Source organism: Nothobranchius furzeri, chromosome 18 (genome assembly GCF_043380555.1).
Source record: "Nothobranchius furzeri strain GRZ-AD chromosome 18, NfurGRZ-RIMD1, whole genome shotgun sequence".
Classification (NCBI taxonomy): domain Eukaryota; kingdom Metazoa; phylum Chordata; class Actinopteri; order Cyprinodontiformes; family Nothobranchiidae; genus Nothobranchius; species Nothobranchius furzeri.
Window position 1 is genome coordinate 13,090,376 of NC_091758.1, and position 225,027 is coordinate 13,315,402.

Genomic DNA, 225,027 nt, shown 5'->3' on the forward strand with positions numbered 1-225,027 from the left:
ACCAGAAAGACTCTGAGCTGCGACCGGTCCTCAGGTAAATAAACCCTTAATCAGGAGTCTGGGTTAGATTGTTGCTTCAGCTGGGATGTTTCATGATGCTGATGTCATCAAGGCGTTATCAGAGTAAAGCTGTGGGTACTTTGTCAGCTAAAAGGGTTCAAGGGTTCATTCGTTTACTCGCAGCTGTGTTGGGCTAACAGTGGGCAAAGTTTTCACATTTGGGCTCAAACACAGAAGGGTTACCATAGTAACACATTTACATGACCCCTACAGGCTGACAGCAAGCAGACCACTCTCCTGTTACTGAGTCGTGCTAACTTGAACTGGTCTTTACTGAGTGTGATAATTACCTGTGCTGCTGACACAAGACTTTACAGGTTACCATGGTAACAGCCCACCTGTGTGTGCGAGAGACATTTGTGATGACATCAGATGAATACTGAATAACTCATGATTGCTCACTGGGACAAAAGTCCTCCGACTGGCTCTCTGATCGGGTCACTGATTAACTGATCAACAGTGAGAAGCAACAAGCTGCTGCCAGACTCCAGACTATTTTATTCTGATCACGGGGTCAGATTTGAGAGAAGCCCCACAGTTGATGCAACTGACTGAAAACATTAAAACACACCAAGAGTCTCAACAATCTGATCTCCGTGCAGCGCGCTGGAACTCATCGTTAACACCCGTTAGGTTTGAAGTTCTTACCCCAGATTATAATCTGATGAGTTCCAGAGCAGACCGAACTGTCTCGTGCTTCTGACAGAGCTGGTGATGGACTCCAAAAGCACCCAGCAGGAGCTGCAGCAGCAGTTCAACGATGTGGTCTCCAGACTGGAGTCTAAGCAGTTCTTCCAGTCTGACTGGGACACTGCTTTTTTCATCCTCTTCTTCATCTTCTTCGGTGAGTGAAGTTTGAGCACTTCTGCAGTACACAGAACCGGTCTGCCTTTACGAGGATCACACCTTCCCCGCCGGCTAAAGCCTTCACCGCTCCCCTGGGAACCAGGCAGCTGCGTCTGGTTTGGGTCAGGCTGCAGATGCTGGCAGGTTGTAATTCTGACTGTGTTTAGGTACGGTGCTTCTGCTCGTCCTCCTGGTCCTGATCCGCTGCTGCTGCTGCTGCTGCTGCGATGGTGAAAAGGTAAACACACTAACAGACACCAGCGGAAGCCAGTCCACGTTTCTGGGTGTAAACCTCCAACGTTCTCTAGATAGTCCTGATCCCTGGAGCCACACCTTCTCAAAAAGCCCAGATCATCTCTTTTCTGTCTTCATCCCGGTCTCAGTGAACAGTTTTAGCTCTGCCTCACCTCTACGGGGGAGGTCCCTCTTACCTGCTCCAGGCACCTGAGAAACTTGATAAAGGCAGAGCAGTCACAGTGCAGAAGGAGCGGCATAAGAAACTAGAGGCTGATGAATACATGAAAGTTGGGACAGGTTTGAGGTCATGAGGAAGCTGAGTCCATCTGTGAGCAGCATAAAAGCGGCTTCACCCGGTTTGGTTCTGACCCGGGGTTCTACCAGCTGACTTTCAATGAGAAAATCCTAAAATAAAGATGCTCCAGAGAGCCACAACCACCGCGTTGGCCGTTTACACAGGAATGAGTGTCTAAGAAGAGCAACGACATCGTCTTTCCTGTCAGAACAAAGCACGTGTAGAGATGTGGAGATTCTGCTGGTGCACGCATGCTGGCCCGGTTCCAAATGACAGATCTTTTGGACTATGTGAGTGAAGATTAGTAATGGGTGGTATGGATGTGTGAGAACATCTGAATGTTGTAGCTAAATCCAGACTCATCATACCAGAAAAGATCTGACCATTCTCTGTATACCTGAGGTTTTGGTCGTGGGTTCAAATCCCAGTTAGTCAGCCTAACCCCAGCCTTTAGAGAACTTGTGTTTATTCAGTAGAATGACTGGAGGTTCTGTTTCTATTTTCTCTGCAGCCACACAAGAAGGTCGGGATAGAGAACATGGGCCTGGAGCCCTGACCGCTGACCTGGACTGACCCGCCGTCGTCCTCCTCTGTGCCAAAACACGAGCCTTCCTCCAGCTGTGAGCTCTTAGTGCTGCACCTGAAACTAGAGCGGGTAGATGCTCTGGTCTGTCCTGTCTGCATTCATTTCTTCCTCTGCTGAAAGAATTAATATTTAAATTATTTACTTGCTAATAAAGTATAACCTCTTTGACCTGCTTGGTGTTTTCTCTCTGGAAGGTTGAGCTACCACGGACCTCCAGCGGGTAAATAATTCACCGTGTGACGTCCAGAAAGGGTCCATTGTCACCTACACGTTGACCGGTCATCTACTGATGTAATTCCATGTTCTAGGGGGGATTTTAAACTCTATCTTCTACCCAGACGTTTCTGCAGTGCTTGTTGACATTCAGGAGGACAAGATTGTCAGCCTGTGTCTCCAAACAAAGCTTTCCTCTGATAAGACTGCAGGATTTCACACTCTGAATGAAAAGCGAACTTTTACAACTCATAAGTTAAATAATCATAAATATATGGTTGAATGAACCAGATGTTATATGAATAATATTAATGTTTGAATAATCTGTGCCTAATTCAGTGAAGTTGAAAGGAATATAATTATTACAATGATCCATTTTGATGTCATGATCAGTAATGTTTGATTTAACAGGTGAATCATTATCTACACTCAAACAAGATGTTCATAAAATATAAATTACAGTTAAGGTCACATCTCACAGAAGTTTAAAGATCCTTTATCCGCAGAACTAGAACAGCTAGTATCTGGGAGGTGTGGTTTTCTGAGGGATGTTGGTAACGTCGACAAACATGACAAACTCCAGATTAATAAAACTAGGATGACTTCCCGAGTAATTCAGGTTTTTGAGCAGAACTTCAAAGTGGCCAATCCAAACCATCAAAGCTTTTGACAAGCCGTCAAAGCCCGTCTGCAGCTGGCACACAAACAGCTCCTTCAGAGCACTGCTGTTCTAGACGCAACCAAAGTCCTGTTGTGATCCGAGAGACGACTCTGGACTGACCTGGTCGCATTGCGGTTAATCTACGAACTTCAATGCCTTGGGTCATCCCCCCCCCCACCCGTACGTAGTGTGTACGTAGACACAAGATTGCGTCTGATGCAGTTTTATTAATCAACTCTAGTTAATAGCAGACCACATTCTTTTACACCCAGAACTCAGTTTCTTCCAGATACAAAGGTTCTGATGTACATCTACTTTACAACATCATCACACATTATTCATAAGTTGTCATGCATTATAATTAGTCTAGAAAATAAAGTTTATTAATTATATACGGACTGTCAGAATTAATACGAAGTGTGTTTATGGTCCCTGAATAAGCAAAGAATCCTAAATTCTTCTGATTAAACATTCAAAGATGAACCAGGTTGATATTCTATATTTATATAGAATCATCACATCTTATTGGTCATAATTTAACCCCCCAATTTCATTACATTACAACCAGTTGTTTAAATCCTTAAGTCACAGGTCACCGCTGCTCTGGACAGGCAAAGAGAGCCGTGAAACACATTAGCAGGTACATTAGTAGCTTTATTGCACAGAAAATTCATTTCCACATTTCAGATTACTGGTAGCTTATACAACATAACACTTACTGGAATTAAGTCATTTGTTCCTGATTAGTGTGTCTGTTTCACAGGTAAGGAGCAAAATAAATACATACAGAGCAGCAAAAGAATCAGGCCCACGTGAGGAATGATCAGATAACAACTTAAAACAGCTCCACCGTCCCCACCTCTGATACTAAAGTCGCCTGTGTGTATTTCACACACCAGCACAGAAACCTCCTCACAGCTGATGTAAACAAACCCCTGGAACCACAGCAACAAGCATCAGGTCAGCTGGTGCTTCTGTGGGACAAGGAGAGGCTTCTGGCAGATCCCAGGTCAGAAGCAGAAGCCTGACCCTCGCCACAGATGAGAACTCACTTTGATTCTTTCCACCTGACTGATCTGGGATCTGCTCATCTACTACTGGCCTGGAGGTCTTCCATCTCTTAGTTCATGGTGCAGCAGCACTGCATTAGATAGGGTCACCAAAGAGTCCATAAGACCTAGAGAGAGAGAGAGAGTGTGTGTGTGTGTGTGTGTGTGTGTGTGTGTGTGTGTGTGTGTGTGTGTGTGTGTGTGTGTGTGTGTGTGTGTGTGTGTGTGTGTGTGTGTGTGTGTGTGTGTGTGTGTGGTGACCCTGAGTGTTCTACATGATAAGAACTGATAAATATTAAATAAACTCAGAATAACAACAATCACTCACTGATATAAAAATTCTGATCCGACTCAAACCAGTTGGGTCTGACTGGCTCCGTCACATAATGGTGCAACACTTCAGGCTGGTTCCCAGAACAAAGAACGTACAAAAATAAAATCCTTCCAGAACATCCCTTAGTCCAGTTAGGAGCTCTCAGCAGGACTAGAAGGGTCTGTAGTTCCAGAAACTGGAGAAGACGGATATCTGCAGGACAGAAGTACAGCTCAGTTCAGACACCAGAACCTTAACCAGAACTGTCCCATCAGAAAAAACATCATCCGCTTTAATCCTGATCAGATGAACTGGTCATTAGATAGAGTATCTTACAGCTGATCAGCACCAGCTCCTCTGCAGAAGCACCAGCTTAGGCAGTTTGCTGCTCTGGAGCATACAGGTTAACAGAAGCAGACAGAAAACTGGGTCTACCCAGAGCTCCTCCTTCATGAAGAAGGTGAGACATGACAGGTGCTAAAAGCCTGCCATTCTGCTCAATTCTGAGTCGGCACAAATCCAGCTGCCTAGCTACAGACAACCTGATCCACCTCAGACCTTCAGGGACCTGGTTCTGTGTATGGTGATGTCATCTGAGTGAAGGTGGTTGTCCTTTTCTGTCTTCTATGGATGATCCCTTCTTTTATGACTCACATCACAGTGAGTGTGAAGCTGCTGTCATTTAATGTTGAAAATGAGATTTTATTGTTTAAACTCTTAAAGACTCAGAGCTACAGAAGGTTCCAAGATCAGGTCCATTTGTATGTTAAAGATCATGTGATCTCCATGTTCCTCCCCGACATCTAGATGTAAATAAAACCTGAAAGTATAACAAGCGAGATCTGAGACAGTCTGCTGTCAAACTCTGGCGGTTCCAGTTCCGTCACTGTTGGTTCCCTCACTGACATTACCCTCACTAACGGTTCTTGCTCTGACGGTTCCCTCACCAACGGTGACGGTTCCCTCACTCACTGTTCTTGCTCTGACGGTTCCCTCATTGACGATTCTTGCTCTGATGGTTCTTGCACTGACAGTTCCCTCACTAATGGTTCTTGCTCTGACAGTTCCCTCACTAACGGTTCTTGCTCTGACGGTTCCCTCACTGATTGTTCTTGCTCTGACGGTTCTTGCCCTGACGGTTCCCTCACTGACGGTTCTTGCTCTGACGGTTCCCTCAATGATTGTTCTTGCTCTGACAGTTCCCTCATTAACGGTTCTTGCTCTGACGGTTCCCTCACTGATTGTTCTTGCTCTGACGGTTCTTGCCCTGACGGTTCCCTCACTCACTGTTCTTGCTCTGACGGTTCCCTCAATGATTGTTCTTGCTCTGACGGTTCCCTCGCTGACGGTTCTTGCTCTGACGGTTCCCTCACTCACTGTTCTTGCTCTGACGGTTCCCTTAATGATTGTTCTTGCTCTGACGGTTCCCTCACTGACGGTTCTTGCTCTGACGGTTCCCTCATTGACGATTCTTGCTCTGATGGTTCTTGCACTGACTGTTCTTGCTCTGACGGTTCTTGCACTGACTGTTACCTCACTAATGGTTCTTGCTCTGACTGTTACCTCACTAATGGTTCTTGCTCTGACGGTTCCCTCACTCACTGTTCGTGCTCTGATGGTTCTTGCACTGACTGTTCTTGCTCTGACGGTTCTTGCACTGACTGTTACCTCACTAATGGTTCTTGCTCTGACGGTTCCCTCACTGACGGTTCTTGCTCTGACGGTTCCCTCACTCACTGTTCGTGCTCTGATGGTTCCCTCACTGGTTGTTCTTGCTCTGACGGTTCTTGCCCTGACGGTTCCCTCACTAACAGTTCTTGCCCTGACGGTTCCCTCACTGACGGTTCTTGCTCTGACGGTTCCCTCACTCACTGTTCGTGCTCTGACGGTTCTTGCCCTGACGGTTCCCTCACTGACGGTTCTTGCTCTGACGGTTTCCTCACTCACTGTTCTTGCCCTGATGGTTCCCTCACTAATTGTTCTTGCTCTGACGGTTCTTGCCCTGACGGTTCCCTCACTGACGGTTCTTGCCCTGACGGTTCCCTCACTCACTGTTCTTGCTCTGACGGTTCCCTCACTCACTGTTCTTGCTCTGACGGTTCCCTCACTGACGGTTCTTGCTCTGACGGTTCCCTCATTGATGGTTCTTGCTCTGATGGTTCCCTCACTCACGGTTCTTCCTCTGACGGTTCCCTCACTGACGGTTCTTGCTCTGACGGTTCCCTCACTGACGGTTCTTGCTCTGACGGTTCCCTCACTCACGGTTCTTGCCCTGACGGTTCCCTCACTGACGGTTCTTGTTCTGACGGTTCTTACTCTGACAGTTCCCTTACTGACGGTTCTTGCCCTGACGGTTCCCTCACTGACGGTTCTTGCTCTGACGGTTCCCTCACTCACGGTTCTTGCCCTGACAGTTCCCTCACTGACGGTTCTTGTTCTGACGGTTCTTACTCTGACAGTTCCCTTACTGACGGTTCTTGCTCTGATGGTTCCCTCACTCACGGTTCTTCCTCTGACGGTTCCCTCACTGACGGTTCTTGCTCTGACGGTTCCCTCACTGACGGTTCTTGCTCTGACGGTTCCCTCACTCATGGTTCTTGCCCTGACGGTTCCCTCACTGACGGTTCTTGCTCTGACGGTTCCCTCATTGACGATTCTTGCTCTGATGGTTCTTGCACTGACTGTTCTTGCTCTGACGGTTCTTGCACTGACTGTTACCTCACTAATGGTTCTTGCTCTGACTGTTACCTCACTAATGGTTCTTGCTCTGACGGTTCCCTCACTCACTGTTCGTGCTCTGATGGTTCTTGCACTGACTGTTCTTGCTCTGACGGTTCTTGCACTGACTGTTACCTCACTAATGGTTCTTGCTCTGACGGTTCCCTCACTGACGGTTCTTGCTCTGACGGTTCCCTCACTCACTGTTCGTGCTCTGATGGTTCCCTCACTGGTTGTTCTTGCTCTGACGGTTCTTGCCCTGACAGTTCCCTCACTAACAGTTCTTGCCCTGACGGTTCCCTCACTGACGGTTCTTGCTCTGACGGTTCCCTCACTCACTGTTCGTGCTCTGACGGTTCTTGCCCTGACGGTTCCCTCACTGACGGTTCTTGCTCTGACGGTTCCCTCACTCACTGTTCTTGCCCTGATGGTTCCCTCACTAATTGTTCTTGCTCTGACGGTTCTTGCCCTGACGGTTCCCTCACTGACGGTTCTTGCCCTGACGGTTCCCTCACTCACTGTTCTTGCTCTGACGGTTCCCTCACTCACTGTTCTTGCTCTGACGGTTCCCTCACTGACGGTTCTTGCTCTGACGGTTCCCTCATTGATGGTTCTTGCTCTGATGGTTCCCTCACTCACGGTTCTTCCTCTGACGGTTCCCTCACTGACGGTTCTTGCTCTGACGGTTCCCTCACTGACGGTTCTTGCTCTGACGGTTCCCTCACTCACGGTTCTTGCCCTGACGGTTCCCTCACTGACGGTTCTTATTCTGACGGTTCTTACTCTGACAGTTCCCTTACTGACGGTTCTTGCCCTGACGGTTCCCTCACTGACGGTTCTTGCTCTGACGGTTCCCTCACTCACGGTTCTTGCCCTGACAGTTCCCTCACTGACGGTTCTTGTTCTGACGGTTCTTACTCTGACAGTTCCCTTACTGACGGTTCTTGCTCTGATGGTTCCCTCACTCACGGTTCTTCCTCTGACGGTTCCCTCACTGACGGTTCTTGCTCTGACGGTTCCCTCACTGACGGTTCTTGCTCTGACGGTTCCCTCACTCATGGTTCTTGCCCTGACGGTTCCCTCACTGACGGTTCTTGTTCTGACGGTTCTTACTCTGACAGTTCCCTTACTGACGGTTCTTGCCCTGACGGTTCCCTCACTGACGGTTCTTGTTCTGACGGTTCTTACTCTGACAGTTCCCTTACCGACGACTCAAACCAGAGCCTCACCTGTGCTTAGGGTTAGGTGAGGTGGTGTTTTTTTGTGTTCATGCAGAAGCATTAAGGACCAGAGAGACACGGGGGCTTTTGAAGACCTCACCTTGTCTTTGAGCTGTTGACAGAGCTGCAGGGAAATGGTGAAGAACACCAGAGTGTCATTGAGCCAAGGCACCACACACTCCACTTTGTGAACATGGCTGACCTCAAAACGGTTATTGTTGAGCTCGCTGTGGGATCAAACAACAACAGTTATTATTGTTTACTCTAGAATATTTAGAGCATCTGAGTAAACACAAATATTATTTTGTGCAGTTTAAAGAAGTTCCAGAATGTTCTGAAGAGAATTAGATACAATAATTATAAAGTTCTTTCTACATAAAATGAACTTCAAGAGCAAGTAACCCCAAATCAACCTTTTGGCCTAATAAACTCTAGAAATGTGTCTAACAGGGCTGTCAGTCCCTTCCCCTAGCACCTCTCTCTAGGTCTGCCAGGCGACGCCACCTTTTGATGGGTTTATCAAACAGGAAGTGTGGGTGGAGTAAGACTCTGGTATGGGGGTGACCTCCTCTTCACGCCTGTACCCATTTCTACTGAGTTTTTGAAGCAGGCTTTCAGGCCAGCAAGAAGCTCCAGGACCACATCCTAAAACTGATCCAGTTGTGGGATTGTGGCTCCACCAGTGCCGCTGTGAGAACAACTGCAGCTCAGGGAGGAATGTTTCGGAGGGGGGGTCTGATGTCAAGAAACGCAGCAAAGAAGCCACTTCTCTTTAGGAAACCCCTAAAGTTTACTGGAACACCATGGTGTTTATCACTATGATCATACAGTAACTATAACCTGACTGGCGTTTTTTAGCTTCTTTTATAAGACAGACCATCGCGTCGTTACAGAGTGATGAATCTGAATTTGTTGGGTCCCGTAAACGCGGCAAGGAGCAAAGAGGAAAGGTGACAAAGCTCGATTCTGATGCGCTTAGCCTCGTAGTAATATTGCCGCATGAGCCCCTCACCTCTGACGGCTAAAGGCGTGTCAGCCCCGCTAATCCCTCTGGAGCGAAAAGAGGGTGGTTGCGTTAGTGACGTATGCTGCGCGCCGAGTGCCGGCCGGAAGGGATATAAACACAGATAAACACGACCTCTCACTAGTATCTTTCAACCACCTACAACATGGCAAAATGGACGGACGCGGAGACCATGGAGCATTTGGCCGTGCGAGCGGACGAACAGATTACGTCGCCTTTTTACGGGGACGGTGAGAGACGGCCAGCTGTTCGACAGAGTGGTGAAAACACTGGCTGAGCGGGGCGTCACGCGGGACAAAAAGCAGGTCACATCAAAGCTAAAGGCCCTGAAAAAGAAATGCCATCAGTCTGACGTGTCTTCCGTCTGACGCTGAATGTGCGACCCTGTACGTCACATGCTGGGGGGGGGCGCCCAGCGACCTCCCTTTATCCCGTCCTGGTTGGAGAGGTGCCTGATGGCAGTTTATTCTAGCTTCAGCTTTGCTGCTATAAATGCCAAAATCCTCCCCAGGGAGCCGCGGCAAATCCCGTTTTGCAAACGCTACGGTCCTGTAAAAGCAGCTGCTGATTTCATCATCTGCTGTCCCAACCTGGACATTTGTGTGTACATCTACATAACTAATCCAGATAACTAAAGCCCTCTCCCCGCTGATGATGTTTCTGATTTGGGATAAAGGGTTAGTAAATCTGTCCAAACTACTGAAAACATGAATTAATATGTTCCAGAAAATTGATTAATCTTCAAAAATGAGACTTACAACATGGCACCGGGGTTGTGCAACACCGAGCTCCCAACTGGCTTGAAATTCTAAGGAGACAGAAGAAAACCCAGTCCAGTATCAGTCAGGTGGGCTTTGTAAGGCTTCATGAGGAGCTTTAAGATGCCTTGTGTTCAAACCTTGGTGGTGTTTGGAGGCAGCACGTGCAGCTGGTAGACGGTCAGACACAGTTTGCTCAAGTTTATGTAAAAGTTCACCATCACATCACCAGGCATTGGAGGGGTGAACATTTTCTGAAGATCAAACAAAAGACTGATCTGTGGAGCCTGGTTTCATATTACCTCCAGATGCAAGACAGTTGTTAGTTCCACAACCAGAAGACAGAATCACACTGGAAGCTGTGTGATCTGTGTCATTAAAGCATGACAGAATGCTCAGACATTAGCTCTGGCGTTAGAGCTAATGTCTGAGCTAACAGCAGACCCAACAGCAGGGCTAATGTTAGCTCGGACAACATCTTGGGTTCATGTCAACACTGAGTTTGTGTGTGAAGTGCACGCTGGTCCATACCATGAGACCACTGGTTGCGAGTTCTGGAAGTGTCAGAGAAGCCGGGGTGGTGAGGCGGTTCCGTGCCCGAGTCAGCTGCAGCATCACAGCATCCATGAGCTACAGCATCAGTAGAAAAAGAAGGTTGTTATAAGAGGTGACAGAGATGAGGGGCCTGAGGTGAGCCGGACCGACCTTATTAACCTCAGCACCCGTCTTAAACTGGTAGCTCTCATCATGGCTGCCCAGCAGCTGCAACGCCTGGATCACATGGTTCCTGGCATCTTGGATCTAAGGACATAGACAAGTGAGATTGATTCAGAGTGGAGTCAGGAAATGACTGATAAACTTCATAATTGGTGATGGAACTGGATAAAGGTAAGTCAGAAACTAACGCCCAGACATTCACCACAAGCATCTTTTTGTCCCATGATTTATGAATGAATGTTCTGAAGCAAGAACCTGAGATACTAGCAAACTGTGTTCATTTTCACATGAAAACATTATTCTAATAATGCAAGGAGGTAAACTAAAGGTAAGAAATGTCTTATGGTGTGTTTATTAGAGTTTTACCTGCACTAATTTACCAAGGTGGGCTGCCTGACAATTTTTTTCCTCACAAAAACATCGCAAGAACACTGAAGGCTGATAATATCGCCACAAAACAATAAAACAACCAGATGCTCCGCGTGTTCGGGTTGGCTCCAGCGATCTCCCCCAGCGTTGCCAACTGTTTTTGACTGAAAGTAGCTGAACTTCCCCCCAAAAGTCGCTAGATGTCGCCAGATGACATCATGTGCTAATTTGCATGCGACGCAATGACGTAATCTGGTTTGCGTGATGACGTCACCGGTCTTGTAGAGTAAATCAAATAAAACCTGCGTGATTTTTTATTAAAAAAATGTTTTTATTATATTTTATTAAAATAAAAACTCCATAGAATACAAAACAGCAGCCTTTACAACATCAAGGAAAGGTGGCACAAATAAATGGAAGGAATATTTATATTTTGTCTGAAGAGAATGGAACTCTTAAACACAAAAATATTAAATCGATAGGAATGTATGTATGATTGAATTAAAATGAATTGTCTCTTGTAGTTGTGCCTTGAGGTGTATTCTTCTGTTGTGATTCAGTGCTATATACTGACCTAACAGATAATATATATATATATATATATATATATATATATATATATATATATGTGTTTTGTTTTTGTTTGGTTTTGTTGTTTTTAGTACTTTAGTGTAAAAAGAAGCAGGCCGTATTTAGTATTCAGAAACGTTACATGCAAACTGCCAATGACCTGAGGTGTTTGTCTTACAGTATTATTCTGATTTTTATAAAAGTTTTAAATGTGCTACATTATTGAAGTCATCATAGAGTTCCAATGTTCCTTGAATGCACCACAAGTGGTGCGAGAAGCCATGTGTGAGTGCGACGCTGCCAGCCAGTGCCAGCCGAGCTCAGCTGCCGAAATGCGGCAGGATGGCGGAAGGAGCGGTCGCCCTTTATGAAGCGCCGGTGGCGATCTCAAATAATGGACTTGTGAAAACCCACAAAAGGTTTGATTGGCCAACGGGGGTAGCGTGATCATGCTGCACGCACATGCGCAGATCATTTTCTTTCTGATCCTCTGGAAGGAAGGACGGTCCCGTCGCTTCAGATGCATCTCTAATCTGCAGGTAAAGTCGGCTACAAAGTTGTAGTCAAAGTAGCTGAGGGGGGTCAGAAATGTCGCCAGATTTGTCGCTAGGCGCTTTTTTGAAAAAAAGTTGTTAAGGGGGTCCGAAAAGTCGTTAGAAATGGCGACAAAGTCGCTAAGTTGGCAACACTGATCTCCCCTCCCACCAACGCTGCTGGTAACAACACCGTAACACTTTTATAACCCCGGATGTGGACTCACCAAGCAAATACTTTTCAGATCATCACATCTACTGTTTTAACTCCCAGCCGTGGACGTAGGTCTGTTCCTCACACTGTTTCCGTGTTTTGATTGAATTTGTGTTGCTGTCAGTTTTCATTGTCGCCTTTCATTCATCAGCTAAAATGTCAATATTCGTCATAATTTTGTTTTAATAGAAGTGATCAGTTTTAGTTCATTTTTGCTGCAGAAATTAATTCCTCACGAAAAACAAACAAAAATATTTCATCAATGTAATGAACACTGCTAGCCAAGAGGTTGTAGCCAATTCATGAGCAACAATCCCGAGTTATGGACCAAACCATTACCTTTTCAGGAATAAGGTATGACTTTTTTACGCAAGTCTGTTAAAATGATAGTCTTACCCAGTACCGTAATATAATGTAAGAAATACGTCTTTTTATTTTTTTGGAGTAAGCCCACCCCCAATACCGTAGAGCCCCATGCAATTGGAATTGAGCGCCATTTGGCATTAGCCAATAGCGTTAGACATCTGCTTACATACAGATGTCAATCACAGAGCATGCACGCATGTTTGCAGACATACCTAGACTGATGTACTGTTTTCTTGACTTTCAGGATGCTTTTACATAATATGCCCAAACGGGGTGTCCACAGGTCTGGAGTTCTCTCTTGTTGTGTTTGTGTACTTTGTCTTTTTCTTCCTTTTTTATGGTGACTTGTTCCTCTCAACGCGGTCATGTTCTGATCACCTACAGCTTATGAGTGGTGGGAACCCTTTAAGCACCAAAGTTGCAATACTGTGTTTAACGAGCCACCGCTGCAGATATAATCCCTCAGTAAGTTATTACTTTACACCAGTGGAGATGTGTAACACTAGCGCATCCAGCAACACTTTTGGGTGCTTTTATTGACTTTTACGGAGTTTATAGAGTTTGAAAACTGTCCCCTGTAGAAGGCTCCCGACTAAGGACAGGAGGGGAGCGGAGCGGAGCACACAGACGTTGAATATTATTATTATAGATCCTTTGCTGCGTGATGTCACATGTCCACACCCTGCCTCCCAGCTCTGGGCTGGAGGCCAAGAAGATGGCACCTCTCCATTGACCACTGTTGTGTTCATCTGTTAGCTGTCAATAAATAGAGGTAAATAGCAGCAAAATAAAACCCATCAGCATGATGTAATGTAGACGAAGGCCCTGTATTTGTTTGCAGCCTGCTCCTTCAGTGTGACAAAGGTTAACTTTCTGCCCAAGACACAGATTGTGTTGGCCTCACACCAGGAGGAGTCGTCTCCTTAGTTATCCTATCCTTATCAGCTTCAAGGTCTCCTCACAAGACATCCCTACAGGAGAGAAGACTTTTCTCTAACTCCTTTTTAATAAAAATATCTGATTCCGGCTCAGAAAGCAATTCCTTTACTTTACAGGTTAAGAACAATTACATTAAACAAGGAATGTTTATCTAAAGTGTTTTAATAATGTCTGGACCGTTTAAAATTAATGAATTAATCAACATAAATGTTTATTCTTAAGCTTTCTTTCAGATCTTATATACACGAAATGAGTACTTGGTGAGTTTAATAATGAGTTATTATAGTATATTTACATATTAGTATTGGTATATTAACAAAGGAATGGTTAACATATTTGCTTCATATTAAGTGAAATAGGCTTTCTTGAGTGTCTGAGGAAGGAGTGACGTTTGAGGACCATTGGTAACGCCCATTTGCATTTTGATTTGTCCAGAACTGATAAACAAGAAATGTTAATTCAAATTAAAATTCAAAGATACTTTATTAATCCCTGAGGGAAATTTGGGTTTCAGTACACACAATTCTGAGATCAGACATACATAGGCATAGACACATGACAAGAATTGGTGACTGTGGTCATTCACAACCCGAGTCGCGCTACCTTAATAGAGATCAGAGGGTTTACATGAGGATTGAGTCAGGTGGAGGAAAAAAAGGAACTTCAGAGTTACCCTCCACAGGGAGGGCAGCTTTGCTCTGCAAGAAAACACCTCAGACAGAAATGCAACAGACTTCAGACATCACACAACACAAGTGTCCACTAGGTGGGGAGGTAGGGTTGGGGACTCTCCAAACATCAGTGCATGCAGCCGCGATAAGCAGCGCTCTTCACCTCCGTTTGGACAGGGGAAGGAGGTAGTTGGGTTAGAGAGCACAGTGACTCCTGGAAACGATTCAACGGTCTTCACCGGTCACAGTCCCGCCCAGGCTGGGATAGGGAAACAGAGTTACCATGGCGACGGCGGCCTGCCACATTTCTTCTGAGGGGGAGTAATCACTTCAGCCTCATAGGCTCAAGGGCACCAGATTCAGATAAGAACTTGTTTTGGGACCAGACAGAGATAATTTCCTCTCTGTCTTAAAGTTCTGTTGGTCCCCAACCCCTCTCAATCCAATAATGGCGTAATTAATCTATCCCAATCCGTGCTGATCCAACAACTCTATCCTTGATCGCATCCATCTTTTGTGTCAGAGTCTGAATCTCAGCCAAAGTTCCAAGCTTACGACTCATCTCGACAATTATATGAGTCTGTGCATTCACAGCGCGGTGTAATCCATCCCTGAGCTCCGGGAAAGAGCCAGTATTCCTGGACAGCTCATTAATTTTCCGGTAAACCAGGTAACCTCCCAGGCCGAACAGCACAAAACCCGACACCAACACCACAAATATCCACACGTCTTCAGAATCCTCTACAGACAGTTGAGAGAGGCAGATCAGGTTCCACTGTTTCCAGGAGTCCATGATATGCCAGACTGGCTCTGTCCCAGAGGGGCAACCGGGAGCCCCTTCTCCCATTCTCATTGTTGAAAAAAAATTGTTAATCGCGTTGAGAGACCAACTGACCAGGTCCATTTTAATAATTTCCCGTTTCCAGAAAAAATGCAGAAGCGACGTACACCCAAAGACAGACAAAGAGCCTTGGGATAAGATATGGAGGGGAGGAGGAAAAAAAGCGTCTGAACTCTCCAAGAGCCGGAAGAAGAGGTAGCATTTCCTCTTTTATTCAGTTCCTGCAAAAGCTTCCAACTAAAATGATCATCCTAGGGGAAATCGAGCCAGATTTTTTCGTGGAATAGTTTTAGCGGCAGAAAGAACCATCCTTTCCAAGATCAGACAATTATTATTTGCTCAATCTACAATTTGTCTCTGTGTCAAATTATTATAAAGTGTTGGTTCCCTGGCACACCAAAGTACCTGGTTTCATCATCAATCGAATATTAAAGGTTCAATAATATTGATAATCCATATTTTTATGGAATTTTACATTTTATTGAATACCTTTATATTCTATTGAGAATTTATTAAAAGTAACCATTTACATAACTTTACAATGCTCAACACACACAGTATATACAATTATGCACGACAGCGAGGACGAGGATCCGGCCGGGGTGAAACTGACCGACCGAGCGGATCTAGCAGCGGGGGAGAGCTGTGCTGCAGATCAGTCCTGAGAAATAAATGTGTGTGAAAATGACAACACCAGTGTGGTGTGTAGTTCTGTGTGTGAACCACGGTAAGAATCTTGTTCCAATAATTGCAAAAATTGTGTTGTGTAATTGGGGCGAGCAGTTGCTAATGTATTTTGGGTTTCTGTTTACGTTGCTCATCAGAATAAACGGAGAACAATCTCCAAAGATGAGTGGTGTCACAGCGATCGTTCAGCAGTAACCCACAGAACATAGAAAAGATCCGGTTTCTCCTTCGGTTCAGCTGTGAGAAGTCCAGACGGCCGGTTCTGAGGACTGTCGTCTCACAGCTAGCTTACCATTTAAAATGCTTCTAGAAGCTTTGTGCTAAACATCGTTAGCTTGAGATGATTATTATTTTTGTTCATCTGCACAAAGATATGTTAGATGATCTAAAGTAGTGATATCTAAATCCCTAGGTTTTATTTTGTTAGCTTAAATCGTGGAAATACAGCTCTGAATGAAGGCTGGAGGCAGAGTTCCTGGCTTCCAGCTAGTGTGGATCTGCGCAGTTACCCGGATGTAAACAAAAACATGCAATGGGTCCCTCACAAACTGAAAACAGAGGCGCATGATCAATCAGTCAGCAGTCTCCCCATGACTAAAACCGTACTTAAGCTCAGCAAAAAAAATGTACTTACGCCAAGTAGGTTTGTGATCTATCAAACATGGAGTACGCACAGCTGCACGCAATCTCCGCTTCATAAATCAGGAACTATCTAGAAAGGTTCTCAGCTGCTTTTTAGTCACGTCACGCCCTCACCACGCCCACTTTCTGCCATAAATATCAATGCAAAGTGCCTTGTGGATCTCATGCATATACATAAGCCGGCTGTTGCAGCGCTCCGCCAATGGCGATGGCAACCGTAGATCAAGGCAGATCAAGGAAGCACCATTTCACAGAAGCAGAAATCGAGGTGGAGAAAAGAAAGGAATTGCTTTTGCAAAACAAATATGAGAAAATCCACGGAGTGGCACAGTGTTGCTGAAGCCGTCAATGCTGACTTCTTCAGAGAGATCTGTGGCGGATATAAAAAATGGTCCAATCAGGATTTGATCCCCAGACTCCCAGATGAAAGTCACACACGCTGACCAGTCAGCCAAACAGAAATCTCCCCTGTCCAAGTAGCCAGGGCGCATGATCAATCGGGTCACAGTGACAGGACACACACACTGTCACAGACACATGACATTCTGTCTCAATCTGTCCCCCTGCTGATATTCTGCATTCCGTATTCTGCGCTTCAGGTTGTGTATGTGGTGTGTGTGTGTGTGTGTGTGGGGGGGGGGGGGTCTTGTTCTGTGTGAAAACAAAGCAGTACAAGTGATAATGTTACAGGATTTCATAATTGTATCCTTCTCAGCAGCAGCACTGCAGGTGCTCACCATGTCCAACATGTGTGTAAGCCAGGTCCTTAGTCAACTTAAAGTTGCGAACATTTTTCCGCTAAGTTTTCTTTCATGAATCCCAAAGTTTGCGTGGAAAGTTGCTTACGCAGTTTTCCGACCCGGTTTTGTGCGTAAGCAAGCTTGATAAATGAGGCCCCTGGTCTATAGGGCCTTACATGGACAAGCACCATCTTACATTGGTGATCTTCTTAGTCCCTACACCCCCAGCAGGTCCCTGAGGTCCAGTGATCAAAGCCTACTGGTTGTGCAGCACCAGGCTAAAGGTCAAAGGTGACAGATCATTTGCTGCTGTGGCCCCCAGACTCTGGACCTCTCTCCCCCTGAGCCTGAGATCAGTGGACTCAGTGGTCTCCTTTAAATAGCAGCTGAAGACTCACTTGTTCAAGCTTTGGCGTGACCTTCATCACCCTCTCCTGGTTCTGCTCGATCTACCTATTCCACCTTCCCCAGGATCCAGACTTCACTCTTATCTATTCACTCTCTCACTCTTTCTTTATGTAATGTAATCACAATTGTCAATTTTTGCTCCTTTTAAACACATTTTTAATCATTTTCTAAAATCTTTTTTATATTTTAAATGTTTTGTTTTTCTGAAGCGCCTCATGATTTTTATTTTTGAGAGGTCCTCGTGCAGGTGGTGTGTCTGTGGGAGGACAAGCCCGTGTACCAGATTCAGACCGACTCCAGTGGTCTTCTGGTAACCAGCGTTTGTGTCCATTAAGGGTCTTCTGAACCACTCAGGTCTCACCCTCCATCTAGAATAAATTGACCATAGTAGACTCTGCTAGGGCCTCGGACATCAATAGGGTCATCAAACTCCACCGTTGCAAGAGGAACCCATCAAAACATCCACAGCTCTGTTTGTTATGGATTCATATCATAAGGATATGCTTCATACCTAGCACGGTTCACAGCCCCCCCCCCCCCCCCCACCACCACCACCACCACCACACACACACACGTCTGTCTTTCTATCATAGTGAGGACACTCCATTGACTTGCATTCATTTTTGTGATTTCACCATGCCTAACCCATACCCCCAACCCTAACCATAACCAACGTTGATCTATTCCTAACCTTAACTAAAACTTAATTCACACCATACCTCTGACTGGTGTAGTAAGCTTCTGGTATGCTTCTAAAAAAACGAGGACCAAAAAAATATCCTCATTTTGAAAAATGTCCTCACTTTGTCGGGAAAATGGTCAAAAGGGTCCTCAGTATGTAGTATGTACAAGAACACACACACACACACACACACACTGACCTGCTGTAGCTTCCACTGCTTGTCGTCTCTGAACTGAAAATGCAGAACTTGGCTGCTCTTCGCAACCTTCAGGTTTATGTCCTGTCAGTAAAAGCGTCGTTAGAACGTTCCTCACAAAGTGAGACTGAAATAAGAAAACGGTAAGACTCACAGCTTGTGTCAGAGCCTCGCCCTGCAGGGTCAGCACCCCCTTCACCTGGTCCATCCTGCAGAAGCAGGCACACACAAACATCACCAACACGTTCTACACAAATGTCAAACATTTAAAAAAAACAAGTCTTTTATGTTCTAGAAAACGGAGAAATGTGTGTTCATACAAAAGCTCTTGTTTTCAGTGGGGAGAAACAACGTCTATAAACCTCCCAGCATGTTTTTGGCCAAAGTCCAAAAGATTAAAGTGCTTGAAACAGAAGCCAACAGTGGACCTGATCAAACTCGGATGCTCTGACAGGTCTGTTTAAAGGCCGAGTCGCTTGAATAAAGTTCCACTGTGAAAACATTCTGAAATGAGCCACTAAAGGAGGTAAAAGACACAGAACTGGTTTCTGCGAGAGAATCGGATTCCAACATGAAAACCAATACAGAGAACCGAGGTGGGCCCAGCCGACGTCTGCTGCTAACACACACTGCAAACAGTAAAGACTTGCTGTTAAATCAGTGAGGCATTACGTTGAGCTGCCGAGGATAAAGTTCTCCTGCTTGAGCTGACTCTCCAGGCCTGGAGTTGGCATGCAGAAGCGTCTGGAGGCCTCCTGCAGACGAGAGCAGAGTGATTCTGATCCATCACGCACGACCCATCCGTGTTTTCAGGTTTAACTTCTGTTGCAGCATAAGTTCAAACTGACCACAACTTCTCTTTTACTACTAGTTCTGTTGTGGCTTTTAAATTTCTGTGGACCTTCTGGGCTACCGTACGAAAAACACAAACAAACAAACAAACACATGAGAAGAATCTATGGAAAGTTTCTTAGGTCCAGCTGAGCTGAGCATCTACCTTCAGCACATCCTGCAGCTGCTTCAGAACAGAGTGCACTTCTTCTTTCAGCAGCCAGTTGAACTCCTCCTCCTATCAAACAGGAAATACGATTGATCCTCTAGCACAATGACCACACGCACACGCACACACACACACACACACACACACACGCACACGCACACGCACACGCACACGCACACGCACACGCACACGCACACACACACACACACACACACACACACACACACACACACACACACGCACACACACACACACACACACACACACACACACACACACACACACACACACACACACACACACACACACACACACACACACACGATTTAGGATGAGTTTAGCACAATCGCTGCACTCCAGTGCACACTGGGAGTCTCAGCCACGAAGCCACTTCTCCACTGTGCGCCTCACAAGATCCCTAAATCCCTCCAGTTTCTGCCGTCCGCCATTAAACCAAAATGAAAGAAATGACGTTTGATGTCATATGTGGCGTTGATCATCTCTACTGCCAGGACTGAAGCTATGAAAAACACATGCTGCACTTCTGCAATGATACAGGAAGTAAATGAGCCGTTGGATCACTTGTATTGGTGTAATCGACATACATATGAAATTGCATCGCTGCTCTAGACTTTTATTTTGAAAATTACCGTAATTTTTACAATGAAACTGTGCGTGATTTCCTGTCTAGCCCTATGTAAATTCCGGAACTTGTCGTGTCCCAGAAGTGGCGTACGTCACACGTCACGTGATCAGGAAGCAGAACATCCATGTGTTAGGAGATCGTTTAGGGCCGCTGCTGTAAAAAAAGTGAGGCGCGATCCGGAAAAGCTTCTGCCGATCACAATTCAACAACGGATTATGAAAGAACGGATAACGCTCGAAACACGCAGATTCTTCCGCATGTAAGAGGTGAGTCTCCTCTTTGTTTTGGTAGTTTTGGCATCAACATCATTCTAGCGTGCAACATTCTGTGACTCTTAAAAATACAGTAAAAATGCTGAAAAACGCTGGCGGTGAAGGGCTTTTCTGATCAGAAAACGGCTAGCAGCGAATGAGTTAAAATACTCGAGCAGAAATGTCATCCGTCCAAATTAAACAACTGAATTTCAACGTTAAATTTCAGCTGAAAAAACTCAACATTAAATGGTAAATGGCCTGTATTTGTAAGTCACACCCATCTACTTCTGGACCACGGGTCCCCGGGTGAACGCAAGTCAACGGGGCTAAAAACGCTATTTTCTGATCCGCCTTTTGTGTTCCATGGATTTCACACATGATGTCCGTAAATTTAAAGACCCATTTTGATACCAAGAACCCCCTTATTTTCGAACGAGGATAAACTCTATTTTAGGTTTTGTACAAATGCGCTTCTCTAAAGTAACGTCGTTGAACCCGACATGGGGAAAAGCAGATTGTAGTTCAGCAAACTTCGAATTCTGCTTCCAGAACGTCTTCAAGAAACCAAAGAAGTTCAGTCGCCTTCATTCGAACCCCTTTGGATTACCATGACCTGGATGACCGAGAACCTTCTATCCGTCCATTTTCTTTACCTGCTCATCCACGCAGGGTCGCTGGTGCCCATCTCCAGCGGTCTCCGGGAAAACAGGCGGGGTACACCCATCACAGGGCAACACAGAGACACACATGACTACGCACACTCACACCTAAGGACAATTTAGAGAAACCAATCAACCTGACAGTCGTGTTTTTGGACTGTGGGAGGAAGCCGGAGAACCCGGAGAGAACCCACGCATGCACAGGGAGAACATGCAAACTCCATGCAGAAAGATCCCAGGACCTTCTTGCTGCAAGACAACGGCACTAACCACTGCGAATGACTGAAGACCTTCATCGGCAAAGTCTGGAATTGATTTTTTACGGATGGAGTATTTTAAGTAAAACATTCAAATACATAATTTCACAGAATAAAAATTCAATGTCTAAAAAAATCATATTCTGTGAGACTGTATTTCTTCCATAACATTGTTTTACCTCAAATAATTCTAAATAACAGAAAACAGTTTCTTATTCATTAGTCCATCATAATCCTTTAAAATGTCTTTAGCTAAAGGGCCATTCCCTTTATTCGCTTCCACCTGTGATCATTTGTTCTAAAGGTGCACACCTGTACAGGACACACCTGAACTGATTTACTCTACAACTAAAATAAAATCTTTAAAATGCAGTTTGACATTTGCCAGACCTTTATTTTGTGAATGAAATGGAATTTTGTCACTAAATTAAAGAGGTAAGATACCTGGCCCCTCTGCAGGTAACGCTGCACCTGAGCTGCCCCCTCCCCCAGAGGAAGGCGGGCATCTGATAGGTGCGTTTCTGTGATGTTCTAGGGCATCGGGTTGAGCCTGAACAGTAGCTGCCTGGCGTTTAAAAGGTCCGAGAGTCTGTCGTGAGCGGATGATCTCTACACGCGGAGTCTCCGGTTATTGCTATGTTCGGATGTTGCGTTAACTGGGCCCACAGGACAGGAGTGTCAACAGGGCACCGACCGACACGATGCTTCCCTACCCGCAGCAGCAGCAGCCCTGAGGGCTCGCTGTTCTCACACCACATCCAGCAGCATGTTGAAGCCGTGGACAATAATATTAGAAGGCTCATCAGCGGGCAGCTAGCGGTCCACTGTCCTGTTTTCTGGTGGTTCGGTTCGATTCAGCACCGAGGCGCTTACCAACACAGCTCTCTCCACCTGGCTGGCCGCCGACATCTTGGGCAGCTCGGACAGAGACCTCTGTGGGTTCAACATGTTTATTCGGTCCGCAGCAGCAGCAGCAGCTCACCCGGGTAGAGGCAAAAATAACAGCTCCGGCGGACGGTCGCGCGAAGAGGACTAGCCTAGCGGAGACAGTGTGGCCTTCAAGACTACCGTAAATTATAGCTCTCCGTTAAAACGGGCGTGATAAGTGAACACCAGTGTGGTTCATGTCAATGGAACACCCCATAAACACGAATGACACGTCACGTTAAAAAGCTTGACATAACGGAGGCAAGAGTTCATATGACACTCTTCAAAAAATATGTTAAATATTGTAGCATTGATGGGATTTGGTAAATTATGCTAATTGTTCCATTAACGCAGCAAGTTTTTAGATTAGATTTTCATTTATGTAAAATGTGCTCATTCTAACTGATCAAGATTCATGTCTCACTGAATCGTAAAAAAATAACGAGTGGATCTTATATTTACAAGAATCTATTGAACGCACCATTACGATGGTCACACGCTAGCTATTAAAATAAGCCCGCCTACTTAACCTTATATGGGAACACCACTTCCGCTCACTGTCCCATAAACAAAAATCTTCAGTGCTCGGTCTAATACGCCTCTGGAGCATAGACTGTACATGGCTCTGGAGCCAAACTCCATGTTTTATGTCTGATTTTGTCTTTAAGATTCAGACTCGGAAGAGAACCAGGTTCGAGTCAGATGCTCAACTGTTTACAGTTTAGTCTGGACTCAAAACAAATGAAGACTTTCTGATTTTAACTTCCTTTTAAAATCAGTTGATGTTTATACCTTGCTGGTTTTTGTGATGTTTATCTGTGTACGGTGACGTAAGCAAACGTCACAGCTAATAGCTCTAGAGTCACTAGTTCATCTGGTGCAGGTCAATTATTAGAGCATCACGACAAAGTTGATTTATTTCAGTAATTCCATTCAAAAAGTAAAACGTGAATATTAGATTCATTCACAGACTGATATATTTCCAATGTTTATTTCTTTTTTTTTATGATTATAACTGAAAATTAACAAAAATCCCCAATTCAGTATCTCAGAAAATTTGAATATTGTGAAAAGATTTAATAGTGAAGACCTCTGGTGCCACACTAATCAGCTAATTGACTCAAAACACCCACCAACGCCTTTACATTGCCTCTCAGTCTAGTTCTCTAGGCTACACAATCACAGGGGAGTTCTCTAAAAGACGACCACTGACACCTTGCACAAGGAGGGCAAGACACAACAGGTCAACAGAGGCTGGCTGTTCACAGAGCTCTGTGTCCAAGCACATTAATAGAGAGGTGAAGGAGGGACAAGATGGTAGAAAACGTGTACAAGCAGTAGGGATACCTGCATCCTGGAGAGGATAGTGAAACAAAACCTATTCAAAATGTGGGGGAGATTCAAAAAGAGTGGACTGCAGCTGGAGTCAGTGCTTCAAGAACCACCACACACAGACGCCTGCAAGACACGGTGGGTTTCAGCCGTCACATTCCTTGTGTCAAGCCACTCGAACAAGAGACCAAGCCCTTTTAGTAGAAAACTGGAATAAATACATCAACATTTAGAAAAACAAACAATTTAAATACATTTTCATAAATGTGTAGATAAATGTCACCTGGCGTGGTCAAACTTCATTATAGAACTGAAGAAGCAATCTTGCAAATGCTTGAAATGGGCTGTGCCTGTAACACCAGAGTCACCACGGGTCCTGAAGGGCTAAAGACAAAAAGGACTGGACTGCTGCTGAGTGGTCCAAAGTCATCTTCTGTGATGAAAGTAAATTTTGCATTTCCTTTGGAAATCAAGGTCTCAGATTTGGAGGAAGAGCAGAGAGACACAGAATCAACATAGCTTGAGGTCCAGTGTAAAGTTTCCAGTCAGTGATGATTTGGGGCGTCAGGTCATCTGCTAGTGATGGTCCGTTGTGTTAGCCGTGGTCCAAGGTCAAGGTTGCCATCTACCAGGAAGTTTTAGAGCACTTCATGCTTCCTGCTGCTGACCAACTTTGAGATGCAAATTTCATTTTCCAGCAGGACTTGGCTCCTGCACACAGCTCCAAAGCTACAAACCTGGTTTATGGACCACACTATCCCTGTTCTTGATTGGCCAGCAAACAGACTTTAACCCCATAGGATGATCTAAATAATGAGTGCTGTACATGCTCATACTTTCCAGTTGGCCAACATTTCTAAAAATCTTTTTTCATTGGTCTCAAGTCCGATTCTAATTTTCTGAGATTTTCATTGTCAGTTATAATCAACATTAAATAAACATTCGGTGTTTTGAATTAATCGAGTTTAAAAGTTTCACTTTTTGTCATATTCTAATTTCATGACCAGCACCTGTATGTTCCAAGCCACACTTCTGCTCACCGACGAGATCCTGGATCCAAGAGGCTGGCTCAGACTCAAGAGAACACGAGGAGTAAAGCTGCTCCTCTTCAGCCCCGGTGGGCCAGGAACCTGATTGGGATGCCTCTGGCGCCTTTCTAGGCACGTCCCAACAGGAGTAGAACCAGGGAGATGACAGCGCTGCTGGATGCCCCTTCTGGGCCTGGCCCCTTCACAACCCCATCACGGCTAGGAGTAAATGTAGAACAGACGAATGAGGTCCGGCTTAGTTTCCTACATGAGGTTGGTCCCAGTTGCTGCTCGTCAGTGGAGCGCACGTTTACCTACATATCTGGGACTGTGCTTGCCTACTTTAAAACCAGACGTTGTGGTGTCTTCTGAACATAAACCGTTTGTGTTAAAAGGGTGTCCTTGTGTGATGATTATAGCATTCTAAATAAATGTAAATATCAGAAAAACAAGGAAACGGATTCAGTAATCAGCAGAGGATTTATTAAACAGCACAAAAATTGGTATTTCTACATGTACACAAAATCATAAATACCCCCAAAAGAAAGGCTCCGTACTCCATGTCCACGCCAGAGTCTGTGAGCCGCGTGTTAATAAACCAGCATCACCTGGGCTGAATAATCTACACTATTAAGAAATAAACATTAGCCAGACAATCTGTAAAGTCAAAAGTAGCTTTCATCAACTCTGCTCATCGAAGATACAAAAGGACCCCTACGTAGTTTCATGTGCTATTTACATCTGCCCTCTGAAACTGCTCTGGACCCCACTGCATGGCTTTAGGGAAACTTAAGCCTCAGCAAACAGGAAGTCAATCTGGTGCACTGGACTCCACAAACAAAACTTAACTGTTGACTGTAAGACATAAAAACCCATAAACGGTAGAAGAGCTGACCTCCTAACGGGCAGCAGAGGCCAGAAAGGATCTGATTTCATGTCCTACCACGCCTCCTAATCAACATGGCTCCTAGCTGAAGAACGCTCAGAACAAGGCCCAATCAAGTCCCTCCCCTCAGCCCTCACGGGAACCGAGTGATCCAAAGGAGCAGTCGCTTCCCAACCATGCAAAAGACCTCAGCTGAAGGTTTCCTAACAACAACCTTCAAAAGGGGAGTGGCGGGGACTCGGGGAGGGGCTGGGATGAGCTTTTATTACTGGCCGCTCCTTTACAAGAGGCACTTTTCTGAATTTAAGTAGAAATATAAAAGAAGGATTTGCATCCAGGTGAGAATGCTCTGGACATGCATCCTAATGAGACAGAGTTCATCTCTGGTCTTTACCAAAAACAGGTGTTTTAGGTTATTGTAGGTGGGGGTGCATCACCGAGGTTTTGAAGCACGAAACGGGACGTGGCCTAAAGCTCCTAACCTAACGCGTCATCATTGTTCAACATGGAGATTTTTGGGGGCACAAAAGTTCGAACACCTGAAGGCTGCTTTCTTTAGTCAACTCGTTTCTGAACACAGACATAAAAATGTCTCCCATATCTTTGGTACTTTTGTCAAATTTCCTTTTTAAACATCAAATTAAAATAATCGTTTACAATGTCTTAAATGGTTCATTTTAATATTCGTCCCATTTCAGAGCTAGAAGCTCGGTCCGACCTGCTGCTGGACGTGGGTCTAGATCCTGACCGGCTGTTTGAGAAATGTAACAATAACCCGACTGAGGTTAGCTTAGTAACAGCTAGTCAGCTCACAGCTGAGGAGAAAGATCTGAGCATCAATCCAGGAATGATGAACACCATCTGGAGGAACCCTAACCCTCCATGGAGGAAAAAAAAAACATACATAAATGACATCAGGGCTTAATTATTCATTTTAAAAATACAACTGGAAAGGGACTCGTCTGGTTTTGGATTCCTTCAGTAACAGCTGAAGAGGCGAGAACTGTTCCAAACCAAAAGTCACAGATCTCTTGAACGGGACAACAAACATCTGTTTTACTGCATTTAAGGCCTCAACACATCTGCTGCTCTGAGATCGACGTCACCACCAAAGTAAGAGAACAAATCATGTGATCAAACGTGGGGACACGCCATGACCATGCTGCACCAAAACCACCTACAGGAACATAAATAAATACATCAAGAACCAAGGGACTGGAGGGGTCACAATATTAAGGCAATGCAGTGGCATGTTCTTGGTGGTCTTCTCTCGGATTAATTTCTGAATATTAAAAGAAAAACAGATTAAGCTTAATTAAATACACACAAAACAACAAAAATGTCTTCTGTATTCACAAAACTGGACAGCAGTTTCTGTGGCCTCAGTGGGACTGGACCCCCTCAACCCGCTCGGAACCAGAACTGCTGCCACCCACACGGCAAGCTGCAGCGGTGCACAAGCACAACGCCTATCCCACAGTGCAGTCAGTGCAATGCTCATGGAGAGAAACTAAAAGAATTACAACACTAGGACTTGTGGGGGCAGGTAATGTGGCCGACACTGGGGCAAAATCAAATAAAACCACTAGAAATGCCAATAAAACTCATTAATGTCAAAAGAAAGAAGTGATTAAAGACTGTGGTCCAGAGGATAGGTCACACCTCCCTCTAGTGAATGTAGGCTCTGTAGACTGCAGAGATGTCGTTGTCTGACTGGTCCAGTGCTTTAGCCCTCTTATACACCTGCACAGGATAACAGCAACACAGTTAGCCACAAGTCAACCGTCACAGAAACCAGAGAGAAGCCAGATGTGTCTGTAAGAGATGCTTATAAAGATGTAGTCCCTGCTGAGCGAGGCTGACCCCTCCTGTCCACGGACGTGTGAGCGGTGCGTGAGCTAACAGAGGCTCTCCCTTCCTACCGAGAGCGTTTCAGACACAAAACAGGAGCTAAAGCTGGTCGCAAAGTCACGGGAGAACAGCAACACCACGCGTGATTTCAGAAGTTCACACAACAAGCAAGATGGCTGCATGCATGCAAAAAGGTCTGCTTTGTCTTCTGTTCCGTTTACCTCGGCTACAGGAAATTATTCTTACTATTTAAGCAACTGGAAATCTGCACGACTTTTATTTTGAAAGGTTGCAGATGTTGTACACAGCTTTCCTGTTTGACTTCCTGTCTGGTCCAATCTGAACTACAGTTTGTAGTGCTCTGGATGAGTAGCGTGTAAAACAAAACCAGACCAGAAACATAACCAGCTGGTGGAAAGGAACCAGTCAGCGGCGGCGAACGCTCATCAAGTACGTTCTGCGGCAGTTTTGTGACACCTTCGTGTCTACTGGAAAGGAGGGCTGAGGCCAGTAACTGTAGGTCCACCTACTGTTAGACCCATCGGTGTTTTATGACACCAGTCATGCACATTTAACAGCGGCTTTCATTTTTTTCAGATAAATACAGAAAGAATAAATTCAGTTGTACCTCATTGGCAGCAGCAGCCATTGGTGTTGGATGGTTGGCCATGTCGCCCATGGAGATCGCCAGCCGAAGGTCCTTCTGAATATGTTTCAAATAGTAGTCTGGTTTAAAGTTGCCCTGCAAAATGTCTGATAGAAAGACCAAAGAGGTCAACGGGGTCAGATGTTTGCTTCCAACGTTCTGCCAGAACCACATCCTCAACAACAACCAACGTAATCTCATCTCCTCACTTACTTTGACATTTCTGGTCCACAAAGGTGCTCGCCATCTGGCCCTGGCACAGGATGTCCAGGAAGGTCTGCTGTGATTGGCCGGTGGCCTGTGCCAGAGTGAGCCCCTCTGCGATGGTGGCCATGAAACTGCCCTGGACCATGTTCAGGATCAGCATCATTTTGGCCGCGTTGCCAGCTTCCCCTTGAGCCGAGAAGGAGAGGTAAGAAACCGCTCTTACATCAGAGGGCACAGTTCATCCTTACTACCCTAATGACCATCGGTGAACAATATATAAAACATGCAGAGTTTACTGGAGGTTTTAGCTACAGCTGCAAACATACCAGCACTGTAAGATCAGGGAAAGTAGAGCTGCACGACGAAACAATACATTTCTCAAAATGATATTTAACTCATTCACCGCCAATTGACGACATTAGTCGTCAATTGCATGTTTTAACTGTGTGGGCGTCGGACGAGCCCCCGCACCGTGAGAACAAACATCTCAGCTCTAAAGCCGATCATCCGCGTACGTCACACGTCACGTGATCAGGACGCAGGAAATCCACGTGTTAGATCGTTTTGGGCCGTTCCTGTAAAAAAAGTGAGGCACGAACCGGAAAATCTTCTGCCGATCACAATTCCACAACGGATTATGAAAGAACGGATAATGCTCGATAGGCGCGGATTCTTCCTGATGTAAGAGGTGAGTCTCCGCTTTGTTTTGGTTGTTTGGTAGTTTTGGCGTCGACATCATCCTAGCACGCAACGTTCTGTCACGCTGGCAGTGAAGGGCTTTACCGATCAGGAAACGGCTGGCAGTAAACGAGTTAAAACACATGATGACAGATTTTGTACATTTGTTCTGAGTAATACGTCAAATTCCATTGCTTGGTTCTTTATTAAACAGTTCAGTAAAGTTTCATTTTTGTCTTTTAAGACGACAAGTTACGGCCAACACTGTAGCCTTCCTCAGAGCACCACCGATGTGGCAGAGCAAAGACTAGAGCGGGTGTTGGGGCCTCGGGCAAGAAGCTTCACCCTCCCTGCCTACTGCTGGTAGTCAGAGGGACCGGTGGCGCCAGAGCGCCCCAGGGCAGCTGTGGCTACCATGTAGCTCATCACCATCACCACATTAATGTGTATTTGTGGGTGAATGACTGGTTGTGTTGTAAAGTGCCTTGGGGGGGGGCTGTGGAACCCTAGAAAGGGCAATATAAATACCGGCTATTGACCACTGTACCAGACAACCATCTTCCATAAAAAGGCCTAGCACAGACCTCTGTCCTCTGCATCCGCGGTGGGGTGTGCCATCTTTGGTACCTCACAGTTGTATTATGATTCAGAGTCCTAAAATTCAAACATCATGATTACCACGCCTACAAACCGACTAGCCATGCTCCATAGGAGCCTCAGCAGGTGTTGGCTGGTTAGGAGGAACAGCCGGCTTCTGTTCTTCTTCTTCCGGCTCTTGGAGGGTGCAGATGCTTTTCTTCTCCTCTCCTCCATATCTTATCCACAAGGCCTTTGTCTGTGTGTGTGTGCTGGGTGCACGGCTGCTTCTGCATTTTTTCTGGAAACTGAAATTCACTAAAATGGATCTCGTCAGTTGGTCACTCAACGCGGTTGATACATTTTTTCAACGATGAGAACGGGAGAGGGGGCTCCTGGATGCCCCTCCGGGACAGACCAGCTGTCTGTGGAGGACTCTGAAGATGTGTGGATATTCGTGGTGTCGGGTTTCCTGCTGATCGGCCTTGGAGGCTTCCTGACTTACCGGAAAATTAACGAGCTGTCGAGGAATATTGGCCTGATCCCGGAGCTCAGAGAATTCACAGACTCACATAATTGCTGAGATGAACTGTAAGCTTGGAACTTTGGCCAAGATTCATTCATTGGCACAAACGATGGATGCCATCAAGGATAGAGTGGACGAATCAGCACGGATTGAGATAGATTAATGTCCATTATTGGGATTCTGAGAGGTTGAGGACCAACAAACCGTAAGACAGAGAGGAAATTATCTGTCTGGCCCCAAAACAACTTCTAATCGGAATCTGGCGTCCTTGAGCCAGCAAGGCTCCAACGAAACCCCCCCCCTCAGAAGATATGTGGAATGTGCAGTCGCTATGGCAACTCAACTCTGTCTCCGGGACTGCGGGAAGGCTGCTGAAACGTTCCAGGGTCACTGCAACCCTCCAACCCTCAATGCTCCTCCCCCTATCCACACTGAGGTGACATGCGCTGCTTATCGTGGCTGCAGGAACTGAAATTGGGATAGTCCCAACCCACCACCCCACCTAGTGGACACTTGTGATGTCTGAAGTCTGTTGCATATCTGTCTGAGGTGTTTTTTTGCAGAGCAAAGCTGCCCTCCCGGTGGGAGGGTAACTCTGAAGTGCCTTTTTTTTCCCTCCACCTGAACCAATCCTCATGTAACCCTCTGATCTCTATTAAGGTAGCACGACTCAGGGTTGCGAATGACCACAGTCACCAATTCTTGTCATGTGTCTTGCCCATGTATATCTGATCTCTGAATGGTGTGTACTGAAATTAATTTCCCTCTGGGATTAATAAAGTATCTCTGATTTGATTTGAAACTGTACGATGGTGCCATTTTACTTTTACCCAACTTTCCTTCAGTCCTGACCAGTTAATGTCACGCACGCTCGGTGAGTGAAGCTTTTGTTTTCCGCTGATCCGACGCCTAAAACCACGTGGTCCTGCCATGCTTTGCAGCCGTTTGCTGGGTTTTATTTAGAACCGTTATTGAACCAGCATCACGATGGAACACCATGAATCAGCAGGGCCGGGGTATATGCAGAAATCTCAAAATGAAACTTAAGACCTTGTAAAAATAAAATTAAGACTATCGCAAAGAACTAATCAACTGTTAAACACTCAAATTGTATTTAAATACAGCATCGCTTTGTTTTCCACTTCATGATGAGTTACATCACATCCGGGACAGCGAGGCTGTAGCAATAATACGTAAAGCCACGTGGTACAAAAATAGCACACAGAAGAAAATTGTTGTGTTTAGTTTGCACGCATCTATTTTTCATACCTGTGAACTCAGAGGCTGTGAAAAAAGTGGCAACTAATGCAACTCCCCTGAAACAAGGTGCTGCAGATTTGCATCTATTCTACAGGGGTTGTGTAGTGACCTCTGACCTTTACATACATTTATTTTACTGAGAATATTAAAAAATATATATTTAATCTGATGTTTTTGCAAAATGAAAGCAATTTTCTACCAGTCCTACTGTTCAAGAGAGCTAAACATAATAAACTGACAGAACTGATCAGGTAACGATCAGGGATCATCAGATAATAATTAACTATTATGAGACTAATTCACAGAACACCAAACATAACAACATATGAAAACATTCCAGATTACTGTAATCCTTCATCAGCAGGAAGACCAGATCCCAACTCACCACATGCGGGACAGAGACTCCTCACTGAGACGTGAAACGCTACCGGATAAAGTAAAAAGATCTATTCTGCCTTTTATCTCCAACATCACCGTTAAATACACATAAAGTTATTATATAATTGATGTTTCATATATTCTATTTGAATTCATCTTGAACAAGCTAACAGCAAAAGCTTTAATGCTGTTTCTCAGCTCCTCTCCAGTTACCACAGCTTAACTCAAGACTGGACCTTTTACAGTGGCTCTGAGTAACTTTAGTTACAGTTACTTTAAACAATCAACTGATTTTATAAATAGACAGGCCCACTATAAATAATGAAGGTTTAAGCAGCTTTTTAACGTTTTCACTGAATATTTGTGCTGACTTTCCACAATAGAATGATGGTAAAAGCAGTGTTGCCAACTCCCCCCCGATAGGAAGTAGCTGAAGTTGACCCAGGAAGTCACCCAGATGTCGCCAGACCACGTCAGATGCTAATCTGCATATTGATGACGCCATCACGCCACATTGGTGTTCATTTTCCCCATAGCATCTAAAAGATTACATATATATGATTTTTAAAACATGTTGGGTCTTTTTAGGACTAAAAGGGAGGAAAATAAAAACCTATGTTATGTGTTAAAGTTATTAATTAGTATGATTAAAATGGCCTTAATTGCTTTGATATGTACAATAAATTCCAAAAGTATCAATAAAGTGACATGAAGACAGATATGGTGTGGTGATCCAAACAGTTCTGTTGTAGGATATAACTCAGACCTGCCGCTCTCCTCATTCTCACATACATTTTCCTAAAGAGCTGTTTTTTTTTTACACCTCATCGTTTCTCAGCTTCTCTGTTGTGTATTCTCTCCATCGTGATAATAACGGCGCACCGAGCAAAAGGGAGCGGGTGTCTCATAGTATAACCATCCCTGTGTCCCTGAAGGAAATTCAGATGAGCCACAGAGCTGCGTGTGTAAACGGGACGGTAGTTGAAACTCCTGTTGACTTTATTTGCCAAATGCAGGAAAAGCCAAAGTGTCTGACGGCTGCAGAACCAGAGATGGCAGGTTGACGCCCGCGCCGTCTCTAGTAGAAGCGTGAGCCTGCAGCAGCAGCAGACGTACGTCGGCGGTCTGCAGCTCTGCAGCTGTACCTTTGTCTTCGTCCAGCCGAAAACGGTTTATGATTGGTCAGTCCTCGTGCACATGTGCAGATTATCGTTCTCTTTCCTTACTCTCGGAAGAACGGTTCAGAGTGCAAATGGTTTCTTTGTTGCTAATCTGTAGGGATTATCTACAAGAAAGTAGATAAAGAAAGTAGCAACGGGTCCTGAGAAATGTCGCTAGTTTGTTGCTCGGCGCTTTTGGGAAAATAAGTTGTTTGGAACAGCGACAAAGTCGCTGAGTTGGCAACACTGAGTAAGAGTACCAGAAACATCTTTAGATCTACTCATATTTACAGGTGCTGGCCAGTAAATTAGAATATCATCAAAAGGTTGAAAATATTTCAGTAATTCCATTCAAACCGTGAAACTTGTACATTATATTCATGCAATGCACACAGACCAATGTATTTCCGATGTTTATTACGTTTAATTTTGATATTTATAGGTGACAACCAATGAAAACATCAAATCTGGTATCTCAGAAAATTTGAATATTCTAAAGGCCAATGAAAAAATGTTTGTTTCTCTAATGTTGGCCAACTGAAAAGAATGAACATGAAAAGAATGTGCATGTATAGCACTCAATACTTAGTCGGGGCTCCTTTTGCCTCAATAACTGCAGTAATGCGGCGTGGCATGGACTCGATCAGTCTGTGGCACTGCTCAGGTGTTATGAGAGCCCAGGTTGCTCTGATAGTCGTCTTCAGCTCCTCTGCATTGTTGGGTCTAGCGTATTGCATCCTCCGCTTCACAATACCCCATAGATTTTCTATGGGGTTAAGGTCAGGCGAGTTTGCTGGCCAATCAAGGACAGGGATACCATGGTCCTTGAACCAGGTGCTGGTGGTTTTGGCACTGTGTGCAGGTGCCAAGTCCTGTTGAAAGGTGAAGTCTGCATCCCCATAAAGTTGGTCAGCAGCAGGAAGCATGAAGTGCTCTAAAACTTCCTGGTAGACGGCTGCATTGACCCTGGACCTCAGGAAACAGAGTGGGCCAACACCGGCAGATGACATGGCACCCCACACCATCACTGACGGTGGAAACTTTACACTGGACCTCATGCAACGTGGATTCTGTGCTTCTCCGCTCTTCCTCCAGACTCTGGGTCCTTGATTTCCAAAGGAAATGCAGAACTTGCTTTCATCAGAAAACATAACTTTGGACCACTCAGCATCAGTCCAGTCCTTTTTGTCCTTGGCCCAGGCGAGACGCTTCTTGCGCTGTTTCTTGTTCAAGAGTGGCTTGACACACGGAATGCGACACCTGAATCCCATGTCTTTCATGAGTCTCCTCGTGGTGGTTCTTGAAGCGCTGACTCCAGCTGCAGTCCACTCTTTGTGGATCTCCCCCACATTTTTGAATGGGTTTGTCGTCACAATTCTCTGCAGGGTGCGGTTATCCCTAGAGCTTGTACACTTTTTTCTACCACATTTTTTCCGTCCCTTCGCCTGTCTGTTAATGTGCTTGGACACAGAGCTCTGCGAACAGCCAGCTTCTTTAGCAATCACCTTTTGTGTCTTGCCCTCCTTGTGCAAGGTGTCAATGATTGTCTTTTGGACAGCTGTTAAGTCAGAAGTCTTCCCCATGATTGTGGTGCCTTCAAAACAAGACTGAGGGACCTTTTAAAGGCCTTTGCAGGTGTTTTGAGTAAATCAGCTGATTAGAGTGGCAGCAGGTGTCTTCTATATTCAGCCTTTTCAGAATATTCTAATTTTTTGAGATACCAAATTTGGAGTTTTCATTAGTTGTCACTTATGAATATCAAATTTAAATGTAATGAACATTGGAAATACATTGGTCTGTGTGCATTGCATGAATATAATGTACAAGTTTCACGTTTTGAATGGAATTACTGAAATATTTTCAACCTTTTGATGATATTCTAATTTACTGGCCAGCACATGTATTTCCACTAATAACATCCCACTGAAAACAGATCCATGCTATTTTGCAACTTTTTCTTCTTAGCTCATTCACTGCCAGCCGTTTCCTGATCACTAACGGCCTTCGCTGCCAGCGTTTCTCACCGTTTTTACAGTTTTTTTTAAGAGTCACAGAACGTTGCACGCTAGCATGATGTCGACGCCAAAACAACCAAAACAAAGAGGAGACTCACCTCTTACATCAGGAAGAAGCTGCGTGTTTCGGGCGTTATCCGTTCTTTCATAATCTGTTGTCGAATTGTGATCGGCAGACGCTTTTCCGGTTCGCGCCTCACTTTTTTTTACAGGAACGGCCCAAAACGATCTCCTAACACATGGATGGTCTGCTTCCTGATCACGTGACGTGTGACGTATGTGGATGAAGATCAGCTTCAGGGCTGAGATGTTTGTTCTCTCTGCGCGGGGGCTCGTTCCAATGCTCAAACAGTGAAAAAATGCAAATGACGACTCTAGTCGTCAGTGGTAGTGAATGAGTTAATTTCGTACATCTTCTACATGTAGGGAAGACGTGGCTGAAAGGGTTTAGCTTGTATGCATCTGGAACAACAACCGCAGCAGCTTGTTTGGGGTTAGGATGGACCTGTCTAATTACTGGGAAACTTGTTTTTGACCCAACACTTGAAATCAACTCCCCCCAAAAAGAACACAAGCCTCAGGAAACATCAGTTAAGGCCGAAACCGAAAGGCCCAAACATCATCCATGACCCCTCCCACCCCAGCCCTGCCCTCCGGTAGGCGCTAGAGTCGTTTCTTTTAGACCAAACACACCATTTGAGTACCTTCCAGTTTCATTCTCATCGAGATAATAAAAGCTTTCTGGTTCGGATGATGGTTCTAGCACTTTTTAAAAGTCCAACGGAGATGTTTTCCTGCGTTAGGGTTAGGCAGAAATAGTCCGCTGGGTTCAACTCTGCATTTATTTAGTTTGACAGGAAAACAACACCACGGTAAGTCGGTACTACTGCGGCTTCAGGGTTTCAGACGGCCTGACATCGGTGACACAAACGGCGGTTTGTGCCCCGTCTACTTGTGTTAACTGAGGTGGAGTTCTCATAAGCACCAACCCCTCCGTCTTGTTCATATCAGCCACAGCTTCTCAGGAAGGGGGGGTCGACAGCACAGCCAGCGCTTTACTCTGACTGGCTTTAGAGCAGCCATGAAGTGGACTAGAAAGCAGAGCGTTTGTCCTGACACGGTGACATCACTACGCAACGCGCCCCTCGTTAACTCCCATCTGACAGAAGAACATCCTACAAAGCCGATTTGGTCCGACCGTGCTCCTCTCTGGTACCCTTCGGGGAGAGGGGTGCCGTAGTGAGGTGTGTGTGCGGCAGGCGTACCGAGGAAGAACGAGGTCTTGCCCATGGCCTGGAAGCAGCTGCTGCAGTCCTCGTAAACGCTCCTGTCTCCGGCTGCCAGAATCACCAGCATCCCATCATTGGAGACCTGCTGGCTTCCTGAAACCGGAGCCTCCAGGAAACGGCCCCCCCGTGATGTGATCACCTGAGGAACACATTTATACACCTTTACATCCCACTGCTGGAAGCTGGAGTAGTTATTCTCTGATGGTGTGGCTGCAGGCTGCTGCGTACCTGGGACAGCTCTGTGATGGTCTCTGGATCCACGGTGGACATTTCCACATAGCATTTGCCCGGTCTGATCCCCTGGAGGACTCCACTGGGTCCCATCACCAACTACAGAGCCACAAAAACAAAGAGCTTCAGCCAAAACCAAAGCTGACGCATCAGACGGTGAAGGCTCCGATCCTAGAGGCTTCGGATAAAAGGAACTGGACTTCTTTATTTCTTAGATAAAAAACAAAATGTCTTCCAAAAGGCTTCAGTTCAATGAGATGCTTCATAATGTTCATATCTGGACAAGTGGGAAGGTAAAGAAGCCCTCTCTGTGGAGGCCCCAGCTCAGAATCTGATCTACACCTGAACACCTGACCTAAACCGGGACAGCAGCAACCCCCGGGACCACTGGGCTTGCTCCTCTGCACCCAGAAACCCCTCAGATGAGGCATGAACAGGTTCAGTTGTGGTTTCCCAAAGCTGTAAGACACTTCCACATCGTTACCGGGGTACTCACATCTCTGGCAGCCTTTGGGTCCGACACACAGGAGAAAGTGATGTCACACATGGAGGCCACCTCTGCTGGGGTCCGGCCCAATCTGGCCCCCTCCTGGATGAACAGGTCACACTGCAAGAGCACGGAGGAGAGAAAGTTTACTGCAGACAGACTACAGCTGTCCCTCTGGGGGACAGTAGGGGACACGTCCTGCATCTCTGGACAGTAGCAGTGGTGTTCCAGGATAGATGAAGCTCCGCTTCCACAAAGTACACCGAGGTCAGCTTCAAAATACTAACCGATACACATTTAGGATGTTTTAATAGAACTGCAGACTTCTGTCTAAACACTCTTCAGGACCACTAACCACCATCCTCTACTCAGCATGTTTTAGCAGTTTCCCTGCCCCAACACCCCTGACTTCAGTCAGCAGGTGGTTTACGGGCTGCTGCAGCAGTCAGACATACTGGACTGGGCGTCTAGAGGACCAGAGCCTGTTACGGAGGTATTTATATAGATAACAAAGATAAATGTATTAAAAATGAAATGATAGAGACTATCGACCCGTGTAAAGTAAAGCAGAACGCATTCATAAAGGCCGTTGAAAGGTAGGGATGCACCGAAATGAAAATTCTTGGCCGAAACCGAATGAGGAAACCAGGCTGAAATTTGAAAAACGATGACGTCACTAATCGGAGGCGTAGCATTCACGGCTACGACGTGAACCAACCTCACTAAAACCAAGGCAGCGCAATAAATCAATTACAAAACCATGAAAACTTGGGTGGAGCACGGACTTTATGCACTATATAAATGAAAATGTTTCACTTGAACACACTTGTGTACATTAAATAATGAATTATAAATAAATGATGAATGTACACATTTATAACCGAAAGGCCTGCTGAGGACTGTACAATTAACCCTTTAAGTGCCAAAGATGCAATTAGGGTGGGAACTGAAAAGTTTATGAATATCAGTGGCATTGTCGATACTGTCCATCGATTCAATTCCCCATCAGTTCCAGAGTAGATAAAGTGGAAGCCAAAAACTAACTGCACACGGCCTCCTGCAATATAGTACTACATATACAGTACTACAGTGTCAGTTTCTTTATTATAAATAATCAGTTGTACCTGAATCGGTTGGAAAGATCATTCCAAACGTTCTCCTTTATGCTCCCTGTAAACTAGGGCTAGGCAACAATAAAAAAATGTATCTCTTATCGAGATCATTTTCCCAAGTCAAAAAATTTGATTAAAGAAAAAGATGTGTAGGTTGGCAACGTTCACGTCCCTTTAAAGAGCAAGTCACCCCTATCAGACTATACTCCACTCCCACTTCCTGTTTGAAAAATGCAACAAATGCTGTTGCCTAGCAGACCGAGAGGGCGGAGCCGCTAACAAATACACACACACCAACGTGACATCATATGGTACCAGCCTACGTTCTAGGGTACCTCTTAGCCAATAGCGATGGCAGATTTAAATTCATATGCAGTGCAGAGTTTTTACCCGACAACAGCACAACACTGACGGTTTTAGGCAGAAAATTCTAATTTTAACTAAGATGCACTAAAGTGCAAAACTATTGACTACTCGTGTCTGCAGCACAATTAGACACGCATTTATATAGTTTATCAGAAAAAAAGTAGATTTGGGGGTGACTTGCTCTTTAAGCAGCTGTACCATCTTGAGTCACGTAAAAATGTGACTCGACTCAACAGCCCCATCTAGGGGACAACTTTTGTTTCTGCACACCTGTAGTAATCGTGTTTATCGTCGTTATCCATATTGCCCAGTCCTACGGTGAAGGCAGAGTCGTCTTCTTGTGCGGTGCAGTGTTGCTGTAGCTTTTGCAGAGTGGGAAAAATCTCACCACAGGTCAGACTTCAGTCGCTGGAGTCTGCTAGTGAGGAGGTGTGTATATAAGGCTTATGACGCTAACATGACAGGAGTGTTCGTTGACTAGGTACCTGCAGTATTAACAGGAGAGGATGTGCGAACATCACTGCTGCTGCGTTGAAATTCACTCGTCTGGAGCGGGTCACAATGCGTCATTAACTTTAAGTTATCGCCCAAAGGCTTTTGTAAATCCGTACTCCTTCCTCTGCTTTGCAATTACTGCAAGTTATCCTGTTGTCATGATTTTTGTAAAATATAACTAAACTAGGGCTGCACGATATTAGGAAAACCTGCGATATTCGATAACAGTGCTTAATATTGCGATATCGATATTACTCACGATAAATGAACAAATACTAAAGTATGCAGTGTTGATGTCGTCTGGCGTGTGACGTCTGCTCTGGGTTCAAAGCAAACAAGAACTAATGCATGAATTCCATTACAACATAACATTTTTATTGCACAAATATGCAGCTGCACCTGCTACTGTATTAGCAGCTGCACCTGCTACTGTATTAGCAGCAAAACAACAAACTGCATGCATGCAGTTTCTCAGTGACTTTAAAACATCACCTCCACCATAAAACTTTTTCTGAAGCTCCAAATACAGAAAAACATCCCTTACCAGGGTTTTAGAATAAATAAAAAAAATCAGAAAATAAGTTTAAATGTTAAATAATAGTTAACATCACTTACATGCAACAGCAAAGTCTCTCATTGCTACTGAACATTTTCTCCACTTATGTGGTTATGATATAAGGCTGTTGCTGTAATTGGGAAGTGAACTGTGCTGGGCCAAACTAGGAGAAAATTAAGATTTTCTGAGGGAAAGAGAAAAACAATTGTCTACCTTTCAGAAGAGGAACTGGCAAAAAAAAAACTACATGGAAAATATGTGAAAACGTTTGTTTTTAACCCCAAATTGAACAAGTTTAACTAGATCTTAAAAAGCTGCTCAGATGATGAAACTGCAACTATGATTCTAATAACAAGCTAACAAATTGGACTAGCTCCTCTAAGATAACCGGCTAGCAGAGCTTCTGACTGGCAGTTTATGTGCAGCAGCAAATCAACTATCCTGATTAACAAGGTTATAAAAGCTCATAAATGAAAAATCACTTTGATGTGTGGGGGAACTTTTCCAGGCCCTCTTTAGCAGGGTGGGACTGGGAGGAGAGTGCTGAAGCCTTTTAGCTGGAAGCTAACCGGAGCCTGGGGCTAACATCACCACCCGGTGGAACACTAGCGACATGGAGGTGGGTTGGTTCACCGGCACGTGTCGGAGTCAGCGTTCCATCCATCCTAAGGGTCTACGTAGGGGGCAGGTGTATTACGTGAACGGACCCATCTGATTGGCCACATATCAGAAGGACTACATTTGATTGGTCAAATAATACTTCTGCGTAAAAAACAGAGCTGGTTTACAAAAAGTTGAAGTATGACACGGATGGAAATGTTTGAACCAAACATTTATCGCCGTTTTTGACGTGCCTTGCTTTGGGCCTATCGCACGTCCTGTTATCGCGATGATGATAATTTTTCGATTTATTGTGCAGCCCTAAACTTTAAAGTGTGTGTGCCGCTTAGACGCCATGTTTTCTGCTTCCGTAAGCTACGCAACGTGCGCGGTGACGTCATTCGTGCCGACTGGAATTGATAAGTGGAAACGTTTTCAAAAGTGGTGAACGACTCCTAGGAACTGAAACAACGGTTTTCGATTCCCACTCCTCGTTGCAATATTGCACGTAACGAGCCAAAGCTGCTAATATAATGCTCATGCAGAATCAGGAGGGTTTTCCATCCCTATAAACACAACATTAGAAATTCCTGCAGTACCTGGTGCAAAATGAAAAAAAAATTTTTTTAAAGAAGTAAAAATAGGAAGTAAGAAGGTTCTTTGTTTACACCAGAAGACGTGTAACTTCAATCTGAGCAACACCTTTGGGTGTTTCTGTTGAAACTTTTTTAGAGTGTGAAAACTTACTTAAAGAGCAAGTCACCCCCTACCAGAGTCTAACTCCACTCCCACTTCATGTTTGAAAAATGCAACAAATGCTGTTGCCAGGCAGACCGAGAGGGCGGAGCCACTAACAAATACACACACACAGGCTCACGACAGCATTGTGACATCATAATGTACCAGTTTACATCATAGCATGCCTCTTAGCCAATAGCGGTGGCAGATTTAAATTCAAATACAGTTTTTACCTGAAAACGGCACAACACTGTCAGTTTTAGGCAGAATATTTAAATTTGAACTAAGATGCACGGAAGTGCCAAATTATTGACGACACGTGTCTGCAGCACGATTAGACACTCGTTTTAGTTTATCAGCAAAAAAAAGGTTGATTTGGGGGTGACTTGCGCTTTAACTTACTATGAATGACTACATTAGTTAAATATAAATGACTAATGACTGGAACAAAAAATGTATGTCCAAATGTTTTTTATAAAACTGGATAATGGTCACCTGTAAAGGTTCCTGAGCCTTTAAATGGTCTCTCAGTCTAGTTAAATTACAGAAATAAATGTAATTTTGCACAATATTTTAATTTTTCTAGCTTCACATAATTGTGTGTTTTAGCAGCATTTCTGTAGCTGCTAATCTAGTAATGGTTAAATAAATAAATAAAATCCTTTAAAATGACACTAGAAGAGGCACGAGCCTGATGGAGGACTTACATTTACTAACGTGGGTCAGACCCAACCACAGAAGAGCTGAAGCTGGGTGGTAAACACACACAGGTAGTTCTAATAACACCTGAGCTCCATGACGTCTGAGACTGATGCATCAGGGTTACAGCGGGACTAAAGACATGATCAGAAACAGGTTACAGCTGGATGATCTAGGAAGGTAGAAGGTCAGGACGTCTGAGCGGTGAACAGGTGAGCGGACCTTCGGCACGTCCCGCTGTCACGCTAAGAAGGGCACGGCTGCAGATCCACACCTGCAGCAGCGAATCAGCAGGTCTGCAGCGGTAGATTCATCACGTCTTCCTCGTTCTTCTCGAGCAGTGATGCTCTTGGATGAAAACATCCGCTTCACTTCACTGCACTTCAACACACCGCGCTGCTGAATTAGTAACGCATGGATTTTCTCATGAGTAGCGGAAACGGCGTTATGGTTGGATTACTCGTTGATGAAAACTAGCTTTTTAGTAACGCCATTATTTCAAACGGCTTCATTTCCATCTCTGACTGTGACGATGAAGCAGGAATGTTAAAGACATTTTAAAACGCCGGGCAGACGAGGTGGAGGTGAAACTGAAAGAGGAAAGTGCATCACATAATTACGAAAAGGGGGACATTTTTTTTATCTGTATGAATTTGCGATTTTTGAGGCAAGTTTCCACATGAGGATGAAACGAAAACGAGGACCACCTCACAGCCTGTTTCAGTGATTTTGGCATATTGGCCAAAAAACGCCAGTGGCCACATTTTCAGTGCCTCCCTATTTATAGGTGAGTACATCATTGACTGTTTGATGGACGCTGACTCCGCGCCGTCAGCCACTTCCCAGAAGTGGACCAGCCCAGGTCTACCTCCGGGAAGTGGCTGACGGATCCTGGAGTCAACACCGGGACCAACCTAAAGCTAAACATTCAGCACACAGATCTTTTACCACTAGCTGACCCCAAGCCAGATGAACATTACAGTACCTTCTCTGCCGTGCGGTTCCACACGGTGACAACATGGCCCATCTTCAGCAGGTTGGAGACAATGCCACTACCCATGAGACCCAGGCCCAGAAAACCTATCCTGCAGGACAAGAGCAGCACACTCGTCAGACAGTGGAGGTTTCGGCAGCCATCTGGGTTCAAGTCTTGGTTGTTGGAGTGAAATTACTTTTAGTCGACTAAAACTTGGGTTTTTAGTTTGACAAGTAATACTGACAGATGAATGTATAAGTCACACGGTTACACTGGTTGTTTACCAACATCATTTATTTTTAAAGAGCAAGTCAACCTCAAATCAACTTTTTTTGTTGATAAACAACATAAATGAGTGTCTAATTGCTCTGTAGACACGTTCAGTCAATAATCTGGCACTTTAGTTAATCGTAGTTAAAATTTAAATAATCTGCCTAAAACTGTCAGTGATGCACCGTCGTCAGGCAAAAACTCAGCACTGCATTTGAATTTAAATCTGCCATCGCTATTGGCTAAGAGGTACACTATGATGTTAGATGGTACATTATGATGTCACAATGTCGTGAGTATGTATTTTTTTGTGGCTCCGCCCTCTCGGTCTGCTAGGCAACAGCATTTGTTGCATTTTTCAAACAGGAAGTGAGAGTTGAGTAAGAATCTGGTAGGGGGTGACTTGCTCTCTAAGGCTAAAGGCAGAGAGAGAGAAAGAGAGTGGAAAAAAACCCCGAGCGGAGGCAGTGACCGACAGCACGAGCCGTTTTCAGCTTAGTCTTGTCAAATGCACCACGTACGTTACAAATATAGTAACTTTAAAAAGAGGCGAGCTGAAGAAAACCTAGGGAGTACCGAAGAAACGGGAGCAACAGTGAAGCACAGAGAAATCTCTCTCTGTCTGTCTGTCAGACTGAGACTGCAGAGTTTTGTGTATAGGGAGGGGCGGGCTCTATGTTACTGGCCAATCACAGAGCGTGAAGACAGTCAGTTACTCAATGAGGATTTTCCTTCAGCAACATTACAGATATTTACGAGTTTTACTCGTTTCTTGATCGTATTCGTCAAAAATGCTTTATCCGTACCGGATACTCGTCTCCGGCTCATCCCTACTTGATACCGTGTGACTGATCTCAAACATCAGTCACAGAAAAAACACCCAGTTTAAGAAACGTGTTAATGTCCAGAAGAAGCCTCGTTGCCCGTATTTCTAATCGTTTCACTGTTATTTTTTAGTTTTTGCCAAATGGGAAAAAATTAGCATTTCGAGCTTAATTTTCATCCCATCTCGTCCAAAGTGACAAAACTCATGAGAGTCTGGTCATGTTCAAGTCAGCAAAGAGCCGTTTTTAGATTTCCAGCATCTTGTTTCATTTTGACAAAAAGAGATCAGAGGGATCAATTAGTCATCATTGGTGAAAACAAGCGTGGAGTCAGGGCAGGAAAACAAAGGCCAGCGGTCTGCAGGCATGTGCGACGAGTCGGTACCTTTTATCTGTTGGTGTGATGCTGCCATTAATGGCTGTGCTGTCTGCTGCTTGGATAGAAGTTGAGCCAGTCACCTGTGTGGAGGAAGTCAACTGTCAGTGTCACCGCTTCAACAGGTAGGGTCTGAAACTCGCCCTGCGTTTACCTCTTCGATGATTTTCAGGCGTTTACTGATGGGCTCCATCGACGAGGCTGGCTGTAAGCAGAGAGGAAGGATGTGAGATCATCGTCACTGCACACGCACACACACACACACACACACACACAGCATGAAGAACAGTTCATAAGATCTTGCAGATGGTTTGGTCTCACCTTTTCAGACTGGATGAGCAGAAAGTGATGGAAGTGCGGATCGTCCTTGACCGGCTGGAACACAACAAGACGTCAGAATGAATGTGCTGTCAGCTAGCGTGGACCTAAAGGCAAGGCTTCCATCATGGTGGCTTCTAAAGCTAGAAATGCTGCTCATCTAGAACTCACAAGTTGCTCAGGGAGGAGCACCAGCCAGATTAGCCGATGCAGGTGTGAATGTGTGTGTAATGAATGAATGAATGAACCCACGGAGACATTCCTCACTCTGGTTTCACTGTTCATCTCTCTAGTGAGGACGGACGATTTGGTAGTGAATAGGTCCACATGGTGTCGGTTTCCTCACCACCACAGTGGTTGTTGCTATAGTTGGGTGTGTGCACGCGAGTGTGTGTGTGCACACTAGGGGTTGTGTCAACTAGTCGACTTCACCGCTCTGTAGTGACTTTTTATGCCCGTCATCGACTAGTCGCTGTCACGTGATAATGACCGACAAGATGCAGTCCACGGAAAAGACAGCAGGCGACGCGCTGTGCCAGAGCGTCGGTACTGACACCCGCCGTAAAACGGACATTTAACCAAATTGTGACCTTTACCCTCTTGCAATTTAACCTTCCCCTCAACCCCATCCTAACCTTAACCAGCTTGCGCATGCAAAGCTCTGATCGTTGGCGCACTCCAGACATCTGCGTCCTGAGCACGGCCACAGTAACGTTATCAAATCAGGTGTCGCCACCTCAAAAACTACTTTAACACACGATCGTTCCTGTCGGCTCATTTCCTTTTGTTTTCTGCCTTTTATTATTTTATTTGTGCCTGATGCGTTTCGCTGCTGTGGAGCGGGGCGCATCACCTGTTTTGTCCTCGGTGACGCACCTTATCGGTGCGGCCGGCACGCACTCCGCTGTTTTTGCGGTCGGTAGATCTTTTAGAACTGCAGTTCAAAGGTAACTCATGAGGTGAATATATATGAACCCAGGTAGCAGTTTTTCTTTAGGATTGAGAGGAGATGCAGGAAGATAATAAACAGGCAGGACAGAAAAATAGTCAAATAAAAACAAGTTAGTTTTGTACCTGCTGGTTGCAACAAACAGACACCATTGAAGGTAATCAGAAGTGAGGAACAGAAAATGAAATAATTATTTTAATGTTTAGAGCAGCAGGAACTCCGAGAGGCTGCAGGAGCATCAGTGAGTTTGCGGCTGCTGCGCAGGGGGAGGGGGGAGAGGGCTGAAGCAGGGGGAGGGGGGAGAGGGCTGAAGCAGGGGGAGGGGGGAGAGGGCTGAAGCAGGGGGAGGGGGGAGAGGGCTGAAGCAGGGGGAGGGGGGGAGAGGGCTGAAGCAGGGGGAGGGGGGAGAGGGCTGAAGCGGAGCAGTATAGAAGCGGAAACTACAGTTGTTAAGAGATGTTTAACTTTGAAAATGTGTGCGTAATTTTAATTGTCAAAAACTCCAGCGAACCACCACCCCCCCCCCCCCAGGTATATGACGTCAACGAGTCGATTCGATTTTCATTACTTGACTGTCGACTTTAAAATTAATGAAGTCATGCAGCCCCTAGTGCACACTGGTGATTTGAATGCATCACGGCTTTCCCTCCAGGTTTGTTCTGCTCAGCTTCTCAGTATTAGTCTGAAATGAGTGTTTCAGGCTGGGGCAGCACGCAGAGCTCAGAAAAATAACCATTATTTCATTTTACTAGATGGCCAGGTTTTGACTTATGATCCTAGGGAATTCTGCACAATTCCCAGACACTACAGTAAAATTTCAGTAGATGAAGTCCAACCCAAGTAACTAAAGAAAAACCGGCTGCTGCATGGTTCTACACAGAGGAAATTGAGCTGAAACAAGGAAACGGGACAGACTCCGATTACAGCTTAGCTGACCAATCAGAAGGATGCACAGCTTCCTGTCTAAAGCAAGCTCATAGGACCTTAACATCAGTGTGGTGTTAGCGACTCTCGAACTGTCAAACACAAACGTCTCCACTGACTAAGATATGAACAGTTACGGGACCGCTTTGGATTTGAGGGGTGCACCGTTTCATTACACACACACACACACACACACACACACACACACACACACACACACACACACACACACACACACACACACACACACACACACACACACACACACACACACACACACACACACACACACACACACGTGAACAAGTTTGTTTAGAGTGGTCATCAACCCTGGCACAGAGCAGCAGGTCTGAACTGAGAGCTAAGCTGGGTTCAGCACAGCTCTGGACCAAACCTCGGCCCGTTTCAGAGCCCTGTTCTCAAGAGTTGCTGACCCTCTCAGGAGCACACACACCCCACAGCTGCAGCAGTCACACGTGAGCACCAAACAGGTTGGAAGGGGAAAGTCTGCAGTTGGTGGTGGTTTGAAGCCAAAAGGTTAAAGTCAGAAGAACAGCAGGGAAAGGCAGGCTTGGTGGGAGGAGGGGCGTTCACCTACACTGCTCTCCCATTTGAATCCTGAGCCAGGTCCAGCCAACCTCTCAACAGCAGACGGCTCGGGGTCAGAGTCAGTTAAATCCTTAAGAAGGAGAGAGAAACATTCACCTTCACATCAAAAGGTGGAACGTATAACGGTCCGGGTTAGCTGTTTGTCAGACGGGCTGCCGAATAACTTCAGAGTTCGTTTCCAGGTCCTGGTTCTGGTCTTTAGGGCCTTACATGGACAAGCACCATCTTACATTGGTGATCATCTCAGTCCCTTCACCCCCAGCTGGTCCCTGGGGCAGTGTGTGCCCCACATAGGCTCAGGCGCCACGCCTATGAGTCGGGGGAACTGGTGGCTTCTGGCGGTGTGTCCCCGGGCAGCTGCTACTACACTGTGTGTGTGTACGTGTGCATGTGTGTGTGAATGACTAGTGTAAATCACTTCAGACTCCTCTGTGCAGGTCACTTATCACAAAGTAGAGCCTGTTGAACCTTTCCTGGTTGAAGATGGAGTCAAACACAACTCGCAATCCTACTGCTGGTTGTTAGGACAGCTTCTTGCAGCAGCGGCGGTACAGGACAGAAGTCGGCATCATTCAGAAGGACAACACTGCTGGCTGGTCAGCCAAGGACTCAAAGACGGCAGAACAATGACTTCCTCACTTGTACCAAACCCTATAGAGAACCCACGGGTCCTTTTAAACCTTTCATAGGCAAGGAAGAACAACAGTTCACCTTCTGAACGGGGAAGGCATCCTGCTGCGTCTGTCCATCACAGATTCTTTAGATGTCAGAAACGTTTACATGGAAATGTGTTTATTTTCCTCATTTTAACAAAATAAACAAGGGAGATGTTACTGTGCACATGCTTGTATTCCCCTGATGTTCACGCTCACATTTCCAAGGTGCGACAGTCAACTTTTGTGTTCAGACACATTTTGGATCGACCGAAGCAAACAAAACGTAAAACATCAACGTAAAAAATACCCCCAAAATACAACTAGTGTGCACAAGCTGGTAGCTAGAGGGTACATCCATGAGTGCTAGTCCTAGCTGCTTTAACAACTCAAAAACCTATATTAGAGCAGTACCGACCTTCTCAGAGGGGTCCTTCAGGGCACTCAGGTCCTCATCATCCTCATCCAGTATTTTCAGAGGTTTGTTGGACGCCTTCTTGCCTTTTGATTCAGCTTTACCATCAGAGTTCTGCAAGAAACATACACACACACACACCCTCAGTCACTTAACCCGCCTGCCCGGTGGTCAGAGGGAACGATGGCAGCTGTGCTCGGCAACCTAGCCTCCGTCAGCGTGCCGCAGGGCAGCAGAGGCTTCAATGAAGCTCATCCTTACCAGGGTATAGGAGCCGTGTTTTTCCGCAACACAGGGTGTGAATGTGTGTGAATGCACTTTGGAGGGTTCTAGGACTCTAGAAGGCGCGATACAAAACGGAACATTTACCATTTAGTAAAAGTCAGAAAATATGAACGTTCATTCAACTGTGACTGAACGAGTAGAAACGGCGTTTTATTCGAGGACGGAAACAACAGACGTGTGTTTAGAGGTGAGACCACTTGAAGGGTGGAGGAGAATGAGGGGTAAGTTAGGCCGCGATAAAAAGCCTTCGAAATACATTAAAACAATCTTGGGTGTGTTCTTGCTGTGTCTTTCTAAATCCATTCTTTCGTTCTTTTTTAAACACAGAAACAGTTTTGTTTACCTGTTTGTAGCTACAGTTTCGCCGACGGCTGCCGGCTTCTTCAGGTTGAAGAAGCCGGCAGCCGTCGGCGAAACTGTAGCTACAAACAGGTAAACAAAACTGTTTCTGTGTTTAAAAAAGAACGAAAGAATGGAAATTAAAACAATGTAAACAATATTAAATGCCCCATCTTGGACCGGATACATGGCTGTAATGACGGATACCTCCGTTGTCCCGGAGGGGAATTGCTTTGCAACATTCCCCAGGAGATGGGTTGGCGTGTGCGTGACTTCACACTCGAGCCGACAGAAAAGTACAACCGGCCTAGTGAGCTGTGCAGAGCAGAGTATGCACTAGTGAAAAAGAATGAGTTCTGGCTCTGTCGATACCAACTCACCTCAGAGAACCATAACAAAGAATGTTCTGTCTTAATTTGAAAATCCTGATTCAGGAAGTAAAGGACGTCCACATGGAAGACCTGTTACTGATGACATGAGCTCTTGTTCTGCTTTGGTCTGGTGCCAAGCAGCATTGGGACAGTTTATGCCTATCCTGCTGGGTGTTGGCTGATTACGATCAACAGCCACATGCTAGTGACAATAGTAAATACAAGGAGATGACCTTTTGTTGACGATGAGAATGGATTCAAGACTTTCCAGAAAAAGGCTGATTTAACCCAATTACTTGAAACAGGAAGTGGATCACCTGTTCTTTCCCCTTGGCTTTCTTCAGGTAGTCCTCCACTGCATCCACGGCCTGCTGGAAGCGCTTTCCTTTGTTTATCTTGATCATTTCTTCTTTGTGGGCATGGTAGGGCTTCAGTTGTTCTACTTTGATCCAGGCACTGGCCACACAGACACAACATCTCAGGCATGTAGCACCCAAATAGATGGAAGTGAAGTCTTGAGCAGGTATTTCTCTACTTACTGGTCTTCAGTTCCAAAAAACTTCACAAAGTGGCATTTCTTGCCCCTGGGCTTTTTCAGGTCCTTGGGAGGGCTCACAACCTAAACATCCACAAACATTTAACGGCTTTTTAGTGATTAGTGATCATGACATGACTTAGTTAACCAGTTGTGTTTTTGCCCCTTACCTTTCCGGGCCATGGTGGGTACCGCCCCAGCTTCCCCCTGAGGAGGGCAGGAGAATCATATCAGCACCACACCAGAGTATGATCCCAGACCCACCGCAGTGTTTGGTGCCAGCGACACACACTTCTAACTCTACAGCTGAGCCTAGCATATGCACCACATACAATCTCCTCAACAGCAATGCGTGCTTATTTAGACAGAAAAGAGGCATTTCTGATATTTACACGGTACCATTTCAGTAGCAGCAGGAACTGAATACGAGTCAGATACAGACTGAAAATGTTCTCAGAACTATTTGACTTATTTCTCATCCTCTTCAACATTTTTTATTTGTAATCTAAACTATTTGAGAGTTCAAAGCCGTATGATTTATGTCTTTCATGATTATTAACGTTACAAAAATAAAGCTGTGCTTCACTGCAGGCTTGAACATAAAACAGAGGTCTCAGGACCACCGGAGAGGCTAGCCGGCCAGATGTTTAGGGTTCAGAGTGGTTTTCTGTCCTCGGACAAAATGACAAAAAACCCTAAAAAGCCTGCTTAGTTAAGGTCGGTGTGATTAAACAGCCTTTTCAGTTTGGAGTCCAGATAATATCTGGATTAGAAGAAGTTCTGCCCTAAAAACAGCTCTAAACAACCGTGTTAGCTGTTAGAATATAGGGTATATAACGCGAATGATTAAAGGTACCCCCAGGTCTTCAGGATTGACCAAACTTCTCGTGTTTACTTTTGAGTAGCGGCCCACCCTACAGCTCCGTAGTCTGCCTTCCGTCTCTTATACCTCTGTCACTGAAGCGTGGACAGAGTAAAACAGCCAAACAAATAGATTTTACCGAGAGTAAAGAGGGAGCGACAGTTAAAACGGAAACCGAGTAGACGCAGATCCCTCTAGCTACAAGCTAGGCTAAGCTAACCATGCTAACACACAGCGCACACACCAAACAAGCAGATCAAGCTTTTCAAATAATCGCACCGCCACTAAACTATAAATGGCAAAAGACAGCCCTTGTGCCTAAAACGAGCGTGTCTGGTGAGGTTTACACTCATTGTAATTAGCTCGCTGGCTGGCAGCTAACGACAGCTAAATAAGCTTGGTTAGCGATTTGTTTGGCTCGACCATAAACTGACTCACAAAGCAGACTGTTATATAAATGGCGTGTCTCTGACACAAACAACGAACGCGGAGAGCAGATGAACGGATGCAACATGGCGTTAAGGGGCTAAAACTGGGAAAGAGAGTGTAAAACAGCGTTTAAAGGTCATCTCACCACACCAGGTCCCCGATCCGCAGATGCACCGTCGCCATCTTTCAACTTGAATACAACGTCGCACCGAGCGAGAGGAAGAGGAACACACCCTCCCCCTCAGTCATCACAGGCAGGGGCAGGGCGAACCAGCACCAGAACAGACCGGTGTTCCAGGACCAATCAGAACCAACCAGGGAGATAGAGAACCAGGACAGGTGGCGTGCCAATGTAGTACAGTTTGAACCCCCTGCGTTGGGAGCGCGCGAGCGCCGGTGTTTAAAACAGCGTTTCCGTAAACTACGCCTCGATTCCAGCTAACTAGAGATAAAAATATGTTTTACTGACGAAAAAAGAAAAGACGAGTGTTGTTACTCTATCGTTCAGGTTGTGGGGGACAACAGAGAGAATGTCATGTTTGATCAAGCTGAACGTTTCCCTGGATCATCGCGTCGGTGTAAACCATCGACATAATATACGGTGTAAACTCCATAATCTCAGCAAAACAAGAGAAAACTATTAATTTATTTGTACAAAGGTAGAAATTAATTATACTATGTTCATATTCGATTTAAAAAGCGTCAGACACGTGACACAACATCACATATTGACAGCACTGAAATCCATTTTATAACTGCTGACAGGCTTTTAAATATCTTCAGGTCATGGACGTAGTTTTGACCTTAGAAGTGGGGGGTACACCAGAAAGAGGACCAGGGGGGTCTTTACAGTAAATATACAAAAATATGTATAAAACTACAGGCTAGGGGATCCTTCATGCAATGTCAGGAATGCAGAACTTTTTTGGACGGTAAAATGTGCAGGGGACATTGGCGTCATTTTAACCGGGGACGCCGGGGACATGTCCCCGGCAAAATTCGTGATCGGCAGCTGTGTCCCCCCCCCCCCCCACTTTCAAAAAAGCCTGCTGATGAGGATTTTTGTTTTACCTGCTCAGATCTTATACCAGGGGTCGGTAACCTGTTCCCATCAAAGAGCCATTATTACCCATTTCCCACAGTAAAGAAAACACCGCAGCAGCCGCAGCGTTGTGGGCGGGGCCTACCCTCAGACAGCAGAGCGCTGCTCACAACAGGTGACAGCAGCCAGGGGCATCGCACCCGTGGGGGATTCAACACCCACACTTTTCCAGCTGTTTTGCTCACCTCCACACCAGTCTGGTTTCTTTACGTTGCACTCACTCTGTTTGCCTCATCTCCTTCTTCACCTCCCAGCCGATGTCGGGTTTCCAGGAGAGCAGGAGAGGGAGGGACGGAAGAGCTCGACTGAATTCATAATTTTACATCTTGAATTTAGCTGTACAAAGTCTGAGTTTGATAAAGTGAAGAACAACAATTTGCAGAGGTTTATAACTGGCGCGGCGCCAGGTTTTCATTTTTGGGTGGGCCACGGTAATTCTGGACGGACCTTAATAAGCAGTGACTTAAGTGAAGCAGGCAGGTCGCGCTAGAAAATTTAGTTTAAAAAGACGTCATAAATGTTTTCCCCAGTCATTTTTATTTCTAAAATATGAAGTAAAAACTCACAATTTAATTTTCATTCATTTGTCATTAATTAGTCTACAACCGTGCGTTAAGTGGACCAACTTCCAGTAAACGCAAAGCATCCAGTCCACCTCTCCAAATGCGTAAAATGTGCATCAGCCGCTAGGCGTGCCGCGCGCACCATCAGCTGATCAGCCCAGACAAAAGCAGAGCAAATAGAGAAAGAATAGAGGATGATTGTGTCTGGATGTGGATGGAGATTACATTTTACATCAGCCTGATCATCATTTAAATACGTAAACCATCACCTGTCTTCTATCCACGCTATCAGCATTATTTTAATTGGTGTGTGTGTGTGTGTGTGTGTGTGTGTGTGTGTGTGTGTGTGTGTGTGTGTGTGTTTTCCACATCAAACACTGGTCTAACCAACCAGACCAGCGTGTCCAGTAACATATTAATGTTACAATTAAACTTGATTAACCCCAGAGCCGTGCGCACTGCGCTGTACTGACTGTAAATGAGGGGGAAACTATTTAATCGGATCCTTTTCTCTTCAACATGGTTTAATGTAAAGTTTCATTCAGTACAAACTTTAGTTACACCAATCTAACGAGACAGAGCCTAGATTTGTATTCTGAACAGTTTAAACATGTTTAAAACGGAGACATGCGTGACGCGTCTAAAATTCGCACCTGCTCCGCTATTACGGAAATTAAACTAACAGGATGAATAACATGAAATTATTTTAGGCACAGACAACATCCCCCACACTTTTGAAAAGCTTGCAACGCGCCTGATCGCTCATGTACGTCTTAATTATCTTTCATTAGACGATAATCAATAAAACAATTTATATAAAATGGATCCAGAAGTTGTAGCCCGTCTCTGCCTTCAATTTTTGGTATTTTTCACCCTGTTGATGGTTTTACTGAGCAGGTGCCACTTTTGTCCTATGTTTCTTTTTAAAACATGTTTAGACTGTTCAGAATAAAAATCCAGGCTCTGTCACGTTTGATTGTTGTAATTAAACTTTGTAGGTGGGGAAGGTCAGAAAGCAGCTCAGAAGCGCCGATATGATTACGCACAAGCGTGACGCATCAACCCGGTCTCACAGTAAGACCGGGTTGGAACTGTTCAGGTTTACGCAGACAATCTTTACATTTAGAATTAGCATACAGATGTAAAATTAATGCAGTAAAATATAAAGCTTTTTATTTAAATATCCATTCATTATTTCACAAGCACAGAGAGCCGCATCAGAAGGATGGAAGAGCCGCATGCGGTTCCAGAGCCGCCGACCCCTGTGCTAGCCTACTTTATTGTCCCCAGCAATTTTTAAACCCCACTCAAGTGTATGGTTATTGTCCCCAGCAATTCTGAAAACAAACTGACGCCCTTGGCAGGGGACAAAAATTATATATATATATATATATATATATATATATATATATATATATATATATATATATATATATATATATATATATGTATATATATATATATATATATATATATATATATATATATATATATACAGTAGGTTCGATCCCGGCTCCGGACAGAGAATTCTGCTGTTGTGTCCTTGGGCAAGACACTTAACTGACCTTGCCTGCTGGTGGTGGTCGGAGGCACCGGTGGTGCCTGTGCTTGGCAGCCTCGCCTCTGTCAGTACGCCCCAGGGCAGCTGTGGCTACATCGTAGCTCATCACCATCAGTGTGTGAATGTGAATGGATGAATGATACACTGTAGTGCAAAGCGCTTTGGAGTCCTGACTCTGAGAGGCGCTATACAAGTGCGGGTCATTTATCATTTATACTGAACACGGCCATCCTCGCAGCTCCTAAATAGCCAAACAAGGACCTCCTCTCCTCAGCAAACAACTTAGCCTAGTGAACTAGACCAAATTCTTGCTTTGCAAAGTTTGGTCTAGGCATGCTCCATTGGAACCTCCACAGCTCCTACCAGGACTCTGGCTAGCCAATCACAGCTCTCTAGAGGGGGTTTCAAACACATAAAGAGCTGTGATTGGTCCATAATGGTGGGCCAATCATAGTGCTCTATCTGCTAAGTGAACAAATCACAGAGCTTTATCCGCTTTGTGGGCCAATCAGGGCACTCTATATGCCTGGTGGGTGGGATGATGCAACAGAGTGAAACAAGAGTATGTCACATTCTTTGTCCAGTGGAATGTGGAGATCATTTGAAAGACAACGGTAGAACCCGCCCCACAACCAAGAGCCGTCAATGGAGCGTGGCCAGACTAAATAATACATTTATTTAGTCTGGCTTGCCAGGCTACAAACAACTGGCACCGCAACAAGACATGATCCACGGTCTCCAGCTCCCCACAATCACAGCAGCCGTCTGGATGTTTCCCCACTAAAAACAAACCTGCCTTCAAGCAACCGTGGCCCAGCCTCAACCTAGTTAAAACCACTGTGTCTCACAGCCTGCACACATGGGTCAACCCTCCACCTCCCGCCCGATTCTGCAGCCTATAATACGATCGCCCTGCAACCTCAGCATCCCAGGAGGCCTGCCACATCTCCAAGGAGACTCGGCCGATCACTGAGTAAATTTCCGGTAACCCAGCCTCCCCCTCCAAGTCCACTTCAGTCCTGCCCAGTGCTTCCTTGGCCTCCGTGTCTGCCCGCTCATTACCCTCCAGCCCCACATGTGCTAGAACCCAAACAAATCCAACCTCACAACTCAGTTCATGCAACTCGTGGAGCAGCAACTTTACCTCCAACAGGAGGTCAGACTGGGACTTAGAATGCCCACCAGACAGCGCCTGCAGCGCCGCCGCAGAGTCCAAACAAATGACAGAGTAGGAAGGAGCATAGCCACGTATCCACCACAGGGTACCCAGATTCACCACTATCTCAAACGCAAACACAGAGAGCCCATCCCGAATACGGTATCCAACACTAAACCCCCTGCTAGGAAATGCCACCCCCAACGCTGCCCTACCGCTAGTCTGATGTCTGGACCCATCGGTAAATAGCCGCAAAGGCATCTTCCAAACTGACTCACAAAAAATCCTCAAAAACCTCAGTCCGCACACCACCCCTACCCCGGACTAAAAGGGAAAGGTCAACTTCAGAATCCGGCAACAGCCAGGGCAGCACCTCAGGCTAAAACGAAGGCAAACATATTGGCCACCCAAGGAAGCCCAACTCAGACGCCCTCTCCTGCAAAACATCAGGAAAACCACCCCAACCTCGCTGCCCCAACTCTCCAAACTCCCAATGAGCGCCAAACAGAGCCAACGCAGGGGTCTTGGTACCCATACTCTTACCCTCAATAGATATCGAAAGCCCAACTTGACCCTCCAGAGCCCCAGTGTCATCTCACCCATCTCTACAAGAAGGGCAGACACTGGCGTAGTCCTAAAAGGTCCACAGCACACCCTCAATACCGCAGCCCGCACCACATCCCACCGCTTCGAGGTAGTTAGAGCGGGCGACCCATACAAAAAACTACCATAGTCCAATGCCGGCCTGATCAGACCCCAATAAACCCTCAACAAGGTACTCGTGTCCACCCCCCAATCCGTTCCAGCCAGACAACGCATAATGTTCAAGACTTGATTGCATTTATTCACCAAATACTGAACGTGTTCCTACCACGTCAACATGTCGTCCAATCTCAGTCCCAAGTACTTATAGGAACGAACCCGCTGCAAAGCCAGTCCTCCCCAACAATAAGCCCCCCCCCCCGGACCCGCCTCTTAAACCCAAAAACCATATACTTCGTCTTAGAGGTGGACAACTTAAAACCCCACCGCCGTGCCCAAACTACCACTCCATCCAAGCTGGCCTAAATCCTGCTGAAAACAGCCGACAGATTTCTGCCCCGCTTCCAGACGGCACTGTCATCCGCGAATAGGGACCACTCCACATCACTTCCCAGGGAACCAAACAGGCCATTAACTAGCCCATTAAAAAGGACAGGGCTAACCACACTGCCCTGGGGCACCCCATTCTCCACTCCCACAGGCGACGACAGGATCGTCCTATCACTCAGAAAACCCCTGACCCATCGCAACAGCTGTCCCCGAACCCCAGCTCTATACAAAGAAAGGAACAGCCCGCCCCTCCACAACATGTCGTAGGCCTTTTCAGTGTCCAAGAACACCGCCACCACTGCCCCCTTATCAGCTTTCGCCCGCTGCACATCCAAATCCAGGGGCACTATGGCATCTATCGTAGACCGACCAATCCTAAATCCGCTTTGATACAAGGCAAGGAAGCCACCATGTTCCAGGCAGTGGACCAGCCGAGAAGTGATCATGCGTTCCATCACATTACAGACCACAGATGTCAGAGCTATGGGCTGATAAGAATCCGGAGGAGAGGGGGATTTTCCCAACTTCAGGAACGGGACAACCACAGAATGCCTCCACTCCGCTGGCAATATGCCAGACCTCCACACCACATAATTTAGAGACCAAAGTTCCTCCAAAAAGAGGCTTCCCACATGCTGCAAAAGTGGACATCCCACAGCATCCCTTCCCGTACTTGTATCCCGCCCAGCCTGAAGGGCCCGTTTCAACTCCTCAACAGTAAAAAAGAGGTTCTCAGCTCCCAGATCTCCTTTATCACCCCAAATATTTCCTTCAAAACCCTCCACCAAACTATCTCGGCGAGCACGGTCCTCGGTTGAGTTAGTTTGAAGTTGGACGTTGGATATTCGACAGACATTGGTTCCTATGGTCAGCGATAAGTCTTCATGCCATGCACTCTGGCACAGACAGCGGTTAGCTGAGTTCAGAGGACTTGCTAATGGGAACGGTGGTTTGCTTAGGGACTATCAATAAATTTGTAGTCTTTTGTAAACGAGTACAAAAAAAATTGAATGCTTCGTCTTCGTCTTCGTCTTCCTCCGCTTATCCGGGTCCGGGTCGTGGGGGCAGCATACCAATTAGGGAGCTCCAGGCCGTCCTCTCCCCGGCCTTGTCCACCAGCTCCTCCGGCAGGACCCCAAGGCGTTCCCGGACCAGATTGGAGATGTAACCTCTCCAACGTGTCCTGGGTCGACCTGGGGGCCTTCTGCCGGCAGGACATGCCCGAAACACCTCCCCGGGGAGGCGTCCAGGAGGCATCCTGACCAGATGCCCAAACCACCTCAACTGGCTCCTTTCGATCCGGAGGAGCAGCGGTTCTACTCCGAGTCCCTCCCGAATGTCCGAGCTCCTCACCCTATCTCTAAGGCTGAGCCCGGCCACCCTACGGAGGAAACTCATTTCGGCCGCTTGTATCCGCGATCTCGTTCTTTCGGTCATTACCCAAAGCTCATGACCATAGGTGAGGATTGGGACGTAGATCGACCGGTAAATCGAGAGCCTGGCTTTCTGGCTCAGCTCCCTCTTCCCCACGACAGATCGGCTCAGTGTCCGCATCACTGCAGACGCCGAACCAATCCGCCTGTCGATCTCCCGATCCCTCCTACCCTCACTCATGAACAAGACCCCGAGATACTTAAACTCCTTCACTTGAGGTAGGACCTCTCCCCCGACCCGGAGGTGGCAAGCCACCCTTTTCCGGTCGAGAACCATGGTCTCAGATTTGGAGGTGCTGATCCTCATCCCAGCCGCTTCACATTCGGCCGCGAACCTACCCAGCAAGAGCTGAAGGTCAGAGCTGGATGAAGCTAGGAGGACCACATCATCCGCAAAAAGCAGAGACGAGATTCTCCTGCTACCAAACTCGACACACTCCACACCACGGCTGCGTCTAGAAATTCTGTCCATAAAAGTGATGAACAGAACCGGTGACAAAGGGCAGCCCTGGCGGAGTCCAACCCTCACTGGGAACAGGTCCGACTTACTACCGGCTATGCGGACCAAACTCACGCTCCTCTGGTAAAGGGACTGAATGGCCCTTAACAGAAAGCCACCCACCCCATACCCCTGGAGCGTCCCCCACAGGGTGCCCCTGGGGACACGGTCATAAGCCTTCTCCAAATCCACAAAGCACATGTGGATTGGTTGGGCAAACTCCCATGCCCCCTCCATCACCCTTGCAAGGGTATAGAGCTGGTCCACAGTTCCACGGCCAGGACGAAAACCACATTGCTCCTCCTCTATCTGAGATTCAACTATCGATCGGACCCTCCTTCCCAGTACCTTGGAGTAGACCTTTCCAGGGAGGCTGAGGAGTGTGATCCCCCTATAGTTAGAACACACCCTCAGGTCACCCTTCTTAAAGATGGGGACCACCACCCCGGTCTACCACTCCCTAGGAACTGCCCCCGATGACCACGCAATGTTGTAGAGACGTGTCAACCATGACAGCCCTACAACATCCATAGCCTTGAGATACCCAGGACGAACCTCATCTGCCCCCGGGGCTCCGCCGCTGTGTAGTTGTTTGACTACCTCAGCAACTTCTGCCCCCGAGATCGGACAGTCCATCCCCAGGCTTCCCAGCTCTGGTTCCTCCTCGGAATGCGCATTGGTGGGATTGAGGAGCTCCTCAAAGTATTCCTTCCACCGTCCGACTATAGCCTCAGTTGACGTCAGCAGCTCCCCATCCCCACTGTAAACAGTGTGAGCGAGTTGCTGCCTTCCTCTCCTGAGGCGCCGGACAGTTTGCCAGAACCTCTTTGGAGCCGATCGATAGTCTTTCTCCATGGCCTCACCAAACTCCTCCCACGCCCGAGATTTTGCCTCGGCAACTGCCACTGCTGCACCCCGCTTGGCTATCCGGTACCTGTCTGCTGCCTCCGGAGACCCACAGACCAGCCACGCCCTGTAGGCCTCCTTCTTCAGCCTGACGGCTCCCCGAACCTCTGGTGTCCACCAGCGGGTACGGGGGTTGCCACCACAACTGGCACCGGCCACCTTACGACCACAGCTAGCAACAGCCGCCTCGACAATCGCAGAGTGGAACAAGGCCCACTCGGACTCAATGTCCCCCACTGCTCTCGGGACGTGGTCAAAGCTCTGCCGGAGGTGGGAGTTGAAGACCGTCTTGACAGGTTCTTCTGCCAGGCGTTCCCAGCAGATCCTCACTATGCGTTTGGGTCTGCCAGGTCTACGCGGCATGTTCCCTTGCCATCTGATCCAACTCACCACCAGGTGGTGATCAGTTGACAGCTCCGCCCCTCTCTTCACTCGGGTGTCCAAAACATACGGCCGCAGGTCAGATGATACGACTACAAAATCTATCATCGACCTGTGACCTAGGCTGCCCTGGTACCAAGTGTACCGGTGGGCATCCTTATGTTCGAACATGGTGTTCGTTATGGCCAAACTGCGGCTTGCACAGAAGTCCAATAACAAATCACCGCTCGAGTTCAGATTAGGTGGGCCGTTCCTCCCAATCACACCCCTCCAGGTCAAGCTGTCATTGCCCACGTGAGCATTGAAGTCCCCCAGCAGGACAATGGAGTCCCCTGATGGAGCACTATCTAGCACTCGTCCCAGGGACTCCAAAAAGGGTGGGTACTCTGAACTGATATTTGGCCCATAAGCACAAACAACAGTCAGGACCCGTTCCCCGACCCGAAGGCGCAAGGAAGCTACCCTCTTGTCCCCCAGGGTAAACCCCAACACACAGGTAGAGAGTCTCGGGGCTAACAAAAAGCCAACCCCAGCCCTCCGCCTCTCACCCGGAGCAACTCCAGCAAAGTAGAGTGTCCAACCCCTCTCCAGGTCTCGGGTTCCAGAGCCAATGCAATGTGTCGAGGTGAGTCCGACTATATCTAGCCGGTACCGCTCAACCTCTGCCACAAGCTCCGGCTCCTTCCCCGCCAGCAAGGTGACGTTCCATGTCCCAAAAACTAGTTTTCTTGTCCGGGGATTGGACCGCCAAGGCTCCCGCCTTGGTCTGCCACCCGATTCGCATTGCACCGGACCCTTCATGTTCCTCCTGCGGGTGGTGGGTCCACAGTTGGACGAGCCCATGTATCCGGTTCTGGCTGGGCCCGGCCGGGCCCCATGGGCGAAAGCCCGGCCACCAGGCGCTCGCTCACGGGCCCCAACCCCAGGCCTGGCTCCAGGGTGGGACCCCGGTAACCCTCCGGGCCGGGTACTCCGACTCTTCGTTTTAACCGCCATGAAAGATCCTTCGAACCGTTCTTTGTCTCACCCTTCACCTAAGACCAATTTGCCATGGGAGACCCTACCAGGGGCACTAAGTGCCCCAGACAACATAGCTCCTAGGATCATTAGGGCACTCAAACTCCTCCACCACGATAAGGTGACGGTTCAAGGAGGAGAAAAAAAAAAGAAAAAAATTGAATGCTTCCAGAATAATAGGCTAAATGACTCAAAATTACTTCTGAGTTGTGTTACTAAACTACATTTACATGTCAGAACAATTTTAACACATTTCACACAATCTGATCTTTTTTATTATGATTTTTATCCAAAATGAAGGGATTTTTTTCAATAGCTCCTAGATAAATCAGTCTGAATACCCAAAACCATTTCTCAATGATATTATTAAGCTAGACCAATGAGACACAGCAGTTTTCATAACATTTCACAAGATTCAATCTTTTTTATTAGGATTTTTATTAAAAAAATCATTGATTTCTGTCAATAACTAATTGATTTTAATACCCAAAACCATTTCTCAATTATGTTACTAAGCTAGACCAATGAGACAAATCAGTTGTTTTACATTTCAAAAGGTACAATCTTGTTTTATTTGTGGGAGGAAGGGTTTGATTGAGGTCAAAGATTTTAATTGCAATGGCCTGAATCTGCATTGCTAAGCATTGAGAAATGGTTTGGAGTATTTAGAGCAATCAACTTAAGAGCTATTGAAATAAATCACTTAATTTTTTATAAAAATCCTAAAAATGATGAGATCTTGTGAAATATGAAAACAACAACTGTGTCTCATTGGTCTACATTAGTAACATTATTTAGAAATGGTTTTGGGTATTAAAATAAATTAACCTAGAAGCTATTGAAATAAATCACTGAAGTTTTAAGGATCATCCTAATAAAAAAGATCAAATCTTGTGAAACGTCATAAAAACTGCTGTGTCTCATTGGTCTAGCTTTGTAAAATCATTGATAACTATTGAAAACAACCCTTTCAATTTCGATAGAAATCGCTGATTTTTTGATAAAAATCCTAATAAAAACATCAGATCTTTTAAACTGTGAAAAACTGCTGTGTCTCATTCATCTAGCTTAGTAACACAATTGAGACATGGTTTTAGGTATTAAAATCAATAACCTAAGAGCTATAGAAAAAAATCCCTTAATTTCCCCAAAAAAATTAACATAGGACCTATTTAAAGAAATCTGTTAAATTTTGATAAAAATCATAATAAAAAATATTGTATCTTGTGAAATGTTATAAAAGTTAATGTCTCATTGGTCTACATTAGTGACATCATTGAGAAATGGTTTGGAGTATTAAAATCAGCTGACCCAGGAGCTATTGAAAGTAATCACTTAATTTTTTAAAATAAAAATCCTAATAAAAAAGATGTGCCCTGTGCCCCATATTTTATATTTTATGTGAGTTTATCTCGATGGTTTCTCTCTGAGTACTGAGAGACTTTTATACTGAAAATTTGGCGGAAGTTGCAGATTTGTTTCCGCTTTTGGCTCCGCTGCAGTCGTTCACGTCCACCAGGAGACAAACCACAACAACACGCGCACGAGACTTGACATCCAGGGAGCTGCTCGTGCCGCCTCGTTAACGGTAGGTGGAGGTGGGCTTTAAGCGGGTGGAGGTGTTCTGAGCTGGTGGAGCACGTTCCAGACGCTGGGGTGCTGTTTGGGTTCTGGCGGAAGCACAAAGGTGCGTTCAGCGCGCGGCGCTAGAATCGCTATAACCGATTATTCTTTGTTCCCCGTGGACAACCAGCACGCGTTTACCTTCATGTACCTGTGGGTGGTGGGTGCTGTGGTTGGTTATCTGACCCGGGAGTAGAGCACCTGCTCCGTGACTCACATGTGTCAAGAGGATGGTGACGTTGTTGTTGTCAGTGTTGATGACTCCACGGCACGCACCCGCACATAAACATCGCCCTGGTCCAGAACCAGACCCTAACGGGGCTCACGCTGTAGATGTGGACGGTTCATTATAAACACACAGGTGAATATAGAGCAGGTACACGGTCCGGTTTGAGTTCATCAATCAAAGGGAAACAGCAGGAAGCGGTGAGACTGATGCGTGAGGAGGATGCAGCAGCGCTTAGGACTCCGTGTAAGTGTGAACGTCACATTTGTTTCTTTGTTTTCACAGCTCAGCAGATGGATGATGGTGAGAGATGAAGGGAGGAGGGGTAGCGTGTGTGTGGTGTGCGTGTGTGTGTGTGTGTGTGTGTGTGTGGGGGGGGGGGGGGGGGTGTATAAATAACAGCCTCAGAAGGAGAAGGGGCGGGGGCAGACGTGAAAAGATGAAGGTGGGATCTTCTACGAGGACAGCAAATGAGATCCACCTTCATTTGGAACTAGCCACTGAAAAATGTAATAGACAAAATTTAATAACTGCAGTTTGTGTAAACAAGTAAAAAATATGAAAAATGCTGTAGGGACCTGCTCTGGTGCTTAAAGAGTAAGTTACCCCCTAATCAACCGTATAAAGGAGTGTGAAAAGTGCTGCAGACGTGTGAAGTTGTTGTTTTTAGTATTTTAGTGCATCTTATGGAGAGGATCCAGTCAGATAATCTGACTGGAAATCAGAGAAAAAACACTTGGAGAAAAATAAACAACTGTAAAGTTAACAGCTGAAATAGCAGGAAATAATGCAATTAAGAGGGAAATTGTAGTGTGTGTGGAAAGTGGTCAGTGTGTCCTTCAGTAGCCTAAGCCTATTGACCCTTTGCACGTGACATCACGCCAGTCATGTGGCCGCCCCCTCTGCCATGATGGACGGCAAAAAGACCGTTTACACTCGTAGAAACTCCAGTGAAGCTAGTTAAAACAAGCCAGTTTGTAGCCTTTTATGGCTTTTATTTAGTTGATTTAACAGTAAAATGGTTTTAGCTTGCTGCGTGGTCGGCTGCACTAACAGACAAGGACGTAAACTCAACTCGTTTTTTTCTTTTTAATAACTTTGATGGAGACTGAGGACGGAGATGAACTGCAGCGATCAATCAAGCGGACTAGCAGGCCTCAGATTTGCAGCGAACATGTTTTTACCGGGTAAGATTAACGTTCATTTATTTCACGAGGAAGACAGGGACAGGGATAAATGTGATGTGTTTATACTAGTTATTGATAATCCTGATGGATGGGTATGTCACCCTGGAGGATGCCCGCCGTCCACTGTAGTGTAAAGTGAGACAATTATTAACAATATTTAAGCTCAGATGTATGATTACGTGTGTTAAAATGACGTTATTTATTTATATAGCGTCGGTGTTCAGAGATCTTCTCATTCCGGTGTGAGAGCACCAGCTGAACCCGGTAACACCACCAGCAACAGAAGCTGGTAGGGATCTGGACTTTTTAACAATCAGCTTTGGTGTAAAGTGAAACGCTGTTTACAACATAAAGTTATAAATCCAAAGGGGTGAATTTAGGCAAAGTCAGCAACATGTTTACATTGGTGAACAGCTGCAGAGAGAACGTAAGCTAACTTTGGTAAGCTAGTTAGCATACCGCTCTCTATGAACCCCCGCTAGATGCGGTTCTTATTCTGATAACTGAATTGGGCATGAACTAGTTGAAGGAATGCTGGAGGAGTTTTGTTTTGATTGCAAAATCAATGTCAGGCTCTGTTAAATATATATATATATATATATATATATATATATATATATATATATATGTATATATATATATATATACGTATTATTGGAGTCCATGGAAACCCATTGTCCATATATATATATATATATATCATTGTCGTCGTCGTCTTCCTCCGCTTATCCGGGTCGCAGGGGCAGCATCCCAACTAGGGAGCTCCAGACCGTCCTCTTCCCGGCCTTCTCCACCAGCTCCTCTGGCAGGACCCCAAGGCGTTCCCGGACCAGATTGGAGATGTAACCTCTCCAACGTGTCCTGGGTCGACCCGGGGGCCTCCTGCCGGCAGGACGTGCCCGAAACACCTCCCCGGGGAGGCGTCCAGGAGGCATCCTGACCAGATGCCCAAACCACCTCAACTGGCTCCTGTCGATCTGGAGGAGCAGCGGTTCTACTCCGAGTCCCTCCCGAATGTCCGAGCTCCTCAACCTATCTCTAAGGCTGAGCCCGGCCACCCTACGGAAGAAACTAATTTCGGCCGCTTGTATCCTCGATCTCGTTCTTTCGGTCATTACCCAAAGCTCATGACCATAGGTGAGGATTGGGATGTAGATAAACCAGTAAATCGAGAGCCTGGCTTTCTGGCTCAGCTCCCTCTTCACCACGACAGATCTGCTCAGCGTCCGCATCACTGTTGAAGCTGAACCAATCCGCCTGTCGATCTCCCGATCACTCCTACCCTCACTCGTGAACAAGACCCCGAGATACATAAACTCCTCCACTTGAGGTAGGACCTCTCCCCTGACACGGAGTTGGCAAGCCACCCTTTTCCGGTCGAGAACCATGGTCTCAGATTTAGAGGTGCTGATCCTCATCCCAGCCGCTTCACACTCGGCCGAGAACCTACCCAGCAAGAGCTGAAGGTCAGAGCTGGATGAAGCTAGGAGGACCACATCATCCGCAAAAAGCAGAGACGAGATTCTCCTGCCACCAAACTCAACACACTCCACACCACGGCTGCTCCTAGAAATTCTGTCCATAAAGGTAATGAACAGAACCGGTGACAAAGGGCAGCCCTGGCGGAGTCCAACCCTCACCAGGAACAGGTCTGACTTACTACCGGCAATGCGGACCAAACTCACGCTCCTCTGGTAAAGGGACTGAAGGGCCCTTAACAGAAAGCCACCCGCCCCATACTCCTGGAGTGTCCCCCACAGGGTGCCCCTGGGGACACAGTCATAAGCCTTCTCCAAGTCCACAAAACACATGTGGATTGGTTGGGCAAACTCCCATGTCCCCTCCATCACCCTTGTAAGGGTATAGAGCTGGTCCACAGTTCCACGGCCAGGACGAAAACCACATTGCTTCTCCTCAATCTCAGATTCAACTATCGATCGGACCCTCCTTCCCAGTACCTTGGAGTAGACCTTTCCAGGGAGGCTGAGGAGTGTGATCCCCCTATAGTTAGAACACACCCTCAGGTCACCCTTCTTAAAGATGGGGACCACCACCCCGGTCTACCACTCCACAGGATCTGCCCCTGATGACCACGCAATGTTGCAGAGACGTGTCAACCATGACAGCCCTACAACATCCATAGCCTTGAGATACCCAGGACGAACCTCATCTGCCCCCGGGGCTCCGCCGCTGTGTAGTTGTTTGACTACCTCAGCAACTTCTGCCCCCGAGATTGGACAGTCCATCCCCAGGTCTCCCGGCTCTGGTTCCTCCTCGGAATGCGCATAGGTGGGATTGAGGAACTCCTCAAAGTATTCCTTCCACCGTCCGACTATAACCTCAGTTGACGTAAACAGTGTGAGCGAGTTGCTGCCTTCCTCTCCTGAGGCGCCGGACAGTTTGCCAGAAACCCCTTTGGAGCCGATCGATAGTCTTTCTCCATGGCCTCACCAAACTCCTCCCACGCCCGAGATGTTGCCTCGGCAACTGCCACTGCTGCACCCTGCTTGGCTATCCGGTACCTGTCTGCTGCCTCCGGAGACCCACAGACCAGCCAAGCCCTGTAGGCCTCCTTCTTCAGCCTGACGGCTCCCCGAACCTCTGGTGTCAACCAGCGGGTACGGGGGTTGCCACCACAACTGGCACCGGCCACCTTACGACCACAGCTAGCAACAGCCGCCTCAACAATCGCAGAGTGGAACAAGGCCCACTCGGAGTCAATGTCCCCCACTGTTCTCGGGACGCAGTCAAAGCTCTGCCGGAGGTGGGAGTTGAAGACCGTCTTAATCAGGTTCTTCTGCCAGGTGTTCCCAGCAGACCCTCACTATGCGTTTGGGTCTGCTAGGTCTACACGGCATCTTCCCCTGCCATCTGATCCAACTCACCACCAGGTGGTGATCAGTTGACCGCTCCGCTCCTCTCTTCACTCGGGTGTCCAAAACATACGGCCGCAGGTCAGATGATACGACTACAAAGTCTATCATCGACCTGTGACCTAGGCTGCCCTGGTACCAAGTGTACCGATGGGCATCCTTATGTTCGAACATGGTGTTCGTTATGGCCAAACTGCGGCTTGCACAGAAGTCCAATAACAAAACACCACTCGAGTTCAGATCAGGCGGGCCGTTCCTCCCAATCACACCCCTCCAGGTCATGCTGTCATTGCCCACGTGAGCATTGAAGTCCCCCAGCAGGACAATGGAGTCCCCTGATGGAGCACTATCTAGCACTCGTCCCAGGGACTCCAAATAGGGTGGGTACTCTGAACTGATATTTGGCCCGTAAGCACAAACAACAGTCAGGACCCGTTCCCCGGCCCGAAGGCACAGGGAAGCTACCCTCTTGTCCCCCGGGGTAAACCCCAACACACAGGCAGAGAGTCTTGGGGCTAACAAAAGCCAACCCCAGCCCTCCGCCTCTCACCCCGAGCAACTGCAGCAAAGGAGAGTATCCAACCCCTCTCAAGGTCTCGGGTTCCAGAACCAATGCTATGTGTCGAGGTGAGTCTGACTATATCTGGCCGGTACCGCTCAACCTCTGCCACAAGCTCCTGCTCCTTCCCCGCCAGTGAGGTGACGTTCCATGTCCCAAAAACCAGTTTTCTTGTCCGGGGATCGGACCGCCAAGGCTCCTGCCTTGGTCTGCCACCCGATCCACATTGCACCGGACCCTTCATGTTCCTCCTGCGGGTGGTTGTTCCACAGTTGGATGAGCCCATGTATCCGGTTCGGGCTGGGCCCGGCCGGGCCCCATGGGCGAAAGCCCGGCCACCAGGTGCTCGCTCACGGGCCCCAACCCCAGGCCTGGCTCCAGGGTGGGACCCCGGTAACCATCCGGGCCGGGTACTCCGACTCTTTGAGTTTACCTCCACGAAAGATCCTGTGAACCGTTCTTTGTCTCACCCTTCACCAAAGACCAATTTGTCATGGGAGATCCTACCAGGGGCACAAAGTGCCCCAGACAACATAGCTCCGAGGATCATTAGGGCACTCAAAGTCCTCCACCACGATAAGGTGACGGTTCAAGGAGGAGGATATATGTTGGGTTATTGGAGCCTATGGGTTTCCATAGGCTCCAATAATATGTACATATATATATATATATATATATATATATATATATATATATATATATATATATATATATATATATATATATATATATATATATATATAATCTGTCCCTCTGCAGCGAAACGCAGCTGAACTATCCTTATCAGCTGAATATGTGAACTTTCCACCAACAGCAAAGGGATCTCATGCACACACACACACACACACACACACACACACACACACACACACACACACACACACACACACACACACACACACACACACACACACACACACACACACACACACACACACAATCTCACACACACACACACACACACACACACCTCTGTTATACATTAGTTCAGAGAAAAGAATCAGCAGATGATAGAAAACAGTATGAATACACTTAAGTTTTGGAAAGACATCAGCAGTTTTATTCATAATTATTGTTTGTTACGACCTAAATGTGTTCTTTTTTATTGTCATTTGTTATTAAAACATCACATTATCTTTGTTTTGTAAAGAATGTGAAACTACATAAAACCAACATCAGACTGGCAAAAAACACAACAGTTCTTATATGTGAAGGCACACCTGTATTAATGTGTAATTGATGTAGTTGATGTCTTTGCTTTTTATTTACATTTCCTTTGGAAATTCAAACATATTTTCTCCGAAAAGTGTAGATTTTTGGACTACAGGACTACAACCGCTAAGACTACAACCGTAAATTCGTTCTGACCAATCAAAATCTTCATTGTCAACATGCTAACGTAACTTTGATGGCCGTGGTATTGTAACGTTCAGCCAATCATGTATGGTGGCGTAATTTGCAGACGAGGGACCCCGAGCCGATCTGGCTGCATGAGTCGATCTGGTACTGACACCGTCTTAGCTAAATCCCTCGTCGGGAGCATATTTGTGTGAAAGAACGGTGAATGTGAGGGTGATTTACAAATCTGTGGTTGTCCAGTCTGACCGGCTCTGCTTCTGAGCCGTCTCACGACCAAAGACAGCCTCCGACAACCTACAAGCATGCTTGAAAACCTACGACTCCTGTTTGCAACCGACCAATAAAAACACACCTTTGGGACGTCGCAGCAGCAAGACTCCGCCTCTCTGAGCTTTGCTTGCAATTTTTGTTTAAACTGCAGATTATAAACTACACACCAGTTTTTATTTTTGTTAATAGCCCAAGTTAAACCAGAGTTCTACTAAAAATAATTAAACAACCTTTTAGACCATCAGCTGAACTGTGAAAAACGTGATTTTATTATATGAGAACTGAGAGATGTGCTCACGAACATAAAACAGAACAGCACCTCCAGCTGTTTGAAACATAAAAAAACACACAAGTGTGTGTGTGTGTGTGTGTGTGTGTGTGTGCGTGTGTGTGTGTGTGTGTGATAGAACAGGAGGACTTGTTTCCATGGCAGCCATGAGCTTTGACACGACGTTTTACTCCGGTTGCAAACTTGGATGGATGTTTAGGGAGACGTGTGACTCTGCTCTCTTGCTCGTCTTTAGGTGTTGCCATGGTGATGTAAAGATCAGTCACACTCACAAACACCTCCTTGTTTTCATTCCCCTATCAGTGTTTCTCTCTCTCTATGAATGCTCATTTCCAGAACAATCACAGGAGCTCCGCCCATCTGCTGTTGTCACTTCCTGCTGTTTGCATCATCACAGCTGCAGGAGACCAGATGCTTGTTACAGTTCACAGATGGAAACCTCAGTTTTCATCACAACCAGTTTGTCACAGCAGAGCTTGATGGATCATCTTTTAGGACCTTCTCATGTTGCTGAACTCTGTCAGCGTCTTGCTCAGCAGCACCAAGGAAGCTGTCTGATGTGCTGTTTTCATCCTGCCATCGCTACAACACAACTTCAGCTAGGACAACAAAGGAAGCTTTAGCAAACCTCACCTCTGTCCCGATGCTTTCGCCCCACTGGAAAAACCAACCAGGAGGCAGATCTTCACCTCTGTTGTTCCACAAACTCCTACTTCTGTCATTTGTCTTTAATACGCGTCACTTCCTCTGAATTTACTAAAAACACCCTTCAGGACCACAGTGGAGCATACGTAAATAAGTAGTAAATAATGAATCTGAGCCGAACAACGTGTGTGTAGCTTTTTGCTGAAACCTTCCTCCAGTGCTGGTGATTTTCCTGCTCTGATTCTCTCTCTCTGTCTCTCTCAGACTGACTGAAGTTCTGCCATGCCTGTGGCCTCCACCAGGACAGAGCCTGGTGAGACCACACACACACATTTATTCACAGCTCTTCAGTGTGAGCAGGCAACAGTGATAAATGCACAAAACATTGGATGTTCTTCAAAGTGGTCACATCAACATCGTTTTGAGTCAAATGTTGCTCCCCCTGCTGCAGTATCATTAACCGTGTGTGTGTGTGTGTGTGTGTGTGTGTGTGTGTGTGTGTGTCAGGGCCCCAGGTGTTGGATGCGATGAGTGACAGCACCACCAGCTCCACCATTGCCAATGATCTGGACCTCATCTACCTGAAAGGCATCATGGAGAGCCCTCCGGTGTGTTATGCTGACATGCGTGCTGAGATACGAGGCTGACTCGGTGACCATCTGTGACTCACCCCCCCCCCCATGCTGTTGATGACTGTGTGTTAGGAGCAGGAGGAGAGCCTGAAGGAGCCACGACTGTCACCAGTAAGGGAAAACAACGTGGAGCTCCTGCTGGAGATCCTCAGAGACCTGGACCCATTCACACATCGCTCTGACACTGCAGCTGAGCTCACTCGCATCCTCACGCAGCCTCACTTCCAGGTGTGGACTGCATACGCTTATATGGTGCTACAGAACTGTAATAGCACATACAAAAGGATGGAAATGTCGGAGTTTTGTGTTTCAGTCTTTGCTGGAGACTCATGACTCAGTGGCGTCCCAGGTGTGTGACAGCCCACCTCTCAGTCCCTGTGATTTTAATGATGAAGAAGCTGAAGACAGCCAAATGAACAGCCTGCACCCGCCTCCTGATGCTATCCGCATGGTGGGCATACGTATTGTGGCTGGGGAGCATCTGGTAGGAAACCATCAAACACAAAATGTGGCTGAGCTCATTCAACTTTGTGTGGCGCTCCGCCTAACAAGGCGGCTGCGGTTGTGCCCCTTGCACAGGGAATAACCTTTAAAGTGGAGGGTGGTGAGCTGGTGATCGCCCGGATCCTTCATGGTGGGATGATAGACCAGCAAGGCCTTCTGCATGTTGGAGACATCATCAAAGAGGTCAGTGTCTGTTCAGCCTGGGCTGCATGGCGGCTCAGAGTAACACTGTTGTCTCACAGCAAGGAGGATGCAGGACCAAACCCTTGCTGTGACCAGGAGTTAGCACCTTCTCATGCATGTGACAACGATGGCAGAGGAGTTAAGACCCTGTCTCATACCCAGAGGGTTACAGGATCAAGTCCTGCTCAGACTGTGGCTGTGATTGTGTCCTTGTGCAAGACACGCCCCCCCCCCCACCAGCTGATGGCTGCCGGAGGGCCTGGTGGTGCCTGTGTACGGCAGCCACGCCTCCGTCAGTGGGTCCCAGGGCAGCTGTGGCTGTTCTGTAGCTCATCACCACCAGGGTGTGAATGGGTGAATGACTGATTATGCTGTAAAGAGTTCTGACTGCTTTTGTGTTTTAAAGCTAGCTTGTTTTGCAGATTCAGTGAAGCAGCTTTAATAATAAATGCATGATATATTTGGTTTCATACTGAACCGAAATCTTCTTTTAAAGCCAGGTTTATTCTGAAGAGCTGTATATATTAAACGTGTGTGTGTGCGTTTGCTGCTTCTGTGCTAGGTAAATGGCAGAGAGGTGGGTCGGGACCCGCGAGTCCTGCTAGAGGAGCTCCAAGCTGCCAGTGGGATCGTGGTGCTGAAGATACTGCCCAGCTACCATGAGACCTTTCCCCCAAGACAGGTAACACACACACGCACGCATGCACGCACGCACACGCACACACACGCACAGACACACACACACATCCGTCTTTTTATCTTCGTGAGGACCCTCCATTGACTTTCATTCGTTTTTGTGACTGTGTTATGCCTAACCCTGACCCTGACCCTGACCCTGACCAAGGCTGTTCCACTCCCAACCCTAACTAACTAAAACTTCATTCACACCACGTTTCTTTGCTTGTCTTCATTGTGGGCATGAGTTCACGCCATCACACGATCCACAGGAGAACTTTTGTGACGTTTGTGTTCATTTCTTCACTGTTTTTTGAACTTGTTGGGAACGCACCAGGAAATTCCTCCGGCTTCATCCATGCACCAGTTTTTTACACCAGGGATCAGCTGTTGGCGCTGCGGACACCGTCTCTCTTCTCCACAGAAAAGCCAGTTCTGCCCCAGAGTTAAGGAGGAGACATTGAGGGTACAGAGCGGGTTGTAAGCTCCAGGAGAGGAAACGGAGATATGACCCTCTGTGATTATGGGAAATGCCCAATAAGTTTGATGATGATGTTTTTTATGGAAGCGTGGATGAATGAGCTCATTGCTGACTCTGAGGTTTCCCTGGAAGGATTTAAAGTCACGGGGGCAGAGCGGAGCGGCAAGAGCAAAGGTGGAGGTCTGGCTGTGTTTATTAATGAGAGGTGGTGCAACCAGGCGCATGTGATCATACAACTCTGTACAATGGACATTGAGTTATTGGCTGTTGGCCTCCGGTCCTATTGCATCCCAAGAGAGTTTTCACACGTAATAGTGTTTAATGTGCACCCCCCACCCCCACCCCCCCGGCTGACGCGGTCGCCACATGCGAGCGGCTCCTAAGTTCTGTGGAGGAGCTGCAAACGGCCCATCCGGATGCGCTCATTCTCATCAGCGGTGATTTTAATCACACCTCACTTGCCTCCACTCTCCCCACCTTTCCCTCGTATAGCCGTTTTTCCAGGAACACTACTCCGAGTAACTGGGACCGGTCCAGCTCGGTTTGGTATTTTCCCTCTTTTCGCCCATTTTTAGTCCCTGCTACGTTGAAGTACCTGGCAAGACTGAGTCAGGCCGGCATCGTAATTCTGGCCACTGAGTGGCTAGGGGGTGGAGTCACTGGTTTATGTCTTCTGGTTCACTGCCTGCAGCCATTTCCTGGTTCAGTCTGACAAAAAGCCATAAATTTGAGCAAAATGTCCAGCAGCACCACCATTTTTCAACTGAGTTGTGTGTTCGGGTTTCGTGTTACCTTACACTGTTTACTGATGACCTCCTGCTATTTTCCACAAGTAAAAATTGTGTTTATTATTAATTTATTAGTTAATTATGTTAATTTCTGCATAGAGAACATTGTCCCAACACGAAGAGGGAGGTGCTTCTTGAATATTAAACCCTGGTTGACCCCTGAGCTTAAATCCCTGCTGAATGATAAGAAAAAAGCTTTTATGGCTGGAGACAAAGAGGAGCATGGACGAGGCTAGAAGGAGCTCAAATATGAGATCAGACGGGCTAAAGACTTCTACAGGAAGAAGCTGGAGAAACAGCTGGGGCAGAACAATGCTCGAGGTGCATGGGGAGGCCTGAGAAACATCACAGGTCACAGTGGGAGGAGTGGTGCCAGTGACGCCCGGAACACACCAGACACGGAAGCGTGACAACACGCCGCAGAGCGCCGTGGAACGACGAGTGCTTCTATTCGATGCCTTTGTTTTACCTACGGTCTCAATCACATCAGCTGTGAGGCGCCACGAAGGCTCACGCCGTGCAGCGAACGCTTCGGCATGAGCTCCAATTTTTTTGTGAGCCGTGAGTGAGCCGCGACAATTCTGGCAAGAAGTCAAACTTAAACAGAAGAGGCAGGCTGGTAAATTTTACAATATAAAGACATTTTTCTAAACGAAACGCCACGATTGTAAAATTTGATCATTTTTGTTTATGTAAACAGACTGAGATAAAAATGTACACACACACACTCCTGCAGAGAAACAGTGTTTCCATAGTTTTAAATGCAGTTTTTACAGCAAAAGATGGATTTAATAAATGTGGATATAAACAAATACATTTAATTCAAAGGTAACTATACAATAGTATTGTACACTACCACAAACGCTAGTTATTTACTCACCCATTTAGAACCGAGCAGGTCTATAAAACAGCAGCAGGATCAGCGCGGTTTCTGATATCAACAAGCAGGGCAAACTGGTTTCACACGCACGCACTCACGCACGCACGCACGCACACACACACACACACACACACACACACACACACACACACACATGCGTCTGTTTTTCTGACATAGTGAGGATCTTCCATAAACTTCCATTCATTTTTGTGACGGTATTGCCTAACCCTAACCCCAAACATAATCAATGCTGTTGCCTAATTTATGCTTCTTTGTCTGCGTCGGGACGAACGCACGCAACGCCGTTATCTGTCCTTGCGAGCCTGCTGGAGAGCCCTCGCAAGGACGGACGGAGTCCAGCTCTCTTTTCTAAAGCCGGATTTATACTTCTCCGTCAGCTCCAAAAGGGAGACACACACGCACGAACGTAGACCCCCTCCGCTGGTTTCAATCTTACCTTACTGGCCACAGTTCATCCAGTTAAAATCCTTTTCCTCAAAACCCTCCCCAGTCAGGTCAGGTGTGCCCCAGGGCTCTGTCCTGGGGCCCCTCCTCTTCATAGTCTATCTCCTCCCTATCGGCAACATCTTCCACAAATTGAATAATAATCTCCTCGTCTTTGTTTATAATTTCTTCCAGGGTGGTGGTCCCCCCTATCTGGCCACACTCCTGAACAGACATTCCCCATCATGCTCCTCTGACCAAGGCCTGCTTGCTGTCCTTCGTTCTAGGTGTCGTACTCGCGTGGACCGGGCTTTCTCCGTCCTAGCCCTGTCACTCTGGAACCAGTTGGCACCCTCAGTCAGGCTGCCCCCATCTCTGATGGTCTTTAAGAGTCGCCTAAAAACCCACCTCCTCCGCTTGGCGTTCCCTGAAAGTGTTTGACTTTGGCCCTCTTTTATGTTGATTTTATTTCCCTGTTTTCATTGGTTCACTCTCTCCCTTGTTTTACCCATTTGTCTTCTACTAGAATGTTTTACCTTTTTTTGTCATTTGTAATTTGAATTGCTTTTATTTTCAATTTATTCACCATATTTAACTTTCTCATGTACTATGTTCAGTGCCTTGGGGTTCCCGACAGGGTTGCGGAAGGCGCTTTATAAATAAAGCTTTGATTGATTGATTGATTGATTGATTAATATAATATCCAGTTTCACTGCTTCACGGATGACACCCAGCTCTACATTTCCAGTAAACCCAACTCAACTCTCCCAACATCCTCCCTTACCCTCTGCCTCTCAGAAATCAAATCATGGTTCACCTCTAATTTCCTCAAACTCAACAGCAATAAAACTGAACTTCTAGTTGGTACCAAATCCACCATCTCCAAATCTGACAGCTTTTCTTTAACTATTGACAGCGCCACAGTCTCCCCCTCCCCTCAGGTCAAGAGTCTGGGTGTAATCCTCTACAGCTCACTTTCTTTTCAAGCTCACATTAATAACATAATTCGGTCAGCATACTTCCATCTACGTTCCATAAACCGTCTGCGCCCCTCCCTTACCCCTCACACTGCCGCCATTCTCGTCCACAGCCTCGTCACCTCCCGTCTCGACTATTGCAGTTCACTTCTTTATGGTCTCCCCAACAAACTCCTTCATAAACTGCAACTGGTCCAGAATTCAGCAGCCCGTATTATCACCAGAACCCCTTCCTTTCACCACATCACCCCGGTTTCTCTAACAGCTTCACTGGCTCCCAGTTAAATTCAGGTCCATCTTCAAAATTCTCCTCCATACCTTCAAAGCCATCCATAACCTCTCTCCTCCATATATCTCAGACCTTATAAGTATTCACACCCCATCCCGTTCTCTCAGATCTTCTTCTTCCATCCATCTTGCGGTTCCTTCTGCCCGTCTCGCTACCATGGGGAGCAGAGCTTTCAGCCGCTCTGCTCCCCGCCTCTGGAACTCACTCCCCCCAGACATCAGGAACATCGACAGTTTCACCCTTTTCAAAACCAAACTCAAAACACACATGTTTAAATCTGCCTATGACCTCTGATTTTATTGAACTGTTTCTCTCTTTGTTTTTTCTTCTTTGTGTTTTATTGTTGTTTTAATGTATTTTCTGAATTATTTTCTGTTAAGTGACCTTGGGTGTTCTGAAAGGCGCTTTTAAATAAAATGTATTATTATTATTATTATAGACATTTTGCTCTCATCTCCGTCTCCTGGGGAGTGTTGCAAAGCAATTCCCTGCCAGGACAGCAGAGGGCGTAGTGCTGTTTTGTGGTATCCTGTCATGTATCCGGGTTTATATTGTGTTTTTAGTATATAATGGTGGCGGTGTAGACTGTCCAATTAGGGTTGGGCAATATAAACGATATAAAATTGGGTAATGATGAGTTTTTGGCTCTACCGCAATATTGCGATAACACATGATGTCACTAAGATGTGCACCCGCGCCGACATTGGAACAACAGAATGGCAGTGACTGCAAGCATGTAGCGGGAGGAGGAGCAGCATTCTACACTTTTTAGACGTCTTTATTCTGCTGCAATATATTTTACATATGAAGATTTTTTAAAGCATGTCATTTTGACATATATAAACAAAGGAAAAAAATGTATCGTGGTATATATCGTAATCGCACATGCTTCAGATTATATGGCAATATAGATTTGAGGCCATATTGCCCAGCCCTGTGACCAATCACAAGCTTGAGTTCTCTGTCTCGATGGACGGATGTTTAGAAAAGAGAGCTCGACTCCGTCCGTCCTTGCAGAGCTCTCCAGCAGGCTCACAAGGACAGATAATGGCGTTGCATGTCTCCGCACTGACTGACAGACAACCAGAAGAGCTGTTTCAGTCTGACTCTGCTTGCAAATCCTTAGAAAAAGTGGGAACAGATTTTGTACATGGTGCATCCCAAACTCACAAACTGCTCTAATCCATAGAGTCCACTGTCTGTTACCATGGTGATTAATGGTAATCACCATGGTGATGTAGCTGTGCTCCTGAATCATATCGTAAACCAACACTCATCTCTACATACTTAGCACTCGGGCAGCTAGTTCATTGTTTCTTAGTTACTTCATATATATTCAGTTTACGGAACACAAGAAGGACCAGGGAGATAACACATTCTGGGTTCCCCAGGTGTTCTTCAAGTGCCACTATGACTACGATCCAGCCAATGACAACTTAATTCCATGTAAGGAGGCGGGCCTAAGGTTTGAAACAGGAGACATCCTGCAGATAGTCAACCAGGACGATGTCAACTGGTGGCAGGTGACGGACACAACACCATACATGCACATTTATTTGTTTTTCTGGTTATGCAGCCAGTGATCACCCTTGTAAATGATAATAAGAAGACCTTTGTTTTTCTGGGTGCTGAGCAGGCCCGTCATGTGGAGGGTGGGAGCACAGGGCTTATTCCCAGTCAGATGTTGGAGGAGAAAAGGAAAGCTTTTGTTAAAAGAGACGTGGAGCTGACACCTGCAGGTAACTGGTTAGAAAATTACCATGCTGATCAAATGAAAACATGTTGCTGCCACCTACTGGTGAGATGTCAGGTTAGCAACAAGCACATGCAGTTTTAGTTGTTTTGTGAGACCTAGGAGGAGAGCAGCGGGTGTGCTTACTTCTGACTGACTGGAGACAGAAGGGCAAGCATGAGGTCTGACCTCAGCTCTTTCTTGGTTTTACAGGAAACCTTTGCACTGGTGTTGGTGGGAAGAAGAAGAAGAAGATGATGTATGTGACCACAAAAAACGCAGGTGACAACCTCTGTGCCCTCATGTACCTGTTCAACTAAATAAGCTAATCCTGCCTTTCACTTTCCTTCTGATTCCTGTTTTTATCCTCTCTCAGAATTTGATAGACATGAGATCCTGCTCTATGAGGAGGTAGCCAAGGTCCCGCCTTTCAAAAGGAAAACTCTGATTTTGATAGGTCCCCAGGGAGTTGGTCGGCGTAGACTTAAAGCCAAACTCCTACTGAGGGATCCACAAATCTTCGGCACCACCATTCCATGTATGTACTCGTGCCATCTATTGTTCAGATCATGGCTATGAATTCATAATCATCACAACTGTTTGGATTACTTTGCTTTTAAAAAGGTTGTTTTTTTTTCAACGTCCCATTAAAAAGTGTGCAGAAAACCCAGATAGCCGTTTTAAAGCTGCAACAGCAAATCTGCAAAACCAGCTAACTTTTAAACAAACAGTCATGGAGCCCGCACCCCTCCTGTCGGCTATCATCCTTAAGCCACGCCCCCCTCTAAAATGGGAACATGCAAGGCCAGAGGAAACAAGATAGTGCCAAACATCAGTCGCTGTTATTTATTTCATTTAACCAGGAAATAAACATCCCATGAGATTAAAACCCTCTTTTATAAGGGTGTCCTGCCTAAGAGGCAGCAAACTTTTAAACAGTTACAACATAAAAGCAGTGGTAAAATGTCATAGATCATTCAAAACAATTACAAATTACTGATGTGGTCTCTGATGCTTTCAGCTTAATTTTGAATTCATTTAAGGAAACTAGTTCAGTCAGTTTCCAGTCTTTCTGCAGCAGGTTCCAATCAGAAGGAGCTGAATGGGCAAAGAGAGCAGCAGCTGCTCTTTGGACCTTAAAGAATAGGAGTCAACACTTCTCTGTGTGATTAAGGTGCAAATATAAGAAGGCAATAATCCAAGTAGTGCCTTGTATATAAAAAAACATAGCAATGGCCCTGGCTTCTAGTGGCCAGTGACGGCCATCCCACTCGTGAGTACAAATCTCAGTGATGTGTCATGGCTCTACAGTTGGTGATAAACCTCAAAGACGCATGATGAACGGAGTCCAGCTTTTGAAGAGCAGCAAAAGAAGCATTCATATAAAAAAGATCACCATAATCTAACCCGGATAAAAAGTAGCAGTGACTAAATTTTTCTTCAAAAGAAAAACACAACTTATTTCGGAAGAAAACAACCTAGCTTGATTTTTAGTTTCTTCACCAGTTTTTTTTTTTGTGTGGTTTAAAAGTAAGTGGGTCATCAATCAGGACACCAAGGTACTTGTATTCCTGAACCACCTCTATGACCTTCCCTTCCAGAGTGGTCACTACTGGAATAACTTCTGGCAGTTTTCTACTGGAAAGCAACTTTAGCTTAGCCTTCTCAGCATTGAGGACCAGTTTTAACTGATTAAGTGAATGCTGGATTACAACACGAGCTTTCTGTAAGGATTCAATAGCCTGAGAAAGTGAAGTTCCAAAACAATAAATAACTGCATCATCAGCATAAAAGTGCATATTTGCATCAGAAACATTTAGACGCAAGTCACTGATGTACAAGATAAATTAGAGGGGCCCCAAGACTGAGCCCTGGGTCACCTCCTTCCGCACCACACCAAAGTCAGAATAAAGACCCTCACATTGAATACATTGTGTCCTGTCATTCAGGTAAATTAAGAACAAACCAAGCATAAATAGTCTGTTTTTCAACATAGTATGGACAAATTAAATTCAATTCAGTTTTATTTATAAAGCGCCAATTCACGACCAGAGTCGTCTCAAGGACCTTCACACAGTAAACATTTCAAGACAGATCAGATCATTAAGCCAATCAGTAAAAAGTTTCCTATATAAGGAACCCAGCAGGTCGCATCGAGTCACTGACTCGTGTCAGAGTCTTTACAGCAATCCTCCTATTAAGCAAGCATGCAGCGACTGTAGAGAGGAAAACTCCCTTTTAACAGGAAGAAACCTCCAGAGGATCCTGGCTCAGAATAAGCAGCCATCCACCACGACTCACTGGGGATGGAGAAGACAGAACACACACACACACACACACACACACACACACACAACATATATACGTAGCATATATATATATATATATATATATATATATATATATATATATATATATATATATATATATATAAGTTCTGGCTGTAGCCACTTAGCTCCAGGTCGACTCAGTTCTCAGTCTACTAGAACCAATATGATCCACAAGGTTTGCCAAATAATCCACAGAATACTGACTATCATATTTAAACGATACTATAAAAAAATCAATTAAAACTATAATACCTTTAAAAATCTAAAATAAAGACATAAATAAATAAAATCTTAAAAAACTGTGAAACACTGACAGACATTCAACAAACAAAGGAGCTGCTGCCATCTTGGATTAGCTGGTTTCCAGGTCCAAACGTCTTTTGTTGTCCGTGACTTCAAATGGTGTTTTTCCTTTTGGGTCTCTGGTAGTTTGTCCTTCAGTTGAAGTGGTAGCAGCCAGCTGTTTCTCCTTCTCTGATATTACTGAGTGGAGAACCTCTCACACCTGTGCTGTTCTGTTGCTAAATTCAGCAGTAACAACTCCACCACGGACTCTGGTCGCTCTGCAACATTGATGTTTTATATCCACAAATAACACAAGCTTGGATGAGTTCTGCTGTGTGGTGGAGTTGCTAATGCTAACAGTTTGCATCTACTAGCATGATGCGCTCTGCTTCCTCCTGGTCCCTAGATCAACACAGCGTTCTGCGGTGGTGAGCCAAGATGGGAGAGAGCATGAATGCTATCATTTGCTTGACTCCAGAGTTTCTCCATCTATTTTCTTTCTGTAGCTAATGCAGGAAGTGGTAGAAGACTATATTCATGTTCAGCCTGCACATGAAGCTCGAAGCGATAGATCGTGTCAAACAGATCGAGTACTGTGCTTTTCTTAGTGGGCAAGCCCTCTAATTCATAACGTGAGTGTGCTTATGAAGCCACAACATTTACAGCCTTGGTTCTTGTGCCTTTCCAGACACTTCCAGAAAACCCAAAAAGGGCGAACGTGAAAATCACATGTATGCTTTCACCAGCCGCAGCAAGATGGAGGCTGACATCAAGAACGGGCGTTATCTTGAATATGGAGAATATGAGGGCAACTTGTATGGGTTAAAGATGGACTCAATACATGAGGTGGTGGAGGCAGGACGGATCTGCATACTGGACGCCAATCCACAGGTAAACAAAGGTCCGCTTTGGTCGGGTGGAGCAGGGTACTTGCGGAGTTGCCTCTATTCTGCTGAATGTGAGTGCGTGGGTGGGTTGTTGGCCCGAGATGGGTAAGCGGCCCACCGGGACGGTGCCAGAACACCAGATAGGCCAGTCCACCCCGTCAGTGTGTCAAAGACCACAGACATCTGTCTGAGCCTACCGGCTTCAGGGTGGTGTTGGTGTTAGGGTGCACACATACAGATAGACACGCTACTGTACAATATCAAACGTAGTAGCATATAGGTGAGGGGTCAGGGTTTTTAGAGCTTCATTTATTATACTTTATTTATAGAGCACATTTCAAAGCGATAGTCACATGACAACAAGTAAACAAAAACAGAAACCAAATAAAACCAATAAAAGCAAAACATCAAGCAATGAAATGTCCCCTGAGGCCTGATCTTTATTTAGTTAACAGTGGGTTAACCCGAACCCTCCGACATTCACATGCTGTCGTCCTTTTTGCAGTCATTTAAAAACAAAACCATCAAGGTGAAGTTTTGCTAAACCATTTTCTATAAGAGGTGTAAAAACCACTCAGGCCAGAAAAATAGAATTAACTGACAATGTTGATAAGACATTATTAGAATCTAATAATTAGGAGTTATTATGAAACTCCATAGAAGGAAACATGGCGTCGCCCAGAGACTTACCCCAAAATTCCACTATCTCCGCTCCGGCACGAACTCAGCAGCAAAAACGGTCCCGTTGTAGTCAATCAGAGCTGTTCCACTACCGTTCCGCCATCCAGCAAAAAAAGGATCGATTCTATTTTTGCCGGACGCCGGAGCACCTCCGCAGTAAATGGACAGAAATCACAACGGCCCAACAGGAAAGGGAGCAAGCACAACTTCCGTTATTTCACAATAAATCGATAAACAAAAAGCGTTTTTTGTTTCATATGCACAGGTTTAACAACTTTTAACAACTATCAGTGGCGGCTGAACTTTAAATGCACAAAAATAAGCCATAAATACAGTTTCTACTATCAAAGTAGACACACTTTGTTGATCCAAACACTGCTGATCTCTCAGCACAAACGATGGGCAGATTAAACAGTTCATGTCGATGCTTCTCCCACACAACGGGTGTTTGGATCTAACTTCCGCGTTTATTGCTCGGACTGTATCGCAAGATCTCGAAAATCCCGCGCATGCTTGTTTACGCACCTCAGGTCTCCGCACCGGAGCGGAGCCGTTGTAGAACGGGTACAGTATAATTTGAGTTCGGAAGCGAGCGGCAGCGGAAAGCGGGGGCGGAGCGGAGATAGTGGAATTTTGGGGTTAGACCCGCTCCCATGTATTTTAGAACAGATTTTTATGGTTAGATGTTATGAAACTGCCAATATTTTTCTACAGCTCTACATCTTTTAATTCATTTACAACAACATTTCGATGATATTTCCAGAGATTAATGGTAAAAACTACACATTGTCTCTTTAAGAGCTCAGCCAGAAAGCCGTCTCATCCAGGAGATTTTCAGTTCTACGTGCTGCTGATCGCAGAAGTAATCTCAGTCACAGAGATATCCTTTTCTTGACGTTCAACCAGATCCGCACTCGCAGAGGGGATAGCTATACTGCTGATAAAAGCCTCCCGATTATCCCTCGTAGACGAGTCCTACGAATACGACTGGTAAAGTCAACCAAAACAGGTTTGAATTGACTGAGCTGACTCGGTCATCCAGTCACGCTGCGGTCCAGTGAGGAGAGCACACAGCATGTCCACCTGCTGTGAGATAAGGCTGTGAAAGGTCAGGTAACAGAAAACAACCTGACAAATAGAGTTTGGTGCACGGATCGATGTCAGGACCCCTGGAAGTGTAAACAACTCTCCCACCACAGTCAGCTCACGCCCAGCACAGCAATGTTTATATGGCTCAAGATAAAAACCACGAGGCACTCCACAAGAACAAAATAAATAAATAAATAAATAAATAAAAATTATTTCAAAACAATGCAGGAAAATATGTAGATTACCAACTATAATAGCCTTCTGGATTAACAGGCCAAAGCGGACTAGACCTTTTTATCTGAGAATGACCCCCCTGTGTGTGTGTGTGTGTGTGTGTGTGTGTGTGTGTGTGTGTGTGTGTGTGTGTGTGTGTGTGTGTGTGTGTGTGTGTGTGTGTGTGTGTGTGTGTGTGTGTACACTCTAGTCCCTTAAGGTGCTGCGGACCTCTGAGTTTTTGCCCTACGTGGTGTTTCTTCAGTCTCCTGACTTTGAAGTGCTGAAGGCGCTGAACTGCTCTGCCGTAGAAGCAGGCGTGGTCACCAAGACGCTGACGGTACGACTCAATATGACCACCTTCACTTCAGTTGTACGTAATTCTAAAGACTAGTGAAGTGTGTGTGTTTTGTTTCAGGACGAGGAGCTGCAGAGGACGTGTGATGAGAGCGACAGACTTAAGACAGCTTTTGGTCACTACTTTGACCTCACCATCATCAACGAGAACCTGGATGAGACCTACCGCACCGTCAAAGCTGCACTGGAAACTGTTTCCAAGAACCCCCAGTGGGTCCCTGTGACCTGGGTTTTCTAAGAGCGGGCTGTCGGTTACCCAGAGGGAGAGAAAACGGACTCATGTACAGATGGAAAATACTATTTTCATCTGTTAGTGGAGGTTGTTAGTGGCTGTAGGTTGTAGGGTAGACACATCTGAACTGTGTGTGTGTTTTTATACAGGACTCAGCCTTAAGGCAAGGCAGCTTTAGTTCTAGAGCACATTTCAAACACAGAGGCAATTCAGTGTGCTTTACAATTATCAGGACATGATGTAAAGGACCAAAAGCCAGGTGCCATGATAAAGAGGGCAGTTCTGACACCAGTTGCACCAGTATCTCACTGGTCTGCCACTGTTGGACTATGTCCATAACATTTCTGATAAACCATTCCTCACCGGGGGGGGGGGGGGTTTGCTCTTGTGTCTGGGATCCAGTCCGGACTCTGCGAGTTTCAGACTTTAGAAGGATTAGAGACCGAGTTCTGGATTAGGACATGTGACACAACCAGATATAAACCTTGTGTAAAGCAGCGGTTTAAGTGGGTCTAAAGGGGCATGGACACTATGTCTGTCTGAGGACTCGCCTGTTTACATCCACACTCCCATGCCGCCTCCACTCAGACTAAAACTTCATGTCAGACACGTAGAAAGTGTGTAGCGGATTTAGTGACCTTTTTTGTCCTGTAACATGTAATATTCAGAGGAGTCATGCGTAAAACACAACCCTAGTAATCACCTCCACATGAGCAAGGCCCAGATGTAGTTATTAGCCCTCTTAGGCAGCAGGAGGGTTGCAGGTTCAAATCCCAGCCTCCCAGCCTTTTTTTATGGAGTTGGCATGTTCTTGTGCACGTGTTCCTTCTCACAGACCAAAAACATGCATGTGAGGTTAAAACGGTGCGTGAGGTCACAGGTCAACTGAACAGCTGGAGGAGGGAAAGTGTCAACACAGAGACACGCTCTGATCAGCATATGTTTGTTTTTGTTTTATCTACTTATTTATAGATAATTATATCTGTATTTATCCCTCATGGTGTAGATAGCCTGTAGATACACGGGTTTAATGACGGGGCCCGGTACGTACGCTACTTTAGTGTTAGTACCTGTAAAGTAAACCCATCGATGAGCAACACTGTCACTTTATATCTCACTGTAAATATGCCATATCTTATTATGTTGCCTCATAGATGTGTTTGTGCTCTTTCGGCTTGCCGTACAGGTCCCTCTATAGTGCCAACTGCAGAAATGCTTCCTTACAATTTCTGTTTCTTTAGTGGGTTTTGTGGCAGCTACTGACTCTTAGATTAGAATGAATAACAGCCTGGATTAAAATAAATAACAATCTGGATTAGAATGATAAAGAGCCTGGATTAGAGATGATAAACATCCTGGATTAGAATGATAAAGAGGCTGGATTAGAAATGATAAACATCCTGGATTAGAATGAATAACAGCCTGGATTAGAGATTATAAACAGCCTGGATTAGAGATGATAAAGAGGCTGGATTAGAGATGATAAACAGCCTGGATTAGAATGAATAACAGTTTGGATTAGAGATTATAAACAGCCTGGATTAGAAATGATAAACATCCTGGATTAGAATGAATAACAGCCTGGATTAGAGATTATAAACAGCCTGGATTAGAGATGATAAAGAGGCTGGATTAGAGATGATAAACAGCCTGGATTAGAATGAATAACAGTCTGGATTAGAGATTATAAACAGCCTGGATTAGAAATGATAAACATCTTGGATTAGAATGATAAAGAGGCTGGATTAGAGATGATAAACAGCCTGGATTAGAAATGATAAACATCCTGGATTAGAATGATAAAGAGCCTGGATTAGAATGAATGACAGCCTGGATTAGAGATTATAAACAGCCTGGATTAGAAATAATAAACATCTTGGATTAGAATGATAAAGAGCCTGGATTAGAATGAATAACAGCCTGGATTAGGAATGATAAACATCCTGGATTAGAATGATAAAGAGCCTAGATTAGAGATTATAAACATCCTGGATTAGGGGGAGTTTCTAGTTTCTAAACGTAGAAGATGATGAATGTTTTTGTTTCTGGCAGCTAAACCAGCTCTTAGGACGCCCCGGATCCTCGCTGCGTCCTTTTTCTATCAAACCACATTGATGCAATAAGAACCTTTGGCCACTGTACATATATCTACTGATAGAAATGCATTTTGGCACGTTCGCAGCAAGTCTTACAACAAGTGATTTACTACTGATGTGTTTTTATCACGTTCAGAGACTCTGGGGCAACATTCTTTATCTAAAAGAGGTTTCTGGAATGGTGCAGGATTTTGTACTAAATCCATAAATGAAACATGTCATGAGGAATGTCCCAATGATGTCAGTGATCTGATGAGGCTTGTTTTTGCAAAAAAATAACAAAGCATCAGTTTTGAGAAGCTGGACACAGCAGGTGCTGTCATGTCAATGAGAATAGTTCCTGTTCACGTTCCCAATTCTGTCATTTCAAAAGTCAGACTCCATGTTTGAAGGAAGAGGATGAGCTGTGTGGTTTGGGACCCGCTGCTGTACATCAGGATGAATAAAGACATTTACCCAGTTACAGTGTGTTTTGATCTTGTTGTGATTGAGGCTTGTCTTCAGAATAAATGGGTCTGATTCAGATCATTTAGAACATTGTCTTTCTTTACTGCTTACAGGAACAAAAGGACAATAAAAGTATTTAGCAGCCACTGATTGTGCAAGTTGTCCCACTGACCTTGGTTAAAGCGCGGCACAATGTTCAAAACAGTCATTTTCCCACCCCTCCCCCACAGATCAACATCCCATCTCCCTCCCACCTTCATTCCCATCCCATGCAAACACACACACACACACACACACACACACACACACACACACACACTTAAAAGCTAAAGTGAAAAGACAACTGGCTGAGTAGAAGAAGAAGAAAATATCATTTCTAAAGCGCCTCTCAAGATCACGAGGCGTTTCACAAAAACAAAAAATGTAAAAAAGTAAAAAAAAAATTAGAAAATGGTTAAAAATATATTTAAAATGAGCAAAAAACAGACAATTGTGATTAAAAACGAAAAGAAAGAGAAAGAGAGTGAATAGGAAAGAGGGAAATCAGTGAATCCTGAGGAAGGTGGAATAGGTGGGGAGAGCAGAACAAGAAGAGGGTGATGAAGGTCACACCAAAGCCTGAACAAGTGAGTCTTCAGCTGCTTTTTAAAGGAGACCACTGAGTCCACTGATCTCAGGCTCAGGGGGAGAGAGTTCCAAAGTCTGGGGGCCACAGCAGCAAATGATCTGTCACTTTTGACCTTTAGCCTGGTGCTGCACAACCAGTAGCCTCTGATCACTGGACCTCAGGGACCTGCTGGGGGTGTAGGGACTAAGAAGATCACCAATGTTAGATGGTGCTTGTCCATGTAAGGCCCTATAGAGCTCCGGACCCCACGTGACTCTCAGTAGACGCCATATTGGCAGTCAAAAAAGGTAAACAAACACGGATCGTAAACATGAGCATGAACGTGATCGGCTTGGATTTTACTTCGTCGGAGTTTACTTCACACTTTAAAACCAAAGAAATTGTTTTATATAGTCAGAAATTAAATAGACTAAACATCTCCGACCCTTACCGTGCCCCTGGGATACTTTTTAAAAATGCCAGAAGCTGTCGGAGCGGACTTCTTACCGGACCTGGCCGGGGAACCCCTTGGGATTCCCCTGGAGGAGCTGGCCCAGGTGGCTGGGGAGAGGGAAGTCTGGGCCTCTCGACGCTACTGCCCCCGTAACCCAACTCCGGATAAGCGGATGACAATGGATGGATGGACAAATAACAGATTTACACGTAAGTAGTTTAAATAGAGTGCTGTTCTGTTTGAATGTATAAACTGAACACCAAGAGAAATCACTAGTTTGATTTTTTTCCGTGAATAAAATAAATATGTCAGGCAGGAGCGTCTCAGGATCTGTCTGAGATCTGTCTCGGTGAGACAGATAATAGCAATCCAAAGTGCTTTTTATAGGTGATCTGACAATTGATCAACCATTGCTTAAAAATGAAATACAGCTTAGTCGGTTAATTGCTGTGATCATAAAACACGTAAACGGCAGCACGCAGAACTCACGAGGCAACGTTTTACGTGATGTTTACTTGTTGCTTTGAGTAATAAGACAGAAAAAGCCACGCCAAAATAAGTTTAGGAAGCCCACTAAGAATCGTAATAAAAGCATTTAAAATAAATACCATACACAGTTGAGGAAACGTTGGTTTAAGTACCTGATATGAAGCGGTCGCTGCATAAGCGAAAACCTTTACTCTCGGGATCCCACAGCTTCATTTTAGCCCGGTCTCTAGCGCGTTTTATTACAATGATCCAACGTTTGCGGCGCTCCGGATCTTGGGGAGTCCTGTAGATGGCTCCTTCCTTATGTCGTCCGCGTCTGTTCTGCATTCTGGGGCACAACAGGAATCTACCATATTTCCCATTTGATTGAGTTTTCTGACAATAACAAATAGTCCAGCTGCGGGCTTCTGCCTGCCAAGATGGCGCCCTTTCGATTTGAACTGTTGCATGCCGGGAGAAGTGACGTCAACTCCCAGAGCTCAATAGACCAGAACCAGGATCTTGAAATGAACCCTGAAGTTGACTGGCAGCCAGTGAAGCTGGAGGAGAAGCGGGGTGATGTGGGTGTGTTTGGAGGACTTGGTCAGAAGCCGAGCACAGGCATTCTGAACCATCTGTAGACGGTACAGGGAGGTTCCGCTCAGACACGTGAAAAGAGAGTTACAGTAGTCTAAGCGTGAGGAGATGAAGGTGTGGATAACTGTCTCAAGTTCAGAGCGGGACAGAATGGGACTCAGCTTAGCAATGTTCCGGAGATGGAAGAGCGAACAAGAGAACTGACATGAGAATCCAGGGTGAGAGCTGGGTCAAAGGTCACACCAAGATTCCTGACGGAAGGTTTGGTGTGAGAAGCAAGTTGACCAAGAGAGTCTCTGACTTTGGGAACCAGCTTGTCTGGGGCACAGATGAGGATCTCAGTCTTATCTTCATTCAGCTGTAGAAAGCTCCCAGCCATCCAGGTTTTGATAGAGTCTAAGCAGGTGTGTAACAGCTGCAGCTTTGACATCTCATGGGGCTTAAAGGAGATGTACAGTTGGATGTCATCTGCATAAAGATGGTAGGAGATTCCTTTGAACGAGCTCAGGATGTGCTGAAGAGGAAGCAGATAGAGGAGGAAGAGTAGCGGCCCCAGCACAGAACCTTGTGGGACACCATGGGTAAGAGAGGTGGTGGAGGACCTAAACTTGGAGATGGCCACAGAAAAGAAGCGCTCAGAGAGATGAGAGGAGAACCACTCCAGAGCAGTTCCTGATAGGCCTACCCAGTCTCTCAGCCTCTCCAGTAGTAGGTGATGGTCAAAAGTGTCAAAGGCTGCAGTCAGGTCCAGCAGGACCAAAACAGAACCTTGCATCACTGTGAGTCAGAAGATCATTAGAGACCCTAAGAAGAGCTGTTTCAGTAGAATGAGCTCTACGAAAACCTGACTGGACACTATCATAGATGTTATGTTCATCAAGAGCAGCTGTGAGTTGTTTAGCCACAATCTTTTCCAAGATCTTGGAGATGAACGGAAGTTTAGAGATGGGTCTGAAGCTGCTATGGAGAGAGGGGTCGACTCGGTTTTTTAAGAAGTGGGTGGATTACAGCGTTCTTAAAGTAAGCAGGGACCTGACCAGAGACCAGAGAAGCATTAATTATAGAGAGCACGCTGGGACCGATGGACTGAAAAGCACTTTTAAACAAAGATGAGGGTAAGATGTGGAGGGGGCATGCAGAGGTCTTCATAGAGTTAACTAGTTTGGTTAACTCAGGCAAAGAAACAGGAGCAAAGCTATCTAGGATGATGGGCCTGGTTGGAGTCGGGAGAGGCGGCGATAAGGCTGAAGGAGAGATGCTAGATCTGACCTTATTGACTTTGTCCACAAAGAAAGACAGAAAGTTCTCACAGTCTGTAAAAGAGTGGATGGAGGCTGAAGGAGAGGCAGGAGTACAGATGCAATAGGCAACAAAGAAGACGGAAAAGTCACCAAAAGGAGCCAACTGCACCGGAAGCAGCAGGATCGGCAGCAGCAGCCAGGGCACCACCACACAGCACCAAGAGGAGGCCCAGGCAGCCACAGCCAACCGCCTCTTCCCGGGCAGTTGGCCTCCACAGAGGAAACACTGGTAAAACCTAAAGAGATTAGCATAACAAGTTCAATTCAAGTTTATTTACATAGTGCCGAATCACGACCTTCACATAATAAACATTCTTATACAGGTCAGTTCATTAAGCCAATCAGTAAAACGTTTCCTTTATAAGGAACCCAGCAGGTTGCATCAAGTCACTGAGGTTGAGGTGCTGCAGAGTCATTAAAGTCAAAGATCATCTTAAGCATAAAACACCGGATGAATAAAAGTCTAATTAAAACACTGTGATAAAAGATAACCAAGTAGAAGCCAACAATTAAATATATAAAAAAAAATATAATACTAATAACGAATACAGGTTAAAACAAGTTAAAATTGATGTATGAGAAAATATATGTCACGTAAAAGAGTAAGTAATAAAACACTGATAAAATATATAAAAGATGGTTAAACAAGCTAAAATAGATCAAATTCAGCTAAAAGCTATAGTAAAACGATGAGTTTTGAGCCAGGCCTTAAAAACATGAACATTCTCTGCGACCCTGAGGTCCTCTGGTAGACCGTTCCAGAGCTGAGGGCCATAAAACTGGAAGGACGCCTCGCCTTGGGAGTGTGTCCTGACTTTTGGTATGACAAGGAAACGGCTGCCAGAGGAGCGCAGGGACTGTGAAGGCTCGTATTTCAGAAGAAGTTCTGAGAGATAAGAAGGCCCAACACCATTAAGACATCTAAAAACCATTAGAAGAACCTGAAAGTCAACCCTGAAACCTACGGGAACCAATGCAGCTTGTTTAAGACGGGTGTAATGTGCTCCCACCTCCTGGTCTTTATCAGGACACGTGCTGCTGAATTTTGAAGAATTTTTAAACCTGAGGTATCCTTTTTGTTGTGGCAAGGTGGAGAAACGAGGGCTCGGGCGGGATTCGATCCCTAGACTCCCGGGTGAGTCACATCCTGATGTGACAATCGGGATACAGTGACAGGATGCTCACCCTGTCACATCTATGTGCGCATGTCCCTGTGCTCCTGCACAGGGTGCCACAAACTTCAGATCCATGGACATACTTGACAGTACTACACGGATCCTGCTGACAACACCAAATGTGGCAAGGTGGAGAAACGAGGGCCCGGGCGAAATTCGATCCCCAGACTCCCAGGTAGGAGTCACGCACGCTAACCAGTCAACCAAAGGGACATCCTCTTGGCCTAGTAGCCAGGGCACGTGATCAATGGGGATACAGTGACAGGACGCTCACCCTGTCACACATCTGTATGCAGCATAGAATCTAAAAGCAGGTTCATCCTGTTTGGTTCTGACCCGGTTCTACCAGCTGACTGTTTCCTAAGTATCTCAGAGCCCCGCTGGGCGTAGATACCTGAAGGAGAGCTGACACGTATTCTGGCCCCATGCCATTGAGTGATTTATACACTAGTAGAAGTACTTTGACATTTATTCTGTAGTTTACTGGTAACCAGTGTAGATATGTAAGAACAGGAGTGATGTGCTCCGTTCTCTTAGTTCTTGTTAAGACTCCAGCAGCAGCATTCTGAACAAGCTGCAGTTGCTTCACAGCTTTTTAGGGAAGAGCAGTTGGGAGACCATTGCAGTAGTCCAGCCTGCTGTAGATGAACGCATGAATGAGTTTCTCTAGGTCCTGTCTGGACATGAGACCCCTGAGTCGCACTATTTGATGCAGATGATAAAACGCTGATCTAGTTCTAGCCTAAATATGACCAGTGAAGCTCAGGTCTGAATCAATTATGACTCCAAGATTTCTAACCTGGGTCTTTGTCTTTATTCCTCTGGAGCCAAACTGAGCAATAACCTCCATCCTATCCTTCTGATTTCCAAAGACCATAACTTCAGTCATGTCTTTGTTTAACTGGAGGAAGTTTGGTTGCATCCAATCCATAACTTGCTCCAAACACTGATAGAGTGAGTCTAAAGGACCATAGTCACTAGGTGATAGAGCTACGTAGATCTGGGTGTCATCTGCATAACATGATGGCAATGTTGTTATTGTTTATGACCTGACCCACTGGGAGCATGTAGAGATTGAAGAGCAGTGGTCCAAGAATTGAGCCTTGGGGGACCCCACATGTCATGGTGATCAGCTTTGATTTGTGATCACCAATAGAAACAATATAACTCCTGTCTTTGAGATAAGACTGGAACCAGCTTTGGACTGTGCCTGATAGTCCCACCCAGGTTATGAGCCTATGTTGCTGTTGGTTTAGCATCCAGGAAACAGCAGAGAACGTGTCTGCTAGTAGAAGCTAACCATTAGCATCAGCAACTTCACCACACAGCAGAACTCCTCCAGGCTTGTGTTATTAGGAGATATGCCGTCAACATTGCAGAGCAAACACAGTCAGTGGCAGAGTCCTGTGGCTGTTGGCCAATCAGAGGAGAGATGTCTGAGTATCAGGAAATAAGACTCCAGATCCTGCCGTGTTTAGCTCCCCTGTCATCGGGTTATCTTCTGCTTGCTGAAACAGGGGCGCCAGAGCTTTTTCCCACACACAGCTTGACTCACAAGGCATTAATTTATGCTTGAGACCACTGCAGATGTGTTGGGAAAACGAGTGAACTCTGTCTTCAAATACAACTTTTTTCATTGGGGTTCTCATTTGTATTCTCAGATGGGGTGGTGTGTGTGTGTGTGTGGGTTTGTATTTGTACCCTTGTGAAGACCGGATATGGGACATTTACTAACCTTATGAGCGATGGTCCTTGTTAGGACCAAAACCCGGTCCTAATACGGAGTACTCCCTAGAGGTGAGGTTTACAGATAAGATGTGAATTGAGTTTTTGTTACAGATAACTTTAGGAATACACTGGTTAGGGTTAGGAATAGGGGGTAAGTACCACTTGAGGGTTAGGGTTAGGGTTATGGTTTAGGGTTAGGGTTAGGCATAGTGGACTCACTAAAATGAATGGAAGTCAATGCAAAGTCCTAACATGGGTACAAATACAAGAATGTGTGTGTGTGTGTGTGTGTGTGTGTGTGTAAATGCATCTACCATCTCACGAGCTGCTCCACCAGGTTTCCCGTTTCCCAAATGTTCTTACACCTGGTGCAGAGATTGCTTAAAGTTTCCACATTTTTCTTCATATATCATAAAGTTTGTGTAGAAAACCCTGTAAATGATGCCCCCTGCACTGTCTAGTCTTTCAGGAGGTTATTTCTTTATCCTGATGACTCTGAAAGCTGGATGATGTTTAAGGTCAACATCTTTCCTGGGGTGGGCCTACCAGGACTCTGTACACACAGATATTTGTAAGAAACAGATGTTTGTGGTTGTGGACACCACTGGAAATGGACCAGAACAAGCTGCTCTCTCTTCTCTCAGTTCTCATGATCCCAGTGTGGTGAATCTGTCATTTCCTCAGAGCATCACATGTTCTTGTTAAAATCATTTACTGTTTATTTCACCCTAAAACCTTCAGTTTAATCTGTAGCCTGGTCCCTCTGAGGCTCAGCCGCTCCAGACAGTGCTTTTTGCCTCTCTTGCCTGCTCTTTTGCTCCCACTCCAACTTTATTCTTGTCAGAATTTGTAAAAAATTTTCTGTTCATCCACCTTTTAATTTTGATCTTCTTAGTTCCAGTCCTCATCCTAACTCTGCTATGCTGTGGTGGGAGCTGCTGGTCGTCTTTAGCGGTGTGTTTGTGACAGTCGGCGTCTTATTGTTGCTCAGCACCAGGCAGCGCTACAAGGTGTTCAGTGAGAAGTGCCTGAGGCCCCCAGGACCCCTGATCACTAACAGCCAGCAGAGGGATGCCAGGCTAAAGAGAGGTAAACTAAACTAAACTAAACTAAACTAAACTAAACTAAACACACACCTGGCTAAAAATCACAGCAACTATTGTTGTACTTTTTGGTTATAGGAAATAATTTCACAGTATATAATTAGTATTATTATTGTTGTTGTTTATAGTATTCTACATTGCTTGTCACAAACCCTTTTTTCTTGAGGACCCTTGGCATGTGTCCAAGACAAGCCAGGACCCATGCCCCACTGTCCACACACACACACACACACACACACACACACACACACACACACACACACACACACACACACACACACACACACACACACACACACACACACACACACACACACACACACACACACACACACACACACACACACACACACACACACACCTATTCTGTTGGGGATTTTATAACTGTAGGTTTTACAAATATAATCTTGGTAACCTCACAGCCTCGGTGCACAGATCCCCTTGGGGGTCAGCAACCTCAGGTTGAAAACCACTGAGCTACCGGACAGTAAAATAATTGAAAAAAAAATCATATTTAATTATTTGGTGTTTTAGTCGAAGTTTAAGATTCTGTTTGATGATTGTTATTAAACCAAATAACGGTCAACCTCAAGATGTCCCCTGGCCAGATGAGAGACATAGTCCTGGGTCTTCCTTTTGGTCTCCTCCTGTTTGGACATGCCTGGAAAACCTCACCTGGAGGAATTTGTGAGAAACCTATTGACCACCTCCGTAATTCTCTGACACAAAGATTATGCAGATTCATGTCAACAGCCTATTATATTGGAACATCCCATGGTCCTCCACAATTCTGGTTTGAAATCCATTCAGTTTTACTGACAACACAAGGCAGCTTTATTTACGTAGCACACAGAGGCAGCTCAGCGTGCTTTACAGCAGCAAGATCAGACAAAACAAAGAACAATGGAATTCCATATAAACGTGAAAACTACAACTAACAGCACTGAGTAGAAAACTAAGAGTGGTGGTAGTTTGAGTAGGAATTACTAAGTATGTGAAAACATTCATTAAACTAAAAGTGTAAGTGCATCAATGACTGCAACCACTTCCACGTGGTAAGCTCTTGATCACCACCGAGGAGCTGTCCTGTTCCCTCAGAGGGAGGAGGACGTAGCATCCTTGCGGGGACAGAATACCACAGTAAAGTGTGCATGACTGTGTGGCTGTATTGACCTGTCAAATAAACAGTCCATGCAGAACTTAGCTGTTGTCTTTCTGAAAGATGCTGGAGGCAACCATGGACCACCTCAGATTGGGCTGCGCTCTTTCACCAGCGTCTCTCAGCGGAAGGCCGAGGATGATGACAGGACCAATGATAGCAGGGTGTATTTCATCACTGGCTACTGCTCTTTCAGACCATAAAATGCCACCACCACACCTTCTTACACCTCTACCTTGTCCCCTCCTTGGGCCTGCTCCTCCCGTTGCACCTGCTCCTCTACCTTGGCCCCTTAGGGCCGTGATATACTTGTGGTTTAACGACGTAAACGCGTGTTTAAAATGGCTGCCACGCGTTACTTGCGTTGATTTAAGCATTGATGTTTCTACCATTGTTAAAAGAAATGTGTGGTAACTTTGAAAATGTGGGCACAAGTTTTAATTGTCAAAAGCTCCAGCACGCCATCCCGGACCATGGGTTAGGGCTAGGGTTAGGGTTAGGGTTAGCCCCCCAGACCCGGTCCCCCCCCCCTGCCCTGTTTGAGCTGATGTTATTGCAGAAGTAGAGGCTGTAGCAAATGTTTGGAATGTTGTTGTGTGTAAACCTTTGGAAAAAGGACTACATGATTCAAAACTGTGGTTGTGGAGACAACGTTCTATGTGATGTAGAAGTGTGTGTTTTGTGTGAATGGCGTGGCTACTACCGACCCATGCTGCGTCTGTTGAATTAACAGTATAGAAAATGTGACTCTTGGCCGGTCGAATGTTGTCAGTCACTGTAAAGCCGCTGTGTGCAGGGTTCCGGGTGGACCGGGTCCCCCCTGCTCTGGACGCGGTGGTGATCGGTAGTGGCATCGGAGGTCTGGCTGCAGCAGCGCTGCTGTCCAAGGCGGGGAAGAAGGTGGTTGTTCTGGAGCAACACGACCAGGCTGGCGGCTGCACACACACGTTCCAGAATAAAGGATTTGAGTTTGATGTTGGTGGGTATTCCCAGTAAAACATCACCAGCATGTAGAAACCGCCTGGGCTGAAGAAGAACGCCCGGCAAGGACAGATACTGTAAAACATAGAAAGTGAAAATAGATCTTCATGTAGACACAGCTGAATTCATCTGCAGCACACCTTCTAGGACACAGAAGAGACGATGGTAAAATGTCATCAGTGTGTTTCATAAACAACCGTTTCACTTCTTAGACGCAGATCTAAACCTAATGACTCCCACCTCTGTTTGGGTTCTTGAATGAAGACTTTAGAACATGTCTTCTTCCTTCCAGTGAGGTCATTAGAAGGTAGCATGCTTCTGATGAGGCTGCGTGAGTCAAAGCTTAGTTGTCACGAACAGAAAAACGAGTTTGCTGCAGTGAAATGTTGCTGCTCACCCTGGAGGCCAAAAATATAGTTTAGGTATAGAAATAGATGTGAACCAAGCAAATGAAAGGAAACATGCAGATAGAAATAAAACAACCAAAACAGAAGCTTTAGAGATGTGTGTGTGTGTGTGTGTGTGTGTGCCTTTGCCATAATCATTTTTGATTTTTTGACCTGATGACGATGCTCGGGTATGATCTTCTGTTCCTTCCTGCGTTACTGATTGAATGAAACCTCAGAACAGCTTTCCCTTTTCACCTTTAGATCAACAAATTTCATTCTCACTTTTATTTTTACATAATTAATAAGTTGAAATTGTTTCTGCCGCCATCAGGTATCCATTACCTGGGCCAGCTTCATGAGAACAGCATGTTAAGGGTTGCTTTGGATCAGATCACAGACGGCCAGCTTCAGTTTGCAAAGCTGGAGCAGCATTTTGACACCGTGTTCCTGGGTGGACCCGACCAGCGCCGGTAAGCCCCTTCTCACTGCTCCCATGAAGATACATCATCGTTACAGCAGGGGAACAAGTAAACCCGCTTTAGATCCAGACCTGTCAATAATAATAATAATAATAAAAATAAAAATAAAAAATAAATAAATAATAATAATAATAATTTCATGCATTCTTTACACCAATCAGAATATTCTGCGATGTTCACAGACATCCAAACCTTAGAAATGAAATAAAATCGACACCAAAATTAAAAATGGTTAATAATCCTCTTCATTAAAAGATCAGTTATCCGTGAACACTTTTTTATATTTGATGTTGTCCAGCTGAAGCAGACGTCTGCTTATTTCTAACAGAGCTGAGCTGTGGGAGAAAATATTCAGATTATTTAATCTTATTTTTCATCACCTGTGGGTTTAGTGCATCTATTAACTCACTATTAACTATAAAATTATTTATAACAGCTCGCTACAAAGATCTGGTCCTAGAAAGTGTTAGAATTAAAGCTTGTTCAGCAGCTCACCTGTTCCTTCACTGACAGGAGAAATCCCCTCATCAGCTGCAGGTGATCAGAGCCGTGACTGAACACCGGCCCAAAAAAAAGCAAAAAGACGACTAAAAACACCAATCTCAGAGCGGCCGCCGGGAACTGCGCCGAATGGGGCCTTGTTACGCCTACCGTCCCCGTTAGAAAGGAAGTGCCCAAAGCTTGGCGCCGTTGCTTGTTAGCTAGCAACGCAGTTTTCATGAACACACAACTTATAAATCTGTGGCTCAGGTATAAAAGTATTCCTCTCCTCCAACAGACCTTCGTTGACAGGGGATGTCTGTTCTTGTCTGTTCTTGTTCAGATTTCAGTCAGCTCAGAGCGTTTCTACCTACAAGCTTTTGCTCAATATAAAATTCTAAATAGACGCTGAAGACCACTGGAGACATAGCAGTATGATGCTGCAACGCAGCGCCACCCACGAAAAGTAAAAATTACAGCGATGTTCCGTTACAAAATGATAATCCTGTTCTAACAATATCGATTTCTTGTTCTTACAATAATAAAATTCACTTTCAGACATAAAATAAAGACGTACACATGTATAATATTGAATATAAAATCAAATATGACAATTATATTGTACAGCTGTGATAAATGTCTGCCTATGAACGTGAATATTATATTGTTTGAATAATAAACTGTTAATGTAGCACTGCCCTGGTTTCATTTTTCGTGGGTGGCCGTTCTGAGCTAACGATGAGTCAGCAACATTTACTTGTCATGAACACGTACAAGAGCTTACATTTTAGCACAGATCGCTTAGCACAACTTACCTGCGGGGGCTAACCAGGGCTAACCTAGCATCATGGTCCAGCCTTGTCTTCTTCTTTGGCTTCGCTAGCTCCTAGCTCTCCACTTCCTGTGTTGCACAAACTGTTTGCGATACCAAACATCTTGACTCGTGAGGCGAAGTAATTCCAGGAGAATAGACCTGGTACTGCAACGGAGTTAAGGCGGCTATGTCTGCTGTGGACATAAGAACTGCTATTTTTAGCATATGTTTAGCTCCGACCTGTTGCTACCAGATGTACAGTGTGAGCACATGCCTCGTGAGATTTGCTCTGCGAGGAAGCTCCACAATCTGAACTGAGGCTGAACGCTATGAGTGTAAAAGTCCACCCAGTTTTAGAAAGTTTTGTCTTGCATCGAGATGTTGGTCCACATGGTAGGGGTAAGGCAGGGGTAGCAGAGGTGAGGAGTGAGCACCACCTCTGCCTTACCACACGGACCTCAAGGGATAAACCATTAACGCTGCTCAATGGTCACCTTTGCTGGGGGGTCACCTGATAGGACAGTGGGAGGGTCAAAAGTTTCTGATGTATAAATTCAATATTTGGCTCGATGGCAACATCTGGTCCACTTAGAAATACCCTAACTGATAAAAATGCTAATGTGTCAAATACAAGTAATCTCCTCGCTGTGGATAAAATTTGGCAAGAGGTTTCTTCTTACCTATTTTCAGGGAGTATCATATCCATGCGGGAAAGACCGAGATGGCAGCTTGTCTGAAAAAGCAGTTTCCAGGAGAAGAGGAGGCCATAGATGAGTTCATGAAACTCATGAAGGTTTGAAGGGAGATAATGATTTTAGAAGTATTGATATTTATTAATGTTATCAACCTCAGGAGTTTTCTGACATTAATCACCTTTATAATAATAAAGTTGTAGTACATTCCTGCAGTCAGCAGGACAACTGTATGCTCCCTCAAGCTTGTGACATCTGTGGCATTCTGCTGGTTGATAAACCTGCACATGTCGGGGTGTCCTTTTATTGTGGGCAGGCTAAGGCACACCTGTGCATTATTCATGCTATCTAATCAGCCCCCTTGACATGATGCCACACCTGTGAGGTGGGATGGATTATCTTGGTAAAGGAAAAGTGCTCACTAACACACATGTAGACAGATTTAAGAACAGTATTTCAGAGTCATGAGTCTTTTGTGCATGCAGAAAAAGTTTCAGATGTTTGATTTCAGCTCATGAAAAATGGGAGAAAAAACAAAAGTGTTGCGTTTATATTTTTGTTCAGTGTAATAATACATTTAATTTATTGGCACCTTTCAGAAGCCAGAGTCACCTTACAAAAACAGATAAAACCACAAGTAAAATAACAACAAGATCAGATTGTACAATACATAGAACACTGTTAAAGGTGATTTCAAACCTGGAGATAGAGTTCTGGTGTTAAGTCCTCTTCCAGGCTCTGGTTTGTCTACTCGCTTTGTGGGTCCTTTAGAGGTTTAACAGAAGGTAAATGAAACCACCTATGCTGTAAAAACACCTGAACGCAGACGCAAGGTCAGAACATGTCACATCAACATGTTGAACGAGTATCATCCTCTAATCAGTCAGACTCTCCATCTCTTGAAGCTACAGTGTGTGCTGCCAGCATTTTCATACCTGTGGCTGGGGAAGATGTTCAACCCAGACTGACCCACTTTGTCAGTCCACGCCTTCAAAACTCACAAGCAATAGAACAACCACCTGAGAGTCTTTCATATTTAGAAGAAGACGTTAAGAGAGAGGTGATGGAGAGCAAAAATGCTCTCTTCTTAAAAGAGGCACAAAAAGAGCCGCACAACAGGCTTCCAGCTTTAAGAGCTCTACAACTACTAAAGTGCACAAGCACTGGGAGCTCGAAATCCAAAAGACTTACTTTAACAAAAGTCTCAATACTCAGAGACAAAAGGGCGTGTTGTTATCAGCATGGAGCCAGCGAGAGTAACTAGACTGGCCAAAGCTGCTGGACAGAGCATCAAGCCGAGCCAGCCTCAGAGTACAGCAGCTCCTTAAGTTGAAGAAAAGTTAAAGTCCCATTATTAGTTGTCACACACACAGGTGTGTGCGAAATTTGTTCTCTGCATTAGACCCATCCCCTGGGGGAGCGGTGAGCTGCAGACACAGCCGGGCTCGGGAACTATTTGGTGGTTTAACCCCCCAATCCAACCCCTTAATGGTGAGTGTCAAGCGGGGAGGCACTGGGTCCCATTTTTTCAAAGTCTTTGGTATGACCCGACCAGGAATTGAACCCCTGATCTCCCAGTCTCAGGGCGGACACTCTACCACTAGGCCACTGAGAAAGGTTAGAAGAAGAAGAAGAAAGTATTATTGTATAGCGCCTCTCAAGATGAAAATCACGAGGTGCTTCACAAAAACAAAAAATAAAAAAATGCAAAAATATAAAAAAGCATTTAGAAAATGTTTAAAAATATATTTAAAATGGGCAAAAATAGGCAATTGCGATTTAAAAGAAAAAATGTTAAGAAAGAGAGAGAGTGAATAGGAAAGAGGGAAATCAGTTGATCCTGAGGAAGGTGGAATAGGTGGGGAGAGCAGAACAAGGAGAGGGTGATGAAGGTCCCACCAAAGCCTGAACAGGTGAGTCTTCAGCTGCTTTTTGAAGGAGACCACTGAGTCCACTGATCTCAGGCTCAGGGGGAGAGAGTTCCAGAGTCTGGGGGCCACAGCAGTAAACGATCTGTCACCTTTGACCTTTAGCCTGGTGCGTTGCACAACTAGTAGGCTTTGATCACTGGACCTCAGGGACATGCTGGGGGTGTAGGAACTAAGAAGATCACCAATGTAAGATGGTGCTTGTCCATGTAAGGCCCTATAGACCAGAACCAGGATCTTGAAATGAACCCTGAAGTTGACTGGCAGCCAGTGAAGCTGGAGGAGAAGCGGGGTGATGTGGGTGTGTTTGGAGGACTTGGTCAGAAGCCGAGCACAGGCATTCTGAACCACCTGTAGACGGTTCAGGGAGGTTCTGCTCAGACACGTGAAAAGAGAGTTACAGTAGTCTAAGCGTGAGGAGATGAAGGAGTGGAGAACTGTCTCAAGTTCAGAGCGGGACAGAATGGGACTCAGCTTAGCAATGTTCCTGAGATGGAAGAAGGATGAGCGAACAAGAGAACTGACATGAGAATCCAGGGTGAGAGCTGGGTCAAAGGTCACGCCAGATTCCTGACAGAGGGTTTGGTGTGAGAAGCAAGCTGACCAAGAGAGTCTCTGACTTTGGGAACCAGCTTGTCTGGGGCACAGATGAGGATCTCAGTCTTATCTTCATTCAGCTGTAGAAAGCTCCCAGCCATTCAGGTTTTGATAGAGTCTAAGCAGGTGTGTAACTGCTGCAGCTTAGACATCTCATGGGGCTTAAAGGAGATGTACAGTTGTATGTCATCTTCATAAAGATGGTAGGAGATTCCTTTGAAGGAGCTCAGGATGTGCTGAAGAGGAAGCAGATAGAGGAGGAAGAGCAGAGGCCCCAGCACAGAACCTTGTGGGACACCATGGGTAAGAGAGATGGTGGAGGACCTAAACTTGGAGACGGCCACAGAAAAGGAGCGCTCAGAGAGATAAGAGGAGAACCACTCCAGAGCAGATCCTGATAGGCCTACCCAGTCTCTCAGCCTCTCCAGTAGCAGGTGATGGTCAACAGTGACAAAGGCTGCAGTCAGGTCCAGCAGGACCAGAACCAGAACCCTGCATCACTGTGAGTCAGAAGGTCATTAGAGACCCTAAGAAGAGCTGTTTCAGTAGAATGAGCTCTACGAAAACCTGACTGGAAGCTATCATAGATGTTATGTTCATCAAGAGCAGCTGTGAGTGGTTTAGCCACAACCTTTTCCAAGATCTTGGAGATGGGTCTGAAGCTGCTATGGAGAGAGGGGTCGAGACTCGGTTTTGTAAGAAGCGGGTGGATTACAGCGTTCTTAAAGTAAGCAGGGACCTGACCAGAGACCAGAGAAGCATTAATTATAGAGAGCACGCTGGGACTGATGGACTGAAAAGCACTTTTAAACAAAGATGAGGGTAAGATGTGGAGGGGGCATGCAGAAGTCTTCATAGAGTTAACTAGTTTGGTTAACTCAGGCAACGAAACAGGAGCAAAGCTATCTAGGATGATGGGCCTGGTTGGAGTCGGGAGAGGCAGCGATAAGGCTGAAGGAGAGATGCTAGATCTGACCTTATTGACTTAGTCCACAAAGAAAGACAGAAAGTAGCAGCTGCAGCTGATTAGCTCGATGGGGATCAGGTGGGTGGAGCCTTCAGCAGGCTTCACTGCATGGAGGTGAACCTGGCAGGAAAATAACAGGTCCTGTTACAGAGCTGGACAGTAGATATGTGGTGTGATGGCAGGAGGGCGTGAGGGTTTTCCCCCTTGGGTTGTGACATTATGGTAGACGGTTTGTAGACTAGGGAGTGTTAGCCAGATTGAACAAGTGGGATGTGAACGAGAAGAGGGAGTCTGCGTTTCGGAGATACGGAGGAAGAGAGTTCCAGAGCCGAGGAGCAGAGCAACTGAAATCTCTGTGTCCATTGGTGATGAGACGGGCAGGAGGAACCATGAGGCGAACGGCAGAAGAAGACCGGAGGGTGAGAGAGGAGATGGCAATGTGGATGAGATCAGACAGGAAGGGGGGGGCGGGGGGGGGGTGGCGGGATCAAGACAATAGGCATATTTGTAGGTTAGGATTGGGATTTTGAAGGAGATTCCGTGTTCAGTGGGCAGCCAGTGGAGACGCTGAAGAACAGGTCTTGCTGAGCTGGAGGACACAGACTCCAGAACAAGGCCCTCAGGCTGTCAGATGCTTTGTCTGCTAGGCTATGTCAGGAGGCTTTACCCACACTAGGCCCCTCTATTTTGGCAACTATTAATGGTAGCCTGCAGGCGAGTGAGGTCCTGTCCTCTTTCAAGCATGCAGTGGTGTCACCCCTGTACAAAAACCCAGCCTTAATTAGTTGGAGTTGGCTAAGTTCAGGCCGGTCTCACAGCTACCTTTCTCCTCTAAAGTGCTTGAGAAGTGTGTGTGCCAGCAGCTGACGTTGTTCCTGGAGGAACATGGGCGACTGGAGGTGTTCCAGTCTGGGCACAGTACGGAGTCTGCTCTTCTACAAGTTTGAAACGGTGTGTTCTTAGCCAATGACTCAGGGAACACTGTGATTCTGCTGTTATAGAGAGAAGCGTGTGGTCAGAGAGGGGGAATGGATTTGCTTTCAAACCAGAGGGGGTCACCCCACAGCAGCAGGCCAGGTCCAACATGTGACCTTCAGAGTGGGTGTGGAAGCTGATGAGTCCTAACTCTCCAGGGCAGAAAGAAACTCTCTGGTCAGTGGATAGTTTCCATTACCAATACGGATGTTAAAATCTCCAAGAATTATGGTGCTGGGAGAGAGTAGGAATAAATGAGTGAGAAGGGCAGTAAAATCACCCATAAAGTCCTTGTTTGGCTTAGGAGGTGTTCTTCTTCTGCGGACGTTAACGCAGCTCAAACGGCAGCACGGCCCCTCACAAAGCACACGTGAAAACGAGGGCTTGGCCGTGGAAGGGGTGCTTTTATTTTCCTAAGCGTTTCCATGTACGATGGCAAAATTATTAGCAAAAACTTTTTTTCCTGTTGAGTGTGTGCCACTCTAAATTTATGTAATTAAGAGACCTGATGCTCTTCCAGTGGGCATTTAGACGGTTATTGAAGATGACATGAAGGCAGCTTCCCCGTATAAAAACAACATAACTGTTTTCTTATTGGTCAAAAACTCATCGTTAATATTTATTTAATGTAACAACAATCAAAATAAAGAATTACTAAAAATAGTTTGTCTGTTTTGCACATGAACCCTTTCTGTTTGTTTGTGATGCTGAAGGCATGAACGTGCTCGGGGACTGAAGCGTGCACTTTACTCTGATGATCACACTTGACTGTGAACTCTTGCAGCTTGCATCACGGAGAACTCCACTCATCGCTATCCTGAAGATGATTCCCTACTGGGTGGTGCGCATCCTGATCAGAACTGGGCTCTTGAATCAGATTTCTTCTGTCTTCCGCCTGGCGGCAACCAACCATTCAGAAGTGATGTGCCGTCTCACACAGAACAAGGACCTGCAGGCGCTGTCTGCCTACCTGTTCTACGGTGCTGATCACACAAACAGTTAAGATCCAACAGATCACACACTCACACACACCTCACACTGCTCCTCCTGCAGGTGTTCCTCCCAAAGAGTCCAGCTTTCTCATCAATGCCCTCCTCCTCCATCACTACAAACGTGGTGCGTACTACCCGGTCGGGGGGGCCAGCGAAATTGCCTTCCACATCATTCGCATCATTCAGCAAGCAGGAGGCGACGTGCTGGTCAGAGCTCCGGTACAACAGATCCTCATCAACAACCAGGGAAAGGCCTACGGTGAGTCCTGACCCTCCCCGGGACCTACATGAGCTGTCAGAGACAACATGGATGGATCATAGAGCAGTGATGCTGGTGTGCTGCCAGCAGGAGAACCTCACATATGATAAATGAGAGCATTTTATTCAGCTACACAGAACCAAGTGGGACAGTAACGGTGGACTGGACCCTAACGAGGATAATGGAAATCTGTGAAAATGGAAGCGATCTAAAAGGAGGACGTTTTACACACAATCATCTGGCTCGAAGGTTTTTACTCGCGTTGAATGAATCTGTAAAATAAACCCGTTTCACTTTTAGACAAGAGAGAAAGAAAATATTAAACTTTTACAGGAAATTCCTCATTTCTGAGCTCTAAGGACCAACGTGTAGATCTGTTAAAGCATGAACACACTCATTTACACCTATCACAGTCTGTGTGTGTGTGTGTGTGTGTGTGTGTGTGTGTGTGTGTGTGTGTGTGTGTGTGTGTGTGTGTGTGTGTGTGTGTGTGTGTGTGTGTGTGTCAGGTGTGACGGTAAATAAAGGACTACAGCAGACTGAGGTCTATGCTCCTGTCATCATCTCTGATGCTGGAATCTTCAACACTTACCAAAAGTTTCTACCTCGGCACTTGCAGGAGGAACCTGGTACGGCACACACAGGCATCACGCAGCACGCGCTTTCCAACGTGTTGCTTATTATGGGCTGTATCTTCTCTTTATTTTGTGTCTTTCTGCGTGTTGCTGAGCAGAAATCCAGTCAGTGTTGGGTATGGTGCGCCATGGCATGGGTTCCTTTTTGGTGTTTGTTGGCCTCGATGGAACCAAAGAGGACCTGGACATTGTTCCCACTAACTTCTGGATGTATAAGGACAATGACCTGAACTCACTGTAAGTTTTGTCAGCTGTTTGAAGCTTCTTCTTCTTCTTCTTCTTCTTCTTCTTCTTCTTCTTCTTCTTCTTCTGTTAGGCATAAGTCATATTGCTCCTGCACCACATCACAAACTAGGAGTCAACGCCATACACTTCAGGGACACGAAGAAATCCCGACATCAGTCCACCTGATTTAACAACATGCCAAAACAAAACACCGTTTCACCAGCAGCCCCCAGAACCCAGAACAGTTCCCTCCTCTGCAAAGAGCAACTCCCACAGGGCAAGAGAACGTGCCTCATCATTTCCGGCTCCTCACAATCACAGTTTCCGTCCGAGTGTTTCCCAGTCAGACGGTTTACAGTGCTGGCCCAAGTGGATGGGGAGAGGGACGTCTGGGTCTCCCTGCTGAGGCTGCTCCCATGCTGGGGCAGCAGTAGCTCAACAGGTTGAGCGGGTTGTCTAGTAATCAGACGGTTGCAGGTTCAATCCTGGCTCCGGACAGAGAATTCTGCTGTTGTGTCCTTGGGCAAGACACTTAACCCACCTTGCCTGCTGGTGATGGTCGGAGGGACCGGTGGCGCCAGTGCTCGGCAGCCTCGCCTCTGTCAGTGCGCCCCAGGGCAGCTGTGGCTACATCGTAGCTCATCACCATCAGTGTGTGAATGTGTGTGTGAATGGATGAATGATACACTGTAGTGTAAAGCGCTTTGGAGTCCTTACTCTGAGAGGCGCTATACAAGTGCGGGTCATTTATCATTTATCATGACCAAATCCCACATAAGTGGAGAAGAATGGATGGATGAATAAAATCATTCACCCTGAGTTTAACATGCAGGCTGAACATGAAAATAATCTCCTACACCTGTCTCCTGCAATAGCTTCTGATAGAAAACAGACGGTGAAACTCTAAGATTAGAAAATCCTGACAGATCTACGTCATGCTTAACGTTCATGGACTCACCCATCTTGACTCACGACGGGGAAGGCTGTTGTTGGTTTAGCGTCCAGGAAACAGCAGAGAAAGTCTCTGCTAGAAGAAGCTAAGTGTTAGCATTAGCAACTTCACCACACAGCAGAACTCCTCCAGGCTTGTGTTATTTGTGGAGATAAAACAGAGCAAATAGAGTCAGTGGTAAAGGTGTGTTGCTGTTAGCCAATCAGAGGACAGATGTCACAATATCAGGAAGTAAGTGCACATCCTGTAGTTTTCTGCTCCCCTCTCATCTGGCTCACTTCTAATTCCTGAAACAGGAGCACCAGGACTTTTTTCCTCACAGAGATGGACAAGGCATTCATGAATAATAGACATCACTGCAGATGTGTTGAAATAACAAGTGAACTTGGTCTTTAAAGCCTTTCTAAAAACATCTATAACAATTTTGCATGGGTTGACATTCTCCTGCAAGATGTGGGGTTAACTGTAAGAGTGCGTGCTTCTATCCACTCTTAGACCTGATCCATGATCAGAGCTGTCGGTGTCTAGAGAAGTTAGGGTGTCAGGGTTAGCCAGGTGTGGTGTATAGTTTCATGTTTTAACTTTTGTGTATGTCTGTGTCGGTATCCCCTAAAGCATGGAGCGATACTGTTCTCTGAGCAGAGAGCAGGTGCTAGGAAACATCCCCATGATGTTCATCACCTTTCCTTCTGCTAAAGACCCGACAGCCGGCATCAGACACCCAGGTAACACACCTGCTTGTTAGAGGCACAGTAGCCCGTCAAGTCAGAATGAGCTATTCTTGTCTTATTTTTGTGCAGCTAAATCCTGCATGACCCTGCTAACCATGGCCCGCTACGAGTGGTTTGAGGAATGGGAGGAAACCAAACTTGGCAAGCGAGGCCCTGATTACCTGGAACTGAAAAACAGCATAGCCCAGGAGCTGCTGGACTGGGCATTGACCATCTTCCCTCAGCTTCGTGAAAAAGTTTGTCTTTTTAGCATGAGCATGTCCCGTAGTAGGATAGGAGGAATTCACGAGAACCGACTCTAACCAACTTTATGTGTGATCTTCAGCGGATGTGATTGTTCCAACTGTGTGTTTGTGTATTCAGGTGGTGATGGTTGAGGCTGCCACTCCTTTAACTAATCTCCACTATCTGGGAGCTCCCAGAGGGGAGATGTACGGAGCTGAGCACAACGTGGAACGCTTCAGTCCAGAAACTATTGCTAGGACCCGACCCCAGACTCCCATCAGCGGCCTCTACCTAACAGGTGATGGGACTAACACAGTGGTCACAAATCATTTCTCACATGTCCATCTCAGTGGAACATGAACATGAACTATGTTGGCTTGACTTATTGAAGTCCAAATGGAGGGGCTCAAATGCAACAAAGTCTTCAACAGCTGTGCTTAATAGCAAAAATAGATAAATAACTATTTTGAGTACCTGTCCACTGTAGTGACCATTACGCATCAAAGGGTTGATTTAAAAAAACACTAAACAATATGTTGTTTCAAAAACACCGACTCCTTACAAGTCCAAATGCTCCGGAGGGCGCACATTTCTTTTAGGGCGCTTCGTACGGCTGGAACCTGCAGTAGCTGTTAAAGCTCGGTCAGCATCACCTGATCCCTGGTTTCCCTCAGAAAACTGCTCACTCACAGGAGTAGTATCATTATGTCCCAAATCATCTCCAGGATCAAAGCGGTTCTCCCAGTGTTGTTCTGTTTCAGTCACCCTCTGCGCTGGCGGTCCCCTTGTTTTCTTTGCGTCGAGCATCTGGTTCACGTCTTTTTACATTTTTCCCATTCAAAGACACCAAATATGTTACGGGACCCAAAACGTCAGTTATCACACCATCCAACCACCTCTCTTCTCCCCTGTAGTTTCTCACCACATACGGCCTGAGCCACAGAAAAAGATCTCAGCCTTTTCTTCCTGTAAGCCCGGTGGGGAGCACCGCTTGTTTGAGCTGCATCTGGTTCTAGCAGCGAAAGCCTCGTTCAAACTTGTCTGTGTGAAAACGGTTTTCTTTGTAGTGGTATGTGGCATGTTTCTGTACCTGTACAAGAAGTTGGCAATACAATATCACGCTGCCAACAACCTCGCTTTTGGCTAACGATCTTTGGAAATTTTGGACTAATCTTTCAGCCAGTCCATTTGATGCAGAATGATAAGCAGGAGTTTCAATGTGCCTCACTGCATTCATGGTAAGGAACGAATCAAATTCACTACAAGTGAATTGCGGGCCATTGTCCGTCACGCAACCCATACGCTGCAAACACATTTCTCATAGCCTCACTGGTTTTGCTGGCTGTAGTGGTCTGCATGTGTATTATTTCAGGCCAGTGTGCGTAAGCATCCATCACTACCAGAAACATTTGCTTATTTACCCCAATTTACCCAGTATCCTGATCAAGAGTAGGCCATCAAAACAAACTGTGGAAGAGCGACTTCATTGTCACCATTCCCCAATGGCTGTCACGTAGCTCTGATAAGAACCTCACATGCAGTTTTTCTGGGATAACAACCCCTAACCCCAGTGTACACATTCATTTTCTAAATTGTTTTAAATTGTTAAATCAACACGTACTGAACTGGAGTAGCTGCTAGAGGCTGCATGACTTAATTTTTTAAAAAGTCGACCGTCAAATAATGAAAATCGAGTCGACTTCGACTAGTCGTTGATGACGTCACACACGTGAAGCGGCTAAAATTGACGATGGGTGACCAAGCGTTTTTTTTGGGGGGTTGGTTTGCTGGAGTTTTTGACAATTAAAATTGCGCCCACATTTTCAAAGTTAAACACATTTCTTTTAACAACGGTAGTTTCTGCTTCAGCCCTCTCCCCCCCTCCCCCTGCGCAGCGGCCGCAAACTCACTGATGCTCCTGCAGCCTCTCGGAGTTCCTGCTGCTCTAAACATTAAAATAATTATTTCATTTTCTGTTCCTCACTTCTGATTACCTTCAATGGTGTCTGTTTGTTGCAACCAGCAGGTACAAAACTAACTTGTTTTTATTTGACTATTTTTCTGTCCTGCCTGTTTATTATCTTCCTGCATCTCCTCTCAATCCTAAAGAAAAACTGCTACCTGGGTTCATATATATTCACCTCATGAGTTATCTTTGAACTGCAGTTCTAAAAGATCTACCGACCGCAAAAACAGCGGAGTGCTCGCTGGCCACATCTGCTAGGTAAACTGGTGGTGAAGTCACCGGAGGACAAAACAGATGATACGCTCCACTCCACAGCAGCGAAACGGAACGGCACAAATAAAAGACAGAAAACATAAAAGGAAATGAGGCGACATGAACGATCGCGTGTTAAAGTAGTTTTTGAGGTGGCGACACCTGATTTGATAATGTTACTGTGGCCGTGCTCAGGACGCAGATGTCTGGAGCACGTCAACAATCAGAGCTTTGCATGTGCTAGCTGGTTAGGATGGGGGTGAGGGGAAGGTTACATTGCAAGAGGTTAAAGGTCACAATTCGGTCAAATGTCCGTTTTACCGCGGGTGTCACAGCGCGTCACCTCCCGACGCGCAGGAGCTTGTCACCTGCTGTCTTTTCCGAGGACTGCATCTTGTCGCTCATTATCACGTGACAGCGACTAGTCGATAACACGCATAAAAAGTCACCACAGAGCGGTGAAGTCGACTAGTCGACTAGTTCATACAAGCCCTAGTAGCGACGATCTGAAATGGATCAATGCAAGAAAGATATTCATTTTAAACCCATCATTGATTAAAGCACAGACCATTTAAACATTTGATTTAAACATCTTGTTCATTCAACACTTTTGATTATTTCAACCTATAAGTTATAAAGTCACTTGGGAACTTTGAGGAAGGTGAACTTTATTCAGCGTGAGGATGCATGAGACCTTGACTAAGACCGCTCTTTGTTTTGGGCCAGACTGATGGTGTGTTTGTGTCTGCAAATGAAAGTTCATTTCTGATCATTTTGTTGGTGAAAATTTGACCACTGGTACGTTACAGTAGGTTGGTATCTGGCGGCGGGTCCTTCCCAGTTTGAATCTTGCTGCCGTTATCCTGGTCATTGTCCCGTTGCTCGGCCGTGGCATCCTGGTGCTTCGTCCATTTCACCTGCTTGTCCTTTTTCTCTTCGGGTTTGGATCTGCAAGCCTTAGCAATGTGTCCTTCTTTTGACATGCCTGGCTTTCCGTGTCTTTAAATCTGAATTCACCTGGACCATGTCCATGGCCAGCTCATCTGTAGCATGGGTTAAGATGCTCTTCTTTCTTATTTGCACTTGCCGTTGAGATGGCATTAGCTTTGAAGCTCTTCTGGGACCACTGCTGGGCATTTTGTTTTGTTACCTCGTGAGCTAGTCCCCTCTCATATGCTGCTGACAGTGTCAGGTCTTTGTGTGAGCTGCATTTAACAAGCGGTCGTGGAGCTCAGCACTTTTAACCCCGCAAACAAATCTATTTCTTAGAGCACCGTCCCAAATCTGCACGTGCTGCTAGCTTCCTTCAGTGATCCAGATCTACAGCTCCCAGACGGCTCGCCTTCCTGCCCTCAGAACAGGGTAAGGAAAGTTAACAAACAGCATAAGAGCACCTATGAAACTCTCATAATGGGCGACTTTCACGTGAAACGTGTGAATTTAAATGGCTGATACTCTAAAACTTGCTGTTTTGCCAAGGACACAATTTCTGATCTTACAGACAGAATACCATCAATGCTTCCTAAACACCCAGCAGCCAAAAACCTCATCATCCATATTGGCTCTAATGATATCAGGATGAGGGAATTAGAGGTCCTTAAGCAGGATTTTACTGCTCTTTTGGCATCACTCAGGTCCCTAAAAATAAAATTGATAATAAGCAGCCCTCTAGCACCTGTGAGAAGAGGACCGGAACATTTTTCACGGCTCTATCCGTTCAACTCATGGCTCTCATCCACGTGGAACAAAGATTACGTCATTTTTTTCGACAATTTCAACTTCTTTTGGGATTGTAGACACCACTTCCTGCTGGAATTCGTTTGAACAAGGCCGGAGTTAGACTATTCACCTCAAATCTAGCACACATGTTGCATGTTTCTTGTTCGTCCCCCACATTTATCAAGACAGAACACGAGGATCAAGTTAAGGAGCCAGCACTATCTTGCAGTCCTCTAGAACCTCTACATGACACCCACCGAGACACAGACTACATAGATAACACCCAGAATGTTCCCAACCAACGAGATTGCTTGAGTTATCTGACATTAAACAAAATGTTCATGCTGAAACCATCGACATATATATCTGGCAAACAGAAAGCTCCATGGTTCTCTAGATCTGTTACCAAACACGAGAATGAGTGCCGATTCAGGAAAACTAACCTACCAGATCACTATCAGACCTTCAAAATGCAGCTGCATACTTAATTCAGTTCAATTCAATTCAAGTTTATATAGCGCCAAATCAGGACAAGAGTTGCCTCAAGGACCTTCACTCAGTAAACATTCCCATACAGGTCAGTTCATTAAGCCAATCAGTAAAAAGTTTCCTATATAAGGAACCCAGCATGTCGCATCGAGTCACTGACTAGTGTCAGTGTCTTTACAGCAATCCTCATACTAAGCAAGCATGCAGCGTGTCAGACTCAAAGACTGGATTCGGGATTAAGAGCTTTATTTAGACTGCTGGTTGAAAGCAGTGCTGGAAAGGCTGGAGGTTGGATGAGGTCTGAGGAGGAAAGGTGGAGGTTAAGCTGTATTAGCTTCTGAATACTCTGATCATGGATCACGGTGGAATGATGACTGAGTGAAGAGCCGGTGTGGCGTCTTCCATATATAGGCATAGATTGACGCAGGTGCAACGTGGAGGGAATCCCCGCGAGGGGCATGCTGGGTAATGTGGTCCAAGACGGAAGCCGGTCAGCTGGGAGAGCCCGGCCTGGGGGCTTGGACTCTGACAGGACCCCCCGGTCCAGGGACGGCTCCATAAGTCCCCGGGCCACCTCGGTGGGCCCAGAAGTCCGAGATGAGGGCAGGGTCCAAGATGGAGCGGGCCGGATCCCAGGAGCGTTCCTCGGGGCCGTAGTCTGCCCAATCTATGAGGTACTGCCAGCCCCGACCCCGGCGGCGAGCGTCCAGAATGCGCCGGACGGTGTAGATGGGCTCACCGTCGAGGAAGCGGGCCGGCGGAGGCGCTGGAGCCTGAGGCGGCAGGAGGGAGGATTCCACGTAAGGCTTGAGCCGGGAGGTGTGGAAGGTGGGATGGACGCAAAGGCTTGTAGGCAGCCGCAGCCGGTACGTGACCGGGTTGATGACCTCTGCACGGGGTAGGGCCCGAGGAACTGGGGAGCGAGCTTCCTGGAACCGGCACGGACCCGGAGGCCTGCCGTGGACACCCAGACCTTGTCCCCTGGAGCATAGGAGGGACCCGGGCGGTGCCTGCGGAGGTGTTGGTGTGAGTAACGGGCGTTGGCCCGGGTAATGGAGGCCCGCGCCTTGATCCATGCGTTCTTGCAGCACCGCACCAGGGATTGAGCGGCCGGCACAGTGACTTTGGGTTCTTGGTGGGCAAAGACTGGGGGCTGGTAGCCGTAGCAGACCTCGAAAGGGGACATCTGAGTGGCTGAGGAGGTGTGGAGATTATGAGACAGTTCCGCCCAGAGGAGGTACTTAGGCTACTGCGAAGGCTGGGCCGAGACAAAGCAGCGGAGGTACCGGCCCAACTGTTGGTTCGCCCGCTCCGATTGACCGTTGGTCTGTGGGTGATAGCCCAAAGACAGACTGACAGAAGCTCCCACTAGATGGCAGAAGGCCTTCCAGAAACGGGCCGTGACCTGGGGGGCCTCGATCTGAGACCACATCAACCGGGAACCCGTCGAGACGCACCACGTTCTCCAGAAACAGTTCAGCAGTGCGTCGGGCTGAGGGGAGGCCCGGGAGGACGATGAAGTGAACAGCCTTGGAAAACCGATCAGTGACCGTCAGGATGGTGTCGAGGTCGTTGACCGGCGGGAGACCTGTGACGAAGTTGAGCCCCACATGGGACCGGGGCGGCTGGGCACCGGAAGAGGTCTGAGGGTGCCAACCGGAGCCTGGGTGGATGCCTTAGAGTGGGCGCAGACGTCACAGGCGCTCGTGAATTCCTTGACGTCCCTCTCCATACATGGCCACCAGAGAGCCCGTTTCAGGAACTTGAGAGTCCGAGAGAAGCCCGCGTGACCAGACAGGCGTGATGAGTGGGCCCAGGCCAACGCCTCACTGCGACAGGCCGTGGGGATGTAGAGCCGACCGGCGGGGGTCTCTGGTGGCGCTGGGTCATCCCGGAGGGAGTTTTGGATGGCCTCTTCCAACGGCCACCCAAGGTGGGCCACAAAACGATGCTCCGGGAGGATGGGCGCCGGCTCAGACGTGGGCACTGAATGTGTGAACTGGCGGGAGAGGGCGTCCGCCTTCTGGTTCTTTGTCCCGGGGCGATAGGCGAGATGTAACTCGTAGGGTTCGAAGAAGAGGGCCCAGCGAGCCTGGCGAGGATTTAGCGGCTTGGCGGACCGTATGTGGGTTAGTTTCTGGTGGTCAGTCCAGATGGTGAACGGCTTAGTGGTGCCCAGAAGCCACTGCCTCCATTCCTCCAATGCTCATTTTATGGCCAGCAGCTCGCGATCCCCTACGCCGTACTTCTGCTGGGTGGTGGAAAACTTCCTGGAGAAGTAGGTGCAGGGATGTAGCCTGTCATCTGGGCCGCCTTGGGACAGGATGGCGCCGACGCCGACATCCGAGGCGTCGACCTCGACCACAAAAGGGACTGCCTGATCCAGATGGTGCAGGATAGGAGCCGATGTGAAACGAGCGACTAGGTAGTGGAAGGCCCGAACGGCCTCTGGGGTGAGCCGGAACGGTTGACCAGGTGGGCTCGGTCGGGTGAGAGAGGTGAGAGGTGCTACAATGGTGCTAAAGTCTTTGATAAATCGACGGTAAAAGTTGCAGAAACACAGAAAACTCTGCAGTTGCTTCAGGCTGGTTGGTTGGGGCCAGTCCTTCACCGCCTGGACTTTCTGAGGGTCCATAGTCCGACCTTGATCCGAAATCAGGTAGCCCAGGAATGAAACAGACCGCTGGTGGAAGGAGCACTTCTCGGGCTTACAGAACAGGTTGTTGTCCAGAAGCCGGGTCAGGACAGCGCGAACATGGTGGTGGTGTTCGGCCTCTGACTTGGAGTAGATCAGGATGTCATCCAGGTAGGCAAACACCCACCGTCCCAACATGTCACGGAGGACATCATTGATGAAGCGTTGGAAAACGGCGGGGCTATTGCACAGTCCGAAGGACATGACCTGGTACTCCCAGTGACCGGCGGGGGTGATGAATGCCGTCTTCCACTCATCTCCAGCTTTGATACGGACCAGGTTGTAGGCGCTCCGGAGGTCCAGCTTGGTGAAAATCCGCGCCTGGGAGATGGCATCCAGGGCGGAGGTGAGGAGCGGCAGAGGATGGCGATCTCTGACTGTGATCTTGTTCAGTCCTCTGTAGTCTATACAGGGGCAGAGATTATCCTCCTTTTTCCTCACAAAGAAGAAGCCTGCGGCACCTGGGGACGATGAGGGTCGGATGAAACCCTGCTGGAGGGCCTGGTCGATGTAGTCCTCCATAGCTCTGGACTCGGCGGGAGAGAGAGAAAAAAGGCGCCCCCGGGGTGGACTGGTCCCTGGCTGGAGCTTGATCTCCATGTCGTATGGACGGTGAGGCAGCAGCGCCGTGGCTCGCTGCTTATCGAACACCGCGGCCAGGTCCCGATAGGGCAGTGGTAGATTGGGTGGTGCGGAACCGGAGCCACCCTCCGGGCAGTCAGGTCGAGGTGGAGGAGGAGAGAGGTGGGTCCGGCACTGGGCCCCCCATTCCAGAAGGCGAGCTTGGGACCAGGAGATCCGTGGGTTGTGGAGGCGGAGCCAGGGAAACCCCAGGATCAGAGGAGAGGAGGGAGCATGGATGATCAGGAAATGGAGGGTTTCCCGGTGGCCCTGGACTGTCATCTGGAGAGACTGCATTCGGTTTTGGACAGGGTAAGGCTGGAGGGGCCTGCCGTCCACCGTGGTCACTGGTACAACCCTCTCCAAGAGGGTAGTGGGGATCCGTAGGCGTTTAGCCAGGTCCACATCCATAAAATTGTCAGCGGCACCTGAGTCCACCAGCGCGTGCATCTGGAGCGAGGTCTCGCCGTATAGGAGGGTGACGTGTAGAAGTAGCCGATTGGAAAGGGCAGGGGCTGGAGGCAACCCAGGCTGAGCGACCCCGAGACTCAGTGGGTTCCTTCGTTTCCCGAACGGAGTGGGCAGTTCATGCGTCTGTGGTCGGGGGAGCCACAATAGGTGCAGAGACCCTCTCGCCACCGTCGCTGTCTCTCCTCTGGAGGAAGGTGGCCCAGTTGCATGGGCTCCTCAGCAGCAACGGGTCTGGAAGCAGACGTGGGGGGACGAGGAAAAGGTCCAGGCGCCCTGGATGGGCGAATGAGAGGCTTGGGCCGAACCAAAACCCGCTGATCTATGCGCAACGCCAGATCCACCTCTTCGTCCAGGGTCTGGGGCAGCTCTTTTCCCGCCATCTCATCCCGGATGTAGGTTGCCAGTCCCTCCAAGAAGACGGCTCGAAGGGCAGAGTCATCCCACCGCAGCTTGGCGGAGATGGTGCGGAACTCCGACGCATATGCGCACACAGAGCTCTCCTTCTGGCGGAGTTTTAGGAGTCGTGCTTCTGCCCCCATTTCGCTGCTGGGTGGAACAAACGTCTTTCTGAGGGCAGCCACGAATGCAGCGTAGTCATTGCAGTCCGGTGATTTGGAATTGTAGAGCGCAGCGGCCCACTCTGCCATGCGTCCGGTGAGCAGGGAGGTGAGCTGTGCCACTCGAGAACGCGCAGTGGGGAAGCGTCCTGGGTGGCACTCGAACTGCATCTCAAGGGTAGCAAGCAGACTGTCTGGACTCCCCGTCTCTCCATTCCACTTCTCCGGGAGACTGAAGTGTGGCTCTCCCATCGGTGGAGTGAGGGCTTGCAGGTGGACAGCATGAACCTGCTGCTGGAGTGCCGTGACGGCAGTAGACAACTGCATGGAGAGATCGGTCTGGGAGTTCAGTCTGGTGTTAAGCCGGTCGACCTAGGCGTGGAGCTGAACGTTCTCGTTCACCAGTTGCTCCATCTTTCTCGTCACCTGCTCGAACTCCGCTGGATTAATGGACTCAGTCATCCTGTCAGATTCGAAGACTGGGTTCGGGAGTAAGAGCTTTATTTAGACTGCTGGTTGAAAGCGGTGCTGGAAAGGCTGGAGGTTGGATGAGGTCTGTGTTGGAAAGGTGGAGGTTAAGCTGTATTAGCTTCTGAATACTCTGATCATGGATCACGGTGGAACGATGACTGAGTGAAGAGCGGGTGTGGCGTCTTCCATATATAGACATGGAATGACGCAGGTGCAACGTGGAGGGAATCCCCACGAGGGGCATGCTGGGTAATGTGGTCCAAGACGGAAGCCGGTCAGCTGGGAGAGCCCGGCCTGGGGGCTTGGACTCTGACACAGCGACAGTGGAGAGGAAAACTCCCTTTTAACAGGAAGAAACCTCCAGAGAATCCTGGCTCAGTATAAGCAGCCATCCTCCACGACTCACTGGGGATGGAGAAGACAGAGCACACACATACACACACACATACACACACACACACACACACACACACACACACACACACACACACACACACACACACATGCACGCACATGCACAGCAAGGGCACGGGGTGGGGGGGTCGGAAAACAGTGGGCGTGAGCAGAAACGGTCGTTGAAAATTCTCACCTGATGTGAACAGAGGGGGAGCCCGGAGCGGACAGCGCACGAATTTCATGAGTGATCCATTTTGCGGCGCTTTGCAGCTGGTGTGTTCCGGGTACAGCTGGTCTTCCCAAAAAGCTGTGAAGCGACTGCAGCTTGTTCAGAATGCTGCTGCTAGTCTTAACAAGAATCAGGAGAACGGAGCACATCACTCCTGTTCTTATATCCCTACACTGGTTACCAGTAAACTACAGAATAGATGTACTACTATTAGCTTATAAATCCCTCAATGGCATGGGACCAGAATACATGTCAGATCTCATCCTTATGTAACAATCAGAACCTCGGGTCCGAACCAAACAGGGTGGAGATGCTTTTAGGTACTATGCTGCTCACATATGGAATCAGCTTCCTCAGGACCTCAGATGTGCGTCAACCCTAGAGTTGTTTAACCCTAACGTGCTCATCAGCATCTTATGCTGCGTCGTCTCCACGGTAATCTGTGATGTAATTGGTCAACCTTAATTCTGTCTTTTCCTTTTAGCTCTAAATTATAATTTTATCCGTGTATATTTTCATTTGTGTTCTCGTGTTTGCCGTCGTGTCATTTCGTGCTAATTGTAAAGCACGTTGAATTGCCCGTGTTTGAAACGTGCTCTATAAATAAAGCTGCCTTGCCTAACTTTAATGCATCAATGGTTTCCTTTAACTGATGTCCTGTTCTGGTGAATTCTGTATTAATTCTGTGTGTTTTATTCTTGTTGATCTCTCGTTGCAGCTCTCTGTCATTCATTTGTTCTTGGTCGATTTCTCTGTTTCTCATCACATTTTTCTTTTTCTAAGTCAATCTGCCTCAGATCATCTTTCATTTTATTTGTTCCCGCAGACCTTTACTTAGAAGTCTCTTCTTTTCAGCTGCTTTTATGAGACATCTCTACACTGGCTTTGTGCCACAGAAACAGCCTGTTGTGTTGAATTGATAAAATTTGGACAGCTTTCACTGTCATCATTCAGCATAGTTTTTGCAACAATTTTTCTGTGAAACCAATCTGTTCTGTAATGTGATGATGGACCATGGCCTGCTGGTCTGTGGACCTGAAACACATTCATTTCCATTGCTCTGATATACATCTGTCTGCGGTTAAATGTGCTGGTATATGTGGCATTTCCTCCAGAGTTCATTATGTGATGATGTCACATAGGCACTGAGCAGGTACATCTTTTGATTACAAGCAAGCAGTGGTCACTTGACCTAAGTGTTATGTCTTGTTGCCTAGCAACAAGGCATCGCTATTGGTTCTATTTACCCTTTAGGAGTGTCTCATTATAAACTAGAAAATTCCTGAAGAAATTTTAAAAAGGGACCTACTACCTGGAACAAGATAGTGTTTATGCAAATGTACAAAATGCCACACACACACTCAAAGATTGAAAGGGTAGTTCAATCTGCCCAAAAGTGACAGTTTTTTGTTGATATTTTCACGGCGGTAAATCAGAACACTCATAAAAGCAACAGCACATCTCAAACGGCCAAGTCGCTCGTTTTGATGTGTGGTTTGTGGAGGTGCGTGTTGCCGTTGGAGCCGCTTCAGTGTGCAGGAAAGAAGAATATTAAAGGACATTAATGTAGAAAACTCCACACGTGCATAAGGAACCTGCTGCTGCAGCAAGCAGGCTCCTAATTTACTTTAAGAGACAAAACCTGAAAACGGTTTAACAAATGTGGCTAAAATACTGAAACCCAAACCAAACACCAAAAGAATTTCTCTACAATTGAACTTAAGTCCGAGCAGTAAACAGCCGTTAAACACAAGAGGAACTAAACTAAAGCTCTGTAAGGAGTTCCAAGTCAGCAAACAACAAACTACGATTTATCTCTACTCTAAATTTGTTGCGTTGCGGTGTGGATGGCGGCGGACCATGTGTGGTAGAGCTGACCAGGAGGTAGAAATGCAGGCTCAGATAACAAAAAATGGATTTAATGATAGAGGATACAGCAGGAGCAACGAGACACGACAACAAACTACAACAATGATCCGACAAGGGACACATGCAAGACGGGAGGCATAAATACACAGGGAAACAATCAGAAACACATGGGCAGGTTAACAAGGGGCAGGAGAGAGTAAGAGTCAGAGGGGTAGGAGCAGATCCTGACAGTACCTCCCCCCTTAAGGGGCGGATACCAGACGCCCACAAGAACCACTTAACTCGGAAAACAAGGGAACCAGGGATCCGGAACATGGAGGCACAGGGGGTTTCGGAATGAAGACATAGGGACACTGGAGACTTGTGATGTAGACTCGGGACCTCAGGGGAACTCTGCAGACACAGGGACACTGGAGACTCAGGGAAACTCGGGACCGTAGACTCTGGAACGTAGACTCGGGATCTCTGGAACTTGGAAACGTAGACTCTGGAACTCGGGAACGTAGGCTTGGGAACTCGGGAATGTAGACTCGGGAACTCGGGAACGTAGACTTGGGAACTCAGGAATGTGAAGAGGCTGCAGCAGCGGGACTCTGAAGAGGCTGCAGCATAGGAGGCCTGCAGGCGTAGACCCTGCAGGTGAAGACCTTGCAGGTGTAGACCGGGAAGTTGATGAACTGAGGCAGCGACGCGAGGAAACCAGGATCGGCGGCAGGTTCTCGACAAACGGTCAGAGCAGGTGCACATAATGATCTGCAAAATTCTCTCTGTAAGAACACCAACAGAAACATTTCTGTCCAGCCTCTGACAGCTGCACCTTTGTATCCAGGTTCCTGTAATAGGGAGGACGGGAGGATGTTGTTCATGGTGCTCAAGTGTGGGTCAGGATGAGGTGGAGCTGTCCATGGTGGTGGGGCAGGAACCTGGCAGCCAAGTGTGCTCATGCTGTGTGTGTAAACCACATGGCCACTATCTTGTGTCAGACAGACATGTTTGTGTGTGTGTGTGTGTGTGTGTGTGTGTGTGTGTGTGTGTGTGTGTGTGTGCCATGAGAAAAAAAATTAGAGAAAAAAGAAAACTACATAGAATAGAACAGAATAGAATAGAATAGCCTTTATTGTCATTGTACAGGGTAGTACAGTAGTGAGTGTCACTCCCTTTGGTGCAAAATGTAATGTGATACAAGAAAATAATATAAATGTAGAATCAACAGTAACGTCTACAAATATATACACAGAGTAGCAGCATGACTTGGGTTGTGTGCAGGTCACTGTGGTAAGCTGAATTTTAGCACATTGAGTAAACATAAATAGCACATATAAATGTTTTTGCACATGATCAACATTGAAACACTAAATGTGTGGTTCGGATTTACAGGTTCATCTGATTTTGTGGTTGTTTGCTTCAGTGACTACTCTAGCTATCCCTGAATCTATTTGCCCTGGTTTTATGTGACCTGTACCGTCGGCCTGAAGACATGACATCAACGGCATGAGAGCAGAAATGAATCTAATGGTCGTCAAACCCTCTGAACACCCCCTTCGCGCCCCCTTCTCCAAGATGGCGGCGCGCACGGACGCAGCGACTCATGGTTCCCAGCAACTAAGTACAATTGTTTGTCTTTTAGGTTGTCTTGTTTTATCAGCCCACTTCTGCCATGGACTTATTAAATACTCACCCCAGGAGATATTGGCCATCAAATCTCAGCTAAATACTAAACTAACAGTTGAATTCACCCGGACATACGATATTCCACCAGAGATAGCCAGACCAGCCGGAGCTCCGTGGACTGTTGTCGGCTCTGCAAGGCGTAGCAGACGGCGCAGAGACAGGAAACAGAAGCAAGGCTGCCGAGCAGGCCTACTAGCACAACTAAGGAGGAAACCACACCGCCCGCCGCTACCATCCATTCTGCTCCTAAATGCCCAGTCTCCTGCCAACAAAATGAATTATCTGCAATCACAGCTTGCTTACAACCACACCATTTGTGATTGTTGTCTGCTGATTATTACGGAATCCTGGCTCCACTCGCACATTCCAGACGCCAGCGTTGAGCTAACCGGCTATGTGCTCCATCGCCTTTATCGGGATAAAAGCTCCGGTAAGACCAGAGGAGGAGGAGGACTCTGCGTTTATGTGCATGAAGACTGGTGCCGAAACAGCAGAGTAATAACTACCTTTTGCTCATCTGACTTAGAGGCTCTGTCTGTCCAGTGCAGACCTTTCTATCTGCCACGGGAGCCAATGCTAGTCATTGCTACTGCTGTTTATATCCCACCTAATGCTAACGTTAGCGCTGCACTCATCCAGCTTCATCACTTTTTAACCAAACAGCAGCAGGCTCATCCAGAGGGAGTACACATAATAGCTGGGGACTTTAATAAAGCATGTTTAAAGACTGTTTTCCCCAAACTCCACCAACATGTCAAGTTTGCAGCTCGGGGTAAAAATACACTGGACCGTGTATATACCAACATCAAGCATGCTTATAGAGCTACACCCCTTCCCCATCTTGGACAGTCTGACCACCTCTCCATGTTTCTCATCCCAGCTTACACTCCCCTCAGGAAGCAAACAAAGCCCACAACACACCATCACCACGTTACCTGCTGAAGCCCTCCCTCAGCTACAGGACTGCTTTGCCAGCACAGACTGGAGAGTGTTTGAACAACAGAACCTGGAGGCACACACAGAGATGGTGCTATCCTACATCAGAACCTGTGTAGAAAATGTCACAGTGACCAAACAGATTCGGATCTTCCCAAATAGGAAGCCCTGGATGACATCAGAGGTCCAGGCTCTAATCAGAGCCCACAATATGGCCTTCAAGTCAGGTAACAGCAACTTGTACCGCAGAGCCAGAACTAGTCTGAGGAAGGGCATTCACCAGGCAAAGAGAGTCTACAGGAGGAAAATAGAAGACCTCTTTCACAACAACAATCCCTGGAAGATGTGGAAGGGGATTCAGACTCTGACCAACTACAGAGGCCACACTCTGTCCAACACTGGCAGCAGCAGAACACAGGCAGAGGAGCTTAACAACTTCTTTGCTCGTTTTGAAACCACTGCCCACCCACTTTTGCAACCCCCCCACAACGTGAGCAACCCCACTCCTCCCTCTCCCATGCTCCAGGAACATGAGGTGAGAAGAACCTTGAGAGCAGTTAACCCCAGGACAGCTGCCGGACCAGACGGCATACCAGGGATCGTGGTCAAGGAGTGTGCCAGTGAGCTAGCAGGTATCCTTACCAAGTTGTTTAACCTCTCCCTGTCTCATGCTTCAGTCCCAAGCTGCCTCAAATCTGCAAAAATTATTCCCATCCCTGAAAAATCTTCCATAGACACCATAAATGACTATCGACCGGTTGCCCTCACACCTGTAATCACAAAGTGTCTGGAGCGACTTATCTCCAACCACATCCAAACCTGTCTCTGTCACGGTGTAGGAGGTGGAGATGATGGACCATGTGTGGTTGAGCTGAGCAGGAGGTAAAAATGCAGGCTTCAGAAAAGTAAAAATGGTTTAATGGCAGGATGGAATGAACAGGAACACCAGCAAACAGCAACAACAATGAACTGACAAAGGACAGGGGCAAACAGGTGGTTTAAATACAGAGGGCTAATTAGGGAAACATGGGCAGGTAAACGAGGGACAGGTGAGAACAATAAGGGCAATCACGGCAGGAGAGGAACACAGTCAGGTTGGGCAGGGGCAGATCGTGACAGTCTCCCCACCTCCTTCAGTTTGCCTACTGGGGAAACAGATCAACAGAGGATGCCATCGCCCTGACGCTACACACAACACTGAGCCACCTGGAGACCAGAGGAAGCTACGTCAGGATGCTCTTTGTTGACTTCAGTTCAGCGTTCAATACCATCATCCCAGACATTCTTACCTCAGAACTGCTGAGCCTTCAGATCCCTCCCTCCACCTGCCACTGGATAAAAGACTTTCTCACAAATCAACCACAGCATGTTAAACATGGCTCCCATCTCTCCTCCATCCTGCTCAGTACTGGCTCTCCTCAGGGCTGTGTGCTGAGCCCCCTACTGTACACTCTGTACACATCGGACTGTACCGCATCCCACCCATCCACTGCCATCTTTAAGTTTGCAGACGACACCACTGTGGTCGGCCTCATCACAGACGGAGATGAGGCTGCTTACCGGGCGGAGGTCAGTAATCTGTCAAGGTGGAGCTCAGATAACAACCTCACTCTGAATATAAAAAAAACCAAAAGAGCTCATTCTGGATTTCAGGAGACACTGTCACACACACGCCCCTCTCCTCATAAATGGGGAGCATGCGGACCGTGTCCCCTCCATCAGGTTCCTTGGCACCATCATCTCTGCTGACCTGTCCTGGTCTGCCAACACCAGAGCTCTGGTTAAAAAGGCTCAGCGGCGGCTGCACTTTCTCCGGGTCTTGAGAAGGTCTGACCTGGATCAGAAACTGCTGCTGGCTTTCTACCACTGCTCCGTGGAGAGCACCTTCACCTACTCTCTGAGTGTGTGGTATGCAGGCTCCACTGCTGAGGACAGGAAGGCTGTTCAGAGGACAATAAACACCGCCCAGAGGATTATTGGCTGCACCCTGCCATCCCTTGAGGCCATCTCCAGAACCAGCTGCCTGAAGAGTGTCACGAACTCCTCCAGCTGACTCCATTTCCCAGCATTCTCGCCACCATTTCCCATCATTCCCGCAACCAAAGTGGCCGCCGACGTCATCACGCCGACACTATATAAGGAAGTGCCGGCGTTTCATTCATTACTCTGTCATCGTTCTCACCTGACTTTGAATCGAGTTCTCAGGCTTACCAGCCTTCAAACCGAACCTAAAGGAGCTAAACCACGCTGTTTATCTCCACCACTCCGCGTCTGGGCAACAGACCTTCTCAGCCACGCTTCAGCTCTGCCACCAAACCTGACAGGATGTCAGAGTCTCAAGTTGACCCAGCGGAGTTCGCTCGTCTGCGTGTTGAAGTGGTTCAACTGCGCGCAGCTACGGATCAGCATACGGCAGAAATGAACCAGCTCCGTGCCGTAGCTGATCACCAAGCCACAAAGATCGAGTCACTCACCGAGCTAGTTCCCCAGCTTACTACTGCCCTGCAACGACGGACCTCGGCCGTCTCTGAGCCGATGGAGCCACGCCTCAGCCTTCCAGATAAGTGGGACGGAAACAGGGGGTCCCTGGAGGGCATGCTGGTGACCCTGGCAATGACTTTTGAGTGCCAGCCAGCAAGCTACCCCACTTCCTGTTCTCGTGTCGCCCTGCTGACCTCACTGGTGACGGGTCGAGCCGGTGAATGGGCAGCGGCTCTTTATAATCAGAAATCTCCTGCCTGCAATGACTATGAGACTTTGTTGAAGGAGATGAAAAAGACATTTGTTCATCCCAGCAGCGAGGTCTCGGACGAGACTCGGCTGCTTCAGCTTCGCCAGGGCTCCCAGACGGCGTCTCAGTACACCTCTCGCTTCCGGACGACAGCCGCTCGGTTGTGGTGGGATGACGCCACCCTAAAGGCCGTTTATCTGGAGGGGTTGTCACCTAGAATCCGAGAGGGCATGATCGGACACGAGGCCCCCACCTCCCTGGACCTGGCAGTGGATTTGGCTCTCCAGCTGGACCGCTGCATCCTGAACAGGCCGAGCACCACGTCAGCTCCCATCTACACCAGAATGTCACCCTGTCGTCCGGCTCACCAACCGACGGAGGAGCCGATGCACCTCGGACATCTCCCTCCTGAGGAACGGGCACGGCGCTATCAGGAGGGACGATGCGCTTACTGTGGGGATTTGGGTCACCACCGTGGCACGTGCCCAAAAAGACCGGGGAACGGTCCCCCCGGGTTGGAGTGGGGGCTGTCCCGCCCGGAGTCTCCACTTTTACGGCTCCACACCGCACCACTCTCCCGGTCTCCCTCCACCTGGACCAAGGTCCGACCAGACTGGAGGCTCTTTTAGACACTGGGGCCGCGGAGTGTTTTATCGATCATGGACTGGTTACTCAGCTCAAAATACCCCTCACTGCTCTTGACCGACCCATCCCTGTGACCTCCATAGACGGCCGGTCAATCATGCCGTACCCTCTCACCCACCGAACCCAGGGTCTCCACATGACTATTGACCAACACCTGGAGACCCTACACTTCCTGGTCATCCAGGCTCCGGCTACACCACTCATCCTGGGTCACTCCTGGTTATGCCGTCATTAGCCTCACATCTCCTGGTCCATCAGTAAGGTCCTGGCCTGGGGCACGGGTTGCCAGAACCACCGGGGCTCCTCTACACCTCGGACTGGAGCAGCTCCTCCCAAAGACATAGACCTGACGCTCGTCCCTCCTCATAACCATGACCTCGCTCAGGTCTTCGCTAAAGAACCCACTACCAGGCTACCTCCTCATCGACCCTATGACCTGGAGATCACCCCCCCCCCCCCCCTCGGGGTCGCCTGTTCTCCCTCTCTCCGGCGGAGACCCGGGCTATGGACAATTATATAACTGATGCCCTCCAGAAGGGATTCATCCATCCCTCAACATCCCCTGGGGCCGCGGGGTTTTTCTTTGTAAAGAAAGAGGGGGATCTCCGGCCCTGTATTGACTAACGAGGGTTAAATAAAATAACGATCCGGGACCGTCACCCTCTCCCTCTCATGGGCACCGCCCTGGACGCCATCATACAAGCCACTGTATTCACTAAACTGGACCTGCGCAGTGCTTACAACCTCATCCGTATTAAGGAAGGTGAGGAGTGGAAGATCGCCTTTATCGCACCCACCGGCCACTATGAATATTTGGTGATGCCTTTTGGCCTCTGCAACAGCCCCGCCGTCTTCCAGCGGTTCATTACAGATGTGCTGAGAGACATGTTGGGCCGCTGGGTCTTTGTTTATCTAGATGACATCCTCATCTACTCCCGCACAGCCGAAGAGCACATCCGGCACGTTCGAGCTGTTCTGTCCTGCCTCCTGGACCATGGACTGTACTGCAAACTGGAGAAGTGTGCGTTTCACCAGGAGTCCACCTCCTTCCTGGGTTTTACCATCTCCTCCCAGGGCCTGAAGATGGACCCCCAGAAGGTTCAGGCCGTAGCTCAGTGGCCTCTACCCACGACCCTGAAGCAGCTGCAAAACTTCCTGGGTTTCTCGAACTTTTATTGGAGGTTTATATGCAACTTCAGTTCCCTCGCAGCACCTCTGACCTCACTCACCAAAGCCGCCAACCAGCCTCGCCCTTTTCGCCTTACTCCAGAGGCTGTCCGGGCTTTCCATGATCTGGTCGGACGTTTTACTAAAGAACCCATCCTCCTCCACCCGGACCAGACCCGGCCCTTTGTCGTGGAGGTGGATGCCTCTGATGTGGGAGCAGGGGCCATCCTCTCGCAATGGGGTCCAGACTCTAAGCTCCACACATGCACCTACTTCTCCCGGAAGTTTTCCCCCACACAGCAGAGCTATGGGGTCGGTGACAGAGAACTGCTGGCTATAAAATGGGCTCTGAAGGGATGGCGGCAGTGGCTCTTGGGGACCACCAATCCCTTTCTGATCTGGACCGACCACCAGAACCTCAGTGGTCAACCACCTGGACACCATACTGACCATCACGGACCGTTTCTCCAAGGCCGTGCACTTGGTGGCCCTGGCCGGTCTCCCCACTGCCAAGAGGACGGCCGAACTACTCCTCGAACAGGTGGTGCGGCTCCATGGTTTCCCCCAGGACGTGGTTTCTGACCGGGGACCCCAGTTCGTCTCACGCTTCTGGGAAGCGTTCTGTTGCCTGGTCGGCGCTTCCACCAGCCTGTCCTCTGGGTACCATCCGCAGACGAACGGTCAGACGGAGAGAGCTAACCAGCAGCTTGGACGCTACTTGCGCTGCTTCGCTTCGTCCCAGCCGACCACCTGGCCCCGCTTCCTCCTGTGGGCGGAACTGTCCCACAACCTCCAGACCTCCTCTGCCACAAATATGTCTCCCTTCGAGACCTGTTATGGGTACCAGCCCCCTCTGTTCGACCATCAGGTGCCGGAGGTGGAGGTCCCTGCTGCCCAGACGCTGGTCCGCCGCTGTCGGCTCGCCTGGATCCGGGCCCGTGTCACAAACTCCTCCAGCTGACTCCATTTCCCAGCATTCTCGCCACCATTTCCCATCATTCCCGCTACCAAAGTGGCCGCCGACGTCATCACGCCGACACTATATAAGGAAGTGCTGGCGTTTCATTCATTACTCTGCCATCGTTCTCACCTGACTTTGAATCGAGTTCTCAGGCTTACCAGCCTTCAAACCTTCAAACCGAACCTAAAGGAGCTAAACCACGCTGTTTATCTCCACCACTCCGCGTCTGGGCAACAGACCTTCTCAGCCACGCTTCAGCTCTGCCACCAAACCTGACAAAGAGAACTGCTGCTATCCTCTGTCACCCCACCCACCCAGACCACTTCCTGTTTGACCTGTTGCCCTCAGGGCACCGCTTCAGGTCAGTTAAATCACATACCACCAGACTTTCCAACAGCTTCTTCCCTTGGGCCATCAGAACATTCTACACAACAGCACCATTCAACCCCCCACATCCCCATCAGTAATGTGGACTAATCTGTTTTAAATCCTTTTAAATTGTTGTTTTAGCACATCTGAATCACTGGATGTGCTTTCTTGGTGTTTGCTAAATGTTTTTAAATTGTTTTTAGTCCTCTATGGTTTTGACATTTATTGTTATTTATTGTCTTGTGCACTGTTGATGGCGGACCATCTGTAATTTCATTGCCATGAGCAATTACGATAAAATCTTTTCTATTCTATTCTGAACTACTACATTATAGCCGCAGCTGCCCTGGGGTGCACTGACGGAAGTGAGGCTGACGAACATCGGCGCCACTAGTCTTTCTTACCACCACCAGCAGGCAAAGCGGGTTAAGCGGTCACAAGGACACAACATCAGCATTCTCTGGCAGGAGACAGGATTGATCCTACAACCATCTGATTACTGGACAACCTACTCTACCTCCTGGGCGACTGCTGCCCCATCACCAGCATTATTATAATTTACAGCAAACATTCTGTAAAACGCTGGAGGATCAGCTTCTTGGTCTCAATTCTACAGAAAAATCCTCTCTAGGATTCAGGTCATAGAGTTTCTCCTCCAGATGGTGAGAAGGTTCAGTTGATTGCTCTCTATAAAACCTCATCAAGGTGTGTTTGTGTGTGTGTTCAGGTCAGGACGTGTTCTGTAACGGCATGGCTGGAGCACTGCATGGTGGACTACTCTGTGCCTCAGCGGTCCTCAATCAGATCCTCTACATTGACCTTCTTGCTCTGAAACTCCGCCTTAAACACCGAAGGATGGATCCTAAGAAGACAGGGTAGCAACAGAAAGGTACATGGCTCCATTCTTTTTATCCAACGATGTGTGTGTGTTGTCAGGGCCGAGAAGAGCTGAGAGTTTCACAGCTTTAAGATGCTAAAACCTGATCATCACTGAGACGGAAGAAAGGTTTTGACAAGCACGTTCCTATCATGTCTTGGTGATCATGGCTGACATGCTGTTGTTGGTTTGATCTCCAACAACAACGAGGAAGAAGGTAGAGGAGCTACTGATTGGCAAATGGCCAACAAACTCACTTTAGACACACCAGGACGCTCTGATTTGGTGTCCCAATGTAAATCAGTCCAGAAGATAAACTCTGAGTTCTGTGTTTTCATTTATACCCAGAAACTACTTTTTCATCGTTTTAACTTAATATTCTCATTTGTTTATTTTAGAATTTCAGAGTGTTTGTAAACAAGAGGAGGTGGAAAGAGGACCAGTCAACTTCTCGCTCGTCCCCATCAGCCAACTTGGCGCTGCCACCTCCAGCTGTGACCATCTGACCTTTCGAGTTCATTTCCTGTGTACATACACACCATCATCTTTTTACATGGAGCATTGATGCCTCCAAAAGATAGCTGAAATGATACTGTAGCTGTAAAATGTGTTTATTCTTCTCACTATATCTGGTTTGAATGTTGTAAACTGGACTTGATTTGAATGAATGTAGTCTCAGTGTCATTTTTGTGCTGCCTGCTGGTGGTGTGGAGTGAGGTGTGCATGCTTTGGACAGATGATCAATTAAAGGTCTGATTCGCTCATTTGCTGAATACATCTGGTGTGGTCTAGTAGGGATGTGTATTGGTGACATTCTGGTGATACGATACGTATCACGATACAGGGGAGACGATACAATGTATTGCAATACATTCAGTCAGACGATAGTGAATTTTTAGACTAAATTCATTGCAGGAAAATCCAATAAAGAGTCCAAACTGAAACATAACGTGTTTAAAATGAGCTATCTGAACCATAACAGAGGGATTTACATTTCATTGGGGGAACAAAACCCATTGCACAATGCCGCCAACTAGTGGTTGGTGTTTGAATTGCATCAAAAGATAAGAAAATACACAAATGTTTGCATGTGAATTCTTCCAAAAATTAGATACACAGCTTTTGAATATCAGTATAATATTGCAAGAAAAAAATCACGATAAACTGCCATGTCGATATTTTCTTACATCCCTAAAGTTCAAAGTTCAAAGTCATTTATTGTCATATTCTCCACATGTGCAGGACATACAGAGAAATGAAATTCAGTTTCAGCACACACAATTCAAAGATCAGACATACGTGGATAAGACACATAACAAGAATTGGTGACTGCGGTCATTCGCAACATGAGTCGCGCTACCTTAATTGATGAAAAGGGTGTTCCATGAGGGAAGTTCAGGGAGGGAGAAAAAAGGCATTAACAGGGTTACACCAGCAGGGTGTAGCACTCCAATGCAAAAAAAACACCTGACATACATGGAAGCACAGACAGCACAGATACAACATCAGAGTCCGGTGGGGAGGTGGGGGTGGGCGGGATCCTGAAGCCTCCAATGGGAGCTGCCACTGCGACGCATCGACCAGCTGCAGACCAACAGGTGGGAGGGAGAGATAAGGAACAGAGAGCACATTGAAGTTCCTGCAGACATGTCAGCCTGAAGGAAGAGGGTGAAGGTCGGGACACAGCATCTGTCGGCATTCCTCCTTTTGTGGAGTCTACTAGTCTCTAGTATGGATGAAGGACTTGTGAATAGAGTTCTCAGTGGGCCCAAATTTTCAACCTGAAATCAAAATGACCCGATGGACTTGCAGCATGAAACAGACTCGCTTGGCATAATCACATACAACACTTGGCTCAAACCAATCTGACCCATGGAGCTCAGTCATGGGTTGAAATTGAGAATTGTAGCCTACTTGTCAGTAGTTTCTGTCCAGTGTTGATTTTAGCAAGAAATTCTAATCTAGTTTTAGGTTTAGTCTTTTGACTAAAAGTCTTTGTAATTGTAGTCACGATTTAGTCATCCAATTTGTTTTAATTTTAGTCTTGTTTCGGTCAACTAAAATATATGTATTTTTCTTCGAATGCAATAATTTTGTAATGTTCGTAAAGGAAATGTTAACTACAACTACTTGAAACTGTAAAAAAAAAGACTGATTTACATTTCACACTGTAGCATAGCAAATGGCCAAGTATTCCATCAAAATGACCAGAAGTTCACTTTTGACTTGCAGGCCAAACTTCTTCATACAGGTCAATCTGACACTGTGGTGCCGATATGGTGTCTATGAACTTGAGCCAATATTCTTAACTAATCCTGCAAAGATGCAGGACTTCTCACTTGTTCTCTTTGAAAATACACCTCTGTTGTCGCTTGGCTTCCCGGGGCTGCAGGCTGGGAGGGGGAGCTGGCCGTCACGTTGGGGTCTGGGGTGGTGGGATGCTTTGCTTGGCGTTGGGCAGCGGAGCCTGCTCATCATCACCCCCAGCAGAAAGGGGCGAACTCTGGGAACCGGTGATGGTTGTACCCTTTGTGCAGCAGTACCGGGACCAGGGTGAATAAGGTGTGTATGGGGAGCATGAGTGGGTGTCTAGCATTCATTTTTGTAAGTCTTAGGTTGTATATGTATGTGCGAGCATGAGGGAGGGAGTGTGTGACTGTGTCTGTGTATGGCTGGATATGTCAGGTGGGGTCTTGGACTCCTCCGCTCTCCTCGGACTTCTGGTGCTACTACACATCTTCGCCTACCCTCATCCTGCCACATTTGGTGTAAACTGTGGTGCCTTGGTCTGCCTGAGTGGTCGCGGCTCGCGGGTCAGGGGTTTTAAGATTTATGGCGTCTGCCTGATCGATCCCGGTGGCTGCCTGATGGGATCTGGGTCCCTGGGCTCTGTTGGGTCCCCGGCACGGCTGGTCGCCCCTGGGTTCCGGGTCGCTGGGTTCCAGGCTCGGTCGGCTTGGGGTGGGAGGCTGTGAGCGGGGCTGTGGGCTTGCTGCTGATACCTCCCGGGACTCTGCCGGCTGCTGGTTGTGACCCCCGGGGCAATTCTCTGCACCTCTCGCGAGGGGGCTGGGGTTTTTCTGATCGCAGTCTCCCTGTGGTCCCTGCGCTCTGGTGCAGCTGCTGGATCTCTGGGACTTGGAGCTCCTTCCATCTCTTACACATCTTTAGGGAGCAGATCTGTGGCCCCTCACACCCTCTATTGGATGCTCCTATAGAGAAACCTTACATATACAAGCACGTATACACACTCTGGTGCTCTCATAAGTATGGAGTTGGGCATTTTCAACACATGTCTTAAGGCTGTGGTTGGCACTAAATGCACTGTGATTTATTATCGTGATTGTTCAGTAAAACAATGTTGATTTACCTTGTCATCAATTCACCGCTTGCAGGTGGCTCAGAATGCGGCAGCCCGCTTGCTGACAGGTAGGAGACGCAGGGATCACATAACTCCGGTCTCACAAGCTCTTCACTGGCTCCTGATCATTTACAGGATTCAATTTAAAATGCTACTGCTCTGTTTTAAGGCACTACACAATTTGGCCCCTCCCTATCTGTCGGAACTCTTAAACACTCATGCCCCCAAAAGAAACTAGCGATCATCCTCTCTACATCTCTTATCTGTTCCCCAGTCTAAGCTGAAGTCCAGAGGCGACAGAGCCTTTTCTGTGGCCGCTCCCAAGCTCTGGAACAGCCTTCCCCAACAAATTAGGTCTGCCAACAACCTTCCTGCCTTTAAGTCTCTTTTAAAAACTTACCTTTTTGCCCTTGCTCTTAAATAAAAATAACAGATTTCTTCATTAATTTATTTTACCTAGGGTCTACTGGATGTTTCTCAGTGTTTTATCATTTTATTTTTTACTGCTTGTCTGTGTACAGCACTGTGCAGTCTCTGATTGTTGAAATGTGCTATATAAATAAACTTGACATTGACATTTACATAATATTTCCTCATCAGGTTGACGCAGTGATAGCTTGCTCTAGCTGTATTGTTGTGAGCCCCCTTCTTTTCTTTTTGGTTTGTTTTTCTCTTTCTGCAGGTCTAGAGATCTCGCAATAGTTTTTTCCCCTCCCATGTCCCTTTAGGGGCTCAGTAAGAAGCAGACTCTTGTTCATCATTGACTATTTACTTTTGTAGAACAAAAATTTTTCGGCAACACGGATTTTAAAATGCAAGCCGAGGAGACATCAGACCAGAGACATGTGTCTCTAGTCTGCTGCTCCCTGAGGAGTTGTTCCAGGAGTCTATTTGAGCCATTTGTCCTCCTTCAGCTCCTGATTGTGATTCTCAAGCTGGGTGTTTCGAGGCTGAGCCAGGAAGTGCAGTAGAAGACAGGTGAAGGAGAGGAATATGGGCAGAAACGGGATGGCATTTAAGAGGATTTATTTATGAACATATGATGTGTAAGTGGTCTGCAACACAAACAGGACACACAACAATAATCAAATGTACATATATACAATAAGGCAGCAAGATATAAACCTTATTTGGTGAAGAAATAAAGCTAGTATCATTCAAACAACCAGATTCACCGTACAGCCTAATGTAAGGTGCACAGAAATCAGGATAAATCTACCTTATGATAGGTAAAACAAGTATCAACGCATGTCAGCATTACCACCGTGCACAAATATGAACTCAACCGGGCAATAAAACATCTGAGGCCTATATTAGCATTAACCAGTGTAACGGAATGAAATGACTGTTTTCCACCTAAAAGTCATTTCCCCCTCTCCTCAGCAAGAACTAATCTGCATGAGATATTGCTTGAGGTCATGCATTTGCTTCTAAACAGTTTTCCTTTCCAGCCCAAGAGAAGGATGAAGACAAAGGACTCTTTCTTTTTAATAAACCAAAGAACTCTATTTTAATAAAGCTGATCAAACAAAGTGTTAGTCAATAATAAAATGTGAACCAATTTGTGAAATGAAAATATGAATTACTTGATATTATAATCCTACAGAATATAATAAGTAATATAACTTTAAATGTTTCCACTAGGACTGATCACACGTATCGTTGAGACATGACACTTTGCTTTACTGATCCAATCAGAATCTTCCAGATCTGACGGAGGCGTGGTTTTGGTGGTGCTTGGTAAAGCTGTCCACTTTTCATTCGACCATAAACCAAAACATCCGAAGTATAAAATTATGCCCACGCCATCTTTAACGCCAGTTCAAAGCGTTCTAGAGAAGTTGTTGGAGTGGCCAATCCGTAACTTTCCTCTTCAGCCGAAAGAACCAACGACAAGCCGGATAAAATCTGTTGCATTTTACCAACCAAGCAATGGTTCCTTTCAGAATAAAAGCTGAACTCATTGACCCTCTGGGTCCATCTGACACTGTCAACCTACTGTCACTTTTTACCTGGAGACAATCCAAAGACTAGTCTGTCGTACTGCTGACGCTGTTTCATCGACTCCGGTACTGAAAGAGGGGTCCGACGACCTGGTATTCTGGATCTGTACAGAGGTCTCATTCTAAGGGTATGTGTGGAGTGACAAAATGGCATCTTATGTGTTTATGAATCTCCAAATCAAAACGAAGACATCACCTTCACTCCCATCAGAACTAATCGTTTCTCCGGATTTGCTGGTTCTGAACAACATTCCACACTACACCATTCTCCGTCTGACATCACCTTAGCTACACCATACATTTGGTGTTTAAAGTTAGTCTAGTTTTAATTTGTTTAGTAATAAATCTTTAAACTTTTAAAACTTGACTCTCTCTTCTGTTGTCTCTCAGTTAATTCGAAGTGTTACATGATCCCTGATGACGTCCCGTCCGATGACGTCGCCCCCTCTTCTGATGACGTCCCGTCCGATGACGTCGGCTCGTCCGATGACGTCGCCGTCGCCTCGTCCTCTGAAGTCGGCTCGTCCGATGATGTCGCCGTCTCGTCTGGGGATGCTCTTTGCACTCAAGAAGCCGACGCTCCGTTCAGCCCGGCGTCTCCATGGTCTCCAGTTCCGATGGTGGTTTTGAGGGCAACGCCGGCCCAGCCTGCAGTGACTTTGTCGCCGGCCCAGCCTGCAGTGACTTTGTCGCCGGTCCAGCCTGCAGAGCTCCTCTTCTGCCGCAGGCGCCGGCCTCCAAGGGCCCGTCGCCTCCTTTTCTGCCGCAGGCGCCGGCCTCCAAGGGCCCGTCGCCTCCTCATCTGCTGCAGGCGCCGGCCTCCAAGGGCCCGTCGCCTCCTCATCTGCCACAGGCGCCGGCGTCCAAGGGCCCGTCGCCTCATCTGCCTCAGGCGCCGGCACCCGGACTCTGCCGTTCCCTGCCGCCTCTCCATCGTCCTCTGGGCCCTCCATCCGGGTCCCCCTCCCCCCGCCCTGCTCCTGGTTCCTGTGGGCGTCTGGGATCCGCCCTTTGAGGGGGGGGTACTGTCACACCCTGTCCTGTCTTCTCCTAGGTTGTAGTCTGTGTCTCCGTTAATTGCTCCCACCTGCCTCTTGTTTCCCAATCACCATAGCTCCTGTTCCTCATGTATTTAAACCCCTGCTGTTCTGTGTTCCTTGTGGTGTCATTGTTCCAGTGTCAGCGTGCTTAATAAACCCATGTTAAGATATCCTACCTACCTACCTACCTGCCTGCCTGTTTCCTCCCCGGTCTGGATCCACGCCTTTCCTCCGCTCCACTCCGCGCACGTCGTGACAAGTTGTTTACATGATTCAGTGTAAAAGAGCAAAGCAGCATGACTGGAAATTCATTTGGCCTGTGACTTGATCTGCAGCCATTCAGCTAGGTCTGGGAGAGTATACGTCATGTCCGTACCCGTTTGTATGAAGCCACAACTTAGACAATGTTCAATGAAGTTATCACAAAGATTAGCAGGAATGTTGCTCAGGAGACGGTCCACATGTGAGCCACACATCAGCTCATAGCTATTTTGGCCCTCAAGTGTCCTTAACATGCCCACTAAGGCAAAGGCATCAAATGCGGTGGCATCTCCTGGTTTGAATGCTCGCATTTTCAAGATAACACCCATTTCTGATTGGACAAGCTGTCGTGGCTGACCATACTTATCTTGGAGTGCTCGAAGTGTAGCGGTGTAGGACTAAGGGTGGTACATGTATGCTTTAGCTAATTGCAGAGCACTAGGAAGCTTTAGCTGACTGAAAAGCACCTGGTTCTTGTATGCCACACCGAGATATGTGTGTGGCTGCTCATCAGGTTGTCAAGTGCCATCGTAAGTAAAGCAAAGTCACTCTCACGTCCTTTTTCTAATAGAGGGTCTGAGAAGGCCATATATTGAGGCAATCAGTAGATCAGTTCTGTGTAGAGACACAGGACTTGGCTGGGGAACCGTAGATACTGTAGCAACTGGATATGGCATCGGATGGTAACCAGATGGTACTTGAAAGTTTGTGTCTGGCAGAGCTGGGACTGGAGCATGTTGCTTAGAGGAGAAGTGCACCTGGCTGTCTGGTATATCAGCTCCAGATATGAAAAAGGCAGGAGAGACGGATGCTGTTACTGGCAGGATGACAGATTGGGCAGTATTGTTGACTGTAGATCTAGTAGGTACAGCAACCTGCCGAGTCTCAGTAGAAGGCTGATTAGTGGACACTGGTTGGTTACTCACTCTGAATTGAGGTGGTGAGATGCTACTGTCAGGAGTCAATGGTAGTTCAGGTACCACATTGTCCACATCGGTGGAGAGAATTGAAGTGACCAGTTTACCCATCTTTAGTTTCTTCTCTGCCTCCTTTAAGCTTTGACTCCTGTCCTGCTGCTTAGATGAAGCCTCTGTAGCCTGAAGTGCTTCCTCTTGTGCATGCTGGGCTTCCTTGACTTTAGTTTGCAGACAGTGATACTTCAAATTAGCTGTCGAGTCCTCTTCCAGCTGCCGCTTGAGGTCTTCTAGCTCAATTTGGTTTATTCCTTCCTCCAAAAGAGCAGTCGGCACACTATTAAAGGCTTCAGATGGAGGACAGTGGCCAATAGAAGACTCAGCTCTCATACTAGATTTGGATGTGGAGCAGGACTTAGAGCTGCCTGATTTCCCAGTGTGGCTTTGACAATGGCTGCTGGAGCAGGAAGAAGCGGCTGTAGGATGAGGCAATAGAGGTCTGTATCCAACATCATAATCTTCTAGGTATGAGGGTAAGTGACGTTCTCTGCATGGCCTCGCCTCGGGCTCTGGACTGTCTGCAGTTGCTCCTGTCATACTGTGTGCTAGGGTGCACTCAATCCGGCTCAAAGGATCGTGTAATATAGGCAGTATTCTTAGAGCCTACTAAATAAATTTAACTGGCTGAGGCGGTAGCAATATGACTGGATTCCGGTTAGAGAATCTGGGCAGAAACGGGATGGCATTTAAGAGTATTTATTTATGAATATATGATGTATAAGTGGTCTGCAACACAAACAGGACACACAACAATAATCAAATGTTCTTATATACAATAAGGCAGCAAGATATGAACCTTATTTGGTAAAGAAATAAAGCTAGTGTCATCACTCAAACAACCAGATTCACCATACAGCCTAATGTAAGGCGCACAGAAATCAGGATAAATCTACCTTATGATAGGTAAAACAAATATCACTGCATGTTAGCATTACCACCGTGCACAAATATTAACTCAAATGGGCAATAAAACATCTGATGCCTATATTAGCATTAACCAGATAACCAGAAATGTCCAAATATATCTAAATAAACCAAAGTGACCAAACACAACAGCAAACTATTGTTTAGGCTCAAACGGAAACATTTCACTCACTTCTATTGTCTATAACGCACAGGAAACATGTTCATAATGAGCGAACGGCTCTGCTCCTCCGTAGCACCAGACGTGTGCACAGCTGACTCACTTGGGGAAAATTAAAGGGTTCAGTCTCTATAGTGTTTGCCTACCAGAGGGCGCAGCTGACCAGGCTTTCTTAAACATAGTGTTACTTTTTCTTTACATATGGCATTAGATTATGTTGCCCCTTTAAAAAAACAAAGGCAATTAAGCACAGGAAGTTGGCTCCCTGGTTTAATTCTGATCTACAAACTTTAAAACAAAACTCTAAAAAACTGGAGAAAACATGGTGCTCTACACACTAGGAGGAGTCCTACTTATCCTGGAAAAATAGTCTTGTGCTTTATAAAAATAAGCTTCGACAAACTAGAACTGCATATTTTTCATTGCTAATTGAGGAGAATGAGAGTAATTTAAAAACATTTTTAGTACAGTTTCCAAACTTATACAGAATCATAGCTCTGAACAGGGTCCGAAATGAACACTCGCCACTCGCCAAATGCGAGCAAATTGCTCCATTTGGCGAGTAAATTTTTGAGCTCTATCTGTCACACAGCGAGTAAATGTTTGCACCAAATTAGTTATGTTTATCAGTCATCTTCCATGGATTTCTGTGATACTCCTCCCGCCTGCGTTTACTGTACACAAACGTACGCGAAACGTGAGCACCGCATCCAACGTCATTTCCGCCTATCCCATTCAATCAGTTTATCAAGTTAGCAGTTAGCTTCGTGTTAAAATTAGCGGTGAAATGTGGCGGGTTTTAACTGGAGTCAGCCAGCCTTCCAAAAGAAAACTCGTCGAACTGAAAGAAAAACCACCAGGACCAGTGGCAACCAGAAGATTTTGTGAAAAGTGGCGAACTGGAGATGGCGGAGTCGTAAGACACTGGCTACATTATGAACCAGAATCTGTGCAAATGAGCTGCACTGTTTGCCGCCAGCACGCTCGTGAGAAAAACTGTAACAACTCGTTTGCCATAGGAAATAAGACAATGAAGCTTGAGACTATTCGAGAACATGAAAACAGCAAGTGCCATATTTCCTGCACATCCATGTCCCAGGCTCAATCTGAGTCTCCGCTGGTGACACCCATGGTCTCGGCGCTAATGGCTATGTCAGAGAAAACAAGGAGTCTGACTAGATTTCAATTAGAGTTCATAAAAACATCTCTAAAAAATAAATAAACAGTAAAATGACAAAAGAGTTGTTTTTCTTATTAATTGATGTTTAAATTATTTTGTCACTCCTCTCTGTTTGGAATCAACATAATATAGAATAAAATGCTTTAGGTAGATCTAAATCATTTAGAATTTTGGCCGGTAAAAAGTATGCTTGGCCGGTAGATTTTCATCATCTACCAGCCAACTTGGCCGGTGAGTCAAAAATTTTATTTCGGACCCTGGCTCTGAACCATCTATTCCCTTAGCCCTCAGCAGCAATGACTTTATGGGATTTTTCACAAGTAAAATTAATTCTATTAGAAACAAAATCTTTAGCAGCCTCCCTAATGCGATTTCTTCTTCCTCCATAAGTGAGGAAGCATCAGAGGTAACTGTAGAACCTCATCTGTGTTTGAACCGTTTTGATCCAGTTGAGCTTTCAGAGTTAACGAAAATATTAGCTTCATCTAAACCTTCCACTTGCATTTTAGATACAATCCCAACCAAATTATTTAAAGATGCATTTCCTTTGGTTACTGCCCCTATTCTAGATATCATCAATCTATCCTTAGTAAATGGGTATGTACCACAGGATTTTAAGGTTGCTGTAATCAAACCTTCACTTAAGAAGCCTTCTCTGGATCAAGATGGCCCAATGAATTATAGACCAATATCTAACCTTCCATTTTTATCCAAAGTCCTGGAGAAAATAGTGACCAACCAAGTATGTGAGCATTTAAACACTTTTTTTTTTTACCGTGTCCTGTCTGGCTGTGAAGCAAGCAGAATTGATGTCTGAATGCTGGTGACAAGCCTTACAGATTTACTCTCAGGTGGAGCATCAAAGCGTTTGCTTTTAATGTCATGCCTGATACTTAAAACTTTATTGTTATTGTTGTTGAATGCATTGTAATTCCGACCAGACACGGAGACAGAGGTGAAAGAGAAAGGAAAAGAAAAGGTGGGGAGAGAGGGGGGGGGGGGGTGTTCCACAAAAATAAACAATGAACAAGAGTCTGCTTCTAGACCTGCAGAAAAAGACAAAACAAAAAAAAAGGGACACAACAATACAACAAGATCTAGCTATCACTGCGTCAACTTGATGAAGAAAATATATAATCAACATTGCTTAACTGAAGAATCACGATAATAAATCACAGTGCATTAAGTGCCCACCATAGTCTTAAGACCTGTGTTTAACATGCCCAAGCCCATACTTTTGAGAGCACCATGTGAGCACCTGTGTGTGTACACACGCTTGTTTATGTAAGGTTTATCTATAGGAGCGTCCAACAGAGAGTGTGAGGGACCACAGATCCGCCCCCCAAAGATGCGCAGGAGACGGGGGGAGCTCCAAGTCCCAGAGATCCAGGCGCTGCCCCAGAACACAGGAACCCCAAGTAGACTGCAACCAGGAAGGCCCCCCCCCCCCCCCCCCCCCCGAGAGGCACAGAGGATCGCCCCGGGGGGCCACAACCAGCAGCCGGCAGAGTCCCGGGAGACATCAGCGGCAAGCCCACAGGCCCTCCCGCAGCCTCCCACCCCCTAGCCGGCCAAGCCCGGGACCCAGCGACCCGGGACCCAGGGGCGACCACCCCCGCCGCGGACCCAGCAGAGCCCAGGGACCCAGACCCCACCAGGCAGCCACCGGGATCTATCAGGCAGATGCCTAAATCTAAAACCCCCAGACCTGGTTGCCACGAACACTCAGGCAGACCATGGCACAACCCCTCACACCAGGTGTGGCAGGGGGAGGGGGGACAAAGATCTATATCATCAAGAGAGGTTCCAGGAGAGGGGAGGAGTCAAAGGCCCCACCTGACATATACAGTCATACACAAACACAGTCACACGCTCCCTCCCTCATTCTCACACATACACATACAACCCAAGACTTACAAAAATGCACGCCGGACACCCACTCATGCTCCCCATACACACCCTATTCACTCTGGTCCCGGTACTGCTGCACACTGGGTACAACTATCACCGATAACCAGAGTTTGACCCTTTCTGCTGGGGTGTTGATGAGCAGGCTCCCCCGTCCAACGCTGAGCACAGCAACCCACCACCCCAAACCCCAACCAGACGGCCAGATCTCCCTCCTAGCCTCCAGCCCCAGGAGGCCTAGCAACAACAGAGGTGGCTAAGACCCCTAGTCTCCCTCCGCCTGCTCCAATATGGTGTTGTGTGATCATGAGGTGTATTTCATGGCTGTGGTGAGTGGGCAGTGCGGGCATCATCCGGCCTATGCCAGCTGGTGCCATTTAAACACTAATGCTCTGTTTAATTTCAGTGTGGTTTTAGAGAGTATCACAGCACTGAAACCGCATTAGTGAAAATGGTTATAAATCATTCATTCCTCTACACTGAATTAAAAAATGTTTTTTTAATCCCCCTGTTATGCCAGCATCTGATATGGACAGATGGGTATTAGAACACCTCTACATCATATTTAAAAAAGTTTCATCCAAATTTGATGTGGAATTTCAAAATTAAACCTCTATTAGATTGGTTTTAAATCATCCATTCCTCTACTTTGAAAAAATGTTTAAAGAAACTTTCCTGTTATGCCAGCATCTGGTGTGGACAGTTGAGTACTAGAAACCTCTATCTCATATAAAAAAGTTTCATCCAAATCTGATGTGGAATTTCAAAGTTAAAGCACTTTGAAAATGATTATAAATCATTCATTCCTCTAATTTGAAAAAAAAAAAAGTAAAAAAAAAAAGTCCCCGTTATGCCAGCATCTGGTATGGACAGTTGAGTACTAGAGCATCTCTAGTTCATGTACAAAAAGTTTCATCCAAATCTGATGTGGAATTTCAAAATCATAGCACATTAAACATGGTTATAAATAATTCTTTCCTCTACTTTCAAAAAAAATATTTTTTAAATCCCCCTGTTATGACAGCATCTGGTGTGGACAGATGAGTAGTAGAACCCCTCTAGTTAATACAAAAAAGTTTAATCCAAATCTGAGGTGGAATTTTAAAATAAAACCTCTTTGAATACGGTTATAAATCATTATATCTCTAATTTGAAAAAGTTTTTAAAAAACGTCCCTGTTATTCCAGCATCTTGTCCGGAAGTAGATGGGCGTGACTTAGGCTCACGGTAGGGAGCCTCACCAAATGAGAGGGACCCATGAGCCGACAATCCCTCTGGGATTAATAAAGTATTTTTGAATTGAATTGAATTGAATTGAAAGGGAGGAGATTTAGGCTCCCAATAAGGACAGCTAAGTCCCAATAAGGTCCCAATAGGGACAGCTAAGTCCCAATAAGATCCCAATAGGGAAGGCTAAGTCACAAAAAGGTCCCAATAGGGACAGCTAAGTCCCAATAAGGTACCAATAGGGACAGCTAAGTCCCAATAAGGTCCCATTAGGGACAGCTAAGTCCCAATAAGATACCAATAGGGATAGCTAAGTCCCAATAAGGTCCCATTAGGGACAGCTAAGTCCCAATAAGATACCAATAGGGACAGCTAAGTCCCAATAAGGAGCCTAAGTCACGCCTATCTACTACCGGACCATTGGCCCTCTGTTGTGACTATAGGTCAAACGAATAATTTGTAAGCTTTTACTTACTTTTTTGGATTCTTCAATAAATTCGTAAATATGGAAATATTTACCGATTTATTAATTAATTCGGATATCCGGAGATATCCACGGGGCACCACCCTTTTGAATTAGAAAGGGAAATGAATCCAACTTCTCATCAATCTGGTCTAAACGTTCCGTGAATCTTAACGAGCTGCAGTTAAATTTCATACCACACAAACAAACAATCTGAGACCAAAATCTTAATTGAATAACATTTATTAACTAGTATGATCACTTCAGCTCCTTCTGAAGCGTTTAGCCAATCAATATCAACCAACTTATTTTATCAACAAACAATTAAAATAATGAATAATAATAATGTGACGTGACAATCTGATATGGGGTAATCAAAATGGTGTTCAAGTGGCTAGGATCTCCGAATGGAGTGGCTTTGAACACAAAATATCTGACTCCTTTTGTCTGAGGGAGCAAGAACCCAACCACTTGTGGAAGGTGTGTGTGTGTGTGTGCGTGTGTGTGTGTGTGCGCTCTTCAGTACAGACACACTCCCACCCTGAGAGCCGATGTGGGAGGGGGAAAATGTGTGTGTGATGTGATGCTGAAGGTATGTGAGCTGTGAGCTGTGACTTTTTTTCTCTCTCTCTCTCCCCACCACACTGAGAACCGATGTGCGGGAGCTTTCACCTTAAACTTTGCCAAACACTTTGAAATCACAGTGAAACTTAACCACAACACTTTGAATTGTTTCCCAGTTCCAGGAAAACAACAAATCAATCTAATTGAATATCTAAAAAGCCTGTCCAGCCTGGCCACAGCTGACAGACAACAATCCAGATATTAAACAGTTAAAACAAACGGACCTTACTTCAGCGGTCCGATGGCGTTTTTGGTACGGAGAAGGAAAGCCGTCTGTAATTTAAAGCAATAGCGCAGTTTTATTGCTTGTTCGGACTAAGAGAAGTAACGGAAGAAAAAGGGTAGAGAAAGAAAAACTTTGAACGAACGAAAACAGCGAGGCGTCCCCCAGATGTTCCAATCGGCGTTCTCCGTTGATTTGATGGTTTTCCGCTGCTTTTCAGCCAGGCCTCGTGCCTGAGTCCGGAGCCGTAGCAACGAGCGTGTCCTTCACCGCCTGTTGAACTGAACAAAAGAACAATAAGTTTCGTTTTTCGCCGGCTTCTATAGCTTTTCAGCGTCTGGCGAGGGAACTGTGTGGCTCCCGCACATGCGCAGAACTTGTTTCCGGATATTCGGCGATGACGTCATCACGTTGCTTCTGGCTCAAGGAATCATGGGAAATGAAGTTGTAGCTGGTGCTGACTTTTAATATCTGCTCTTCAGAGCGCAGATGACACAGTCTTTTGGAGAAATTACTGCATAGTAATTTCCTCATGAGGGCATGCTGGCGCTGGAATATATTCCCGCTTTTCAGAGCAGATGACACAGTCTTTTGGAGAAAATACTGAATAGCAATTTCTCATGAGGGCAGACCCTCAACAACCTCGGAAGAACAAAAAAAAAATGGCCTGGTTCGAGATAAGCAGTGCCTCGCCAGGAAAACAGACGAGAGCAGATGGACACAGCAGGGGGAGTAGCTGAAAGCCGGCATTTAAGTCGGACAGATTTCCCTTCATGTGTAGCTTGCGGGTGATGATGGCTGAAGATATTGCGTTAGTGTGACGTCAAGCAATGGTCAGTTCTCACCTACAGATTGACCTACATGCCACCGGTCATCTGCAGACATAAATTCCATTCTCTAAAGTGGATTTTACATTCTATCTTCCAACAAGCAACAAGGTTCTGCAAACCTTGTTGACATTTTAGGAGGAACAAGATATCAGCCTGTGTTCCCAAACAAAGCCCTGCAGGATTGCTCACTCTCATGAAAAGGAACACTTTTCCAACTCATGAGTTAAATAATCATTAAATAATATGCAGAGGTGGAAAGTAACGAATTACATTTACTCACGTTACTGTAATTGAGTAGCTTTTTTGTTTATTTATACTTTTTAAGTTGTTTTTAAAATCTGTACTTTTACTTTTACTTGAGTACGTTTTTAAAAAAGAATTGTAATTCGCTACATTTTAAATCATTTCCGTTACTGAGTAAAAATAAATTGTAGGCTTAATAAATTAAAAACATTATGTGTAGCAGCATCGGAAAAGAAAGAGACACCTGCATGAGCGCCGCGTCGAAACGGGGGGGGCCCTGATAATGAGGACAAACAGCCATTTTACCGCAGTTTTGCTCAAAAACATCAGTTCAGTCCCTGTGATCCACTCGCTGTTTACCTCCTCTCTCCCTCCTCTCCTGTGTGTTGGATCCCGCACCTTCGTGCACCGGTGTGACGTCATCAGAATTCTGCTCGGTTCGGTAGATAGACTCGGTTCCGTGTTTGAATTGTCTTTCCCTACCGCTCCGCACGGCTGCGGCAAAACAACGTTTAGCGCTCATAACAAGCGGATTATCAGCGTTTTGCTCATAAAACAAAGACCTGCAGGCCTCTGTGAGTTAATCCTGATACTGTTCAGGTGTAAACATTGTGCTCCATCCCTGTGTTTGAACTCAGAAGTTGTTCCTTGATGCCACAGATGTGTGATGATTTAGCTTGTTTCTTTATTTTACTCCAGAATAAGAGATTAAATTATTACTAAAGCAGTTCAGTGTAGTTAAATTAGTCATTCACATGATTCTAACATGCTGCAGTGTGTGTGTGTGTGTGTGTGTGTGTGTGTGTGTGTGTGTGTGTGTGTGTGTGTGTGTGTGTGTGTTACACAGGACTGCATGAGACAGCATGGTTTCATCAAATCCATGCATCTTATTTCTTGGTTGAAGTAATGGCTCAGGAAAATAACTTGTATTTAATAAATAATGACGTCTCTGCAGTGTTTATGATGTTTTATCTTATATTGGACCTATCTTTGGTCTGGGAGGTGTAACTTATCATGATGCAAGCCTTTTAAAACATGTTAAAGTGTTACAAGAGGAGATAAATGCATGAATTAAAAGTTCATGTTTGGAGACCAACCTTCACAGTTTGGAGGCTCACGCTGGTGAGGAGACACCGTTAGTTCTAGTAACACCTGGGCTCCCAAGGCCTGTTCTGACAGGATGGACGTTACGAGACCCTTAAGGATTCCAGTTGGATGATTGGAGGATTATTTAGGAGGACTGGAATGAACAAACTGATTTCAGAGGTGAAGGGTTAAAGGTATTGGCTCGGCATTAAAAATGTAGAAATGTAGAATAACTACTCTTTACCATCTATATAAACATGTACTGGGTTCAGTTTTTTATTTTGTTAAGGGCTTTTGTCATAAATCATTACAGAAAATCCAAATCCTCTCCTCCAGACAGTGAAGAACTGTGTTTCGCGTACGTCACTCCAGCACGTAAAACAAGCTAGCTGCTGATGCTAGTATTGTGAATCGCTGTTATTTGTTTACTTTCATGCTCCTAATTATTACGTAAAATTGAGTTTACAGCTGCAGCAAAAGGCCTGAGCCATGTGTCCGTGTCCTACACGTGTTTTTAAATAACAGGTCTGATCTAAAATAATAACCTACATCTATAAATCCATCTAGAACTGCACTCTAGACGAGTCCCGTTAGCATGACTGCAGCAACACTGCTGACCGTGATCGCTCCGGTTAGGAAAGAACAAGTCCTTTGGGAAAGCCACCACACACACACACACACACACACACACACACACACACACACACACACACACACACGGATACAATCTAAAAGATGATCTCTATATTTCAACATTAAAACCTCCATGACATCCTGGTTTAGCGCAAACAACGAGTTGAGCTAAGGAGTTACTCCAGCATCAGGAAGATTTATTCTGGTAAATTGTCAGTTAAATATTTTCCAGAGTTATATCATTAAATACACACAGCAGTAAAACTGTAGATTACTGAACTATATTGGGACACATGATGGAGCTAAGACCAGCTTAGAGCTCCCAGTTGAGCACAGAAATGAAATATTTAAGAAAAGTAAACAAACTGTACCGATTTTGGTTCTGAAGATGAACAGAATCCTCCTCTATGTCCAAATCGGGTCGCGGGTCTTCTGAGTCACATGGTCTAAAACATGTCTGCACCTCTGGTAGTGATATCCAGCTGACGGGGTCGGAGTTCGGTTGAACTTCTCCGGTAATCTAATATCCGTTCTCGTCGCCGTATCCCAGAGAAGAAAAAAAATCTGACAGACTAGCAGAGGCTTCAGAAGCTACATCTGATTGATGACACATTGTTCTCTGCTATAACGCTAACGCAGAAACACCGGAGCCAGGCGTTGTTTACTACAGCTGTTTCAGCAGAGCTCCATGTGAAACATCACCAGCTGCCCAGGGCTTAGACCGGAAGTTAGTTTCTGTTTTTCCTGCGCCGGTCACAAACATCAGATTTTCTTACAAATCCAGCCGTCAAAATCCAAAAACCTTTTTCATCTGAGCAGGGGCGTAGCACCAAATTCTGGGCCCTAGGTACAAGTCTTCTAGGTGGGCCCCCATGCTCAATTGTTTAATATCTCTCTCACACATTTTTTGTCATGCTATAAGACAAGATAATACATATGATCTTAGTTTAACCTCTATATTGAGCAAATACAAATGCCAGTATAATAAAAGTGAAATGCCCAGACTTCACATATAATTATTTTTATTTGCCAACAATGTGTTCAAACAAAAATCCTAGAATTTATTTTCCAGTAAATGCCCACTGACGGGTCTTCATGTTAGCAAAATCACTTATGAGATCTTTAAAGTCCAATCCTTTGGCTAATTGGCTTTCAATAGAAAGAAGAGCTAGGCTGTTCCGTCTATCCTGGGACATTGTTGATCTCAAATAATTTTTCACCAGTTTCAGTTTGCTAAAAGCCCGTTCACCCCCAGCAACAGTCACAGGTAGTGTGCAAAAAATCCTCAGTCCAATACAAACTTCTCCAAAAATGCTCTGTAATTGCATCCTGTAGATAGCATTAAGCAGCTCAAGAGGAGACCGAATGTGTGGAAATGTGGCACCATATGTTGTTCTCAGGTGTAGCATCTCATTCTCAAATTCAGCTGTGAGATCCTTGTAATATTTTCTCATCAGTGCCTGGCATGATATCTTCATCTGCTCTTCAGTCATGTCTGTCATGGTTCATGATGTTAAGCTTTGCTAATACTGATATATATTGATATATTAAATACATATGACATGAAATAAACCAGGTTCTCTCTGTGAATGTAATGTACTCTAAATTTTATAATCCCTGCATTATCAGCCAAATTATAAGATTGTCCGTTTTCAAGATCAAATATAAAGAAATTTAAAATAGGCTTAAAATATCTAACCAAGTCAATAACAATCCTCTAACACCAGTGTCATCAAGCTATACGAAAAACAGTGGCAGCTTCTCATTCCTGAGATTACCACGAATCCATCGATACCAAGTTTGTCCTGGTCCATGACTGGGAAGGAGCTGAAATATCCACACAGAGTGAACCTGTTTTTACTGCGAGGTCCGCAAATTAATTGGTGGCGGCCGCCCGCGATAATAATTCTGATTAATATATATATATATTAATTAGTGTTTTCACTGATAACACTAATTAATTTATATTCGATCTTGATGGTGAAACTAAAGGCATTTAACACTGAACACCTAACATGAATGCAGCTTCTGAGAGCTAGCTAATATCAGCTAAAACTGTGTTCTGCTGCAGCTGCTCACCGTCCTTCTACTTGCTTCTGTTCAATTAACTTTTCCTCCTTCTTTTCTTTTCTTTTCTGGAAGCCAGATTTCCCTTTCTTGGGAAACGACATGACTGACTCTCCTGCCTCCAGCTCTGGCTGTCAGCATCTGCGATGTCTCATTAGCTGTACATGCGGCAGTGCAGCCCCTGGCCGCAGGTGTGGACTAAACCACTTTGCACATTTTTAAGGGGTGATAGATGCCTCAGAGATTATTCAGTTATTATTTTTAAGGCGAAATTCTATTTCTTAACCTCTTTATCCAGGTAAAGGGAAGTTTATTAAGACATCCAGTAAGTTGGGGGGAAAAAACAACAACAATAAAACATTTTTATTCAAAGCTATCTCAGGGCCCCTCCCTGCAGTGGGCCCTGGGTAAACAATTCAATTCAATTCAATTCAAAAATACTTTATTAATCCCAGAGGGAAATTGATTGCTGTAGTAGCTCATAATAATAATAATAATAATAATCAAGTCATCAAAGAGTTGTTGTATATTACAATGGCTGTTGGCAGGAAGGATCTCCAGTAGCGGTCAGTGTTGCAGCAAAACAGAAGAAGCCTCTGACTGAAGACACTCTTCCGTTGTCGGACAGTCTTGTGAAGAGAATGCTCAGGGTTGTCCATCATTTTCTTGATTCTCTGGAGAATCCTTCTTTGCATTATCTCCTCCAGTGGTTCCACAGTTGTCCCCAGAACAGAACCAGCCTTTTTTATTTGGCTGTTGAGCCTTTTCAGGTCCCTGCTTCTGATGCTGCTACCCCAACAGACGATGGCTGAAGAGATTACACTCTCAACAACAGACTTGTAGAAGATCTGCAGCATCTTGCTACAGACATGGAAGGACCTAAGCGCCCTCAAGAAGTGCAGTCTGCTGTGTCCCTTCTTGTAAACGGCTTCGCTGTTCTTTCTCCAGTCCAGTCTGTTGTCCAGGTGAACTCCAAGGTGTTTGTATTCCTCAACCACCTCCACTTCTTCTCCCATGATGGAAACAGTGTTTGACTCCACCCTGTTTCTTCTGAAGTCTAAAATCATCTCCTTTGTTTTGTTCACGTTCAACGTCAGATGATTGTTTCCACACCATGCCACAAAGCGCTCCACCAGCTCTCTGTACTCAGCTTCCTGTCCATCTCTGATACACCCGACAACTGCAGAGTCATCTGAGTATTTCTGTAGATGACAGGTCTCTGATTTGTACTGGAAGTCTGAGGTGTACAGGGTGAAAAGGAATGGTGAGAGTACAGTCCCCTGTGGTGCTCCAATGTTACTGATCGCCTGGTTTAATGTGCAGTTCTTCAGCCTCACAAACTGTGGTCTGTTTGTCAGGTAGTCTTTAACCCAGGCGATAGTTGAGGCCCCCACCTGTGTCTTCTGGAGTTTCTGGCAAAGTACATCAGGCTGGATTGTGTTAAATGCACTGGAGAAATCAAAGAACATACGGTACCCTTTCCCCCCCCAGTCCGACGTCCCTGCATCTGAGGTTTTAATACACATGCTGTTCAAACGAATTTTGCCTCTGGTCGATATCTTTAAATGAGTGAGTGAACCCACCACCAAGGATTAACTCTGCTAGCTTTAAAAATCAGCTGCTCTAAATAAGCATGAAGGTCAGAGAGGAGCTCTAGGATGGACATGGATAAAGGAACTGTAATGTAGAGGTAAAGTAGGGCAGGGCCAACGTTAGCAGCTGTCATACGGTCCATCTGAAATGTTTGACTTTCATTTAGCTTGTTATGTGACAGGTTAGAGCACAGTCTCATGTTAGAGTTTTTCATGAAAACATTGAGATACTTCACATGCTGATGGCATCTAAAAATTAACATTTTGTTTTTCAAAATAAATAATAATTTTGATCACAATTGAAACGTACAATCCTAGAAAAACCTCGTCCAATCAATGTGCACGTCCTGTTCTCACTGACTGGATAGAAATCCCTCCATCAAACTCTGTGTGTGTGTGTGTGTGTGTGTGTGTGTGTGTGTGTGTGTGTGTGTGTGTGTGTGTGTGTGTGTGTGTGTGTGTGTGTGTGTGTGTGTGTGTGTGTGTGTGTGTGTGCGTGCATGCACACATGAGCGTGTTGTGAACTGGTGTTGTGGTTTTGCACTGACGTAACCATCTTTACGCTGACAAAATTGTAACAAAGTAACTTTTACTTTGAGTACATTTTATTTACGATACTTTTTACTTTTACTTGAGTAAAAATTAAGGCAAGTACTTTTACTTGCCTAAGTACTGGTACTCGTACTTAAGTAGGACATTTTAGTATCTTTCCACCTCTGATCAGAAGTTGCCAGCAAGAAAGTTACTGTTTTATCATTATGGTAACGAACTGAAGGTCGCAACAGCATATATGAATAAAGCTTTCAGTTGGCCAAACATTAAACCAGATGATGTCAAAGCTCTTCAGAGCTATGCTCTCCTTCTAACTGGTTGCAACAATGCAATGCAAGACCTCAGTCATCTTCAGGACATAGAGCACTCAACAAAACTAAGAACAATTGTCTCCAAGTTGCCCTACAAACTAAGAAGGATGTGGAGAGTTACTGCCGTTGACATACAAGAAAAATATGGAGGAAGAGCAAAGCTTGCTGACCTTGTGGGTTTCATAAATAGGCAAGCCAAAATAGCCACTGACCCTGTGCTTGGAGACATAAAGGATGCTGAAGATAGGGCAAAACCTAATCTTAATATGAGAATGAGTCGAGCACCGAGGACAAAAGGAAGCACTTTCGCTACAGCAGTTGCACCGACTTCGAATGAACATTCTAGTGAAAAGGAGGACATTTCTGCTCACAATGTTTGCAGTGCATTTCAGAAGCCATGCTCATTCTGTGAGAAACAACATACGCTGTCTGATAGCAACACAATCAGAGGTCAGCCACACAAAGAAAAACTAGAGTTTCTTAAAGGAAAAGGACGATGCTTTGCATGTTTGACACAAGGACATTAAAGCAAAGATTGCAAGAAACGAGCTTCATGTGAACATTGCTCTAAAAGACATCCAACCATGCTTCATATTTCAAAGGAACATGAGAACAAAGCACCAAGCAGTAGCCAAACAAACATGGAAACCCACACCAAGAATTAGATGCCACACATATCAGGAGGCACTTGTGGTGCTACCGTGGCCGGAAAAGACGATTGTGTCTTGTCTATTGTGCCGGGCCGTGTCAAGCTCAAGAAAGGAAACAAATGCAAAGAGACTTATGCATTTATGGACAATGGGAGTCAAGCTACTTCTGTTCAGAAAAGTTAATGAGACAGCTCGGTGTGGAGGGTCAGAAAACTCCAATCTTGCTTCGTACAATGGGACAGGAAAAATTAGTACAGAGTTCTCATGTATCTGGACTAGAAGTGTGTGGGTTGAAAGAAAAGATTTACATCAACCTCCCTGATATTTATACACACTCTGATATTCCAGTGTCCAAAGACAACAGTCCAGTACAGGAAGATTTGGAAAGATGGCAACATCTTCATGGGATTGCGCTTCCCCATATAAATGCAGACATTGGACTTCCAATAGGCTGTGACATCTACAAAGCCATGGAGCCATGGGAAACTGTTCACAGTGCAGACGATGGCCCATATGCAGTGAGAACAATATTATGCTGGGTTATCAATGGTCCACTCCGGGAAACTGGCAGCGCAAGTCCATCATCCGACACAGTAAGCGCTTATGTGAATCGCATCTCTACTGCTACTGTTGTCTACTGCTAACACAACAGTTTAACCATGATTTCCCAGAGAAGGCCAGTGAAGAAAACCACGAGATGTCCAGAGAAGATGTTCAGTTCATGGAATCTGTGAATAAAACTGTGAAAAAGGTTGAAGGACATTACACTGTTGGCCTCCCTTTAGGAAATACAGCAGTCAAGTTGCCAAACAACTATAGCTTGGTTGCCCAGAGAGCAGAGAACTTGAAAAGGACATTTCTCAAAAACAAGGAACTGCATTCAGAGTACAAAGTTTTCATGGCGGACTTAGAAAGTAAAGGTTATGCAGTTAAAATGGGAAAAGAACAGCCTGCAGAGAGTGGCAGAGTTTGGTACATCCCTCACTATGGGGTGTATCACCCGCAAAAGAAAAACTCAGAGTAGTTTTCGATTGTGCTGCGTCGTACCAAGGCGTATCACTAAATAAAGAACTGCTGCAAGGCCCAGATGTACAGACATGATTACATTACCCTGACGTCAGATATAGAGGCTATGTATCACCAAGTAAGAGTGCCGCCTAATGACAGTGACCTGAGATTCCTCTGGTGGCCAAATGGGGATCTGAATGAAACTCTACAGGAATATATTCGTTTGGGGCAACGTCCTCCCCCAGCTGTGCTAACTTTGCTTTGAAGAAACCAGCTGAAGATGTTCGGAACAATGTTGCACCAGCTGCGGTGAATGCAGTTTTTAGCAACTTTTACGTGGATGATTGTCTCCTGTCTGTATCAGATGAAGGTCAGGCCTGTAAAAAGGTCAAAGATTTAACAGCTGTCTGTGAACGTGGAGGATTTCATCTAACAAAACGGATGAGCAGCAACAGATCTCTTCTCAGTTCGATTCCTAAAACTGAAAGAGCAAAAGACTTGGATCTTACTCATGATGTGCTACCGGATGAACGGGTCTTAGGAGTTAAATGGTGTGCTGAAAAGGATGTGTTCAAGATTAGGATAACCGTAAGACACATGCCACAAACAAGACGTGGTCTCCTCTCATTTGTCGGTGCCAAATATGACCCGCTGGGTTTCTTGTCTTCTGTCATCCTTTCAGCAAAACTCATTCTCCAAGAGCTGTGTGGCAAAGAGTTCCTGGGATCAGGACATCCCACCTGAAATGGCACGAAGAACACGAAAATTGCTTTTTGATCTTACAAAACTTCATGATTTCACAGTGAGTCGATGCCTGAAGCCAGTGGGTTTTGGAAAAATCCTCTCTGCAAAATTACATCATTTTGCAGATGCAAGTGAAAAGGGCTATGGAGTTGTGACTTATCTTCGGATGACAAACGGCAGTGATGTAACACACTGCTCTTTCATTATTGTCAAGTCCAGAGTTTCACCACTGAAACAAACAACAAGCCCAAGACTGGAATTAACAGCGGCTGCTGTTGCAGTAAAAATGGACAAACTAATGAGAAAAGAGTTGCAGGTGCCTCTGGAAGAGTCTGTGTTTTGGTCAGACAGCACGACTGTTCTGAAGTATAGTTCCAGTGAGAACATCAGATTCAAAACATTTGTAGCAAACAGAGTGTCACTCATCAGAGACAACACAAGGCCAAGTCAGTGGATGTATGTGGACTCTGAGTTCAACCCAGCTGATAATGCGTCAAGGGGGAGGACTGCAGATGCATTCTTAAAGTGTCACAGCTGGATCGCTGGGCCAGAATTTCTTGCAAAAAAATGAAGAACACTGGCCGGTCTTCCCAGATGTGAAAGATACATTAAGAGAAGACGTTGAAGTCAAAAATACAATCAGCGTGAACGCCACAGAAGTGCACAAGGATCCACTTTCTGAGTTTATCAGTTACTACTCAGAGTGGCACAGATTAAAAAGGGCAGTGTCTTGGATGTTAAAGTTTAAACAGTTGCTTCTGTAGCGTCATGAATGTCCTGTTTTTGACCTAAAGGTCATGATCTGCTGCGTCTGCTCGAGCAGAGACATAAAGTCTCTGACAGCCTAATCTACATGAGATAGTGGCCAAGGTCTTTCATGCACTCTGCTCATCTGAACTGCTTCACCTCTGTTTCAGCTCAATACAAAGACGAAGAACTCTCTTGATAAACACTTAATCAAACAACTTTGTTATTACCAATAATAATGTGAGCCCAATGTTCAATCAATCTGTGAAATGACAATGTTATTACTTGATATTACAATCCTGTGATCAGTAGTATTTTACAAGTTATTATAATCTTGGACATTTGCACTAGACACTGATGACACGTAATGCTAAAGTCACATGACACATTTCCTTTTGTCTGATCCAATCAGAACCTTCGTTTCTGACGCGAGGCGTGGTTTTCTGTGTGTTTGTATAAACCCTCTTCTGCATGTCACATTCTGATTCGTCAGTAAACCAAAATATGACAATTATAAAAACTACGCTTTAGTTCTAAGCATTCTAGAGAAGTCTCGGACAGGCCATCCGGTGTCGGTACAGGATCTGCTCGGGTACAGGATCGGCTCGGGGTCCTTCGACTGCCGATGACGTCATTTGCGGTCGTAGTCTTAGCGGTTGTAGTCCTGTAGTCCAAAAATCAACACTTTTTGGAGAAAATATGTTTGAATTTCTAAAGGAAATGTAAAATATAAGCAAATGATAAACGGTGACCCTCAAAAGCTCTTGATGTTGATGAAATGGGTCAAAATAAATTATAAGAACTTTATTGAAAGACACCAAGCTATATTTAGAGTCAAAGAATGTATTTAGATAACAACTAAGGAAATATACAGACGAACTCCACATTAATACAAAGACGTGGCTTCACATATAAGAACTGTTTTATTGTTTGTCAGTCCGATGTTGGTTTTATGCAGTTTCACATTCTTTACAAAACAAAGATAATGTGGTGTTTTATTAACAAATTACAATTATAAAGAAAACATTTAGGTGTTAACAAACAAGAATTTATTAACAAAACTGCTGATGTCTTTCCAAAACGTGTGTGTGAAAGCCGAGTGGATTTGCAGTCATGTGACGTCATCGGCAGTCGAAGGACCCTGAGCCGGTCCTGCACCCGAGCCGGCACCGACACCCCAGCTAACAGGGAACGTTCCCATAACTTTCGCTAACATTCTTTAAAAGTTTTTTTAATGTTAGTACATAACGTTGCTAAAGTAATGTTTTCAAAATGTTCTTTGAACGTTATTAATGTTGCTGTAACGTTGATAGAAAATGTTCTTAGAAGATTGTTATAAGAACGTTGTAACAACATTATTTCTGCATGATGAAAGTTCTCATAACGGTGATAGGAAACGTTTTTATAACAATGTTCTCTGAACGTGTATATAATGTTTTTGTGATTGATCAAAGTTCTCAAAATGCTGAAAGAAAACATTCCTAGAACCATGTTCTTGTAACGTCTTTACAACGTTATTTATGGTTGATGAAAGTTCTAACAATGTTTGTTAGAAAACATTCTTTGAACCACATTATTGGAACGTCTTAACAACGTTATTCATGACTGATGAAAGTTCTCATTATGTTGTTTGAAAACATTCATAGAACCTTATACTCGGAACGTTTTCACAACATTATTTGTGATAGATGAAAGTTCTCACAATGTTGCTGGAAAACATTTTCAGAACCACATTCTTATAATGTCTTTACAACGTTATTCATGATTGATGGAAGTTGTCATTACGTTGTTAGAGAACAATTTTAGAACCACATTCTCGGAACATGGTAACAACGTTATTTATGATTGATGAAAGTTCTCTTAGTGTTGTTAGAAAACATTCTTAGAACCACGTTCTTATAATGTCTGTACAACGTTATTCATGATTGATGGAAGTTGTCATTACGTTGTTAGAGAACAATTTTAGAACCACATTCTCGGAACATGGTAACAACGTTATTTATGATTGATGAAAGTTCTCTTAGTGTTGTTAGAAAACATTCTTAGAACCACGTTCTTATAATGTCTGTACAACGTTATTCATGATTGATGAAAGTTCTCATAATGTTGATAGAGAACATTTTTAGAACCACATTCTCGGAACATGGTAACAACGTTATTTATGACTGATTAAAGTTCTCTTAGTGTTGTTAGAAAACATTCTTAGAACCACGTTCTTATAATGTCTTTACAACGTTATTCATGATTGACGAAAGTTCTAATAATGTTGATAGAGAACATTTTTAGAACCAGATTCTCGGAACATGGTAACAACATTATTTATGATTGATGCAAGTTCTCTTAGTGTTGTTATAAAACATTCTTAGAACCACGTTCTTATAATGTCTTTACAACGTTATTCATGATTGACGAAAGTTCTAATAATGTTGATAGAGAACATTTTTAGAACCACATTCTCGGAAGATGGTAAAAACGTTATTTATGATTGATTAAAGTTCTCTTAGTGTTGTTAGAAAACATTCTTAGAACCACATTCTTATAATGTCTGTACAACGTTATTCATGATTGATGAAAGTTCTCATAACGTTGTTAGAGAACATTTTTAGAACCAGATTCTCGGAACATGGTAACAACGTTATTTATGATTGATGAAAGTTCTCTTAGTGTTGTTAGAAAACATTCTTAGAACCACGTTCTTATTATGTATTTACAACATTATTCATGATTGACGAAAGTCCTAATAATGTTGATAGAGAACATTTTTAGAACCACATTCTCGGAACATGGTAACAACGTTATTTATGATTGATTAAAGTTCTCTTAGTGTTGTTAGAAAACATTCTTAGAACCACGTTCTTATAATGTCTGTACAACGTTATTCATGATTGACGAAAGTTCTAATAATGTTGATAGAGAACATTTTTAGAACCACATTTTCGGAACATGGTAACAACGTTATTTATGATAGATTAAAGTTCTCTTAGTGTTGTTAGAAAACATTCTTAGAACCACGTTCTTATAATGTCTATACAACGTTATTCATGATTGATGAAAGTTCTCATAACGTTGTTAGAGAACATTTTTAGAACCAGATTCTCGGAACACGGTCACAACGTTATTTATGATTGATGAAAGTTCTCTAAGTGTTGTTAGAAAACATTCTTAGAACCACATTCTTATAATGTCTGTAAAACGTTATTCATGATTGATGAAAGTTCTCATAACGTTGTTAGAGAACATTTTAAGAACCCCTTTCTCGGAACATGGTAACAACGTTATTTATGACTGATGAAAGTTCTCTTAGTGTTGCTAGAAAACATTCTTAGAACCATGTTCTTATAATGTCTTTACAACTTTATTCATGATTGATGAAAGTTCTCATAACGTTGTTAGAGAACATTTTTAGAACCAGATTCTCGGAACATGGTCACAACGTTATTTATGATTGATGAAAGTTCTCTAAGTGTTGTTAGAAAACATTCTTAGAACCACGTTCTTATAATGTATTTACAACGTTATTCATGATTGACAAAAGTTCTAATAATGTTGATAGACAACATTTTTAGAACCACATTCTCGGAACATGGTAACAACATTATTTATGATAGATTAAAGTTCTCTTAGTGTTGTTAGAAAACATTCTTAGAACCACGTTCTTATAATGTCTGTAAAACTTTATTCATGATTGATGAAAGTTCTCATAACGTTGTTAGAGAACATTTTAAGAACCCCTTTCTCGGAACATGGTAACAACGTTATTTATGACTGATGAAAGTTCTCTTAGTGTTGCTAGAAAACATTCTTAGAACCATGTTCTTATAATGTGTTTACAACGTTATTCATGATTGATGAAAGTTCTCATAACGTTGTTGGAGAACATATTTAGAACCAGATTCTCGGAACATGGTAACAAAGTTATTTATGATTGATTAAAGTTCTCTTCGTGTTGTTAGAAAACATTCTTAGAACCACATTCTTATAATGTCTGTACAACGTTATTCATGATTGATGAAAGTTGTCATAACGTTGTTAGAGAACATTTTTAGAACCCCTTTCTCGGAACCTGGTAACAACGTTATTTATGACTGATGAAAGTTCTCTTAGTGTTGTTAGAAAACATTTTTAGAACCACGTTCTTATAATGTCTTTACAACGTTATTCATGATTAATGAAAGTTCTAATAATGTTGATAGAGAACATTTTTAGAACCACATTCTCGAAACATGGTAACAACGTTATTTATGATTAATTAAAGTTCTCTTAGTGTTGTTGGAAAACATTCTTAGGACCACGTTCTTATAATGTCTGTACAATGTTATTCATGATTGATGAAAGTTCTCATAACGTTGTTATAGAACATTTTTAGAACCAGATTCTCGGAACATGGTAAAACGTTATTTATGATTGATTAAAGTTCTCTTAGTGTTGTTAGAAAACATTCTTAGAACCACGTTCTTATAATGTCTGTACAATGTTATTCATGATTGATGAAAGTTCTTATAACGTTGTTAGAGAACATTTTTAGAACCAGATTCTCGGAACATGGTAATAACGTTATTTATGATTGATTAAAGTTCTCTTAGTGTTGTTAGAAAACATTCTTAGAACCACATTCTTATAATGTCTGTACAATGTTATTATTGATTGATGAAAGTTCTCATTACGTTGTTAGAAAACATTTTTAGAACCAGATTCTCGGAACATGGTAACAACGTTATTTATGATTGATTAAAGTTCTCTTAGTGTTGTTAGAAAACATTTTTAGAACCACGTTCTTATAATGTCTTTACGTTATTCATGATTGACGAAAGTTCTAATAATGTTTATAGAGAACATTTTTAGAACCACATTCTCGAAACATGGTAACAACGTTATTTTAATTGATGAAAGTTCTCTTAGTGTTGTTAGAAAACATTCTTAGAACCACATTCTTATAATGTCTTTACAACTTTATTATTGATTGATGAAAGTTCTCATAATGTTGATAGAAAACATTTTAAGAACCACATTCTCGGAACATGGTAACAACGTTATTTATGACTGATGAAAGTTCTCTTAGTGTTGTTAGAAAACATTTTTAGAACCACGTTCTTATAATGTCTTTACAACGTTATTCATGATTGACGAAAGTTCTAATAATATTGATAGAGAACATTTTTAGAAACACATTCTCAGAACATGGTAACAACGTTATTTATGATTGATTAAATTTCTCTTAGTGTTGTTCGAAAACATTCTTAGAACCATGTTCTTATAATGTCTTTACAACTTTATTCATGATTGATGAAAGTTCTCATTACGTTGTTAGAGAACATTTTAAGAAACACATTCTCGGAACATGGTAACAACGTTATTTATGATTGATGAAAATTCTCATAACGTTGATAGAGAACATTTTTAGAACCAGATCCTCGGAACATGGTAACAACGTTATTTATGATTAATTAAAGTTCTCTTAGTGTTGTTAGAAAACATTCTTAGAACCACGTTCTTATAATGTCTGTAAAATGTTATTCATGATTGATGAAAGTTCTCATAACGTTGTTATAGAACATTTTTAGAACCAGATTATCGGAACATGGTAACAACGTTGTTTATGATTGATTAAAGTTCTCTTAGTGTTGTTAGAAAACATTCTTAGAACCGTGTTCTTATAATGTCTGTACAACATTATTCATGATTGATGAAAGTTCTCATAACGTTGTTAGAGAACATTTTTAGAACCAGATTCTCAGAACATGGTAACAACGTTATTTATGATTGATTAAAGTTCTCTTAGTGTTGTTAGAAAACATTCTTAGAACCATGTTCTTATAATGTTTTTACAACTTTATTCATGATTGATGAAAGTTCTCATAACGTTGATAGAAAACATTTTAAGAACCACATTCTCGGAACATGGGAACAACGTTATTTATGATTGATTAAAGTTCTCTTAGTGTTGTTAGAAAACATTCTTAGAACCACAATCTTATAATGTCTGTACAACGTTATTCATGATTGATGAAAGTTCTCATAACGTTGTTAGAGAACATTTTTAGAACCAGATTCTTGGAACATGGTAACAACATTATTTATGATTGATTAAAGTTCTCTTAGTGTTGTTAGAAAACATTCCTAGAACCACATTCTTATAATGTCTGTACAACGTTATTCATGATTGATGAAAGTTCTCATAACCTTGTTAGAGAAAATTTTTAGAACCAGAATCTCGGAACATGGTAACAACATTATTTATGATTGATTAAAGTTCTCTTAGTGTTGTTAGAAAACATTCTTAGAACCATGTTCTTATAATGTCTGTACAACATTATTCATGATTGATGAAAGTTCTCATAACATTGATAGAAAACATTTTTAGAACCAGATTCTCGGAACATGGTCACAACGTTATTTATGATTGATGAAAGTTCTCTTAGTGTTGTTAGAAAACATTCTTAGAACCACGTTCTTATAATGTCTGTACAACGTTATTCATGATTGATGAAAGTTCTCATAACGTTGTTAGAGAACATTTTTAGAACCACATTCTCGGAACATGGTAACAACGTTATTTATGATTGATTAAAGTTCTCTTAGTGTTGTTATATTTATATAATATATTATAATATGTTTTATATATAATATATATATGTTATATATATATAATATATATATATATATATATATATATATATATATATATATGTATATATATATATATATATGTATATATATATATATATATATATATATATATATATATATATATATATATATATATATATATATATATGTATATATATATATATATATATATATATATATATATATATATATATATTTGGAACTTTTTATTTTTGAATTAGAACGACAACATTTACATGGAGATGCATTTGAGTTTTTTCTTCCCCTCTCCAGGGCAGTGTTTCCCTGAACAAAGTTCGAATTTCCTTGTGGCCATAAGATCTCTACAACTTAACCAAATCACCAATCAGTACATATACAGTGGGGCAAAAAAGTATTTAGTCAGCCACCGATTGTGCAAGTTATCCCACTTAAAATGATGACAGAGGTCAGTAATTTACATCATAGGTACACTTAAACTGTGAGAGACAGAATGTGAAAAAAAATCCATGAATTCACGTGGCTGGATTTTTAAAGAATCTATTTGTAAATCAGGGTGGAAAATAAGTATTTGGTCACTTCAAACAAGGATAATCTCTGGCTCTCACAGACCTGTAATGTCTTCTTTAAGAAGCTTTTCTGTCCTCCACTCATTACCTGTATTAATGGCACCAGTTTGAACTCATTATCTGTATAAAAGACACCTGTCCACAGCCTCAAACAGTCAGACTCCAAACTCCACCATGGCCAAGACCAAAGAGCTTTCGAAGGGCACCAGGAAAAGAATTGTAGACCTGCACCAGACTGGGAAGAGTGAATCTACAATAGGCAAGCAGCTTGGTGTGAAAAAATCAACTGTAGGAGCAATTATCAGAAAATGGAAGACATACAAGACCACTGATAATCTCCCTCGATCTGGGGCTCCACGCAAGATCTCATCCCGTGGGGTCAAAATGATCATGAGAACGGTGAGCAAGAATCCCAGAACCACACGGGGGGACCTGGTGAATGACCTGCAGAGAGCTGGGACCACAGTAACAAAGGTCACCATCAGTAACACACTACAACGGCAGGGAATCAAATCCTGCAGTGCCAGACGTGTTCCGCTGCTGAAGCCAGTGCATGTCCAGGCCCGCCTGAAGTTTGCCAGAGAGCACATGGATGATACAGCAGAGGATTGGGAGAATGTCATGTGGTCAGATGAAACCAAAGTAGAACTTTTTGGTACAAACTCAACTCGTTGTGTTTGGAGGAAGAAGAATACTGAGTTGCATCCCAAGAACACCATACCTACTGTGAAGCATGGGGGTGGGAACATCATGCTTTGGGGCTGTTTTTCTGCTAAGGGGACAGGACGACTGATCTTTGTTAAGGACAGAATGAATGGGGCCATGTATCGTGAGATTCTGAGCCAAAACCTCCTTCCATCAGTGAGAGCTTTGAAGATGAAACGTGGCTGGGTCTTCCAACACGACAATGATCCCAAACACACCGCCCGGGCAACAAAGGAGTGGCTCCGTAAGAAGCATTTGAAAGTCCTGGAGTGGCCTAGCCAGTCTCCAGACCTCAACCCCTTAGAAAATCTGTGGAGGGATTTGAAAGTCCGTGTTGCTCGGCGACAGCCCCAAAACATCACTGCTCTCGAGAAGATCTGCATGGAGGAATGGGCCAAAATACCAGCTACTGTGTGTGCAAACCTAGTAAAGACCAATAGTAATCGTTTGACCTCTGTTATTGCCAACAAAGGTTATGTTACAAAGTATTGAGTTGAATTTTTGTTACTGACCAAATACTTATTTTCAACCCTGATTTACAAATAAATTCTTTAAAAATCCTGCCATGTGAATTCATGGATTTTTTTCCACATTCTGTCTCTCACAGTTGAAGTGTACCTATGATGTAAATTACTGACCTCTGTCATCATGTTAAGTGGGAGAACTTGCACAATCGGTGGTTGACTAAATACTTTTTTGCCCCACTGTAGTTCTGACAAGCTTTCTCTGTATTCATCTTATCTGCTTTCTAATACATTCTACATTTTACTTTGATCTAGCTAAATAACTCACCCAAAAGACAAAAATACATTAAAAAATTTATAATAATAATTTTCACATGAGAGTACTATCTTTCTAACATTTGTTTTATTGGTTCCCACATTTTTTCTAATTTCACTAGTCCCAGTCATAGTCTTGCATTAATTTGTTCCATTTTGTAGACCTGTCTAACTCTGTCTCTCCACTGTGCCACCCTTGGGGGTTCTGTGTCCAGCCATAAAACCTTAATACACTTCTTGGCAGTCATAAGCAGAATTCTGATTACGTATGTCTCCATTATGTGTGTAAGAATTTTTGTATAGCATTCCCAGTACAAACCATTTTAACTTAAATTGTAATTTCACCTTCCAGGTTCTTTCAATTTCTCCCTAACACCTTCCCAGAATGGTATGAATTTAGGGCAGAACAAAAGTATATGTGAAAAGTCTCCCACTAGCCCGCATTTTCTCCAACATAAATTTGAAACGTTACTATTTAAATCAAATCACTTTTTTTGTCACGTCACATGTGCAGGTACACTGGTACAGTACATGCGAGTGAATTTCTTGTGTGCGAGCTCCACAGCAACAGAGTTATGCAAAAATACAGTAATGTAAAAACAAGTAAAATATAAAAATGGCTAATCTAAGTAATAATATGTATAAGTTGTAATGTATATACATTACTAAATGTTTATGCAAGTATATTATTATTATTTTTTTAATATATTGTTCTACGTGTGTGCGTGTGAGTGTGTGTATAGTGTGTATATACGTGTTTTACAAATGAATAAAGTAAACAATAAGATAAGAGATATAAAACGTACAGAGGCTGGTATGTGCAAAACAGTGGCATTAATGTACAGTATGGAGTGTGTAATGTGGGAGTTTCAGTAGTGAGGGTGAGGTGTCTGCGAAGTGTTCAGCAGTCTGATGGCCTGATGGAAAAAACTGTCTCTCAGTCTGCTGGTTCTGGACCGGATGCTGCAGAACCTCCTTCCTGATAGAAGTAGTCTGAACAGTTTATGGCTGGGGTGACTTGAGTCCTTGATGATCCTCCCCGCTTTCCTCAGGCACCGCTTCCTGTAGATGTCCTGGAGGGAGGGAAGCTCACCTCCAATAATCCTTTCTGCACACCGCACTACTCTCTGGAGAGCTTTGCGGTTGTAAGCGGTGCTGTTGCCATACCAGGTGGAGATACATCCAGTGAGGATGCTCTCAATGGCACAGCGATAGAAGGTCCTGAGGATGCGGCGGCTCATGCCAAATCTTTTCAGTCTCCTGAGAAAGAAGAGGCGCTGCTGTGCACTCTTCACCGTATTTTCCGTGTGCACTGACCACGTAAGATCCTCAGCCAGATGAACTCCAAGGAAACGGAAGCTGCTCACCCTCTCCACAGCGTCGCCGTTGATGATGATGGGGGTGTGTATTCCTCTGCTCCTCCCGGAAGTCCATTATCAACTCCTTTGTCTTTGTGACGTTGAGGGTGAGACGGTTGTCCTGACACCAGTGGGTCAGGGCGCTGATCTCCTCCCTGTAGGCCGTCTCATCGTTGTTGGTGATGAGACCTACCACTGTGGTGTCGTCCGCATACTTCACAATGATGTTGGAGTTTCTCGTGGCCGTGCAGTCGTAGGTGTAGAGTGAGTACAGGAGAAGGCTCAGCACACACCCCTGCGGAGCACCAGTGTTCAGTGTGACGGGGGATGAGGTGGTGCCGCCTAGTCTGACCACCTGGCGTCTGTCAGACAGAAAGTTAAGGATCCAGCTGCAGAGGGAGCTGCTCAGTCCAGACAGTTTCCTGTCCAGCTTAAAGGGAACAATGGTGTTGAATGCTGAGCTGTAATCTACAAACAGCATTCTCACATACGTGACATGATAAGTGGAGTTTTAAAATATGCGCCTTCACCTTCCATTCAAATTCCCTCCAAGACAGACTATTAGTTAGTTTATGGCCTGCTTCAAGTGTTTCCTCCCATTCCTCATCTGTCATCATTATGTTCACTTCCAGTTCCCATTTTTCTTTAATATCTGTATTCTTAACAGTCAAATCCTGTTGTAAAGCTTTATATATTTTGAAATCAGTCCTTTTTTTTGACATGTCCTTTCTGTTTAACATATTCCTCCATATTAAGTTTATCCTTGCTTGAATCTTTGCCTTATTTCGAAATAACTAGTCAATTAAGTGTGAGTATTGAGTGGTACTGGACTTCTGTAAAAATAATTTTCATAGGGATGAAGAAAGTACTCTGTCTGGCTGTCCTAAATAACATATTAAGCATGAAATTACGAATTATTGTGAAATTACACGCACAGGAAGTGCTTTTATTTTGTAGCATTTGCTCAGTCGGCTCTCGAAGCTTCTGGGCAGACCGAGAAGAAGAGCAGGGTCGGAGGTGCATTAACTGTCGGATGTCACGCTTCTGTTCTGCACTTGACGGTCGATGCTTCTGCACCACTGAGCTAAATGTAAGTAGCCACCATAAAAGTTGCTTAAATGTTTTTAAGACGGACATGGTGAGTAATGTTGGCCACGTAGCAAGCTAATATGCTAAGTCATCGTGTAAGTTAGCTGTGTTATTAACGTTGTGTGCGATTAAAGTCCGTTTATTAAATGAAACGAGCAGCGCTTTCTCATTATTGAAGGTTAGCATTACTTTAGATACTTTTTATTAGACTTCTAGAGACTTATTCCCTCCATTTTTGTCCCCTCCATTGTATTTTTTTTAAACGTGACGTTCTGAGAAAAAAATGAAAGCGGGAGCTCAGCGCCACCAAGTCAAACTTAAACGTCCATTTATTAAAAGTAAATGAGCAGTGATCTCTTGTACAGCGATGAAAAATCAGTCTGTGTTGTAAACTATTTTCCCCGTAGCACCTGTGCCATAGCTTTGCAAGCAGCCTGCTTTTTTAACCGTAGAAGAGGATTGTGACCGCAAGAGACGAAGCAGTGCTGATCTCGATGCTATATGTTCCCTCCTTCCCTCCATTTTTGTCTCCTCCATAGTTTTTTTAAAACGTGATGTTCTGAGGACAAAAAAAAAAAAAAAACAGGAAGTTCAGTTCGCTGGCGGGAGTTTGTCAGTTTTTGTGAAAAGTTTTATTTAATACACACATATACATCGAAATTTTGTTAATGTTTTTATCATCAAATTAACTAGTGCTCAGTTGCACATATCTTGAACCGCAGAACGCTGTTTCTATTAATTTCACAGTATTTTAGTGTTGTTATTTTGTCCTTACTGTACGCTGTTGCTCCAGATTCTTTTCTTTAAATGTTATGTTTTTAGCTTTGTGTGGATAAGTCAAATTACACTTGAATCTTCTCACATAGCTTCATATATAGTGGAGGACTGCCTAAATTTTGCTGACTAACACAGATCTACCTTGTGATTCACAAAGTTTTTTTTCTCTACTGATTATGCTTCCTGGTGTAGATGTGTAAATGTAGAGTATCTGCGTTCCTATGAGCTGTCAGCCACATTGGGAAGCCTGTCTATGAATCTAAAGTCAGACTTCAATGATCCAACCCCACTCTCTGCACACAAGATTGATGGCATGCTGCTGTTGACCCCCAAGAGGTTCATACAAGTGAGACAGAAGTAAGAACACTGGCGAGTAATTCTCACAATCTGTATTTTTGATGGCACATTCTAAATAACATGACTATATATGTATGTATGTATATATGTATACAGATTTGTCTTTTAAAACTGTCGCTTTGGCACAGAGGCTGTTATTCATGATTGTTAACATTCAAAAAACTTATGAAAGCCCTATGTTTTCTGTATTAAGGTGCTTTTGACTTAAATATCTCTTCATTTCTTTATTACAGTGATGGCGGCTGAAGCCCCACGAAACATGATCCTACGTGCTGTCGAATCTGACCGTGTAATTAAATTAAAACTTGACTCCTGTCCGGCCTCTTTTGATGAACTGATTAAGATTTTAAAAGAAAAACTGGAACTTGACTGTGATTTCAATTTGAAATACGAAGATCCAGACTTTGATGGAAGGCTCACTTGCCTTGTTGACATAGAGGAGTTACCACAAAAATCCTTTGTTCATATTTCCCTTACACAGGATTCCCGTTCTGTTGCATCAACTGATACCTTTTCAGATGTGTCATCCCCAGAGCGTCTAAGCAGATGGCCCCCAGGTCCTTTTCAGATTCCCAAATTTCCATTTGACATTGAGCTGACACGTAGAGATGTGAATACTGAATTTGAAAAGAATGAAAGACTTCAGTTGTCAAGAATCTGGCATCTACCATATATACAGTAGGTTCAAGGCTTACCCTAGTGACAAAGAAATAGCAATGGTCTTGTGAGCAAACATCATGTTTAAAAGAAGCAGGATCTGACAGTGGTTGGAATGGATGGAAAAACAGCATCAAGTTCAAAAAGGAAAATTACAGGACTAAGAAGAGAAGAGCTGGATGTCAGGAGGTCTCCGTAAATGCTGGGAAAAGAAGCCAAAGAAACCCAGAGAATGAACCTTCCCATTCAAACATCCAAGCGTGCAGAACTTCCTGCCTAACTTTCCTCAAGGAGAAGACCCCTCTAGTCTGGGCTGTATGAGGCAGGCTGTTGTTGAGGAAGTAAAGAAGACTGAGAGAAACATATGTGTTATTAGCCGGATGATGCAGACAACATTTGCCTTGAGACGACAGACGAGTCATGTCCTGCCCTCCTGTGAAAGAGCTGATGGACCTCTGGCCTGCTCTTCATATGCCAGCTGAGGTAATGAGGATCAGCTCTTTCATCTGGTTTTATCTTTGACCATGCTATTTCACATTGCGTGTAGCGTTGCTGTATTTCATTCATCATAAATTAATAATTGTTTTTATTGTACTGTTCTTTCATTAATGCAGGTGTATGCAGAGTTTCAACGAATCACAAACCAGAACCGTCCTAACACCTTTTATGCGCAGCTAAATCACCACACTCCTCATTTGATGGCCTTATTCATACAGAAAGCTTCCAAAACTGGAAAGACTGCAAATGCTTTGGCTGACATTGTCAAAGCCCATGATGCACAGGTGAATATACAATTTACAGGTAATGTCTTTATGCTATGAGTATTGGAGCCACTGAAGAAAAAAAAAATAGAATTCTGAGAAAATAAGTCATAAATCTGAGTTTAATCTCAGAGTTCTGACTGGTACCTAAAACAAAAAAAAAAAGGAAATTGGGGAAGATTATGAGGGGGGATCAGAATTCTGACTTAAATCTTAAAATTCAGGCTTTTATTTTTTTGTTTGTTTTGATTTGGGTTTTTTTAACAAAAAAATCCTAAATAGTTTTTTGTTTGTTTGGTTTTAGGTTCATGAAAAAAGTCAGAATTCTGACTTTAATCCCAGAATTTTGAAATTATCTGACTTTTTTTTTCTCAATTCTTTTCTTTTTCTTCAGTGACTCTAATACTCTTAGGCAATAAGGCAGTATTAGGGCCACTGAAGGAAACAATTGAATACTGAGATAAATGTCAGAATTCTGACTTTATTAATTTTATTTATTTTCAGAATTTTTTCTTCAGTGGCCCTAATACCCCTCCGTATTATGTAATGTTAAACACTTCAAATTAACTTTTGAATTCAGCAGTTTATCATTGGATTTAGATGCAGATATCACTGTCTTGGAAAATTGGTCAGAGCAATTTGGCATTAAGTTTGATTAGTAAACTTGACAGTATTTACACTCTTAATCTTCTTAGGAATTACATGATGTCCACACAAGGCGTACCACTGTTCTCCATGCCCTTCCTGTCTATCTGCGTGAGGAAACCTCTGGATTTTTGAGGACATGTGTGGTAAGTCCCAGTATTGTAAATTTGAACAAATCATTCTATTTATTTATGCATAAAGACAACACAAGGACAACGCACATGAACATTTTGGAAAATGTGCCATTGTTTCAACTACAAACCTTTGGCAAGATGTTTAAGCCTGCCACACACGAGAGCAATCAGCTGAGCAAACGGCCTCGAATGACTGTTTGCTCAGCAGATTGCTCGCCATGTGCGCCTGATTTTCACTGAGTTTTCTGCCTCTCGAGACGCTGAGGTGAATATCTGACCAGTTAGATATTTTGAGCCTCACAGGGGTAAAAACTCGCTGTGTGCGCACTACTGAGCTGCTGGTTGAGCTGAAATATTCTAGTGGCCAACCAAAGCACGTTTTCCACTCACATGACCCCAAGATGTATTCAGATGCAGCCCCTTACCCTGTCTGCGTGTCTGAAAAATAAACAAAACGGTACCTTGCGGATCGATGGGCCCACTGTTTCCATTACCCTTTCGGAAGGATTCTGGGTCTTCCAGGTGTGTCTCGGAGTAAATTGGCATAAACTCCTTGCCTGGTCCATCTTTCCAGCTACCATACCCATATTTTCCTAACCTTGAAATGCCGGTGGCGGCGACATTTCGTCAACAAAAAAAGGATAGGCATTTCCTCCGTTTCCAGCTCTGTCTCTGTTTTGTTTCTTTTCTGACATGCAGACAGGGGGCTGCCATCTTGGGGTCATGTGAGCGGAGAACGTGCTTTGGTTGGCCACTAGAATATTTCAGCTCAACCAGCAGCTCGGTAATGCGCACACGGCGAGTTTTTACCCCTGTGAGGCGGAAAATGTCTTAACTGGTCAGATATTCACCTCAGCGTCTCATGAGGTGGAAAACTCAGTGAAAATCTGGCGCACATGGCGAGGTATCTGCTGACCAAGCGGTCATTCGAGACCGTTTGCTCAGCAGATGGCACTCATGTGTGGCAGGCTTTAAGGCACTGAGAAAAATCAACAATCACTGCAAAGAATTCAAGTAGCTTTCATTAGCATAACACTGGCACACACTGGAGCCATCTCACTTTATTCGTAAATGAGAGCACAAAGCAACAGAATGAACAGGAGTAGGGCTGGGCGATATGGCCTAAAATCAATATCACCATATATTGAAGATCTCACCTCGATAACGATAAGTTGACGATAACTACAGGAATGCGTAGCAACAATATTTGTCCACTAGATGGGGCTGTCTCATGTATTACATTGACTAAAATTTTACATGACTCAAGGTGCTACAGCTTCTTAAACGGACATAAATGTGGCCAACTTACACATCTTTTCATTTTTTTATTATCAAATTTATTGACATGGGAAAAATTATCTGGATGAGAGACAAGAACTTGGATAACGATAAATCTTTGACATGTTGCCCAGCCCTAAACAGGAGTCTATCAGACTGCATTTATTGTTATTTACATGACAATCTACTGAAATAAAAATGGCCACAGTCAGAGTTTCAGTTCAAATATGATTAGTGTATGATCTCCCTTTCATTTTTGTAAGGATGATACCAATGAGCCGGACCTCAGGGATGCAGCAGTTGTCCTCCTGACAACCATCACCGATGATGCCGAGAGTCCAGTTACGTACGACCCAGTGAGAATCTCTTATCCTAGAGCAGTGGTTCCCAAACTTATTTAGCCGCGCACCCCCTTCTATGTCCCGACCATGTCGACGCACCCCCCAGCCACCACATCAGGGCATGGCTATATATATATATATATATATATATATATATATATATATATATATATATATATATATATATATATATATATATATATATATATATATCAGACGTCAAGCTAAACAGACAGGGTTAAAAATAATGATCGACCTTTTCCCCCATCACTTTCATTTTTTAAATAGTAATTAATAAACATTCGATACCATTATGATTTCCTTTGATTTAATTTTAAATAAATATTTAGAGTGTCCAGGTAGCACATCAACAATGCAATTTAACGGTTTTCTTAAAGTAGGAACGTTTAACCTGTGCGGCCAGAGCGCTCTCCTTCCTTCTGTTCTGCGTAAACCTGAGCTGATCACCTACTTGTGCGTAATCAAATGTCTAAAGGGGAAAAGATATAGCCATGATGTTCACTTTTACCTCAGACCGACTTATTGCTGTTTTATGGTGTGGCTGAATCTGCGATCCGCTGCCACGCTGACTGGAACAACAAATGCTGCAACAGGGGTTGTAGTCAGGTTCGGAGTCACTGCTGGAGCGGACCCGACTTTAATACGTCATCCCAAAATAGAAGCTAATATCTTAATTTGACCTGGAATGAAAAATGTTTTAAAACCTCTTAAAAGTTTTTATCACAGAGGAGGCAGCGCTCATTTCTGGGGCGCCGGAGTTTGCGCAGCGTGCGCTCTTATTGAATCTGCGTGTGTGTGTGTGTGTGCGCGCGGCACAGCTCCATGAGGCGCTCCAGTCACCTCGCGTCGTTATCGGCGTTATTTAAGCCAATGTTGTAAAATGACTTCTGCCCAGCCCAGATGTGCTCGCTTGTGCACCCGTGAGCCGTGGTTCAGCTGGCACGCGTCTGACCTCTGACAGACGCACTCTGAACTTCAGATCTCCGGCACGCTGTTAATAGCCTGAATGGGAATCATTTCTTATTTATTTAATTACATCCACAATGTTCTGTGTGTGAGGTTTACAATGTCAGAACACCTGCATGAGACAGGTGTTAATTACAATCTGCCAGAATGACTCACCACCTTCAGATTCCTCCAACATCGTTAAAAATGATCAAATACGGAACATATCGGTGTGCGCAGGCCAGAGTGCTGAAGCTCGGCGCATTGTTATTATGAAGCTAGAACACATGTGGAGGACACGCGCGCGCGCGCAAAAATATACTTGTTTTCAATTATATTTATTGTGGCCACTTACGTTTTCTTTGGCCCACCCACAAATGAGTTTACGCTAATAGTGACATATGACAGACTTCTCTGAGCTCCGCAGCCATTACACTTTTCACCTCGCGCACCCCCTAGCGGCAGCTCGTGCACCCCACTTTGGGAATCCCTGTCCTAGAGGGTGATGTGATTGTCAACCTCTCCAGGCTTCCTGATGCCTTCCTGGTAATGTTCGGCCTCATCTATGCCTTACATCTAGATTATCCGAAGGGACTGACCAACACATTTGAGTCCACGCAGAAAATCTTACTTGGTCTAAACTGTCACCCAAGCTGCAGAGTCAAAAATGACCTGATGTTACATGTGTAACTCAAAATCTTAAAGAGTGGTGGATTCAGATGGCTCACTCTGTTAGAGCATTGTCCACATCCACAATGTAATTTACTATTTGTCTGCTCTTTAATTGTTGATGTTAAAGTAACACACCACCATTTGGGCAAATATGTTCATTTTCCACTCCTCCTTGAGTTAACCCTCCCACTGTCCTAATGGGTAGGACCCCGCGAGGAAAGTTGACCATTGAGCAGGGTTGATGGTTCATCCCTTGGGTCTATATGGCAGAGGTGAGGAGTGAGCACCACCTCACCCCTGTCACGTGGACCTCAAGGGATAAACCATCAACCCTGCTCAATGGTCAACTTTCCTCGCGGGGTCACCCATAAAGACAGTGGGAGGAACAGTTGAGTTTTACCTTTTCTCTGTTCGTCCAGCCGTTCTGAGTCTGGCAACTCCATTTGTGTCTTTAGTTTCTTCGTCTTCGTCTTCGTCTTCCTCCGCTTATCCGGGTCCGGGTCGCGGGGGCAGCATCCCAATTAGTCTTTAGTTTAGCATGAATAATTGAATCGGATTAGCCCATTAGAATCTAATGCTAATAGGCTAATCCGATTCAATACTCGACTGGTTTTATGCCAAATGGCATAAAGTACTCACTGACTTACTTGATAGTGGTTAGTGTAATTCATATTTTGTTAATGTTGAATTGATGTGCATCCTGATGTTGCTTTAAACCAGGGATTCCCAAAGTGTGCGCGAGCTGCCGCTAGGGGGTGCGCAAGGTGAAAAGTGTAATGGCTGCGGAGCTCAGAGAAGTCTGTCATATGTCACCATTAGCGTAGAAACTCATTTGTGGGTGGGCCAAAGAAAAAGTAAGTGGGCACAATAAATGTAATTGAAAACAAGTATATTTTTGCGCGCGCGCGTGTCCTCCACATGTGCCCTAGCTTCATAATAACAATGCGCCGAGCTTCAGCACTCTGGCCTGCGCACACCGATATGTTCCGTATTTGATCATTTTTAACGGTGTTGGAGGAATCTGAAGGTGGCGAGTCATTCTGGCAGATTGTAATTAACACCTGTCTCATGCAGGTGTTCTGACGTTGTAAACCTCACACACAGAACATTGTGGATGTAACTAAATAACAAGAAATGATTCCCATTCAGGCTATTAACAGCGCGCTGAAGATCTGAAGTTCAGAGTGCGTCTGTCAGAGGTCAGACGCGTTCCGGCTGAACCACGGCTCACGGGTGCACAAGTGAGCACATCTGGGCTGGGCAGAAGTCATTTTACAACATTGGTTTAAATAGCGCGAGACGCGGTGATTTGAGCGGCTGTGCTGCACACGCGCGCACACACACACGTGCACACAGATTCAATAAGCACGCACGCTGCTTTAACTCCAGCGCGCCGTCAGACTGAAGGCAGAAATGAACGCTGCCTCCACCGTGATAAAAACTTTTAAGAGGTTATTTTTCATTCAAGGTCAAATTAAGATATTAGCTTCTGGGATGAGTCGGGTCCGCTCCAGCCAGTGACTCCGAACCTGCAGCATTTGTTATTCCAGTCCGCGTGGCAGCGGATCGCAGATTCAGCCACACCATAAAACAGCAATAAGTCGGTCTGAGGTAAAAGTGAACATCATGGCTATATCTTGTCCCCTATAGACATGTGATTAATACGCACAAGTAGGTGATCAGCTCAGGTTTATGCAGAGCAGAAGGAAGGAGAGCGCTCTGGCCGCACAGGTTAAACATTCCTATTTTAACAGGGTGTCCGCGGGGTTTTAAAAAGTATTAAAAAGTGATAAATAAAAATAGTCAAATTTAAGGCCATTAAAAGTGTTAAATTTGGTCTCAGAGGTATTATTTTTTCAGACTATCAGATGTCGTATTCTGAACATCGTCATAGAAATATATTCCGAATGAAATGTGTTGAACGATTATAAAAACAAAGCAAGCCGATTATTTGCTCCTCCCACTTGCGCTGCCTTGAGTTGCAAATGAAGCACTCCTCCCAGTGTTGCCAAGTTAACTTAGCGACTTTGACGCTATTTCTAGCAGCTTCTCAGACCCCCTTCTTGACTTTTTAAATCTTAAAAGTACCTAGTGAACACCTCAGATACATCTCTGGGGACCCTTAGCTACTTTCTGGATAACTGTTGTCGACATTTCCTGCAGGTTAGCTAAACACTCCGCCTGCACTCCGGACCATTCTTCAGGACATTAGGAAAGGGAATGATGTAGTGATGTGTCGGTCGCTAAAGAAACGGCTCTCGGAGCCGGCTCCCTGTTGGATTAACCAGAGTGAGTGACACACACCCGCACCTGCGGACTCCTGAGCCGATAAAAACGGCTAAATGTGCGCGTGCGGCGTGCTAAACACACGTGCAGCTTGCCCCTGATTGCTGTGAGACCGGGTTGGGGGTGGGGGTGCAGCTGTGGTTGGGACATTTATTACATTAACTGATGGACTTGTAAATAAATAGTTTATAAATAAGGTAGAAATAAGTTCCTCACGCTGATAAATAATAACTAATCTCTCTGAGGACATGGTGCTAGTGCACTCCTACAGCACCTTGACACGACTCAATAAATGCTATGCAACATTTAGTGAACAGCAATTTGCATGTATTTATAAATGCCACTGTATAATTCTTGCTGTCAGTATTTGCAAGATATTGGTATTTGGGTCTGTACTGGTTAGACTTAAATGAGTTAAACCAATGTCTACAGCCCTTGGGTCAAACTATGAGCTATAAGTATATTGGTCTTTTTATACTGGGAATCAGGAGTTCTTTTGCCCTGATTGTGCCCTGAGCAGTTTTATGACTGAATAAAAATAAAAAAATAAAAATCTACATAATTTGAAAAATTGTCTTAAATAATCGAGATCTCAATTTCAGTCACAATAATTGTGATTATTGTTTTTGCCATAATCGAGCAGCCCTGCTTTAGCATATCCGGTCACATAATGATGACGTCATATTCAGTGGTCGTTGTGCATCATTTCAGGCCTCGTGGTCGACTGTCTGAACCGCTGAACAGAAGTGCCTGGCTTATTTTCTAAGTAAAATAAATATGTGCAATACGTTGTCAACATCAGTGAGTCTCTAAGTCTATTCTTTTTGTATGTTATATATGTTAAAATATGTGTAAATAGGTCGCTGATTAACACTTGCAATTTAGTGTTGTGATGGTTTTAAAAAAATTCTGAAGGTAGTAAAAAAAGTATTAAAAAGTATTAAATTTTACTTAAGGATTGCTGTATATACCCTGTTAAAGAAAACCGTTAAATTGCATTCTTTATGTGCTACCTGGGCACTCTAAATATTTATTTAAAATGAAATCAAAGGAAATTGTAATGTATCGAATGTTTATTAATTGCTATTTAAAAAATGAAAGTGATGGGGCAGTGCCAAGTGTTCATTTTTTTGCTTTGTGTGTTCACAGGGCATGCTCAGTTGAAGTTTCCCTCTCTGCGCGTTCAAGATAAAAGAAAAATAATACGAAAGAAATGCAACAATGAAAACTTCAAAAAGGCATCAACAACCAAGCAAGTGGATCCATAAAATGGACTGATTTTTTTAAAGGCATTTTTAAAAAGTCTTTCAAAATGGACAGAATTAACGCGTTAAACATGTTCAGAACAGTTTGCGTTCTCATCTTTGATTAATCCTGGTAAACAGGTCTGTTTTTGTTCTGTTCTAATTCTCTCTGTTTAATACATTTAAACAAAATTACTTAGCTACTTTATTAACTTTTTTCTCTGCATAAAGACGAAGTATCAGTAAATAGTGGAAATTAAATGTATTGGTAGTAAGCAAATAGATGTTAAATGTTACTTGCAGTATGTGTTTATAGAGAAAATAGAGATACTAAAATTTACTAAAAGAATATTACGTCAAGTTTACTGTAAAGTGTACTTTCAAAACTGTAAGTATACTCAATTATATAAGAAGTACACTACAAGTAAACATATATTATTACTTTAAGTATAATTTTAAGTATACATTCAAAGAGAAAAGTATACTCAATTATTTCAAAAGTACACTGCAAGTAAACGTATAATGTTAAAGTTTATTTTTAAGTATACTTTCAAGGGCAAAAGTACTCAATTTTATTAGAAGTAAACTTATACTGTTACTTTTAAGTATACTTTGAAGGAGAAAAGTATACTCAATTATATCTGAAGTACTCTATAAGTAAACTTATATTATTACTTAAAGTATATTTTAAGTATACATTCAAGAAGAAAAGTATACTCAATTGTATGAAAAGTAAACTTATATTGTTACTTTAAGTATACTTTCAAGGACAAAAGTATACTTAATTATATCAGAAGTACACTCCAAGTACACTTGTGATGTTACTTTAAGTATACTTTCAAAGAGAAAAGTGTACTCAATTATATCAGAAGTACACTACAAATAAACTTAAATTATTACTTTGAAGTATACTTCAAGTATACTTTTAGTGGCCCAATTTAGACCCAAGGAGTATAATTCTAAGTAAACTTTAAGAACAAGTATGCAAATAAACTTATGTACACTTAAGTATACTTGAAATTAGATACTTAAAGTATACTTCTTTTTCGTAAGGGTTTCAGAAACTAAAGTTTTTGCAATGTTATACTAATGTTACTGCAAAGTAATATTAACCTTAAGATAACGTTTCAGAAACATTAATCTTCTGTTCCATTATTGTTTTGCTAACCTTAAGATAACGTTCCAGAATCATTATGCTGATGTTCAAGCGTTGTTTTGCTAACCTTAAGATAACGTTCCAGATACATTATACTTGTCATGTTCTGTGTCCCTTTGTTCCCCAGCCCCTCCAATTCCCACTCCAGGTTCTCCTTTTGTGTTTCATATCGCCCTCATATGTCCTTTGCATCTCATTTATGTGTCTCCTGTGTTCCTTTAGTCTTCTCCAGTCATCCCTCTGCAGTGTTTATAGTTTCAGCTTTTCATTTTTATTAGTCTCTTTAATATGTTTTGTCCCACCGGTTTTTGTAGTTCTCCTTCCCTTTAGAATTTTAGTTATATGGTTGCTTTTGTGTTTTTAGGTTCACTCTTAGGTCATGTTAGTTTCTTCCCTGATTAGTCATTGCTTTCACCTGGTCCTCCCCCCACACTCCACACACCTGCAGCTCATCTGCCTCCCATTATGCCCCAGTGTATTTAAGCCCTGTCTTGTCTCTGTGTCTTGTCGGTCCATTGTTGTTTGTTGTAATTCTGTCAAGTTCTTCTCGTGCCTCTAGTGCTTGGATCTAGTCTTCTCGTGCCTCTTGTATTTTTGGATCTCCAGATCTCTATCTGGATTTTTGGACTGTTGGCTCCCAGCCTTTTGGATTACTTTTGTTTTTTGGTTACTCCTAAAATAAAGGATTTCACTTTACATCTTCCCCAGCCTCGTGTCATCCTGGGTTTCAGCATATTTGGGTCCTAAACATCCCCAGATCGTGACAATACTGATGTTCCAGCGTTGTTTTGCTAACCTTAAGATAATGTTCCAGATACATTATGCCGATGTTCCAGCAATGTTTTGCTAACCTTAAGATAACGTTCCAGATACATTATGCCGATGTTTCAGCAATGTTTTGCTAACCTTAAGATAACGTTCCAGAAACATTATGCTGATGTTCCAGCAATGTTTTGCTAACCTTAAGATAACGTTCCAGATACATTATGCTGATGTTCCAGCAATGTTTTGCTAACCATAACCCTAACATTCCAGAAACATTATGCCAATGTTCCAGCAATGTTATGCTAACCTTAAGATAACGTTCCAGAAACATTATGCTGATATTCCAGCAATGTTTTGCTAACCTTAAGATAACGTTGCAGAAACATTTTTCTAGCCTTTAGATAACGTTCTGGTAATGTCAGGCTAACGTTTTAGCAATGTTTTGCTAATGCTGCAACAATGTTTTTCCAAACATTAACAAAATGTTCCGGTAACATTGTAGCAGTATTGCAGCCATGTTATGAAAATATTCCGGGAACGTTATGCTAATAATCAAATAACGTTTCAGTAACCGTTCCAGTAATGTTATGCTAATGTTCTGTTAACATCACGCTAACCGTAAAATAACATTCAAACAACTTTAAGCAAACATTCCAGCAATGTTTTTGTATCGTTAACACACCATTCCAGTAACGTTAAAAAAACTGGACATTTCTATGTTTTTACAACATTCAAAGTAAACATTCCCATAACGTTCTGTTAACATCATGCTAACCGTAAAATAACATCCAAACAACTTTAAGCAAACATTCCAGCAATGTTTTTGTAACGTTAACACACCATTCCAGTAACATTAAAAAAACTGGACATTTCTACGTTTTTACAACATTCAAAGTAAACATTCCCATAGCGTTCTGTTAACATCATGCTAACCGTAAAATAACGTTCAAACAACTTTAAGCAAACATTCCAGCAATGTTTTTGTAACGTTAACACACCATTCCAGTAACGTTAAAAAAACTGGACATTTCTACGTTTTTAAAACATTCAAAGTAAACATTCCCATAACGTTCTGTTAACGTCATGCTAACCGTAAAATAACATTCAAACAACTTTAAGCAAACATTCCAGCAATGTTTTTGTAACGTTAACACACCATTCCAGTAACGTTAAAAAAACTGGACATTTCTACGTTTTTACAACATTTAAAGTAAACATTCCCATAACATTCTGTTAATGTCATGCTAACCGTAAAATAACATTCAAACAACTTTAAGCAAACATTCCAGCAATGTTTTTGTAACGTTAACACACCATTCCAGTAACGTTAAAAAAACTGGACATTTCTACGTTTTTACAACATTTAAAGTAAACATTCCCATAACGTTCTGTTAATGTCATGCTAACCGTAAAATAACATTCAAACAACTTTAAGCAAACATTCCAGCAATGTTTTTGTAACGTTAACACACCGTTCCAGTAACATTAAAAAAACTGGACATTTCTACGTTTTTACAACATTCAAAATAAACATTCCCATAACGTTCTGTTAACGTCATGCTAACCGTAAAATAACATTCAAACAACTTTAAGCAAACATTCCAGCAATGTTTTTGTAACGTTAACACACCATTCCAGTAACGTTAAAAAAACTGGACATTTCTACGTTTTTACAACATTTAAAGTAAACATTCCCATAACGTTCTGTTAATGTCATGCTAACCGTAAAATAACATTCAAACAACTTTAAGCAAACATTCCAGCAATGTTTTTGTAACGTTAACACACCATTCCAGTAACATTAAAAAAACTGGACATTTCTACGTTTTTACAACATTTAAAGTAAACATTCCCATAACGTTCTGTTAATGTCATGCTAACCGTAAAATAACATTCAAACAACTTTAAGCAAACATTCCAGCAATGTTTTTGTAACGTTAACACACCGTTCCAGTAACATTAAAAAAACTGGACATTTCTACGTTTTTACAACATTCAAAATAAACATTCCCATAACGTTCTGTTAACGTCATGCTAACCGTAAAATAACATTCAAACAACTTTAAGCAAACATTCCAGCAATGTTTTTGTAACGTTAACACACCATTCCAGTAACGTTAAAAAAACTGGACATTTCTACGTTTTTACAACATTTAAAGTAAACATTCCCATAACGTTCTGTTAATGTCATGCTAACCGTAAAATAACATTCAAACAACTTTAAGCAAACATTCCAGCAATGTTTTTGTAACGTTAACACACCGTTCCAGTAACATTAAAAAAACTGGACATTTCTACGTTTTTACAACATTCAAAATAAACATTCCCATAACGTTCTGTTAACGTCATGCTAACCGTAAAATAACATTCAAACAACTTTAAGCAAACATTCCAGCAATGTTTTTGTAACGTTAACACACCATTCCAGTAACATTAAAAAAACTGGACATTTCTACGTTTTTACAACATTCAAAATAAACATTCCCATAACGTTCTTACAACAAATTTTTGTTAGCTGGGCATCAATCTTGTGTGCAGAGAGTGGGGTTGGATCATTGAAGTCTGACCGCAGATTCATAGACAGGCTTCCCGGTGTGGCTGACAGCTCATAGGAACGCAGACGCTCTACATTTACACGTCTACACCAGGAAGCATAATCAGTAGAGAAAACATTGTGAATCACAAGGTAGATCTGTGTTAGTCTGCAAAATTTAGGCAGTCCTCCACTATATATATGAAGCTAAATCATTAATCATCTAAATTGTGTGTGTGTGTGTGTGTGTGTGAGGAGAATCAAGTGTAATTTGACTTATCCACACAAAGCTAAAAACATAACATTTAAGAATCTGGAGTAACAGTGTACAGTAAGGACAAAATTACAACACTAAAATAATGTGAAATTAATAGAAACAGCATTCTGCGGTGCAACTGAGCACTATTTAAAAAAACTATGGAGGGGACAAAAATGGAGGGAAGGAGGGAACATAGCATCGAGATACAGCACTTCTTCATCTCTTGCGGTCACAATCCTCTTATACGGTTAAAAAAAAGCAGGCTGCTTGCAAAGCTATCGCACAGGTGCTACGGGGAAATAGTTTACAACACAGACTGATTTTGTCATCGCTGTACAAGAGACCACTGCTCATTTACTTTTAATAAGTGGACGTTTAAGTTTGACTTGGTGGCGCTGAGCTCCCGCTTTTTTTTTTCTCAGAACGTCACGTTTAAAAAATTATGATGGAGGGGACAAAAATGGAGGGAATAAGTCTCTAGAAGTCTAATAAAAAGTATCTAAAGTAATGCTAACCTTTAATAATGAGATAGTGCTGCTCATTTCATTAAATAAACGGACTTTAGTCACACACAAAGTTAGTAACACAGCTAACTCATGCAATGACTTAGCATATTAGCTTGCTACATGGCCAACATTACTCACCATGTCCGTCTTAAAAACATTTAAAACATTTAAGCAACTTTTATGGTGGCTACTTACATTTAGCTCAGTGGTGCAGAACCAGTGACTGTCAAGTGCAGATGCAGAACAGAAGCGTGACCTCCGACGGTTAATGCTCCTCCGACCCTCGCTCTTCTTCTCCGTCTGCTGAGAAGCTTCGAGAGCTGACTGAGCAAATGCTACAAAATAAAAGCACTTCCTGTGTGTGTAATTTCACAATAATTCGTAATTTCATGCTTAATATGTTATTTAGGACAGACAGACAGAGTAGTTATTTCAAAATAAGGCAAAGTTTCAAGCAAGGATAAACTTAATATGGAGGAAGTTATTATGTTAAACAGAAAGGACATGTCAAAAAGGACTGATTTCAAAATATATAAAGCTTTACAACAGGATTCGATTGTTAAGAATATAGATATTAAAGAAAAATGGGAACTGGAAGTGAACATAATGATAACAGATGAGGAATGGGAGGAAACACTTGAAGCAGGCCATAAACTACTAATAGTCCGTCTTGGAGGGAATTTGAATGGAAGGTGAAGATGCATGCTTTAAAACTCCACTTATCATGTCTAAATAGTAATGTTTCAAATTTATGTTGGAGAAAATGCGGGCTAGTGGGAGACTTTTCACATATACTTTTGGACTGCCCTAAATTCATACCATTCTGGGAAGGTGTTAGGGAGAAATTGAAAGAACCTGGAAGGTGAAATTACAATTTAAGTTAAAATGGTTTGTACTGGGAATGCTGTACCAAAAATCATACACACATAATGGAGACATACGTAATCAGAATTCTGCTTATGACTGCCAAGAAGTGTATTACAGTTTTATGGCTGGACACAGAACCACCAAGGGTGGCACAGTGGAGAGACAGAGTTAGACAGGTCTACAAAATGGAACAAATTAATGCAAGACTATGACTGGGACTAGGGAAATTAGAAAAAATTTGGGAACCAATAAAACAAATGTTAGAAAGATAGTACTCTCATGTGAAAATTATTATTATTAATTTTTATTTTTTTATTTATGTTTTTTTGTCTTTTGGGTGAGTTATTTAGCTAGATCAAAGTAAAATGTAGAATGTAGAAGAGAGCAGATACGATGAATACAGAGAAAGCTTGTCAGAACTATTTGTACTGATTGGTGACTTGGTTAAGTTGGATAGATCTTATGGCCACAAGGAAATTTGAACTTTGTTCAGGGAAACACTGCCCTGGAGAAGGGAAGAAGAAACTCAAATGCATCTCCATGTAAATGTTGTTGTTCTAATTCAAAAATAAAAAGTTCCAAATATATATCTATATATATATCTATATATATCTATATCTATCTATCTATCTATCTATCTATCTATCTATCTATCTATCTATCTATCTATCTATCTATCTATCTATCTATCTATCTATCTATCTATCTATATATATATATATATAATAAAGACATTAAAGAACCGAACTTCATGAATGTTTTTTGTGACAAAGAAGTATCTGTTCCAATCACTCTATCAGAGAAAAATCAGAGTTTTAGAAATAACGGGACACTCAGTAGAGCCATTATATTATATTTTTTACAAGTGTATGTAAACTTCTGACCACAAATGTATGTATATATATATATATATATATATATATATATATATATATATATATATATATATATATACTTATATATATATACATATATACTTATATATATATATACATATATACTTATATATATATATATATACTTATATATTATATATAAGTATATATATATATACTTATATATTATATATAAGTATATATATATATATATATATATATATATATATATATATATATATATATATATATATTAAGTATACTTATACATTACTTGGTGAAATATACTTCTGATAGAGTCAAGTACAAGTATAGTCTAAATGTAAGTAAACTTTAATGTAAGTATGTATTAAAGTATACTTAGTAGTATTTAAAAAATGTACTCGGATAACTATACTTCTAACAAGTACATTGAAAGTAAACTTGGAAGTATACTGTATTCATTTTTAGTATACTTCAAGTATACTTCAGTGTACTTCTTTTTGGTAAGGGTCCTCCAGGCTTGTGGAGCAAACGGTAAGTGGTAGTCGTGTTGCTGTTAGCCAATCAGAGGAGACATGTAAATACTATTGAGAGACTCAACCCCCCCCCCCCCCACACACACACACCTTTCTGACTAACGTCTACTTCCTGAAACAGCACCAGAGCTGTTTAGCTACAGAAAACGACTCACAAGGCTTTCCTTCACACTAGAGACCAGCAGATTTATTGGAAAAACACAAAACAAGTGAAGGAGAACTTTAACGGTTCTGCAGCCTCCTGTGGTCCTGATGAGATGAACCCAACATCTCAGCCTGTGGAGCTGTTCGTCTACACACCTGCTGTATGTTCTGAGTCTGCAGCACTAAAACTGCAGTTTTCTGCCACTACGAACATGAAACATAACAGCCTAAGAACTCCTTTCCCATCAGCCCCTCTGCCTGCACGTACTCTAGAACCAGGACCGGTTCCTCGCTAGAACCAATTTGGGCTCCATGTTCAGATGAGGCTGATTTCCAGAAGCCCTAAATCCGCCCCTCGTCTACTTCTTCCTGTCGATTTTGCTCATCACCGCTTTGACATCGACTGGAGCGGAGGCAGCAGCAGCCTTGGCCTTCTCCTCCTCCTCCTGCTGCCACAGAATGATGGGATGGATTCCTGGGCTCCGGTTCTGAGCGTTCTGCTGCAGCTGGGCTGGGCTGGAGTGGAACAAACATGAGTGGCTGGGGTCAGGGGTCATGAGGAAGTCAACACACATCTGTAATGATCTAATAACCTGCTTAGTCAGAGGTCCACATATGGTTGTATGAAACACCTGTTTGGACCCTACAGAACCTTTTGGTTCTGGAAGATCTCAGGTTTAGTACTTTGGTCTGATCGACAGTTCACACTGGAGTTTTAACATCAGCTGATTTAGAGTCCATCAACCTGATCAGTTCAACTCGGTTTATTTATAAACACCAAATCAGGACCAGTCGTCTCAAGGACCTTCACACGGTAAACACTCCAACACAGGTCAGGTCATTAAGCCAATCAGTAACAAGTTTCCTATATAAGCAACCCAGCAGGTCGCATCGAGTCACTGACTAGTGTCAGAGTCTTTACAGCAATCCTCATACTAAGCAAGCATTTGGCGACAGTGGAGAGGAAAACTTCCTTTTAACAGAAAGAAACCTCCAGAGGATCCTGGCTCAGCCTGGGGGTGGAGTTTTAACCCGTGAAGAACAGATCACAGCGCTGTAAACTAGCTCATCCCAAAGCAACCTAAAGGTTCTTCAGTAACCTCTAAAGACGACTTTTTCACTCGTGTGAGGATCTACAAGATCAGGGCGAGTTTTGCGCTGAGCGTCGTGTCGTATGCAGGGGATTACGAGAGGCGATTACCACGTGACCAGCTACCGATCAGCAAGCCCTTGTGAGTGCATCACACACTTGAAGCAGCACTACGAGCGGCTGCGACCCAAAAGGTACCGGAACCGTTCACAGCGCATGTGCAAACGTGTCCACACGGCTTGCCAGCTATTTCCCTACTAACACACGTCGTTCAGTTTTATTTTGACACTTTTTTTCGCACACAGTGACAGGGATTGTCAAGAAAGCGAGTTTATTTCAAATGAAACTGATAAAACGATGATTTATTTTCTTTCGCCTTCCTCCTCCAACCCCCATAAATCCCTGTGTCGTCTGGCTCGCTGAGTAAAAACGGCTATTTTTAGCATATTTGTAGGTCTGACATGTTGCTACCAGCCACACAGTGTGAGCGAGCACATGACTCGTGAGATTTGCTCTGCGAGGAAGTCGTGCAGTTTGAGCTGAAGCTGAACTGGTATTAGCCAATCATCTCTTTCACGACTGACCTCCTCACATCACTCCTGTCCTTGCTGCACTGGCTCTTGGTTTGTTTTAGAATTGGTTTTAAGATCCTTTCACTAACTACTACTGCAACCTTCTGCTCAGCCCAGATCACTGCGCTCTGAGCGTGAGGACCTTCTGGTGAGGTAGGTGAGCAGAGGAGAAGCTGAGATCTTCCCCTTCACATGAGACTGACCACCTCAGTGGCTTTAAGATCCTTTAAAAGCTCTTTTAGATTCATTGGTTTTCATCACGAGCTGAAGTGTTTTTATCACTGCTGATTGTAGTTTGTGTGCTATGAAGGCTTTGGCAGGCCACAGTTGTAATAATCTGTTTTTCCTGGTTAAATAAAAATGTTTTTGTGATGACGTGTCGTGCAGCGCCTTGGTCAACGCGTCGTGTAAATGTGCCACATGAATAAAGTTGAGTTGAGGTATTCCTGATGTGCAGACAGCTGTTGGCTGCAGGTTTCTTGTGGATTTGGATTCTTTAGTTTCCGTTGGTGAAGAACACCAACCTGAAGCTATGAGTCTCGGGGCTCAGAGCCTTCTTCTGGATCTCTTTGTATGTTGGAGACTTCAGGTAACGGAAGAATGTGTCCTAAAGAAATGAAACGTAAAGCTTTTCCAGTCAAAGCAGAATCTGAGAACATGTCTTCATGAATTATTAATGTCAGGTGCAGCTGGAGGGAAACCTTCTTCATGAGCAAGAAGACGTGTGTCTGAGCTGCCTCCAGGACGTATCGATGAGGATGCTCCAGGCCTTTCACTGTAAGACCCATAGTCCTTCCGTCAATGTTGATCCATCGGGGAGCACCAGGGGCCAGGAAGGTCCTGGACACACACACACACACACACACACCTTAGAGGATGGCATCATGTGGTCTAACTCCACCTGTTCCTCTTCAGAACTAATGTTCATTCAAGTATAACTGTGCTCTTGATCTTTGTTCCTGATGTTTAAACAGTGAGCCAAATGGAAACCAACACACACACACACACACACACACACACACACACACACACACACACACACACACACACACTTCCATACTTGAAGATGGTCTCAGCCTTAGTGGACATGGAGGAAGCCGTGCCCCACTTCAGTTCTTCAGCTGCTTCCCAGAAGGCCAGGTTCTCACCTGGAGGACACACAGTCTGTTAGGTCCTGATTGGACCTCTGCTGTCGGTCAGCGGACATTTCTGCAGGAGCTGTCGGAGGTCAGAGGCCAAACTTGGACCTTGGATGGTGAAATCAGCTGTTTATTGATGTTATTAAGTCCCAGTTGGCATTGCGCCCACCACCATGTGATGTCACCACATAGACCAGGAAATCCTCCAGAACTCTGCTGGAGCAATCACTTTTAGTGGCTAGCAGACGGTTAGCTTCTTATAGAAAGCAGGAATTAGCTCAAATAAACATCTACATGTAGCATGTTAGCATGGCCCATCACTTTCCTGTTGGCTAGGAAGTGTTCACCCTCCTTCCCACTGGCACAAGGCCGAGCAGCATCCTTACCACTGAACTCCTTCTTAAGGAAGATCTTGAAATCATCTCGGCCTCTCAGGTCCGTCAGGAGCTCGAACAAGCTGAAGGACCAGCGTTCCACCCGCATCTTCGTGGGAGCCTCAACTCTGGTGACAGAAAACAGACTCATCAAGTCAAAAAGCTGTGCAATGACAAACATAAAAGACAAACCGGTATGACCCGACGCATAAGAAAACATCTGGAGACAACACTCACCTCCTCATGTTGAGAGTCCAGTACGCATCATGGTCCGTCTGCCAGGGGTTGCTGGGTTGGCAGGGAGCCAGGAATGGGTCGTGGTTTTTGTAGGTTGTGATGTATTTAACCAACCTGTAGAAGCAGCAGCATCAATCCCTTTTAACCAAAGAAGCACCTGGTAGTCATGTAAAGTGGAATGCTTCCTTAGCGGTTTTTGTGTGGAAGGTTCTGGAAAACTTTGGCTACTTGGCGCTTAGTAAAAAGATGACAAACGTCAGATATTTTTTAAAGACCAAGTTCACCCCTTTTTTCTAACACGCCTGCAGTGGTCTCTAGAATAAAGGAATCTCTTGTGAATCGATCTCTGTGGGAAAAAAGCTCCGGCCTTCCTGTTTCAGGAACTAGAAGTGTGCTAGATAACAGGAGAGCATAAACCTGCAGGTTTCAGAGCCTTATTTCCTATATTCTCACACCTCTCCTCTGATTGGCTAACAGCAACACAACTCTACCACTGACTCTCTTTGATCTGCAACGTTAATGTTTTACCTCCACAAATAACACAAGCCTGGAGGAGTTCTGCTGTGTGGTGGAGTTGCTAATGCTAATGGTTAGCTTCTACTAGCCAGACGTTTTCTGCTGTTTCCTGGACGCTAAAACAGTCTTCCCTGTCGTGAGTCAAGATGGATTCCATGAATGCTACGTGACAGTGTGACGTAGATCTGTCAGGTTTTTCTGATCCTAGAGTTTCACCGTCTGTTTTCTATCAGAAGCTACTGCAGGAGATAGGTGTAGGAGACTATTTTCATGTTCAGCCTGCATGAAAAACTCAAAGTGATGGTTATAATAAAAAATAATCATTAAAAATGGTTTCTCAGTGAATTAGGTGTTCTACTGGTCTCCAATGAAGGCACCAGAGGAACTTACGCTCCAAGTGACACACTAGATTTGACCTTTGACCTCATGATGGCTTGTTGGTAGAAGACGTTCTAGAGAGAGGCAGGAACAGAAAAATGCACGAATCAGGATGCTTCTGAAGACCAGTTCCACTCAGATGTTGTCTCCTGGCTTCTAACTGATGCGAGGAGACATCAGCAGCTTCCTTCTACATATGGAACTTACCACACGTCTGTACTGGTCAAAGGAGATTCTCTGTGAGGAGAGGAGTAGATAAAAACACCTTAACATGATCAGACCACACACAGAACAACAGATTATTCTAGAAGGTCCACAGCTCTGAGGTCCAGGAGGCCTCCATCCTGCAGATGTTACAGAAACCACCACAACACTAGGCCACGACACAACAGCTGTGGTCAGACTTTACTTAGCGATTAAAGGTGTAGAGGTTTATGTCACTAATAAAGCAGCTTTGGCTCAGGTGGTCGCTCTGCTGCTGGTGGTCCATCAGGAGCCTGTTGCAGCTGACCAAACCTTCTCCCTCACCCAAGGACCTGGCAGCAGATGCAACCCAACCTCTAAGAGAACACCAAAAAATAACAAACGTTTATTCTAAAGAGGGTCAGACTGCAGCAGCCACTGGCAGAGGTCACAGGGGTCGTTTCTGAGCTTTTCATCCAGAAAAAGCAACTTTCACATTAATGTGAACATTGTACCAGGCATTGGTGATGGATGTGGAGGCCCCATTCAGGGTTGTGACCTCTGACCTGGGAAAGCAGCTCCAACAGATTCCAGGAAAAACCTCAGAGATCTCAGTCCAGAAGGGAGAAGAACTAAGAGCAGCTGAGACACTGAGAAGAACCCTGAAGCTCCCAGCCATGTGGCAGCGAGGAGGGCGGACAGACCTAATCATCTAAACAACTTGGATGGTGTTCTTTTCACCGTCCCAAGTACTCTTGGTTGAGTACTGATTTAATTACTGCATACTTAGTCAAATCTACCAGATGTTACACGCAGCAGACCGTCAGGAAACAGAAGGCTACGTTCTACATCACAGTTACAAACCCACCGTGAGGTCTTAAAGTCCCAGGTTTCAGTTCCACTTTAGTTTCAAACATAACTTATATTTCATTCCAAAGCTTTCCAGATTTCTAGAAACTCTAGCAGATTTCTGATGTGGTTCTAGACTTTTGGACTTCACGGTGTGAACATCACCAGACTCAGAAAACAGACGTCTGTCTGAAAAGATAAAAAACAAGAAGAGAAAGGATTCAGTTAACAAGATTTATTATAGTCTTTGACTACCACACACACACACACAAACACACACACACACACACACACACACACACACACACACACACACACACACACACCGCCTCCACCAAACGACTGACCTGATACCTCCTCGGTGTTCGGGTCGATGAGTCGTTCTGGGCCACAGTCCAGAGCGCTGTGAGTGCGATGCTGCTCATGTAGAATACATAAACAGGCAGGAAAATCAGTTTTCTGGAAAATGGAACAATCCACCAAAACATTATGACCACTAAGACCTGTTTGAGATGTGTCTGTGTAGAAGTGATGCATGATTCATTTCTCTCTTGTTGAAGATAGCTTCCTGATCAGCCTCTGCTCAGAGAAATAGTGTTTACCTTGTGCAGGACTGATGAGCTACAGTGGATATAGGTCCCTACACCCCAGCAGGTCCCTGAGGTCCAATGATCAAAGCCTACTGGTTGTGCAGCACCAGGCTAAAGACCAAAGGTGACAGATCATTTACTGCTGTGGCCCCCAGACTCTGGACCTCTCTCCCCCTGAGCCTGAGATCAGTGGACTCAGTGGTCTCCTTTAAGAAGCAGCTGAAGACTCAGGGTAAGGGTGTCCTTTTATTGTGGGCAGTCTAAGGCATGCCTGTGCATATTCGTGCTGTCTAATCAGCCCCTTGATATGCCACACCTGTGAGGTGGGATGGATTATCTTGGTAAAGGAAAAGTGCTCACTAACACACATGCAGACAGATTTCAGAACCATACTTGAGAGTCGTGGGTCTTTTGTGCATGTAGACAAAGTTTCAGATGTTTCAGTTCAGCTCATGAAAAATGGGAGCAAAAACAAAAGTGCTGTGTTTATATTCTAGTTCAGTGTAGATTCAATAATACTGATAATCCATATTTTTATGGAATATTACGTTATTGAACACCTTTATATTCTATTGACAATTTATTGAAAGTAACCCCTTACAAAACGTTACAGAGAGCAGCTACACCCTTGCACCCACTTCCCTCTATGATCCGTGCACCGTTGCTACTCTGAGCCTGACAAGTGTTCTTGCTTCATCATTAGCCTCAAAGGTAACGGCTTTGGTACATTCTTAGTTGTACGTAGTTCTGGATGGAAACGTCAGCTAAATACATAAAAATCTCCCCAAACGGATGGCCGTGGTCTTTCCCTGGGGAGCCAGTCACCGGTCATGGTGTTTGCTGGTGGGGAGGAGTTTAAAGTACTGGGTAAACAGCATGGGAGGGTGGCCTTTTATTCAACACCAAACATCTAAAATAACCCTCAGGAGCAGTTACAGCACCCTGCATGAGGTAAATCTTCACTGGCTTTCTCTCTGAAACTGGGAGGAAATGAATGGTTTTTGTGAGATCGTGGTCATTTTTCAACTGTTCATTGAATACTTGTGCTTTTAGCACATCGGCCCCATCAATGCTTTTTTCACTAGCAGCCACTGGTGTGTGCACACAAGTCCCCTGACAAAGAGCCATAAACTGACCGGAGGTCTGTTCACCATCCAATAGGCCCTCTCCTGGCAGTCAAAGATGACTCGGTCTGGCTTGTTCCGGTCTCTACCGGCCCTGGAGCACACAAATGTCAGGATATTAAAAACAAAATCCTATATTGTTGTCACTCATTTCAGAAAGTGAAAACCATTTTGTATGCATTCTTTATACTGTACAGAGTGAAGTATTTCAATGTTCAATGAACCACCTTTGGCAGTGGGCAGGTGCCAAAGCTTGTCAGCTGAAGGAAGCATGAAGGTCTCCAAAGCCTCCTGGTAGATGTCTGCATTCACTATGGCCCTCAGAAACCACAGTGGTCCAACACACAACATGGACACAAACCATCACTGACTTAAATGTTCACTCTGGACTTCAAACAGCGTCTATCCTGTTCCTCTCCTCTCTTCTCCAGACTCTGTAACCTTGATTTCCAAATTACCTGCAGACTTTCTGTCACGCAAGTGCCTGGCGAGTGGAGCGGAGGTAGGATCCAAACGCGGGGAGGAAGAAGGCGAACAGGTAAGTCCATTTGACATGAGTTTATTAGATAGACACGCTGGACACTGAAACAATGACACGAAATGGAACACAGAACAGAAGGGGTTTAAATACATGAGGAGTGGAAGATATGGTGATTGGGAAACAAGAGGCAGGTGGGAGCAATTAATGGAGACACAGACTACAACCTAGGAGAAGACAGGACAGGGTGTGACAGTAACCTCCCCTCAAAGGGCGGATCCCAGACGCCCACAGGAACCAGGAGCAGGGCGGGAGGAGGGGGACCTGGAGGGATGGCCCAGAGGACGATGGAGAGGCGGCAGGGATCAGCAGAGTCTGGGGGCCTGCGCCTGCGGCAGAAGAGGAGGCGACGGGCCCTTGGAGGCCGGCGCCTGCGGCAGATGAGGAGCTCTGCAGGCTGGGCCAACCACCATTGGAACCGGAGACGGAGGAGACGTCAGACCAGAGGGGACGTCGCACTCTGGACAGGAGGAAGCGTCGACCCTTGGAGGGGAACGAGCGTCGACCTCTAGGGTGAATAAGGCGACTTCGGAGGAGACGTCGACTTCAGAGGAGATGACGACCTCGGACGAGACGTCGAGTTCAGAAGAGACGACTTCGGACGAGACGTCGAGTTCAGAAGAGACGACTTCGGACGAGACGTCGAGTTCAGAAGAGACGACTTCGGACACGACTTCAGAGGAGACGACTTCGGACACGACTTCAGAGGAGACGACTTCGGACACGACTTCAGAGGAGACGACTTCGGACACGACTTCAGAAGGAGACGACTTCGGACACGACTTCAGAGGAGACGACTTCGGACACGACTTCAGAGGAGACGACTTCGGACACGACTTCAGAGGAGACGACTTCGAACACGGCTTCAGAGGAGACGACTTCGGACACGACTTCAGAGGAGACGACTTCGGACACGACTTCAGAGGAGACGATTTCGGACACGACTTCAGAGGAGACGTCTTCGGACACGACTTCAGAGGAGACGACTTCGGACACGACTTCAGAGGAGATGACTTCGGACAGGACTTCAGAACAGGAAGGGGCGTCGACTTCAGAACAGGAAGGGGCGTCGACTTCAGAACAGGAAGGGGCGTCGACTTCAGAACAGGAAGGAGCATCGACTTCAGAACAGGAAGGGGCGTCGACTTCAGAACAGGAAGGGGCGTGGACTTCAGAACAGGACCGGGCGTCGACTACCATCGACTTCTGGTCCGGGGGCGTCGGCTTCTGGTCCGGGGGCGTCGACTTCTGGTCCGGGGGCATCGACTTCTGGTCCTTCGACCTCTGGACCGCCGGCCTCTGGACCGGAACCGGAACTGTCTGCTTCTGGTCCGGGGTAGTCTGCTTCTGGTCCGGGGGTGTCGGCTTCTGGTCCGGGGTAGTCTGCTTCTGGTCCGGGGGCGTCTGCTTCTGGTCCGGGGGCGTCGGCTTCTGGTCCGGGGGCGTCGACTTCTGGTCCGGGGGCGTCGACTTCTGGTCCTTCGACCTCTGGACCGCCGGCCTCTGGACCGGAACCGGAACTGTCTGCTTCTGGTCCGGGGTAGTCTGCTTCTGGTCCGGGGGCGTCTGCTTCTGGTCCGGGGGAGTCGGCTTCTGGTCCGGGGCAGTCGGCTTCTGGTCCCTCGACTTCTGGACCGCCGACTTTTGGACCGGATCCGGTACCGTCTGCTTCCGGGCAGGTACCCTCTGCTTCTGGGCCCGATCCGTCAGCTTATGGGCTGGTTGGGGTGCGGCCTCCGAGACCACCGCCGGAACCGGCCGAGAGAGAACCGACGGTGCCGGAGACCGTGAGAGCAGGGAGAACAGACCGTCCAGCTGCGACTCCCTGAGGCTGAGTGTCCAACGAAGCTGGGCCAGCTCAGCCCGGTGACCGGCGAGCTCTGCTGGGTGAACCCCGGGCTCGCTCCTCTGGCCCTGAGACGAGGAGGATAGAGCATCCAGGTGAGAGTCCTGGAGGCTGATGAGCTGGCAGAACCGGCCGAGCTCCGGCTGGAGCTCTATCAGCCGGGCTGCGAGTGCTGCTCCTCCCCCTGCAGATGACGGAGGCGCCGGTTCTGCAGGAGACGGGACGGGTGGTCTGGCCGGGGGCGTGTCCGAACTGCCGCGCCGGGCACGGCCAGCGGCGGGCTTGCAGCTCCGTCCTGAAGCGCAGGGCTGCGGTGGCTTCCGGTGTCTTTCCCCACGCCGTGGACCAACTCCGGGGGAGCAGATTGCCAGCCTCGTGCCCTCATAGCTGGAGCGATCCAGGAGCGTCTCCCCATCCCAACTCCCGTCCGGTTCCGGAAGGGCGGCGAGGAACGCCGAGGCTGATGGTCGGGGAGGCCGGCGGCGGCGAGGCGGAGCTGGGGCTGGAGAGGGAGAAGCCGGCTGGTGGGTCGGGGTAAGCCACTGGAGCAGGTTCTCCCACGGAAGAATCTCCCCGCTGGATCCTGTAAAGGGTCGTGTCATTCTGTCACGCGCGTGCCTGGCGAGTGCAGCGGAGGTAGGATCCAAACGCGGGGAGGAAGAAGGCGAACAGGTAAGTCCGTTTGACATGAGTTTATTAGATAGACACGCTGGACACTGAAACAATGACACGACATGGAACACAGAACAGAAGGGGTTTAAATACACGAGGAGCGGGAGCTATGGTAATTGGGAAACAAGAGGCAGGTGGGAGCAATTAACGGAGACACAGACTACAACCTAGGAGAAGACAGGACAGGGTGTGACACTTTCATCTGAAAAGAGGACTTTGGACCACCAAGCAACAGCTCTTGTTCTTCTTGAGCCAGACGAGGTGCTTCTGGTGTTGTCTCTGGTTCAGGACTGGACTGACACGAGGAATGTGACATTAGTAACTTCTGTCAAGCCAGATGCAGGAGTTAGAGCATCAAGAGCCACACAGATCGATCCTACGCACGGGTTACAAATGACTGCAGTCAAGCCACCCCTCACTCGATTTTGACATGCACGTGTAGACACGGCATTACAGTACTCCCGCTTAGATCACCTTTCAAAACAAAAGACAACTTCTTGTTCATGTTTGGATGGCTCTTATGGGTGACTGTCAATGTAAGAGTTCCTGGACCATTCAGCTATCCTCCCCATGATTGTGTGGACTACTGTCCCACACGTTGCAGGTTTTTAGAGTTATATGGCTGATTAGGTTGGGACTCCTGGGATTTCCAATTTTTACCTTTCTCATAATATTCAAATTTTCTGCAACACAAAATTTTGGGTTTTCTTTTTTGGAGCCATAGCCATCAGTTTTACAAGAAACAGATGGACAGGTGTGTGTGTGTGTGTGTGTGTGTGTGTGTGTGTGTGTGTGTGTGTGTGTGTGTGTGTGTGTGTGTGTGTGTGTGTGTGTGTGTGTGTGTGTGCGTTCGTGTGTGTGTGTGTGTGTGTGTGTGCGTGTGTGTGTGTGTGTGTGTGTGTGCTATCACTTACTTGTACTGTTCAGTGGCTTGCATTACAATAAATTCCCACTTGTGGTTGAGCCATTCATGAAGGTGGTTGTAATGAGTCTGATTAAAACAACAGAATAGGTCAGCATTAGAAGGTGTTGGAACCAGAAATCTATCTAGAACATGGAAGAGAAAACGGTTCTGTATTCGCTTTGTTCTGCCTGACTGTTCACCTGCTCATATGGCTCAAGCTGGCCTTTCTTACGGATGTTCCTCTTTGCCAGGTAAATAGCTAAAATAAGAAGCAAAAAAACAATAGTAGTCATACACAAACATGGCAACCGTTAAACAAAAGGTTTTAATGATATTTTATACAAAACATCTACAAAGGGAGGGTGTAAGTTTGTCTGTGATATTTGCCTGCACTCTCATAATATTTAAGAGGCCCTTCACTTTTATTTTACTACATAAATGGCCTCTAGTAGGAATGAAAGCCTTGTAAGTCATTCTCTAGGGATAAAAGTTGCAGTGTGCCTGTTTCAGCACAGATAATTCAGCCAGAGGAGAGAAAGTAGCTTCAGACGACAGGATCTGGAGTCTTACTTCCTGATATTCATCTCTCCTCTGATTGGCTGACAGCAACGTGACTCTACTGCTGACTCTCTTTGCTCTGCAACGTTGATGTTTCATCTCCACAAATAACACAAGCCTGGAGGAGTTCTGCTGTGTGGTGGAGTTGCTAATGCTAACAGTTAGCTTCTACTAGATGAGACGCTTTCTGCTGTTTCCTGGACACTTAACCAACAACAGCCTTACTCGTCGTGAGCCAAGATGGGTGAGCCCATGAATGATAAGGACAGTGTGACGTAGATCTGTCAGGATTTTCTATCCTAGAGCTTCGCCGTCTGTTTTCTATCAGAAGCTACTGCAGCAGATAGGTGTAGGAGACTGTTTTCATGTTCAGCCTGCATGAAATCATCAGAGTGATGATTATCATCAGAAATAATCATTTAAAATGTTTCTCAGCGAGTTCGATGTTCTACTGGTCTCCTATGAGAAGGCATCGGAGGACCTTACCTCCAAGTGACTGTACTAGCTCTACTGCCACCAGCTCCCTCATGAATGGATTTTTCTCTGTATCTTCATGTTGTTTATACTCTTTTCTTATGTTATTGGGTTTCTTTTAACTTTTATACAGAACTTTGGACCATCTTGATAGGTGCAGAAAGCACAATATAAATAAAGTTGATGGGTTGGTTGATTGATTGATTGATTGATTGCCTCACAGTTCATACAATAACATTGTACCCACCATAATCAGAATCCTCTGGAACCCATTTCTGTGTTGGCCAGAAGTACGGGGTCTGGGAGAAAAACACAACGATCAACAACGTTAATCTATCAATACAACCTGCTGCAGGTTTTGTTCAGTCAAAATTGTCACAGAGTTTCAGAAAACTGTGAAGGAAACTACAGAAAACAACAAGTTGAATCCTGTTCTGAAGAAGAAAGCCATTATTTATGCTTTCTTCTTGAGAAACCAAACGCTTGGTCTTGCCCAGTTAACTACTACCTAAATGTGACCATCGGCTTTAATGGTTTTGCTCAGATGACATGTATTCCATATAATAAACCTGGTTCCCTCCCAGTTTTTGGTTAGTATCTAAAACTTCGGCTGTCAATTCTCACTGATGATTTTGTCACGTGGGATCTACCGGCTAGCTTTATTCTCTCAATAGCCACGTTTACATGCGCGCAATTAATCAGATTGAATGCCCAATCAGATAAAAAAAATCTGCATGTAAACATGTCAATCGGAATGTTCTGATTCGATTCGAATCAATTGGAATGAAATTTCAATCTGATTGAGTGAGATGGTTTTATCCGACCATCATTCCGATCGCATGTACACAGCCATTTGGATGTTGGAGTAAAATAATACCCACTGCGCATGTGTGCAACAGCTAGCGAGCCTCCCCGCCTTCATTTAGACTGCCTGACTTAAATAAATGACGGCCTAGTTTAATGAGCACCGGCTTTTAAGTTTGACGACAAGCCATCCCCGTTTCTGTAATATCTAATCCAGAACTTGCATTTTGTGGAAGTAAAATAAAAATCTGATTATTGCACAAATCGTTCAGCTAACGTGTCCAAGTATGTAGTGGAAACACGCAGATTCATTTCGGGTTTGCAGCACAGATCTGTTTCTGTGAACGCAGCAGCTGTTTCTGCAGCAGGTGGATGGAGATGTGCTTGTAAAGAAGACAGGGTAGCATTGGTTAATCGGACCTGATTTGAGTTTAAGGAGGCTGATGTTCAGTAGAAAAACATCCTCAGTTAAATGTTATGGGTGACAATCTTTGTAAAAACATGTTAACGCAGATGAGATGATTCCGGAACTGCGCTGCTCTTGATTCCGGAACTGCGCTGCTCTGAGTGGCTGCATGTTGGAGTAGCTCTGTTGACTATATGTAAGTTTTGCCTTTTCTTGGACATTTTTTCTTCTAGTTTCTCAAGAAAAACAGTATTCTTTTGGACATTTTACTTTTCTGTTTCTGGTGCTGTGAAGCTTGGAGGATTTTTACTGCTATTTTTTCACTTTTTTCACTTTTTGAGCATTTGTTATGATATGTAACCATGGCAAAAAGCTGGTTTACAATCGGAAGCAGCTGATTAACATTGGGAAGGCTGAAATAATACCTCAACTGAAGCCACAAATCCCAAATGAGCTAAAACACAAGAAGTGTGGGTGCAGAGCGGGAGCAAAATGGAGACAGAGAAAGAGGAAATTCAAACCATCTCTTCCATCGATCATAATGGGCAATGTGAGATCACTGGCCAACAAGATGGATGAACTCCAAGCCCTTTCAAGGACTCAGCCAGCGTATCTGCAGTGTAGTGTTATGTGTTTCAGTGAGACGTGGCTGCAGGACCATATCCCCGATTCCGGCGTCTCTCTGCCAGGATTCCTGACTGTACGAGCAGATAGAGATCTGAAGAGGAGCGGGAAAATAAAAGGAAGTGGAGTGGCAGTGCTAGTCAAAACCAGATGGTGCCATCCAGGTCATGTTTGAGTGAAATGTCATCTCTGCAGCCCAGATGTTGAACTCTTGGCAGTAAGTTGTCGCCCATATTATTTGCCAAGAGAGTTCACCAGTGTTGTCTTGGCAACCGTTTATATTCCACCTTCAGCCATTGCTGAAAATGCATGTGATGCCATCAGTTCCGTTGTCGCTAAGCTACAAAACCAGCACCCAAATGCATTTGTGTCTATATCTGGTGATTTTAATCATGCCTCACTCTCTGCTACACTTCCAACATTTCAACAGTTTGTCAGCTGCACCACCAGACATTGGATTTGTGTTATGCAAATGTAAAGAATGCATACATGTCCAAAACAAGACCTCCTCAAGGACAATCTGATCACAATCTTGTTTTTCTCTGCTCAGAATACAAACCACTTGTTCAGAGGCAACCTGTGACAAGAAGAACTGTGGGAAAATGGTCACAGGATGCTGAAGTAGCCCTGCAGGTTTGCTTTGAGACCACAGATTGGATGACTCTCTGCCAAGGATATGAAGAGGACATCAGTGCCATGACTGGATGTGTCACTGATTATATAAACTTCTGTGTGGACAACATCATACCCACCAGAACAGTGAAATGCTTCGCTAATAACAAACCCTGGATCACCAGTTAACTGAAGAATCTGCTAAATGAGAACAAAAGAGCCTTCAAGGAGGGAGACAGGGAATTATTGGGGAGTATACAGAAGCAACTGAAGATCAAGATCAGAGACAGCAAGGAGGCATACAGGAAGAAGCTGGAGAACAAACTACAGAGGAACAATATCAGAGATGTCTGGTCAGGGATGAAGAAGATCACAGGCTTCAAGCAGAGGAAGGATTGCACAGATGGCAGCCTGGACACTGCCAATTAACTGAACAAGTTCTTCAATAGGTTCAGTTAAGGAACAAACCCAGCATCCTCCTCGCCTGTCCCCAGCCAATCAGACATCCCATCCTCCTCTGATCCAACATTTTCCTGTCACACGCCAGCTCTGTTTTCCTCTAACGCAGTCATGGACTCGTCTGGTTCTATAAATCTGTCTTGAACCAAGTCAGGAGATGCTGCTGCCCCATTTACCTCCCCCTCCCACCTATCTGTCTCTAGAAGTCAGGTGAAGAGGCAGCTGGAGAGACTGAACAGGAACAAGGCTGCAGGTCCAGATGGTGTCAGCCCCAGAGTACTGAAGGCCTGTGCAGAGCAGGGATTCTGCAGCACCTCTTCAACCTCAGCCTGGCCCAGGAGAAGGTTCCAGTCCTGTGGACGACATCCTGCCTTGTTCCAGTTCCAAAGAAAACTCGCCCATCAGTCAATGACAACTACAGACCGGTTGCCCTGACATCCCACATCATGAAGGTCCTGGAGAGACTCCTGTTGGTCCACCTGAACGAGCAAACTAGAACATATCAGGACCTGCTGCAGTTTGCTTATCGCCATGGAGTTGGAGTTGAAGATGCCATCATCCAGCTGCTTCAGTCAACCCACTGTCATCTGAACAAAGCAGGCAGCACTGTCAGGGTCATGTTCTTTGATTTCTCCAGTGCATTTAACACAATCCAGCCTGATGTACTTTGCCAGAAACTCCAGAAGACACAGGTGGGGGCCTCAACTATCGCCTGGATTAAAGACTACCTGACAAACAGACCACAGTTTGTGAGGCTGAAGAACTGCACATCAAACCAGGCGATCAGTAACATTGGAGCACCACAGGGGACTGTACTCTCACCATTCCTTTTCACCCTGTACACCTCAGACTTCCAGTACAAAGTACAGAGACGTGTCATCTACAGAAATACTCAGATGACTCAGCAGTTGTCGGCTGTATCAGAGATGGACAGGAAGCTGAGTACAGAGAGCTGGTGGAGCGCTTTGTGGCATGGTGTGGAAACAATCATCTGACCTTGAACGTGAACAAAACAAAGGAGATGATTTTAGACTTCAGAAGAAACAGGGTGGAGTCAAACACTGTTTCCATCATGGGAGAAGAAGTGGAGGTGGTTGAGGAATACAAATACCTTGGAGTTCACCTGGACAACAGACTGGACTGGAGAAAGAACAGCGAAGCTGTTTACAAGAAGGGACACAGCAGACTGCACTTCTTGAGGACGCCTAGGTCCTTCAGTGTCTGTAGCAAGATGCTGCAGATCTTCTACAAGTCTGTTGTTGAGAGTGTAATCTCTTCAGCCATCGTCTGTTGGGGTAGCAGCATCAGAAGCAGGGACCTGAAAAGGCTCAACAGCCTAATAAAAAAGTCTGGTTCTGTTCTGGGGACGACTGTGGAACCACTGGAGGAGATAATGCAAAGAAGGATTCTCCAGAGAATCAAGAAAATGATGGACAACCCTGAGCATTCTCTTCACAAGACTGTCCGACAACGGAAGAGTGTCTTCAGTCAGAGGCTTCTTCAGTTTCGCTGCAACACTGACCGCTACTGGAGATCCTTCCTGCCAACAGCCATTGTAATATACAATAACTCTTTGATGACTTGATTATTATTATTATTCTGAACTATTACAGCAGTCAATTTCCCTCTGGGATTAATAAAGTATTTTTGAATTTGAATTGAATTGAGATGCGGTTCGTTTAACACCTCCTGTTATTTAGTTTGAACCAACTTTTCTCAACAGTTTCAGCTGATTGTCACATTTTATTAATAATAAGCCACAACAGAGAAGAAGAAGAGTGTTTGTTGTACCTGGAAGCGGTAGAGGCTGGAGTCATTGCACATCACCAGTTTATTGTGGTTCTTTAGAGGGTAGATGTAGCCATATGCCACTAGCATGGTACCAAACACTTGAGCTTCTGAAACCCAGAGAAGAAAACAATCATTGAAGTTCTCTGTGCAAATGGTAAATGTCCATTTGGTTGTATTTACAAAGAAAACCACTCAAAAAAATCCATTTTTTTCTTTAACAGAAGCTAAAGGCTAATTAACAAATGTGTACATTTTACAATTAGTGCTGATCCTGCAGTCCTCAGGCAGCAAACAGGCACTGCTTACTAACAGAAATTATGTATTGTTTTATGGAAACTTCTAGAATATCATAACTTAAGAGTATTCAGAAAATGTACATTTAATGATGCAGGGTTTGAGAGTTTTCACATGCATCAAGTGTGAGACAAAAAATGAAAGGAGAAGGAAAGAAAAGTGATGAGTAACTCAACAATGTGCAGGAAAAAATGGATGCACAATTTCAAAAACAGAAAAGAAGAACTTGAATCTCCCAACAATCAGAAGGAGACAATAACAAGAGTTTGAGGAAATGAAAACAATAATGAAAAGTTGATGTTAGCAGCTCTCCATCACAAGATAATCAGTGTGGGCGAGTTTCTGACCGGCCCCCGAAACACCGGACGATCAGCCAGAATCTCCTTGGAGCCGATAGATCCTCTACTTCCAAATTCCTCCCAAACCCAAGATTTTGTATCGACAGCTGCCACTGCTGCACATCGCTCGGCCCTCTGGTCCTTCAGCAACCATGTGCTGTGGGCCTCCTTCAGCCTGATAGCTCCCCTAAACTCTGGTACCCACCAGAGTGTCCAGAGGTTGCTGTCACGATGACCATCAGCAAGCTTAGGGCCACAGCTGGCAGCAGCTTCCTCAACAAGGCTCAGTCAGACTCAGTGCTGTCGGGGTGTGGTCAACGCTCTGCTGGAGGTGGGAGTTAAGGGGTTGACAGGTTTTTGACTCTTGCTGTACGTTTGGAGATCCCCGGTCTAATAGGTATCCATCTGATGGACTGACTGACCACCACCAAGTGGCACAGGACACCCAAAACATGTAAGCACACCTGTGAAACCGGAAGATAACGCCCCTCAGCAACTGTTACATTACCCAGCTCTCACCATCCCAACCCCGACCACAGAAACGACGCCCATCTACTTCAGGTCTCTGAGTCCTCTACTGCCAAAACATGTGAATGTGAGTCCGGAGCGACAAAAGCTATTTTCTGATCCAGTCTGATTTGTGCCATGGATTCCACACGTGATGTCCGGGAACCTTTAAAGCACATTTGATGCCAAGAAAGAGATTATTTTCAACAGACCGCAAAAGTTTTTATAGGTTTGTGTGAAAAGACAAAATGGACTCCAGCTGCTTGTATTGTCTGGTCTGATGACAGGAGTAAAGTTTAGCCGACCTTTTGAACTATGAGCTCCCCGGTCCCTGAGGTCCTCCGGTGCAGGCTTTTAGTCGTCCCAAAAGTTAGATCCAAACATACAGCCAAGAATCATTTTCCTACTATGGCTCGTCTGTGGAACAGTCTGCCGGAGAACCTCAGGGCTGCTGAAAGTGTGGATGGTTTTAAAAAGAGGCTCAAGACCTGTCTTCTTGGCTTTTAATGGATCTATTTTAACTCATTTTAGCTGATTGTTTTTCTTATTTGAAGGGTTTTTAACTTCAGTGTTCAGGTGTTTTGTTTGTTTGGGTGTGTGCTGAGTGTGTGTGCAAAGTTAGAAGTGGTCGCGTAATTTTGGGTTTGGGTGTGCAAAAGCTGCGTTTATAATCCTTTTACATTTTTGTAGCATTTTTATGCAAAGCACTGTGCTGATTTTATATGAAAAGTGCTCTAAAAATAAAATGTGATTGATTGATTGATTGATTGATTGGTTGGTTGATTGATTGATTGATTGATTGGTTGACAGATGGAGCATTAACATGAGAAAACCACTCCACATCTATCATCTATAAGTCATGTGGTCAGTAATGGGAGACGAGATTCTGCTGTGACATCATAAATAACACGTCTGATTTGTTGTCATTTTAATTACCAACTTTCACAAACTAATTCATCTTAAATTACGTGACAGACATAGTCGTAACTTTCACCGTTTATCATTTAAACTGAAGAACAACATGTGTGTGATTCAGGGTGTAAGTCAAGCAGACCAGATTTTATGGCCTGGAAAGGGAGGAGCCTTAGGGTCCCTACTCTTTGTTCTGATGTATTTAACTATTAATGCTCTAGTTTTATTTTTAGACACAGAAAACCAACTGATCTGAAAGCAGATTGTGAGATTTCATACATTTACAAACATAAAAACGTTTACCTTCCACAGTGGTCTTCATCTTGGTGTTAATCCATGCTATGATGTCATTTCCTGTTTGAACACACACACACACACACACACACACACACACACACACACACACACACACACACACACACACACACACACACACACCGGGGTGTTCAAACACTTATGCTCCTCACTGTACACACAGTTCAATTGTGACTTTAAGTACAACTCTAATAGGACTTTTAAAGGCACAGTTTACATAAACAATTGACGTCGTAGCACAACTCAGTTCAGAGTAGGTGTTGCAGCTACAGTCACCCACACACACCTCAGGGTCACACACAGAAAACACCGCACATCAGCTTTCAACTGTCTCCATGTTTTATTTACTGCCAACCATCCTATATAAATGACCTGTAGGGAGAGCTCAGTCATGGGGCAGAATGTATGGTTGTCCTTCAAACTGTCTTTGAAAATGAACAACGTGATCTCCTCACCACACACTGCTAAAGAAGATCCAGATACAGCCCTTTTCTAAATAAAGGACTGAAGTACCTCCATCTGCTCCGGAGACAAAGAAAAGCCCAAGTCTAAATAGTCCAGAGTTGATGCCAGAGTCCTTTCAAACAAGCCGCTGCCATATTTGTTGTTTCGCTCTATTGCATCATCTCACCCACCAAACCAGTAGAGCGCTGTCAGGGTCACCTTAACCAGCTGATAGGCCCCAGGGCAAAGAGGCTCAGTAGGCCCCCCCACTGGGGCATTGGTGGAGGAGGTGCTCTAGATCAGTGGTTCCCAACCTTTTTTCACAAGGATCCCCTTTCCCGTGTCCAAGACAAGCCAGTGCCCCCAACCCCTACGCACATGCACACAATCAACAGTGAATAATTGTAAGGTGTTCATCAAACAGAAAGGTGCTCCGGAAAATAGTCGTGGGTTATGGATCAGAGATATCAAGCAACTGGAAAATATTAAGTGATATGGTTACAGTTATGTTGGTCATTCTTTAATTTAGTTTTTTACTTAGTTTGTGGGTGTTGTTGTTTTATTTACTTAAATTTTTTTCTATAAGTAAATTATTTTTTCTTCATGGGTGATTTTGAACAGGACATTGATCCAGAACAAAATTTCCATAGTAGCACACATTCATTAAGTGGTTATTTTACTGACCAACAGTTTAATGCAACTATTAAATATGAGCATGGCTTATCTATCATTCATTTTAATAGCAGAAGTCTTTATGCTCATTTTCAGAATATTAAAGATTATATTGATAATTTTGTGAGGCCGTTTAACATCATTGCAATATCAGAAACATGGATAGATTCAGAGCACGGTGAGGATTTTTTCTTGCAAGGTTACAATTTCCATTGTATCAATAGGAATGGAAAGGGTGGAGGGGTTGCGTTTTTCATTGATCAATCCCTTTCATATAAATTTACTGAAAACTTGTCTATGGTTATTGATGAAGTTATGGAATGTATATCCATTGAAGTGAGTATTAAGCAAACAAAAAACATAGTGATTCATTGTGTATACAGGAAACCAGGAAGTGACATTGACACATTTATTGTTACAATGGAAAGTATTTTAATGTTAAACAAAAGTAAGATAACATATGTGTGTGGAGACTTTAATATAGATCTACTGAAAGCTACAGCACATAAGAAAACTGATGAATTTCTTGAGTTAATGTACAGTATGAGCATGGTTCCCCTCATTGCGAAACCAAGTAGAATAACTGCTGATAGTGCCACTCTTATTGATAATATATTTACTAATAATGTAGAAAGTATTATACATAGTGGACTATTGATAACAGACCTAACAGATCATCTCCCTGTATTTGCTATCCACGACTGCCATCCAAAGAAAGTAAAACCAGCTAAAACTTTAATGTATAAAAGGAGAAGAAAGGAAGAAGATTTACAAAATTTAAAAACGGAACTACGTAGTGTTAACTGGAGTAATATATATAGTGAACATGATGTGAATATTGCGTATAACTTATTTCTGGATATTTACAAAAGTATATATGATAAGCATTGTCCGATGATAAGACATAGTTGTAGAAATCGATATTCAGAGAAGCCGTGGATGACAAAGGGGATCCAAAATGCTTGTAAAAAAAAGAACACATTATATAAGCTATTTATATCACACAGAACTAAAGAAGCGGAGCAAAAATATAAAACATATAAAAATAAATTAATTACTATAATGAGGATGTGTAAAAGGAATTATTACAGTAATTTGATTGAAAGGAATAAAAGTAACATCAAAGGAATATGGAACGTGTTAAATACAATAATCAAGAAGCGTTGTGACGGTCTAAACCATCCAGATTATTTTGTCAGTAATAACAGAGATATTTATGATAGACAGTTGACAGTAGAACACTTCAATGAATTTTTTGTTGGGGTTGGTCCAAAGTTGGCTGACAAAATAAATAGTAATGTGGACTCTGAATCCAATGGTTATGGTGACGGAGACGGTGTGGCGGATTCATTATTACTTGAAGAAGTGACTCAAAAGGATATTCTTAAAATTGTCAGAGCATGTAAAACAAAATTTTCATTAGATGGAGATGACATAGATATGTTTTTAGTTAAACAAACTATTGATTGTATTGTCGAACCACTCACGTATATATGTAATTTATCATTTAAAACAGGAATATTCCCAAATAAAATGAAGGTGGCTAAGGTGGTTCCTCTTTACAAGTCTGGCAATAGGCATCAATTTACAAACTACAGACCGGTCTCCTTGTTACCTCAGTTTTCAAAGATATTGGAAAAAATTTACAATGATAAGCTGGAAAAATTTGTAGAAAAAAATGGCATTTTATTAGACAGTCAGTATGGTTTCAGATCAGGTAGATCTACTGCACAAGCTCTAATGGAATTGGTTGAAGACATATCCACATCGCTTGATCAGAAAAAATATGTTCTGGGAATTTTTATTGATTTGAAGAAAGCCTTTGATACAGTCGATCACAAAATACTTTTATCAAAAATGGAGAAGTATGGTATAAGGGAGACAGCTCTCAACTGGCTAAAAAGTTATTTGAGTAACAGAGCTCAGTATGTGCAGTTGGACTATCACAAGTCTAGCTGTCTCGAAGTTCACTGTGGAGTTCCGCAAGGGTCGGTACTTGGCCCAAAGTTATTTCTGTTATATATAAATGATATTTACACAACTTCAAAATTATTTAAATTTATTATGTTTGCTGATGATACAAATATTTTGTGTTCAGCAGAAGATATACAGCAACTTATACTAAAGGTCCAGAATGAATTGAGTGAGCTTAAGAATTGGTTTGATAAAAACAAACTGTCGTTACATGTCAGCAAAACAAAGTTTATGTTATTTGGAAATAAAAGAAGTAGTAAAGAAATCTATTTGACTGTTAATGAAATAGCCATTGAAAGAGTGTATGAAATTAAGTTTTTGGGGATATTGATTGATCATAAGCTCTGTTGGAAGCCATACATACAATATGTGTGTTCTAAATTAGCCAGAAGCATTGGAATAATAAATAAAACAAGATATTCTCTACCACAGAAAGCACTACACACACTTTATTGTACTATGATTCTACCATACTTATCATATTGTGTCGAAGTATGGGGCAATACTTATAAATCTAATTTATTAAAGATTTGTGTTCTCCAAAAAAGAGTGGTAAGGATAATTATAAATTCTGGATATAGAGATCATACAACTCCATTATTCTACAATTTAAGATTACTCAAATTTTTTGACTTAATTCAATTTAAAACTGTCCTTGTACCGTATAGGGCCATGATGGGTGTACTGCCGTGTAATTTGCAAAGGTTGTTTAAAACTCATGAAGAGGGTTATGAATTGAGAGGCGTTAAAAACTTCATTTTTCCATTATACCGAACAACTATGAAAAGTATGTGTGTATCTGTATGTGGTATCAAACTGTGGAACAAACTTGATGTGACTTTAAAATTATGTAAAAACATTAGATCATTTAAAATGTTGTATAAACAACTTATAATTGACTCATACATAAATAGCAAGTGATAAAAATGGTAATTGGCTTCAAATGGAATATTTTGTTTTTGTTGTTTATTGGTTTTGTTTTCTTTTTCTGTAGATTCATGTGAACAATTGTTTTGTAACTGTCTTTTTATGTAGCAACTAGCAAGGTGAAGATAGAACGACCTGCATAAAGAAAAATTTTTTTTCTTTCAAATTTGTTAATGTGAGCAAATGTGATTTATTAACTGAATTGGGGCTGGACTAGATAAGCCTTTGCTTCTTCCAGTTCCCTCTCAAATAGTTTTATGTTATTGTATGTTTTGTATTGTTTCATTCAACAGCATATGTTTATCGTATTCCTCATTTAAAAAAAAAAATTTTTTTGTATGCACCAGGAATATGGGGGAGTGCATATGCAATTTCATGTTTTCGATGGTTTGAGATAAATAAAAAAAAAAAAAAAATAATAATAATAATAATAATTACAAACTTTATTCAGACATACAGAGTTATGCCTCTTAAGCTGGGTGTGCACTGTGCGACTTTTTCACTTTTTTGAGCCGATTTTCCACTCGTGGGAGAATCCACGAGATCGGGGCGAGTTTTGCGCCGAGCGTCGTGTAGTGTACGGGGGTTACGAGAGGCGATTAACACCACGTGACCAGCTACCGATCAGCGATCGTGAGCTCGCACGGACTTCTGGAGTGTTTGACATTTTGCTCGTTCCTCGTGAGGGTTGAAGCCGCGCTGCAAGTGGCTGAGACCCAAAAAGTATCAGAACCGCTCACGGCGCATGCGCAATCATGCATCAACACCGCTCACCCGCTATTTCCCTAATAACACACGTTGTTCGTTTTAATTTCTACATGTTTTTTACTCACAAAGATTGTCAAGAAAGCGTGTTTGTTGTGTTCATGTCAAATTAAACTGATCACAAAACACAGATTTACTTTCTTTATTTCGTTTTCCTCATCCAACCCCCATTAATCCCTGTGTGTCCTCCTGCAGCTCTCCCGAAGGACAACAGGCAAAACAAAACAAAAAAGTCTGACGTGTTGTGTAAAAACTGCTATTTTTAGCATATTTTTAGGTCCGACGTGTTGCTACCAGACGTACAGTGTAAGCAGTGAGGTCGCATCCATGAACTGGGTCGTACAGTGTGAGCGCATGACTCGTGAGATCTGCCCTGCGAGGAAGTCGTACAGTTTGAGCTGAAGCTGAACGCTGCGAGTGAAAAAGTCGCACAGTGTACGCCCGGCTTTACACGGAGTTTCGATTGTACTATTGGGTGTGTTTTCTGGATTTTTAAATGTGATTTTTACAAATATACTCTTGGTAACCTCACTAAATAGTGCAGACCCCCTACAACCTTTTACCCCTTGGGGCGTCACGGACCCCAGATTGGGAACCACTGGTCTGGATAACCGTTTTTGTCGGGTGATTGGATTGAATTTTTGTCAGTGGTTGTCCTTCTTTCTCTTCTGTCCCTGAAACCCTTATTCATGCATTCATCACATCACAAATCCACTAATACAACGGTATCTTATGTGGTGTCTCATCCAAACCCCTCACCAAGCTTCAGCACATCCAGAATCTCCTAACCTACACCTGCTCCAATGACCACATCTCTCTTGTCCATTCAACACCTCCATTGGCAGTCCTCCCTAACCTGGCCCCTCCTACCTCCCTGACCTGCTCCACCACCGTGTCCCATCCCACTCCCTCCTCTCTCTCCCCCACCTATGGCCGAGCCCTGAACCTGGAGAGACACAGCTTTCTCCATTGCTGCCCCCACCCTCTGGAACTCACTCCTACAGCCCCTCTACAACTGCTGACCTCTCCACGTGCGGGTGCGGAGGTGAGGATCCACATGTAGGGGAAGAAGCGGGCAGGCAGACAAGAACATTCAACAAGGATTTAATGAGGAGCACGCTGGGCAATGAAACAATGAACTGACAAGACACACAAGAACGAGAGGGTTTAAATACAGGAGGAGCTGGGACCTGGAGCGATTGGAAGACGAGAGGCAGGTGGGAGCAATTAACATGAACACAGCACTGAACAGAATGGGGAGACAGGACAGAGTGTGACACGATTGATGAATAAAATGTGTTATTCTACATTATGAGCCTAACTCCTATCCTAAAGTGCTGTCCCCCCTGAAGGCTGAACTTCTTCTGCTGCAGCTCTTATGGGGAATATAAACAACAGTTAATTCCCCACATTTTATTCACTTTAACGTTTTTTTACCTGACGAGAACTGTTATCCAGAGCACCCCCTCCTCTACCCACGTATTCATTTCAAGTTTCCTCATATCCAGAAGAACACGCCCTGAAATCATCTAATTTGTTTGATTTTTGGTGAGCTCATGGTCCCGAGTAGTGAGTAGGTCACTTGTAATTTAGATCAATCAGCACCCTTAAATGAGCATCTAAGATGACGGACTGAAAACCTGACAAATAATAAAACGATGTTTGTTTGTTTGTTTAACCGGAAATGATAGGCCCCTAAATCTCCTAGGCCCCTGGCCACGCCCCTGTTGGCCCATGGAATAGGTGGCCTTGAGCGCTGTGATTGGCATGATACAAAACTGCTCAGGCAAATGGTGGACCTGCTGAGGTTCCAGTGGAGCATGACTAGACTGACATGCAGAGCAAAATCTTTTTGCTTCAGCTACTGTCTGTCTAGATTTCTAGACGGGCAGTCAGGCAACCAAGAGCTCTTTGTCTGTGTCCTGTGAATATTTGTAGAATGGATCTGATTAGTCCTTGCAGCTGTGTCTTCTCACTCTGCTGCTTCCATTTCCACCACTTTTACCACGTCAGCAACGCCACTCGTCTCCCTCACCCCCGCAGCCATGCGTGCATCGCCACAGTCATCAGTGACTGTCAGCTTTCAGTCTTATCGACTGCATGCGGGTGGAGAAGGACAAGCATGGAGCATCGACCACAGTTTATGTATACAAAAATGTGAAATCTCAAGTTGAAAGTAATATTTAGATTAAACATTTTTAAGTAACATTAATGAAAAAGGACAAGTTTGTAAACAGACACACAGACTTTGATAGTAAATAAGTACATTTATTACAGACTGTGGCTTTAAAGCAGCTGTCCAGATCCTATCCAATTATGAGCTGCTTTATTTAGCCAAGAGCAGCTTAAGCCCAGAGTTAGCCTGTTTGCATCTTTACACAGTCTGACTCAAAACAGGAAGTAGACTGATCTAATGCTTAACAGTATGCTAACATGGGTACACATAATCAGAATGAATGCGCTATCAGATCAAAAATGATTCGTGTAAACACATCAGCCGGAATATTCTGATCCGATACGGCCCGATCTGAATGAAATCCCACTCCGATTGAGAGGGATGGTTTTGTCCGGTCATCGTTCCGATTGATGTCCACGTACACACCCATTCGGATTGTTGGGGTAAAATAATGTGCATGTGTGCAAGTTCAGCCTGACATCTTTCTACCCTTGCAGTCGCTCAGGACAAATGTGATGGGAGGTAGACAGAATTTATCCTGCTCTCCTCTGCTGTGAAGGAGGAGCAGTAGCATTACGTACCGCTGGGCCTGTAGCTTAGCTAAAGCCATCAGTAGAAACAGAAGCATACAGGTAAAAATGTGAAGAAGGTTTCTAACGGGCAAAAACCTGAGTCAGCTGACTAAGCTAGAGAATGAGAAAATAAAATGTTAGGAAACAGACGTGCAGACAAGACGGCGTTCATTTGTTTTTTTTTCCCAGGGAAGACCACTCTGCACATGCTCAACCTGTTTAATCTGACGGAATGCTTGTTGCATGTGTACTCACAGCATGATCGGATTATTTCAATTACTGTACATGTAAACAGAGATTTGGGATTTCTGATCAACCAAGAATGGAATCAGATTGGGGAAATATGGCGATTGTAAATGTAGCTAGTGTTTTAGCTCTACTAGAGGGACGGGGGCAGCACTAACTAAACTCACATTTAGAGTCCTGAGCTCAAACACCGAGAGGTCAAATCATTCTATCACTTCATGTCCTGCAAACCTCTGCAATATGCATGGTGTGTGTGTGTGTGTGTGTGTGTGTGCGTGTGTGTGCGTGCGTGTGTGTGTGTCTGTGTGTGTGTTTGTGTGTGTGCGTGTGTGCGTGTGTGTGCGTGTGTGCGTATGTATGTGTGTGCGTGCGTGCGCATGCATGTGTCTGTGTGTCTGTGTGTGTGTGTGCGCACGTGTGTGCGTGTTTGTGTGCATGTTTGTGTGTGTGTGTGTCTGTGTGTGACTGTGCGTGTGTGTGTGTGTGTGTGTGTGCATGTGGGTGAGTGTGTGTGTGTGCGTGTGTGTCTGTGTGACTGTGCGTGTGTGTGTGTGTGTGTGTGCATGTGTGTGTGTGTGTGTGCGTGCGTGCGTGTGTGTGTGTGTGTCTGTGTGTGTCTGTGTGTGACTGTGCGTGTGTGTGTGTGTGTGCGTGTGTATGTCTGTGTGTGACTGTGCATGTGTGTGTGTGTGTGTGTGTGTGTGTGTGTGTGTGTGTGCGCGTGTGTATGTCTGTGTGTGACTGTGCATGTGTGTGTGTGTGTGTGTGTGTGTGTGTGTGTGTGTGTGTGTCTGTGTGTGACTGTGCATGTGTGTGTTTGTGTGTGTGTGTGTGTGTTTGTGTGTGTGTGTGTGTGTTTGTGTGTGTGTGTGTGTGTTTGTGTGTGTGTGCTACTCACCAGCAGCAGCATGTGGGATGGTGGTAACGTTAAGCTTCTGCACCGAGTTTTTAACTCCATTTTTTGGGTCTTGCATTTCCACCACAATGGCCTCCAGCTGGAAGAACATGAGCAGCTGTGAGCATTCTTCAGACAGACGTCCATATTTATGAGAATTAACTTGAATAAAGGTCATTGGTACCGTAATCACAAGGTCATATAGACGTTTGATGGTTACATTAGAGGAACTGTAAGTTTGTCATGTCTGAATCTTTTGCTCTCTCTGTCCTAAATTCATGTAGTTTTTATGAATGACAGAACGTACTCAGCTGTCTAAATGAAAGCCGTAATAATATTGAGTTTAAGTGTGAGTGATTTAAGGTAAATCTAAATCCCACACATGCATAAACCATTTACAAATAAACTTTTGATTGATTGAAACTGGGTTCAGAGTGCACTCTAAGAATCAAATCAATATAAAAATGCATAAACGAGATGATAATGTGTGTGTGTGTGTGTGTGTGTGTGTGTGTGTGTGTGTGTGTGTGTGTGTGTGTGTGTGTGAGCGCACCACAAAAAGACCCGTGTTTAAATCACTTGTGCAGGCTTCCTCCTTTGAAGCATGCTGTCATGTCGTTTTTACTTTCAAAAGCAGGAAAACAACAAAATTACTATATTTGACACTCAGAGGTGCAACATGGACACTGTGGATGATGCTTACATTTCTTTTACAGTTGCTGTTTGGCATAAACATGTGTCTCTTTTGGAGATTTAACATCCATTAAATTTTGTCTTTCTGTCCCTGACATTAAATCAGACTCGGGAGTGTGAAAAGGAGCTAACGTCACTTAATGCTGCTGAATATTTCAGCCACGGCTGCAGCAAATCTAAGGAGCTTAACGCGAAGAATTAGAGATTACCCTGAGCCGGTCTGTGCTCCTTTACTGGCCAACAAATCAATGCATGTCCCTACAGAAACACATTTTCACCCACATGATTCTCTAATGATCAGTTTTCCTGATTAATGGAAAATGTTTCAGCCTCAGAGCTTTAAACAAAAAATACGTTCAAACAACTTTAGTCAACTTAAATAATGTGTCTACTTATTAAACACAGTGGTCCACATAAACAAGCATGAGTATTCTGACAGGTGAGGTAAAAGCTTCTACCCACCTTTTTCAGGCAGTGCATGCGAGGGGGGACATGCTGGCCCCGGTTGGGACGGGCTGTCCTTATAGTCATGTTGGCTGTCGGATGAGGACCAAATCAGACCCTGATCTGAACACAAAGTTGTGGAAGTTCCTGATGCTGCAAATGGACTGGCATGCTCATGTGGCAGACGTGACTGTAGGCAGAGATTAGACGACAGGAGGGGAAAATTGGATTATCCACCAATCCCACATGCACACACACACACACACATGCACGCACCTTTTCTTCTTCCAAACAATTCTGCTTTGGAAACAAAAAAAAAACAGCAAGAATGACTTGTTGTCAATTGGAAAAAGGGAGTAAACAATGACTGAAAGTTGCTGCGTCACATGGTTTGAAGCATCCCTGTTTACATTTTATTTCCTTCCTTAAAAGGTGCGTGATGTCAGAATGAAGAAAGAATGACTTCCTGTGGTCAAATCTGGGTACTGCACTTTATGTTTCTAAACAAACAAGTAACTCTGGGTGTGTCCGAATGGAGCCACTTCTGGGACACGTCGATTTTTGCAGTTTACACAGGGCTAGAAAGGAAGTCACACACGGTTTCAGTGTAAAATCTCCAGTAATTTTCAAAATAAAAGTACAGCAGCAATGCAATTTCATATATTTAGCTTATGTGTGACCCAATAGCTTATTTACTCCCAGCAGAAGTGAGCGGTTTGTTTTTCATGGCTTTATCCTGGCCGTGGAGGGGAACAACATCATATGTGACATCAAACAGTGATATCAAACGTGATTTCCTCCTTTTGATTTAATGGCAGATTGCATAAACAAACCAAGACCTTTGAAGTCTCGAGGGATCGTGTGATCTCGCTAGTCAGGCGAGGAGGATGGCAGAAGTCGAGGGATTTTGTGATCTTACGAGTCCAGCAAAGAACACAGCGAGGAAGCCGTGGCGTGGCCAAGACTCTCCCAGCGTGAAAAGGACCACTTTGAAGTTGGCGAGTAAACTGTTCCGCTGCCGTTTCGCTCTGCAGATGCTTCCGGTGTGAAACCAGGGTGACACGCCTAAGAGAAGCCCGAAAAAGATCCAGTTTGAGCCTACATTACGTTATTAATATTGACTCTCAGCGATCAGACTTTTTTTGAGTGGAGAGGACAGAGAGGATTGTACATGCGCTCCAGGCGGCTGGGTCCTACGCATGGCTACAATAACATTCTCAAAGTGGCGCCACCTGAAAAAAAATTAACGTGATTGTTCGTGTCTGCTCATATTCTCCGATACTTTCTGTCTTTTATTCGTGCCTGATGCGCTCTGCTGCACCGGAGCACAAAACCTGTGCCCCGGTGACTTCACCTCACTGGCGTGGCTGCCATAAAAAAAGTTAAACTTCCAATTCCAGCCTCCACAGGTGGTCTCATCCTTCCCTTTAAGCGCCTCATGACTTTTATCTTGAGAGGCGCTGCATTAAAGATTGTTTTCTTTCTTTCTTTTATTACATTCCAAGCTTGGGTCCTCTACCAGAGGCCTGGGAGCTTGGTGGCTCTGCAGTATCTTCGCTGTTCCTAGAACTGCTCTTTTCTGGACTGAGATGTCTGAGGCTTTCCTGGAATCTGCTTTAACCACTCCTCCAGTCTGGGGGTTACGGCCCCCGAGTGCCCCGATGACCACGGGCACCACTGATGTCTTCACCCTCCAGGCTTTCTCAAGTTCTTCTTTGAGGTCCTGGTACTTCTCTAGTTCCTCCTGTTCCTTTTTCCTGATGTTGCATCACTTGCTATCGCCACATCAACAGAACAGCTGTCCTAGTTGTTCATCCATCACCACAACACCTGGTTGGTCCACCATCACCATTTTGTCGATCTGGATCTGGAAGTCCCCCAGGAGCCTGGCTCTCTATTTCTGTACCACCTTAGGGGGTCTTTCCCACTTTGACCTTGGGACTTCCAGTCCATACTCTGCACAGATGTTCCTGTACACAATGTCAGCCATCTGGTTGTGGCGTTCCATGTCTGCTTTCCCTGCCATCATCTTACATCTTGCAGTTTTGTGGTGGATTGACGCAGGGGCCTCTTTGCACAGCCTACACCGAGGATATTCATTTCCGGTCATGGAGGGCTTGAATCAAGCACATCTTAGTGGTTTCTCTGCTTCAAAACGATTCAGTGGTTGAATCACCTGCACAGCAGCTCATCAGGCTATTAATCACCTGCTGATGTAAATCAAGTGCACTGACAGAGTTCAAACTAAAACATGATGGATACCGGCCCTCCAGGCCCAGGAATGAATACCCCCGGCCTACACCTTGGGTCTTGTCTGGTGTGGTAGATCTTGGCCTCTGTTGCTCTGGTTTCAGAGCCTGTTTCTGTGCAGCCATGATGAGTGCCTCTGTACTGACCTTCAGACCAGCTCTTTCTAGCCATCGGTAGGATTTCTTGATATTGTGGCAGTGTGAGCGTCCTGTCACCATGTCCCGATTGATCGCTACTTGGCCAAGGGGATGTCCCTTTGGCTGACTGATTAGCGCGCATGACTCTCGCCCGGGAGTCATTACAAAAGTGAGATAGCTGGAGGAACAGAGGCCACTGGTAGAGATGGGGGCCGCTCATTTACATCAGGAAGGACTTGGCTGCTTACAACAAACACACTGCCAACAACAGCTTCATTCAAACCTTTTTTTTGCCCAAAAGACAAACGTTTGGCACGGTAAGAAAAGTTTCATTTAAACTAGCTAAAATCAAATCTCTTACAACAAGGAACTCTTCCTTCAAGATGCATCATGACAAGCTCGCTTCCTGCAAGCGTCGGTGCCACACTCAGGAAACATAGCTCGCCGACAGCTCTCCGAATCATCGCATTAACTGATCATGTGTAAATTTCACAAAGGTGTCGTAGTGTTCTGCCAACTTTGACGTCATGGTCTCCTCATACTCCTCTCGCACCTTCTCTTCCCTTTCTTTCAGCAGGCGCTCACAGATCATCCCAACTTGTCTCAGAGTGAACAGAGGTTGTTCTTTTCTGGTTGGGGAAACGCCTCCTGAGGATGTCCTTGGCATGCTGGAAACATTCATGGTAGACGGTTGGGAAGAGGACTCCGGAGAATAGCAGCACTCTGATTGTTGGATGCCTCCGTCTAGATGCTTCCGCTTATGAATGTGTTTGTACCCTCGTTTGATGCTGTTGAGGATTTGTTCTGCGCTAAGTCTGGATGACGACTGTCCAAACGTGAGGGCTCCATGCTGAGGTACTTCCTTGGGGAGGAAGACGAAGGGGAGCACGGGGACATGCTTGTGGAAAGAGGGGGGAATATGTGACAGTGTGAGCATCCTGTCACTGTGACCCGATTGCTCATGCGCCCTGGCTACTTGGCCAAGGGGATGTCCCTTTGGCTGACTGGTAAGCGTGCATGACTCTCAACCGGGAGTCTGGGGATCGAATCCCGCCCGGGCCCTCGTTTCTCCACCTCTCGACCTTGCCACAATATCAGCCACTTCAGTTATCTGTCTGTGGTACGTCCCATGTTGGGGTTTGTCCTCCCACCATGGTATTTCCAGCACCTCCTCCTCTGTTGACCATACCACCTTACTAACAGGGCATAGCTGTTTGTTGCCCAGATCTTGTTCTTGTCATTGATCTGACTTCTTAGGACTTGCCTTACCCCCATATTTGACTGTGGCTCTTTTCCTTGCAGCCTCATCAAGGTCGCCATTTTCTTGTGAGATACCAAGGTACTTGTAGCTGTCCTCAATGTCTGCTATTGTTCCTTCTGAGAGTGAGACCACTTCTGTGTGGACTACCTACCCTTTCTTTGTCACCATCTGACCACACTTCTCAAGTCTGAAAGACATTCCAATATCAGTGCTGTAGGTCCTGGGGGTGTGGAACAATGAGTCGAAGTCTCGCTCACTCTTGGCCTACAGCTTTATGTCATCCATGAAGAGGAGGTAGCTGATCGAGGTTCCATTGTTGAGTCAGTATCGTCGACATATATACTGGACAATTCGTGTCCATAGGCTCCAATTCTAAGTTTTTGTGCCAAAATGGGAGGTGGCCACCACCACCATTTTGACCGTGTCACAGATTCTGTCAATCCCAGACAATTCCAAAAAAGGGGAAAGAGGTGGATCTGAGGGTGGGATCAAGTGACAACACCCGTTGAACTGAAGTAATGTAGCTTCAAGCTAACCCAAAGCTAACGCGGGTTTACCCTATTACATTTAAATTTCATGGTTAAACAGTACATGTTAAAATCTAAGCTCAGCTCGGCAGTGACCTAAAATACATAAATATAATTTTACTTACCGAAAAAAATGAAGTGGAGACTCCTTGGACGCTCTATTAGTGCAATTAATGCCACAGCAAGTCATTTTGTCCAACAATTGCACAAATAATATCCATAAAGAACGCACAAACGCTACAACTAATGGTCTAAGTTGAGAGACTGACAATAGCGGAGCAGTTTCCAGGCCAGACCGAGGCTCAGACTGAGGCCTTTCCACGGAGCTAGCTCTGTGGTCACGTAGGTCTGATGCTCATTAATTATACAGAATTTTAGGCTTTTAATACACTTAAACAGAAGATTGAGAAAAAATTCACCCCCTCAGAGTTGTCATAAGTGTAAACTAGATAATTTAAACCAAAAACATGTTTTGGTACCAGGCTGCAAACATGTTTACTTCTGCTGTGAAATTGGTATTTTTAACATGGGAGTCAATGAGGATTTGTTCGCTTCTAACACCAGCCCCTAGTGGATGAGGGAGGAACTGCAATTTATTTCATTTCCTGTTTTGCTTCATTTCCAGACCCGGATTATGGGGGCTTGGTCAGTATCCATAGCCAGTCTTGTTGATTATTTGGCTGAGGGGGTTCAGACCTGTGCAGAACAGCAGTGGGGACAGTGCATCTCCTTGGTATATGCCACATTTGATGGAGACTTGTGCAATTGGCCTGAAGGGTGGTTTTCCACAGCCCTATTGAGTTTACAATGAAAGCTCTTAGAGTCTTGTTGATGTTGTACCCAAGGGCGTCAGTTTGTTTTCAGAATTGCTGGGGACAATAACCATACACTTGAGTGGGGTTTAAAAATTGCTGGGGACAATAAAGTAGGCTAGCACAGGGGTCAGCGGCTCTGTAGCCGCATGCGGCTCTTCCATCCATCTGATGCGGCTCTGTGTTTGTAAAATAATGAATGGATATTTAAATAAAATGCTTTATATTTTACTGCATTAATTTTACAACTGTATGCCAATTCTAAATGTAAAGATTGCGTAAACCTGAACAGGTCCAACCCGGTCTTACTGTGAGACCGGGTTGACGCGTCACGCTTGTGCGTAATCATATGGGCACTTTATGAGCTGAAGAGGATGTGAGATTCTGGGATTCTCCTCAGACAGGCTCCTGGATGTGTCGCCACATTGGAGACAGGAACAAGCGCTATTCAGCCAACGTTTCATAATCAGGGAACATTTTCTAAGTGACAAGTCTCTCTGAGAGACCGGGTTTGGAAAACACTCGCTTCAGTGGGAGGAACCTTCCCACATGCGCTCTGGTTCTCTGGGTGGCTCTGGGGTTAATCAAGTTTAATTGTTTCTCTTTGCAACAATCTTCACAAGAAGGCAAAACAGTTAAACGGCAGGTTACATATATTTCCATTTGACTGTTTATTTTGACAGATGAACTCAAGGATGTTGCTTGGTTTGAAAGAATCACCCCGACGCACACTGATGCACATGGATGAGCTGACATTTTAATCGTTAACGCACATCGCGGAGGTAAAAGATTCCCATCAGAACATCAGAGCTTTATACTGGACACTGTGTTCAGCGCGGCTCGGAGCGCCCACGGTGGACAGTGAGCTGAAGATCTGAGGGGTTCGCAGCGCAGCGCAGAACCATGGTGCATGCAATGATTTCCTCCCACTGAAGCGGTCTGGAAACCCGGTCTCTCTGAGGGATGTGTCACTTGGAAAAATGTTCTTTTTATGAAATTATGAAACTTTGGCTGAACAGCGCTTGTTCCCGTCTCTAATATGGAGACGCATGATGCGTAGAGACATTTGATCACGCATAAAGTTCATGTGGAGCAGAAGCGGTCGGGCCACGGCAGGTGAAATGTTCCTAGCCTACATGAAGTGAAACTGTTTAATTGTAACATTAATGTGTTACTGGACACGCTGGTCTGGTTGGTTAGACCAGTGTTTGAAGTGGAAAACACACACACACACACCAAATAAAATATATGCTGATAGCATGGACTAGAAGACAGTTGATGGTTTACGTATTTAAATGATGATCAGGCTGCTGTAAAATGTAATCTCCATCCACATCCAGACAGAATCATCCTCTATTCTGTCTCTATTTGCTCTGCTCTTGTCTGGGCTGATCAGCTGATGGTGCGCCTAACTAGCGGCTGATGCACATTTTACGCATTTGGAGAGGTGGGCTGGATGCTTTGCGTTTACTGGAAGATGGTCCACTTAACGCACGGGTGTAGACTACATATTAATGACAAATCAATGAAAATTAAATTGGGAGTTTTTACTTCATATTTTAGAAATAAAAATGACGGGGGAAAACATTTATGACGTCTTTTTAAACAAAATTTTCTAGCGCGACCTGCCTGCTTCACTTAAGTCACTGCTTATTAAGGTCCGTCCAGAATTACTGTGGGAAATAGGTAATAATGGCTCTTTGATGGGAACAGGTTGCCGACCCCTGGATAAGATCTGAGCTGGTAAAACAAAAATCCTCATCAGCAGGCGTTTTTGAAAGTGGGGGGGGGGGGACACAGCTGCCAATCACAAATTTTGCCGGGGATATGTCCCCGGCGTCCCCGGTTAAAATGACGCCTATGGTTGTACCGCTCCAAGCATTCAATGATCCATGAGTGCAGCATTGTTACGGCCAGAGCCATTTGTGTATTTATTTTTTTGTTTTTTTTTTGTAGTTTTTATTTTTTTTTTTCATTTTTGTACACCTTTTTCCTGTGAGCACATGTGATGCTGCCCCCGAGGAGCTGTCCAGAGCCCCACGTGTGCAGTAGGGCTGGGGGTAAACGATTATTTTTAAAACGATTATTCTGACGATTATTTTATCGAATAGTCGACTATTCTAATGACTATTTAGAAAATTTATCTAATGATTATTCTTCTATTGCACAGTTAACAAAATCCAGAAAATCTCAAATAAATTCCTCAAAAAAAAAAAAAAAAGATAAATTCTTACTGTAAGAGAATAAACACTACAGGCCTTCCATTTTGAATAACACTGCTTTTATTGTGTTGCGGTTGGTTATGTTCTGGTGATGTGTAGAACATGGGAGTGCAGGCTGCTGCCTGAGAGGTGGTAGAAGATGGAGTGTCTCCATGCTGCTTTGTTTTGGTCACTTATGTGCGCGAGGCGAGTGGTGTTGCGACTCTTCCTGGGGAGTTTGGCTCGTGTGCAAAAAGTAAGGGACAATAACGGGATTTAAAAGTTAAAATGATGATCAGGTTTATTTACAACTACAAAAAAAACCATAAATCTTTCCATCCACAGGTTGGGAATAATAACACTAATTCTGCCTGTGGCGAATTTAAACAAAAGTACAAATAACTAGGGATGTCCCACTGGGCAAAGATTACTGGGTTCTGGACCAAAATAAGGATCTCCAAAGGTCCAAACTCTAAACTGGGTGGTTAAACCAAACTCAAGGTGATATTTTAAACTAAACCGAAAACCCATGTAGCGTTGTGGTTTTATGCACTTTTATGAAAGAGGAACCATGCTACGTATTAATTCGGAATATTAATTTTTAATATTCAATAACCAAGTTTTACATCGTTCAGAAGACTCAAAGGTTGTTTTCATCGATAAACTGCCGATAATATCTGAGTGTCTGTGTTTCAGTTCAATGAGGAAACCAGTTTGACGATTAAAAGTTTTAATTCTTCAAATTAAACTAATGATTTTGAAAATTGACAAACAGGAAATAACAATCATGTTGGCAACTTTGTGGGACAATCTTTAACAGTTGATATGCTGTTCTTGCTCAAATAAACCTTCTGGTGAATTTATGAAGATTGAGAATGTTGTGAGTTGTGAGAGTGATATGAGGTGAGATGGATGCGTGTGTGCATCTGATTTTGCTTCAGGAAGAAACAGGTGTCTGAGTGAAAAGTGATGGTTTGAATAAACTTAGGTTTAGTTGAAAAAAATGCATCCAAACGCTAAACACCGTGTGCTGTCTCACCGAACTCTTGTGGACCCTCTTTCGGATCCGGGCCGTGGAGGATGTTGTGGTTCATCCAGATGACACTCAACGGCTGACAGGAGACGTAGGCGTCGAACGGAACCGGTCCAGAGTTGCCCTCGGTACACGTTGATGGTAAAGCGTTTTGTCGACGCGCTTTCTTAAGTTAATTCACTCAGAAATCAAGACTCGGTAATGAGTCTGCGTTAGAAGTTGCGATTCAGCTATTCTGCCTGGCGTGGCAGAAACAGCGTGAAAGGGGGGAAGAACGAGCCAACAGGCTCTGCCCCCCCTTTGGTTTTCAAGTCTGTTCTCTTTCGTTGTCCAACACGAACTGAAATCATAAGACTGAAACTTACCAAAAACCTTTCTCTTCTCAAAGCAAACGTGTGCGTCATCAAATGTGTCTGGAGTTTACTGTGGGAAGGTGTGTGTGGGTGTGTGTGAAGGTCAGTACCAAACATTCAACATTATCTACTTAAGTGTGGATTCATTAATCCATTATAATTACCCCAAAGCATAAGAACCATTCATTTGATTAAACACATTTATAATGAGCAAAATGATAATGGTTACTTTAACATTAAAATCAAGAAAAAGAAGTTTAAACTGTATGTTTTGATTTGTTATGACTACTTGTCCATGAGAACTCCTTCTTCTGGTACCGCAGGTGGCAGATGTTATGGTTTCCTCCCAGACTCGCTGGCGTTCAGGTCTTAATCTGTGGGTGAAAGTTCTCAATGACCCAGCTTTGACCCAGCTGAGTCCAGCGCCACCAATGTGACAGAAAACCCATATTTCCTCATGTTACAGACCCCCCCTTTTGTGACGACATGGTGGTCAACAGAGGCCACCTGACGTCACAACCTCAATAACGTGATGCACTCGTGAAGGTAGACATCCCAGATGAAGGCAGGAACGATGAAGCATCACCACAGGTCTCGTGTAGAAGGGAGTCTATCCTGATCAGATGATTAAGGCCAAAACTGTTGCAATCATTGTAAAGTAATCCACTTAGGGAATCTTGAAAGCAGAGCTATGCCAATAGTAGTTAATTTCATCAGCAATAATGCAAAGGTATTCAAAGGATAAGCAGCTCGTGTGTCACACAGAGCTGGGCAGGTGATGTATTCCTCAGGCGTAGTCCAGGCGAAGTCCAGTGACGACCTCGACACCTCTCGAACCACGACCGAAGCCCCATGCGACAGGAAACCAGCTGAAGGATGGTGAAGATGACCCCTCTGATGGGATGTAGTCCATACGAGCTCGGAGAAGGAGACAAAGTGAGACAGCCCACACGATAGATAGCATTTGATGCAAATCAAAGAAATCAATCAAAACCTATCTATGGGTGCCTCTGGGAAAATGTGGATGCCTTTTGTGAATTATCTAAAGAAGAAATGTTCTGCACCCTGTTCTACGTGTCATGTAAAAACGTGATGCAGAGAAAACACAAATAAAGGAAAGTAAATCCTAACTGATATGTGAAACTCAGCAGGCTGCATTAAGTAAAGGCATATATATAAAAGAAATAATCATGAAAATGAAGGGCAAATTGGCTTGTGGCCCTTTAAGGGAAATAGTAACAAAATAAAATTAACCTTGTAATCAAATATAATCATGCTACACAAAGCACTAATAAAAAGATAGAGATGTAAATCAATTCTAAAAATGTAAATCAGCAGGTTAGTAATCCCTAAAAATGTGAGTTAGTAACAGGACCCTGGCTGGAGGCAGGTAACCTGAAAAAAAACTCAAAGGATATCACATTTGTTAAAAACTCATCCCACAAACGAGAGAACTTGTAACGGTCCACCAGTTAGTGGAAAAGAATCCGGTCAGAATAGAGTTGGTCAGAATAGAGTTGTTCAGAATAGAGTTGTTCAGTAAGCGTTTTGAATCTGGTATTGCGGACCCACAGAGACACGAGTTTGGACGTATCTGTGGGAGCAGGCTCATAAGCGATTTGGTTATCAAACTGTTTGTATCTTGTGTTACGAACCCACAGGGAAACTTGTTTGAATTTACCTGAGGGTCCCGTTTGGAACTGGAGCGAAGCTGATGGTTTAGCTGTTAGATCAGAACCTGATTTTACCTGCTCAAAGTTGGGTTGCAGCTGTACGGAGGCGACGTTGTTGTGATCAGAAATGGTAGCGAACTGGAAATGCGAAAATGATGCTCGCAAAGCAGGAGGCGGCTCCCCACCCCCCTTTTGTTTCTCAAACTTATGCCGTGTCTGTGAGACAGGAGAAGCATAACAAAGAACAGTTCTTAAGCTCTTAAAAGCCCTATTACCAAGAAGATGCACATTGTCACCAGGATCTTGCTGAAAGAGTAGGTGTTCAGATGTCCAAAGACCTGGAGGTGTTGGACTTGGAGGTTCTGAAAAGGAGTGATCCAAGGATGGTTGTGTCACGGGTGTCAAAGCAAACCTAGCCATGGTTAGAATCAGATACAGACATGACGCTAGCTTTAGGAACATGGTCTGTCCTGAAAACTGAAGCCAAGAATACTTTATTCCCAAGAATGATGGAGGTTCCCACACAGAATCAGAAAAACCCGGTTTAACCAGAGTAGTTACAGACTGACTAGAACTCCGCCCCGTAGAAGGTGCAGCACCTAACTCCGGGTCGGAGGTCAATGTTGTCAGCTGAATTGGTGGAAGGTCAGTGTCGATTTCTGCAATGACCCGCCTACTCGGAGGAGGCGTTCCCCCGAACAGGTTGAAGTCCGCAACGGAAAACTCAGTGCCACCCGGCACCCCCCTTTTGTCAGGCGGGGCCCTGAGCAGGGCATCACTGCACCCACCTACACCCCCCGGGCCGGGTGGCCTCCCCGAGCCCGTGAGAGAGGAGTGCGCAGCAACCACTGAGGCTTCCTCAATATCACCACTGACCACTGGACTGCTGGAAACCGCAGGTTTTACTGCGTCGTCGTGGTCACCTGTAAGATAAATCACAGAAAAGAGAGCACAGAGGCCAGAGACTAAGTCACACCCCTGTGAAAGGAGAAAAGAATTGGCCACCGTATTAGCAGAGGTCACAAACTGAGAAATGACAAGGTCATTCACAGAAAGGTCAAGATGTCCGGGCACAAACCCCTTAAATGGCATGGTAGCTCCATCCGGAGACCACAAGTGTTTCACGGCGGCTGACGTTTCCATCAGGCCCCGATAAAGAAGCTGGTTTTTGCATGAGGCGGACTGACGAGTAAAGCAGACCTCTGACTGAAGCGGTGGGTCACAGCCTGAAGATTTCACACCCATGCTGGAGAGATGGTCAGCCTCTAACATGGATGACAGAGAAGAAGCATCAGGAACCAAAGGGTTAAGCACAACCTGTTTGTCAGAGAGGTTAACCATAGGCTCAAGAGATTTATTCAGCTTAAAAGCAGCAGAGAAAGTGTTGTTTATTTCAAACCTTGATATTGATGGTGGGTTTTTGATCCCCTGGAAGAAATAAATGTAAAGAAAAAGCGTTATGACTGTAAACAGCATGTCGCATGAATTCACGTCATGAATTGCAGACCAGAACCACCTCCGACCCAGTGCAGCTGGCACCGAACCGCTGCCACTAGTCCCCACGTCCTCACGTTACACCCACAACACTCTAAATGTTATAAAAGGGAGATCTGCACCACAAAAAAGATGAACTCTAAACCAAAACGTAACAGCTTATCCCAACGCAAGAAGCTGTTAGCGAAGATGCTAACAGTAGCTTTACCAACATTAAGTTCAAGTTACCAAGTTTAAATAAACCAAAAACACCCAGCAGCAAACAGACCAGCATGGAGGAGAGACTGCTACCACCAAAACAGCTCTCCTAATGTCTGAAAGAAGCTCCTTAATGAAGGGAGAAACGCTCCCGGTGATGTTCTACATCTGCAGTAGAGACGGAGCAGCGCATCTGACCCTGGAAGTTGTTGTCCGTTGCCGGGAGACGAAGACGGGCAAAACAGGAAAATAATCTAGTAGTGGACGGACATTGTTCCAGGTCTTTGGTATTTGGTGGAGATGTTAGTGAAGGCGGAGAAGAGGGCGAACTAGAGGAAAAACAGGCAGATTCCTCCTCTATTTACAAACTCCTGGGGATGCAACAAGTGGGCGTGGTGCGTCGACTACCGGATCTGACGTCGACAAATTTTTAGAATCGAGCCGTCGACGTCGTCGAGGCTTCGCTACAGCCCTAGTGTGCAGACTGGGCTGGTGTGCTTAACCTGGCTCCACCCTGCACCAGCTGTGCAGAGTTCCCATCAGCAACTGATTAGAGCACATCAAGAGTGGATCAACAGTTCCTAGCTGCCTTTTCCTCTGGCCTATTATCTCCCATTTGAACTTTTTTGTGTTGCGTTTGAAGAGACTTAAAGAGCTCTCTTGTTAAACTTTAGGTTTGTCCTGGGCAAAGACTCGTTTGTGTTCCCTTTGTCTTGTTTTGTCCTATTTGGCAAAAGCAAAAGACAGAAATTTAAACCTTTGTTAACTTTTTCAAACTGAGAGATGCATTCTCCATGTTGCCCCAGGTCCTCTAGATACCTGGGTTGTAACAGGCATTGAGTCATAGGCTTTCTTGTAATCAATCGAGGCCATGCACAGGTTGGTCGGTTGGGCAGTCTTGGGAGACTGTTTGGTCTGTCAGTGTTTGGCTACTCTGGTTTCTCTGCTGATGTTTTTTTGTTTTGTGCTCATGTATCAATCCATGTGCCTGTGGCAGTGTGAGCGTCCTGTCACAGTGTCCCGATTGATGATGCGCCCTGGCTACTTGGCCAAGGGGATGTCTCTTTGGCTGGCTGGTTAGCACGCATGACTCTCACCAGAAAGTCTGGGGATTGAATCCTGCCCGGGCCCTCGTCTCTCCACCTTGCCACATTAATCAATCAATCAATCAATCAATCAATACTTTATTAATACCAGAGGGAAATTAGAGTTTCAGTACACACAATTCAGAGATTAGACATACATGGGCAAGACACATGACAAGAATTGGTGACTGTGGTCATTCACAACCCGAGTCGCGCTGCCTTAATAGAGATCAGAGGGTTTATATGAGGATTGGGTCAGGTGGAGGAAAAAAAGGGCACTTCAGAGATACCCTCCACAGGGAGGGCAGCTTTGATATGCAAGAAAACACGTCAGACAGAAATGCAACAGACTTCAGACAACACAACATAACAAGAGACTCCAATAGGAATGCGGGGGGGGGGGGGGGGGGGGGGGGGGGGGGGGGTTTGGGATCCTGCTTCCCCCAGCGAGAGTAGCCATCTGGGAGAAGATCTTGGGAGAAGCGAAGAGCACATTGACTCCTGCAGATTGTTGACCTCGCCAGGCTGAAGTCCACCAATTCCTTCATGGGGTGTTTGTTGCTTGTCACTCAAGCACCCCACACACGAGGCTGTAACCAGGGGCGTCGGACTGGGGGGGGGGGGGGGGGGGGGGGGGGGAGGGTACCGTTTACCCAGGGCCCACTGCAGGGAGGGGCCTTGAGACAGCTTTGAATAAAAATGTTTTATTGTTGTTGTTTTTTTCCCCCCAACTTACTTAATGTCTTAATAAACTTCCCTTTACCTGGATAAAGAGGTTAAGAAACAGAATTTCGCCTTAAAAATAATAACTGAATAATCTCTGAGGCATCTATCACCCCTTAAAAATGTGCAAAGTGGTTTAGTCCACACCTGCGGCCAGGGACTGCACGGTCGCATGTACAGCTATGAGACATCGCAGATGCCGACAGCCAGAGCTGGAGGCAGGAGAGTCAGTCATGTCTTTTCCCAAGAAAGGGAAATCTGGCTTCCAGAAAAGAAAAGAAAAGAAGGAGAAGGAGAAAAGTTAATTGAACAGAAGCAAGTATTGACTAGGTTTTTCAAGAAGGAAGGTGAGCAGCTGCAGCAGAACACAGTTTTAGCTGATATTAGCTAGCTCTCAGAATCTGCATTCATGTTAGGTGTTCAGTGTTAAACGCCTTTAGTTTCACCATCAAGATCGAATATAAATTAATTAGTGTTATCAGTGAAAACACTAATTAATATATATATATTAATCAGAATTATTATCGCGGGCGGCCGCCACCAATTAATTTGTGGACCTCGCAGTAAAAACAGGTTCACTCTGTGTGGATATTTCAGCTCCTTCCCAGTCATGTACCAGGACAAACTTGGTATCGATGGATTCGTGGTAATCTCAGGAATGAGAAGCTGCCACTGTTTTTCGTATAGCATGATGACACTGGTGTTAGAGGATTGTTATTGACTTGGTTAGATATTTTAAGCCTATTTTAAATTTCTTTATATTTGATCTTGAAAACGGACAATCTTATAATTTGGCTGATAATGCAGGGATTATAAAATTTAGAGTACATTACATTCACAGAGAGAACCTGGTTTATTTCATGTCATATGTATTTAATATATCAATATATATATATATCAGTATTAGCAAAGCTTAACATCATGAACCACATGGCCCTTTAGACACAGTAGCAGCAGCAGTAGCAGCAGCAGTAGCAGCAGCAGGGCCCTCATTGTCTCCAGAAAGCACTGAGGAGACGAGACAAGGTGAGCTCATACAATTAAGTTATTCAATTTACAAGCAATCATTAGCAGCAGATTTATCTGAAAGGACATGTTAGGTTATATTTTGGTGACCTAATTCATGATCCATTTTGCTTGTGTGGTGTCTGTCCCCCTTGCAGCAGAGAAAGAGATAGAATATGTGAAAGAGGATGATGTAAGTGAAGAAA

At 44.7% G+C, this 225,027-nt stretch overlaps 6 protein-coding genes and 1 pseudogene across 13 annotated transcripts in view; 3 read left to right on the forward strand and 4 right to left on the reverse strand.

The window, feature by feature from the left end:
- The window catches only part of smim22 (small integral membrane protein 22), a 2,278-nt gene extending 86 nt beyond the window's left edge, over positions 1-2,192 (forward strand). The window contains exons 1-4 of one of the 4 annotated variants that reach the window (XM_015976361.3): positions 1-34; positions 767-904; positions 1,074-1,144; positions 1,950-2,192. The exon at positions 1-34 is cut by the window's left edge and continues 86 nt beyond it. In XM_015976361.3, the coding sequence (XP_015831847.1) occupies positions 775-904; positions 1,074-1,144; positions 1,950-1,994 (246 nt within the window). In that variant the 5' untranslated portion in view covers positions 1-34; positions 767-774 and the 3' untranslated portion in view covers positions 1,995-2,192. The other 3 variants (XM_054742218.2, XM_054742219.2, XM_054742220.2) reach the window with 3 other exon arrangements.
- Positions 2,193-3,531: 1,339 nt separating this feature from the next.
- rogdi (rogdi atypical leucine zipper) lies at positions 3,532-22,713 on the reverse strand. 3 transcript variants are annotated; one of them, XR_008563540.2, is made up of 12 exons: positions 22,245-22,713; positions 19,553-19,624; positions 19,228-19,310; positions 18,710-18,764; positions 18,559-18,639; positions 10,686-10,781; positions 10,512-10,610; positions 10,121-10,234; positions 9,981-10,030; positions 8,299-8,425; positions 4,276-4,473; positions 3,532-4,075 (listed from the first exon to the last, which is right to left on the reverse strand). XR_008563540.2 is itself a non-coding variant. In XM_015976351.3 (11 exons), the coding sequence occupies exons 1-11, from the start codon at positions 22,317-22,319 to the stop codon at positions 4,432-4,434; spliced, it is 894 nt and encodes a 297-aa protein (XP_015831837.1). In that variant the 5' UTR covers positions 22,320-22,713; the 3' UTR covers positions 3,532-4,431. The 3 variants fall into 3 exon arrangements, 2 of the variants coding, with proteins under 2 accessions (XP_015831837.1, XP_070403070.1); XM_015976351.3 differs by having other exon boundaries at positions 3,532-4,473; XM_070546969.1 differs by lacking the exon at positions 22,245-22,713 and adding an exon at positions 21,816-22,182 and having other exon boundaries at positions 3,532-4,473.
- Positions 22,714-25,119: 2,406 nt separating this feature from the next.
- glyr1 (glyoxylate reductase 1 homolog (Arabidopsis)) lies at positions 25,120-50,856 on the reverse strand. 2 transcript variants are annotated; one of them, XM_015976352.3, is made up of 16 exons: positions 50,695-50,856; positions 49,429-49,465; positions 49,263-49,342; positions 49,041-49,179; positions 47,732-47,842; positions 46,650-46,730; positions 44,182-44,235; positions 44,015-44,065; positions 43,870-43,943; positions 42,400-42,499; positions 36,858-36,968; positions 36,359-36,460; positions 36,107-36,269; positions 28,255-28,434; positions 28,024-28,148; positions 25,120-27,287 (listed from the first exon to the last, which is right to left on the reverse strand). In XM_015976352.3, the coding sequence occupies exons 1-16, from the start codon at positions 50,730-50,732 to the stop codon at positions 27,213-27,215; spliced, it is 1,521 nt and encodes a 506-aa protein (XP_015831838.1). In that variant the 5' UTR covers positions 50,733-50,856; the 3' UTR covers positions 25,120-27,212. The 2 variants fall into 2 exon arrangements, with proteins under 2 accessions (XP_015831838.1, XP_015831839.1); XM_015976353.3 differs by lacking the exon at positions 46,650-46,730 and having other exon boundaries at positions 50,695-50,855.
- A 10,875-nt stretch (positions 50,857-61,731) lies between these two features.
- On the forward strand, positions 61,732-85,570 carry mpp2a (MAGUK p55 scaffold protein 2a). 2 transcript variants are annotated; one of them, XM_015976356.3, is made up of 14 exons: positions 61,732-61,847; positions 69,555-69,603; positions 69,798-69,898; positions 69,995-70,150; positions 70,236-70,406; positions 70,502-70,609; positions 71,172-71,291; positions 76,535-76,666; positions 76,780-76,882; positions 77,089-77,157; positions 77,252-77,413; positions 80,179-80,381; positions 82,572-82,700; positions 82,779-85,570. In XM_015976356.3, exons 2-14 carry the CDS (start codon positions 69,573-69,575, stop codon positions 82,953-82,955), a joined length of 1,662 nt encoding a protein of 553 aa, XP_015831842.3. In that variant the 5' UTR covers positions 61,732-61,847; positions 69,555-69,572; the 3' UTR covers positions 82,956-85,570. The 2 variants fall into 2 exon arrangements, with proteins under 2 accessions (XP_015831842.3, XP_015831843.3); XM_015976357.3 differs by lacking the exon at positions 61,732-61,847 and adding an exon at positions 61,854-62,354.
- A 7,017-nt stretch (positions 85,571-92,587) lies between these two features.
- LOC107396584 (all-trans-retinol 13,14-reductase) lies at positions 92,588-128,270 on the forward strand. Its single transcript, XM_015976355.3, has 13 exons — positions 92,588-92,911; positions 94,881-95,063; positions 95,786-95,924; positions 97,918-98,020; positions 103,171-103,366; positions 103,440-103,637; positions 104,147-104,266; positions 104,371-104,509; positions 106,065-106,174; positions 106,250-106,416; positions 106,544-106,703; positions 127,348-127,509; positions 127,896-128,270. Exons 1-12 carry the CDS (start codon positions 92,743-92,745, stop codon positions 127,497-127,499), a joined length of 1,836 nt encoding a protein of 611 aa, XP_015831841.1. The 5' UTR covers positions 92,588-92,742; the 3' UTR covers positions 127,500-127,509; positions 127,896-128,270.
- Positions 128,271-181,268: 52,998 nt separating this feature from the next.
- On the reverse strand, positions 181,269-220,539 carry rgs9a (regulator of G protein signaling 9a). Its single transcript, XM_070546970.1, has 18 exons — positions 218,297-220,539; positions 210,088-210,259; positions 208,936-209,032; positions 200,250-200,300; positions 197,896-198,002; positions 193,447-193,498; positions 192,368-192,426; positions 192,178-192,254; positions 188,220-188,301; positions 186,848-186,910; positions 185,669-185,698; positions 185,474-185,535; positions 184,568-184,681; positions 184,343-184,458; positions 183,878-183,965; positions 183,519-183,657; positions 183,342-183,424; positions 181,269-181,671 (listed from the first exon to the last, which is right to left on the reverse strand). The coding sequence occupies exons 2-18, from the start codon at positions 210,154-210,156 to the stop codon at positions 181,515-181,517; spliced, it is 1,446 nt and encodes a 481-aa protein (XP_070403071.1). The 5' UTR covers positions 210,157-210,259; positions 218,297-220,539; the 3' UTR covers positions 181,269-181,514.
- Positions 212,884-213,419, reverse strand: LOC107372670 (akirin-2-like; annotated as a pseudogene).
- Positions 220,540-225,027: the final 4,488 nt, after the last annotated feature.

Bases quoted from the DNA above. Each gene is read 5' to 3' on its own strand.
- rogdi (XM_015976351.3), bottom strand. From the start codon at position 22,319: ATGTTGAACCCACAGAGGTCTCTGTCCGAGCTGCCCAAGATGTCGGCG. The intron at 10,782-18,558 runs GTCAGTGTGTGT...CTATGTCCTTAG, and splicing joins AGCAGTGGAAGCTACAGCAG to ATCCAAGATGCCAGGAACCA. The intron at 10,611-10,685 runs GTCGGTCCGGCT...CTGATGCTGTAG, and splicing joins CGGGTGCTGAGGTTAATAAG to CTCATGGATGCTGTGATGCT.
- glyr1 (XM_015976352.3), bottom strand. From the start codon at position 50,732: ATGGCGACGGTGCATCTGCGGATCGGGGACCTGGTGTG. The intron at 46,731-47,731 runs GTCGGTACTGCT...CTCCTTCTTAAG, and splicing joins TGAAGGACCCCTCTGAGAAG to GATTTAACTGACTCTGACCC. The intron at 43,944-44,014 runs GTAAACGCAGGG...TCCTCCACACAG, and splicing joins GCCTGAAAATCATCGAAGAG to GTGACTGGCTCAACTTCTAT.
- mpp2a (XM_015976356.3), top strand. From the start codon at position 69,573: ATGCCTGTGGCCTCCACCAGGACAGAGCCTG. The intron at 76,883-77,088 runs GTAACTGGTTAG...TTGGTTTTACAG, and splicing joins CGTGGAGCTGACACCTGCAG to GAAACCTTTGCACTGGTGTT. The intron at 82,701-82,778 runs GTACGACTCAAT...GTTTTGTTTCAG, and splicing joins TGGTCACCAAGACGCTGACG to GACGAGGAGCTGCAGAGGAC.
- LOC107396584 (XM_015976355.3), top strand. From the start codon at position 92,743: ATGCTGTGGTGGGAGCTGCTGGTCGTCTTTAGCGGTGTGTTTGTGACA. The intron at 104,267-104,370 runs GTACGGCACACA...GTTGCTGAGCAG, and splicing joins GCACTTGCAGGAGGAACCTG to AAATCCAGTCAGTGTTGGGT. The intron at 106,704-127,347 runs GTGATGGGACTA...GTGTGTGTTCAG, and splicing joins CAGCGGCCTCTACCTAACAG to GTCAGGACGTGTTCTGTAAC.
- rgs9a (XM_070546970.1), bottom strand. From the start codon at position 210,156: ATGACTATAAGGACAGCCCGTCCCAACCGGGGCCAGCATGTCCCCCCT. The intron at 200,301-208,935 runs GTGAGTAGCACA...GTGTTCAAACAG, and splicing joins CATCCCACATGCTGCTGCTG to GAAATGACATCATAGCATGG. The intron at 183,966-184,342 runs GTAAGGATGCTG...TGTGTCCTCCAG, and splicing joins CCTTAAGAAGGAGTTCAGTG to GTGAGAACCTGGCCTTCTGG.